The sequence below is a fragment of the Myotis nattereri genome, assembly GCF_964212035.1.
Source record: "Myotis nattereri genome assembly, chromosome: 14".
Classification (NCBI taxonomy): Eukaryota; Metazoa; Chordata; class Mammalia; order Chiroptera; family Vespertilionidae; genus Myotis; species Myotis nattereri.
Genome location: NC_138089.1, coordinates 29,898,941 through 30,141,368, shown reverse-complemented (window position 1 = coordinate 30,141,368; position 242,428 = coordinate 29,898,941). Strand labels below are relative to the sequence as shown.

At 46.4% G+C, this 242,428-nt stretch overlaps 4 protein-coding genes and 1 long non-coding RNA gene across 14 annotated transcripts in view; 4 read left to right on the top strand and 1 right to left on the bottom strand.

Annotated features, from left to right (window-relative positions):
* Positions 1-6,896, top strand: part of SPSB4 (splA/ryanodine receptor domain and SOCS box containing 4) — a 66,952-nt gene extending 60,056 nt beyond the window's left edge. Inside the window, exon 3 of the mRNA XM_081106518.1 lies at positions 5,552-6,896. Within this exon, the coding sequence (XP_080962644.1) occupies positions 5,552-5,679 (128 nt within the window). The 3' untranslated portion in view covers positions 5,680-6,896. The remainder of the gene's footprint in view (positions 1-5,551) is intronic.
* A 29,546-nt stretch (positions 6,897-36,442) lies between these two features.
* PXYLP1 (2-phosphoxylose phosphatase 1) lies at positions 36,443-102,218 on the top strand. The gene is made up of 6 exons (XM_081106136.1): positions 36,443-36,512; positions 75,594-75,725; positions 87,614-87,772; positions 88,447-88,573; positions 94,608-94,747; positions 99,856-102,218. The coding sequence occupies exons 2-6, from the start codon at positions 75,647-75,649 to the stop codon at positions 100,791-100,793; spliced, it is 1,443 nt and encodes a 480-aa protein (XP_080962262.1). The 5' UTR covers positions 36,443-36,512; positions 75,594-75,646; the 3' UTR covers positions 100,794-102,218.
* Positions 102,219-119,117: 16,899 nt separating this feature from the next.
* Positions 119,118-240,069, top strand: ZBTB38 (zinc finger and BTB domain containing 38). Of its 9 annotated transcripts, none has more exons than XM_081106129.1 (6): positions 119,118-119,357; positions 159,963-160,128; positions 160,643-160,793; positions 162,117-162,189; positions 194,321-194,425; positions 227,911-234,289. In XM_081106129.1, exon 6 carries the CDS (start codon positions 227,911-227,913, stop codon positions 231,508-231,510), a length of 3,600 nt encoding a protein of 1,199 aa, XP_080962255.1. In that variant the 5' UTR covers positions 119,118-119,357; positions 159,963-160,128; positions 160,643-160,793; positions 162,117-162,189; positions 194,321-194,425; the 3' UTR covers positions 231,511-234,289. The 9 variants fall into 9 exon arrangements, 8 of the variants coding, with proteins under 8 accessions (XP_080962255.1, XP_080962254.1, XP_080962257.1 ...); XM_081106128.1 differs by lacking the exon at positions 119,118-119,357 and adding an exon at positions 178,865-178,930 and having other exon boundaries at positions 160,029-160,128; XR_013996791.1 differs by lacking the exons at positions 119,118-119,357; positions 159,963-160,128; positions 227,911-234,289 and adding exons at positions 178,865-178,930; positions 239,311-239,385; positions 239,485-240,069 and having other exon boundaries at positions 160,485-160,793.
* Positions 144,705-145,538, top strand: LOC308530066 (small ribosomal subunit protein eS1-like). Its single transcript, XM_081106537.1, has one exon. The coding sequence runs from the start codon at positions 144,713-144,715 to the stop codon at positions 145,466-145,468; it is 756 nt and encodes a 251-aa protein (XP_080962663.1). The 5' UTR covers positions 144,705-144,712; the 3' UTR covers positions 145,469-145,538.
* Positions 155,940-178,973, bottom strand: LOC308529798. 2 transcript variants are annotated; one of them, XR_013996793.1, is made up of 3 exons: positions 178,615-178,862; positions 158,283-158,452; positions 155,940-157,879 (listed from the first exon to the last, which is right to left on the bottom strand). It is a non-coding gene; the product is annotated as an uncharacterized lncRNA (long non-coding RNA). The 2 variants fall into 2 exon arrangements; XR_013996792.1 differs by lacking the exon at positions 155,940-157,879 and adding an exon at positions 169,037-169,668 and having other exon boundaries at positions 157,971-158,452; positions 178,615-178,973.
* Positions 240,070-242,428: the final 2,359 nt, after the last annotated feature.

Sequence of the window (242,428 nt, the reverse complement as noted above, 5' to 3'; positions counted from 1 at the left end):
GGAGGATTCTGTCCCGGGGGCGGGGCAGGTATGGTGGAGAGGGGGCCTGGGAGGCCAGGCCAGAGCCCTGGCAAACCGGGGTCAGAGGTCAGTGGTCAGCAGCCGTGAGGGGAGGGAGAGGACTGAGCCGATGGTGTGAGCTGTGGGGGGGCTGGGGCTTCTCACAAGCAGACGGAGGCGCCTTGTATGCGGCAAAAGGAAGCGAGGAGTCCGGCCCCACCCCCCTCAGAAGCCCGGCTGGCATGTGCCACAAGCCTGGGAGCCACAGCCTGGGAGCACAGACAGCCCCGAGAAGGTGGAAGGAAGGGCAGCGGTGTCCTGGGAGAGAGCGTGCGGTTCCGTGAAGGCGGCGGTGGAGGGAGCTCTCAGAGACGCGGAGGTGCAGTGGGCGCGGTGGGAGATGTGAGTGGTGGGAAGCTGCGGGCTGGGCCAGAGGTGAGGAGGCACAGAGCCTTGTGTGTGTGTGTGTGTGTGTGTGTGTGCGCGCGCGCGCGTGCGTGCGGGGGTTGTGTGTGTGTGTGGGGGGGGGGGGGGGCTTTAGAGAAATGAAGGCCACTGTGAGGAGCTCTTCCAAGCATCAAGACTAATGGATCTCCCATCATTCAGCGACCTTCCTTCACTCTGAGTTCCGCCGAATCTCCCCCCTTTTCTGGATCCGGTTTCCTTTTGCTGGAGCGCCCCCTGCCCCCTCGAGTGACCTTCAGACTGGGCAGGCGGAGGCTCTTCTTTCACTAGACACACCTGACAGTGGAGCGGCTGTGTGACCTGCAGCAGCGGAACACTCTCTGCTGGGAGCCCCTGGAAGTCTTTGGCTGAGAAGGTTTTGCGGGACACACTCTCCTGTTGGGCACTGGGTCAGGGAGCTCCAGGCAGCCAGTCCCTCTGCGGGGTGCAGGGCTCACCTGCACTCAGGGCTGGCAGGGCCCCGGAGGCCGCCGCCTCATCCGGAGAGCAGCCCAGGCGTTAGGCCCTTTCAGGGATGCCCTGGTGCTTGCGCCGGGCCCAGCCGGCCTTTGCTGCTGGAGCGGGGCTTCTCCAGGGCCCCTTTGGTGAGGGCCGTGTTCACCCCTGGTGTGTAGCGCTACCTGTCCCCTGGTCGATGTCTCCACCCTCCTACCCCATCCCGACCTCTAGCCTGCTGACTGCCTTTCCTGCCTCACAGCACTGTTCTCAGGTCCTTCACGCACACGCACATCTCTTCTGTCATTTCAGGGACACGCTGGGTGGGGGGCACAGCCCCCCCCGCCCCCCAGTTCAGGTGGCATTTCCCGCACTCCCTGTTCTGGGTTCTCCCCTTTGGAGATTCTGCAGGTCCCTGCCCGGCAGGGTGGCTGGGGAAGGCCATGCACTGTTTGGACGGTTTTGCTGTGTGGGGCTCCTGAGCACGTGAAGTGACTTGCTCACTCTCGATCCCCGGGAAACATGAGCCCCACCTGGGCCCTGGGGACCGCCTGGGCCAATGATGCCTGTTGGCACAGAGTTCATCTGAAGATGCTGCCGTGTCCCACCTGTCGTCACCACCTTTGTGCTGGGGAAATGGTGAGGCTTGTTAAGAGAAAACTCCAGACGCTTTCTAGACGTGAGCCGAGGTCTCTGTTGGCCATGACAGGCCAACAGGCACAGGGATGCTGTGGTTGAGAGGTGAGTGGGTAATGATACATTCGACTATTTGTGTAGTTTCCTCAGTGAGTCGACGCCTGCCAGGTGCCAGCAGAGGGCAGAGGAGCCAAGTCCCTGGGGAGGAGGAAGCACCTGATTTGGGTCCTGCAGGAGGAGGCAGGCCCAGGAGACCGAGCAGGGCAGGGAGTTCCAGCTGAAGGGGCTGTGTGAGGAGAGGCCCAGAGGCCAGCAGGCAATTCCGTCTCCAGACACCAAGGCCTCGGGCTGTGGATAAGTGACGAGCGATGTGTCTGACACATGGAGTGTGTGTGCGTGCCCATGTGTGTCTTCTCATTTCTTTTCCTAAAAACAAACAACGGTGCCCTGTCTGCTTAAGTTCCGATCTCAGGGCTGTTGCTCCAACCTTCCTCCATTTTCTGATCATTGTCTTCAACTGTTGCAGAAAAATTGCACCTCCTGACCTTAAAACATTGATATTTTTTTCCAAAATATGAACACAGGGATGGAGGTAGGGTGGTGACTCATGTCTTAGCATCTCCCCACTGCAGGCAGCGAAGATTTGGAGGGGCCCAGGGAAGCAGCCGAAGCTACCAATGCCTGTGCCAAGGTCTCCTCGTTCCTGTCACAGTCATAGACCATCGTAACCAGAGAGCTAACTCCCCCGTTTTACTGCCTGCAAAACAGAGTCCAGGAAGTAATGTGGTTTCCTCGGGGTTGTGCAGGCGGGTAGTGATGGAGAATCATGGAAAATGCAGGTCACCTCGGAAATGATCGCCCGGTGATTTTTTTTAACACAGAACCAGACATCCAGCTCCGGCTCCAATGCATCTTCAACCAGAGCATAGCATTGCCGACAATTAGTATGATGTGCTGAGGCATTTTTGAACCACAATAAGCAAATTATTACTATTTTTAAAGGTACTTCTTAGGCTGATGGCATGAAATAAGAGAATGCCTTTAAGGGAAGGAGCATGCTGGGTCCTGCCATCGTCACAGTGCATGATGGAGGCCTTGCTATCCCTCTCCACAGATGAGCAAAGCGTGGCTCCAGGAAGGTGAGCCCGCTCTCTGGCCCGCTGGTGGTGGGAGCAGGAGCCAGGATTCCACGCCAGCCCCCCTCCTCCTGCTTTGCCCTCACTGGCTTGTGTTGTATCCACACTCACCCGGCAGGGAGCTGAATGAAGCACTCTGGACTCAGTGACTCATTGTTTACTGTGAATTTGTTTTTGACATTTATGCAGAAAGTGTACTCATCTCCGGTGAGTAAGCTTGATGATTTTTACAAGCTGAACACACTGGTATAGGCAGAAATCAAATCAAATCAAGGGGAACAATACCAGCCCCCCCCAGGAGCTCCAGCATGCCCCCTTCCAGTCACTGCTCCCCCCACGTCACCACTGCCCTAACTTCATCCCTCTGTGTGTTTGAACTTGGTACAGATAAAGTCACACCAAATGTACTTTTCTTTCATTTATACTTATGTTTGAGAGATTCATCCATATTTTTGCATGTAATTGTGGTTCCTTCATTTTCATGGTGGATTAGTATTTGACTCTGTGAAGATAAACAATTTATGTAGACATCCCACTGTTGGTGGCTAGTAAAGTTGTTGTTTGCAGTTGGTTACCTCCATGAGCATTCGTGCATGTGCATTTGGGTGAACATGTGTACACCCGGGAGTAAAATTGCAGGCCATAGGTTCAGCTTGAGGAGATGCCTCCAGTTTTCCCAAGTGGGCGTGCCAGTTTACCCGCCCACCTGCAGCATTATTAGAATTCCAGTTGCTCCACATCCTCATCAACACTTGCTATTGTCTTGTTTTCATTTTAGCCATCCTGGTTGGCATCTCAGAGAGTCACAGTATAGTGATAATTTGCATGTCCCTGATGGCTCAGGAAGTAGACACATTTTCATATATTTATTGGCCATTTGGATATTCACTTTTGCAAACAATGTTTCTTTTTAAATTTTATCTTTAGTCAGAAAGCATTTCTGAGAATGCCTCTCATCACTTTATTGATCATTTTGTTAAGGGAAGAAACATTCAAACCTGTGACGATTTTTCTGAGTTTATCTGAGCCAAACTGTCAACAATTGCCAGGAAGCAGAATCTCAACAGATTGAGATAATGCTCCAGAGAATAGCAGTTTTGCACCTGGTTTTTTACATTACAATCGGAAGAGGAGACAGAAGTGGGTTACACAGAATCCATTGGTGATGGTTAGGGAGGTGGGAGAAAGCAAAGTGGGGAAACCTCTGGGATTGGATAAAAAGTAAAATGATAGACACACACTTCTTTTACTTAGGTGAGTGCAGGGTAGTTAACAGTCAACAATTAATAACAATGAGGGGATTTGTGGTCTCCACAGAGCGGTGCCTGTGCTTGGAGGGGTCCAGAAAAAAGGAAAATTACTTTGACATTCCAACGAGATGATATCATAGATAGAAAAAGACAATAGGCTCAGTTAAAGTAAAGATTGACCTTTATCAGGGGAAATTCCGGCCTAGGACATGACCACTCACCATACATTGCTTTTTAATTTTAAAAGTTTTCATTTCAGAGCATCCTCGGTGGTTACTTTAGGTCTGTCTCTAAGTCTGCACGGCCGCCAGGCAGGCCTTCCCTGAGCCAGTCCGATGAGTGTGGCCCCTTTTCGCCCACAGTTTCTAAACCTTGACATTTGACAGCTCTAAGAAGTTCCAAAGCCGAGGTGGGTGAGGAGGAGGAGTTGGAGGGACGGCCGGGCATTACTGGCATCTTCGGAGCCGGAAGCTCCACAGCGGCACCAGGCTCTCTGTGCACTGGGGGTTGCTGTGCAGCCATAGGAATTAGGAGAGAGGGTTGGTATTTCACACAGACCTAAAGACACACTCTGAACTCCAGCCCCTCCTTTCTCTCTGTCTTTGGAGTCTGGGCTCTGGATTGATTTCAGTGATTGCAGAGGAGTGAAGGTAAAAGGCCACCTTCCCTTCCGTTCAGCTCCTACTTAGGCAGGGAAGCACAGGGAGCTGAGTGTGCTGATAAGGCTATGCCTTCGGGGCGTTGAGGACCTAGTATGCGCCTAGCGCATTAAAGTGATTAAGAAGGCTTTTAAACTTTGACAATGATTATCAAACTTTAAAGGCTCAATATTTTCCCTGATATAAAATGCAAGCCCATCTCCCATCAGAAAAGGGACTGCTTGTCTGCCAGCCCGAGCCTATCCTGCTAACAGTCCTCCTGAGTTCTTCCTCACCAGGGCAACCAGCAAAGGCCTGGGCATGAGGGAGAGAGCCGGACATGGTGTTTACTGAGCACCTACTATGTGCTGAGCACTGCGCTAAGTTCTTTACACTTTCCAACGCATTTAACCCTCACCACAAGCCTCCTGTCCATTAAAACATGCCCTGTTCTCGGGAGTTTACAGGAGAGGAGAGGAGAGGAGAGGAGGGAGCCAGGACAGAAGTGCTGCCGGGTAAGAGCAGCTTATTTCAATAGCTTCCAACAGCTACAGAGGAGAGACCCCGAGCAGCAAGTCAGTTCATTCATTTGACCGACGATCACCGGGTCATCCCGGTAACAGGCTCAGCCTGGGGCCTGGGACGGATGAGTCAGGGTCACGTCCTCTAGGAAGTTCACAGTCTCCTTGTCACGAATTCATTAAGTGAATGAAACGGGAAATCCTTGCTGTTTGTCTGAATGGAGGAAGACGGCATGTCCGGTCGGGGTGGTGCTCGGTGCCAACACGCCCTGAGCCGGGACCGGAGCTCCCACGACGTCCGTGGCCGGGCACGGCACTGTGCACCTGTCACTCCCTCCCATCCCCTCCGCAAACCTGCCGAGTTGTTGCTCCGCTTACAGGCGGCCTCCACAATGGGCGGGTGGGAGGACCGGCGGGAGGAGGGGCGAGGAAGGCACTGGCGAGACTAACCCGCTTCCCTGTCGTTGCAGCCGAGCCCCTGCCGCTGATGGACCTGTGCCGGAGATCCATCCGCCTGGCCCTGGGCCGCCAGCGCCTGCAGGACGTCGGCGCCCTGCCCCTGCCTCAGTCGCTCAAAAACTACCTGCTGTACCAGTGACGGGCTGTGGCGCCGAGGGCAGCAGCGGGCACCGGCCCGGCCTTTCCTTTCACGGCACCCGGAACGTTCAGGAAGGGGCCTTCCTCGCCCCGACGCCCCAGAACTTGCAGTTCTTTGGAAGGCCAGTACGCGTTCCCAACCCGAAAAATGAATGTCTGTTGCCAACAGTACTTGCTGCCCGAGAAGCAGCTCCCCCAAGTCCCGACACCTCCTTGGAAGCCGCGAAGCCCCCGGGGGAGGGCCCGCCTGCCCACTGGACACCGCAGGATGGTATTGATCCGGGCGCCCGTTCCATATTCAAGAGAATGAATAAAACATTGGGGCAGGAGACTGTTGTGTGCCGAGCAGACAGGGCCAGCTGGGGGAGAAACTGCCTCTGGATAATGAATGATGACAGCAGCCAGGTCCCCTGGGCCCTCACCCCTTGTCAGGGCAGCTGATACTTGAGGACTGCTGCGCCCCTTTGAGAGGGATGCCCGCAGGCAGAACTGGCAAGTGGCCCGAGCAGTGTTTAGCCGCCTCTGGCTTACCTCTTTGAAAGTCGTTTACTTACCCGAGTCACTGCCTTCCTGCCCCTCACCCGCCCCCCATTGCCCCAGGCACCTCTTATTCAGGGAAGCTGAGTCTCACGAATTCACCCCAGGGACAGAGTGTTTCTTTTATTATTATTTTAAGTAGCAGGTGCATTTTAAGAGAGGAGTAGAGGAGTGAGGGCAGTACTTAGTCCAAAGGTGCTAATGGGGGGGTTGGGGGCATTGCAACCCCCTGGTGGATGATGTCCGGGGAGGCCGGGGGTCTCTAGGCAACCATCCACTCAGGATGCAGCCTGGTTGCCACAAAGCTTTATTTGAGCAAACTATTTTTTCACTTTAGGAGACTTGTACGAGCTTGTTTGTTTCAAATGTGTGTGTGACGTGCTGTTTATTTATCAGCGTGGGGCCCGTGGGGGCAGCCTCGTAACTGAAAGGGTGGACGTGAGAGGCACCTTCTTCGCTTGCTCCAAACCTGGCCCTCTCCCGGAAGGATGCTGCTGCTGAGACCCCTCCCTGGGCAGCCCTCGAGTGTTTCAGACGCTCTCTGCCCAGACTCATTTTTAACTGGAAATTGTCCCAGCAGTGGAATTTCGGAGCCCCAGACGGCACTGCCGCCCCCACTTTAATGTGAATTTGACTGATGAATGAGGAACGTTTCTAATAAAGTGTGTCATTCAGTCCTTCAGCTGTTTATTCATGCTCTTGGTGGTGTGGGGGGGGGGGGGGCCGGGGGGGAGGGCTTCTTCTGCCAACCTGGCTGGTCTTCCCCAGACACTCAGGCAGGAATGTGACTCCCTCTCCAGACTGTTCTTGTCTCTTCTGTCTTGTCCCCACTTGAGCCCAAACTCTAGCCATTTGACAAAGGCCTTCCCTGAAAGAGCAACTGTGCCCGGGTCCTGGGCCCATGCAAAGCTGGCTGTGATGGTGGAAAAACAGGGCAAGCTCCTGAGGCCAGGGCTGTGATGTCCAAAAGGCAGCTCTGCAGGGGACACAGGGCCAAGCAGGGTAAACCCTGTAAGACAACCATTTCAAAGTAGACCCAATGGTGGGGCTGGGTGTGACTTTGGAAGTGCACCTCATCACCAAGGAGCCATGCAGATTGCTGAAGGCTTAGTGTGTGGCTTAGCCAGGCTCAAGGCTGGAAGGAGCCAATCCAGGCTGGGGAATGGGTCAGGACTGGCCCACCAGAACACGCACTGTGCCAAGAGAATGAATACCGAGGACCCAGCAGTCATGCAGATATGCCCCTCCCCAGGGGAGACAGTGCAGCCTGATAAAATGAGAGGAAGCTCTCCAGGGGCCTGCTGGAAGGCTTCCTGGAGGAAGAGGCACCCTCCACACCTGCTTCTTTAGGGAAGATCACTTTGGTGAGGGGCAGACCCAAAGAACCAGCCATGGCATGCTGCCAAGGGCCGTGTTCTCCCACCCTTCTGACCTGGGCTGGTGGCTGGGCTCAGCCTCTGGGGGTGTCCTTCCGTTAGGTTGTGGGAAGCAGCTTTGTGTAGAGGCCTAGCCTCAGGCCTAGGGGGCCAGAGCCCTGGTGTGAGTCCCACGGCACAGCACCAGGACATCCCATAGTCTTCCTCTCTCATGGGCTTTACCTGCCTGGGTCTGGGTCAAGGCTTCTGAGTTGGACTCTGGACCAGTGGTCGCCAACCTTTCAGACTTTGTGAACCGCCAGTGCTCCATGGGCCACTGGTTGGCAACCACTGCTCTAGACTATAACCATAACACACATCAGAGGGTAACAAACACACACACCAACCCAAGGAGAGTTGGCGGGGGGTGGGGGGGTGGGGGGGTCTGCTAGCTCTGGACTTGACTGTGAAGTATCACACAGCCTTAGACACTGAGAAGTTCACAGTCCCCCAGGATCTCTGCCTGAACACCAAGATTGTCTGTGTCTCTGGTTAAACAGTGAACCCCTACGAGGCAAGGATTCCTGGGTCCTCTTTTATGAGCTGGCTGATAGGGTTAGACAAGCCCAGGTGCACATTAAAATCCCATAAGGAAATCTGTAAAAAGTCCCAGACCAATTAAAGGCCGTCCTCTGGGGGCGGGGCCCAGCCTTGGTAGCTCCCCAGGTGATTCTAATGGGCAGCCCCACGGGATGAGCTGCTTAATTAAGTCACGCCAGTGGGAACGCCGTTGCTGTTAGTGAGAATGTACATTCCAGGCCAGAGAAAGCCGCCCAGCCCACCCAGCATTACCAGAGAAGGGCGGGTTCTGAATGGCAGTATCACTGGTGCGATGAAGTCCGACGCCAGTGAGCCCTTCCTTCCTTCAGTGATGCCGGGCTGGTTTCTCTCCCAACCCGGGGAGGAAGGGCCGGCCACTTCGGCCCTCATGCTGCACAATTCTTGACTAATTGGTTCCTGACCTGTGAGGCCCGTGGTGTGTGGAGAAGTTCCCAGAAAGCATTGTCATAATCCATCAGAGTAACCTAGACTAGTAAGTATAGAGCAGGCTGCAAACGCTTTGCCCTTGAATGTACTGTTGTGAATGGAAGTTGAGATAGTGAGACCTGACTACAGGAAGGGTTTGGTTCCTGGTGTTTCCAAACCTTGCTTCCTTAGGACACTCCCCCACCCCTTCTCTGATGGGTTTGGGGAGTAGGTAAGCCAGTGACAAGCCAGCCCTGGCTTGATGACTGTGCTCACCTTCTTTGTCAACCCAACAAATAGGGCTCTTTTCCTAGAAGCAGCCCTGGAGTTGGTTGAGTGCCCAGTCCAGTCAGCGACTGTGGGAGGAGCAAGGTAAGTATGCCCCACTCTCCTAACCAGCATAGAGGCCTCAGTAACGCTGTCTGTGCCTGGGTATTTTTCCATCCAAGGAAGAAAATGCGCTAATGATTTGCTGCACAGGGATGCCATTTGAAGGAAATAATTGCCTTTCAGCCGTCATTTTAAGCCAGAAAATGGCTCTGTACCAGGATTGTGCCAGACCCAAGGGGTATTTCTCTCCTGCTGCCCAAGAGCACCCACACACCCCAGCAGCGAGACTGACATGCAAATGGGTGAAGCTGATGGCATCAGGGCCCAGAGGAGCAAAGGTACAGCAGAAGCAATGCATACAGGTGAGAAGGGCTGAGAGTGTGAGTGGAACGCTGACCAGTCTCAGGTGATGGAGGCAAGCTATATGGAGAAAGGGTGCAATGAGGAAGGATGGGGTCCTTGTAAGTCACACAAGAATAAGGGCTCGGTCTGGGTCGGAATCCAGGAGGAAACAGCCAGCCTGCTCAGAAGGAGGCTGAGGAGAGAGTAATAAAGGGACTATGGACGGGGGCATGGGCAGGGTTCAGGAAACCAACAACTGAGGTGAAGCAGCTGGGCTGGTATCCGTGGAAGGGGAAAACTTACCATCCCTAGGGGCAGAGGGCTAAGAGAAGGAAGCAGTCATTAACAAAAGAAAACTACCTATAAGAGAGCCACTCGACAGCCAATGCCAACCACAGCCTGGCAAGGAGGGAGCCAGGGCATAAATACCCTGACCTGTCTCTTGTCCCGCCTCCCATCTTCCATCAGAGCCTCCCATTGGCTGAAACCCTTGGGAGCATAGCGGGCCAGGAACCCTGATTGCTGTTATCCATAGAGGTCCTACAGAGCAGGGCAGGGAAGGAAGGATAGGAGACCTGTGGGTATCAAGAGAAGAATATGCGGTGGACTTTATCCTGTAGATCTGCTATTTTATTTTTTTTTAATGGCAAAGATCCCAAACTTTAGTGTATAAATAAGTAAAAGCTAATTTGTTCCAAATGTGTGTACTAGGGGCCTGTAACTCCCCCATCTGAACATCAGATGCTAAACACCTGAAGCCTCTCCAAGGAGCCTTAGGCTACCATCACAATGGCATTCTTCCCAAAGTATAATCCAACTGTGTAACAAGGAGCAGCAGGGCCAGGTCCTGGAACTAGGTTTTTAAGCCGCTGCTGTAGGGGCCATGGCAGGTGTAAATACTCCCACCACAGTCAAGTTCCAGCTCCGCGGTGATGCCACGCAGTGCAGCGCTGGGAAAAGGCCATCAGTACTCTTTTCACCATATAGGTTCAATAAATGGAAATTACCTGACGGGCAAAGATCATAGTAAACGAATTGAAAAATGATGAATTTTGAGTATTACCTTTGTGGGTGTTTTTTAACCTTTGTTTTTAATACCGCTTATTTAATCGTGAGTTTCTATGATTTAATTTTTAATAAAGCTGTAATCAGTAACCAACTTGCAAAATTTCTGAAATTTTAACCATCCGCTGTTGTAAGAGCCAGCTCCAGGATCCAACCAGGCTGTTGGGGTTGGAATTAACCAGTTACAGTTTGATTCTGATCGCCTTTGGGTGCTCCAACAACTTGAACACATTTCACTAGGCCTATGATTAAAGTGGTCTCTTTTCTGAAGCGCCCCTCATGTACATATACCTAAATATACACCAAAAAAAAAGGAGGGAAAGAGCAGGATCCCTCAATTTCTGTTTTCAAAAAGTTACTTCTTTCTCACTAGTAAGACTTTGGAGGCAATGCAGTTTTTCCCTTGGCAGCAACTTTAGCAGTTATTGCATCTGAGAAGAGAGATGGTTCCACAGCAGGAAAAAAAAAAGGAAGCTGAGAGATTTGAAGGTTTTGAAGAACAAAGACTCCCAGTGTCTCGTGAAAACATCTCCAGAGAGACCGTGTCCTAGAAGCACTCGCAGGAGCATAACATCTGGTCCGAGGTTTCCCGTATCAGGTGGCGGCCTTCAGCAAGTGCGGATGCCCTACGAGCCGGGCTGCGCACAGGGAATAGAGTCTAGAATTTCACATTTCCATCTAAAAACGCACATTCCTTTCCTGGATGATGGTCGTGTTACACAACGGCCCCTGGGACTTTCACAGAGAGCCTGAAAGGATATCACTGCCACTAGCTACAGAAAAACCAACTTTTTTTTTTTTTTTGTAAACAGAGAAGATAAGCCTTTTTTTTTTTTCCTTAAGAAAAATTTCTTGGCAGGTAAACCCTTCTCCTTTATCAATGTGTGCGAGAAGAGAGTCCCACATTCTTTCTAAACCCCGCCAAGATTTTCAGATGAAGTTGCCAGGACTGGTTCTGAATTATTAGGAATTTAAAACAACGACTGAAAAGAATCCGTTTCTTGTAGAAATACAAACAAATATTTCCAGGTGAAACGGCAAGATGTCGGGCCTGGAGGCACAGGGAGTGGGTGGGGATATAGACATGAAACAAGACAGGCAATGAGCTGAAAATGGTTGAAGCTGACTAACGGGAACAGGAGAGTTCATTACAGTGTTCATTCTACTCTGATTGTTTAAAATTATCCCTGATGATAAAAAAAGAACGAGTTGTCTGCAGGTGAATTGATTGGGAAAGATGAACATTGACATCTGATCTCATGAGTTAATAATCAAGGAGACTCTGACTGTTGAAATCAACTTGCCATTTCTCACCAACCTTTGAAAAGAAAAATGAAATCCCCTGATTTCCATCTCCAGGTCACTACTAATTTTCTATCATCGATGTGCTCTTCAGTGACTGGTATCTAAGCTTGGAATTTAGTATCATGTTATTTCCATTTTTGATCACTAACAAACATATTTAGGTTTTAATGTGCTCTTTTCATCTAGGTTCTTTCATTCAGCATAATTATTTTTTTTTTATTATCTTAAGTTTTACATATGTCTCCTTTTTTCCCAATTGACTTACCCCCAGCCCCCTAACCATTCCCACCCCAGGCAAGCCCCTACCGCCCCAGTGTCTGTGTCCATTGGTTACGCTAATATGCATGCATACAAGTCCTTTGGTTGCTCTCTAAACCACCACCCCCCCCCCCCCGCCACCTCCCCTGCCATTTGTCTCTGGATCTATTTTTATTCATCAAATTATGTTGATCATTATATCCCACATAAGAGTGAGATCATGTGATATTTATCTTTCTCTGACTGGCTTATTTCGCTTAGCATAATGCTCTCCAGTTCCATCCATGCTGTTGCAAATGGTAAAAGTTCCTTCTTTTTTTATAGCGGCGTAGTATTCCATTGTGTAGATGTGCCAAAGTTTCTTAATCCACTCATCTACTGATGGGCACTTAGGCTGTTTCCAAATCTTAGCTATTGTAAATTGTGCTGCTATGAACATAGGGGTGCATATATCCTTTCTGACTGGTGTTTCTGGTTTCTTGGGATATAGTCCTAGAAGTGGGATCACTGGGTCAAATGGAAGTTCCATTTTTAGTTTTTTGAGGAAACTCCATACTGTTCTCCACAGTGGCTGCACCAGTCTGCATTCCCACCAGCAGTGCACAAGGGTTCTTTTACTCCGCATCCTCACCAGCACTTGTCGATTGTTAATTTGTTGATGATAGCCAGTCTGACAGGTGTGAGATGCTACTTCATTGTTTTGACTTGCATCTCTCGGATGATTGGTGACTTTGAGCATGTTTTTATATGTCTCTTGGCCTTCTGTATGTCCTCTTTTGAAAAGTGTCTACTTAGGTCCTTTGCCCATTTTTTTATTGGATCGTTTATCTTCCTTTTGTTAAGTTGTATGAGTTCTCTGTAAATGTTGGAGATTATTAAACCCTTATCTGAAATAGCATTGGCAAATATGTTCTCCCATGCAGTGGGCTTTCTTGTTTTGTCAGCATAATTATTTTAAGATGCATCCATATTTTTATTGTGCAGCCGTAATTCATTCCTTTTTTACTGCTGAGTAATAACCCATTGGATGGATATACTATAACTTGTTTGTCCATTCACCATTGATGGGCATTTAGGCTGCTTCTGGATTGGGGCTTTTACAAATAAAGCTGCTATAAATATTCACATGTGGGCATATGCTTTCTTTTCTCTTGGGTAAAAATACCCAGGAGTAGAATGCTGGATCATATAGTAGATATATATTTAACTTTTAAAGAAATACCAAGTTGTTCTCCAAAGTTATTCAGTCATTTTACCTTTCCACTCTGTGAGAGCTATGTGAGAGTTCCAGTCCCTTCACAGCCTTGTCAACATTGGATATGATTAGCCTTTAGCCTTTAGAAGTTTAGGTATGAAGTGGTATTTCTTTTTAAAAATATATATTTTTATTGATTTTAGAGAGGAAGGGAAAGAGAGATAGAAACATCAATGATGAGAGAAAATCATTGATTGGCTGCCTCCTGCATGCCCCCTACTGAGGATCAAGCCTGCAACCCCGGCATGTGCCCTGACCAGGAATCAAACTGTGATCTCCTGGTTCATAGGTCGATGCTCAACCACTGAGCCACACAAGCAGGGCTAAATGGTATTTGATTGAGGTTTTTAATTTATAGATCCCAAATGACTAATGACACTGAGCATCTTTTCATGTGCTTATTTACCATCCATATACAGTGGGGCCTTGACTTACGAGTTTAATTCGTTCCGTGATGGAGCTCATAACTCAAATTACTCATATGTCAAATCTTAAAGTGCACGAGTGAGACACGTGATGCTGGGCTGATGTTGTGGCGTTCACTGTGACGTTAGCTGCGCCAACTAGCGGTGGGGTATCTGAAGCTGGCTCGTAACCCGAATTTTAGCTCGCAACTCAAAGCAAAAAATCGGCCAAGAGACGGCTCGTATCTCGAAAAACTCATTAGTCGGGACACTCGTAAGTCAAGGCCCCACTGTATCTTCCTTGCTGAAATATCTGTTCAAATCTTTTGCTCATTTTTAATTGGTGTGTCTTCATTATTAATTTTTGAGAGTCCTTTATATATTCTTGATGCACATTCTTTATCACATGTATGCTTTATTTTCTCCCAGTGTGTCGGCTGTCTTTTCATTCTCTTAGCAATGTATTTTTTAATAAGGTCCAAATTACTAATCTGTTCTCTTATAGACTGTGCTTTTGGTGTCTTATTAAAGAAATCTCTGCTTTACCCAAGATCACAAAGATTTTATTCTATGTTTTCTTCTAGAAGTTTTAAAGTTTTAGGTTTTTACATTTAGTTCTTTGGTCCATTTTAAGTTAGTTTATGTATATTGTATAAGGCATTGATGAAATCATAGTATTGCATATAGATATCCAAATGTTCCAGCACCAATTGCCTTTGCATCTTTGTAAAAACTTAGTTGTCCAAATATGTGCGGTCTTTTCATGGACCCTTTATTCTATTTCATTGATCTATTTGTCTACCTCGATGCCAGTACTTAGTAGTCACTGTCTTGACTCCTGTAGCTTCATAATAAGTCTTAAAATCAGTGAGTATTAGTCCTTTAACTTCGTTCGTTATGAAATTCATTTTGACTATCCTAGTTCCTTTGTATTTCCATGTAAATTTCAGGATCAGATGGTTAATTTTTCCTGAAAAGAAAATTTGCTTGGATTTCACTAAAGATTGCATTGACTCTGTAAATCAATTCGGGAAGATTTAACATCTTAAGAATACTGAGTCTTCCAACTCATGAAAAACATAGATTTCCCCATTTATTTGGGTCTTCTTTAATTTCCCTCACAGGTGTTTAGTAGTGTTAGCGGATAAGTTTTACACATTTTTTGTGAGATTCACCTCTTAGTATTTAATATGTGTTGATGCTGGGAGCCACTGCAGCCAATGACCATCAGCACTTGGCTCCTGGCGCCTGGGTGGGATGGCACAGAGCTGTGTTTCCCACAACCTCCCAGTCACCCAAGCAGCATGGAGCCCGGAGCGTGTGACCTGCTCATTCACTCACCTGCATCGGCTCCCTTTTCCTCGTGTTCTCACTTCGCCATGTTCCTGTCAGTGACTCCTGGGATCACCTCCCAGACTGTCCCCAAATGCTTGTCTCAGGATCTACTTCTGGGGACCCAACCTAATACTCCTGGGAGTTTCTGTTCCGGCTCTGAATCCCCAAAGCTCTTAACATGCATGTCCAGAGGCAAGGGAGTGCAGACCCAGCCTGCCCTCGTCTGTTACCAAAGGAAAACTCCCTTTTCCTCCTCCTGAGAGTTTCCTAGTGTGAAGAGGAGACGAGAAATGAACAACACGACCCATTTTGCTGCCATAGAACAGTTCCTTACTGAACACCCACTGCAGGTCCAGCTTGATCCGCGGCCGTCGGGAGATAAGAAAAATAAAGAGAAGTTGCTGATGACCCAGACCTCAGGAGAAGAGAATCCACATTCGTGGAGTGGGAATGAATGATTGGGGATCACCTAGCCTGCGTGGTGTGTCTTCCTTTCACAGCATCAAGTATTTACTTGGGAAACGGGGGCTCAGAGGAAGGCAGTAATCTGCTCAGGCTGATGGCCACCAGCTCCAACCTTGGTGTGACCAGACATTTGTAGAGTTTATTACCCTGATTTGAGGTCTCTGGGCAGATAGAAGGGAACCATGGCAATAGCAGGCCCCCCATTTGTTAGCTTTTTAAAAACATGTACTCCACCCCCCACCCCATCCCCCAGCTCTTCTAGGGAAGGTGTGGTTCAGGGACGAAAAATGGAACACTCATGAAATGGGTAAATAGCAGTGTGGGGAACGCCTGCTTCATTGCCCACCTGAGTGACCCCAGGGTTATAGGGTCATACATAGCAGAGGGAATTGGTGGACACTTCCCTGTATTCAATTCAACAGGGGCCAAAGTCACTGAGATTAGGGACCTGAAGGCCTCCCAGAGCCATGATGGGTGACTGTCCCCTGATTCTAACCTCCTCACCTGTAACTTGTATCAGAGGGCCGGGCAGGTTGGAGGTCATTGCTGAGACCACGCACAGGCTGTGTTTGGTCTCATGCTTTGATGTACGGGGAACTGTGATAATGGCGAGGAATAAGGTTGAGAGGATTAGGGCTAGTACACCGAGCACCTTCTCAAACCCACCGTTTGTTTGGAGCCTGGTTTCCCTCTCGTTCCCTCGTCTCAAGGCCAAGAGCTTGCAAACACTGCAATGTGAACTATGCATTAAACTTTTATACACTAATATATATTTTACTGAACTTTTTAATAACCCAAGGAGAAATGGCTTTAAATAATTCAATATGGTGTTGGCCCCAAGCTGAACCATGCTACAAGTAACCATGTATAAAATATGACACTAATATTGCATACCTTAATATAATAAATGTTTATCTTGATAATAAGCCATTTGAATTCTAGTAATATGGGAGTAATGGTTGCCATGGCACAGTCTTGTTAAGGTTTTAAATGAGACGTCAACAGCAACAGCGACATAAATGCACACATTCACCTACTTGCTGTTTATAAATGAACCAACTGGACAGTGAATAGCTTATTCATCAATAAAAGTTTTAAATGCTATTTATGAAGCAATTGAGTGACTGGAGGAAGTGTGGTGCCAGTGAAGTATGTTCTTTCTCAGAGCCAGCTTTGGGATTTTACAGAAAGTCCAGCGTGCGGATGGAGGTCACCCTCCCCGCACAACAAGAAGGCCATTGTCAGACGAAGGTGCCACTCACACATAGTATGTGCTGAGTAAATTCCTTTTGGATGGATCCCTAAATGGCTGCCTTAAGGAAAAGAATGTAAGCATCTGAGTGGTTTCCAAACCTGGCCACGTATCCAAACCACCTGGACACGGCATGAAACTCTCCGATTTCTAAGCCCCCGCCAGATGCAGCGTCAGGACCTCCAGCTTTGCAGCCCAGGAGTCCCATCCCAGGTCCAGGGTAAATCTGCCTTTCGCTCAATTTCCTGAAATGTTCAGGCAGAGGATCTTATCGTTGGAAAAAACCCTGGAGACGATCGAATCCAACCCTTAAAGCCACACAGCAGGTTTGCGGGAAAGCTAGGACCCAAATCCAGTCTTCTGGCTCCCGTGCCAAAGCTCTGAAATTCTTTCCAACACGCCTGGGCCTCCAAGCCAGGCCGTGTGTCCACTAGTTGAATTAGTCAGAACTCTTTGGGTTACAAGAGAAAGAAACCTAATGCAAACCAGTTTAACAAAGAAACAAACAAATTACACAGCTTCGGGCATAGCTAGCCCCAGGGACATATGTGGTCCGTTGGGACTTTGCCTCTGTCCCTGTTTCAGTTCTGCCTTCCTTTGGGTCGCTTCCTTCCCAAGGCAGCTGTTCTGTCCTTTGTGGCCTCGAAGCTTCTAGGCTATTTCCCAGAAGTTAACCATCCGAGCTGCAACAGGCCTTTGGGACTGTCGGTCTAATAGGAAGCAGCAGAAGCCCTCGGGCTGATGCTCCGTGGTGTAGCTCTCGCGTTCACTCCTGAAGCAATCACTGTGCTCAGAGGAATGTAGCTGAGCTGTGGGTCTACCCCCAGGACAGAGGGCAGAGTCTGCCTGTGGACAAAGAAAGAGGAGGGTTAATTCCCCTAAAAGGAGAGTGGACCATGGTACCAGAAAGTGATGGAAGCCGGACAGGAAGAACAACAGAAGGGCTGTCTCCTCACCAAGCCTATGCCGGCAGATTGCCAAGTCATGGGGACACTCAGGCACCTGTCTACAGCTTCTATGTCATTCACGAGGAAAGCAATTTAACTCACAATGTTGCATTAAAACAAGCCCAGAAGTAGAGTCCAAAATTCTCATGAATTTTTCAGATGGAACAAGTCATTTCAAAGAGCCCTTGAGCTTCTAGCAGGCGGTCCAGGCGCTCTCCCGGGGCTCCCAGGCAGGAGCTCAGTAGACACCTCACTGGTGGAGCCTGGGAGGCCTGAAGCAGAGGGTTTGGCCCTGAAACGATCAGCGGGTTTGAATGATTCAGTGTGTGTTCTCATCATAAATCTCATATGTCTCCCCACCCGGGGTATCCCTCCCCCCTGGCAGAGTCTGCCCCTTATCCCCCCTTTGCTGTGGGGAGCAGATCTTCCTCTGGGCAGAAAGGCCTGGAACGCCCCACTCCCATCCCAGCCTCAGGTACTTTGCCTAGACTGGGTCCCCCTGGAGGACAGAAGTGGGGGAGTTGAGGTGCTCTGAGCCCGGGCTGAGGAGAGCTGGAGACTGAACCATTGTGGCCCTGGCACCACCGGGCCGGCCGGGAGGTGCAGGCCATGGGTTTTCCTTCCCTGACTTTGGCTGCTGGGCTGTGTATGGATGTGAAGCCATCCATTCCGCACTGCGTGCCAGGCCCCGTTCCTGGACGCTGGGTGTCAGAAATGAATATGGCCGTGTGGGAATTAAAGTCGGGAGGCTAATACTAGTACATACACCTGTCACCCAATGCACATGACTGACCCCAACACTGGGAGACCAGCGGTGCATCTCCCACAGGAAGTGGTACCCCACTACCTCAGCAAGAAAAGGAGACTCCTCCTTGCCCACAGCTCGGCCAATGGGAGACGCCATAACTCTGCCAATGGAAAGTCACCACAATGCCGACTTTCGCTTCCTCCAATGAACTCTTCGCTTACAACAGCCTCTCCCAAGTCCACGGAAGAGCGTTCTTCTCCGTGTTCGTCTGGATTTCTGCAGGGTTTGCCAATGGACCGCATGTCCCTAATCTACAATTCATTTTGCTGGAGAAGTCGCTGGCTACCTATTTATTTAAGGTCAACAGCAGCGTCTTTGCCCTCCAGGTGCTCCCTGTCCGAGCAGAGGGAGGGGCGGGAGTTTGGGCATCAGGACACCAGGTGTGGCTGCGCAGGTTGGCTCTGCACAGAGGCTTCCACGGCGGGGTGAGTGGAGCAGAGATCAGTCCGCTTGCTCATCTGTGAATCCTGGCCCAGGGTTTGCCCTGAGGAGGAGGTACCAACCCGCCAAGTGGGCAGCCCTGAGGGTAGGTACCATGGTCCCAAGACCAGAGTCAGATATGAGGAGGAAGCTGGAAAGCGGAACTGGGGTCTGAGGTACTGGCCCCCAAAACTGCGTCTCCAAATCCAGCAGCAGGAAGAGGAGAAAGCAAACGTGTGTCAGTTAAAAACCAGAAGCGAGAAAGAGCCTGGAAGCCAAGAGAGACGAAGAAAAATCAGAGGAAGCAGGCTGGTGGGGAAGGGCAGGTAAACTGCCCGTTTGTTTGCTCTCTGACCCCTGCCCACCTTCCCCTGCTCTGCTCTGTGGTGCAGGGACCGCCTTGCCCCGGGCCTCGGGGCCTGGCTGCTGGGTACTATTGTCTGCAAACTCCCTCGCTGCCATTCCAGCCCTGGCTGTTGCCTCTCCCTTCTCCACCAGCCTAACTTCAGAACTCAACCCAGGCGCTTCCTCTAGGCAAGCGTTTCCTCCTGCCCAGACCAAGAAGCACATCTCTGCTCTGACCCCCAGGGCCCTGTGCCCTAACCAGCTCATATGTCACTTTCTCCCAGGGCTCTGACCTGTCCAGGGGCAGGATGTCATCTCCCATCAACATCTACATCCCTGGCCCAGGCCGGCCTCCAACATGAGAGCCCGATAACGTCCGTCGGATTAGGGACTTGCACATCTTTTTATTGGAAAATAAAACCCCCAGTGGTGGACGCTATCATTCTCATTCCACAGATGAGGCTATTGACATGCCCAAAGTCACAGTGGTTCTTGAGTTCACCTCAGTCTGTCTCTCTCTCTCTCTCTCTCTCTATATATATATATATATATGTGTGTGTGTGTGTGTGTGTGTGTGTGTGTGTGTGTTGATTTCAGAGAGGAAGAGAGAGATAGAAATATCAATGATGAGGGAGAATCATTGATCGCCTGCCTCCTGCACGCCCCCTACTGGAATCGAGCCCACAACCCAGGCATGTTGCCCTGACCAGGAATCGAACCGTGACCTCTTGGTTCATTGGTCAATGCTCAACCACTGAGCCACATTGGCCAGGCTTCACCTCAGTCTTGAGCCCTAAGTGTTTCCTAGAGTCAGATCCCTGCCTGGCTTCAGATCCCTGCTCTTTGCTGTGTGACCTTAGGTAAGCTGCTTGATCTCTTTTCAAACTTTGGCTTCTTCATCTGTGAAGTGGGTTCAATAGAGTCCCTACCGTGTAAAGTTCTGTGAAAGTTAAACATGACTGAAAAGTCTTAGCACACAGCCTGGCACATAGGAAGGAGTTTGAAATCTTGGCTAGTTGTAACAGCGTAAGTTGATTTATCAGATGGTGTATTCTAACTCCCTGCTTCTCAAACGTTAATGTGCATGTGAATCACATGGGTGTTATTTTTATGCAGATTCTGATGCAGGAGGTCTAGAATGGAGCCCAAGATTCTACATTTCCAATAAGCTGTCGGGTGGTGCCTGTGCTGCTGGTCCAAGAACCACCCTTTGCGTTGCAAGTTTCTGTATTAACTAGGAGCAGGGCCCCAAGAGTCGGGGGTTTGGTGGGGAGTAGTGGTGCATTATTTTAAAATCAGGGGCCTTGTCCTTGGGAGGAATCTGGGTGTCTGGGCAGAGCCTGGCGTGGGCAGAAGGGGAGTAGGAGGAGGGGCTGGAGGGTGCAGTACAGATTAGTATCCTCAGCTCTTCACATGGGGTGGATGGGGAGGAGAGAGGGGAGACGGAGCAGGCCTTCTGGGGCCTGCCCTCCCACCTGCAGATGGACAGGCCCGTCTCACGTGTGCATGTGTCTGGCTGACAACCGCCCGGGAGGAGAGCTGGGGCTGCAAAGTGTTACGGGGGCTGGAGCAGCAGGTCCAGCAAGCAAGTAGCCCTGGTCCTTGTTCACTGGTCAAGAATGACCCTCAACCATACTCCCCTGCCCTTTATCCTAATTAGGGGTGTGTGGAAGGTACGCGGGTGGGGGTGGGAGCAGATGGGGGGGAGGCTGGGTTGCTGAGTGCCTACTGTGTGGGATCTGGACTGATTCCTTCCCTGCCCCCCCACACAGTATGCAAGAGCCCTCAATTCTTTTCTGACCTGAGCAGCAGCCTCCCAGCCCTGGGGCCCCACCTGGCCACTTCTGTCAGACCTCACTTGATGAGGCCCAACAGGGAGAGAGAGGGCAAAGTTTTGGGGGGAGAGTCTTGAGTTGCAACAGATTTCTAAGCAAAGCATCAATATGTTTTAGATTTCAAGAACCACCATTGAATGGAGTGTTGTCAAATAGCCTCCACTTCATCCACTTTAATCACAAGAAAGCCCTTGCTAGTTTTAAATTTTTAGCACATGCACACGGTTGGTTTAAAAGTCAAGGGCACAGAAGAGCTTGTAAGGGAAAGCCCCCCCCACCCCCCACCCCCCGCCACTCCCCATCGGCTCCCAGTGGGGCCACTCCAAGCTCTTGCTGGTGGTTCACTCCATATCCCCAGAAAATAAAATTTTAAGATGCTTTTTAGACTTATCAATGTTAGGCATTATCGGTTAGCTTACTAATTAGCCTGAATTTAAATTATCATATGCATTCCTTTGTAAGTGTAAATACTCTGATATTTCTACTCATAGGCCCACCATCCTTCCACAGTATCTCTCCGACTCTCCCTGGGAGAGGTGAAGAGATTAGTTTCTCCCTATTTAATTTCTCTTCCTCCCAAGCCTGGTCAGCTTTACTTTATGATTTCAAGATTAATGTTTCATTCTGTAACTACAAGAATGGTTTCTGTTCTTCGTTTACAGCTTGAGTCTAAGAACTGAAAATCCGGAAGCAATGCTCACATGATTACACGAGGCAAATATCGATGGGGGTTCAGCAAGGTAGGGTACCATGCTATGAGCACACTGTCTTTCTTGCAAGCTTTTTGTTTGTCCTGGAGTTTCTATTTGCCTTTGTTTTCTTTGTCCTACTTGCCTATAAGACATTCTCATTTTTCCTTCAAACTTTCCATCATATCAGATGTTCTAACCACCAGCGAATTACACTAAAAATATTTAATCACTCTCTGATTTACAGCAGAGAGCAACCAGAACGGACAAAGCCCCTGCCACCAAAGCACAGGGCAGAGTGCGGGAAGCCCCTGCCTTGCCAGGCATTAACTCCTCAGGGTCTGCCTTGAGGTGAAGTCCAGGGGACCCCAGGAAAAGACTTGGCAGTGGAAGGAGCGTGGCTCATGTTAGCTGCTATTTAACAACCAATTCAGCAGTGCTCCATTTGGCACATCCTGTCTAAACATCAGGCTTGCCAAAAGTCCTTTTCCTTGAGTTCTCTGGCCATCAGCGCCATCTGAACTGGCTGTTCTCTGGGACCTGCTGCCCAGTAGCTAGCCACTCTGGACTCCCCTGCCCTGCTATGCTGTGTCCTAAAGTCCATGTTTTCTGTCTTGGTTTACCCTCTTGTTTTGGTAAATATAATACCCAGTTTTGCCCTTTGATATTCAATTCAGGGGATGCTGTTAAACACATTTAAACACCAGCTAATTAAAAAATGTTAATCACTTGACATCTTGTTACAAAGTCACATAAATATTCTAATATTTAAAAATCTCGCTTTTATAAAATTAACATCAGTGACATAATATGGCTGAAGAAATACTGCATTTGCAATTGCTTGAAAGCCAGCGATGCAGGACTATCCAATATATCAGCTGTGCCATTACCAATCAGGATATTAAATATCAGGAGATGATTAATTATGCTCTTGTTATTTACTCAAAAATGAAATGCAAATGGGAGTTCTGATATTATCCTCCTGCATCCCAGTAGATCATCTTATACAAACCCTAAGGTGCCAGCTCCCACTTGGGGCTTCTCTGCTTTATTCAGCAGCATTTACTGTCTCATGCTCCAGTCTCCTGTTCTCAGGTAGCTCACTGTTTAGAAGGAAATACAGCCATGAGAACAGACTGTTACAGCCAAAGTAATCAGTGATGTGACAGGGGTAAGCGTAAGTGACTGTGGGAGCATTAAGGAGAGATTTCACTCAGCGGAAAGAATACTCAAACAATTGTTTAGATGGATGTACAGACAAGTGGGTGGATGGATGAATGGATGAGTGAGTGAATGAATGGATGGATGGATGGATGAGTGAGTGAGTGAATGAATGAATGAATGAAAGAAAAAATAGGTGGAGCCTGGCTGACGTGGCTCAGTGGTTGAGCCTTGAACTATGAACCAGGAGGTTACGGTTTGGTTCTGGGTCAGGGCACATGCTTGGATTGCAGGCTCAATCCCTAGTGGGGGGCGTGCGGGAGGCAGCAGATCAATGATTCTCTCTCATCATTGATGTTTCTGTCCCTCTCTCCCTCTCCCTTCCTATCTGAAATTAATAAATATTTTTTTAAAAACAGGTGGATGCGTGGATGGATAGATTGGTAGATAGATGAAGACCTCAGGTGAGTGAAGAGGTGGGTGAATAGATAGACTGGTAGATGGGTGGATGGGTGAGTGGATGAATGGGTGAATTGGTAGACAGGGAAATAAATGGATGTATGAGTGAGGTGACATTACAGAGGGCAGTGAGGATGAGAACATAGTCCTGATCATGACAATCATCCTTTCCCCAGAACACCTGAAAGGAGGGGACAGTATGTGAGTCATCCCTGTATGCCAGTGCCTAGCACAGGCCTGATACATGGTAGTCTTCAAAAAACATCAAGTATGTGAATCAATGAGAATCAATGAACACCTCCAATTCAGAAAGTTCAGCCAAATCTTTCCCTTTCTGTGCCTCAGTTTCTCTGTGTAAATCAGGTACGAAAACACCTGCCATCAGAATCGATAATGCTACTGGTGCTGCAGAAGGGAGACTGCTTGGGGGCCTGTTTTAGAATTCACTGCGTGACAGACCTCAGGTAACTAGCATCTTCTACTTCACCCACCTTAGCAGCCACAGCCGTGCTCTCTCTGAGGCACTTCATATGCACCCAGCACTGGGATGTGTGTTATTATCATTATGCCCACTTAACAGATGAGGCTATCGAGGCTCAAAGAGGCTAACAAACTTTGAAGTTGGACTGATTGGGATTGAAATCCCGGTTCTGCTGTGTAAACTTGGGCGAGTTTCTTCACCTCTCAGAACCTTTCCAAGATGTACAGATTAAAAGAGACAAAGCATGTAAAGCTTTGGCACTGAGAGGTAATTAATGGCCTTCTTTGTTGCTCAAGCCAGGAAATTGCACAGTGAGATTCTGTTTTTTTGTTAACTACACTGGTGACTTTAAGTGCTTCGTTATATGTAAGGAGGATTTCAAGAACACATTTTGGAAAGTATGTTTAAAATAACTGAAATCATCAGTGAGCTGCTCTGGCCTTCCGCAGTTGGAAGGTAAGGGGTCCCTAGTTGTTTGCAGCTAGGCTGCCCCTTGTGGCCCAGTGTGCCATTTCTTTATCCCGCCTGCCCCCTGGTGGTGAATATGGGCACCTCAGGCCCAGCATCCCATCAACATTACCTTACTTCCAAGGAAGCCTGGCTCATGGTCGCCTCGCGACACCACCTAGTGACTGTTACTAACTCTGCAGAGCAGGAAAGCAAGAATTGACTGCCTTGCTTAGATCTCACTCCCCTGCTCCATCACTCACTGGCTGTGCGGCTTTGGGCACATCGCTTAACGCCCCCGAATGTTAGTTTCTGCATTAATAAAATGGGCAATGCACCTACCTCAGAGGATTTTTGTGATGAAGAAGATACCTGAGGGAAAACACATAGCATACGGCAGAGGATCCATAAAATTTAGCTCCTCTTCTAACAAAATGAAAAATTAAGTAGCCTGATTAAATGATTACAAACTGGCTTATCAGTTTCATAGAGGAGTAAAGGGCCACAGAGCAGGTCAGTTTTGAGGGCAGGTCAAGAAGGGCAAAGGGTATTATTAGGACAATTCAGGGGCATAGCGGGGGAGTGTAGGTAAGGAATCAAGAAGACATTCAAGAACTGCCTGGTGACCTTGAGAAGTGACCTCTGCTTGTTGTTAGGACTCAGATGTGTGAAGGTCACAGGACGCAGCATAGCAGGAGACAAGAACAGCAGCGAGTGTTCCAGGAAGGACTGTGGGCCAAGCCGGTCAGGGAGGGCTCCCTGGAGGAGGGGATGTTTAAGCTGAGGTAGGATTTGGAGAGAATAAGGAAGATCTCGGGTATTGCGGGTCATGGAGGGGAAGAAAGGGAAGAATGAGCAAGGCTCCAGGGGTTTTGTGAAAGAGACCACCTGGAGAAAAGGCAGGAGCAGAGATCAGGCCATACCACCCTGGATCCAGGAGCTTCACCTCTGGATGGGAAGGAGCCCATGAAAGTGTTCAAGTGGAATGATGAGGGCCGATGCTGTGCACAGCAGCTTAACTTGGCTTCTCTGTGTAGGATAGATGAGAAAAATGATTATATTTGGTCAAATGCACAAAAAATTCAAAGTAACAATCCCTGAAACTGGTATTGGGCAGGAATAGCAAAGGGACACAGCTGTCTGCCGGCACCTTTCAGCAGATTCTGAATTGTTCATACTTGGCCAGACCTCCATGCAGGGCTGCAGCTGCCCTGCCTGGGCCAACAGAGTGGCCCCTCCTCCCTGCTGTACCAGGGGAAGTGACAGCTTCTATCCCTGAGAGGCAGTGAGGCCTGAGGCAGGGCCAATCCTAGACCTACTGAGCATCAGGACTAACTGGGACAACTGGGGCATTTGTGAGAATACAAACTCCCCAGCTCCAGCCCAAAACAGCTGAGGCAGTTTTTAAATCCATTCTCCTATTGATGGACATTTGAGTTGTTTTCCGTTTGGGCTATAATGGAAAAGGCTGTGGTGAACATTCTTATACATGTCTTTTGACAGATGTATGCACTAATTTCTCCTGAATATATACCTAGAATTGGGATTTCTGGATCATGGAGTAGGTATTTATCTTTAGTAATTACTGCCAGTCAGTTTCCCAATATTGAACCAGTTTATACCCCATCCACAAACTTCATTTAAATGGCATGAAACCCTTAGTTACTGGAGTGATGGCTCCTAAAGGTGAACTCATGGGTGTTAATTAGTAAGCAAAGAGAAGGGCCAGAACCAGTGGACCTGGACAGCACAGCGAGAAGGTGGGTGTGCCCCCCTGGTAGATACATGGGTCAACTGGATGCATCAGTGCCGTGTACAATGCACAGTGGCTCCCTGCACCACCTGGGGATTCAGGCCAGGCCTGGGCTAGCTTCTCAGGCCACTCAGAATGATGTCTTTCCATGTTTGGCTCACATTGATCATCCTCATAAGACACTGATGACTGCCTCCTGCAGAAGGGCATGTATTCACAGCACTGGGACCCTGATATGAAATTGGGAAGGTTCTCAATGTGTCAATGTGCTGAGAAGGCAGTCTTAATTATTCCGCTGCTTAGGAAGCATGGACCCTGAGCCAGAAAGTCCTAAAATAATCTCCCACTCCACGACTGAAGTCATCTTCAGTGGCAGCACCGCCAGGACCCTCTATCCAGGGTCTGTCTTCCTTGGACAATAACATAGCTTTCTCTTAGGTTCTCTCTGCTGCCCACCCTCTCTCTGCTGTATGCTTCTTAAGATAGTTTCATGTCCTGAATTAGTTATGGTCTCTCTATACCAGTGGTCGGCAAACCGCGGCTTGCGAGCCACATGCGGCTCTTTGGCCCCTTGAGTGTGGCTCTTCCACAAAATACTACAGTGCAATTGAAACTTCGTGGCCCAGGCGCAGAAGTCTGTTTTCGGCCTGGGTGAGTCTATTTTGAAGAAGTGGCGTTAGAAGAAGTGGGGGGTATCTGTTGGTCGGGTGACGGGAGATGTGGCGCAGGCGGGCCACAGGATACCCAGCATGGGGGAGGCACCAAATATCAACAGTACTTAAACTATATAGGTAGGTTAATAACAATGTACCTACCTATATAGCTTAAGTTTAAAAAATTTGGCTCTCAAAAGAAATTTCAATCGTTGTACTGTTGATATTTGGCTCTGTTGACTAATGAGTTTGCCGACCACTGCTCTATACTAATCTGGTCAGCCCAAGAGATTTTCCCAGTGGATTACATTAATCAGATCTTAGAGTTCTGGGGTACTTGCCATAAGAGTTTGGTTTAGGACAGGTTGAGTTTCTATCCCCTTTGGGACATGTGAGTCCAGAAGGAAAATAGATAACGCAAATCCAGAGCTTAGGAGATTAGGATTCAGATCTGGTAAAGGAAATGGATGAGATCACTCAGGGTCCATAAAACAGAAAACTTTATCTCCGGGAACACATCAAAATTCTAAGGCAGAGTGGATAGAGAAGCAGGATCTAGAGAGAACCATGTACTTTTTGAAAATAAGAACATACCTGTCAGTCCTGCCAATATGTGACAATTAGTCAACATCCATGAGTATTTCTTTCGGGAGGCTTTGTGGTACCTGGAAGCGCCTCCCCATGAATTAGGCACCAGAAGGACTTTGACCAGATGCTGAGATCTCTGATTGTCCACTCTAACCACATCCAACTCAGAGAGTGCTTTGAAGGGACCGCTTTGAGTCTGTTTCCCAAAGATTGGGGGGGCAAAGTTTACCTGAACATGACCCAGCAAGGCTGAGATGTGTGATTGCATAAATGGGAGCTCAAGAGAAGTGGAGGAAATGGTACTTTAGGGAAGGTTCCCAGCTTGGTGTGGAGAACAAAGATTAGACTGTATGGGGACAGAGGCCATGTCTGCCTTGCCTCCAGTTTTCTATTACAATGTTTTCTATTACATGGCTGACTCTGTTTGGTTCATAATAGATATTTGTTGCCTGAATGAGTGGGTGAATGGGTGGGTAGATGGGTAGATGGATGCTGGATGGATGGTTGAGTGGATGTATGAATTAAGTGGGTAAATGGATGGATGAGGGAGTAGATGGAGAGTGGGGTGAAGTTTCAATCACTTATCTTCCACTAAGGTTAGATTTGTTCCCTCCTCTCCTGTGGCCCACTAAGAAAACATAGAGGTCCGCTACTTAATCTCTTGAACTTCAGAGATAATAATACAGGTGTCTCTTTTAAACCTGAGGTTTACATTGATAAAAATATTGTACGTGTGGGACTCAAATATTACAAAAAATAAGGTCAAAGCGTTAATAGTATATGTGAATATATAAAACTTGGAATATATTTATAAAGCCTGTAAAAGAATAATACAGGGTTGGGTAAAGTAGGTTACAGTTGTTCACATGGAAAATAATACAATAATTAATAAATAATAATACAAGAATAAACTTTGTGTTTCGAATGCTCACAACTATAAATCTACTTTTGCCTCACCCTGTATAAAGAGACCACCACTAAAACACACACGCACACACACACACACACAACAATCCAACATCTTAATGGTATTTGAAACATTTTAGGTTAACAGTAATGGGCCCAATATAATTCACAAGAAATATTTTCAAGATATTATTTCTCTGAAATTTCAAAAAGATACCTACCGACTAGGTATCTAATCAAGATGGTAGAGTCGGTAGATATTGTACTCATCTCCTCCCATGACCACAACAAAATTACAACTAAATTATAGAACAATCCACTTGGATAACCATCTTAAGACCAGCTGAAGAGAAGGAAGACAAAGAAGCATGCCCCAAGTGAAAGAACAGAAGAAATCTCCAAAAGAAAGAGCTAAATGAAATGGAATTACAAGCAAGCCACCAGATACGAAGTTCCAAACACTGGTTATAAAGATGCTCAAAAGGAACTTAGTAAGAGCTTTAACAAAGACATAGTAAGCATTAAAAATGACATAGAAACCATAAAAAAAATAACCAGTCAGAAATGAAGAATACAATATCCAAAATGAGGAATACACTAGAAGGAATTAATAGCAGACCAGATGAAGCAAAGAATTGAATCAACTATTCAGAAGACAAGGTGGCAGAAAACACCCATTCAGAACATCAAAAAGAAAAAGGAATTTTTTAAAAGGACACCTGCAAATAAAGAAAGAAAGAAAGAAAGAAAGAAAGAAAGAAAGAAAGAAAGAAAAAGATTTCACCCACTAAACATCCTGGCTGCAAATACTGTGCATCCGAGAATCACTGTTTTTCATTTGTTTCATCCCCCACACAAATGTTCAGAGCCTCTTTGACATTATGATCAGTCATGAGTTGGATGACTCACCGTGTGTCCTGCTTCCATACTAATAACTCCTGAGTGTGGGGAAAGGACCCAGCAGTCCAGCCACAGAGACCAGCATTTTGAACTAGAGGGATGCAAAGTTGGGAATGAATTCCTGCACCCGCCCCATCTGCTCCAGGGGGTTTCTGAAAGAATCCCTGCAGGCAATCGATGAGAGGCTCTTTGTCACTTTCCAGGCCCTGTGCAGCCTCTGGGCAATTCCTATTGTGGATATTAGATGAAAATCATTCTTTCAAACATACAGTAAGTCACTCGGCTGTTCAGAAGCCTCTGCCGCCTCCTCCCGTGGTCCTGCACGACCGTCTGGGATCTGACGCTACCAACTGAGCTCATCTCTTATGGCATTCCCTCTGCTCACTGGGACTCAACTTGCCCAGCTTGCTTTCACCCCCGGCAGGACCTTTGCACTTGCCATTTCCTCTGCCCGGAATGTCCTCTGATATTCCACTTCTGCAGTTCTCTGCCCAAATGCCTCCTCCTCATAGAGAACCATCTCACCAACCCTATCTAAAATACCATCTGCCTCCTGCTCTATCCTTCACTCTTCTTTCTTTCTTTTTTGGCAATGATTTATTGATTTACTGATAAATAAATAAACTAGAAGGGAGTGTCTATAAAGGCTGGGAATTGCCTATCTTGTTCACTGGTGTGTCCATGGCATTTGGAACATCAGTGGGTGCTTGTATGAAAGGTCTATTGTAGTGTAACAAGTCATCACAATGACAATGGCTTAAAACAACACATATTTATCATCTCAGAGTTTGTGTGGGTCAGGATTCCAGGTCTGGCTTAGCTGAGTACCCTGCTTTAGGATTTTTCATGAGGTGTCAATCAAGGTGTTGGTCAGGGCTGGAGTTTCATCTGGAGATCTGATTGGGGAAGAATCTACTTCCAAGCTCATGTGGTTGTTGACAGGATTCAGTTCCCTGTGGGTTGCTGGTCTGAGGGCTTCAGTTCCTCTCTGGCTGTTGGCTGGAGTCCGCCCATAGAAGAGCTCACAGTATGGTATCTTACCTCATTAGACCAGCAAGGGGGAGAGTTTGCTAACAAGACAGAAGTTAGATTTCATGTATTGTGATCACAAAAGTGTCATCTCATCACCTTTGCCATATTCTGTTGGTTAGAAGGAAGTGCAGGACCTGCCCACACTCAAGGGGAGGGGAGTTCACAAGGGTGTGAACACCAGTAGTTAGGATCATTGGGGGCCATTTTAAAGTCTATTCACCACATTATTAGCTCAAAAAACACTGACTATTATGAAATCCAAGTGTCAAAAGGTGATACCAGGACAGGAGAGGAGTAAAATCCCAAGATTCTTGCAATTCAGCTCTTGCACAATGTACAGCTAATGTGAGATTTCCTTGTTCTCGGCTTTCCTCTGAGGCATTGTGACCAGCCTGATCTGCTGGCCTGTATGGGCTGCCCCAGCGTTTGAAGATTCATCCAACAGAAATGACCCCCACACAGTCCAAGCCCTTCAAGTACCTACAGCCCAAAGACCACCATTCACAGAGCTTATTCCTTATCTGCCAGCATCTCTGAAACTGGTGAGCTGCATCCTTATTTATTCCACGCTGGGAGTGGTGTTCTTTATGAATGAGCACTTTGCATTGATGAGGTCTTGCTGCTAGCCAAGTTAATAATGCATCTAATCAAAAGAAAGAAAGAAACACATTGTTCAGTCGAGCAGATCTTATTAATATGATTCAATTTTCAAAGAGCCATTACTTCAGAGTCTTGATGTCTGGGATGCTGATAAAGAAGAATCCTTTGGGGTTTTTTTTTTTTTTTTAAGAATCACCATGACAACAGAGAGACCCCCACACCCCCAGGTCTGATTAACGATTTGTCCATGGAGAGGACTGCTGGAACACATCCAGCTTAGTGGGTATTCTTTGCTGCCTCTGTTGCAAAAGCCCTGGCTTGCTGTCCAGGGGGAGCAGCAGTCCCATTTCATCAATATTCACTGATGAAGCCGTCTCTATTCATTAACAGCAACTTGATCAACAGACATTGATTGCCAGGCATGTGCAAGGCACTCTGCAGGATTCAGAGAGTCGTCTGAGGAGTTGACAGGCGCACTGTGGTGACAAGTCACAGCCACGTGAGCCATGTGGACGCTGACCTCCGGGTGGTGCAGGCCTTGAGGGACCTGGGGCCTGAGCGAAGGACCCCGGTGAAGAATCGTGTCATGATGTGCACACTGGACAGCTCTGATCTGCAAATGCATTCTTTTTTTTACGTTTTATTGATTTTTTTAGAGAGAGAGGAAAAGAGAGCGATAGATAGAAACATCGATGAGAGAGAAACATCACCGATTGGCTGTCTCTACTGGGGATCCAGCCCGCAACCCAGGCATGTGCCCTGCCCAGGAATCGAACCATGACCTCTTGGTTCATAGGTCAACGCTCAACCACTGAGCCATGCTGGCTGGGCTTCAGTCTGCCCTCTTGTTATGCCTTTTCTCTTCAGAGGACACTTGTCTCCCTTATCTCGGTGCCTGACAATTACATGCACCCCCTTCCCAAGTCAGAAATCATACCCATCAGAATGACTGAAATTTAAAATACTGACACACCTAAGTGTTGGTAAGGAGATGTTGCAACAGGCATTCTCTAGGCTACAGGAGTGTTCACGAAGCCTAGATCCTAGTCCTGGCTCTTGCATGATGCCACTGTGATTGATTTTGAACAAGTATATTACCCACTGTTTCTTGTTTTCTCTAGAATTCTGCATCGGCAATGACTTTCTTTCAGCATTGTAAGGTTGTTTTCAAGCGTCCATCTTGTCTGTTTGGGGTCCTATCTGGACGTCTGGGGTGTTATCTGGTTCCCAGCTGTCTCATGAACAGGGAACTCCAGTTTTGGTCTCCCAGGGGGCCACGAGACTGCAAATTCCCACTCTCCTCTTGTCTCGCTTTCTGATTGGCTTCTAATTGTAAAATGAGAGGGATGGACTCTTGGTTCATTCATCTGTTCAGCCAATTTTTATATAGTATGTGCCAGGCACTGTTGTTGATGAAATCGCCCAAATCCTTGTTGTCCTTTTATGATTTTTCAGTGAGATTTTTGTGAGTTCACCTAGTGCTTGTTTCTTCTTTCCTTAGAAACATTTTTTTTTTTTTGGTTGGGCTCAGAGTTTAGAGGACAAAAATGCATATTTAGACCTATGACTCAGCAAATTGCTTCAGCTCTTTGTGATTTTTTCCCTCAGGGTCAGTTTTGATAGCCATCTTTTATTTCTATTTAACATGGCCATTTTGTGTTCTGTTTTCCTGTATTTGCCTTTCTAATTAAATTTCACCCAGAAAAATGGTAAAATGAGCTTGCCCTCCCTAGTTGCTCTCAGGAGGAGAAGGGGCTAGTATAATAAGCCTGCTGGGGGTGGGAGAAGGGATTGCAGCTGGTAGCTGGGAAAATGAATCATGCATACATAATAGAGAGCAGACCACCCTGGAGCTGGGAGGCTCAGATTGCAGCCTTTAATCATATACATGTGCCAGGGAGAATCCAGCATTTTTGCAAGAACCTAAGAAGTGACCTTCAGCCTTTTACAAGATATCTATTTCCCCCAAGACCCTGGTTTTGCCAGCAGTGGTGTGGAAAAATATCTTAGTTTTATATTCTCTACTATATTAATCAACACAAATTTATTTTGGATAATTTTTATTTTCACCTTTATTTTTGTGAACTTTATATTTTTTTCCAAGGTTTTTTTAAAATAAGAAATGGGCACTCCGTTTATAATCAGAGAAACAAAATCCATGGTAAAAGGAATTTTAAAATATTTGTAAGCTCGATACTGTAGGAGACACAAGTAAAATGTTTTGTGCAGATGTGTACTTCTGCTGTAAGGCAGGATTGCAGGCAGCACAGACTTTGGAACTTAGGGCCTGGTCCAAATAAAGCACCCCACTCCCTTCCCCCGAAGGACTCCCTGGTATTGTTGTTACCTCCATCTGTGTCCTAGACTACTTGTTTCCCCCCATAGTAAATCCCTTTAACGGTGAGGACAGAAGCCCATTGTTTCTCTAACTCTACAGCACAAATCAAAGGAGGCTGTGCAAATATTTGCTTAATTTTTGCTCAGTGGCTCGAAACTGAATTGAAGATGGGCACCTGCTCCTGTCTGGGCAGGTTTGCTTGTGTAAAAGGCATAGGCATGGCCTGGGTGAGCCTGGGATTATTTTTACAAGATGGATGGGTTCAGATTCCAGTGAATTTTGAGATTTTCCCTGGGGCCAACATGTGTATGTGGGAAGGACAAAGCAGCAGGCTGGGGGTGGAAGGGGAGACCATGGCGATAAGCCAAAGACACTGCACTTCTCCTTGCTACTGTTTTACAGTCATCAACGGGCATGTTTGCTCCTTTATCACATGGGTAATGATGATGATAGTTACTATTTTTGCAGGAACCAATGCGCCAGGCACTGAGCTATGGGCTTGAACTACTCTGAGCTTTCTTGCTTAAAAGTGACAGAAAAACCAATTCTAAATTGTATGGGGGATTTATGGGACATGGAATTGAAAAACCCAGGTCCTAATTTCAGGCACCACAGGAAGCTGCCTATCTCTTGACTCTGCTTTCCTTTGGGTCAGCGACAATCTCTGACACAGCCTCCCCAGGTGCTAGCCAGATGGTCACTGGCTACCTGCCTCCTCAACAAAGGAAAGAGGTTTGACAGAGGTAATGGTCTTGGGATATCCTACATAATAAAAGGCTAATATGCAAATCGACCAAATGGCGGAACGACTGGTCGCTATGATGTGCACTGACCACCAGGGGGCAGACACTCAATGAAGAAGCTGCCCCTTGGTGGTTAGTGCACTCCCATAGGGGGAGCGTTGCTCAGTCACAAGCCCTAAGCTGGGCTCATGGCTGGCGAGTGCAGTGGCAGTGGCAGGAGCCTCTCCCGCCTCCGCAGCAGCACTAAGGATATCTGACTGCCGGCTTAGGCCCGTGTCAGTCGGACATCCCCCGAGGGCTCCTGGACTGCAAGAGGGCGCAGGCCGGGCTGAGAGACTCCCCCCCCCCCCCCCAGTGCATGAATTTCATGCACAGGGCCTCTAGTTTATATATATTTATTTATTTCCCCACAGGAACCTTTTCTTATAGCCCCTTCCTCCTTTATGGCTCAGCCAGGAGGTGTTATTGCTCTAAGGGGCAGGGTGGGTACACTCAGAACCCAAAGTCCGCAGGGAGGAGGGTGTGGACACCTCCTCCAGAATGGGAGGGGCACAGGAGCTCTCAGGGAATAGGGATGAGGAGGAAAGAGACTGGCGAGAGAGCCTAGGGAGAGTATGCCAGGCTCCCTGAAGGGCCTGAGGCCACCTCTGTGCCAGGTCTCCACCTAGGGAGGCACACGGTACAAAGACAGACATCCAGGTAGTTTGAGGAGGAAGATGAAAGCAGAGAGCGCCTGTGCCCCACCTCCTGTTTGGAACTCTACCCCAGGATGCCCTGTACCAACACAGAAGGGCTGCAGCAAAGTGAAGGAGTGGTGTGGCAGCTTTTGTGGGGGAAAGGTTCCAGACGGTGTCCCTGAGTCACCTTTAGTCCCCCTGACAGAGAAAGGATCCAGGAGCAGCCACATGTTCCCTGTGAGGGATGAGGAGGTAGCTGAGAGAGAGGGGGAACCACTTACCATGGGGTCACAGTGGCTGGGGAGCAGGATGGACAGGTGACTCAATAGGTGCCGATCCGAACCAGGCCCAAGGCTTGTGGCATGGTTGGCAAAGAGCTGTTTTCTGCTGGACTTGATGCTATGAGGTTGTGAGCTTGGCTCTGCCAGGCTCTCACGTGGTGCCCGAGAGTGTAGCTCACATGGAAGGAAGCAAAACTGTCCCTGAAACTACATCCAGGACCTTTCATTTACATGAGTCAATCAATTCTTTTTTAAGCAAGTGTGAGTTGGGTTGTCTGTCATCTACAGCAGAAGGTGCCCTGACTGACGCCCACAGGGAAGAGGGAGGCAGCGCCAGCCAGGGGGAGAGCCTGGGTTTAGTGGGAGGACACTGGGAGAAGCCTGTATGCGAGAAGTGCTGGGTGTGGTGGGTGGACTGGGAGCCAGGTGGGAAAGTCTGGGGTGATGCTAAAGGGACAGTGAAAGGTTTTGTGCTGGGAGATACAGGGCTCCCTGGGAGGGGGTATCAGTAGTCAGGGCAGGAAGGCCCTGAGGACAGCGTGGCACCAGGGGAACCTGAGACGGGCAGGTTAGCGGAGTTTGGAAGCAAACACTGACTGGCCATGGAGCCCTGAGGTGAGGAAGGCGTCCCAGGTGGCAGGGGGGATGGCGACACCACAGGGTAGATGAAGTTGGGTGTTGGGGAAGAGAGAGAACTTGCTGACTTGAGGTGGGAAGTTCTTAGCAGAAAACCCGAGTAGGTAGGAATATGGGTAAACTACGCAGGTGTAGTGTGTGGTCTGGGAGCTACCAGTACAGGAGTGAAACGGGAGGCCAGTGACCAGCTGCTCCAGAAAGTGCGCCCGGAAGGGAAAAAGGAGTGATACTGATGAGGACCTATGTTGCTCAAGGCCAGCTGTGCTGGGCACAAGGGTCACTGTAGACTTCCCACTGACACCGAAGGCCTACACTTGGAAGAAATGACCCACAAATATGGCATCAAATCAAGTTCAACGCTCGGATGCCCAAGTTAGTTATAGAAATAGGCCAAATGCTCTGTGAGTCTTCAGTAGCCTCGGGGGAAGCCACGGAGCAGGGAGGGGGAGGGGAGACGGGCTGCTCGGCCGGCCGCGACCTCCCCCGGCGCCTGCAGACGGTCCGGAGACAGAGCCGCAGGGAGGTCTCCAGTTGACTCACGGCCGGATGTGGTCGGCGCCGGAAGAGAAGCGTGGAGTAGGTGAGAGGGGGAATGGAGACACGGGGACGAGACTTGTAACAGTTTGAGTCCACGCGGCAGCAGTACCCAGCTGTGGCGGACCCCAAACATGCGCGCCAAGCCCAGCACCGGGACCAGGGCGGCGCCAGGCCACGCGCACGGCCCAAAGGCACCCACCCTAAGGCCCCGGGCCGGGCCGGTGTATCCCGTCCGTCCGTCCGCACAGCCCCAGATGCCAGTCTGGCGGCGTGTGGCGCGCAGCGGCCCTGCACGCAGGTGGCCGCGGTCTCTGTGCGCTCAGACGACCGTGACCGTAGCTTTCGTCCACCGGGGGCGTCTGCAGACTGGACCGTTTTGGGGGGCTCCGTTCGGCTTCCAAGAGCTAGCGTCCTCTCCACAAGCCCTTCTGCACCTACCCGCCCGCGGGGCAGCGCGGGCCGCCTCTCCGCCTTCGGGGCGGAGCTCGGGGACGCCGGACGCGGGGCGGGCCGAGCGCGGGGCGCGGCGAGGCCGGCAGGGGGCGCTGTGGGCTGCCGCGCTGTCCCGCGGTCCGTGCGCGCGGTCCGAGCCTCCCTCCGAGCCAGGCGAGCAGGCGGCGAGCGCTGAAGCGGCGCGGAGCGACGGAGTCGGGGCCGGGACTATGGGCGGTGAGCGTGGCGCGGGCCGGGCCGGGCTTGGCTGGTCGCCGTTGAAGCTGAGCGGCGCGGCGGCTGGAGGCGGGCAGGCGTCCCGGGGCGCGGGGTAGGGAGACCGAGGGTTCCTCTGGGCGCTCCGAGGCCGGGACGACCCGTGTCTCCCGTGGGAGAGCCAGTCAGGCGGGTCTGGACCCGCAACTAAGCTGCCTCCCCCTACCCGCGCCCTTCCCAAACCCCAGCCTTACTCCTCCCTCTCCCGAAGCCACCCCCTTCCTCCAGCCTCCCCCGCGCGCCCCTCGTCCCAGCCCCCGCCCCCTCTCCGAGCCCAGCGCCCCCTAACCCTGCCGGCGATTCCGCCGCCCTCTCCCGGAGCTCTCGCCCCCTACCTCCCTGCTGGCGCCTCGCCCACCCACCGCCTCCCGCTCCTCCCGGTCCAGTCCCGCGCCCTCTTGCCTTGCCAGCCTCCATCCGAATCCCCGCCCCTCCAGCCCTCTCGCGCTCGGCCCCCGCACTCCCGCCGCGGGATTCTAGCCCGAACTCGAGCTCCCCGGGTACCCCTCCGGGCACCCCATTTCCGGGCAGTGCCCAGCCCGCTCGCCTCCAGATGAGAAGGCGGCGGCGACTTCTCCGTGGCCTTTCTGGGGGCGGCTGCTCCCTGCGCCCCGCGCCTGCGGGCGTCCGGGGGCCCCGCGGAGAGGCCCCTCGGTGCGCGGGCTGGCGAGCCCGGGAGCTCAGGTTAGGACTGCGTGGGGCCGACCCCACGGCGCTGCTTTTGCTGCTCCACTCGAATATGTCGCGATCTTTTCAAGAAGCCGGTTTTTGTCTCCCACACACAGAACTGCATCTGCTTAAGAGCAGGTTGCTCTCTTTGTGGCTGCAGCGGTCTTCCAAGTTGTACCTGTGGGTGGTTAAAGGATTAACGATGGAAGGGGATTGGGAGCCATATTTCCCCGCTTCGGCTCGGCGTTTGGTAGCAAAGGAGCGAGGCTATCCCGCCTGCGTGTCCAGTGCCTTCGTAGGGAAGCAAGGATGCTGTGCACGCATTCCAAAAGTAAGACCAGGAGAGACGTGGCCTGGGATCGGTGCGAAGGGGGAGGGAAGTGTGAGGTGAGCGGCCCAGGGGGCCTCAGAGGGCTTGTCGTCGTCGTCGTGGGGACAGTTTTGCAGAATGCCCTCGGATGAACCCCGGTCTGCGGAGCTGGTAGTGCCCAACCCAGCCTTACAAACGTGACGTGACCGCAGACGGGGCTTGGCAACAACTCCTCCTCCTCAGAGGTGTTGGTGCCCAGCCTGGACTTCTGCGGGAAGAGTTTAAACAGATGGTTTGACAAGCCTCGTGCTCATGCTCCCGGGAGAGAGGTGCAGATGCATGGTTGCAGCCTGAAAGCCGGCGCCCGAATCTCAGCCCTCCCTTCTCCTGGCTTTCATTAGGTCTCGGGTGGAATTAATTGCCTATTGCAGAGAATGACCTGTAGGGGGTACATCTCTTTTAGGGGTTGGCTCCTGGCCAGCCCACCCTCTCTGACGCGTGGGAGGCTGCCTTTGGGCACCAGGACAGGCTGGCCCACCTGCCTCCGGTGCACCGCACGCTAAGCATTTGTGAAACTGCAGAATCAGCGACTATTTTTTATTTTTATTGATTGGCTTGAATAGTAATTAGCTCAGTATCCATTCACCCCTGCTAGTGAATGAATAGAGTAATTAGCCCCAGATCACAATGGGACACAGAAGACTCCCTCTGAGTGTCCACAAATTCCGGTGGGCATCTCCTCAGCCCTCACCACGCCCCTCTGTGATAAGGTGTTGACTCTTGGGTGCCCCACTGGCCAGAGACGGGGTGAAACTATCTCTGTGGCCCCTGCACCCAGCCCCTGGCACCCTCCGAGTGCTGCTACTCGGTGTTTGTCTAGAAAAATGGGTCACCCTCTTAAATCCAGTCTGAGTCCATAACCCATGTTTTTCCATTGTGCTGCACTATTTTCAAAATGTTATCCTTAAATTAATCACACACACACACACACACACACACTTGTCTTACTAGAGACAAACTTATTTCTGTTTGTATTTGGGGCAGAGAGCTCAATGGGTCTCTAACCTCAATGGGGACTCCAGCATTTCCAGGAAGGAAGTTAGTTGTCCTTATCACAGAACTGGGCCCGTTGGGGAGCTACGGCTGATTGCTGAGAGGTGAGTCCTCCCAGCTTAACCAACAGGGCCTTGAGCTGTGGCCACACCCCCCTTCTGCATCCCTCGTCCCTGTCCATGATGGAGGAAGCACTTGGGGACGTAGTGTGCTGGTAGAGCCTGCTGGCTACTTCTGATCGCGCCATCTTCACTCCAGTGGGCACTGCCACCCCAAATAATGGCCCCCCAGGCAGAGCCGGGGTGCCCCTTCTTGCACGGGCCTGGCAGTATGGTTTGCAGCTCCGTTGGGGGAGGAGGCAGGTGGTTTTGCATGGTGTTTCTGTCAGAGGTGACTGTGACCACTGGCAGATGGAGCCAAATGCAGCGCTTCTGCCCCTGTCCAAGGTCAGCGCTAGAGAATACAGCCAGAGGTGGGGCGGGGGCGGGGGAGCCCCCAGCGCCCCCTTTTTCAGAGGTCCAGGAAGAGCTGGAATTCAGAGCAGTCACTTGAATGTGGGAACCTGCACTGCCCACAGGCTCGCGCCGTGGTGGGCTTATCTTTCTTACCCAGACGGTCTCTGTCTTACCCAGGATTCCCGAAGCTGGTGAAAAGCTGTTTTCTAGAAGAGATTTAATTAATGCCTGTAGCTGTGGGTGAGAAAAGGAGGGAGGGAGGGAGGGAGACTGACTCTGCTGTCTGGAGGTGGGCAGGCATGAGGTCGTCCTGCACACTCAGAGGGGAAGACTTCAACCCTGGAACAAGGATCCTGGTTGGTGGATTAGGACCGCGTCCACATTCTGGTATAGGGGTTACCATTAGGAGCAAAGTCACGGAGGGGGGGAGTGGCCCTGCAGTAACGTGAAATAAGGTTTGCTGGGCCCACCTTCTTGGTTTCTAGAAGCTTTGAAAGGCCAGCTGAGAGTTGAGCTTATCAAGGTGAGAGAGCACTGAGCCATTTAAAGTTTTTGAATGAGGGTTGTGGCCTCTTTGGAAGTGATGGCTTGTGCAACATTGGTCTGGGGTGGGGGAGGCGCCTTACACCTAAGATGCTGAAGGGAGATTGGCAAGGGGAGAAGCAGCCAGTAGGGTTTGTGCATCTGCACTTAGTGGGTGAAGAAGAGGCACTAGCTGCCTTCTGCTAGGGTTGTGGCATTTTGACAGAAGTCATCTCCCACGGCCCCTTCTTGAATCTGATGGGCAGTTTTGTAGAGGGACTGTGGCCTGGAGATACTGCAAAGCAGCCGAGAGGAAGCACCTGCGAAGCAGGAATGGAATTGCAGGGTCTGCTTTGAGTCCAAAAGGTAGGTGGGCCAGGGTAGCCTAATTGAGCCACGGACTCTGGCCTGCTAGCCACCGCCCCCAGAACCAGCAAGCTGCTCTGAATGCTAGGGCCTTCAATGGGGCAGCCACTGTCTTTTGGAAAGGAACAGGCCAGTCAGCTTTATTCCAGAGCATGGAGGAAGTTAAGGATTAAAAAGGCACTGAGAGCCCCACCGGTGTTGCTCAGTGGTTAGAGCTCCAGCCAAGTGGGAGGCAACCAGTCGATGTGTGTGTGTCCCTCTCCCCCTCCCTCCCTTCTACTCTGTCTGAAGAGCAATGGAGAAAATATCCAACCAAGGCGCTGAGAAAAGAACTTGGAGGGGCCTTGCAGCCGGAAGGCCACCTGCACCCGTATCCTCCTGGCTGGGTCATCTGTGCATCCTTCTGTCCTTCCCCCTTCCCTTCCTCCCTCTCCCCCAGCCCTGTCCATCTGCACTTAACACATCAGCGGAGCCGTCTCTGTGCTGGTGCTCGGGGTAGGGGAGAGTTTGGGCAACTCACACACCTAGTGGTAGCAACAGTAGGAACTTGAAAATTCTGTTTGTTTGCACAGTCACTTCCCCAACTTATACATTGATGTTTTTGTAATATTAGGCATCCCTTTGTCATCTGCTTACCACTCTCTGCCTCCATGTATAACTGACTTCCTTAGAGAGAGCTATAATTAATAGCTTAGAAACCAGAACTTTAAAAAACAGACCTAGTTGAAAATTATTGCACCTAGTTTTGACACCCCCACCCCTCCCCTCTTCTACACTCCTTTATGTGGTTAGAGGTATCATTTATATCAAATTTATGAATAGTTTGAATAAGATTTTTCCTCCCCCTTAATTATATGCAGACACATGTCTTTCCAACCAACAGAACCACAGCTGACTTTCCTAGACTTACCTCATTCTTGGGTCCAACCCCAAACGTCAGGCCTTCAGAGCTGCAGCAATATCATTTTGAGCTTTGAGCTTTTTAATTATATTTTAAGAAATGAAGCTCTTGCTTGCTAATTTTGTCATCTGCTAATATAGGAGAATCTAAAGTTAGACTAAAACATTTACTGCCTTATTAACTCTTTATGCTTCTTTCTTTTTATAAACATCTTTTTAATGATTTCAGAAAGGAAGGGAGAGGGAGGGAAACATTAGTGATGAGAGAGAATCATTGATTCGCTGCCTCCTGCAGGCCCCCTGCTGGTGATCGAGCTCACAACCTGGGCATGTGTCCTGACAGGGAATTGAACCGTGACCTCCTGGTTCATAGGTCAACACTGAGCCATGCTGTTCAGCTCTTTATGCTTCTTAGGTGAATGAAGCAGTTGCATTAAGGTAGAGAAAAATTATTAAAGTTATAGTAGAAATGTATGGAAGCTCAGAGATAATAATAAAGGGAAACCAGCTTGTAGAAATAAATTGTTAAGCTTTAAACATGGTTACTAAAACGTGGAGAGATAAATAGGAACTTTCAGAGTAGTATAGACAGTATAGAATTTTGACAAGTATAGAATGATGAGTATAGAAATTTTGATCCATCATTGTATTGAAATGCACTAATTATTATGACCATCCAATATGCTTCTATAATACCTTATCATACAAATAGGCAACCATCTCTGTGATCTTGTTCAATCCTTCCAGTAAGTCTGGGACCTTCTGAGAGATGAGGAAACAGGACCACAGGGTGTTTAAAAGACTTCCCCTGGAATTCATGTATTTTGAGCCTAGATATTCCTGCTACAGTGGCTTGATAATCAAATATACTTAATAGTTATTTGAGCCTGGCCGGAGTAGCTCAGTGGTTGAGCATTGACCTATGCACCACGAGGCTGCTGGTTCGATTCCCAGTCACGGCACATGCCTGGGTTGCAGGCTCGATGCTCAGTGTGGGGCGTGCAGAAGGCAGCTGATCGATGGTTCTCTTTCATCATTGATGTTTCTATCTGTCTCTCCCTCTCCCTTCCTCTCTGAAATCAATAAAAGTATATTTTAAAAAATAGTTATTTGAAGATTACAGGTGGTCTCCTGCGTAGGTATCAGCTTTCATTAAAAGTCAAACGAACAGAAACAGTGTGTGCTTAGCACCACCAGAAACCTCCCGGGAGGATGTCTCCGGGTTTGTGGCTGTCAGGTGTTCTCCGTTGATGACTTCCTAATACTAGAGGACCTGCGTTTGGTTGTGTATTCAGCGCATTGCAGTGGTTAAGAGTGTAGACTCTGAAGCTGGACTGTCTTTGAATCCTGGATCTACCATTACTGATCTTGTACTAGGCAAGTTACTTAACCGTTCCGTGCCTCAGTTTCCTGACTTATAAAATTGGGATGATGATGATAATACCTACCTCATGGTATTGTTGTGAAGCTGAGATGAGATTGTACATGACCGGACTTAGAGTAGTGCCTTGCACATGGTACGTGCTTAAAAAAAACGTTAGCTGTTACTACTATTTATTCGTTCCTTAAAAATACATCCTTGGTGCGACCAACTGTACTGATATAATGAATATGTGACCATGGATAAGACACACAGTCTCTGGCCTCGGGGAACAGCGAACAGTGGTGTGTGATGATCTTTACCTGGTACACACTAGTAGGTTGTGGCCTGGCCAGCTCTTTAAGACAGGCACTCATTTGATTGGCATGTGTCTGACACATGCTGGTTGTTAATGTTTTAACTATCACTCTTGGCCTAAGGTTGTTTGGTGGGAAGTGTAATATGAGACCATAAGCTCAATATTTACTTACCTGGTTTGCCAGCCCTGTTCTTGGTCTGGGTCAACAGCATGCTGGCCTGACCGCATTTTGGACTTGGCTCTTCAGCAGCCCCAGAAGCCCAGGAGACCGCCGGAGACCCAGTTCTCGGAGTGAGGAATGGTACAGCTGCTCCCGGGGGCAGGTAGGGGGCCCGAGGCGGAAGGCCAGGCAGCCATAGTTCTTGGGTCTGCCGTAGCCGGAACCTCCTTGACATGAAGGTCACTGGGAAACTATGTTGATTGGCGTGGGTTTCGTAAACTGGTCCTGGAAAGGGAGGGCCTTCCTCCTCAGAACTCGCCCTCGCTTGTTCCGTGTGTCCTACAAAGACACTCGCGATGGCAGCCTGCCCAGCTCACCCCTGCCATCGCAGAGCTGGCACAGGGCCTCGGCGATGGGCTGAGGACTAGCGAGACCTCCCGTGATCGCTGCCTCAGATCGCTGCTCTGCCTTGGGAGTGTGGTTAGACCACCGTCTGCTCGGCCCTGGAGTGCTTCAGACGAATAAGAGAGCAGTCAGATCAGAAACCTGATCAGCAGGTCTCTTAATGGGGAGCCTGCTTATTTTTATTCGTGTTTAATCTACTGGACTTTGAAGTCAATGAGGCCTTGCCTTTTTTTTTTTTTTTTTTAATACCCCACTTGGAAAATAAAGAAATGGCAAATCGGCCCTTGCCGATGTGGCTCGATTGGTTGGAGCATCGTTCCTACATCTTTAAAAGGTGGTGGGTTTGATTCCCAGTCAGGGTAGCTACCCAGGTTGCAGGTTCGATTCCCGGTTAGAGCGTGGGGGAGACAACCACTGATGTTTCTCTCTCCCTTTCTCTCTCTAACATCAAATTTTTAAAAATCTTTTAAAAAATGGCAAATAATGCCATTCATTTAAAGAGAAAAAAACCACGTCTATTCCTATGAAAGCATAATTGAATTAAAAGGAGGAAAACCTTTTCTCTAGTTGCCAAACAGTTCCCAGGTGCTCTGACCTCTGGTCTCGGTTGCCTCTTGATTTCCCAGACAGGTCATCTTTTGTCGCCAATTTGTCTCCATCAAAGTCCCTAATGGAAACACAGACCTGAATGATCAAAGCTTGGACATTTATGGTCAAAAGTCATGGCATGAACAGTTGTTGGTTGTTTTGTGGTGTGTGTGTGTGTGTGTGTGTGTGTGTGTGTGTGTGTTTTATTTTACTCTGTCTTCTAAGTGAAAAATTAGTGTATCTTCTTTGAAAAAGAAATTATATTTTAGACCAGCGGTTCTCAACTTGTGGGTTGCGACCCCTTTGGGGGTCGAATGACCCTTTCACGGGGGTCGCCTAAGACCATCGGAAAACACATATATAATTACATATTGTTTTTGTGATTAATCACTATGCTTTAATTATGTTCAATTTGTAACAATGAAAATACATCCTGCATATCAGATATTTACATTATGATTCATAACAGTAGCAAAATTCCAGTTATGAAGTAGCAACAAAAATAATTTTATGGTTGGGGGTCACCACAACATGAGGAACTGTATTAAAGGGTCGTGGCATTAGGAAGGTTGAGAACCACTGTTTTAGATGATGGCTAATGTCAGCAAGCAAGATCTAATCAAGGCGGCCTCATCCTCTGTTCACATAATTTCTAAGTTAATGGTATGTGATTATTTTTTTCTCCTCTTCTTCTCCTTGCTCTAATGACTGCTGATTATTTTTTTTTAATCTTTAAATTCTTTATTAGTTAAGGAATTACAAATGTGTCCTCATCCTCCTGTTGTCCGTGTCCATTGGTTTGCCTTATATGCATACAAGTCCTTTGGTTGATTTCTTCCCCTTACCCCCACCCTCCCCTACTTTCCCTCTGGGGATTAATAGTCTGATTGCTGTTTCTCTGTCTTTGGATCTGTCCCTGTTCATCAGTCTACGTTGTTCTCTATATTCCACAAATGAGTGAGATTATGTGGTATTTGACTGCTGATTATTTTGAAACAGCTGCATTACTGGATGGTGTTTAACAGCTCGATGTACAGTGAGTAAGCGCAGTTGGCTTGACTGAGCATAGCACATTCTTTTCACTGGCTCTTTAGCTTGAGGAGTGTTTGCTTGCTGTGTGTGCAGAATGCCGGAAAGGGAGTTGGGAACTCCTTGCCTCTGCCCGCCCACCACCCAACGCTCACACTTCCCTGGGACGACGTGTGTCCTCACGGTATCCAGTTCCCACACATTAGGATTGTCCACTCAGGGGCCTCCCCCCCCCCACCCGCCCCCTCCCCCCAGCTTGACTGGGAGCTCCTGGAGGGCAGGGGCCACCCCAGCTCATCTCTCTAAGTCTTCAGTCCTTAGCACAAGGACTGGCATGAAATAGGCCTTGATAAAGGTTGGGTGAATGAATGAGCGATTACAGCGCAGTTAGGATTGTGTTCGGCTTCGAGTAACGGAAGCCCTGCCTCAGTGGCTTCAGCACATCATGGTTTGTTTCTCACGTGATAAGAGGTCCGAAGGTAGGTGGTTGCTGGCATTGGTTTCAGCAGCTGATGTCTGCCTGGGCTGGCGCTTCTGTTATTGCCTTGGCCGTTCCTTCCGGATGGCAGAACGACTGCAGCAGGAAGGAGGCTCCAGCCACAGTGGGGCCTTTCATCAGGAAAGCAGACATTTTCCTCAAGACACCCAGCAGACTTCCCCTGACGTTTCATGGCCAGAACTGTCACATGGCCATTCCTAATGAAAAGGGCCGTGCGAGTATTTAGCCACATTGTTGTAGGCACATTGCTGCACAGAATTGTTAGGTAGACTCACTGCTGAAATGCAACCCCAAAATGCTTAATGGCTCCAACATGGTAGACATTTCCTTTTTGTTCACGTCAAGTTCAAAATGGCTGTTCCTTCCAGAGGTGAATTAGGGACCCAGGCTCTTAAGGCTGCCATGCTCCTTGGCATTAATCAGCACAAGAGGAAGGCCTGTGGAGGATGGTGCCGGGGAGGAGTTACGGACCAGGCATGGAGGAGGTGAATTATTCCATTAACCAGGGCTCCGTCACATGGTCACACCTCCTGCAACAGGCTGTGAAAGATGGCCCAGCCCTGTGCTTAGGAGAAAGAGGATCTGAGTTTCATGATTAGCTGGCAATCTCTGTTACACCATTCTCCCCGCCCCCAAATCAGGATTCTCTTAGCCAGGAGGAAGAAATGAATACTGATGGGCAAATGCATGCCTGTCTTAGAAGGAAATACTGTGCTAACTAGGCTCCAGCCAAAAACAGGCTTTATTCCCAGATCGTCTGTCCTCAATCCCTGCTTCTGTTCCCACTTTTGGGAACTGGGCCAGCAGGACAATGGAAGGTCCTCACGATCCCCATTTCTTGAACCAGGGCATGCATGTTCTTCACAGCTTTGTGGGAATGCGTTCCAATCGATGTCCCTCAGCAGCTGTAGATGACCCCAGAAAAACAAAAAAAGTCTCCGGCACCCCCAAGGCCAGAGGAGCCCCTGAGAGCGCCAAGCCTGTGAGAGCTCCTTGCTCTTGAGCCTGCAAGTGCCCCTACTCACCCAGCCTTGCTGAGTTTCTCCTGCTATTCAGCCCTGGCCCCAGCCCACATCTGGGTGCAGGGTACAGAGGTTCAGAGGTGAGGTCACAGCGAACAGTGACCTCTGCTTCCCGCTCAAATTCATTGACAAATATTTGCCCAACTGCTTCCTGTTGTTTTTCCCCAGTAGCATTAGTGAATGATCCGTTGACCTATTGGGTTTGAATGATGTGTTCTTATTCAGTTTGCTGTAGGTTTCTGTGACAGCTTCCTTCTGGGTGCCCTTCTTTCCTCCCTTCCTTCCCACACACCCCTGCTGAGCACCTGCTGTTGACTCAGCTCTGTGTCCACCCAGCCCTGGGGGAGGCAAGCAAAGAAGCTGACTCGAGCCTGTGGTGTTGATGAGGGTTGTGGGAGGGCTGTGGTTGCTCAGTGTTGGAGGAACTCACCCAGCCTCAGGGTCAGGGAGGACTTCCCGGGGGAGGTGGCATTTGAGCTGAGTTTAAGGATGAGCAGGAGTTAACCAGATCAAGAAGGCATCTGGGCCAAGAGCATGAAATGGACACAGACTCAGTTATGAGAAGGGGAATGTGGGGTTACAGGGAGCAGCGTCCCGGAGTCGGGTTGCTACGGGGTGCTCATTCACTCATTTAAGACGGTGCTGAACAAGGCAGGTAAGGTACCAGCCAAAAGGGCACTCAGGATCTGGGGCTCGAAGGGCGACGAGGCTGCAGGGGAAGTTCGCCAGGATCTGAGGAGCCCTTGGCTGCTGTCCTAACAATGCTCCAAAGAGTTTGCTGTTGGAGGCTGAGTAGGATCTGGGGCCCATTTCTTGTGCCATCACCTCTCTTGCCTTGTCCCTCTGTCTCCGATTCTCATCTGGTCCTTTGCCCAGGCATTACTCAGGCTGTAAAAATAGAGGCTGGCATCAGAACACCAGCATGTAGTTGGTGGGGAAAGCTGAAACTGTCATTACATAGCACGGTACGTGCCAGCAAGTTTTTTGATGGAGTGCTTTCTCGGAACCCCAAGGACGGTTCTGAAGTTGGCTTACAATTTATTTTTTCCTTTCAACTCATACCAATAATTCTGACCACTCGGCTCAGAATATGTGCTGCCTGTGCCCATTACCCACCCCGCGAGCGCATTGGAATGAACCTTTAACGCTGAAACCCACCAGGTGAGGGCTTGCCTTGCCACGGGCCCGCTGGTTGGAGGTGCCAGGTCACCTGCATGAGGGCCCCTAGGTGCTGCCCTGCAGTCGTGAGGGTTCCCTGACAGTGAGTTGCGGGCTACAGCCTGCACTGCCTGAGCTGCCTGAGAAGGGAGGCCGCAGTTTTACTCCTTCTCCTTGAGGACTTGAGGGCTGAGAGGGTTTCTAAGCGCCGGCAGCAGCGTTTATTGTGATGAATGGCCACAGGGTGATGCCTTCATTCTCTGTGCCCTGCCCTGTTTATCAGTGTGGAATTGACAGTGCTAGGGGCAGGGCAAAGGGGTGGGGGGGTCGGGGGTCGGGGGGGGGGGAGTGCAGAGGGAGGACCATGGAGCTAGTCTAAGTAGGGCCAGTGCTAATTGTAGGGCACTTTGTTTCTGGGTAGAAAACTTTTAGACCTCTGGTGTTTGCTGGGTGCCTCCTTGGTACAAAGGGCTGCAGGGAATGCATAATAATAAATTACTACTTTGATATTGTGATTTATAGTAAGATATATATATATATATATATATATATATATATATATATATATACTTTGTCCCTGTTATTGACACAGAGCTTCAAAAACCCTTGGGATTTCCTGTGATGAGAGCAATAATGCTGTAATTTATGTTAATGAGGTGACTTTGAGCAAGGCATCAAGGATGGGCCTGGTTGCCAGGAAAACCAAGCTTGTGATCAGAGGGTTGGACTCAGTCGCACTCCCAGAGCTCTGGGGAGAGGAGGAGCTGGAGGTTGAAGCAGTCACCAGTGGTCAGTGATTTACCAGGTAATCAATCATGCCTACGTACTGAAGCCTCCATAGAAACCTAAAGGATGGGGTTTGGAGAGCTTCCAGGCTGGTGAACATGTGGAGATTTGAGGAGCGTGGCACCCCGGGAGAGGGCATGGAGACTGTGCGACCTTTCCCACATACCTGCCCGGTGCATCTCTTCCATCTGGCTGCCCCTGAGTAATGTCCTTTTATAATAAACCAGTAATCTAGTAAGTAAATGTTGCTTTGAGTTCTGTGAGCCACCTTAGCAAATTAATCAGACCCAAGGAGGGGGTTATTGGAGACCCTAGGCCAGTGATGGCGAACCTATGACACGCGTGTCAGAGGTGACACGCAAACTCATTTTTTTGGTTGATTTTTCTTTGTTAAATGGCATTTAAATATATAAAATAAATATCAAAAATATGTCTTTGTTTTACTGTGGTTGCAGATATCAAAAAATTTGTATATGTGACACGGCACCAGAGTTAAGTTAGGGTTTTTCAAAATGCTGACACGCCGAGCTCAAAAGGTTCACCATCACTGCTCTAGGCGATAGCTAGCTGGTCAGAAGTACAGGCACAACTGGATTTGTGGTGAGGGGGCAGTTTTGTGGGGCTGAGCCCTTAACCTGTGAGATCTCATGCCATCTCCAGGTAGATAGTGTCAGAATTGAGTTGAACTGCAGGACACCCAGCTGGTGTCAGAGACTTGGTTGGTGGTGATGTCAGTGGGGAGTTGGGAGAACCTCACACAGGTTGGAATTAGGTGCAGAATTGTTACTGCCATCAGTGCTTTCCAGGAAATGTCTCATCTGGTCTCTTTCACAGCCCCATGAAGTGGGTACTTCACGTCCCCTTAGAATATAAGCTCCATGAGGGCAGGAGTTTTGGAATGATTTGGTCACTACTGACCCCCATTTTCTATGACTGTACTTGGCCTATAGCAGATGCTCAGTAAATACTTCTTGAATGAATAATTGAGTCGCCATTTACAGGAGCAGAGACTGTAGCTCAGAGAGAGTAACTTGCCCGAGGTGCCACAGCTGCTACGTAGTGGAGCAGAAGGCCTTGGTCCCAGTCCCAGTGAGGTACGTACCATGAGCTGTGACTTGGGGTACCCAGCCTGGCTGCCCTTAGAATGCAGGTTGCCTGAGCCTAGGGCTGTAGGAAGGTCCCTGGCCTGTCTGGCCTGTCATTCTGACCAAGTACAGCACAGCCATCAGTTGTGTAACAGTGAGCTGCCGGCCCTCAGACATCAAGGCCTCGAAGGTTGCCTGTTTTCTGGCTGCCAGTGCCTGGCGATAGCTCGAGGGGAGGGAATGGATATGCAGGAGTGTGTTCATCAGCAGCTCCTTCGTTCTGTCATGCATGTGTTCAGGAACCTTCTGTGACTCCCTGTTCCTAGAGGGAACCCAGTCTGGCCCCAGCGGTTCTCCGCCCTGATCACAGATGAGTCACTGCATAAAACCTGCTGTCAGTCAGCAGTGCAGGGAGGGGAGGGCTTGCACCAGTGCGCACATTTCTCCTCCTCGAAATGCCTGTTCGCATCAGGCTTGCCCACTGACATCCTGTTAGCTTTCACACTGTTTCTGCCTCCTCCCTGAATCCCTCTCTGAACATCCCAGCACTAAGAGCCTGCGCCCAGCCCCTGCAGCCTCAGTCTGTCTGTAACAGTGCACTTCCTAATGGTGTCCTGGAGCCCTGGGTTCTGCAGGTGTGAGTGGGGCACGAGGCCCCGCCCAGTAAACTCTGCGTTTGTCTTTCTTACACATCAGGTCCCGTGCTGGGTTGAGTTTTGAAAGGAGGTGCTCTTTCAAAACATCTGATCTCTTTATAATTTATCATGTACCTGCCTGGTGACTTCTTGCTTGACTACATTCTTTAAAAATAATTTAAATGAGTTTACAGCTTTCTTTCTTTTTTTTTTTTTGATTGTGAAAGTAAAAAAATAAAATGGAAAAATAAAATAAAAGTAATACATGTTTGTTTAAGAAAATTTGGAAAATGCAGAAATCTACAAATGAGAAAATAAATCTTCCAGGAACCTATCACCTGCTTAAGGGTTGTAAATCAACCTTACATCTTGTAATTTGTTTTAAAAAAAATTAAAATTACTTGTAATTTCAGCCATAACCACACATAACATTAAGGGCATATTTTCTCTTTCCAGTTTAAAAAGAATTGTTACATTCACTCACCTTAAAAAATAGTAATAGGTTCAAAAATTCTGAAGAGTATAGAATAAAAAGTCCCACTCCCACCCCTGTTTCAAACCACTCAGTCCAGTTTTGTAACATATCTATAATAATAATTAGCATATCTGTAATATGCTAATTATACCAGATGTCCTTCCGGACGACCTTCCAGATGAAGCCGGGGCTTCGAGGGAAGCCCGGGCCCCAGGTGGTGGAGGGAAGCTGGTGCTGGCAGCTGGGGGAAGGAAGGCCTACTCTTGCACGATTTTCGTGCATCAGGCCTCTAGTCTTTTTATAACCTAATTGAGCTTCAACCATACATGATGTATTGTAGCTTGAATTTTTGATTTAACAATGTAACATTTTCTTCTGTTATTACAAATCTTATTTTTTGTTATTTGTATACAACACCTTGTAAAAACAAGGCATTAAACATATAAGTGAAATTCTGAAAAGTCCATAATAGAGATAATCACTGTTAATTTGGGGGCTGTCTCCTTCCAGATCTTTTTCTGTAAGTTTATATGTTTCCTTAAAATTTCCACATATATATCAAGATATGCAAGTGTGTGTTTTACCTACATGAGATCATACTGTATCTATTATGCTGCTGCTTATACACTCGTGTATTTTTTTTCACTTTTTAAAAAATATTTTTTTCAGTTACAGTTGTCACACAATATTATATTAGTTTCAGTTGTACAACATAGTGATTAGACATTTACATAACTTACAAAGTGATCACCTCAATAAGTCTAGTACCCATCTGGCACCACAGATAGTTATTACAATACTAGAGGCCCAGTGTATGAAATTTGTGCACTTGGGGAGCGGGGAGTCCCTCAGCCCGGCCTGTGCCCTCTTGCAGTCTGGGAGCCCTCAGGGGATGTCCGACTGACGGCTTAGACCCGGTCCCCGCAGGGAGCGAGCCTAAGCTATCAGTCAGACATCCTTAGTGCTGTCGCGGAGGTGGGAGGCTCCCGCGACTGCCACTGTGCTTGCCAGCTGTGAGCCCGGCTCAGGGCTTCTGGCTGAGTGGCGCTCCCCCTGTGGGAGTGCACGTTTGTCCACGTGCTCACCTACGTCCACCTCTTTCTTTTAAAGGCTGAATCATGTTTCATTGTATGGACAAACTTTAATTTTTCAACCATTTCCCTATGGATAAACATTTTTACAATTAGTGTTATTTCTGCTTTGTACATATGAGTGGGCATATTTTGAGGCTACCCAGAATGTGAATTCTTGTGTGTTTATTGTTTTAATGAGACCACCACTTTTTCATCAATTCTTTTCTAGTTAACCCTGAGGGGGAGTGAAACCTGACAACCAATGGGTCTGGGCTGCCTGTCACTACTTAAGCAGAGACAGGGTTGAATCATATATGAGTGTTTATTCCAGTAATGCCAGCAGTATGGGAGAGTAGCAGGTCATTCACGAAAATCTGCTCTACTCCTCCTACTAGCTGCCTGTTTATATGGGACTAGAGGCCTGGTGCACGGATTCATGCACTGGTGGGGGGCATGGCCTATGGGGATCAGCCTGCTGTGGGAGCACTGCTCATCCCGGTCAGCCGAGCATCGCTCCCACTGTGGGAATGCACTGACCACCAGGGGGCAGCTTCTGTGTTGATCGTCTGCTCCCTGGTGGTCAGTACGCATCATAGCAACTGGTTGATGGTCGTTCTGGTCATTCTGCGATTCGGTCACTGGGCTTTTATATATATAGAATATATAGATAAGGAAGAGAGAGAGGCTGCATGCAAGGGGAAAGGGGGGGGGGAGGGGTGGGAAGAATATTTGCAGGGTCTGTGGTCCATGTGTCTCTTTCCAGGATCTTGAAGTCCGATAACAAGTTAGTTAATTTTCATTGGTGTTAAAACCAGCTCAGGAATGGTCAGTATTCCTGAAACAAACTCCCAGAGAGGCCGGTGTCCAGGCACACCAACCATATCAAAGCATGTCCTGTCCTTTGTCTGTTCTCAAAATGTATTTTCTGAGCAATGGACCCATCTGGGCCCCAAGGTGTCTCTTATCTTTCTACAGCTCTGTTTTTCTTCTTGCAGCACATCCTCTGGTTTCCTAAGGTCTGTAGGAAAACGTGTCTATAGTTAGTAAGGTGAATAATTATTAAGTAACTGTGGCTCTATTCTTATCATGAGCCCTCCTATCAGGAGCAGTTTGCCAACCACAGATATTCCCTTTTTGGGAATTTGACTATTTTAAGTTGGTTACTTTTAAGACACTGTAGAGGTTCAGAACGAGTCTCCCAGAATGTGTCACCCTAGCATGCAGATTATTTCCAGCTCAAGACAAAGTCTAACAAGCTTAAGAAGAGCCCAGCCGGCGTGGCTCAGTGGTTGAGCGTCGACCTATGAACAAAGAGGTCACGGTTCGATTCCCGGTCAGGGCACATGCCTGGGTTGCAGGCTCGATCCCCTGTCGGGGGCGTGTAGGAGGCAGCTGATCAATGATTCTCTCTCATCATTGATGTTTCTACCTCTCTCTCTTCTTCCTCTCTGAAATCAATAAAAATATATTATTAAAAAAAAAAAACTTAAGAAGAGCTTCCCCCCTTACCTGCCTAAAGGAATTCAGGTAGAAAAACCTGCTTACAGCAAGGGAACTGTCTGTCACCTTAGCACAATATGAGCTAAGTGTGGCCAACAGGGAGGGACCTCGCAGAGTCTGTTCTTAGACTCCCCTCTGTGTGCCGCTGCTTCTGGGTGGCCCAGCAAGAATTTGTTCACCAAATGTTTGCTCCTTCTCATCTGCCTGTGAATTGCCGACCTTCCCTTTGAAGTCCAAGCCTCTACCCCCCTTTCTCCTTAGCTCAAGATGGCCTAGAAGCCCCAACTGCCTGATATGTTCCAGGGTCCCATATTTTCACAGACCCCCCCCCCCCATATGTACATATATAATTAAATTTGGTTATTTTCTTTGTTAATCTGTATCGTGTCAGTTTGATTATTAGACTAGCCCAGTGGTTGGCAAACCATGGCTCGTGAGCCATATGCGGCTCTTTGGCCCCTTGAGTGTGGCTCTTCCACAAAATACCACATGCGGGCATGCATGTACAGTGCGAAGTTGACTTAAAACTTTAAGTAAAGTTTATTAAGTTAATTTTAGGGAACGTTGTAGAGTGAAAGAAGATGTAGTGTCGAGGATTGAGAAAGGTATGTTGAGATGGTTTGGACATATAGAGAGGATGAACGAAAGGAGATAGACGAAATAAGTTACAAGACGAGTGTGGATGGGAGAGTTGGGAGGGGTCGACCTCAGCGAACATAACTCAATCAGATTGAGGACGTTATATTTGGCTCTGTTGACTAATGAGTTTGCCGACCACTGGACTAGCCAGAAGAAATATGAAGGAAGAGAAATTTTTCCTTCCCACACAACTCTCTCACCAAAGAATTCATCCTCATTGATACTAATATTCACTAGACTTGGATGATGTTTTTATTTTTTGCCAATCTGAAGCATGAGAAATGTCATCTTAAAATTTATATATCTTTCCATCCTAGTTTTCTAAACATATACACATTTATTTATGTATTTATTTTTGTTTTTATTCCTCACCTGAGGGTATTTTTTTCCATTGGTTTCTTTGTTTTTTTTTTTGTTTTTTTTTTAAGAGTGCAGAAGGGAAAGGGAGAGACACATTGATTGGTTGCCTCCTGCATGCGTCCTGACCTGGGATAGAGCCTGTAACCGAGATGTGTGCCCTTGATTGGAATCAAACCTTCGACTGTTCAGTCCTCGGACCGACACTCTAACTACTAAGCCAAACCTGCGAGGGCTACATAAACACATTTTTAAAAATTATAGTCATGCTGTGCATGGTTCCGTATCCTTTTTTTTTCCTTTTTCACATTAACTCATTAAAGTTTTCACATTTTCTTTTCCAGGGCATTGCCTTGTCTTCAAAACCTCCGTTGTTCAGGGCTGCTGTCTTACTGGACTGTTGCAATCACCTGGAGCATTCTTTCCCTTAGCATATGTCTTTAATCTTCAAAGATCCTGCAAATGACCAGTAACAGAAAAGCAAGAGTACCCTCTATCCAGGAAATAGGAATCAAATTAAAATCTGAATGAGATGTTTGCTCAGGGGCCTATCCCTCCGGCATTTGTCAGGGAAGTGTCTAGGATATTGCCGTAAACGCTTGTTATACACAGACATTGAACACTGTACATTAAAGAAGCTTCGCCTTTTTCATAGTATCCATTATGAAAAGTGCACGGCTGGTTTGTTTGGATGGAGGGATTGTGATACTTCCAGAGCATTTAACATCAGTGAAAATGTTGGCGGCGAAAATAGCACCAGGTGTTAGGTCGGTGGAGTCAGACAGGAACTTGGTTCAGCAATCTTGGTACTTGAGGAAAGAATTCAGTGCCAAGACTCAAACTACAAGCAAACGTTTACTTAGAAAGTCACAAAGCTAGAGCCCTAGCCATTTGGCTCAGTGGATAGAGCATTGGCCAAAGGGTCCCGGGTTTGATTCCGATCAAGGGCATGTACCTTGGTTGTAGGCTCCTCCCCAGCCTGGGCCCTGGTCGGGGTGCATGCAACAACCAATCGATGTGTTTCTCTGACATTGATGTTTCTCTCTGTCTTTCCCTCTCTCTTCCACTCTCCCTAAAAATCAATGGGAAAAAAATATCCTTGAGTGAGGATTAACAACAACAAAAAAGAAAGTCACTGAGGTAGAAGTGAGCCGTCGAAGAAATGGGTTCAGGAAACAAGTTACAGAGACAAAAGAAGGGGCCCTTGGAGTTTAGGAGAGAGAAAGATCAAGGTAACACACCTAGGGAAGAGGAGGGGGGGTGGGAAAGGTATGAGCATGCTCCTGAGAGGGAGAGAGGGCTGCATCCTCTGTCCTGAGGGCTATATATATATTTTTTTTTTTTATTTTTTTTTTACAGAGAGGAAGGGAGAGAGATAGAGAGTTAGAAACATCGATGAGAGAGAAACATCGATCAGCTGCCTCCTGCACATCTCCCACTGGGGATGTACCCGCAACCCAGGTACATGCCCTTGACCGGAATCGAACCTGAGACCCTTCAGTTTGCAGACCGATGCTCCATCCACTGAGCCAAACTGGTTTCGGCTGTCCTGAGGGCTTTTAAGGGTGGGGACTTCAGGGCAAGTCCCAGGGGAGGATCCCAATAGACTACCCATCAGCTTTCCAGATGTGTCCTTTCAGGGTCTCTACTGATTGGTTGGCACCAGGGCAATGGGTCCTTAGTCAGTGATACTGGTCCTGATGTCAGCCATGGCTTTGCTTGTCTGATTTCACTGCTCTCTGGGCCTGGACCTGAAATAACAGCTGAGCCCTAGATGTTATTCCTATTCCTGGGGGTTAATGCTTAAGGGAAAGGTCATGCAAGGGCCTGCACGGGAGTCGAGAGGCCACTCCTAGGCCCCTTGTTCTTCCTCCTCTGGGGTCTGCCACATGACTAGCTACATGGCAGGGGAGGAAAAGTCAGGGGAGGGTCCAAACCACATGACCAACGACATGCTAGGGGAGGAAAGGTTACTCTGGCGGCCAGGTCCTTGTTTTCCCCAGTCTTGCCCATTGCTACGCACCTGGAACGTTCCAGCCTGATGACCTTCTGTACCTGGCCAGTCATTCTTGCTCTGCTCATGTCTGCCCAACTGCCCACCACAAAAATACCCAGGAGGCAGTGTGGTAGAAGGGAAGCAGTCTTGAACTGGCAAGTCAGAAGAGCTGGCTCCAAATTCTAGCTCTTCCCCTGACTGTGGTGTAAGCCTGAAGAAGACACTCACCCTGTTGGGTTCTGTGCGGTGAGGATGACCTGGGTGCAGGTGTGGAAAGCCTGGTAGGGGATAGGCAAGTAGTTAGAGACCAATTCTAGTGCAACATTAATGGGAATTCTAAGAATTAGCACCTTCTGCTAATGGAATTGGCTATTGTGGCATCATATAAAATTAATTTTTAGTCTTTGTCCCTGGTTCCTGGTACACAGCTCCTAAAACCCTTGCAATCGCCTGAGTCCTGAGAGTGTCTTTTATATGCCAATGGGATAACTGAAGGCTGGGAGCCCCCAAACAGCTTTAGGATGGAGGTTGGTTGCCAGAAAGACTCAGGGAGGCGAGAGGGGCTGGAGGTTGAGTTCAGTCACCAATGACCAGTGATTGAATCAATGGTGCCTACGTGGTGAAACCTCTATGGAAACCCTTAAGCAGCAGGATTTAGAGAGCTTCCGGGGCTGTGAACATTGAGGTGCCAGGAGAGAGGGCACGGGAGCTCTGCCTTGCCCCACACCTTGCCCTGTGCATTTCTTCCATTTGGCGGTTCCTGAGTTGTATCCTTTATAATAAATCTACAGCAACAGTAAGTAAAGTGTCTCCCAGAGTTTCGTGAGCTGTTCTAGCAAATTATTGAACCTGAAAGGGGTGGGGGCTGGGGTTGTGGGAAATCGCCCCCCCTCCCTCCCCAGACTTTGTAGCCACGTTGACAGAAGTAGGAAACCTGAGGAGGATTCCATACTTGCAACTGGCATGTGAAGTGGGGCTGACTTTGCGACTGAGCCCTTAAACCTGTGGAGCCTGATGCTAAGTTGGGGTAGTTAGTGTCAGAATTGAACTGAAATGTAGGGCACCCAGCTGGTGCCCAGAAAGTTGGACAACCAGTTGGTGTGAGACAGAGGAAACCCACACATTTGGTGTCAGAACTGTTGTGAGTGGAAACAGCTGAACTCTGTGTTGCTGGTCTCCAGAAATGCCCTGACGTGGTCAGCCAGCTCGGTGCAGGCTTTGCCCAGCGCTGGAGATATGCTTGTGACCAGGCCGACACCATCACCACTGTCGGGTGGCTTATGATTTAGTGGCAGGAGACAGCCAGCCAAGAATTTCAACGTGATTATTTGCTTGTGTAATGATAGTCCTGGGAAGTGTCATGAAGGAGAAATACAGGGTGACTTGAGAGTGTCAGGCAGGATGCTGATCTAGACAGGGGAGTTCAAGGGCAGCTTCCCTGAGAAAGTGGTCTTTGAGCTGAGGTCAAGGGCTGACCAGGAGTCAGCAAGACGGGAAAGGCGGAGGGTCAGAGGAGAAGTAGCATGCTAGCTGGGGGAAGGCAAAGAAGATGGGCTGCTGTTGACTGTAGTGAGCCTCTCCTCTGTTCATTCATCTGTTCAACAGATATTGACTGAGTGTCTGCTCCGGGCCAGGCACTGGGGATACAAGAGTAGAAGCAAGACGGACCAAGTTCCTGCATCATGGAACTCACTATTGCTGCATAACAAATCATCCCAAACTCGGTGGCTTCAAACAACCAGCATTTTACTGTTCTCTTCCTGGTCTGGGGTGGGGGGGTGGGGGGGACTGGGCCCAGCTGGTGTTTCTTGCTCAGGTCTCAGTTATACAGGCAGTGGCTTGACTGGAATCATCCGAATGTTCCCTCACTTAACGTGCCTGGTGCCTGGGCCGGGAAGACTCTTAACAGTGCAGGCTGCTTGCGCATTCCTGCCTCTGGGTGGCCTCTGGCACGGTTTCTCCAGCATGGTAGCTTCAGGCTCCAAAGCAGGGATCCCAGGAGAGAACAAATCAGATAGAATCTGCCTGGAATTTTCCAACTGGCCTCCGGAGGTCATGCAGCATTATTTCTGTCCCATTCTACTCATCGAGGTGGCCCCAACGCCAGCTCAGGAGGCCCAGAAAACCCTCTCTTGATGGGACATGTGACAGAGAATTTGTGAAGGTGCTTTAAAACGACTACCCGCTACTCTCCTGAGCATGTTAGCCTCGGCTTCAAATCTTCCTGCCTGCCGCGGCCAACAAAGTCCTCACAGGAAGGCTGGATGGCCTTGGATCCTGGCTCCAGCCTGTTCCTCGTCCCCACGCCCCCATCCCAAGCAGATCAGAGAGGCACGGTTTTCTTCATCTCAGGTCCTTTCTTGTAGGGGGTCGGTGCCTCTTGAGGACGGCACCCCAGGTGCCTGCCCCACTGACCCACTTCCTAATTGGGTTGTCAGAGGACATGCACAGATGGACACAGGCCCCCAGTCCCCACGGAGCAAGGCTCTTTTGTGGGTCTGAGCGATGGCCAGGATGGCTGGAGGTTATGGTGTGGGAGCCTGAGGTGAGGCAGGACTGGTAGTGGGGCCTCGTAGGCCGTGGGCAGGGGTTGATGGTTATCCTAAGAACACAGAAGAAACCACTAACGGGTAGAGTTCTGATGCCACCTGCCGGGAAGTTGATAGAAAACAGTCTTATGGGCTCACGTATATGTGGAATCTAAACAAGTGAACAAACAAAACTAAGTTCATTGATACAGAGAACAGGCTGGTGGTTGCCAGAGGCAGGGAATGGGGATGGGTGAAATGGGTGAAGGAGGTCAAAGGGTACAAACTTCCACCTATAAAAGAAATTAAGTCATGAGGATGAAATGTACAACACGGTGACCTTGATTAATAATACTCTATTCCATATTTGAAAGTCGCTAAGAGAAGAGATGTTAAAATTTCTCATCACAAGAAAAAACAAATTTTATGACTATGTATAGTGACAGATGTTAACTAGAGTTACTGTGGTGATCATTTTGAAATATATACAAATATCAGGTCATTATGCTGTGCATCTGGCACTAATAGGATGTTCTATGTCCATTATACCTCAATGGAGAAAACAAAGAAGTCAGTTCTTCTGGAACAAGATTTTGCATTATGTTTTAAAATTAATCTGTTAGGATGATTTCTTTTTCTTACAAAAGAAGACTTTCAGGTGTGTTCCTAACTTGGGAAAAGGAAATGTAGATCTCCATCCTGATTGAACCCGTGAGTGGCAGTCTGTGGTTAGTTATCACAAGGTTGGTGGACACAGCCAGTCCATTCTGTAACCAGCAGAACTCACAGCACCATCGTTCATCTATTCTATTCATTCATCCAACAAATACTGACTGAGTATCTGCTCCGGGCCAGGCACTGGGGATACAAGAGTATAAGCAAGACTGACCAAGTTCCTGCATCATGGAACTCACTATTGCTACATAACAAATCATCATCCCAAACTCGGTGACTTCAGATAACCAGCCTTTTACTGTTCTCTTCCTGGTCTGGAGGTGGACTGGGCCCAGACCGTTACTAGACACAATCAGTGACATGATGTCCTGCAACACCCAACTAATAATGCAGCCGTTGACGATGAACAGTGCCCAACTAGCACCATAACAGACCTGGGACGATGATTGTTAAAAAAAACACCCTCTAAATATTGCAGGATAACTCTTTACCCTATTTAGCACACATCCTCAGATACACAACCTAGAAACTACATTTTATGGTGGTAAGGCAGCATAAGTATTTGCTCATTTAGCTTAGGTTTGTGGAAACGGTGTGGAAACAAGGATCATGACCACCCCAGTGCTTGGCATTCTCAGAATCACTTGCGTCAACAGCTTCTTCCCCCACGTGTCTCATTAAGTTCTGTTGACTTTTTTCTAGAACCCCTAGTGATTTACAGGTCAGTATGACTTGCTCTGGAAAACTCGAAAGGGCCCACCATCCACTGAGTAAGGTGGCTCTCTTAGTTTCAGGATCTCTACCTATCTCCGTTTCAAGTTAGGTTTCAAGGTAAGCGTCATAGCCCAGATCACAGTGATTTAAAGATGTAAGTGATCAGAGCTCTTCCCTAATGTTGCCTGATAATAAGCTTATAGGGGTCGCCCCAATCTCTACATTTAAATCTCTTCTAAAAAGCTGTTACTCCAAAGCAACAAAATTTATTTTATTGGTGTAATTTCACTCGATTGGAAGACCCTGAATGGAATATTATGATTCAGGTATAACAAAATAACAATATATAACAAGATATATTATTTTGTTTAATCTTTATCACAAGCCTATATATGGACAAGTATTACTTAGTATTGATGTTAAGCTACTATAACATATAGTTCCCCAAATTTCAGTGGCTTAACATAATAGATTATTTTTCCTTTATAAAAACAGTCCAGTGTGGTTCCAAGACAATGGTATCAGGATGTGGGTGAGTGAAAGGGGTGTGATTATTCCTGGAAGTAATGCTACAGTGAACATGGGGTGCAGATATCTCTTCGAGATAGTAATTTTGTTTCCTTCAGATCTGTACCCAGAAGTGGAATTGCTGGACCATATGGTATTTCTATTTTTTTTTTTTAAGGAATTTCCATACTGTTTTCCATAGTGACTGCATCAATTTACATTCCCACCAGGAGTTGCACAAGGGTTCCCTTTTCTCCACATCCTCATCCTGTTATCTCTTGTTGCTTTTTATGATAATCATTCTAATAGGTATGATAGGTATCTCATTGTGGTTTTGATTTGCATTTCCCTCATGATTACTGATGCTGAGCATCTTTTCATATACCTGTTGGCCATTTTTATGCCATCTTTGGAAATATGTCTATTCAGTTCTCCTGCCCATTTTTAATCAGAGTGTTGTTGTTGTTGTTGGGGTGGTGGTGGGGAGCTGTTGAGTAGTATGTTTTTTAAATATATATATATATATATTTTTATTTATTTCAGAGAGGAAGGGAGAGAGAGAGATAGAAACATCAATCATGAGAGAGATCATTGATTGACTGCCTCCTGCAAGCCCCCCTAGGGATTGAGCCCACAACCGGACATGTGCTCTGATGGGAATTGAAACATGACCTCCTGGTTCATTGGTTGATGCTTAACCTCTGAACCACACAGAGCAGGTGAATAGTATATGTTATTTATATATTTTGGATATCGACCCCTTATCCGACATGATTTGCAAATATTTTGTCATATTTTATAGGTTGCCTTTTCATTTTGTTGATTATTTCTTTTGCTGTGTAGAAGCTCTATAGTTTGATGTAGTCCCACTTGTTTATTTTTGCTTTAAGTGTCAAATCTAAAAAATCATTGACATGACCAATGTCAAGGAGCTTACCCCTATGTTTTCTTCTAGGAGTTTTATGGTTTCATGTTTTACGTTCAAGTCTTTAATCCATTTGCAGTTAATTTTTATTTATGGTACAAGATTGGACCCTTATTTTCATTCTTTGGAATGCCCAGTTTTCCCAAAATTATTTATCTGAGAGACTGTCTTTTCTCCATTGTATATTTCTGGCTCCTTTGTCATAAGTTAATTGCGTGTGGTGTGTTGTTTTTTTAATCTGGGTTCTCTATTCTGTTCCATTGAACTATGTGTCTGTTTTTATGCTAGTGCCATACTGTTTTGATTTTTGCTTTGTAATACAGTTTGGAATCAGGAAGCATGATGCCTCTGGCTTTATTCTTTCTCAACATTGCGTTGGCTATTGTTGTTCCATACAAATTTTAGGATAGTTTTGTTTCTATTACAGTGAAAAATGCCATTGGAATTTTGATAGAATAGCTTTGGTTAATATGGACATTTAATATTAATTTTTCCAAATCATAAGCAAAAAGCATCTTTCCATTTATTTGTGTCTTTGATTTCTTTCATAAGTGTCATATAGTTTTCAGTGTATAGATCTTCCAACTCTTTAGTTAAATTTATTCCCAAGTATTTTATTCTTTTTGATGCTATTATAAATGGGATTGTTTTCTTTATTTCTTCCTTTTTTCCTTCCTTCCTTTCTTTATTTTAAATACATTTTTATTTATTTCAGAGAGGAAGGGAGAGGGAGAGAGAAATAGAAACATCAATGATGAGAGAGAATCATTGATCAGCTGCCTCCTACACACCTCCTACTAGGGATCAAGCCTGTAACCCAGGCATGTGCCCTGACAGGGAATCGACCCATGACCTCCTGGTTCATAGGTCAATGCTCAACAACTGAACCATGCTGGCCAGGCATGGGTTTGTTTTCTTAATTTCTCTTCTGATAGTTCGTTGTTAGAAATGCGTATAGACATGCAATTGATGTTTGTCTTGTAACTTTACTGAATTTGTTTGTTCTAACAGGTTTTGGATTTTTTTTGGTGGAGTCTTTAAAGTTTTCTGTATATAACATGTCATCTGCAAATAGAGACCTTTTTACTTCTTCCATTCTGATTTGGATGCCTTTTATGTTTTTTTTTATCTTGCCTAATTGCTCTGGCTAGTACTTCCAATAATATATATAGGAGGCTAAGTGTCTGTCCATCTGTCCAGTAGCTATGATGTGCACTGACCACCAGGGGGCAGATGCTCAATTCAGGAGCTGCCATGACGCACACTGGCCATTTAAAAATAAACAGCATCACAGACCTGGCGCCGACAAACCAATGTTCAGCTTCCCCCAAGTGGGACACAGGTTTCCGCCACCACCCTGGAGCAACACCCCCCCAAATTGCAGCCAATGGTGCCGAGACCCCACAGCGCAAAATGCTGCCACAGTCCAGCCCAGCCCGGAAATGGTTGCTGTGGGCGCCAGGTAATGATGTCACATAACAACACCCGGCTTCCTCTCCCTAGTGACTAGCCTCCTTGGAGTTTCTTCAGCCCAGGAACCTGACTTGCTTTATAGCCAGGTGTAAACATTTCACACTTTAACCAAATGTCTGTGAAGCATTTTCCCATGCCTCATCTCATTTGATCCTCACAGAAGTCCTGCAGTAGGTAGATAGGAGACTCGTTGGAATCCTATTTTCTTTTCATTAGCCAGAAAACATTTAGAAAGTTTAGAAACTTGACCCAACTGAAAAGAAGTAAGAAATGGTGGACCTTGAAAATGACTTCAGGTTTTCTCACTGCGCAGAATATAGTCAAACACTGCTGCAGTTAAGTATTTTACCCTTTGTTCTCCCTGCGTGATTTACAATAATAATCTACTTCATGTTGATATTTACTAGTACTGCTGTGTTGCTGTCAATTACCTGAAAGAGAAGTTGAGATGCTTCACTGGGCTGGAAAAAGTTTAGCTAAATCAGAAAGCAGGTCTAATTAAGCAAGTTTATATATATATTAAAGGCTAAGTTGACTCGTCCATACACGATACATATAAAGCTCTTGCTGGCGCCAACTGCACGCGTGTGTTTCAATCTATCATTTTCTATGTGAATTTAGTTGAAACTTCTATTATAGATAAAGGGCGAATAGCAATCTTAAAATATTTCTTCTAATTAATTTCCTTTCAATGTGCACGAATCCATGCACCAGGACACTAGTGTTGAATAAAAGTTGTGAGAGTGGCCATCCTTGTCTTGTTCCTGATCTTAGAAGAAAAGCTTTCATTTTTTCACCACTGTGTATGATAAGAACCACTGATTTTGAGGCCTGTGTTTCATTACAGCTTTAACCTAAGCTAAATCAGAGTTTTGGAGCTTATAACAGTGTTCTTCCCTGCTTTATTGTAAGGGAGCTGGAGCTAGATAGTAATTTGCATTCCTTCCCAAGCTAAAATGTCTGTGGTTCCTATGTGACATCACTCTTAGCTCTCTTTGTTCTACCCATCTTTTCATAAGTGCAAAGGCAGGGGAAAAGGTTTTAGAAGCTTGATTTGGTATCTGAATCAGAGAATCCTTGGATCTCAGCACATGGAGGGCTCCTAGAGGTCACCCATGTCAGCTCCCCAGAGCACCCCAGCCAGTAGCTGCCCACACTACCTCTTTGGGCGGGAGGGCTCATTCTGTACTGACACTGATGCTGCCAGCCTCCCACCGAACCATCCAGCCGTTCTCTAAAAGATATTTTAAGGGCATGGAGCTCCTGCCCGCGGGCACCAGCATTGATCACTGTCCCTAGACAACCCGGAGCCCATGCTTTGTCATGATCAAGCCCTGAAATGGGCTGGCAGGGAGCACAGGGTTTTGTCAAAGCTCTGTAGGTGAGTGTGCTCTCAGCCTTAAAAAGATCGGGCGGAATGCCTTGATCTGTGGCGTGCATGAGTGCTCCCGATCACGTATCCATCCAGAGCAAAATCCCATTTCTGTGTGGTATTGTTAACATAGGAAATGCAGCTTTCAGAGTGGCCTTGGCAGCCTGGCCTTTCAGGTGTGCCTGGTTCACCTTGCACAGCTGTGATTCTCAGGCCCTGGTAAGTAAGCGCTTTGTTTTTGCCTTTAAAAACGTGGCTCATACCACATGGATATTCATTGTACGCCACTTGTATTTGTGGTTTTACCGCCCTGCCTATTTAATCCTCTTGTGTTTTCCTTGACATTTTGATACAGTTTTCTGCAAAATGAAAAGAATCAGCCATATTTATAAAGCCATATTTATTTGTGGTGAGTAAATCCTGCCAACTGCGTGTTCTTCTTTTTTATTGTTGACGTACTCACAGTGGTCCTCAGCATATTAAAATAAGAATGTTGGTCTCATATGTAGCTATTTCTGAAACTTAAGAACAAAGCAGCGAAGTTAGATGGAACACAGCTTCTCCCAAAATGTCAAGGGGTTGGAGGGGTGGGGGGGAACACTGAAGTACATAAAAGTGAAAATCCTGGCTTGATGAATTAGTTATTTCAGTCTGGTTTGGTGCTAAGAAATGCTCAGCCACCTTGAACCAGAAAAAAACCTCAAAGGAGAGAGAGTGGTAGGAACGTGTTGTTCACACATGAAGGGAAGAAACGTTAATGTTTCAGAGATCTAAATCTGCAGATTACCTGCCTCCACTCCTTTCTGGAGAGAAATGGTTGGTAAATAATTCATGCTGCACATTTAAACACATGTAAGATAGGGATCAAAGGCCTTGTTAGTAGGATGTGTATCATCAGTAGGCTGGCGGATGCTGCTATGCCATTTGTCACTGCTGAGTTCTGCCTGAGCAAAACAGCACTGATGTTTCTTAAACATATAATTACTAGAGGCCCAGTGCACGAAATTCATACACTGGGGCGGGGGGGGGGGGAACGGGGGGGGGGTGTCTCTCAGCCCCACCTGCACCATCTCCAATCCGGGAGCCCTTGGGGGATGTCCAATTGCTAATCTGGTACCTCTGGCTCCTAACTGCACACCTGCCTGCCTGCCCTAACCACTCTGTCTGCCAGCCTGATCCCCCTAACTGCCCTCCCCTGCCAGCCTGATCCCCCTAACTACCCTCCCCTGCTGACCTGGTCACCCCTAACTGCCCTCCCCTGCTAGCCTGGTTGCCCCTATTAATTTTTTTTTTTTAATCTTATCCCCTTCACACACAATTGTATTTAACTTCCTTATTGGCTTCTCCCTCTCACACAATTTTTCTCTCTCCTTTATGTAACACTTTTTCCTACTGACTCATCATTTATAAACTTTTCTTTCCTCCTTATTTCCTACTTCTGTTCCATCATCCTTCTTCCCGTCTTTCTCCTACCCTCCCTCCCCACATTCCTTCTTTCCTTTATCTTTACCCGTCCCCTCCCTCCCCTTTTCCTTCCTTCCCACCTTAATATTTTTCTTCACTTCCTCCGTCGGACTTGCTTTGCTCCCTCCCCCATTTCTTCCTTCTTCCCATTCTCCTTTTAAGCTCTACCAGCTCTCCTTTAAATCTTTTCTTCCCTTCCTCTTTCTCTCATCCTACCTTTCCCATACATTCTTCTCTACTTACTTCCACTGTTTTAATATCTCTCTATTTACCTGCCTAATTATTCACTATCATTTATCTTTTTTCTTTTCTGACTCCTACTTTTAAAATCTGTCCCCAGTACACAACTATACTTGATTTTCATTATAGCTCCTACAGTTCACTCATACATCCTCTTTCCTTCTTTAACTCTGCTCTCTGCTGACTCCTTTATAAAGTTCTTCCCTCCTTCCTTCCCTTCTTAAAGCTTCTGTTGGGGGGGGGGCATTAACCCCCAGCCCAGGTCTTAGCCCCGGTCAGGTGTTCGCCACCCCCACTTCCCCGGCTTCCCCGCCACCGTCCTGCTCCCATTCTGAGACCCGCGTAGCCCAGGTGCTGCTGCTTCCTCAAAGCAGGAGCACCTCCACCCAGAAGGCCTCGGACCGTCCACCACACCATCCCGGACTTGTGGGCGCCTCCCCACCAATGGCCCGCGCCCGGGGCCACAGCCCTCCTCCCGTGTCTGGGCGGGGCAGGAGCACCTCACCAGGCGCACCTGCTCCCCCCTCCTCGCCACGGTCACCACCCCCTCCCACGTGCAGCCCTGCGTTTCCTTCCCTTTTCCATTCCTGCATCTTTTTCTTGTTCCTTTTCTGTATTTCTGTTTCTCCTCTCGGCCTGTCTGCGTGCAGGCCTGCCTTCCTCTCCCTCACCTTTCTTATCCCCTCCTATCCTACCCCAGGCCTTGCAGCTGCCTGAGCAGAGGGCGGGGATGCAGCTGATCGGGTCATGATGTGACGCTGTAACGGATAATTTGTGTATTTCTCTGTTACTAGTATAGATGACTGTATGTGCTTTGGTCTGAACAGTACTGGGACTGTCATCAGATGGCTGGGTTTGAGCATAAGTTTTTAGAACAATTGTGTGTGTTCTCAAGTCTTCTCCACGTGCGGGTTGTTGCAGACATCCCCTCTCCCCTTGTTCCTAACAGAACTCCCATTCTGTTCAGGTCTCCACCCTCTCTCTCCTGTGAGCCGGTGGGTTTCACCCAATTGTGGCCGGTTCCCGGGGCCAGCGATTGGTTTGGGCACGAGCCCGTGACCCAGCGCTGGCCCTTAGACGGGAGGGGAAGTCCGCTGGAGAGTTTCTGGAAGGGCTTCCTGCTTCCAGTAGAAACGTGCAGCTTGCCAAGTGTGGCTGTGTGGCCACAGTCTTACGGTCCTGAGGGTGGCTGGGCATAGGACAAACACAGAGGATGGCAGAGAGCCCAGAGGCGGAAGGAGCCTGGCTTCCCCATGATGCTTTGAGCTGCTGAATTCCCTGATCCTAGAGCTGCTCTCGCTGATACTGTGGCTCCTGGTGTGAGAATGTTGACCAGTCCCATTGCATTAGCTAGTGTTTCCTGTTACCTGAAGCCAGGCCATCGTCATAGATGCATGAATTAAGATAAAAACAACAACAACAACCCAAAAGAACAAAGGTTACCATGACCAAGTCTCATTCACACACACCCAAGAGTGCGGCTCAGCCTGGTCAGTGACTCCCTGCCTAGTGCAGTTCATTGTGACTGTGGACAGCAGTGATGCCCAAAGTGGGCGCTACCGCCCCCTGGTGGGCGCTGCAGCGATCCAGGGGGGCGTGATGGCCACAGGTGCATTTGTTTTAACTTTTTTTGTATTACCTTTCTATTCTGAGTTCAATAAATAGTTTCATAATTTCAAACTTCAATGTTTCTAATTTACACCTTTCTTTACTATATTTTACGAAAAAGGTAGAAACATTAATACATATATCTTTCTGTTTAATTGCTATTAAAATTTAAAAAAATTAATTTCCAGGGGGCACTGAGTAATATTTTTTCTGAAAAGGGGGCAGTAGGCCAAATAAGTTTGGGAACCACTGGTGTACAGTATGTGCTTACTCATCACTACCCGGGAGGGGCCCCAGGAGGGGACCAGTGCTCCTAGTGTGAAGGCCAGTTCTGGTGAGGGTGTTGGTTTGGCTACTATAACGGAAGTTGAAATAACAACTTAAAAAGGTTGTGAGATGGGTTGTTCTCTCTCAAAACAATCTGGGATAGTAGGCAGTCCAGGAAACGGGTGGCCTGCACCATGGGGTCCTCCATTAGGATGTCTTCCATGTGCTTCAAGAAAGCTGGCCCAGCCCCACACCAGTGATTCAGAGGATCGGAAGGGGAAGAGGAAGGTCAGAGTGAGATTCTGACCTTCCTCTTCCATTGGCCAGGACTTGGTCATTTAACACAACTAGTGATAATCGGAACCCTGAGCCGTGGTGTTCCCGCCCTGCCCCCTGGGTCTTGTCTCACTACGCGGAAGAATGAGCTCCATGGGCCAGATTTATGCAAAAGCGTGGGAAATTCATGACAAGCAGATTCAGACTTCCCGCGAGGAGGGGGCCCAAATAATGGGTGGCCCCCCTTGGAGCCTTGTCGTCTAGGGGTGTATATTTGCTACAAGCCTGCTCTCTATCTACCTGTGTCGCCACCTGATTGAGTCCCTTCATTCAGTGGTTCTCAACCTGTGGGTCGCGACCCCTTTCACAGGGGTTGCCTAAGACCATCGGAAAACACATGTATAATTACATATTGTTTTTGTGATTAATCACGTTGCTTTAATTATGTTCAATTTGTAACAATGAAAATACATCCTGCATATCAGATATTTACGTTACGATTCATAACAGTAGCAAAATTACAGTTATGAAGTAGCAACGAAAATAATTTTATGGTTGGGGGTCACCACCACATGAGGAACTGTATTAAAGGGTCGCGGCATTAGGAAGGTTGAGAACCACTGCCTTAATTGTTCTTGCCCAGCAACGGGCCTGAGCTTTCCCTGTTTCTACGTCAGTTCACCTTACTGTTGCAGTCCCTCCCTAGTTTCACATGCCTCCCGCTTTGCGTCCGAAAACATTTTGTTATTCCTGCATGGTTGGTTTCTGCGGTCAGGCCCCTGCCCTGTCTGCCTGGGTGTCAAGCTAACCCTCTCACTAGTTGCAAGGGAGTCTGGGAAATAGGATCTCTAGTGGGGTGGCCCTGTGCCCAGCTAAAGCCTAGAGGATTCTCTTAGGAAGAAGGAGAGAATAGACTTTGGTGGATAGTGTGCCCTCTACAGTGAAGAGGAATAACGCGACAGAGTGCTGGGTGCCACCCTCGGATGTGCAGCAAGGGTCTAAGACGCTCTAAGCCATGAGAGCCAGGCTCCCTGTGCCACCTGGAACCTTGGGCTACTCCTGACCTGGCCTGGCCTCTCTTCTGCTCAGTCAAGGGACTTGAACCAAGTGGTGTTTAGAACCTCTCGGAATCTGACCTTGTCCGTCATGGTCCCACGGGCATTCTATTTCCGAGTGGGGTAAAGACAGGGGAAGAAAGGTGAGTATTTCACACGTGGGTGGTGGGCAGTAAAGCCGTAAGAGAAGTCAGTGCTGACTTTTACCGAGCGCTTATTAGGAGCCAGGTACTCTGCTGTGTCCCTTACACATGTTAACCTCCCCGAACGCAACCTATGAGATGGACTCTGTGCTTGTTCCCATTTTATAGATGGGAGAACTGTGGCTCAGGAAGGGTTGGGATGGGCTTTAGGCCTGGCCAGCTGACCCCTGAGCCCATGCGCTAACTGTGTGGTAAGGGACGGACTGACTGGGACATGGAGTGGGATTTGTGGGGTGTAGCCAGATCATAATGAGCCCTAAAAAGCAGGATCAGAGAGCACTGGGCCTGAATGAGCTTTGGCTGAGCCTCCTCAGGAAACCTACCACCCTCTCTGGGCCTGGGTAGGCCTCCTCCCCTCCCCCATCCGGCCTCTCATTGCCCCTGGTTTCATATGGCCTAAGGGTCTACTTATATTAACTCGCTGTTCCACTGATCAGTCTGGGAGCTTCCTTTTTTTTTTTTTTTACATCTTTTTTTTTTTAAAAAAAAACACAAACCTTTTAATTTCAAGTGAACACAAAAGCAGAACAGATCGTATAACACACCTTCAATGTTCACCCAGTGTCAACAGTTGCCAACATTTTGCCGATCTTGTTTCATTAATTCCTCCCTAACCCCCTCCCGATATTTTAAAGCAGTTCCTAGCTCTCCTGTACTTCTTGCCATAAATACTTGAGTACATTTCAGCTGCGCCCTCGACGATGGCCGAGCCTGTGTTCAGTGTCCTTCTTCCCGTGTCCTCAGCACTTCAGGTGCTGCCCCACACATACTGGCTCTTGGGAAATACGTTCTTTTGAATCGACTGGTTGACTATAGATGAACAAATTGCTTTCAACCTTTAGAACGGAGCCTGCGAGTTCGCTGGGATTGGAGTAACTGGAATGGGAGGAACTGCTGGGAGCCCACGGCCTCCTTGGTGCCTATCCCACAGCCTGGGGTTTTCATGAGGCTCTGGAATCTGTCATTCAGCAGACTTTACAGCTGGTTTATTCTTAGCCAGGCAGCTTTGCTTTTGTGGTTAAACCCTACTTTGAGGTGACCTTGGACAGGGAGGATTACTAAGATAGAGACTTTACCTTTGCTAAGTTCATATTTATTTCACAATTATAGACTTGGGTTTGGTGTTTTGTTTTGTTTTTAATTATATAACACTGGGCCAGAATGATTGGGACCAAAAATATAAAATAAAAATACATAATGCATCTAAAGCATTTTCTTTAATACCACCTTTCTATCGTGGTAATGGTATTTTAACGACACAGATGAGAGGAGATAATTGGATGCACATTTTTCTTTCAAGCAGTTATGGTCATAGTTCAGACCCTGACTCCTGTGCACATCCAAGGGGACCCTGAGACCAGAGTCACTGGGCGTGTCACTTCTAGCTCTTACACGGTGAGAAGCAGGCCAGGGCGTGGGCTGTGGAAACCTCTGGTGGCAGAATGGTAGCTTGTACAAATGCCGTTGAGGTGTTCCTTTTTCCTCTTGATTCAGAAATTCTGTTTACCATAACATAATGGGGGAATGCCTATTAACTAGTACTTTTTTCCCCAAAAAATTATATTCTAAAAGATTTCCTTTTACTGTTCAAATCTGTTGTGAAGTTGCTTTGCAGTTGCCTGTTTTATTGTTTGCCATTTCATCGGGAATTCGGAGTAACAATTTTATTTCTGGATTTAAGATATTTTTACTGCGTGGGCTTAGCACATCAGACTAAGGCTGTGCCCAGTCCACATCGGATGACTGGCCACTGTTGTATGTTCAGCCTTGGACACAAAACAGTTGTTTCCACAGAAGTATTTATAGGAATAGGGTTTGGTCGTGATGCCATATTAGGTCTAGAGCACCTTTTGCATGCAAGGCCCTGGGGCCTGAGAGGTGTGGGGTTAGGGGATGAGGGAGCCATGCTGAGGTAGGTGGCAATCCCAGTGTCTCCGCCTGCCGAGGGGGCAGTGCATCTTCCCAGAGACATCATTCTCTGGGCTGCGTGTGAGCAGGCTGTGGTCCCAGAGGTGTGGCTGTCACTTTGCATGACTGGACAGGTCTGACAGAGTGTCCCAGGGGTGTGCATGCCGACCCCCGTGGAAGGAATATGGCCAGAAGGGACCCACAGATTGTGTGGCTTCCTGCATGGCTGCACGAGCCTCCTCGCTAGGGATGGAAAAGGAGAGAGGGGACTGTGGAGAGTGGGGCCAGAGCTTGGGCCAGAGACGGAGAGAAAAAAAGTAAAATAAAAGTGCATAATACATCTAAAGCATTTTCTTTAGAACCACCTCTCTATCTTGGTAATGGCATTTTAATGACACAAATGAGAGATAATTGAATGTACATTTTTCTTCCAAGCAGTTATGGTCGTATTTAAAGCCGTAAATTCTGTACACCATTTACAGGAGTTAATTGGTAATCTCTTCTTCTTAGGATGGGGCCCAGCAGAAGTTGACAGGGATGTTCCAGGCAGGAGGAGCTGCGGCAGTGTCAGGGCACCACAGCTGAGTCAGCCCGGGGAAGGCTTGCCAGGAACCGGCTGCAAACGTGGCTGCCTGCCCTGACCGTTGGGGCTGGGCCGGGGAGTAGGGACGTGGCCAGTGGCCAGGGTTTGGAAGAGGAACCGCCTGGGACAGAAGCAGCGGCTCGGGGAAAGGGCCGATCTTTGTGTGTTGATGATGGTACCGAGTCCCTGGGTCCCTGTGATTCCTCCAGCGCTGGGGAGTCCAACACCGCACAGCGACTCCGTGCCACCGGTCTGCGAGTGACGACAGCTGCTCCTCACCACCCTCCTGCTTCTTTATGCCTTAACCCCCTTCTTTTTTAAAGAGCGGATCCTAGAGCCTGAGAAGTGAAGTCCATTCACTGTGAGGAGGGCACCCAGAAACCCAGTGGCCGAGCCGGGAATGCTCACAGATCTGCCAGTCCCCTTTCCGCCATGTCAAGGGCTCCTGACAGTCCTCTTGCACCAAGGAATTGTTCCCCGTGAAGACACACCCCAGGGCAGAACCGCGTCCCCGGTTTCCATGTTGGGCGTGAACAAGAGTAGGGAGCGCGTGCACACACACACACACACACAAACACACACACACACTCACACTGGATGGCGTCCTAGTTCCAGATGCAAACACAAATATCTTCCAGTCCGTGTGAATTTTGGGTTATATCATCATTATAGTCATTTTTAAAAATTAAGAACAAAGCGTGGCCTTCCTCTCCTAGTTACCTCAGGAACTAGGCTCCAGAGTAAAGCATGTGCTCATCACTCCTAGGGCTGTGTTTATCACACCACGCTGGTCCCTCCCACAAGCGGAGGCAGCGAGACTCTGACCATTACCCGGCATTTGGCAGCTGCCAAGGGAGAGCCAGAAGGGGAGTGGGGCGCAGAAACCCAGATGGTGTCGAGGGGAGGGGGGGTCCTCCCAGATCGAGGCCTGTGTCATGAAGTGCACAGCATCAGCTACGCAGAGATGTCAGTAGCCTGAAAACTAAAAGCAGTGAGGCAGTCACGTGATCCCAGCCATCTGGTTAACCCAGCACGTCCTCAGTATTTTAAGTCTAGAACTAAATATAGCCCTTTTTTTCCAAAGAGCGCTCAGCGTATTGAAGAATGCAGACAAGATGGAGCTTTGTAAATGACGCCTGCAGATGAGGATGTGAGGACTAGACCCTGGCTTAGAAATTCCTAGTGCCCTAACTGGTTTGGCTCAGTGAATAGAGCGTCAGCCTGTGGACTGAAGGGTCCCGGGTTTGATTCCAGTCAAGGGCACATGCCTGGGTTGCAGGCTCGATCTCTAGTCGGGAGTGTGCAGAAGGCAGCCAATTAATGATTCTCTCTCATCATTGATGTTTCTATCTCTCTCTCTCCCTCTCCCTTCCTCTCTGAAATCAATTTTAAAAAAAGAAAAAGAAGAAATTCCTAGTAAAGGCGCTAGGCATTTCCTCTTTATTGTATCAGTTTCTTTGTTTTATATCAAGCGCCCAGAATGTAGTGGCTTAAAACAGCAACCATTACATTTGCTTGTGCTGAGTGGGTTGGCCACATGGTTCCTTTAGTCTGGGCTGACCCTCCTGATAGCCATCTGCTGGTGGCGTGGCTGGGCTGGATGCTCGGGGATGGCCTCGCTCACGTGTGTGGTGATTGGCAGGCTGGTTGTTTGCAGCCCTGCTTGCGCCTGGTCTGTCATCCGCCAGCTGCTAGTCGGGTATCGTCACATGGTGGTCTTAGAGTTCCAAAAGCAGCAAGGGAGGACAAGCCCCAATACATTAGGACTTTCCAAGCCTCTGCTTGTCGCTCACTAGCTGTTGTCCTATTGGCCAAGGCTTAGCGTCCATGTGGGAGGAGACTACACAAGGCCATTGACCCAGAAAGGCACGAACAAATTGGGGGTCATCACGGCAACAAATCCACTGTGCTATCAGCCTGGGATGTTCCTCAGCAAGTAGCACTGTTTCCACCTAATGCCCACGTGAAGACAACTCTGACCATCTTGCGGTTCATCCTCGTATGCAAAGGCCGTGTCTGCTAAAACCAAAGGGCGCAGGCTTCGGCGTTCTAGTAGCCGCAGCTGCCAGTAAGTGTGATGGGAAAATCCCCCGAGAGACTGGAGGCAGGAAGTGGTTGAGGGCCAGACGTGGCCCAGCACCAGAAGGAAGGCCCTGACCTCCCACGCCCAAGTGCAGAGCCACCAAGAGGCAGGTCTGCTCTCTGAGGTGCCGAAGCAAGAGACACCACCGGGCAAGGAGGGGAGTGTCCCAGGAAGAGGTGCAGATGTCTTGGGACCCTAGGCACTGGCCCTTAGGGCGGCAGTAACTAAGGGGCCAGCAGCAGTGTTCCTTTGAAGGTGTAAAGTTGGGATCTGTTTGTTAACAGAAATGCTGGTTGCCAGATGTCCAGACCCCGTTGTGAGGTACATGTGTATTTACGTCAGTCTTTTAGCAGAGGTTCTCTGACATAAGCCTGACAGGAGTGGTTCTCAGACTCCTTTGCAGGGCCCTGGTGGGGTTGGGGATGGGGACGAGGGGATTCCAGGGCTCTGGCTGCGGCTTCATGCCCTGCAAATAGGCTTTAAAAACAAAACAAAATTAAATTAAAAACTTTACTGAGCTAGAATCCACATAGCGTACAAGTCACTTAATGTGCAGTTTAGTGGTTTTTCGTATATTCACAAAGTGGTGCCACACTCACCACGTCAGCAGGTGAGCTTTTATCTGATCGTGTCTGTCTGGGCTCTGAAAGAGATTGTCTTTGAAGGTGGAAAAGATTCTGCTGATAAAATCCAGTTGGAAATGACTGTTTTAATTTTATTCTAGTTGAAGACCCTTTTCTGAAAAGTGTGATTTTCAAGTTCTACTTCAAATGCAAATGAGACCAGGAAATAAACTTGGTATCTAAGAGTGATGCGGAAAAACCTATAGGGAGCATTCACTTTTTCTTTCCTTCACAGCAGGGTCATGTAGGGCCTTCTGCAACATTTTTTTAGAGCTCTTGTGCACAGCTCTGAGGTGGGTGGGGCTGCAGAAAGACCTGTAGATGCAGCTGAAATAGCTCAATGGTCAAGTGGGGGGGGGGGGGGGGGAAGGTCTCTAATTAGCAGAAAAGGCTGCTTGTAGAAACAAGTCCTCAGGTACACCCCACCTGCCCCTAAAGGCATTACTGTGGCATACATCGCAGTGATTGGTGTTCAGGTTAATGTTAAAAATAAAGAAGACCAGAGTCATCTTAGCAAAAGGTTCATCAAAAAAAAAGAGGCAGACCTAGCTGGTTTGGCTCAGTGGATAGAGTGTTAGCCTGGGAACTGAAGGGTCCCGGATTCGATTCCAGTCAAGGGTATATGCCTGAGTTGTGGGCTCAATCCCCTGTAGGGGGTGTGCAGGAGGCAGCCAATCAATGATTCTCTCTCATCATTGATGTATCTATCTCTCCCTCTCCCTTCCTCTCTGAAATCAATAAAAATATATTTTAAAAAAGAACATAAGACTGGAAGCTAGGGTAGTTGAGAGAGAGACAGACAGACAGACAGATAGTAGTTGGGGGTCAAAATGGGGTGAGCGTGAGCTGGTCCCGGAAACACTGTCTGGCACACTGTTCTAGTAAGTGCTCAATAAACTTCCTTTACCTTCTTCTTTGGAAAGGTCACGCTGTAAAGTATCTCATTCCCTGTTGATATCAGATAAACGAGCCATTCACGAACTGGTTACCTCTTTTAATCTGGCAGACCCATTCTTGGCGGCCTCATTTGGGGGCAGAGACAGAACCCGAAGCTCCCCATTGTTCTCCTGCTAGGACTCACGTCTGCCTGCCGGAGGCCTGGGCTAATTGGATTATTTTCATCAGTTGCCAAACTCCAGCTCAGAACACATGCTTATTGCCTCTGCTTTGTTCACAGGGCATGTTCCCGATTTGAGGTGAAACCATGAGGAGGAGACAGAACAAATAATAATGCTTTTCCGCAATCGCTTCTTGCTGCTGCTGGCGCTCGCTGCGCTGCTGGCCCTCCTGAGCCTCAGCCTGCAGTTCTGTGAGTATCCGGGAGGGGGGCTCTCACTCTGAAACACAGGGCCCTCCAGGTGAGCAAGTGGTCCCAAAGCCCCTGTCGTCCACGTGGACAGTGGGGTTGAAAACAACCGAGTCTTTTTATTACTGGAGCTAATGGCGGATGGCTGGGAGCAGGAATCCTAAACCCCTGAATTGTTCCGGCATCTTTCTTGGCCGAGGGACAAGAGCGCTCACTAGGCCTTGTGGCCCATTGTTGGCTTCTGCACAGATTCCTAAACTGCCTGGTTATTCCCGGATTCTTAGCTTCCCAGAGACACTGCGTGGCCCAGCTTGTTTTCTCGTCATGCCAAGCCACTCCGAGCTGAGGTATTTGACCTTCTGGCTGGTTCTTGGCGGGTTGGTGTCTATTTTATGTTCAGTGGGCAGTGGGTGGGAGTTGTTGGGGAGGGTGGGGGCATTAGGTATGAAACTCAGCCCCCTGGGCAGCAGGGAAATTGCGTGTGGCGAGGCGAGAGCTTGGCCGGTGAAGCCAGGCCCCAGACCTCCCTGCCCAGCACTTTGCCCTTCACCGGGACAGACTGGGCCCAGATCCGTGCACCGTCCTCAAACACAGATCCGGCCCTACAACCCTTGGTTGTAACCTTTCACCGATGGCCCATGGTGTCGGAGGCCCTTCGCCATCCTGTGGCCTCTCTCACCTTGGACTGGATGCCACAGCCTTGCCCAGTTGCTTGGCATTCTCTCCATATCCAGCCTGTTCTGTGCCCGGATCCCGCCGGCCCCTCTGCCTGGAGTGCTCTCCTCCCCACCTCCCTACCTTCCCCCGCCTCCCCCTTCACTCAGCCCTTTTCGCCTCCAGGAACCTTCCAGGGCCCCAAGCCGAGTCTGGTGCTTCTTTGATGTACATCGTCCTGACTCAGTTTCCTTCTTGCACTAACCGTGCGCTATCATCATTTTCAGTTCTTGTATCTTTTCCTCCTACGCGACTGTCTGCGCTCTGAGCGAGGGGTCCACACCTTGTTTCCCTCGGTACCCGAGGAACTGCACTGCCCACCACACAGTAGGTGTTTCATGCTGTTCGTTAGGTGAATGGATGAATCTCCGCCTGCTCTGAAAAGCAGGCTGACCCTGCTTCCCTCTCCCCGTCTGCGCCATGCTGGCAATGGTGTTCCTGCTGTCGCCTGCCTTCCCTCCATTTACTTCCTCACCCTCATGGGCGGGAGACAAGTGGTTGGCACCCATCACCTCCGAGGAAGGCTCTGTGAGGAGGTGGCGTTTCTGCCGCAGTTTGAATGATGGAAAATGAGCAGGTGGCTTGGAGAGTGGGGTGTTCCATGAATGTGGGAAAGATTGGCATTTGGAAAAAGTGGTTTGAAGAGAGGAGGCTTTGAGCAAGTTTCCCTGATTCACCTCCAGTTTGTTGCCGACTCCATGCACACATCTGGTACATATGACAGCCTATCTCTAACCGTAGAAAGAATTAAAGGACTCATTTATCCGTCCAGAATAGGAAAAGCCTTCAAGATTAGGCGCACGGAGGAAGTTTAAAGATATTCCAGATGGTTAACGAACCAGAAAGTAGGAATCCTTTCCAAAAAGTGTGCTAGGACTCTAGGTTGTTTAATTGTGTGTAACTTTTCATTAAAAATTTTCCATCCTTGGGTTGCAGAGGTGGGAGGTTCCAATCGGCCTGGATTTTTATTCTGAAAAGTTGCCGGGATCTGGGACGTGAATGGGGGTTACTTGTGTTGGCTGCGTTGCTTTTGCATGAGGTGGTGCCCACGTCACTGAATTGGCCTGTGTGTTTTGCTTATATAACTCTTGTGAAAGTCCCTTCTGTTTGAGGAGAGCCAATTTTCAGCCATACTTTCTGAAAGGAAAATTTTTCAGGGCAAATTAGCCTGCGTGGGTCTGAGCTCTCTCCTTCTTGGATGCGTTGCCGTTCGGAAAGCTGTTGAGATATGGATGCTCTGACTGCTCTTCTGCTTCTAGGTAACATGTAATTTTGGCATTTACCCATGTCTGTGGCAATGGAGTGTAATTGCTTTATTTAATTGCTTGGTTGGTTGCTAATTTTTATGGTGTTAGAAACTTCACTAATTTATGATACGAAGATAGATGCTTGAGTACCACTTACGTTTTTATTCCTACCCTGAAATACAGGGACTTTTCTTCACCGTTTCTTTTTGACTAATTTTTGAATATCAAATTAGCACTTACAATTATTTTAAGGGATATGGTTGAGGCAATCAGATATAACTTGGTTTTCTCATGCTTTAAGTAAACAGTACAGTTTTACTTCTGCAAATGATTATGTATTTTCTTTACAGTTTTACTTCTGCAAATGATTGTGTATTTTCTTTTGTCCTGTTGGTAATTTTCTTTTTCTGATGTTTTGAACATGAGAAAGTTATGACACAGGTTACAGTTTTAAAAATCGGGTTTTTCAAATAAGCATTTTTTCTCTCCCTTGATACAGAAAGTGTGTCTGTGAACTCACATATATTTATTAAGTGCTTATGTGTGTTAGGCATTTCTCTAAATGTCAGGAGTAGAGGTGGTAGAGAAAGGATAAAAAAGGTTAAGATGCAGTTCATAGTTTCTCAAAATACGTTTATTTTAAGTGGTACTAATATCTTGCTATATGCTAATAGCCTTTAATGAAAATCATTCCGTTTGTGTTTTCAAGTCCTTGATGTTTTTGAGTTTTGAAATAGAGACATTCCAAAGTTCCTGATTTTTAAATTGTAGAAGGGAGCAACTAAGCATAAATATCTTTATTATTCCGGTTAAAATGAGCACAAGGGGGGAAATAACACCGCAGATTGAGGGACTCCTTGAGCACAACAGGGAAAGGCCGTCGGGCTGTGAGGACGTGAACGATTCGTCGTTTTTCCTTTTTCTGCTCCTGCGTAATCGTCCATTTTCCTGCTTCGCGCAGCCTTTCCTGGGCGCTCGTTTCATGCTCAGGTCACTGTTCCAACCCGCATTCCCCCAATGGCAGCGGCACAGGAGCAGGCAGGCTCTGGAGTCAGCGCCCTGGGTTTGAAGGGTGCTCTGCCTCTCAGCAGCGTGTGCCCTTGGGCTGTGCCCTTGGGCAAGCTTGACCTCCTGGAGCCTCTGTTTCTCCTGTAAAATGGAGTTGATCATGGTTGTTGTTATCATGGTTGTTGCTTTGCAGTGTTGGTGTGAGAACAGAGAGCTTGTGGGAACCCCCTTGGCTCCGGAAGCCTAATCAGCATAAACCTTTTCAGCAGCAGTACAGAGTCCCACCGTCCTCAGAAACCAGGGCTCTTGCTGCTTCAGAGGCTGCAGCGGCTTGTGTTACTCTAGCTGAGTGAGTGTGCGTGCGTGCGTGTGCGTGTGTGTGTGTGTGTGTGTGTGTGTGTGTAATACATCATACTTTTATTTGTTTTTTATCTGAGTTCATTGGCTGTGGTAGGAGTTAATCTGAATTGGCACATGGCACCTATATCTGGGGTCACCTTCCTCAGCCCAATTGACCAGAGCAGGTTCCAAGGGAGAATCCGATCCCCAGGTAATTGCCCTGCAGAAGTAAAGCCAGGGTTGTGTGCAATAGGGAAGAGCCCTTCCTGCAGGAGGAGTCGGGCCTGTTCTGCGTGGCGATGGAGACACATCTCAGTCAAGCGTCCGTGGAGGTGGAGTGGGTGGTGTGCCACCTCTGGAGCACCACTCTCTGAAGAGTAGACTGTTAGGCAGCTCATTGCACCTGATCCCATTTGAAGTCACTTCAGACTCAGGTTTTGCGACTTGTGTGTTCCTTGTCGATCCCGGGTCATGAGCATGCACAGCTCTGTCCTTCAGCGGAGCTTCCCTGAGTTTGCAGTTTGCGAGGCCCTGGGCTGGGAGGTTAATCTCTCCCCGGCTGCAGAAGCTCTCTGTCTAGTGGGGAGTCAGGAGCAGGTGCCTGGGACACAGTGTGCAATGTGCTAGGACCCGTCAGAGGCGGCAGCATGAGAAAGAACATGGACTCTGGAGCCAGACTGCCTCGATCGAATCCCTGTCCTCCACTTGCCAGCTGTGTGGCACATTATTTCCCTTCTCTGTGCCTCAGTTTCCTCATCTGTAAAATGGGGATAATGAGAGTTCCTATTTCATAAGGTCGGCAAAGGATTACGTAAACTGATATTTATACAACACTTAGAATAGTGCCTGACACAGTAATCACTGTATGCGTGTTTGTTAAATAAAATGAAATAGAGAATTTATGGCAGGGTGATATGGGAGGGTAGAGGACAAGAAACTGACCTTGGAGGTCAGAGAAGACTCTCAGAAGGGGTTCATCTGAGCTTCATCCTTGAGAGATGAGTAGGAGTTGGCCTAGGAGGAAGCTGGGATGGGCATTCCTGGCTGATGGAGATGGGAATGCAAAGGCAGAGCAAGAGAAGCTGAGGCTAGTCACCTGTGTGTAGCTGTGAAAGTGGACACAGGCCAGGGCACCGCCACCATCACATTGTATCTTGCAGGTGTGGAGAGCCACGGAAGCAGGGAAGACACCATCAGATTTGTGTCTTGGAAAGACCCCAGTTTGGTATAGCGTTTGCCAACGTGTGGTCTCCTGATCAGAGCGGCCCAGGAGCTTGTAGAATGCGTGTTCCAAAAGCAAAAAAAAAGAGCACCTTCTGGACCCCTCGCTGCAGACTCGCAGTCTTGGTATGAGTGGGACCCAGAATCTGCATTCATAACAGGCCCCCGGGGTGAGTCTAGTGAACACAATTTTAGGTGCTACCTGTTCAGAGGCTGGTGAGTGGGCAATGCTGGAGGCAACCCGGGGGCATGTAGGAGTTTGGCTTGGGTAGTTCAATAGATGCTTCCTTCACCCATGCATTCACGCATTCGCTCACGTAAACGCCTCATGTCCATATGGGATACGTGTGCTGAAGGCTGAAGGAAACGCCCTGGACATAGGCTAGGAGGTCACCCAGCAGGGCTGATGGCTCTCTGGGGCTGGGCGAGGAGGCCCAGGGAGAGCATTTGGAGCAAGAGGAGAGGCAGGATAAGGTGCCGACAACTGGAGGATCTGGGGCAGAGCAGGAGGAAGAGCTGGGGCACCGGAGGTGCTGAAGGCCCACGTGGGCGGGGTGTGAATGGTGTGGTGTCCTGCCAGCGGGTGATTTCAGGGGCTGAGCCCAGGAGCCCCTGTCCGGAGCCCCTGTTTGGGGACTTGGTATCCTCTTGGGGAGACCAGGTCTCCCAGGAGCATGTGGAAGCCACTCCAGTCCGACACCCTGTAGGTTTGTTTTTGTTTGGCTCAACCGTGTTTTCACATTTTAAAATTTATTTACCAATGTTTTAAAGCTAGGCAATTTCACATAAACCTCCAACCCCTCCTTTAAAAACCAGACTGCCCAGCAAGCCAAGACCCACAGTCCTGAGCAGCTGGGTGGGGCCACCCCTTCGGGAGTGCGAGCTCTCTCTTTCTCCACATTCCCACCCTCCCAGCCTCCTCAGTTCAGCTCTGGGGTTTGTGCCTGGTGGTGCAGATCGAGGGAAAAGAGGAAATCTGGGCAGATGGAGGCAGAGAGGCTGTGAAGGAGACAGAACAGCAGCAGAGGGATGGGGCCCTGAGCCAAGGGAGGCAGGTAACTGCCCCAAGTTCTCAGGTGGGCAGTTGAGGAGCCCAGCTTACCCAGCTCTGTGTGGTGGGGGGGTGTATGTGGGATATGAGTGTGTGAATGATGTGTGTGTGTGGTGAGTCGCAGTTGTATATGTGTATGTGTATATGTGTGTGTGATGTGTGGTGGTGTGGGAGTGGGTGGTATGTGTGTTGAGGTGGTGTATGTGTGGTAAGTGTGAATGATGTGTGTGGTGAGTCTGAGTTGTGTATGTGCATATGGAGTGTGTATGTGGGGTGTGTGCATGTGGGGTGTGTGCATATGGTTTGCATGCATACATGTGGTATGTGTGTGTGTGTGTGGTGTGTGTGCATGTGTTTGTGTGCATGTGGGGGGTGTGCATGTGGTGTGCGTGTGTGCATGTGGGGTGTGAGTGTGCATGTGGTGTGTGTGCACATGGGTGTGTGTGTGCGTGTGTGGTGTGTATGTTTGTGGTGTGTGTGCATGTGAGGGTGTGTGCATGTGGTTTGTGTATGTGCATGTGGGGTGTGTGGGGGGGTGTGCACGTGGGGTATGTGTGTGCATGTGGGGTGTGGGGGGGTGTGCACGTGGGCTATGTGTGTGCATGTGGGGTGTGGGGGTGTGTGCATGTGGGGTATGTGTGTGCATGTCATGTGTGTGCATGTGGGGTGGGGGGTGCATGTGGGGTATGTGTGTGCTGTGATGTGTGTGTGCATGTGGGCTATGTGTGTGTGTTCTGTAGTCCCCCAGCACCTTTCTTCCCTGCAGAGCCATCATTTTCCTGTGTCTTCCAGCCCCCACATCCCCGCCTTAGGCTGCTTTGCATCTGCCATATGCTCAGGAGGCGAACCACTATGCTTGGTAGAACAGCGTAGAAATAGAAGAAAATTGCCTCTGAATAGGAAAGCCGGGGTCCCTGCAAGGACACACACCACGCCTGGGTGTGTGACACGTGCCTTGCCTGGTCCTTCAGACGCTGGCTGCTTCAGCCTCCGTTGCTCTGTAAGGTCGCTCTCCTTAGCGTTTGCAGCTCCAACTACTTGTGGGCGTCCCTGAAGGTCCGAGGCGTGTGGTGGAGGCACCAATTCTGGTGACAATAGCCGAGACTGAGCTCAGTTGCTGACCAGGCCAGGTCCCGCCGTCCAGCCGGGGGACTTTGTCCTTCTTTCCTCTGTGTCAGGTGTATATTTTATGCAGAAAAACATATGCCCCAGGGGTATGTGCAAACTTGGGGATTCATGAGTATTGCTACGTTTTGGTGGCAAAGGTTTGGGGATGCAACCCTCAGAGCACCAAGGGTGGCATGTTCTGTCTCCTCTATTTTCAAAGCTATAATAAGGTGCTTCCGGGTTTTTATTTTGGTGAGTTCGCTTTGAATAGAATGGGGAATTAATAATGAGGACTTGCATTTTTAACTGAAGAGTTCTGTCATGTCCCCATAGCATCGTCATCACTAACATATTTTATTTGGTATTTTTAAAATTAACTTTGATCCTTTTGTTGGAGGTTTATTTTCCGACTAATTTCTGGGTTTTCTCTGAACGCTTCATGTGCAGCTACCACATAGAGTTAAGTGTCTGTGGGTGAAGAAAATTCTGTAGATTAGCGACAAAATTAATTCTGACGAGTCAACTTTCATCACAACATTTTAAGCTCATGTACTTACACTGGAGGGGGCGGGAACATCATGTAGCAGGGCCTTCGGACACATGTTTGTGGGTCATTGCTCGTTTTCTTCCTAGGTGGTCTCCCTCCCTCCTTTCCTCCCTCCCTCCTTCCCTCCTCCAATTCTCTTTCTTTCCCTTTCTTTCTTTCTTTCTTTCTTTCTTTCTTTCTTTTTCTTTCTTTCTTTCCTTTCGTTTCTTTCTTTCTTGTTTCTGATCTTAGAGAATTTCTGCTAAGAACAGGTGTTCATCATTGCGGCCTTGCTTGTAACAGGAAGAAGGGGGAAGGCAACCAGTGTCCAATAGTAAACACTCCTGCATCCTTTACTTTGCGATTACATAGACCTGTCTCCATCGACTTGGAAGCTTGTCATAAAATATTAACTTTTACGTGGGAACACCTGTGTGTGTTGTGTGTGCACGTGTGGTCAGCAGCATTGAGAAGAAGGGATCTCCCATCTAGAGGAGCTAAACTAATAACACTAGAGAGTGTTAGTGAAAGGGAGTGTTTGCGGATCGCCAGGCTGTATGAAGAGAGCCAGCTTAGGAGAGAACGCTCCAGACGTGTTTACATGGCGGTAACCCCCGAGGGGGCGAGCCAGGCACACGGGGAGCCGCCCAGGTGGAGCTGCCTCACTGCGCGCACTGACCAGCTCGGGACCCCACTCCCTGCTGTTTTGGCCATAGAGCTCCTGTTCCAAGCTGATGGCATTTTTAACAGAGAGAGAGAAAGAGAGAAAGTCCATATAGAGTGCAGCAAGCGGTCATCAGAGTGAACCCCTGTGGTCTTGCAGCAGCCCCCCCTCCCCCCCCCTTGTCCCCCCCTTAAGGGAAGGATTTGGACGGGGCAGTGTGTGAAGCTGATCAGGAATGAGGGCTTGAGGGCAGACTCTTTTATTTCTTTACATTTCATTTCTATTGGTTTCTGGTGTACAGCTTAGTGGTTAGGTAATCATATACTTTACGTAGTGCTTCTTTTGATATTTCCGGCACCCCAACCGGCACCGTACATAGTTATTGCAATAGTTATTGTAATAGGTATTGTAATAGCTTATTAACTGTATTTCCTGCTTTGCTTACTTCCCCGTGACTGTTTTGTAACTACCCATTTGTGCTTCTTAGTCCCTTCACCTCTTTCACCCAGTGCCCCAACCCCCCTCCCCTCTGGCAACCACCAGTTCTCTGTATCTATGAATCTGCTTCTATTTTGTTCATCAGTTTATTCTGTTCTTTAGATTCCACCTATGAGTGAAATCATACAGTGTTTGTCTTTCTCTGGCTGACTTATTTCACTTAGCATAATGCCCTCTAGGTCCATCCATGCTGTCACAAATGGTAAGATTTAATATTTTTATGGCTGAGTAATATTCCATATATGTATATGGTACATATATGCCACAGTTTTTTTAATCCATGAGGGCAGAATCTGAATCCTGAATAAGAGGGTAAAGTCAGGTGTGCACACAGAGAGCTTGGTCCTTAGCCTGAGTCCACAGATGTCCATATTGTCTTGTGTGGTTTCAGGAGTCCCATGAACCCCCAGAAATCAAAATCAAAAGTTTGCATATATGGTCCTTTTTCAAGGGTGAGGATCAGTAGCTTTTATGAGACTCTCAAAGGTGAGGCAGAGGGGATCTAGGCCCTGAGATGTTTAAGGAGGCTGACATTCTTTCCACAGTTATTTGGGGAGGGGGTGGGGTCCTGTCCTGGAATCTCTGTGATGCTGGTTTCTGTCATGATTTGGAGACCATCATGTAACCCAGAGGACCCCGTTAGGTCGAGGCCAGTTGTCAGTGGCCCCCCGAGAGGCTGCACATGGCTCGGGCGCAGGCCGCGGCGGGCTCTGCCCTGCACTCTGGTGGTCCCGTGGGTCTCAGTGGCAGATGTCCGGAGATAAGAGCTTGGGGACCGCCTAGGGCAGGAGCTGAGCCCCCAACCCCGGGAGTCACCCCTGTTGTGATTTCCTGGCTCTCATCACTGGCACCCAAAGCACTGACTGGATTCTGACAGTGGCTCCCCATGAGGCAACACGAGCGAGAAACAGGGAATGATGAGGAATGAGGGTAACAAGAAAAGGCTGGTCTTCTGTCGTGGCCCAAAGTGGGCAGGTCACAGTGGGAACTGTGGATTCCCCCGCTCCATCTCGTCTGTGTAAAACCAAGTGTCTCAGCGTGTACAGATGGGGATTTGATTTTCACATTTTACCTGTAAACCCGATTCCCACCCCGGCCTTTCAAAACAAATACCCGAAGGCAGATAGCAAAGCTGTGGGCGCCGGTGTTGTGGTTCTGGTTGATACTTGAGAACTACACGCAGACATTTTTATATTCAGGGCACGGTACAGACAGATTGGGCATTTAAGGCAACTTAGTGGATTGAAGAGCACCGAGGGAATTGTGGGAATTGCCTGTGAGAACAAATCATTATTCCTTGGCAGGCGGGCGAAGGAGAGGGAATTGAAGAGCTGTAGATTACCGGGAGGAAGAAGTCAGGGAAATCAGGTGGCAGCACTGGGGGCCATTGTACAGATGAAGGAAATGACACATAGCAAGCAGGAATGCCTGCCTGAGGTCACGCGCAGCGAGGCGGGACCAGAGCCGGCACCTGACCCCAGGTCTTCGCCGCTGTGAACCCCCAGCCCCACACTGCCTCCTGCATTCAGAACCATGGACAGCTGTGGGGCAGGGGACTGAGGACAGGCTATGATGACCCTGGAAAAGAGGAGCCCCACGGAAGAGGTGACTACAGACCCCCAAGGAGGCAGCCAGCTCAGCCTGAGGGTGAGGGTGAGGCAGGCCCGGGAGCCAGGAGGGTAAAAAGCCGATGGTGGGGCCTCACCTGGGTCTCACGCTCTTTTCTGGTGCAGTCCGTGGCGTGACTTGTGGGACACCTGAGCCCAGAGCAATCGAGACAGAGTTGAGCCCACATTCTAGCCCAGTGATGGCGAACCTTTTGAACTCGGCATGTCAGCATTTTGAAAAACCTTAACTCTGGTGCCGTGTCACATATAGAAATTTTTTGATATTTGCAACCATAGTAAAACAAAGACTTATATTTTTGAGATTTATTTTATATATTTAAATGCCATTTAACAAAGAAAAATCAACCAAAAAAATGAGTTCGCGTGTCACCTCTGACACGCGTGTCATAGGTTCGCCATCACTGCTCTAGCCCCATCGTGCTTACCTTCACTGGATCCCCAACAGCTACCTTTAATCTGCCAGGTGTCTGTGTGATCAGACAAGAGCTGACCGACGAAACAACAGCTTAAGGCATGGAGGGCAGGAGGCAGGGGTCTGGAGGCTGCCTAACTCCCTGTGACACGGACTCTCCCCGTGGGAAGCCTCTCTTTCTGGAAAGGGCCTGTATTGGCACAGTTGGCTCATGTCAGGCCCCCATCCCTGGAGCAGTCGGCATGGCAAGCACAGGGCCCTGGAGGAGCAGCATGACACCCCACCACACCAGGCAGCTGGCCTGGGGGAGGAGCCACTCCCCCAAAGGAAAGGAGGGGTGGTGGTCTGACCCAGGGGTGGGGGCCCCCACAGCACTCTAGCGAAGTCAGTTTTGAGCCCTGGCTGGTGTGGCTCAGTTGGTTGGGTGTCGTCCCATGCACCAAAAGGTCGCCAGTTCAATTCCCTGTCAGGGCACATGCCCGGGTTGCAGGCTCAATCCCCAACAGGGAGCATGCAGGAGGCAGCCATCGATGTTTCTCATATCAGTGTTTCTCTCTTTCTTCCTTTCTCTCTGAAATCAATAAAAACATATTTAAAGGGGGAAAAATCAGTTTTGAGGTACTTGTAACGGGCTTGCATACAGCAGGTTCTTCAGGCTAGAGCTGCATGAAGAAGGCCAGGTATGCAGCTAGATTTGTGTCCTCTGCCCCCTGGCCAGACCCCGACATGGGGAGATGAGCCAGAGACCATGGGCATTGGCTTGGTGCCCTGGAGGAGAGGCGCTGGCCTGTCTTTGGACAAGTCTATGACTCCCAGCTAACAAGCTGGCTGCGGACACCTGGCTGTAACATTACCTGCGGACCCTGTGGATCACTGAGCTTGGGGAAGTAACTGAGGTGGCCTGCGGCCCAAGGCCAGAGCGGGGCTTGTGGGCTAGGTCCTGGCCCTGCCTTTCTCTCCTTTTCTCTATTCCGTGGGGACCATCAATACAATAAACAAAAATGAAAAGAAGCAAATCATCCTGAGGTGAGCCATCTCCTTCCGGACACGTTCGTAGTGCTGTGGGCTCTGGGGGCCACACAGGGCACAGCAGATGGTATTAAATGAGATACATCAGACACCCATGCCTCACCCTTCATAGATACTCAAAGCTGGTGGTTTCCTTCCTTCGTATTCATAGAATCCAGAGGGTGTTGGGAAGGAAGTCATCCATTTGAATGAAGTTAGTTCTTCCTTCCCCACTGTGAATGAGGCCCCCCTGGTGTCGCATAATTATCAGTGAGCAGAGGGTCATGGCATCGAGAAAGAGGCAGGGCACAGTGGGGGCTCAAGAAGCAGTTCTTGGAGGGAACGCTGACTTCTTGCTACACTGAAGTCTGTGCCGCGGGAGAGAATAGTTATTCAGGGTGAAAATGCAGCCATGCTCGGTGCCCCCGGTGACTGCATGTGTCGTGACCTGTTTGCCTTCCCTTGCAGTCCACCTCATCCCGGTGTCCGTGGCTAAGAATGGAGTGAGTAGCAAGAGTCGGAAGAGAATCATGCCCGACCCTGTGACGGAGCCCCCCGGGATGGACCCGCTTTACGAAGCTCTCTTGTATTGCAACATCCCCAGTGTGGCCGAGCGCAGCATGGAAGGTAGGCCTGCCTGCGCTGCCCAGCCTGGTACCTGGACGGACACCCCTCTGGGAATTGGCTCTTCAAACAGCACAGCGTGGTGGTGAGGAGCGCCCGGCCTGTGCGCAATGCCTGCAGCTGCCACTAGGCTGTGCCCTTGAGTGAGTTCCCAGGTCTTAGCTTCCTCACTTCTAGCGCATCACCCCCAGCTTTCCTGAGTAGGCTCTCAGGGGCTTAGGACGTCCTGCTGGTGTCTTGCAGGAAAGGTGTGGGAAAAATATGATTTCCACGTTGAATTTTGCTTTTTTGAGAGTGTACCAAGGAATGATGTTGAATCTGTTCGTGCCCTGCCTTGTTTGATGAGAGATTTGAAGAAGACGTGTTCACTGTTCACTGTTTCCGGGCCTCCCGTAGTCTGTGGTTGTGAGCGAGGACACAGGAATATTCCTGCCCACATTTCCCGGGCCTCCAGCTGGCCACCATAGCCTCCCTGTGACTTCTGGGGAGCCCACTCATGTCCCTCTGCCCTGCCAGCGAGTCTATTCAGAGCCCCCCCCCCCAACCCGGACCCCAGCACCGCACCCTGCTCCCCGTTACCCCTCCTCACGTCAGTGCAGTGAAAAGAGTTGACACTTCCTGAGTGATAACAGTACAATGTGTCTGTCTCTCTCTCTATGTCTGTCTGTCTCTCGCAGGTCATGCTCCGCATCATTTTAAGCTGGTCTCGGTGCATGTGTTCATCCGACATGGGGACAGATACCCACTGTATGTCATTCCCAAAACAAAGCGACCAGAAATTGACTGCACTCTAGTGGCTAACAGGTAAATTGCACTTAAAAAAAAAAAAGTTCCTTTCAAGAATCTGTTCTCTCTGTCCTAATCATGATGCTGACTGGGGAAGGACGGGATGGGGAGTGACCTGTCGTGGAGGGAGTACTGCTCACCAGGAGTCTGATCTCCAGGACAGTCCTGCATGTTGCTGCCATGTCGCAGTTGAGAAAAGAGAGGCCCAGCGAGGCGAGGACACCTGTGTGAGGCCACACAGCAGATAAAGCCCGGGCCGGTCTGAGGCCCGCTCTCCCACCCTGCTGTTCCTCAGTTTGAGAAGTGGCTGGGCGTGGTGCAGTGCACACTGGGTTAGGAGGCCTCAGACCGGGCTCAGCTCTTCCATTCAGGGCAACAGGTGAGCCCCTTCGTCTCTGGGAGCCTTGGTCTTCTGTCTCTGAAATGGGATGGCGACGCTGACCATGCAGAGTTGGGGTGAGGAGTAAGTGAGATGATAGAGGAGAAGGAGCACTATCATTTACTTGCAAAGCCATATAACTGGATTCTGTTACTTCAAATATCCACAGGGGTAGAGACAGCCTGCTCTTGGTTGAGAGCCCTTTGGATGAAGAATAATTGAAAAGAGTGGGAACGGTGCATATGGAAATGGCATGGCTCTAAAACTGGAGGCACAGTTAGCAATAAAAATGATGGGCCAGGCCTCAGCAAACGTGTCTGGGGATGCGTAACACCCTGCACAGAATGTGCCGAATGAGGAGAGGGGACGGAGGGAGTGCTCAGTGGGGAAGATGTTATTTTGATGGGATGCTCCCGGTTGCCAGCCTGCCCCGGGCAGCCTGGTGGAACCACGGATTGCCCCCCCGCAGCCGGGGCTGTTCTTTCCAAGTGGACCACAGTGTGAACCCGGGAGGCTCAGGTTAACTATTCGAATCTCAGGCCGTCTCATTGCCCAGCATTATGGAGAAGGTGAAGTGAACCATCTTTGGTAAAAACATGAAATACTGAGCGACTGCAGGCTTTCCTGTGTTGTTTCATTTCCTGCTGGAGGTCACGATGCTCGCAGTCTGGGTGTTTGTGTTTTCTGTGCTCAGCGAGCATGGGGGCATGTCCCAGGGCCCGTGTCGGTGCCACGCAGACACTGGCTTTCCTCCTCCCATCTCTAGCCTTCTGCGTCAGCCTTCCCGTTGGGACCCTCTGCCCCTGCCATTCCCACCTTTGCACCTGCCACTTGGCTTGCTTGTCCCCCACGCCTGCTTGGCCCACTCCCACAGCTCCTTCAAGGCCCCCCAGAGATGCTGGCTCCTCCAGGAAACCTCTCCCTGCATGTGAGAATGGGTCCTCCGCTTGTATCAGGCACAGCCAGTGCCTCCTGCAAACTGGACAGGAAGACACATGGGAACGGTCTCTGAACAAAGTATTTCATCATCAGACCTTACCAGGCCTGAGGACTAGGGCAAGGGTGGAGGTCACTTGCTGTGCTGGTATTAACTGTTCAGTTCCTGGATCATGGGGATGAGCTAGGCAGCCGTGGGCAAACTACGGCCCGCGGGCCGGATCCGGCCCGTTCAGCTGTTCTATCCGGCCCGCGGAGCCGAAAGAGCGGAGGGTTCTCTTGCTCTCCCCTCCGCTCCTTCACCAGCAGCAGTGTTAACATGGCAACGTCGGGAAACACGGCCACAGCTCCTTCTTCTGAGTCCAGTTTAAGAACCCATTGTGGCCCTCGAGTCAAAAAGTTTGCCCACCCCTGGGCTAGAGCATCCAGAGTGGTAGGAGGGCACAGGGTGGGGTGCAGGGAAGGCAGCTTAGGGACGTGGGGTTGCTAGATCGGGCACAGCGGAGTTTCTTTGTGTTAGCAGCTGGCACAGTCCTACCTTTGCCTGCTGGCTGGGTATCCACCCTTTGAACAGCCCGGGCACAGATAGGCTACTGGGCCTCTGAGCTGGCCGGACCCAAGACAGCCTCCAGGACTCAGGGACAGTGCCCTGCTCTATCCCTGGCTACTTGCAGCTTCTGGTCCTCTTTTTCTATCTGCACTTCACCTTCTCAGAAGTGAGAATTTGAGAGGCTCGGCTCAGATTAGGGGTCAGTCACTGTTGCTAGAAGGTCCCTGGGCACTTGAAGCTCTGGGGGCCATTCTGGTCGATCCCAGAAAAGGGGCCCATTGGGCAGGGCCACCGGGCAGCAGGCAGGGCCTCCCCCTGTGCACCCTGGGACTTCACAACTTGCCTTCCCAGCGTGATTGCCTCTGCCCTCCCCACATCACCAGCTTCTCCTTCCTGTATCATCCATGCCCAGCTCGAGCCTGGCATGTAATAGTTGTTGGATGGGTTTCGTTGCAGAATGAATTCAGGATCTAAATGAGAATCACAAGTCATAATTGCCTGTCATATGCGCCTATCAGATTGAAGTCTCAGCATGGAGTCCTGTGAGGCCGATTAGCCTGTATGCGGGGAAGATCTCTTCACGCTCTGAGCCTCGGTGTGCAGACCTGGAGCGCGGGGGTAGTGAGGCCTCCCTTCCCACTAAGGTGGGAGAGCAAGGCCCTGAGCCTGGCCCATGCCAAGAGCTTGATAACGGGGTGACGTGTCATTTAGCACAGAAGCCTGCAGGTCTCTGAGGGCCAGCCTCTCTTCCTCCCTGAGTGGCCGTGGTCATGAAGCCAGGACAGGTCCCAGGGCCCCTCATTCTGTCAGGGCGATGGCAGGGTGCACAGATGGGGCCATTTCTGGGGCTCCCATTTGAGAGGTATCGTTTCTGGGGACCAGCTGCCCTGGCTGCCTCTGCCTTCATTGTCCCTGGCCTTGATCTTGTGGCCTAGTTTGATCAAACATTCTGTATTTTTAGGATCTACTTTTAAGTCCTTTGCAGAAAGTGGGTGGGGCATGCATGTTTAATTCATGCATGTCATGTAATTAAGTCCGTCTTTAAATAAAAACAATAAATGTCCATTCACAAGAGTGGACAGGACTCCCAGCCATTTGAATCCACTTCAGGCCTCTGAATCCCCTGGGACCGTGGGATCGGGGTCACCAGCAGTGCCTGCCGCCTCCCCAGGTGCTAGTGCGGCTTCAGGAATTACTCATTTTTATGGCCTCCTAAAAGGCAGTGAGTCCTGGAGTGTGGCCGTTACTCTAGCCCAGTGAAGGGGGATGTCTGGGCTGTGCACAGCGGGGAGCCGGATGTCCATTCAAGACGGTCACCCCAGTGTTCCCCTTCACAGTGGCACATGGCGTGGCTCCCGAAGTGTTTGTAGCCGAAGCTGTGTCTGCGTGAATGCCCTGTGCCTCATGACAAAGGTGCTCTCTTTACCCTCACGGGACTATGTTTAGCCAGCAGTAAGGTTATTAGCCATTAACATGCTATGTTTAGTAAGTGGTGTCTTTTGCATTCATGAATATGAATTCGATACTCTTTTCTACATCCAAAGAAGAAAAAAATAAATCAATATTTTTATTCAATGAATTTTATTCTTTTTTTTAAATATATTTTATTGATTGTTTACAGAGAGGAAGGGAGAGGGATAGAGAGTTAGAAACATCAATCAGCTGCCTCCTGCACACCCACAACTGGGGATGTGCCCGCAACCCAGGTACATGCCCTTGACCGGAATCGAACCTGAGACCTTTCAGTCTGCAGACCGACACTCTATCCACTGAGCCAAACCGGTTAGGGCATGAATTTTATTCTTAAATGCATGTCATGTGCCAGGTGCTGTCACATGTACCTGGCTCATGTACCAGGCTCATGTACCAGGAAGTGGCATGTGAGCAGGCACCTAAATGAAGTGAAGGAGCTGGCCCTGTGAGGATCTGGGGGAAGAGTGTTCCAGATGGCGCGTGTGCAAAGGGCCTGAGGCTGGAAGAGCTGGGCATGTCTGAGTAACACAAAAACAAGTACGTGGCTGAACAACAGGAGGAGTGAAGGGGAGAATGGGCTTCTAAGGATTTAAAGGTGATTGCCCTCAGGGGGCCTTGGAAGAGCACATCAGCCATTTGCCTTCTCTTCCATAAGGGAAGTTTTTCTTCCGTGAATCCTCATCTCACCCTACCACAAGCACGTTTTCACGAATGCGGTGAGAAACACCTCATTAAGCAGTCGGATTCCCTGAGAACCCGGGACATCTCAGCAAACACTTCCAGTCGTGAAATTCTGTTTCTAAAATTGGCAGCCCCGCTCTCCCAGATCCGCAGACATCGTCGCCAGCCTGAAAGAGTGGCCCGCAGCAGGGCGGTTGGCTCCTGGGGATGCGTGGCCTTTGTTTATGCGCATTCCTCTCGGCAGCCTCATTATCCGTTGGAAATTGTATTTCCGAGTTTGCAAATATTTACACGTTTCAGCCTCAGGATGAAAAGCGCAGGCTCTGTCTGCATGCAGAGACAGCCCGCCCGGCACAGTCCTGGTAAATTACCAGACCGTCCTGTACGACAGGATTAGCATTTTCTAGTTCCAAAGCCTATTTTATAAAAGATGGATTTTTTTTCAGCTTTATGTTTCTGAAAGATATTAAACCTATTCTGGCAGCCCCTTTTCAAGCATTGTCCATGTCAATTGGGCTCTCAACAGCAGGGGTCGGCCATTAGAGCAATTTCTCTTTGCTGCTTTTCATGCTGATTTGGTTTAGCTGGGACTAGTCTGTCCGCTTCTGTTCAGCTGGAAAATGTATACACATTCATAGGCCATTTTACTATTCAAAGAGAAGGTGTAAATATTCATAAGTCATCTCATCATTCAGAGGAATTGTGTCTATATTCATAGGTCATTTCATTATTCAGGGAAATGGTGTATTAGTGACTAGAAAGATAAATTAAATCTTGATTTGCCACATGTGCTCCATGGCAGAAATATATAAAAAAAAAAAAAGTCAGGTCTCATAAACACATCGGTGTTATTGTTTTGCTATTTGTGACCCCTCCCCCCCACATGAAATGACATATTGTATGTGCAAAAGACATAGGAATTGTAGAGAACTACAGAGATCTTGGTTTTCTTAATCAGTTAATTTTCTTCAAAAGAGCCTTCCCAGAGGTCAGATAAGTTAAGGACTAAGAGTTACCCAGGTGAAGGTTGAGGTGGGTTGTTTTTTTTAAAAAAATATATGTTTTTATTGATTTGAGAGAGAGAGGAAAGGAGGATAGAGAAGTAGAAACATTGATGACAATTATCAATTGGCTGCCTCCTGCACGCCCCCTAGTGGGGATCGAGCCCACAACCCGGGCATGTGCCCTGACCCGGAATAGAACCAGTGACCTCTTGGTTGATGAGTTGACGCTCAACCACTGAGCCACACCGGCGGACAGGGTGGGTTTTTAGGAGGAAGAGGCAGCACGTGGCAAGTCTTGAAAGCGTGAAAGAACAAGTGTGTTGGGGGAACAGAAGTCATTTGGTGGCTGTGTGTGTCCGTAGCTAGGATTAGAGTGGAAAGGGCTGGGGATCCCTGAGCCTCAACGCGAGGTGGGGCCAGAACAGACCAACAGGCACGCGTGGCCCCTTCCAGAGGCAGCATGTGGACGAGCAGTGACGAGTCGGGGTTGTCTTTTAAGGGGATCGCGCTGGCAGATGAGAGGGGCAGGATTAGGCTGCAGGTAGTCCAAAGAGGAACCCGTGCCATCCAGATAGAAGCTGCCTGAGCCAGAACCCAGCTGGTGGCTGCAGGGATGCAGGAGAGAGGTGGGCAGCCCCTGGAAGACACGTGTGCAGGATGGGGGAGGGGCGGGGGGCAGGTGGCCTGTGTAGGGGCAGGGGAGGGACAGATGGAGGACTCCCAGCCTAGGCCTGGCATCTGGAGAGGGAGCCTGGAGGGGCGCAGGCTGGGAACCAACAGTGGAGGGCAGAGCTGACTCCCAGGGGGATGGGCACTTCAGCAGAGGAGAGGCGCCGGCTGGCCTTGCAGAGTGGGGTGATGCGTAGCCATCGGTGGTTGAGTGATCACGAAATTGGAATTTAAATGCGATTGAGCGATCGCCTGTTGTGGGGGTGGAAGGGCACACACTTGGGATTTTGTTTGCTGAAGCTGAGACCATTGCGGACGCTGAGGAGCATGCTGACCTCTAGATCTGTGTTGTCTCTTTAGGAAACCGTATCACCCGAAGCTGGAAGCTTTCGTTAGTCACATGTCAAAAGGATCCGGAGCCTCATTCGAAAGCCCCCTACATTCCCTGCCTCTTTTCCCCAATCACCCGCTCTGTGAGATGGGAGAGCTCACACAGACAGGTACGTGTGACAACCGTTCGCACACACTGGGGGCGAATAGCGAATACTCCGGGGCCTGGCGCTATGGGCTCACAGAGCAGATAAGGACTGGCACTCAGCAGCTCCGACTGAGTCCACCAGCATTCCTAATTAACATCTGATTTCTAAAAAAACACACAAAACAAACTTTATTGTTATTACAAAGGCAGTATATGTTCATGGAAGAGAAATTGGGAATGACAATTAAGCAAAAGGAAGAAAAATAGCACCTATAATCCCACCAAAGTAATTAGTTTTCTTTCTGTGTTCATGCATGCGTGTGTGCGTGCACACACACACACACACACTCACACACTCACAGTGGTATCTTACTAAACACACAGTTTTGTTACCCACTTTTTCACTTGGTATATTGTGATCATCTTTCCCTATTCATCAACAACACCATTTCTGATTGCTACATATTATCCCACTATGGCTGGGCCATAATTTATACAATTAATCCCATGTTCAAGCAAAACACCTGGTAAGTTTCAGTGTGCCAGGTCTCAGCGAGAAACAGGGCAGATCCCCGCTGAGCGAGCAGTTTGTTTGGTCAGACCACCTTTCTCTTGCAGCCCTATTTGTACTGTTGTGCAGCCAGCTCGCTGTCAGAGTTGTGGTGAGTTAATTGTGGGATCCCCTTTGTTGGGAAGAGAAAGAAAGAGCTTCCGGTTTCCTACTTCAGTCTGGGACCTCAGAGGACCTCTGCTTGGTGCCAGCTTTTGGGGAAGAAATGGGAGGACCTATTGGCTATGCTCTGTCTTCTTGTTCCCCAGCATCGTAGGACCTCAGCTTTGATGGGAGGAAGGTCTCCGTCCTGTCGCGGGGAGAATGGTAGTGACGGGCAGAGTGGGGCAAGCTGAAGGCTCTGGAGGGCCAGCCTGGGAGAAGGAGTTTTTCTGAAAGCTTCTGATAATTAGTTCCACGCATACAGATTCTGCATTGGATTAACACAGGAGTCATCCTACCAGATCCAGCGCCCCTTTTATTAGCAAGTGAAGGCGCTCCCTTAACTATTCTCAAGTGAAATTCGAATATAATATAATCTTTCTACATACATTGTCTTACAATATATCAGATGCCCTAACTATAATAGAAAGGAGGGGAAAGGGAAACTAATTTATTATAGAATTTTATGTGCCTCAGTGTAAATGCTTGGGCACACCTACACTAGAAACGGGAATGACGGAATCAGTTGCTTACATGTAAGTATAGATTGCTGACTGACAGCTACCAATACAGACTGACTGAAAGGTGTATTGGTGACTTTAATACCAAGTGTTGGAACATTTTTTAAAAATATATTTTATTGATTTTTTACAGAGAGGAAGGAAGAGGGATAGAGAGTTAGAAACATCGATGAGAGAGAAACATCGATCAGCTGCCTCCTGCACACCTCCTACTGGGGATGTGCCCGCAACAAAGGTACATGCCCTTGACCGGAATCGAACCTGGGACCTTTCAGTCCGCAGGCCGACGCTCTATCCACTGAGCCAAACCGGTTACGGTGGAACATGTTTTGTTTTTACAAGTTCTGATGAAAACAAAATACAATTGTCCCGCAATTAATATCAGGTTTCTCAGAAATTCATTGGATGTTAATGTTACGCAAAAATGACTTTGTGTTTATAGATTCAAGAAAAGTGAGTTCGCCGTAGCTGGTTTGGCTCAGTGAAGGGTCCCGGGTTCGATTCCGGTCAAGGGCACATGCCCAGTAGGGGGCGGGCAGGAGGCAGCTGATCAATGATTCTCATCATTGATATTTCTATCTCTCCCTCTCCCTCTCCCTTCCTCTCCGAAATCAATAAAAATATTTTTAAGGTGGGTTCTAGGCTATATAAACAGATTTTTCACGTGTGGGAATGTCTTATGGGACCGAGAACAGTTCCTTGTGAAGACTGTCCAGTGCCCTGGCCACCACCCACTGGTGCCAGGAACATTATTTCCCATATTATTGTGACAGCTCAGCCTCCAAACCCTCCCTGAGGGCAGACCCCGGCTTGCTGAGAAATATTACACGTTTTAGCCTCAGGATGAAAAGCGCATGCTCTGTCTTCTCTTCCATAAGGGAAGAGATGGGGTGGACAGGGCCAGCGCCGGCAGTGGGCGCCCAGGAGCGCATACCCCAGATACAGTTTCTCCCCTGTCCGCTGTCCGAGCAGACAGCGGACAGGGGAGAAGACAGCGTGCGCTGCAGAGCGGACAGTCACTTGGCTTCACCTTAAGCTGTCTTATAAGGGTTCACAGTGACTTCTATTATAAGGGGTTCACAGTGACTCGCCGACTGTGAGGGCGAGAATATGAGCAGGCCTCTGGAGACTGGATCCAGGAATAAAAAGTCTGCCTGTCGCTGCCTCCGTGGTTTTGCCGGGTGTCTGTCAACAGAGTGACAGTCCTAGCCACACCCACAGTTGGGCTGGCAAGTCCACATTCTTGAGAGAGAGAGTCCGAAGGGGTCCTTGAGGGTCAGCGCCATCACCTGGCTACAAGGTCAGGGTGACTGTGCATTGAGAGTGGGACCCAGCCTTTGGGTCCAGGGGCCGTCCCCTGAGAAGAGTAGGGGGGGCGGGGCTGAGGGGTTCACACACGTACTGACAGTCATTCATTCTGACCTTTCTCACTGATTTCTTGTCATCATTATCATATTCTAAATTAGTATTACTCTAGAAATATTTTTTGCAGTATTGTTTGCTCCTGGTCCCTTATTCTCTCTTAATGGCCAATTTCATCTTCTATTTTAAATTTTATTTTAAGAAAGCCTCGCTGTGAGAGCAGTCATTTGTCACTGGCACACTTTGGCACCCACAGAGACTACGTAGGAACAGACTGCTCACTGGTGCCTGCTCTGTTCAAGGTGCTGTGGCAGCTATTGGGTGTGGAGGAGGGGAGGGGAGGGGCTTGGGTGAGTAAGATGCTCCCCTGCCTGTCCTAGCGGATCCCTCAGCTGCAGTAGAACGGCACACACACACACACACACACACACACACACACACACACACACGGAGACCAGCTACTGCTGCAGGCCGCAGGGTCGTATAGGATAAGCACAGGCTTTGGAAGATAAGGCAGCCCCGTAAAATGGGGCTAATATCTTCCGGACAGGGCTGGTGGTGAGTGAAATTCGATAGCATGTGGAAAGTGCCTCGTGCGAGGCTCGGTGAATGCTGCTAACGGCCCAGAGGTCCAGCAGCCTGTGGGAAGGGGAAGGAGTTGTTCGTGTGACCCGGGGGAGGGAGAAGGAAGACTACAGGGAGGCAGGAGTGGAGCCCGCGCAGGAGGAGGGTTGCTCTGGGCAGAGGAGGGTGAAGGGCGGGAATAGCAGCTGCGTGTGGAGAGTATAAGAAGTCCTAAATGGCTAGAACTTAGTATTTCTGCATGAAAATGTCGGGACTGTGACAAGGGACTAAGCGCACAAGGTTGGGGCCAGATGGGGGCTCCGTTCTGCTACTTCTCAACTGTGAAGGGCCTCGGTTGCCTCACCTAGAAAATAAGGGAAATGGGGAGAATGATAACTCTTTACTGGCTTTTTGTGAGGATTAAAGGAGAAAGGTCTGGCCCGCAGTAAGCACTCCACCTTTAATATATGCAGCTAAGAATGTGAGGTAGGCGCAGAGGTGAACTAGATACAGATTCTTGATGTTCGTCACTCATGGTTTGCCTCATTTGGCAAGTCATTTGGGACATGCTAAGGCTCGCCCCAGCCCCGATCTCGGAGGGAATTCTGCTCTCAATCCATATTCTTCATTCAGAGCAGGACTTCCTTTGTTGGGGGCGTTTTCTGAGCTATTCCCCTTCCTGGGCCAACAGTGCCCTCTGCCTCATGCACTTCAGCCTTAAGCTGTCTCATCTTGGCGGTGGAGCTGTTCAAACCGTTTGGGCATCTGAATAAGTGATATGGCTGGTCCTGGGGCCCGCATATGGTTCCCACTCTCAGAGAATGCATATTTGTTACTGAAATTGCATCCCATTGGCTGGCAGGCGAGCTTGCTTTTATCTTGGACTGCCTTCTCTTGCTCGAAGAGAAGGCCTTTTTAAAAAAGACCATTTATTACTGTACTGGGGTTCAACGCTGAAACATCTTAAAGATAAACTTGAAATTTTTGCTCCTGCCCATGTTCCATCCACACCCTTTCTGTGCCCCCATCATTCCCAGGTAACCATTGAGATCAGTTTCTTGTGCATCCTTCCCAAGTTTCTTTTGCAGAGCACAGACAACTACAAATATACATTCTTATTTTCCCCCATTTTTATTTGCTGATTTTAGCGAGAAAGAGAGACATCAATATGAGAGAAAAACATGAACTGGTTACCTTCCAAATGGGTCCCGACCAGGGATCGAACCCGCAACCTTTTGGTGTATGGGATGATGCTCCAGCCAACGGAGCCACACCAACCAGGACCCCCCATTTAAAAGGAGCAAAAGAACATACTGTCCTGCACTTTGCTTTTTCCCGCACATTCTCTCTGTGTATCTGGGAAATCATCCCATATTCGTTCTGAGAGTGTCCTTATGGACGACTGGGAAGGCCCCAGCCAGGCCAGGCAGAACGTACCTAACGTTAGCAGAGGGGACTTCCCAGCTGAGAGGACTAAGCAGCCAGCAAGCGGCCTGTTCTCTTCCTGATTGAGTTCCCGGAGTTCTCCCTGCGGGCTGAGGAATGCCATGTCCCTGGGGCCAGGGACAAAGCTCTCCTTAGACCTGTGACACCTACAGCCTGGGCACCCCCCCACCCCCACCCCAGCGGGTGATTCCTTCCGTCCGAGGCCGGCCAGTCACAGGGTCTCCCACCGGGAAGGGGCTGGCCTAGAGGGAGGGTTGAGGCAGAGGGTCATGGTGCTCCCCAGAAAGGCTGTGGGTCCGAGGACAGGGCTCACTCGGCTCGTCCCTTCGCGGATAACTCCAAGGTGCCCCCCAGTCGTCAGGCTGGCGTGAACCCATTCTCACAGCCTCCACACAGTGGGCAGCAGGCTCGATCCCATGACCTCCCACTGCTCTCAGGTGGCTGGAGCTGGGCTCTGACTCAGTTTCCCTTGCCGTTCCCTTGGCTGAGCTGCTGGTCAGGACAGCTTGTGTCGCTCTGTTCCAGGAGTTGTGCAGCATCTGCAGAATGGCCAGCTGCTGAGGGACATCTACCTAAAGAAACACCAACTCCTGCCCAGCGACTGGTCCCCCGACCAGCTCTACTTAGAGACCACGGGGAAGAGCCGGACGCTGCAGAGCGGGCTGGCCCTGCTGTATGGCTTTCTCCCCGGCTTCGACTGGAAGAAGGTCTATTTCCGGCACCAGCCCAGCGCTCTGTTCTGCTCCGGAAGCTGCTACTGCCCCATGAGGAACCACTACCTGGAAAGGGAGCAGCGTCGGCAGTACCTCTTACGCCTGAAGAACGGCCAGCTGGAGAGGGCCTACGGGGAGATGGCCAAGGTCGTGGACATCCCCACCAAGCAGCTGCGGGCCGCCAACCCCATCGACTCCCTGCTCTGCCACTTCTGCCACAACCTCAGCTTCCCCTGCACCGGCAACGGCTGCATCGACATGGAGCACTTCAAGGTGATCAAGACCCATCAGATGGAGGACGAGAGGGAGAGGCGGGAGAAGAAACTGTATCTGGGGTATGCGCTCCTGGGCGCCCACCCCATCCTGAACCAGACCGTCGGCCGCATGCTGCGAGCCGCCGAGGGCAGGGGCGAAGAGGTCTTCGCCCTCTATTCTGCTCACGACGTCACTCTGTCCCCGGTCCTCAGCGCCCTGGGCCTGACGGAAGCCAGGTTCCCGAGGTTCGCGGCCAGGCTGATCTTCGAGCTCTGGCAGGACAGGGACGAGCCCAGGGAGCACGCCGTGCGGGTTCTCTACAACGGCGTCGACGTCACGTTCCACACCTCCTTCTGCCAGGACCACCGCCGGCGCTGGCCCAAGCCCATGTGCCCCCTCGACAACTTGGTCCGCTTCGTCAGAAGGGACATGCTGGTGGCCCTGGGGTCTGGTAGCACTAATTATTATGATGCCTGTCACCGGAAGGGATTCTAAGAGGTGCAGAGTCCAGCACTCACAGAGTCTATGTCCAAACAGAGGGGTGGGAAAGGTACACTTCTCGCTCTAGCCTTCGCTAAGGGTACAAGGTTATTGATTTCCATGGCTAGGCACTGTGCTTGGGAGCCACACAGATGGCTTTCGGTTGAACAATGAGGACATTGTTGAATTCGGGTTCGGGAGTTACTTGATACACAATGACCAATTCACAGAAAGAGGAAGGTACTTTATCATCGCCAGACTTTGCTTAACTATGCCAGACTATTTTAATACTCAGAGTTGCCAGCCCACATGTGTATTCTTCTGACCTGCCAGTGGTACTGTGCCATGGGACCCGCAGACCTCAGCCCAAATGTGCTTAATCTGGGACCATCTTACCATGTCCTTGTTCGGTGAAATATTTCCCCAAGTAATTTTGTAAAATAGGGCTTGACAGACTTTTTCTGTACAAGGCCAGAGAGTCGATAGTTTAGACTGTGCAGACCAAAAAGCCACACACAGTCTCTTGCCACAACTCTTTCGTTCTGCTCTTGTCACGGGAAAGCAACCACAGACGGTACACCCAGCGTGCACAGGTCGCACAAAACAGGCCGTGGGTCAGGTGTGGCCCTGGGGCGATGGCTCGCTGGCCCCTGATCCAAAACACGGGCTCTACTACAATTGCACTCTCAGCACTTTGAGAACCGGGTGGATACCAAGAATTACTCAGCAGTGCCTCCGGTCACTTCTGCTAGCAACACAGAATTTGGTCTGTACCTGTTATAACAAAACAAAGGGAAATACACATTGAACCAGAAGGAGTCACAGAAAAGTTGTCAGAATAATACTTGATGTTCATGATGATTGTGGTATGATAGTTTCAAGGATGTTTTGAACATTTGTCTGCTGTCGTCTATTTGCTGTATATGCTGAAATTTTTGTATTCCATTTGGTATTTTTATAGTCTAGGAGAATATTTTCTGAGACCCGTTTTAGATGTGCTCTGATTCCCTTGTAATATTCCATTTGCTGCCCCTGGTTGGTGTTCAGAAGGGAGCCAGAAGCTGACGACAGGCACTTTCTTCCAATAAAACGAATTATGGCTTATTCCCTTGGACAAGCTGTAGGATTGGATCAACTTTTAAACCCTTTTTGTGAGTTTTGAAAGGTAAATTCTAACTGATTTTTAAGTATGTTTTTTGGAAGAACTTTGGTACTAGATAGTTAAATAATCTTTATAAGGTATTTTGTATATTAGAAGCAGTGATTAAATCTGTGGTTTCTGAACTAATGGTGCTAGTTCTGTGCGAAGAGATGTCACGTGCAAGCGAGGTTCTCCAGTGTCATTGATATCCCCATCATTTCTCTTTGTTTTTACCCAGTGTTGCATTTAAATACATGTTTCTATGAATAAATTTGATGAATACTTGTACGTACCACTAACGGTTTGTACCTCTAAGTCACTGTGGTTCTTTTCAAGTGAGTGCCAATATTTTTAAAATTTATCCTTTTTTTTTTTGTATAAATGAAAATGTGCTAAATTAGAAAACTCTACAGCACATGTGGGGAAGGGAGGGCCAGGCCCTATGGTGCGCTGCGGCCACTGTCAGGCTGCGCTGGGCCCAGCAGGGACAACGGTAAGGGACGTCCTGCTTCCTTCTCTCAGGGCAGCAGTGAGCTCGCTGGGCCAGGAGGACGCGTCCCAGCTGGTGGCCTGGGGCCGAGTGAACATGTATCTTACCTGCTTCTATTGCTGACCACCTTGTGTTGTCTCTGGAGTATTTAAAGCCTACACAGGTGTTTTTTCTCTCTCGCAGTATTTGAATTAGAGCTGCTAAACGCAGCTTGAAGAACATAGAATTGAATCAGAAAATGTTTTAAAAATTAGTTTGCAACACCTGTTGGTAAAGGTAAATATTTTGGCTAAGAGCCCACATGGAAAGTGTTGTAGATACAGGTTTTGCCTCGGTGATGAGAAAAACAACCTTTGAGGGAAAACGGCTTTGTTTTTCTGAATTGTTGCCAAGGCCTTTTACAACGTGGCAGCCCTGCTCACACCCAGAGGCCGGACACTTAGGTAAGAACTTGAGCTTAGGACACCCACCGTCAGTTCCCGCTTTACTTTTCCAGGGCTCCTCTTGACATAACCACGTAGAGTTATGCCTGCAAAGAGTCAGTGGCCTCCGCCCCGGCCGCCTTGTAGGTTATAGGTGTTTCCTCCGCTGTTCTCTGTCTCCTGCTGCACGTGACCCGGTGGAGGACTGCCATTCCCCCAGTTGCACCCCCCTAACTGGGATCTGTAAGTAATAAATCTTGTGACGACTTCCTTTGTGTGGATGTATTGAAACTGCGCCTTCAATCAAAACGGCCCGTGGGTGGGTTTCACTTCCCCAAAGTGAGCTCTTGGATGCTGGGGGAGCTACCTGCTGCCTGTGTGGGGGTGGCTTGTGCTTCCTCGTTCAATAGACCACAATCTGTGTGTCTTCCCCCTCCCCCCCCAGATTTTTAAATTTTTATTTTTTAAATTACGGTTCACATACAATATTATACTAGTTTCAGGTATACAACATAGTGACGAGACATTTATATTCTATTTTTTATTTTTAATATATTTTTATTGATTTCAGAGGAAGGGGGGGAGGGAGAGAGAGAGAGAGAGAGAAACATCAATGATATGAGAGAATCATTGATCGGCTGCCTCCTGCATGCCCCACACTGGGGATCAAGCCCATAACCCAAGCATGTGCCCTGACCGGGAATTGAACCGTGACCTCCTGGTTCATAGGTCGATGCTCAACCACTGAGCCACCGTGGCTGGGCTATACTATTCTTAATGTACCAGTTCCAGCTTTTCAACACAGCCTCCCAAGACATTGTATGTGCACAGCATTAAAATATCTTCCTTCAGATCAAGTTCTAAGACATTTCGTTCCATAAACAAACACTGAGCATTGAGCTGAGCTGAATGGCTTTCATTCTTGGTGTCTGGGCAATGGGCTCAGTGGCATAGTTCATAGCAAGTGTGTGTACGTGGGTATATTCAGTTTCCTGTTTTTTATGATTAAAATTAACACAATGCACATTGGAAAACAAATAATACTGAAAACTTCGAAGTGAAATTCTCTTCTAATCCCTCCTCCAGAGGGAACACTGTGAGACCCTGGCAGATATTCTTACAGAAATTTCCATGCAGATGCAGAAATGTATAATTTTTAAATAGGAATCATCTTATATATATTCTATGACTTGCTTTCCTTAACAATATTTTTATCTGATTGTCTCCTTTAATAATGTGCCTTAGGCATGTTTCTCATTAACTTGCTTCTCTTAATCTGTCTGGGAGATATTTCTACATTGAGATAGATTATAGATAGATAGATAGATAGATAGATAGATAGATATAGATAGAATAAGCTCTTTTTATAGCCACTGTATAATATTTCATGATAGAGATGAAACATTTTTTAAATCTTTAAAGATGTATGAAATTGAGACTTAAAACCAAGGCACCAAAACAGGATGACAAGGCTTTTGATCAAAGTTACACAGAACAAAGCAGAGGCCAGCAAATGTATGTGTTGATTTTCTAGCTTAACTGAGCAGTTAACCCCTTTCCAGTGTAGCTATAGGTATTAACTAATGTAAGCGGTGTATTTCTCCAATTTCACTAGTAAACAGAATCGAAGGACTTCATCTGATATTGCTATTAAGCCTTTTTGAGGATCTTCCCAGCTATAGCAGAATTAGGCTTTTGAAAGAGTTGAGGGATTCCCTTCTGTAGAGCTCACAGAGACTGATGCAGGAGCTGCAGGGATGCAGGCTTCTGTTTCTCTGAGTCTTCAGGAAGCCTTCAGAATAGACTTAGCAGCCCAGGCCATGGTGGCTGCACCTAGTGTGTTTAAACACAACCGCAGGAGAAAGCAGAAAACAGGTGGGGTTTACGCTGCAGTCCTGGCTTTGATAGTGGCTGGCACAGAGTTCTGGCCTGGGCATCAGTTAGCTCCCACTGCTCAAGGCCACTGACCTGAGTGTTGGGGTTATACGCCTGCAGAGTGGCTGCCCAGTGGCCAGCTCAGGTGACTAAGAATAGCTTCTGTTTAAGAGGAACCAGCTGAATTCACCAGAGAGGCTGGCCAGGCCTTCCTGGTCTCTAGAGCTGGGAGTGTCCTTGAGGAGGAGGAGAAGGTATGTCCCTGAGGGGCCAGCACAGAGCTGCAGAGCTCCAGCCCCTGACTGAGTGATGGCCGGAGGTAGTAAAGGCATGTCTATCAATCTAAACAACTTTCTGAGGGAGGTCCTGTTACCCCTAATACAAATGAAGGAACCAGCTCAGAGGCGTGAAATCACTTTGCTAAAGGAAAAGTCAAAGCCCCGAGAGTAACGCAAATTTATTAATCCTCCCAATAGCCCTGCAAGATACCATATTTGCTGGTGAATATCAGTGAATATTAAAACACTAGAGGCCCAGTGCACAAAAATTTGTGCACTCGGGGTGGGGGGTGGGGGGGCGGGGTCCCCTCAGCCCAGCCTGTGCCCTCTCGCAGTCTGGGACCCCTCGGGGAATGACCACCTGCTGGCTTAGGCCTGCTTCCCGGGGGATTGGGCCTAGGCTGGCAATCAGACATCCCTCTGGCAGCCTGGGAGCCCTTGGGGGATGCCCACTTGCCAGTGGGGAGCAGGCCTAAGCTGCAGTCAGACATCCTTAGCGCTGCTGAGGAGGTGGGAGAGGCTCCCACCACCACCGCTGTACTGGCAGCCGTCAGCCTGGCTTGTGACTGAGCAGAGCTCCCCCTGTGGGAGCGCACTGACCACCCAGGGGCAGCTCCTGCATTGAGCGTCTGCCCCCTGGTGGTCAGTGTGTATCATAGTGACCAGTCATTCCCAGTCTTTCTGCTGTTAGGGTCAGTTTGCATGTTACCCTTTTATTATATAGGATAGAGGCCTGGTGCACAGGTGGGGGCCGGCTGGTTTTCCCTGAAGGGTGTCCCAGATCAGGATGGGGGTCCCGCTGGGGTACCTGGCCAGCCTGGATGAGGGGCTGATGGGTGTTTGCAGGCTGGTTACACCCCCTTCAGGGTGGGAGTCCCCACTGGGGTGCCTGACCAGCCTGGGTGAGGGGCTGATGGCTGTTTGCAGGCTGGTCAAGCCCCGCCCCAGTGGGGACCCTCACCCCATGGAGGTTTGGCCAGCCTGGGTGAGAGGCTAATGGCTGTTTTCAGGCTGGCCACACCCCCTTTAGGGTGGGGGGGGGGGTCCCCACTGGGGTGCCTGGCCAGTCTGGGTGAGGGGCTGAGGGCTGTTTTCAGGCTGGCCAAGCCCCCCAGCGACGGAAGCTCCCAGCCCCTCCTTTTTTCTTTTTCTTTTTTATTCTGGGATTTATTTACCTTCTATCATTGAAACTTTGTTGCTTTAAGTGGAGCTCAGAGCTGGCCATGGCAGGCAGGGGAGCTTGGCTTCCTCCATCATTGGGGCAACCAAGCCTCCTGCTTGCTCCAGCTCTGTGGCTGCCGGCTGCCATCTTGGTTGGGTTAATTTGCATATAGTCGCTCTGATTGGCTGGTGGGCATGGCTTAAGGCATAGCGGAGGTACAATTTGCATGTTTGTCTTTTATTAGTGTAGATAGTAGGGTTGCAACAGTTATAAATTTAAAACTAAATGGTTAGGACAATATCCTTACCCTGCTTCGTAATGTCAGTGGTTGCTGTTTTCTTTTTTAAACATATTTTTATTGATTTCAGAGAGGAAGGGAGAGGGAGAGAGAGATAGAAACATCAGTGATGAGAGAGAATCATTGATCAGCTGCCTCCTGCACGCCTCCCTACTGGGGATTGAGCCACAACCCGGGCATGTGCCCTTGACCATAATTGAACCAGGGACCCTTCAGTCTGCAGACCGACACTCTATCCACTGAGCAAAACTGGCTAGGGCAGTGGTTGCTGTTTTTAAGAAAAAGCTTAATATGTACATCTAGCCTTTGCAGTGGTGTTATATTATATTCAGCCACTAGGGGGCAGCATTAAATATAATTTTTTAGCCTTCAGGACCCAGTCTTCCATTGTAAAGGAGGTATGGTAGTTTTGTGATGTGTTTAATAGGGCGACCAGTCATCTCAGTTTGTCTGGGGCTGAGCGATGAAGGAGTCCCAGTGCTAAAAATGCGAAAGTTCCTGACAAACTGGGTCAAGTTGATGACTTTAGGGTTGACATGCATTAGATGCCACTGTTAGACTTTATAGAAATGGGGAAGCTTGATGGAGTGACTAATCTGAGGTTTCACATAGCTAGCTAGTATGCATCAGAGCTTGGACTCAAAGCTGTTGTCCATTAACTTGAAGGACCATATTCTTAAGCAAGATATGAAAATGCCTCTCTCAACCATTTGGGACTGTTTGGTCACGTGCAACATCTGAAACCATGGATAATACTGCATCCTATATACTAGTATATTCCTACACATGCAGACCTATGATAAAGTTTAACTTATAAATTATGCACAGCAAGAGATTAACAATAACTAATAGAACAATTATAGCAATATACTACTGTAATAAAAGTTATGTGAATGTGGTCTCTTTCAAGCATGTAATTTTTAAAAAATTTCCACCCACAAATGTAATGCCTTTTCCATCTTAACTAAGCACTTATCATGCACTGTGGCTTCAACTTTTGAGTTTGAGGTGCGACTGTGAAACTAGCATGAATTTCTTTATTACTAGAGATCTTAGCAACCTCAGCATACAATTTTTTTTCTTTCCCTATGAAGTCGAGAACTTCCACCTTTTCACTGAAAGGAAGTATTTTACGGCTTCTCTTTGGCATATCTGAACTGCCAGCATCACCACTCTTGCACTTTGGGGTCATTATTAAATAAAACAAGGGTGACTTGAACACAATACTGTGATACCACGACAGTCCATCTGATAACCGAGATTACAGGCGAGTAGTGGATACACTGGACAAAGGGATGACTCATATTTTGGGTGAGATGGAGCAGGATGGTGCGAAATTTCACCATATCACTCAAAACAGTGGGACATTTAAAACATATAAATCTTTTATTTCCTGAATTTTCCCTTTAATATTTTTGGACCATGGCTGACCATGGGTAACAAACTGGAAAGTGAAACCACGGATAAGTAGGAGACTCCTGTACCATTATAGTGAACATTTCTCACAGGGCCAAATTTAAGGACCTATGATGGCTTACTAATACATACTAAATATATACTCAATATTTCTCTCCAACATATATAGGTTGTACATTTGTGTCAGCACAAATCAAACCATGCCACTCCTTGTTCAAAATCCTTGGCCCTCCACTGCCTTCTAGAGAAAATCTGTGCTCCCTCAGCTGACTCACAAGGCCCTTCATGACCTGGCGCCCACTTACCTCTGCAGCTTCATTACATGCAATATAGTACAACGCTGAAGGGGCTGTACTGAGACGGCAGTGTTGCATTTCCTGCACGCCTGGGAGAGAGAAAAAGGGGTGTCAGTGTCATCACATGGCATATCAGATTTGCAGACTCTCTGAAGGGGACAGCCACAGTGACCTCAGTAATATGATGTTAGGGTCACAGCGCACCCCTGCCTAAACCAACAACAGCTTTACAATGTCAGGGGATAGCGCCCATCTCTACATCTACAGTCTGTGTCTCAGGGGTCCTTTCCAGGTCATAGCCTTGCTCACGTGTGACTGCACTCTCGAGGCCCCAGAATTTGGGTGTGTCTCCCCTCAGCCTGTGTTACCAAAATTTCGACTCAGATGCCTCTTCTGACAGTAACACGATGCCGCTAGGTCCTGCATCTCTGAGTTATCACATGCCGCTGTAATTGCCCAATTATACTAGTAACTGGCCATTGTAATTGACAGGCACCCAAGTCCATCTGTCACATTCCACCCCGGGCCCCCTCCCCACTGGACAAGGAACTTGAAGAGCAGACGGTCCGAGGCCGGCCGGGCTTGGATGCACAGGTCTCTTCCCTGTCCCTGGCCGCCTGCCCCACGCCCCAGAGCAATAGAATCCCCGCTGTAAAAACAGAAATGCGCATGCGCAATGAACAGCATGAACTACGACTCCCAGAATCCTCTTGACCTAGACTCCATTTCCCAGAACTCTCCTGGAGTCCCTACTCCGGAACTGCGCTCTTTTTTCCAAGGCGGGAAATGAGGCAAACCTTGCAGTAGAGACGGGTTCTGAAGGCGCATAACTCTGCGAGGTGCCGCGGCCTATTTGCCTCCAGGGGTCGTGCTTGAGTCAGAGAGACGCGAGCTCCGGGGAAAGGACCGGGCCGCAGCCCTTCCCGCGCTCCGCTGCGCGGTGTCCTGATCCCCTCCGCCGCGCCAGCCGCCCGCAGTCGGTCTGCTGCTCCCGCTTCGTCGGCCTGTAGCCGCTGCAAACTCTCTGCCCACCTCCGGGCGTCTCTGGAGACAGAGGCCAAGAGCTCACGCACATATTTCCTGGGACCCCTTGTTCTCAGCCCCGCATTGCCTGATTCCCAGTGGGAAGAAGTGAAGACCTTGGCCCTAAGGGCATGACCCACAGGGCTCCACGTGTGAGTCCCTCAGCTCTTCTGCCACTTGCAGCCATGGCCGCAGGAGTGGGAGCCGTGGGGTGGGGCGGTGTGGACAGTAGCGGGGAGGGGGAAGCTCTGTGGCTCCTGTGACACGGGCCGGTGGCTTTATCCAGCCCATCCGCTGCGTTTCAGAGGCCCGGGTCCTGGAGAAAGCCTCCTTCCTCAGACCCCGGCAGTGCCTGGGGTCCTCCTGCCTGTGCCTCATCCCCCCTCAGAGGCCGCTTAGGTCACCGACCTGGAAATGAGCAACTGAGGCACTGGGATGGGCACAGGGAGCCTGGAGCATCGGAGGGAAGGAGTGGACTGAGAGGGAACCGCTGCGGGGCATTTGGGCTGAAAGTTACCGGGCCAAAAGAGGAGGGTTAGGGCACCGGGTGCAGGAGTGAGGGGCTGTGACCTGTCATCACTGTGGATCTCAGAGGGAAGAAATATGTGCATCGCTAGGCAGGCAGCGGATGCACACATCTTTCAGAGCTCTGTGTCTTTATGAGAGACAGGAGTCAGTCCTTTAGTTTTGTTCCAGACATTTTCAGTGCAGTCAGCACTTGCCCGTGGGCTTGTGGAGTTCCAACCACTTACCCCGCCTTCTGCTAGTAATTCCAGGTTTCTCAACATTGCCACGCTCCTCCGTGCTAGCGGTGGAGGTCCCAGGGGGCCTTTCCGGGATCTGCAAGATTAAAACTGTTTCACAGTAATGCAAAGATTTATTTGCATTTTTCGTTGTATTGACATTTAGGTTTAAAATGATGTGTACTCTCCTCCCCAATAGGGGGCGTGCAGGAAGCAGACAATGGATGTTTCTCATCAATGTTTCTCTCCCTCTCTGAAATCAATAAAAACGTATTTTTTAAAAATAATAAAATGGTATGTAGGCCCTGGTGGGGAAGCTCAGATGGTTAGAGCATTGTCCTGATTCACTAAAGTTGGGTTCAATCCCCAGTGAAGGCAGTTACAAGAATCAACCAATGACTGCATTAATAAGTGGAACAACAAATCTCCCTCTCTCTCTCAAATCAATAAATAAAGAAAACTTTTTAAATAAATAAAATGGTATGTAAAACTGCTGGCACCTTGGCATGAATCAAGGCAAGGGCATTGAGCTATATTTGCAGTTACTGTGTTTTTCACCAATGCTCTTGGAGGGAGGGAGAGCCAATTTCACTTAAGAATGTCCTTAGTGAAGCTGTTAAAAGTAGTCATTATACTAAACTTTGAACCTTGAGTACACGTCCTTCCATATTCTGTGTGGCAGGATGAAAAATAGGCGTAAAGCGAGTCTGCTGCAGACCAGTGTTCTATATTTGTCTTGAGGAAAAGTGCTGGGAAAAGCAACCACATATGCAGTCTGTCAACCCCTGTACAGTTGCATAAGAATATGCCTTGTGCCCAGAGCATTTCCTTACCAAGAGAAAGGGCTCTCACAGCCCGTGCTGGCCACCTCTCTTTGGGGACATCTTTCCCTGTTCTGAACTTGATGTGTACTTCCTCCTTCTGCTAAAGCATGTGTGTCATATGGCACCTGACCAGCCCTATTGCTCTATCTGTTCCTAGTAGGGAGGGAAGGGGGGGGGGGGTCCTTCAGTTGTAGCCAAAGAGGCGTACATGCAGTGCATGCATGCTGGCCATGGGGGAAATTCCCTATTGAAGCTGATCTTGCTCTTTCTCTTCTCTAGGTGAGTCAAGTGTTGCTCCTTCCAGTGCCTGTGTGAGTCTTGTCTCCCTTGGCAACCCCAACACCTGCAGACTATGGCGTGGGTTGATGTCCTGGCACTGCTGGTCCTGATGGCAGGTATTGTTATGCTATTGGCAGTGGGAGTCCTCCTCCTGGGGAGGTAGCCATAGGTATCACTTGGTTGGCGAAGAGCAATCCTGTGCTCGTTCAATATGCCAGCTGAACTGCACTCCCCAAACACACCTCTTTTACTGGGATGACTGACAGTGTGATTATTTGGACTTGGTGTTTGGTAGACATTTTCCACCGAGTGAACAAAATGAGATTGTCACTTCAAGGGAAATAACTGACATTATTTGTTGCTAATGATAAAATTTGGCCTTTCAAGCATAAATTAGAACTTTGAAAACCACATCTGCCACATAACTTGACAGTTTCCCAATGTTTAGAAGATGCTTCTGATGAACTAGGTGATGATACCTGCAAGTGTGATTTTTCTTTTCTTACATTGAATAACGTGCCAACATTGGGAAGATCTGCGTAATTCAGATATCTGTTGTTGCAGAACAAATTACTCCAAACATAGTGATTTAAAACAATAAACATTTATTATCTCTCAATTTCTGTGGGTCAAGAATTTGACTTCGGTAGACGGTTCCGACTTAGGGTTTCTCCTGCAGCTGCAGTGAAGATGCCTGTTGAGGCTGCAGGCATCTGAAAGCTTGGCTGCAGGCAGCTAGAGTGTCTGCGCCCAAGAGGCACACTCACATGGCTGTTGGCAAGTGGCCTCAGTCCCTCACCACCTGGACCTCTCCACGGGGCTGTGTGTATCCTCACAACATGGCAGCCAGCTTCCCCCGGAGCAAAGCGACCCGAGAGAGAGGGAGGAAGCTAGAAGCCTTATGATGGACTCTCCGAAGACACGCCGTGTCATTTCCACCACATTCTGTTCATTAGAAGTGAGTCATACGTGCAGCCCACACTCGAGGAGAGGGTAAGTGCGCTCCGCCTCTTAAAGGGAAGGGTACCAAGAATTCGTGGGCATGTTTTAATAACACGTCACTTACTCACCCAGTGTTTCCCAAACGACCTTCATGAAATGACAGAACCAGGGTGCAGGGATAAAAACTGTATTCCAATTCAAAACGGCCCAGCGGGTTTTTGTTGTAACAGCTTGAAAAGCTCATCGATACAGTTTTAGATTCCACCTTGCTACTAACCAGAATGAAGCTATTGTTTTTGTATTTTGGCATATTATCAAAAAAGAGTATCCATGCTTATCTGAAAAGGCTATTAAAACACTCCTGTCATTTCCAACTACATATCCCTGTGAGGCCAAATTTTTTTCATGTACTTCAACCAAAACAGCATTAGAACAGACTGGAATGCAGAAGCAGATACCGAACCAAACAGAGATTTGTAAAAATGTAAAACAGTGAGGTTCTTCTCACTAATTATTTTTTGTTTTGGAAAATATGTGTGTGTTTTTTTAATGTGTGTGTGCGCATGCACATGTGTATTAACATGTATTGGATTTATTATTGGATTTTTAAGATGAATTGAATATATTTTTAAAAGTTCTGTTTTAATTTCTAATATGGTAATTACTGCTAGATATAACCAATATAAACAGAAGCTCTTTGGGGTCCTCAATAATTTTTAAGAATGTAAAGGGGTCTGCAAACCAAAAAATTTAAAAAACTCTTGTTTAAGCAATCCTGATGGTCCTGTCACCACTGAAATAATATGTGTGGGTATGAGCATGTGGTGCAGCTCTGCCAATGACATACAAAGTGAAGATGTGGGGTTCAGTTTTCAGTTTAGGGTATTAAATAAAAAAACATACCTGGGTCTTCAAAGAGATTTATAATGTTCTATCTCAAGCCAGATGATTGATGTTTATTAGCCTTCTTTATCTCTTACATATTAAGTTATATGAGGTACGAAATATTTTATAAGAAAAAAATTAAAAGAACATGTGGAAGAAGAGTCCACTGCTTCTATGTAAGAATCGTGCCTATTCTGCAGCATATTCCTTGGCTATATTGGACGTGAATGTGCATTCTTTGGCTCTAAAGAATTTTGTGCACATTTCATGGCTCTCTGAATCTGTGTCTGCAACATATTTGTGATATTTTACTTGTAACCTGAGAGCTAGTCCCCAGACCTCTAGCCACATCGGCAATCTCACCACATTAACAAGACTGCCATTTTAAGTCACACAAAGTCCCTCATAAAAAGACGTTCTCTGCTTCTGGCTTAGTCCCTGTCTTCCCTAGGGTCAGGCAAGATACCAACATCTGTCCTATGTCATATCGCATGCCAAGTTCTCTCCCCTAACACTCTCATAAGAGTAGATGTCTACTGGGCTTGCCAGTCCACCAGTTCTGAAAACTGCCCCACTCAGAATCCATGTTAGACCCCTTTTAGGAATTTATCTGAGCACCTTCTAACTGGAACCACAACAGATACAAAGGCAGGTTCACTATACTGTTAAATGTAAACCTCTCCCTGTATGCTCACCCCCCCCCTTCCCCCATAGTTCCAGGCCCCTCAGTCTCACTGAAGGACCTGAGGTTAGGTTTTTTGATTTATCCCACCTCTCTCCTTAATGTAACTTTTTCAGAAATTCATAAATCAAATAGTAAAACTAGAGAATTACATAATCGAATTAACAAGTTTGAGAGGCTGCCTGAACAAAATCTGAGCTGGATGAAGGGGGAATGACTATTGGGTAGGCAGAAAAAAATGTCTGCTACTATTGTCTATACACTTGCATATTTTAAATCTTTCCACAATAAAATATTTTGCTTGTGTGATTAAAAAAGAAAAGAAAGGTAATTGATATGAAGGGGAAATGCATATATAAAACTAAGAAATGCAGTTGTGAGATTTTAAGACAGATATACTGGAAAGGAAGCAGACCCATTTGTTGAAATCCAATTCACTGATCAATGCACCATATTTACTTGTTTCTTTTGCCTTATAAAATTTATAGGAATTCATACTGGATGGAATCCTTTTTAAAAAAATATATTTTTTATTGATTTCAAAGAGGAGGGGAGAGGGAGAGAGAGAGAGAAACATCAATGATGAGAGAGACTCATTGATCGGCTGCCTCCTGCATGCCCCACACTGAGAGGATTGGGCCTGCAAAGCAACATGTGCCCTGGCAGGGAATTGAATTGTGACTTCCTGGTTCAGAGGTCAACACTCAACCACTGAGCCAAGCCAGCCAGGCTCATTTAATAGCATTTTAAGGAATATTTAGCCTGTCAGCCCAGATAGTTAGAAGACAAGGACATCAAGGAGAAAATATTCATAAGATATATAAATGATAAGAGTCTAATAATCCAAATATATAAATCAAAAAAAAAAAAAAGGCAACCCAATTGAAAAATGGACAAATCCGAACAGGCAATTCACAGAATTAGAAATACAGTTAACCAAAACACATATGACAAGATTTTCAACATTACTAGTAAGAAAATTACAAGATAAAACAGCAGTAAGATGTTTATTTTCACAAAAATATTATCAGCTAGTTATAAAAGAGTAATAGTGTTGGTAAAGAGGTTTCTGAGATCAAGCCCTTTCATCTAATTCTCTGTTGATGTGAGCACAAATTGGTACAGTGTTTTTGATAGGCAATTGGGCTTTATTTATCACCATTAAATTCCTGTGTTCCCTTTGAGGTAGTGGGAGAGTCAAGGACTAGTGGGAGGTGCTAGGGGAATGGATGTAATGCAAGCATGTCAAACTCAAAGGCTAACACGGGCCAAATGAACAAGGTTTAAGTTTATGTGGGCCGCAAAAAAACAAAAGCTTCAATTTTTATAGAAACGTAGGTTTATTTCAATAGAGTCATGCTGAATACAAAGAGCTGAAATAAATGAGTAATCGTTAACATTAAATAATACAACATTTTAATAAAAATTAATATTTTTTCTTGAACATTACCTTACCAGACACTGAATAACTGCACAGATTAATAAGCGTAACGCAAATGGACCTAATTTTCTTGTTCTCCGAAAGCGAAATATTTCCTGTTGTGCCCACCAAACAAGTCAGTCCAAGACTAATAACGTGGCAATTGGCTGCTAAAATATTCGCTGCTAATATTAGTGGAGAGAAATGGTGCACCTGTGCTTTTAAGGCACGTAAGGGAAATGAATGCACCACGATTATAGTAATCAGTCATTAGCGAACGTTGTGGTTCGTTATTAATAATGTATAACAGGATATTGTAAAAATTAAGTTACAAGATTTTTATTAAAACATTTCTTACATACCATGATATTGGCTGGGCCACAAAAATATTCGTTATGGGCCGCATGCAGCCCGCGGGCTGTGAGTTTGACATGCTTGATGTAATGGAAGGGTCTAGACTAGAGGAAATGGATTTAATGCGAGGGGCTAAAGACTGGGGTGTAAAGGGAGGGGTCTGTGGTTCTGGGAGTGACTTAGGACCATGATTGATAAAGAAAGTGGGAAAGTGACAAAGGCCTGAGAAGTCAAGAAGTACTTGAAAGGATTGGGGAAAGTGAAAACACATGACAATGGAAGGATTAGAAACAATGGAGAAAGTTGTTGAGAAGGACAAGAAGGGAAGGGGTGGGATTGGCCCAGACTACAAGGTGAAATGGAAACAACTGGTTTTCAGTAAATTGACCCAGAGCCACTGGCAAACAGGACCTGTTAATGCTGAGCAAGGCCCCTGTGGAAGAATGAGGTTTGTTAGCAAACAGGAAACAGTAACTTTCATAGTGCTGCGAACTGTGCCTTGCAGAGTGCTTTTACTTCCTCTCCCCTTGACTCTGTTTGCACATTGTAGTTTGCTTATAAAACCAACCTGAGATCTTTGAAGACTCCTTAGTCTGAAGCCTCTGGTAGTCATTGTTTGTATCTTTCCCATGTCATCCTAAGGCAGCCGTGGGCAAACTACGGCCTGTGGGCCGGATCCAGCCCGTTTGAAATGAATAAAACTAAAAAAAAAAAAAAAAAAGACTGTACCCTTTTATGTAATGATGTTTACTTTGAATTTATATTAGTTCACACAAACACTCCATCCATGCTTTTGTTCCGGCCCTCCGGTCCAGTTTAAGAACCCATTGTGGCCCTCGAATCAAAAAGTTTGCCCACCCCTGTCCTAAGGTATAAAATACAGAGACATTTGAACTGTTTCTAGTAGAAACTGTCAGGGAGATACTGGAAGGCCATGAAAGGAGGTTCTCTCTGCAATATAGTGCAGGTATGCATAAGGGGTGCAGAACCCAAGACTTCCACTTCTCTCTTGGTTGGAGGTAGGCATTCTCTCATGAAGTAGAGGGCCCAATGGTCACTGGCTTTCTCTGTGCTTCATATTGCTTTCCACACAATGAATCACAAGGCAATCAGACAGCAAGAATCTGCAGAGGCGGGCTGTTATGGACTGAATTGTGTCCCCCCCAAATCTACATGTTGAAATCCTAATCTATAATAATAAAAGCATAATATGCTAATTAGACCAGACGTCCTTCCGGATGACCTTCCAGAGGAAGCTGGGGCTATGAGGGAAGCCCGGGTCCCAGGTGCCACAGGGAAGCCAGTGCCGGCAGCTGGGGAAAGGAAGGCCTACTCTTGCATGAATTTCGTGCATCAGGCCTCTAGTACTTTAAAATGTGACTGCATTTGGAGATAGGCCTTTAAAGAGGTGATTCCGTTAAAATGAGGCCATGAGAGTGGACCCCAATTCAAACTTACCTGTCTCTTTATAAGAACGGTAAGTTTGAGTACAAAAAGATACACTAGGGATGTGTACACACAGAGAAAAAGGCCATGTTAGGACATAGTAACAGGACAGCTATCTGCAAGCCAAGGAGAGAGACCTCAGAGTACACCAACCCTGCTGACACCTGATCTTGGACCTCCAGCCTCCAGAACATAAGAAAATTAATTTCTGTTGTTTAAACCTGTGGCATGTTGTTATTACAGCCCTAGCAAACTAAGACAGGGCCTTCAGGTATGAAGGCTTAGGCACCAGGGAAAATAAAAATTAATTCAAGTCCTCCCGCTATTATTGAGAACTATTTGGAAGTGCTTCCTTTAAGTGCGGAAGAGCCCCTGCTGCACGCCCATACACATTTTACTTTTTGTTCAGGAAAGGTGGAGCTTGCTCTTACATGGCTCTAAAGCTCCCAGGCTGAGCCAGTTACCAATCATAAATTGGGAAAGAGAAGTAAGGATGTCTGGCCAATCAGGCCAGGTCTCTCAGTTACTATGTCTTCTAATGCTGCTTAAGGATTTAGCCCTTGACTTTGGAGATTCAAAAACTTTTTTTCAATTCTGGCCCAAGTGAGTGATTTCCATATGATTCTAAAAATGAACCGGAATTTTAGTTTAACAGTGAGAGCTATATTTGCCAAGAAAACTGTACTATTCGTGTAGACTAGTTCTAAACAATCTTTTCCCATTAGGAAGAGCTAAGACACACACACACACACACACACACACACACACACACACACAACAAATTCCACCATGGAAAAACCCTGTTCTTTGGAAGTCTCCAGAAAGGTCTCCTCTTTGGGAATGCTTTCTTTGATCTTTCTGCGAAGTATGGGACTGCCTACCTTCTGAGGTCCCAAGGAACCTTGAATCAAAAACCCTAATTTATAGTATTTTAATTAGTTGTTTATAATCCTGCATTTCACATTAGGCTGTGAGCTCAAAGAGGGAAGACATTATCTTGTCTGGTGGGTTATCTTCAATGGGATCTGGACCACACAGTATATGCTCAAGAAACAAAACAAAAACTGGGGGAATGAATAAATGAATTAAATTATGATATTACATGTCTCTTGTATGGGATATGCCTTCCAGATGGACCAGAAGACCAGTCCTCTCCCCACTTGCATAGTATTGGAGACACAATGATAAAACCCTCCTCCTCAGTTTCTCCTTCTCTGTTCTCTCCAGTGATGGTCACTTTCCACAAGTAGTTTTCCATCCTATATTTTTTGTTTTGTTTGAATTTACAAGTGGTCTTTTTTCTAATTTTATTTACTTTTACCACTAAAGTATCTCCAAACCACAATATAGGATGAAGTATTTCTGGGAATGTCTTCCTAGAAGCAACATGTCCCTACAAATAGATTCCTATGAACTATTCTTACATTTGGGTTTGCTCACCTCTGTCCCCGGCTACACTCCCTAGGCACTGCCCAGGCCATCCTACTCCACACTCCAGTTCTTCAGGGCTAGGTTAGGGTGTTTTGAGTGGGATCATGTGTATTGATCAGTTAATTAGAGGATGTTGGGAAAATATTGAATCTGGATGTCCAGGAACTTGAACTCAATTTGTAGAAGTCAAAAAGAGTGAAGAAATTAGAAATTAGGGGCCTGGAGGCCTGAGTACAGATGGACCAGAGCCTACAGACATGACAGGTCTTTCTAAGCTGAGAGAATAAAAAAAAAGGGGCGGGGAGACAACCTCAGACTAGGGAAAGGATGAGGAGGTAAGAGACAGCTTGTTCCACTGGAAGGTTTTTGGAGCTCTGGTATTCAAAACACTAGCCAAACTCAGACTCAAGTTTGAACATTGCCATTTTCCTTGTAGAATCTCTACCTAAATTCCAGTTGATTATTCAGTGTGCCTTCCACATATTGCTGAATTTTAAGGTCCATGAGGGCATTCTCACTGCTGTATCCTCAACACCATAATCTAAAAACAGTAGAACTCAACAAGTATTTAATGAAATTATCAATAGATGTATGCATGATTATGTAGAGAGCAATAGATGTCCAGATCTATGATGGTCTAGTTTACAGTGCCTGCTCCTACTTCTCACAGCAACTTATGATTCTCTCTGTGATGGTTTCATTTCTCCATCCACCTGCCCCCTCATAGCTATGAAAGCCCTTAGTCATTTGGTTCAAATACGCTAGCTTTGGAGACTAGCTATTTATTAACTAAACCGTTGCACCACTCGCTCTTATAGCCTTAAATGAATTTGGGTTAATTCTTAACTGTTTCCTTTCTGTACGTGTGTCATTTAATGGTTTGCCTTTATCTGATTTTGTCCAATTTCCTGTGCATTTGTGGTTTTCCACAGGAGCTCTCTACCAGAGGCCTCAAACAGCCACACCAAACGAGTGTGGGCATCTATGTTTTCTAGGAAGGCTCTCCTGCTGCTCTGGGTTTCATCAAACTGGTGTCCATCCAAGTATTCCCACCCAATGTTACTTATGCTAGAAGAGGAGGAATGCCCTCCCCAGGGCCAGTTCTTGGAGAAAAGAATTGTTGATATAACCAGAGCCCCAACAGAAGAAAGATTACTCTGGAACAGCTAAAGGTTGGTGACTTATTATTTTTTTTTTCCAACTCAGTGAAAGCTGCCCATGTTTGCTTTCTTTCCCGTGAATTTCATTAGTGTATTTTCTACACATGACCTTTGGAATAAACAGGAAAGAAAGGTGTTAAATCAATAAATAGCTTCATGGGAGACGGAGAGTTTATCCATCATTGATTCCCTACATCTAGCATAGTGCCTGACATGTAGATTCTCAATAAATGTTTGATGAAGGAAGGAAAGCAAGGTAGGAGGGAAAGAGAGAGAGGAAGAGACTTAAAGAATTAGCATGAATGGAAAGGATGTGAATGTATTATTCAGAAATAATATGACGATAACAGTTGTGTTTTCAAAGTTAATCAAGTCCATTGTCACTGACACCTAGAATCAATAAAACAAATTAAGTCACTTTGTAAAATGAAGGGTGTATTTATACAGGTAAAAGAGCAGTAGACAACCAGAATAGCAACAAATATACTCTGGAACTTAGGCATAACGATAAATAACAGTGGTTACATTTTAGGATAAATTCAAAACTCTGTGATGTGATAGTCATTTGTTTTGTCTATGCCCAATTCTCAAAAGCAAATTAAAACAACCAAGAGCTTTATTTATGGATAAATGCAAGGTGATCAGGAAAGTGATAGAATTGATGGCAACTGGTCGGTTTGGTATTTAGAAAAGGTCAACTAATCAGAAATGGTGCACCGAGGAAATTTACAAATATCTAGGCTTCCTGCAGTTGAGAGGGATCAACCACATAATAATTCACCAAACGTCCAAACATATGTAATTATGTGTTAAAGAAAACCATCTTGGTGCAGATAAAATATTAAGGAAATTAGCATCTTCTTAATATTAGTCTTGCAGTTATTTGATATCATATGGGCTACACAATTCAGGCCCAGCAAGCCAACTCTAAATGACACATACATCACGAAAGAACACCCCACCATGGTGGAGGTAGAGAGGAACAAGTGAGACAGATCATTTTTATAAAGCCAAGATCTTAAAACTAAGGGTTAGATTTTTCCGCAACATAACTAATGTTAGGCTATGTCACTATAATCTTATATTATTTTATAATTTGTGGCAAATAAAATGTAGCCTAGGAGGAAATCTAAAAACATATCCAAAGCAAATGCAGAGAAACCTCCCTTTTTCAGACCCGTCTTGCAAAGATTGTGTTCATGAGACATGTGATTTGTTTTCAAGGATTTGCCTGAGTGATTTAGACTCTAGTAATCAGGACAATTGTATTATAAAGGAAAACTGTTGCTAATGTGTTTAGATCAGTGGGTCTCAACCTTCCTAATGCCTTGACCCTTTAATACAGTTCCTCATGTTGTGGTGACCCCCAATTTCATTGTTACAAATTGAACATAATTAAAGCATAGTGATTAACCACAAAAACAATATGTAATTATATATGTGTTTTCCGATGGTCTTAGGCGACCCCTGTGAAAGGGTCGTTCGACCCCCAAAGGGGTCGCGACCCACAGGTTGAGAACCGCTGGTTTAGATGGTGACTGGTGACTAGCAAAAACACATAAAAGTACCATCTTAGCTGCTGTGGGTTCTTCCCAAAGTTATAAGAAGATGATTCAGGCTTTCTGTGTGCAGTAAGCTGGACCTGTGAAACTGACTAATGCAAGAGTTCAGTGGGTTCCAAACTTCAGCCAGTGTGATCACTTTTGCCCATTTGTACTGCTATTTAAAAAAAAAAAATTTTTTTTTTTAATTTAAAAAAAATTAAAATAAAATCTAGTTACTACTTTTTACCTGAACTATATTTAAAAAGCAACTTAATAGATATTTTCATCTGTAATCATCTCTGATAGAAATTCTTTGGAAAACACTTCAATTACAATAATAATGATGATAAGTCAAGACTATTTTAAAGCTAATTCTATGCGATAGAGACAGGCTGGCAGAGAGAAAATTAGAATCCTTAGAGCTCATGGGAAAGTATTTAGATAAATCATATGCTCAGGTCACAGTTTGCTCTTTGTGGTTTTATTTAAGAAGCTGGTTAATGTTTACATGACATTGAACTTCAAAGTCCAGGCAATAAGGAGTAAAAACGAGTGAAAAAGAAAAACAGTTTATGTTTGTTACCTCCTTGCTTTTCCTTACTCTGGAGGAAACCAAAGTAGGGTGATAGGGTCTTATCTTACCAGAATACAATAATTTTTTTATTAAGTTATAAAAAATTATTATGCTAAGTTTCCTTACTCACATGGCAAGTATTTTTGTTGGAGTGTCATTGTGTGTTTAAATTATAGTCTTCTTTCCTACAATCTTGGTATAAAAATTTTTTTTTTAATCCTCACCCAAGAATATGTTTGTTGATTTTTAGAAAGGAAGGGAAGGAGAGAGAGACAGAAACATTGATGTGAGAGAGAAACATCGACCAGTTGCCTCCCATATATGCCCCAACCTGCAACCTGTATATGTGCCCTGACTGGTAATCAAACTGGCAATCTTTGGTGTATGGGATGAGGCTCCAACCAACTGATCCATCCAGCCAGGGTGAAATTCTTTACCTTACTTTTTTTATAGTGATATAGTCTCTGATCACATTGTGTGCCTTTATTTTGAAACTCTTGGTTTATAGAAGTGAGTGCTGTTAATGTAACAAAGAAGGACATTATCTGCAAAACACAATGACACATCATTATTTTTTTCAAGTACTTCTTTCCGATTCCTCCCCTTTTGGAGGTTCTTAACTTATTCCTGACTTTTAAGTTAGGCCAGCCTCATGCATGACAATTCAGTAGACAACCAGAACAGCAACAAATATACTCAGGAGGGCTTGCCAGATGGGCCCCTAGACAAGACATCCTTCCAGGCTTCCCCCCAACCAAGGATCCAGCCTGCAATCCCATCATGTGCCCTGACTGGGAGTCAAACCGGCAACTTTTTGGTGCACAGGACGATGCCCAGCTAACTGAACCATAACGGCCAGGGCAAGGCAGGGTGAGATTTAGAAAGCTAATTTCCTCCCCCCTCAAGAAGGGGAAAGGAAACGCTTTACTCCATAAGTGCGGTCTGCACATAGTGACCTTCCAAAGAGCACAGCGTGTGTTGGCAGCGGGGCGGGGCGGGGGGGGGGGGGCGGGGGGGGGCAGGCGGGAGTACCTGTACAGTGGAGAGACCTGACAGACAGGACTCAGCCAGGTGACCAACATCAACATCAACTGTGATAACTCATATACCATGATATGATATGATATGATATGATATGATATGATATGATGAAAATGGCACCTGACCTCTGGGGCTTCCTCTTGACAACCTATAACCCCAGTCTGATAATGAGAAAAACATCAGAAAAATCTAAACTGAGTGAAATTTTATAAAACGTGACCAGTACTCTTTAAAACTGGAAAGATCATCAACAACAGAAAATGTGAGAAACTATCACAGCCCAGAGGCGCCCAAGGAGACATGACAACCAAATGTAATGTGGTGTCCTGGGTGCTTTCCTAGAACAACGGAAGGACATTGCTTAAAAACTAAGGAAATTTGAACAATGTATGGACGTTATTTAATAACTAGAGGCCCGGTGCACAAAAATTTGTGCACTCGGGGGAGGGGGGGAGGGGGGGAGGGGGGGGTCCCTCAGTCCGGCCTGTGCCCTCTCGCAGTCTGGGACTCCTCAGGAGATAACGACCTGCTGGCTTAGGCCTGCTCCTGGCTGGCAGAGGGCAGGCCCAATCCATAGGTGCAGCCCCTGGTTGGGCTCAGAGCAGGGCCGATTGGGGAGTTGGGGCACTGCCCCTGTCATGCACAGAGCAGGGCGGATAGGGAGGTTGCGATGCCACACTCAGTCACGCTCAGGGTAGGGCCAATTGGGGGGCTGGGGCACCGTCCCCTGTCACACTCAAGGCAGGGTCAATGGGGAGGTTGCGGCGCCACCCCCTGTCACACACAGAGCAGGGCCAATCAGGGGGTTGGGGCGCTGCCCCCTGTCATGCACAGAGCAGGGCCCATCAGGGGGTTGGGGAGCTCCCCCCTGTCACGCGCAGAGCAGGGCCGATCAGGTGGTTGAGGAGCTCCCCCCTGTCACTCACAGAGTAGGGCCGATAGGGGAGTTGGGGCACCGCCCCTGTCACACACAGAGCAGGGCCGATCAGGGGGTTGGGGCACTGCCACTATCACACTCAGGGCAGGGCCCATCAAGGGATTGGGGAGCTCCCCCCTGTCATGCACAGAGCAGGGCCGATCAGGTGGTTGAGGAGCTCCCCCCTGTCACTCACAGAGTAGGGCTGATAGGGGAGTTTGGGCACTGCCCCCTGTCACACACAAAGCAGGGCGGATCAGGGGGTTGGGGCGCCGCCAATGTCACACTCAGGGCAGGGCTGATGGGGAGGTTATGGCTCTACCCCATCATACACAGAGTAGGGCCCATGGGGTGGGGGTTGGGGCGCCACCCTCTATCACCCACAGAGCAGGGCTGATCAGGGGGTTGGGGCGCTGCACCCTGTCACACACAGAGCCGCAGGGCGATCAGGGGGTTGGGGAGCTCCCCCCTATCAGGCACAGAGCAGGGCTGATCAGGGGGTTGGGGCACCTTCCCCTGTCACTTACAGAGCAGGGCAGATAGGGAGGTTGTGGCCCCGTCCCCTGTCACACACAGAGCTGCAGGGCGATCAGGGGGTTTGGGCGCTGCCCCCTGTCACACTGATCCTGGTGCCGGGAGGCCTCTCGGCTCTGCTGATTCCGGTGCTGTGAGGCATATTACCCTTTTACTATATAGGATAGAGGCCTGGTGCACGGGTGGGTGCCGGCTGGTTTGCCCTGAAGGGTGTCCTGGATCAGGGTGGGGGTCCCCACTGGGGTGCCTGGCCAGCCTGGGTGAGGGGCTGAGGGCCGTTTTCAGGCTGGCGGGTGACTGAAGCTCCCAACCACTCCTTTTTTTCTTTTTTCTTTTTTTATTCTGGGCCAGCTTTAGCTTCGAGGCTTGGCTCCAGCTCTTAGGCCTCCACTGCTGAAAGCAGGTTTCTGGCCTTTGTTTACCTTCTGTATTTGAAACAATGTTGCGATCCTGCTGGCTGAAGCCCGGCGGACTAAAGCAGGTTTCTGGGGTTTTGTTTAGCTTCTATATTTGTAACATAGTTGCTTAGAGTTGCAGCTCAGAGGCCTGCAGCGGCAGGCGGGGAACGTTGGAGTCCTCAGTCACTCAAGCAAGCAAGCCTCATGTTAGTTTCAAGCTGCCTGGCTGCCGGCCGCCATCTTGGCTGGCAGTTAATTTGCATATTGCCCTGATTAGCCAATAGGAAGGGTAGCGTTCGTATGCTAATTACCATGTTTCTCTTTTATTAGATAGGATGCATCAGAATTAGTGCACTAATTAGCACACGAAGGTAGCACACCAAGGTAAGGTGTTAAGAATAGGAAAACTTGGGTGTTGGATATATGGGAATTCTCTGTACTGTCTTTCCTACTTTTCTCTGTACCTAAACTATTTTAAAATTAAAAGACATTTTTTTAAAAACCAAAACAAAGTACCAGAGAAACCCATGGTTGGAGAAACCATGCTTGACTTCCAGCATTTCCTGAAAATCCTAGAGAAACTTTATAATCACATCCAGAACTAAGTTGTGTCTCTCATGGCTGTCAATCCAAGATTAACGGGGACAGATTCTAGTTTACAATCTAGTGCTTGAAGCTACTTCAGGGAGGGAAACCCAGAAGGAGAGGCAGGGATGAGATATACAGGGTGGGACAAAAGTAGGTTTACATTTGTTCATATAGAAAATAATACAGTAGTTAATAAATAATAACACAATAGTAAACTTTGTATTCTGAGTACTCACAACTATAAACCTACCCTTGTCCCACACTGTACTCATTCATTCATTCATACACCCTGCACTGAATCAGTGACACCCTCTCCCAGTTCAGCAATCCCAGTCTACTTCATGGACTTCTCTGAGTCTGCCCATCCTTATAGGATAGGTAGTGTTTCTCATTCACTTTCATATTACCCTACAGCTTTCTGCCTATGGCTTTACCTACCACACTTGCCAATAATTCTCTGATATGTAAATAGATACACCTGTCTGAAGACATCCCCAGCCCTGGCCGGTTGCTCAGTGATTAGAGCCTTGGTCCTCGGACCAAACGGTCTTGAGTTTGATTCTTGGTCAAGGGCATGCATGTACCTCAGTTACAGGTTCAATCCCCGGTGTTTCTCTCTGTCTCTCTGTCTCTCTCTCTCTCTCTCTCTCTCTCTCTTCCTCTCCTCCCTCCCACTCTCTCTAAAAATCAATAGAAAAAATATCCTCAGTTGAGGGTAAAAATAAAAAATAATAGAGACATTACTAGTTGGATATCCCATGTACACAACATACAGTGGTCCTTACTGATTTCAGAGAAGAAGGGAGAGGGAGAGAGAGCTAGAAACATCAGTGATTGGCTATCTGCTGTACACCCCCTTCTGGGGATTGAGCCCGCAGCCCAGACATGTGCCCTGACCAGGAATCGAACCTTGACCTCCTGGGTCATAGGTCGACGCTGAGCCACTGAGCCACATCGGTCGGGCCCACTGCTCTTCTTTCATTCCCTCTCTTTATGAATGATGCCACCACCCCATCAGATCAGGAGCTCACCCACAAAGCCCTTCAGCTACCAAACTGTCCAGATTCTACCTTCTACATGTTTTTCAGGGCTGATCTCTTCTCTCCAACCTCAGGCCTTCGTTCAGCTTCTTACCTTGTCTCATTCCAGAGACAGCTTCATCCCCTGGCTGGACTACCACCTCCAGCCCCATCTACCCCAACCCTGCCCAAGCAGGGGTGTCTCTAAAACACAGACCTGACCATGCTGCTCCCCTGCTGACAGTCCTCCAAGATTCTCCCTCTCACCCCTGGAGTAAAGCCAGTCTTGTCATGAAATGCTCTCTCTTGTCATTCTCCCTCATTTCCTGCCATGTTCCCATACTCACCTTCTGTTTCTATCCCACTACTGGGAATTCCCTTCCCATTTCTGCCTCCTACTTGGTCTTCAGTATTCAACCCAAACTCTCTTTGGGAACGATCTCTGAGCATTCAAGCCTGAATCACCTGCCCTCCAGACCTTCATAGGTATCCCCCTCCCTCATTCTCCCTCCCACATTCCCTAACCTCCCTCCACTATTAACTCTGGCATTCATTCATTCATTCATTCATTCATTCACTCATTCATTAAGTCATTGGCTAGTCTAACTACAAAAAATGCAACAATGAACAAAATAGAAAAAAAAATCCTGCCTTCTAGGAACTTTCACTCTTTGTACACTCTTTGATTTTCCTTTCTCTTCCTTAGGAGCTCTTTGTAGGCAAGAAATGTTCTCCTATGCATATTAAGTGCTTCTCATTGTATCCTGCACCTAGTTGGTGCTTGAAAAATACAGAGGAATATGTAAATGAGGTCCCCTAGTTTTGTTCCTTCCATCCTTCATGATCAGAGTTAGAGAAATGCTTTCAACTTCCGAGGAAAAATAACTTTCATACACTCTCCATCCCCTCCTCAAGTCCTCCTCCCAACTCAGTTTGTTTTATTTCCCTTTGGGCAGCACAACTTCAGTGACTCATCTGCATGTCTTCCTCTGAGGGTCTCCACTTGCCTCTGGAGGGAGCAACTGGCACAATCAAAATATTATAAGTGCTGATTGTTTTGTTTTTTTTTAATTTTAAGAATCAAGCTCTAGCCTTAGCCTGTTTGGCTTTGTGGATAGAGCGTCAGCCCGTGGACCAAAGGTTCCCGGGTTCAATTCCAGTCAAAGGCATGCACCTTGGTTGCAGGCTCCTGCCCCACCTGGGCCCTGGTTGGGGCTCATGCAGGAGGCAACCAATTGATGTATTTCTCTCACAGCAGTGTTTCTCTCTGTCTTCCCCTCTCTTTTCCACTCTCCCTAAAAATCAGTGGAAAAATATCCGCAGGTGAGGAATAAAAAAAAAAAAAAAATCGAGCTCTAGATGAAGTACAAACACCTATATTTCTAGAACAGAACATAGAAGTTGTAAACCTCGGTGCCATGTAGCAGTGATGGTAAAGAGGCCAGCGGTTAGGAGCAGGACAGGATGGAGGAGAGCAGAAGTGGAAGAACGTGCAAAGCAGGTTAATTTCTTCATCTACAAAAATGAAGTCATATGATGCTGCCTTAAATGGATGCACCAAGAACTAGAAAATTATACTTAAACTCTTGCTTTTCTTTCCATTGGACTGCCTTTGGCTCTGTTTGAAATTTAAAAAACAAAAAACAAAAAAAAACACCCAGGTATACATTATTGTATTAATAAATTTTGGAAAACTAATTGGCACAGAAAACCAGTGAAGGAGAAATGGCATGTTCATTGTGGAAGAGGGCCTCAGTCACCAGGAAGTTGGTTTAACAGTTTCCTCCTGCGTGTGGGACCGGCGCCGGGTGGGTCCAGTGTTGACAGCAGCTGGTGACATCAGAGTGGTCTCAACTTCCCAACAGTGCTGAGTCACTGGCTGAACTGTGGTTGACACGCTCTCCTGACTGTAAGGCCACCACAGGTACTCCCTCCCCTGGGCCCCCAGAGCCTCAGGAACAGGCTCCTGTGAATTCAGAGGGAGGTGCTCGGAAGTCCAGTGCGACCTCCTGGAAAACCTTCCTCTGCTGATAGAGGATGTACGGGCAGCTCTCTTCTTTCTGCCTTGTCCCCTTTTCTGATGATGTCATTCTCATCCGCCCTGCAGAGCTCTTAGAACACAGTGTCTGGAACTGGAGGACTAGGACAAGAGGGTGTCTGTGCACCACCTTGTCCATGAGCCTTGTGTAGGGCATTCAGACTTTTGATGCCTTATCTCCACTCCCAAATGTGCCCTCTTCATGTTTCTGGGTTCTCGCTTATGGAGGGAGAGATAGAGATAGAGATAGAGATAGAGATAGAGAGAGAGAGAGAGAGAGAGAGAGAGAGAGAGCTGGCCAGCCCAAATGTGTCACCATCAAATTGTGTCTGGTGAGGAAACATTTTATACCGTATTCCCACGGAAGTTTGTAGCATCCGGCCCTTCCTTCGGGGCAGGCCGGATAGAGTGCAGCCCCCACCTTTCCCAGTTCAGCAAGGATGCTCATGCCTGCTTCAGGGATGACTGTGTGCACTTGCATGTGTGCTCCACTGTGATAGTTTGGGCCATTTTTCTTTGAATTCTTTGGCTCTAAGTGTTTCGTAGTTGGCTCAGGCTGAGGCTGGGAGAGAGTTTGGGTGTTTCCCTTTCCCCAATTTGAACAGAAGGAAACAGATCTGAGAAGCATGGGTCGCAGACTGTTCTCACTGCTGCTGAGCACGTGCCTGGTGACCAGGTGTTCTTGTTGGAGAGGATTCTTCTGGGAAGGCTTGTGAGTCAGGACCCCAGAGTCCGCAAATGGGTGGCTTCAAATGAGTCAGCATGCTCTGCGATGCCCGATGAGTAAGGGGAAGATGATGCAGCTTGCCTTCGCCAGTCCAGAAGGCTTGTTACCCTTTTGGGGGGAGAGTCAGCAATGGGGAAATGTGTCATCACCGTTGACCCTTCGTCTTTCAAACACCACATCTGAGCAGCTTGATGTCTAATTTTGGTCTTATCTTGTTTTTCTTTTTCCTAATGTGTTTTTCCTCCTAAGTTGAATCATGCAGGGCTCTTGCTGGTCTCCCAGATGAGTTGAATTTTCCTAACCTGTCATTCAAAATATGGCCCCTTCTCATTTTCCCAGTTGGAATGCCCTCTCATCTGACCTAATTCACAAGCTAATTGGTCCCTTTTTCACCCTTACTGTTGCTTCTCCTCCTGTCTGGATGCACCCATTACCCCTACCCCTCAGTTTACTTCCTCTTTTTATGTAAATCTGTTGAAATCTTATTGAAGCGCCACTAGCTCTGTGGAGCTGCCAACTGCTCTAACTCTGGCCATTTCTCCCATCTCTGAGCCTGGAGGCCTAACTGTACTTGTGACCGCCTTGTAACTGGGCACAGGCTCTGTTTGCGGGCTGTTGGCATCTTATCTGCCCCTCCTCTCCTTTGTGTTGGGGACATGTCTTTCATTTCACTGTTTCCAGAGCATTTCCACAGCTTGGGATGGGCTATAGTATGTCTATAACATGTAATGGGTGCCCCTGGGTATTTGTGAGATAGGATGAAAGGATCTCCCACCCTGAGCAGTGCACCAAATGTTTGTTCCCAGAGCACCTAGGTTCTAGAAGAACCTTTGGCTGAGAGTGGGGGGATGGGTACAGAGAGAAGAAACCCAGAGGTGGTTTGTCTTATATTGCTCTGTACTGAGATTTCAAGTAACATTAAAAAAAAAAAAAGAAAGAAAGATTCTGTGCTGAAAATTCAAAAACCATTGGACTCACTATTATTATTTCCATGCCTAATGTGGGGAGGAGAAAATCATGCTCGCCATTAAAGAGCGTGCAGGTAGCACTGAAAAGCCATCAGCAAAGGAAGTATTTGGCCCAAAGAGTTGGCATTATAATAGTGCCAAGAAAAAATATCTGTCCTGTAGAATGGGATTTCTTAGACAAATGGACTTGCCTAAGACCATCTAAATTCTAGAGGTTTTCGTTTCTGGTGACAAGTGATTGAAGCTTCACTGTGAATCATCTAAGTGGTTAGAAGACCTGTCTCTTCAGTACAGGCCTTCACAGGCCTTTGAGTCCCCAGGGAACCATGTGAGGCACACAGGGAACAGTGTACAGTCCAGGCCTCATACTGTTTGCTCCAGTAAAACCATGTTTGTATGCAAGAGACAGAATCCGAGGCCAACCAGCTCCATAAGAAGAGGGGGTGGTGGTATAAGGACATAGGTAAAGGAGACCTAGGACAGTGAGTGAGGTGCACCCAGGCATGGAACACTGGATGGGAAAGCCACTCAGCAGGTGGATTGCTCCCTGCATCCCTGCCTCTCTCTGCCTGTCTGTTTGTCATTCATCCACCTCTGTGTGCTATGGTGACCACCAGCCCAGAGACTGCAGGTCCTCCTGGCTGCAGAGCCTGCTGCCATCAGATCACCTCTCAGATCTCATTTGAACGAGGGCAATCCTGGGTTGACTAGGTGCAATCCGTGCTAAGTGGTTCACTTCCTGCCCAATCAGTGGAGAGGGAGGGGTTGCGCAGGATCAAGAAGCACAGATGGGGCAGGCCAGCAGCAGGAGGTGAAGGGTGGGAGCCCTGGTTGTCCAGCACAAGAGAAGTGTGGTGGGAAAACCATGCCTAGAGTGGCAGTGATCCCTTGACTGGCATTTTCATGGACACAGACACGGTACTGCAATTTGCTCGGGTTTTGAGCACCTCTGCTGGGCAAGTACAGTGATGTTGCAGCCAATATTTTCACTGCCAGATTTCATCAATGATTCTAAGGCTCTTCCTCCAAGACTTCATCTCCTCCTCACAGTATGGACTTTGCAGCATAGGATGGGGCCTGCTGGCTAGTTTCTCTGCTTTGGCAACAGAAAATATGAGGCCTCAGCCAAAGTTGCATCTTTACATAAAGGGTAGTGACGCTGGACCATGATTGGAGAAACAGTCCCACGTTCTCATGCAAGAACTGAGGATAATAATACTCCTCAGTGTCTGGCATTCAGGTTTGTTGTGACAACAAAATGATTTAACATTTGCAACGTGTTAAGAGCAGTGCCTGATACAAAATAAGCGCCATACAAGTGTTCATTATTAAAGTAACAATAATTTTTGAAATCCCATGCCAGTTACCTGCCAGTACACTCTATTCCTACACCTTTGATTCATATGAAATCAGCTTTCTCAGATGTGTGTGAAATCGTGGGTGGAATCAGCTGGCAAATAAAATAAGCAGCAGCATGAATGTTCCTGTGATGAGTTTACAATGAACTGCCCAGGAGCACAGACCACCCACAAGATGTGAGCCACATCTGCTGTCCCAGATGGCTGGATGCCCTGGCTGGGCTGGAAGAGACACGAACAGCCCCCACAGGCATAAGCCTTCCACAGGGGCCCCCTGCACAGTTATCGTTCTCCCCAGAACCCAGGCCATGGCCTCAGCTCCCCCCACAGAGAGGTCTCTGCTGAACGCTATTATATGCTGTCCCCGCCAGTCTTTGTCAGTCACATTGCTCATGTGGTTTCATCATAATAATTATCATTATTGAACATCATCTGAGCCCTGGCCAGTTTGGCTCACAGATACAGCGTTAGCCTGCAGACTGAAGGGTCCTGGATTAGATTCCGGTCAAAGGCACATACCTCAGTTGCAGGCTCCATCCCTGGCCCTGGTCGGGGCATGTTCGATGTGTCTCTCTCACATCGATGTTTCTCTCTCTGTGTCTCTTCCCCTCCCTTACACTCTCTAAAAAATCAATGGGAAAAAATATCCTCAAGTGATTAACAACAAAAACAACAAATTTTAAATCATCTGATTACATATATCTGTTTATGACAGTGGTGGCGAACCTTTTGAACTCGGTGTGTCAGCATTTTGAAAAACCCTAACTTAACTCTGGTGCCGTGTCACATATAGAAATTTTTTGATATTTCCAACCATAGTAAAACAAAGACTTATATTTTTGATATTTATTTTATACATTTAAATGCCGTTTAACAAAGAAAAATCAACCAAAAAAATGAATTTGCGTGTCACCTCTGACACGTGTGTCATAGGTTCGCCATCACTGGTTTATGATGCCTACGCCAATAGAATGTAAGCATATCTGTCCCATTCTCTGTGTCCCAGCACCTGGCACAGTGCCAGACACTTGGCAGATGCTCCATAAATATTTGTTGTTGGATGCATGTCCCACAGTAGTGTCAGAGAGTATGGAATTGAAAGGGAGCAAAGAACACATTCTTCCGTTTTGCCTGTTATCACCGTTCTGTCTCTCATTACTGGGAGCTAAGAGCTGCTCCCCAAGGGCTGGGGGTCTGAAGGCAGACAGTCCTGTGTGAAAACAGCTAACCACCGGGGAAGGGCCCTCCAACTTTCTCTCCAAGGCTCTCAGCTTTTGCCTGACTACTGCTCACTGGGACATATGCCTTAAAGCCCTCGCTAAGTACAAAGTTGCAGGATGGTGTCTGGACAACCCTTATTCCCAACGTTTTTGCACACTCCTGAAAGGAGGCATAAAGCCCAGGCCACTTGGGCTTCCTGGCCACAGCACCTGCCATGCTTTTCAACTCACTTCTCTAGCCCATTTGTTATAAAACTTACCATTTTATATGTCCGGATGGAACGTGGGCTGGCATCTCAGTAGTTCAAATCACAGACAGGAAATTCTTAAGTAGGGATCACAGATGAGTTTATAAGTACAACCAAGCCAAGTTGTTGTTGCTGTGCCTGGCATGCTACCTTGTGGAGTGAGACTTTCTCTCACACTCGTCTCTGGGGAACTAAATGCCAGCAGCCTGGCAGTCAAATACTGCCAGCAAACATCCCTATACACCCTCTGGGGTGAGATGCCCCATCTGAGGACTGCTAGTCAGGGGAAAGTAAATTGCTTCCCTTTACTTTAAAAGTGGTGTTTTGGTATCATCTTGTTTGGGCAGTTTTAAAACTTGGTTACTTACAGAAGAAATACATTCTTTTTGAAAAAGTCGATTTCAGATAAAGCTGAAGCCTTCTTTGATAGCTGCTTCCAGTTCCAGTAACCTCGTCACTTTTCTGAGGAAATGAGTGTCACTGGTTAGTTCCTATCCTTCCAGGCCTTTTTCCGTATGTTTACATACACATATGGAAACCTGTATACCAAGCAAGTATAGTGGGGCGTTCTTGGTGTGTGTGTGTACTGTGCGTTTCATCTCAGCTTGAGCTTTGTAGCAGCAGCACCGTATTTTACCATGTCGGTGAGTCTCCTGGTGAGAGCTGCAGAGGAAATTGCTACCCTGGGTGAGGTGTCCCCTGTAGGCTAGTCACAGGACCGGATTAGACAAAAGCCGAGGTCATTTTGAATCATTGCCTCTAACCATGCTGCTGTCCCCAGGACAAAGCGGTGCCTTGACCTGAATCTGAAGTAGCATCTCTAAGCTCGGATACTCCAACTGCTGTATCCATCCAGCCCTGCGTCTCCTGCACCAAAACGGGTTAATTTCCTGCCCGAGTCTCTCATGTGCCGCTTTCTGTCAATAAGTTCTGGCTCTAAGAGTGCAGGTTTGATGATCATCTTGGTCCCTTAACCAAAGAATGCATAAAGAAGAATGTTTGCTTTCATGGTTAATTATTTGTCTGTGAAGTGAGCGCCTAATCTCAGGCACTTTCATCCCATCTCTAAGCCTCACAGCAGTCTTTCCCAGTAGGTATTACTAGCTCATTTTTATAGATGAGAAAACTGAGCCAGAGAGAGATTAGGTGATTTATCTGTTTAGTTAGTAAGTGGAGAGCCAGGGCACAAACCCTGGGCTTGATCTCAGATGAGTAGTAATGATCCATCAATTTATTTACTTATTCAAAATTATCTATTGAGTCTGTATAACATGCTGGAAATGGTACTCAGCACTAGGAATATAGCAGTAAACAAAGTAATAAACAAACATGAGATCTCTGTCCTCATAGAGCTTACATCCTAGTGAGGGAGACAATTAAAAAGTAAGCAAACACATACTGTAATTTAGGGACTGTTAAGTACCACGAATGAACATAAACCAAAATAAGAAAATAGTGAGCTGCAGAGGAGGCAGCTCACTGATAGTGAGTTTAAGGAGGCTTCTTTAGAAAGAGTGTTGATAAGGCCTCCCTGAGGAGGAGACCTGAATAAAGCAAGAGAGTGAGCTATGCTGCAGTCTCAGGTGAGCCATGTTGCAGACAGAGAGCGGTAGGTGCAAAGGCCCTGAGGTAGGGCCTGCTGGACATGTTCAAGGAACATAAGAAGCTGGTAAGACCAGACTGGAGTTGGCAAGGCAGAGAAGTGGAGGGCAATCAGAGAGGAAACTGGGCCCCGATCACTTGAGCTTTCTAGACCACGGTTAGGACTTGGGATTAATTCTGACTGTGATGGGAAGTCTCTGGGGAGTTTTGAACAGGGGAGTGGTAAGATCTGGCTTCACATTTTAGAGAATCATCCTGGCTCCTGTGTGAAGAAAAGATTGTAGGTGGAGTAGACTAGATTCGGGGACATAAGTTAGGAAGCCTCCGTAGGAATCCAGGGAAGAGAAGATAGCGTCATGGACCAGAGTGGTCAGCTGTGGTCATCTGTAAATGTGATTAGATTTGAGATGTTTTGAAGGTAGAACTGGTAAGGCCTTTTGATAAATTATAACCTTTAAGGAGGAAGAAGAGCAGTTAAGAATGACTGCTAGGTTTTTGCCTGAGCATTACATTGGACGTGGTACCATCCACTGAGATTAGAAAGCCTGGTCTGGGGTGGGGAGTAGGGGAGCAAGTTTGGGGAGGTGGAGAAGCAAGAGTTCTGTTTTTGACACATTAAGATTAGACTTGAAGATGGAAGTGCTAAGATGGCAATGAGTCCATCGGGAAAAGAGTCCAGGCTAGAGAGATAAGTTTAGGAGTCACCAACGTATTTACAGGTATGGGACTTAATGAGTTTAATGGGGACTGAATAGAACTATTAATTTAGTTTATTGCCTACTGTGTGTAGGTCACAGTGTTTTGTACTGGGAACATAGCAGCAAGAAAAACAGACATGCCGGTTATTCGTAGTGGCTTGCCCTTAGCCCAGCATGCCACCAGGAGTGGTCTTGACTTTTGTTATTATTAAGCTTATTAAACGTTAGAGTAAAAACAAGCTTAGAGATGATCAAGTAGAAACTCCAAACCTCTCTTCAATTTACAGCTGAGGACACTGGGGCCCGGAGAGGTCAGGTGATTTATTATTAAGTAATAATAAGTCTACTTAAAATCTACTATTTCAAAACGGCTTACATGGCTCTCACAGTAAGTCCAAAGCACAAAATCTATTTACATGTCTCATTTACCTTAGGACCCAAGTGTACTTGTATTTTAGTTATAGCAGTAGAGGAGACCTCAAACTGTGGTCAGCTTTAGCCATGTTTTAATCAACTCTGCATTAGTTTTCCATTGTTGCTTTAATAAATCACCGTGAACTTGGTGGCTTAAAACACACATTTATTATCTTACAGTTCTATGGGTCATAAGTCTGATGTGGGTCCCACTGGGCTAAAGTCAGGGAGTCTGCAGAGCTGTGTGTGTCTTTCTGGAGGCTCTAGGGGAGAATCCGGTTCCCTGCCCCACCCAAATTTTAGAAGTTGTCCCCATTCCTTGGCTCATGGCTCTCTTCCTTCATCTTCAAAGGCAGTGATGTTATGTCCCTGTGGCCCTTCTTCCATAGTTACATTTCCCTCTCACTGACCACACCTGGGAAAGGGTCTCTGTTTTTAAGGACTCCCGTGATTACATTGGGCTCCCTCAGATCACTTAGGACCGTGGTTGGCAAACTGTGGCTCGCGAGCCACATGCCTTGAGTGTGGCTCTTCCTAAGCCATAGGAGTACCCTAATTAAGTTAATAAAAATGTACCTACCTATATAGTTTAAGTTTAAAAAATTTGGCTCTCAAAAGAAATTTCAATCGTTGTACTGTTGATATTTGGCTCTGTTGACTAATGAGTTTGCCGACCACTGACTTTAGGATAATACCCCGTCTCAAGGTTCATGACCTTAATGATGTCTGCAAAGCCCCCTTTTCCAGATATAGTGACATATTCACAGGTGCTTGAGATTAGGATGTAGACATCTCCAGGGAGCTATTATTCTACCTACCACAGCTGCTATTGCCAATCCTAGGGAAGAAATAAAGGTAATTTCCCATCATCTCAAGAGGATAGGCAGACCTGATGTATTTCTAGACCCTTCTTGTAATCACGGATCTAGAATTTACTGTATATTGTCAAGAGTTAGCAACCTCCTGTCGATGTGCTTCTGAGGGGTTTTGCAAAAGAAAGAAACTAGATAAAACTGTGTTTGGGTGAGTTGAAAAGATGAGGCTCAACTCTGGATAGATGTCTGGCCTTGAAAAAACTCTGGTGGTTTCCGTGGGAAAGAAAGATGCAATGTTCTTAGGATGGCAGAAAATAAAAAAAGGCTTTGGGGAGGGTGATCAGGGTCAGTCCTGGGGACACAGGTACAGAGTGATAACAGGGCTGCCTGTGGGTGAATGTATGGGCCTGAGCAGCTGGTATTGGACTATGTGTGGGAAACGGTGAACTCTGGCACAGGGGGATGCAGGGATGTGAACATTAAAGAATGATGGAGTTCTGCGTGGGCTCCAGCTCATGCTGTCCTGTGTATCTAAAAATGAAGCAGACCTCATGCTGCAGGATAGATTTTTCTTTTCCCAACCCCTTCCATCTGCATTTGAGATTCACAGGGCGTCTGTTAATTCAACTTTGACCCTATTTCATGTGCATAATTATCCTAGCCTTATTATGCAAGGACAGTGTTCTCTCATCTCTTCCTTGCATTCATCTCTGAGCTTCCCTGCACTGGCATATTACTCTTCCCTCAACTCAGGAGAGCTGCATAATGTGAGGTGTGTGAGTGTGTATTGGGGTGAAGAAGTGGGAGAGTGGACCTCTCTCAAGGGCCCATCCATAGTGCCTAACAAACAATAGGTTTCCAATGTTAGTTTCCTTCTGAGGCCCTGCCCTCACCCATTCTGACAGCTTGGCTTTCCCCCATCCCTGGCCCATTAATTATGTTGGCAACTAAAAACAGCCCCAAGGGGAGTTGCCAAGGCCTCCCGGGGACAGGATCATTCCTACTAAGCACTTCTGTTCAGAGCACGTGAGTGGAAGGCGATGCCAGTCCTCAGCAGGGCTGGGGGTGGCACTTTCTGGCTTACTGAGGGCGCCGTGTGGGGGAAAAATTTTCTAGAACAACTCCCAAATGGGAGCCATTGCTCTAAATAGTGACTGTGATCTCTTACCAGTTAACACAATCACCTCCAAAATTCACGTTTGGCCACGCTATACCCAAGGTGGGGGTCACCTCAGAGGATCTCTTAAAAAATACTGACACCTGGGCCTCACCCTAGAGAATCTGATTGAACTGCTGGGAGCAACTGTTTCCATGTTCCTGGTGACCAGTTACCAGGAAGCTTCCTTTGTGAATAGTGTCCAGGCTGGGGTGAGGGTGAGGGTGAGGGTAGCAGCATTGAAATAAACTCTTCCCTTTGACTGGCCAAGTTTTTCATTAGCTCCTTCCTTTAATTTATTCTACTCTTTCTTCTTTCTTCCTTTCTACCCATTTTTATTATAATTATTTAGAATTCATTGTACAGGTCCCTTTTGTTCATCCAAGCTATTATTTCATTGCAACAAAAGGTGAATGAAAAGGCAGCACAATCTACAGCTTCTTTAATGTCTTTGTTTCCTCTTGGCTTTAAGTCTAGCCGAGGGAGCAGAGGGAAAGTTGGGGTGAGATGCTCGACTCAGAGTAAATAGGAAATGAGTCAGTGTCCAGCTGGGCTCAGCCTGGGCCACTCCACGTAGCCAGCCAGCCGACTTTCTAAAAAGCACAGGTTGAAGGCATTTCTCAAACTCTCCAGGTTTCCTTTATGACTTTATGCTCAAATCTGAAGGAGACCAAGACTCAAGCCTTCTCCACGTACCCGTATATTTCCAAGTCTCTGAAAGAGGGCACTGTCTACTGTGAGTGTTTTATTCTGCCATCTGCCAGGAGGAAATGAGTGTGGGAAAACAGCCAGCTCAGCACTTCCACCACTCGCATTTATAAAGGAGGAATCAAAGATTCTTCTTATTATTTGTGAAAAGTATTCAGAGTATCATTATTTTATAGTCTCATGAAGTTTATCAAAGAATCTTAAATGTAGGTGATGTTGGTTTAAAAAGCCACACAGGTCCTTGCTGGTTTGGCTGAGTGGATAGAGCGTTGGCCTGAGGACTAAAGGGTCCCGGGTTCAATTCCAGTCAAGGGCACATGCTCAGGTTGCGGGCTCAACCCCCAGTGGGGGGCGTGCAGGAGGCAGCTGATCAATGAGTCTCTCTCTCATCATTGATGTTTTTATCTTTCTCTCCCTCTCCCTCTCCCTTCCTCTCTGAAATCAATAAAAAACAACCATTTTTTTTTTTAAAGAAAAGCCGTAGCCTGTGAGTTCTATATGGGTGGGCGTTTATGGGAATTGTAGTTTTGCATCTTAGACTATATGCCCCTAGTGTAGGATTAGAGATTAAATGAGAGAAGGAGAAGTTGCCATGCCCAAAGGTGGCTGGTTGATGTGTTTCCTGAGTTAAAAAAATAAATTGTCATTTAATTGATAAATATATTAGCAGTAGTCTATGTGGGGTAGGCAGTTAGACAGACATGAGCAGAGCTAGTATGATGGGCCAGTACAGAAAGTCCCCAGGACAGAAAGCTCGAGGTGCCTAGAAACAGGCAAAACTGGGAGAACGGGCCCTCGCCCCAGGTTCACTCCCCTCCCCAACCCAGCCCCCCGCACATCACTGGGCCATTTGGTTCGGACTCCCTGACCTTTCATATCCCTGGTCATACGGTTCAGACCCTCCCCTAACCTTTCCTCCCCTGGCATGTTGCTAGTCATGTGGGTTAGACCCCCTTAGAGGGGAACAAATGAGAGGGCTGGAGAAGAGCCATTACACATTAAACCCCCAGGACAAGGAGGTTCTGACCCTCATCAAGTACATCTAGGCTGCGTTTCAGCCCTAGGCCCAGAAAAGCAGCAAAACCAGGCAAGCGATGCCATGGCTAACAGGACCGGCTCCATTAACAATGACCCCTTGCCCTGGCGCTGACCAAGTGGAGACCAGGACCCTGAAAGGTCACACCTGGAAAGCTGATTGGGATCCTCCCCTGAGACCTCCAGATAAATACCCTTAAGCCAGAGGACCCAGTGCAGCTCTCCCTTGGGGGGCATGCTCATGCCTTTCCCTACCCTTGCTCCCTCCCCCCAGGAATGTTTTCTCACCTCTCTCTTTCCTAAGCTCCAAGGGCCCTTCTTTAGCCTCTGTAACTTGTTTCCTGAGCCCATTTATTCTACAGCTCACTTCTTCTACCTCTCTGACTTTCTAAATAAACTTTCTCTTACAACACCTAGTGCTGTTTTCGTTTTGCTGCCAACATATGGCTCATTTGAACCAGATCTTAATCCATTAAGATAGTCCTGCCTCAACTGTCCAAGACTATGGCTCCAATTTAACCTGAGTACATACAGAGCTGCAGAAGTGTATGTACATATACTTATATTATACATCGACACTTGTCATCTATCTTAAAGAATATTCATACTGTGTAGAATACTATGTATATGCTGTGCAGGTGGTGGGCCCAGTTGCTTTCAGATCCATTTCTCACCTTCACTTGCTCTGCTCTGTGTCTCAGGGGAGCTGACCTCTGAGAAGCAGTGGAGGAAGGGAAAGGCCAGGGTGTTTCTCAATAAGCTTCCTGCCCTTGGATGACACCTCTCACAGTAGCTGTAGCAAGGCTCCAGTCCCAGCCAGAAAGGCCTCTGTGGCTCCCGCTGCCATCAGTCACGCCCACCCCTGGGCTCCCGTAACACCATCTCTTCTGCCCACCATTGGGAGTGACTTCCCACGGTCACTAAACTCCGTAGGTCACCGTCAAATGTGTAACCAATCCCCTGCACTGTATTCCCTCTTTTATCAATATGTTCGTGGTTTCTGTTATTCTGGTTAGACCCTGACTGCTAACATGTGTCAGGCTTACCAGTAAAACACCTTTTCCTGCCGAAACCGGTTTGGCTCAGTGGATAGAGCGTCGGCCTGCGGACTGAAAGGTCCCAGGTTCGATTCCGGTCAAGGGCATGTACCTGGGTTGCGGGCACATCCCCAGTAGGATATGTGCAGGAGGCGGCTGATCGATGTTTCTCCCCCATCGATGTTTCTAACTCTCTATCTCTCTCCCTTCCTCTCTGTATAAAATCAATAAAATATATTAAAAAACAACAACAAAAAAAACACCTTTTCCTTTAACATAGATTAGCTATTAGCAAACTGTTTAATTAGGGTTGTGGTTACCAATCTATTATTATCTGTAATTGTTTGTTCGAAGGGTAGTTTGTAATTAGTTGAAGTTATTATTACTTGCCGGTAAGATTTTTAAAATACTTACATTTCATAAATGTGTGTGAAATTCCACTATCTAGAGCTTCAAAGCAGTGTCCTAATTTTACTCAATATGTTCATATGATAAATGTAATGGAAATAGTGAGTCCTAAGCCATTACTATGTTATTCATAATAGAACTACTATTGTATTTTGCAGACATAGCCCACATCCATTCTTGAGTTGATATACATATTGGCTTCCAGCAATAACATCCTGGAGGAATGACCGGGTAGTAGTTACAGTAAAATGCTCATAATAACTTGCAACTCAGAAGTAATTTATATCTCCCTCATTACGTGATTTATTTTGATCATTACTTGCAAGATCTTTCTTGAACCTTTGCCTAAAACCCTCTCTCCTGCTAACTGCAAATTCATATTGACTGTATCATTCCAGGAGGGGAATGCATTAGTAGACTGTTTTCTAAGGGCCCTCAACAAAAGCAAGCCATTTTGGCTACCATTTCCTTTCTCTCCTCCCTTCCTCATCTTGCCCAAGCTTAAAGGATCTCACAAGTGTAGCAGGTAAAAGAGCCAGGATTTTAGACATGGGACCTGGCCCTGTGTCTGTCAAGAGAGTATATGACTATCTGATTAACGATGCCAGATGCCCCTAAAAGATAATAAATGCATTTAAAAGGTGATATATACCCAGTTATGGCAGAGGACCTCTCAGCAGATAAGAGATTTCAAAGAATTTCTGGTGGTAAAGAGAGGATGGAGGAGCAGTGGCAGAAGAAAGAGAACAGAGGAAGCTAAACTTTTATTACGTAAGTGGGAGGTTGGAGAAGGAAAAAAACGAGAAGGAAATCTTTGGCAAAGCAGGACTTGGGACACTAGGCAATTCATTAACATCAACCGAGTGAGTGATGGGACTGACATTATGGTGATGGACAGAATAGCACAAAGGAGCAGTGGGCTTCTCACCCCACTTGGCAGCCAGATGGGCTCTCCCCTCTACCTTCCTCCCTCCCCCAATAAAACACATTTTTTTATTCTCTAAAAAAATGCAGTGGTCCCAGGGATAAACCCCCTGACATACTGGCATTTAGGAGCTCCTTAGTTAACAGCAGGGTGTCTGCCAAATAATCATAGTACAACTAATAGAAGCAGCAAATAGTTACATAGCACTATAGTAAATATATATTAATTCATTTAATGCTCACAGCAACTATAGGAAGAAACCGAAGCACAGAGGGCTGTGATAACTTGCCTAACACCACACAGCAAGGAACTGGTGGAGCTAAAGCATCACAAGTAAAGGCCCAACTAACAAGCCCCTCCCAGGTGCAAAAAGCACAAAATATCATTTAGCATCTTATAGCCTCATTTTGAAGTAAAGACAATTGAGGATGACCAGTAATATTTGAAGAAAGACCACAACAGGAAAAATACGTAAACATCAACACAAGAGTGACCCAAAGGAAAGAGTAAAGATACGAAACAGAAGAGAAGAAAGAAACCTCCAATTAATATTCTCAGAGATACCCAAGGAGATATTGCATCCTGAGAGAACAGGATGCAATGAAAATATTGTTTGCTGTATGGCTAATAGTCACTGAAAATATATATCTTATCTTGTGATCCCCCTTCTCCAGCCTGTTCCATTTTGCATCCCTTACTTCAGCTCAGATAAACCAAGACCCTTCCTCCAACCCTCACCCCCTTACAGTGGTTCTCAACCTTCTGGCCCTTTAAATAGAGTTCCTCATGTTGTGACCCAACCATAAAATTTTTTCGTTGCTACTTCATAACTGTAATGTTGCTACTGTTACGAATCGTAATGTAAATACCTGATATGCAGGATGGTCTTAGGCGACCCCTGTGAAAGGGTCGTTCAACCGCCAAAGGGGTCGCGACCCACAGGTTGAGAACCGCTGCCTTAGAAGGAAGGGGAAAGTAAGGAATTCTGGAAACTTCTCATTGAATGCACTCACTCATGTTATTATACAAAAAGCAAAAATTGACGTTGGAACTCATGGAGGAAAACTGAACCAGTCACCTACCAACGCAACAAATATTTCACTTTTCCAGTACGTGGGGGAGATGGGGATGGGACAGAGGGGGATGAAGGAAAGAGAGAACAATAGCTCTGAGCTGCCACTATTCATGTGCATGTCTGTCTCTGCCATTGATTATTGAAGTCTGCACCATTCATAGTGCCTCAGCAGGTATAATTACTTGAATGAATAAATGAATTTGAGGGAATGAGTGAATTTGAGTGAATGAGCAAATGAATGACTGAACATGGCAAAATCTGACATTGAGTGCAATGATGCTGCTCCCAGGTGTTACGTTACTTGCCTTTATCTTAGACTAGTGACCTGGTGCATGGATTCATGTACATTGAAAGGAAATTAATTAGAAGGTGGCTGACGGGCCGGGACTGGGCGACACAGGGCCAGACACACCCTGGTGCCAACCTCCCGCGGGCCCTCCCCAGCCAGTGGGGTGCAGCTGTAGCTCAAAGGGCTTCTGCAGAGTGACCTGGGTCCCTCCAGCAGTTGGGTCCCTCCACCTGTCCTGCGGGGAGTAGGCTGAAACCGGCTCTCTGACATCCCCCAAGGGGTCCCAGAGTGTGAGAGGGCACTCTGAAAAGTTGCTGTCGTACAGGGTGTGGAACACAAATGCAAGTGTGCAGTAAACCAGATTCGGGGCCAACGGTGCCCAGCAACAACATAACCCATGGCCAAAGGTGGAATTGCACGGCCCTGCGAGGAATTGGGCTCCCTCCTCTCTGGTTTCAGGCCGCTGCCAAGTCACTGCAGCTCAGCAGCTCCTGTGTTGAGTGTCTGCCCCTGGTGGTCAGTGTGCATCATAGCGACCAGTCGGACAAACACTTAGCATATTAGCCTTTTATATATATAGATGGCTTCTCAGGAGCTATCCTGGACTCCAGCAGTTGCCTCTAGGGACACTCCAGTTGTTCCTCCTGCAAGTGTCGTCTTATAGAACAACGTAGTGTCAGCCAACTTCTGCAGTTTTTCATAACCTCCTAATGAAGTCAATACTTGTGCACCTGGTCTTAATGCTAGCTCCCAAATTTCTTCAACCCAGCTCCGCCTGATTGCACTTGTTGATTTCATAAGTCAATAATCCCTCCATTCTCTCTTACTAATAACGTGGATTAAGTCATATCATGGTATAAACTTCTTTAGAAGTTCTCTGCACAGACACACACAATGTTTGCATCTCAAAGTCAACTTTTAAAAAACACCATAAGCATTATTACAAAGAAATCATTACAGACTCAGAGAACTGCTAACACTTGGTATCTCCCATGGGAGCTGCCTGCTAATCACCCTTAAATCCTGCTCATCATGTAATTCCCATGCTGTAAACCCAGCTGCTTATGTCTGAACTTTTCTGCCCCGGGATGAAAGCCATCTACAGCTGGTCCCACGTTCCAGGTCTAACTCCATGTATTCTCCTTTACTCCCAACATGCATTGTCTACCTCATAACCAAGCAATGACTCTTCTCACATGTCACTTTGTTCAAGTCCTTGAAACGTCCTCCTCTTTCCCTTCCACTCTCTCTTCCAGCCAACTGAAATTAGGACATTGGACGGGCAAGTGTTGTTTCCCAGTACCCCTCCTCTAGGAAGACATTCCTGACTCCTCCAGTCTTTTTGGCTCTCTAAGTTTCCCATTTCCTACCTACAAGCTCAGCCCCACTGAGGACTTCATGGTCCACAGTCTTATATCTCCAGTGAGCCGGGGCCTCCCTCCTGGCAGGACTCGTGTCTTTTTCTTCTCGGTATCTCCAGAGTGCCTAGCACTTTGCCTTTTTGTGTAGTGCTGTTACTTTAAAACTCGGAGTCAAAGGAACTCAATCCATTTGCCTAGGGACTTGCAGTCCACTTAGTTGTTCCCCAGTTGGTTTCTACTGGGCACTGGGAGAATCGCTAGTATAATCAAGAGCTAGGTGTAGGTTGGCGGGCCCCAATTTCAGGCCGCATTTTCATGATTTTTCTTGAAGATCTGTTTTTATCTATTTTTAAATGGGGATTAGAGCACTTGGGAAGGTCCTGAGAACTCGTATTTCTGATAAATTAATATATGCATATTATAATATGCATAACTATATCTGTTGTTTAGACAAGGGAGAATGTCTATGAAGTAAAGATTATGATGAGAGGAAGGAGTGGAGGAAACTCTGCTCAAAATGCAGGAGCCCCTCTCTTTCCAAGGAGACATTCCATAGATTACATTATAGAGAGAAATGTGGGTAACAGGTAAGAATTGCTACACAATACCCAGGTGCAAAGCATGCCACATTCTATATGTATCTAAAATCAAAGTAGTCTCTGAGCAGCACCATGGCGGTGGGCAAGAACAAGCGCCTTACGAAAGGCGGCAAAAAGGGAGCCAAGAAGAAAGTGGTTGATCCATTTTCTAAGAAAGATTGGTATGATGTGAAAGCACCAGCTATGTTCAATATAAGAAACATTGGAAAAACACTGGTTACGAGAACTCAAGGAACCAAAATTGCATCTGATGGTCTCAAGGGTCGTGTTTTTGAAGTGAGCCTAGCTGATCTGCAGAATGATGAAGTTGCATTTAGAAAATTCAAGCTAATTACTGAGGATGTTCAGGGCAAAAACTGCCTGACTAATTTCCATGGCATGGACCTTACCCGGGACAAAATGTGCTCGATGTTCAAGAAGTGGCAGACCATGATTGAAGCTCATGTCGATGTCAAGACTACCGATGGTTATTTGCTTCGTCTCTTCTGTGTTGGTTTTACTAAAAAGCGCAACAATCAGATTCGGAAGACCTCTTATGCTCAGCATCAGCAGGTTCGCCAAATCCGGAAGAAGATGATGGAAATCATGACCCGAGAGGTGCAGACAAATGACTTGAAAGAAGTGGTCAATAAATTGATTCCAGACAGCATTGGAAAAGACATAGAAAAGGCTTGCCAATCTATTTATCCGCTCCATGATGTCTTTGTTAGAAAAGTCAAAATGCTGAAGAAGCCCAAGTTTGAATTGGGAAAACTCATGGAGCTTCATGGTGAAGGTAGCAGTTCTGGAAGAGCTACTGGGGATGAGACAGGTGCTAAAGTTGAATGAGCTGATGGATATGAGCCCCCAGTCCAAGAATCTGTTTAAAATTCAGACATTTCATGACAATTAAAAAAACCTATTCGTGATAAAAATAAAATAAAATAAAATTAAATTAAATTAAACTTGGCTTCAAGTTCCTACTCCCCAAGGTTGGGGAAGAGCTTAATATCAGGATTACAGGGTCTCCCTGACCCTGTCCCCAACTGCCGCACAGGAAACCTTTGCAAATTGCCATTTCCTCATCTCAGATGGTCACAGGACACAGCGGCACCTGCTACAGTTAATGCTGCAGACACGTGGCTCAGGTTTCTTTCCATGGCTTCTCCTTCTAAGGGGCCCTCTGAGACTGCATGAGCCCAGGCTTTCATGAGCCCAGGAAAGTGGGGGTATCCTGATGGGTACCATGGTGGGTGCCATGGTTACCACTGCTTCTTCCTCTAACCCATGTGATAGCCTCTTCTGCTAGTCAGGGAAGGCCCTGGGAGGACGCTGGAGAAGCTTTTTGGTGCTGTGCTCCTCTCTCCACTGGCCACAGGTTATCCATGGAAACCCTCACCCAGGCCGTCAAGCAGGAGTGTGTAGTGTCCAGTCTCCCACCTGAGTTCCTACAGGGGTGGGGGTACACAGACCCCTGCCACCCAGGAAACCTGCACCCACTACCCCTACACACACACACACACACACACACACACACAGGGATTTCTCCATCTCAGGGAAGCACCATAGGGCTGGGTCACACTTCTCTTCTTTAATTGCAGCAACTGTCTTCCGCATCCTGAGTAATTCATAATAAATATAGTTTCCGAACAAAGATCTGAGTGGAGGGGCTTTGTCCTGAATGGAGGGGCCTAGAAACTTCTCTGTTTAAGACTCTGAAACACAAAGGGCCATTTGTTTTTCCCTGAGAAAGGGAAGCCTAGAACTTAAAACTCAAGGCCAAGAAGCAAATTACCTTATCATTCCTCTTTGCCGATAAGAGCTCAGCAGTAAAAGGATGAGATACCAGTTAACTTCTCCATCACATTCTGTCTCATGGGTGAACACTGAGCCTGTAGTGTTAGGGGTGTGTTAGTGTGTGTGATGGAGGTGGGGCAGGGGGACTAAACGCATTAACAGAGGACCCCTGATGAAATCTCAGAGGGCCCCTTAGAAGGAGAAGCCATGGAAAGAAACCTGAGCCACATGTCTGCAGCATTAACTGTAGCAGGTGCCGCTGTGTCCTGTGACCATTTGAGATGAGGAAATGGCAATTTGCAAAGATTTCCTGTGCAGCAGTTGGGCTATGGCTGGTGTGAGGAACAGGATTGCTAGTACAGAGGCCCAGGACCAAGAGTGCCTGGACTCCCTCCCCTCACAGAGTCCTGCAGCCTGGCTGACACTTTTCTAGCTCATATAAAGAAAGGTGTTATAAGGCTGGTAAGACCCTGTTTAGAAAGGATAGTGGGTTAAGCGAATGTGCCAGGCTCAGGAAAAGCCTGGGTATTTGGTTGACAGTAAAGATTGTTAAAACTCTGTTCTAAGACTCAGCCTTATATTAAAGCTCAAACAGCAGGGAAACAAAAATCATTTATACAACTGAATGTTGATAGAGGGAAGCCAGGGCGAGAGAAACCCGTACACAATTGGTCCTCCCATCCTCCCCTCCCCTTCCCCCAGCCCTCATCCTGCACCCTCCTTCCCCTGCCCGCTCAATCCTCCTCTTCCCGGACAGCCAGTCAGTGGGTGATACATCCTGTTAAGAGCCAGGTAACAGGACTAATATTGCTCCAGGCTAATACGGAGAATGCTTAAAAGGAATTCTCACTTAGATAGAGTTGGGCTTTTTTTTTTCTTTTAATATTTTTATTGATTTCACAGAGGAAGGGAGTGGGAGAGAGATAGAAACATCAATGATGAGAGAGAATCATTAATTGGCTGCCTCCTGCACACCCTCTACTAGGGATCAAGACTGCAACCCAGGCAGGTGTCCTTGACCAGAATTGAACCCAGGATCCTTCAGTCTGCAGGCCAATGTCCCATCCACTAAGCCAAACTGGCTAGGGCTAGAGTTGGGCTTTTAAAGATGATTATCACTGCCAGGCTTCCTTGCTCAGTATTAGGAACAACCTGAAAATTATCTCTAAAAGTGTGTTCTATAGAAATCTCTTAGAATGAGGGAATTGAGAAAGGATTTGAGGTTTCCTTCATTAATCATTAAGAGTGGCTTTTTTAAAGTTCACTTGGGAATTATGAATGTACTACTGTTCATTGTAGAAAATAATTAGATCCTACCAAATTGCCCTTGAAAAAATTATATATGTTATAATATATATGCAACACTACTATTTATGTGAGATCTTTTCCCCATACACTTGACACCTATGGATAATCTCGGTCTTTTCCATGTTTGCCTGTCTGATAGGCAGATGGCCCTCATTGTATTGTTCTCTGTTTCCCTGATGCTGCCGATGTTGAATATCTGTTATATGATATTTTGTCATTTCTATTTTTTTTACACAAATTACTTGTTCATATTCTTTGCCCCTTTAAAAAAAAATGTGTTATTTGTTCAGTTAGTACTGATATCCATCTTAACCAAACTTAAATCAGTCTTAAAACATTTTTATTTGAAGTGGCTCCAGGCTTCTCCTGAGAAACAGAACTAATAGATACATATACAAATGTAGGCCGGGAGGGAGAGAGGGGGATTGATGATTGATTATGAGGAATTGGCTCACACTTTTGTGGAGGCTGAGATGTCCAGTGTTCCACCATCGGCAAGCTATAGACCCAGGAAAGCCATTGTAGTCCTGAGAACCAGGCGAGACCATGGTGTAAGTGTGTAAACCTCAGCCTGTGGGTGCAAGAATAGGATGACTTCGCTCAAGCAGTCAGGCAGAGAGAGGCCAGATTCCCCCTGCCCCTGCCTTTTTGTTCTATTCAGGCCCTCAACGAATTGTAAGAGGCCCACCCACACTGGGGAGGGCCATCTGCTTTTACTCAGTCCACCCATTCAAATGCTCATCTCATGCGGAAACACCCTCACAGACACACTCTGAAATAATATTTAGCCAAATATCTGGGCACCCTGTGATCCAGTCAAATTGACACATAACATTAACCAGTACATGTAAATTTGTTATAAAATGAAGTTTTATAATACCACAACCAATAGAAAACCAGCATTACTTGATCAAACTAGAAAGTTCCTGTAATAATAAATACAAAGGCAAAAAAAAGGATGTTACTCATTACTATTTAGATAGCATGGCCTACAGAAGATTCTAATCCTGAGCCAACCTCTCTAGAAAAGTGTGAAATCTCAAGTGTCGGAGAGATGAATATTAAAGACACACACCAGGTGACTCAGTGTCATTTGAATGCCTCTCCATAAACCATCTTAGCTCCTTGGAACCCATATTACTGAGCATTCCAAACTTCTGGAAACAGAGGATATCCTTATTTTTTATCTGAAGAGGTATTTATTAAATAGAAAAAGTTGTAAAGTAATGTGTGTTTCTAATCCAACTTTTGTATAAAAACCAAAATCAAAAGTATCCTTTTGTTTGGTGTACAATGGAGAAGTGGATGAACATCTTAAATATAACCAGAGGAAATTGCCATTATTGTAAGTCAAAAATGATCTAAAGTCGGGATTTCAATATAGTCCCACCTAATAATCACCAAGGATGCTAACATGGATTATGGGAAGCATAGAAAGTCTTTTAATATATTGCTTTAAGTTATAAGCATGTATTGCTTTTGAATTTTTCACAATTCCAATAACAACTTTTTAAAATAAATTTTTTAAAAAGAGAGCACTTAGCCTGAGCTGCCAAAAGCTATGAATAAGCTGCAAGTCTTTGGTTATATGTCAATTATCTATAATAATAAAAGCACAATATGCTAATTAGACTGGACAACTTTCCGGACAAAGCTGGGGCTGTGAGGGAAGCCCAGGTCCCAGGTGCCAGAGGGAAGCTGGTGCCGGCAGCCGGGGAAAGGAATGCCTACTCTTGCACAAATTTCATGCATCGGGCCTCTAGTATCTTCATAAAGCTGATGGGGAAAGCTGCAAGACCTAGGTTAGATCACACCATTTCTTTAACCCACCTAACTATAGACATTTTGGGCCAGATAATTCTTTGTTATGGGGCATTGTCCTGTGTATTGTAGGATGTTTAGCAGCATGCCTGGCCTCTACTTATTGATGACCGCAGTATCCCCACCCCCTATCCAAATAACAGCCAAAAATGTCTGCAGAAGTCGTCAAATGTTCCCTGGGGGCAGGATCAACCCTGGTTAAGAACCACTGCTCTGCCTTCAAGTTCTCATCTATGACAGGAGACCTTCAACCAGGTGCTCTTGCGCTCCCTGGAAGCACCAACATCCTCGGATTGCATCAGCTGTGACTCTGTAAATGTGTTTTCCAGAAGCTCTTTTCCTCCAGAGCCACTAGAGGGGACACTGCCACACAAAGGACAGAGCAGAGCACTCAGGGAACTTTGTTTTCCTCTCCTCTCAGGCTTGGTTGTCTCTGTTTCCGGTAGCCTGGCCTTTAATAAATAGCCTTTGATGTTAAGAGTGGTAACTTTTAACCACAAGGCATGAGGAGCTATCTGTCTTTGTGCTTTGTGCCATAAAAATCTGCGTTTTTAGATTTGGTGAAAGGGAGCAAAATGTTATTTGCTTTTTAAACACTCTTCATCAGGCAGTCAGATGAGTCATAGCTCTAAAAAGTTAGGCCTTATAAATACAGGAAAAGTCTTCGATGCCCCCAAATCCTTCACTGCTGCTGAAACTGCATCCCTGGGACTTAAGGGTTTGATCCGCCTCAAAACAGACAGACCACTTGGTGGAGTGTTATTTTATGCTCTTGTGAGTTGTTTAAATATTGTAATACCGAAAGTAATGAAAGTGAAAGATCTCCAACACTGTTTTTGAAACTTGTTTTAAAGCCCTGAACCACAGTAAGAAATGTTTCATAGAGAGACTCAGCTTATGCACACATTACAAAACTGAAACAGAAGTCTTACTTATAATGAATGCACTTGGACACTTTATGATCTGTTTTATTTTGTCACTTGAATCAATGCTTGTTCTGACTCAGTAAGCAATGGGTCCTAATCTATAGTTTTATTTAAATAATTTTTTTTTCATTACAGTTGACTACAATACTATATTAGTGTCAGGTGTACACTCCAGTGATTAGACATTATAAAACTTACTAAAGTGATCATCCTAAATAATCTCACAGCTACCAGAGACCATATATAGTTATTAGAATACTAGAGGCCTGATACATGAAATTTGTGCAAGAGTAGGTCTTCCTTCCCCTGGCTGCCGGCACCAGCTTCCCTCTGCCATCTGGCACCAGGGACCTGGGTGGCTTCCCTCTGACCACCAGCAGGCACCCAGGACCCGGGCTTCACTTCGGCCTCAGCTTCGTCCAGAAGGATGCCTGGAATGATGTCCAGAATGACCTCTGGTCTAATTAGCATATTACCCTTTCATTATTATAGATTATTGACTACATAACTTAAGCTATACTTTACAACCCCATGATTACTCTGTAACTACTAATTTGTACTTCTAAATACCTTCACCTTTTTCACCCATCCCCCCCAACTCCCCTCCCATCTGGCAACCATCAAAATGTTCTCTGTTTCTATGAGTCTGTTTCTGTTCTGTTTATTCACTTATTTTAATTTTTTGATTCAGTTGTTGATAGATATGTTTTATTGCCATATTATAATTCATATTTTTTATCTTTTTCCGTTTTTTTAAAGAAGACCTTTAACATTTCATGTAATACTGATTTGGTGGTGATGAACTACTTCAGCTTTTTCTTCTCTGGGAAACTCTTTATCTGACCTTTGATTTTATATGACAGCTTTGCTGGGTAGAGTAATTTTGGTTGTATTTCATTAATTTGAATATTTCTTGCCATTCCCTTCTGGCCTGCAAAGTTTCTTTTGAGAAATCAGCTGACAGTCTTATGGGAGCTCCCTTGTAGGTAACTAACTGCTTTTAAGATTTTCTCTTTGTCTTTAAACTTTTGCATTTTAATTATGATGTGTCTTGGTATGGACCTCTTTGGGTTCATCTTGTTCAACTCTGCAGTTCCTGGATTTATATGTCTATTTCTTTCACCAGGTAAGGGAAGTTTTCTGTAATTATTTTTTCACTTAGGTTTCCATTTCCTTGCTCTGTCTCTTCTTCTTTCGGCACCCCCATGATGCAAATGTTGGTACATTTGAAGTTGTCCCAGAGTCTCCTTACACTAACTTCATATTTGGGGATTAAAATTTTTTTTTTCTTTACTGCTGTTCTGATTGGGTATTTTTTGCTTCTTCATATTCCAAATCACTGATTAGATTCTTGGCATCCTGTACTCTACTGTTGATTCCCTGTAAATCATTCTTTATTTCAGTTAGTTAGTGTTCATTTCTGACTGGGTTTTTCAGTAGTGCCTATGTCCTTTTTCATGCTGTTGAAGTTCTCACTGAGTTCCTTGAAGTTATCACTAAGTTCTTTGAGCATCCTTAAAACCATTGTTTTGAACTTTGAATCTGGTAGTTTGCCTACCTCCATTTAATTTAGTTCTGTTTCTGTATATTTCTTCTGTTCTTTCTTTTGGGACATGTTTCTTTTTCTCTGCATTTTGGTTGCTTCCCTGTGTTTGTTTTTATGTATTAAGTAGAGCTGCTATCGTTCCTGGAATTGGTAGAGTGGTCTTGTGTAGTAAGTGTCCTATAGGGCCCAGTGACGCAGCCTCCCTCATCAACTGCGCTGATAGCTCCAGGTGCACCCCTGTGTGGGCTGTGTGTACTATCCTGTTGTAGATTAGATGAGCCTTGATTGCTTTTGGCATCACTGGGAAGAATTAACCCTCTGGCCAGTCAGCTGTGAGGACCAGATGTGACTATAGGGGAAGAGCTGCTGTGTAGGAGTTGACCCTATGGAGCAGGACTTGCTTCAGCGGGGCTTTGGTGCTCACCAACTTTGCCCCTTGAATGTGTTGCTCAGGGAGGCAGTAGGGTTGTGATCCAGTGTGGTCTAAAGTTGCCCACTGGATGCCCTGGCTCTGGGGCATCCTGGGAGGTGCAAAGTCACCCTGCCTGGGGCCATTTGGCACAGCTATAGAGTGATCTACAGATGCCTGCTAATTGTGTTGGGCTTGAAGTTGCCCAGGAGAGGCTAATCTGTGAACCAAGACCGACTGTCGCTAGCGTCAGACCCGGGGCCACTTAGCAAGAGGTACAGAGTATGCAGAGGCTAGATGCTGCTTGTTTGAGAGATTTTAGGAACATTTGAAGAATGAGCCAAGACAGGCCAGTTGTATGGAAAAGCCACTGGAAACAGCTTAGATGAGCACAAAATAGGTTGGGGCAGGGTCTCAGGGAATCACCAGGGTGGGGCAAACAGTGTGAGCCAGGTTGATAATGACTCAGATATGGCACCTGCTTTTCGGCTCTTTGGGGGAGAGGGCTCAACAAAGGAACAGTGGCATGTGCCAGCACTTTTGTCTGGCAGAAAGCTGCCCCCTTTCAGCTTTATTCTAATAACTAAACAATTGAGTACCTCCCTTTATGTCCCTGGTTCCTTTCAAGCTGCTGCCCCAACACTGGAATTTGAGTAAGTCCTCATATGGGCCTTTAAGAGGAACTGCCTGTGTCTCCAGCAGCCTCTGTGTCACTCAGCCACAATAACCCAATAGTTTTTATAGCCTAAAGTTATGGGGACTTCTCTTCCTGGCACTGAAACCCTGGGCTGGGGGGTCTGGTATGGGGCTGGGACCCCTTGCTCTTCAAGTGGGGAGGGGGGGCTCCACAGCCAAGATATCCCTCTCAATTATAAATTGCTACATGTGGGTGTGGAACCAATCTATCCCATGTCTCCACCCCTCCTACTAGTCTCAATGTGTCTTCTCTTTTAATTCCCTAGTTGTAGGACTTCCATTCAACTAGATTTTAGGCAGTTCTGAATGATGGTTGTTCTCAAGTTTAGTTGTATCTTTGATGTGATTGTGGGAGGATTCAAGTACTGCATTTACCTATGCCACCATCTTGACCAGAAGCCCCTGACCTGCAGTTTTAGAAGCACTACACTAGGAAGTTTTGTGAGAGGAGAGAAGGAAGCATAGGGTTCTGGTGCTGGGTGAGTGGAAAAAATAGGAGATAGGTGGAGATAGGTCCCCAAACATGACTCAGAAAACTTGAAGATAAACTTTTTAAAAAATATATATTTTATTGATTTCAGAGAGGAAGAGAGAGGGAGCGAGAGATAGAAACATCAATGATGAGAGAGAATCATTGATCAGCTGCCTCCTGCACTCCCCCTACTGGGAACCGAGCATGTAACCCCGGCATGTGCCCTTGACGGGAATCAAACCTGGGACTCTTCAGTCCACAGGCCAACGCTCTAGCCCAGCCGTGGGCAAACTATGGCCCGCTGGCCGGATCCGGCCCGTTTGAAATGAATAAAATTTTTTTAAAAAAAGACCGTACCCTCTTATGTAATGATGTTTACTTTGAATTTATATTAGTTCACACAAACACTCCATCCATGCTTTTGTTCCGGCCCTCCGGTCCAGTTTAAGAACCCATTGTGGCCCTCGAGTCAAAAAGTTTGCCCACCCCTGCCTAGCCACTAAGTCAAACCGGCTAGGGTAAAGATAAACTTTTAACAATTTTCTGGGAGTGATTCTCTGAGGAATGATGTAAGACAAGCATATCAAACTCAAAGGCTAACACGGGCCAAGTAAATGAGGCATGTGGCTCGCAGGCCACGAGTTTGACATGCTTGTTGTAAGAGGAGAAAAGATGAACACCAACCCCAAATTCATCTGAATGAGTGAGAATGGGCACTTGGGTAGTAGCCTCTATGCTAGATTCTCAGAAGCCATGATCTAAAGCCCACACAATTAACAAAGTATAGATGGGCATAATGCAGTAATTTTCAACCTTTTTTATCTCTTGGCACACATAACTAATTACTAAAATTCTGCAGCACACCAAAAAAAATTTTTTTTGCCAATATTACAAAAAGATAGGTATAATTTTGATTCATTCACACTGGACAGCTAAGGTTGTGTTGGCTGTTGTCATTTTTTAATTTGACAATCTAAGGGAAAAGAGGTCAGTGCTTCTGACTCAATAGTCAAGTATTGCATTTAAAAAATTCTTGCATCACACCAGTTGAAAATCACTGACATAATGCAATCACCACCACAACAAAATTAAAGCCCAGACATTTATTGAGTCCTTATGTTGTATCAGACATTGCACTAAACACTCTATATGAGTGAGGAGACATAAATCAAGTTTGAGTGCTTCTTCTTTTCTTTTTTCCTGCCCACTAAAAAGGGTCCTGGCTTTATCCAGTTTCTTCTCCTGCCCCATCAGTACTGGGCAGAAGGAGAAGGATTCAAAAAACATTGGTTAGGGCTGGAGAAGACACTTTGTAGGGAGCTTGGGAGAAAGGAGAGGCTGAAGCTGTGGGATGAAGAGGCTTAGGTAGAAGGGAAAAACACATTAGGAAGGATTTCAGGGGCCTCTGTATGGTGCTTGAGAAACGCAAGTATTGAATATGACAGCCGTGGGCAAACTACGGCCCGCGGGCCGGATCTGGCCCGTTTGAAATGAATAAAACTAAAAAAAAAAAAAGACCGTATTCTTTTATGTAATGATGTTTACTTTGAATTTATATTAGTTCACACAAACACTCCATCCATGCTTTTGTTCCGGCCCTCCGGTCTAGTTTAAGAACCCATTGTGGCCCTCGAGTCAAAAAGTTTGCCCACCCCTGGAATATGAGTTAATTTGACATTACTTCTTGGTGACTGGACTGGGTTTCTTAGATTGCAGCACCACTCTGAGACTGGCTCATAGTTTCAATAGGATAGCATAGCATTATCTTATTTTATCTGCAGAACAAACCATGAGGTGATGTATTATTTCCTTAGCTCAGATTAAAGAAAGGAGGCTGACACAGGCTAAATAGTCTTAAGGACATAGAGCTTCCATAAATGGTGGAGCCAGGACTAAAATTTATGTCTTTCAATCTCCAAATTATAAGCTCTTAACAAGATCATAAGCAAAGATTATACTATCAATTAAAAATAAAATACATAGGATGAGATTTAACAAAAGGACTGTAAGACTTGTACACTGAAAATGACCAAACATTGAAAGAAATTAAAGATCTAAATAAATGGAAAGGCTACCCAGGTTCATGGATCAGAGGGCTTAATATTGTTAAGACAGATATCCTTCCCAAATTTATCTACAAATAGAACACAATCTCTATCAAAATCCCAGCTAGATTTTTTTCGTAACTTGAAAAGATAATCCTAAAAATTATATGTAAATGCAAGGAATCCAGAATAGCCAAAACCGTCTTGAAATAGCCAAAGTTGATGGATATGAAGCTACAGGAATAAAAACAGCATGGTACTAGCATAACAATAGGTATCTAGATCAATGAAATAGAATTAAGAGTCCAAACATAACCTTTAATATTCATGGTTGGTTGATTTTTGACAAAGGGCCAATGCACTTTAATGGGGAAAAGGATACATAGCGTGTACTAAGAAATATATATACACACTTTGATTATAAAGTCAGTGTTTGTTAACATACAGTTTCTTTTCAAAATCTAAAATAATCTACAGAAATTTAAAAAAATTTTGGTCAATGTCTGTTTTCAAACTGATGACCCTTCTGGTCCAGGCACCACTAATAACATGAAGCAATGGAATCGAAAAACATCAAGAATCATTTCATTTGGTATTTCCACACCCTCAATTTGTCAACTGTTGCTGGTTTTGTACTGTAAACTTTATCTTTTATGTATCTCCATAAAAAAAGTCTAGTGGATAAATTTTCTTTGTTCAAAGCTTAGTCTGGCTTCACCCATTATTTGAAGTCAGTTAAACCTGAAAAGGAGTGAAAATTAAGTGAGTTATCAGCTGACAGAGGGTGTCTCAAAATAATTATAAAGGCAGTGTTTGTACTTCAACAGCGTTTTCAATTTCCCAGTAGCATTTTAGGATGAATTTCCTTTGTTCAAAGCTTAGTATGGCTGAAAAGAAAGAAACATCAACTGAGTTATCAGCTATTAAAGTGTGTATATATGGGAGCACCCTGTATTTTTTTTAAATAAACTTTTAGTTTTAGATGTACAGAATTTTTGTGAGAATAGTTTTTTCAACAAATGCTTTTGGGACAACTGGATATCCACATGATAAGAGTAATTTGAATTCCTACCATACACCATAAAAATTACCTTAAAGTGGATCACACACCTAAATGTAAGAACTAAAACTATAAAACTCATAGAAGAAAACTCAGGTGTAATTCCTTACGACCTTGGGTTAGACAATGGTTTCTCAGATATGACGCCAAAAGCACAAGTGGTAAAAGAGAAGATTGATAAGTTAGGCTTTGTCAAAATGAAAAACTTTTCTACTTCAAAGAATACCATAAAGAAAGTGAAGTGGTAACCCACAGGCAGGGAGATAATATTTACAAAGCATATGTATGTATATCTGGAATATATGAAGAATCCCTACAAGTCAAAAAATAAGAAGACAAATAATCCAATTTAAAAATAGAAAAAGGATTTGAGTAGATAATTCAGCAAAGAAGATATACAAATGGCCAATAAGTTCATGAAAAGATGCTCAACATCACTAGTCTTTAGGGAAATGCAAATCAAAGTCAAAATGAGATACCGCATCATGGGATGGGTGAAAAATGTAAAGAGGAATAAGAGGTACAAAATTCCAGTTATAAAATAAATAAGTCATGTGAATGTAGTGTTTAGCATAGGGAAAATAGGCCATGGTATCATAACTTTGTAAGGTACAGATGGCTATTAGACTTATTGTGGTGATCACATCACAAGGTATATAAATGTCAAATCACTGTGTTGTACACCTGAAATTAATATAATATTGTATATCAACTATACTTTAAAAAATAGTTTTTGGTGAGGATATGGAGAAATCAGAGCTCTCACACATCGCTAATGGGAATATAAAATGATGCAGCACTTAGGGAAACAGTTTGTCATTTCCTCAAAATGTTAAACATAGAGTTAGTGACCTTATGACCCAGCAATTCTATTCGTTGGTATCTACCCAAGAGACATGAACACATATGTCCTTATAAATACTTGTACTCAAACATTTGTGGCAATATTATTCATAACTGCCAAAAATAAAAACAACTTTAATGTTTATCAATCAGTGTATGAATAAACAAAATGTGGTATATCCACACAATGGAATATTATGCAGGCATAAAGAGGAATGAAATACTGATATCATCTACAAGAATGAACCTGGATAACATTATACTAAGTGAGAGTAGCCAGACATAAAAGACAATATTGTATGAATCCATTTATATGAAATGTCCAGAAGAGGCAAATCTATAGAGACAGAAAGAAAATTAATGTTTACTTAAGGCTGGAGGTGGAGGCAAAGGAGGCATGACTGATAATGGGTACAAGGTTTCTTTTTGGGGTGATAAAAATGTTCTAAAATTAGATTACAGGTCACACAATTCTGTAAATACATATATTAAAATCCATTGAATGACACATTTTAAATGGGTTAATTTCATGGTGTGTAAATGATATCTTAGCAAATTGTGTGGGTTTTTTAAGTGAATGAAATGAGAGAAATTGGGGGCAGCAAGTATAAACAAGTCTTCCAAGGAATTCCTTGAACTTGTAAACATTTTATTTTTATAATTATCAGTAGAACTTCATTTTTATAACCAAGGTGGTGGGTTCTCCAGACGGAGTAGAGGTTAAGGGTGTCATCACTTACTCCTCTGTGTCCTCAAAGAGATGTTTTGTCCAGTTCTTTGATTTTTATCCTCTGTTCCAACCAACCCCAGAGCATGCAGTGCGAGGATCTATGTCTCACTTAAGCTTTCACTCATCATTTCTTCTCTCCTTTCTTCTTCTCTTCATGTTATCCTGGTCCCACAAGAGAGGCTAAAAAAAAAAAAAAAAAATCAGCCTCTGTTCATTTCAAGGAATAAATACCTGTGTATGTGAAGCAAGCAAGGCCACTGAGCCTTTGAGGAAACAGAGTGGGGAGGTGCCCATAGGTATTTTCTGCAGAGAGAGTAGAGAAGAATAAACAAGTCCTTCTGCCAAAAATGCCTGGAACTTAAAGTGCTTTCCTCAGCTCAGCCCAAGGTCAGGCTCTGTGTGCATGTTGACAGTGACCCTGGTCAGTTGTTGCTACTCTCTTGATTAAATGGTGGTGAATTTCTCCCTTCGGAAATTCACCTCTGCTGATTCCACCTGCTGGGGAGTCTGGCCCCATAGCACAAGTTTAATTCCTCAGCGTGGCAACCAGCAGAGCTCCCAGAACAAGGTAACTGCATCCATTTCCTGAGCCAAGGAGAGGGGTCCTGTGACCAGCCATCGGCCCCACTGTGGGAAGGAAAGCTATGGCGTGACATTACTGAGACCACCAATTCCCTACCCCCTTCTGTTAGGGGCTGGAACTTCTGGTTTTTCCTAGAAGAATTGTCGAAAAGTACAAACCACAGAATCATAAACCACAGAGGGAGAAGGTACCCCTGAAGCCACCCGTCCTTGCCTGGACTTGAGCACCACCACTGACAGCACGCTCACCCAGTCCCAGAGAGGCAGCTGAGTCCTGGCAGGACGGTGTTAAGGACAGTAACTGTTATGTCAGGTCCCGTCTTGCTCCCTGTCACTTCCAGCCCCACCTCACACTTTGAAGCTACATCATTGTTCCGTCTCTCTCTCATTTTCAGGCTTTCAGAGAGCTATCATATAGTCTTTGGGCCTGCCCCAAACTTGTGCCTTTAGCTGCACAGACCCTCCAGCCACACCTCTGAGGGACTCTGTCCATTGTGACTCCTCATCCACCCCATGTCACCAGACCTGCCTGGCTTTCTGTTCTCATGCTAGCTTCTCACCCCCTCTTGGACCCTCCTGTCACTGTGGGTATCCCACCGACCCTCAGACCCGGTGTTGACCTGTGAAGAGGGCATGACGCCTTCTACCCCAGAGGGGTCATCCCTAATTGCTCCACTAGTTTTTGAAGAATTTGGTTTTAAGCCCCATCGTTACCTTTCCAACCCCCTCACCTGGACAGGCTGCCCTTGGTCATTCTTCATTCACTCACTCCAGCCTCTCAGCATAGTGATTAAGAGCACAGGATTTGGGACCAGACCATCCAGGCTCTGCCACTCACCAGCTGTGAGGCTTCAGAGACATGTCTGCGTCTCTCTGAGCATTCACTTTCTCAGCTAGAGAACGGGAAAGGATAACAGGGTAATAAATGAAATAATCTTTATGAAGTACCTGGCACAAAAGCTCAAACATTCACCGTAAGTATTCCATATATGTTCTCTACTACGTTTTAAAATAATCGCCCATTCACTCATCATGTACTTACTGAGCCCCGCACCGGGCCCTGGGATATAAATACCCCTCCTAAAGAACGGTTCCCTCTTAAATCCAGGAAGTGCCAGCTCACACCGGCACCCAGAGAGAAGAGAACGGAAGCCCAGGACCATCGCACACAAGCAGACAGGAATAGACACTGACCCCTGGGTACTGCCCAGGGAGAGCAACAGGACCATCCTCTACATTGCCACGTCTCCTTTAATACCCCGGCAACTCCCTGGGTGAGTGAGCGCCACCAGGAAGCGGGGGAGGTGAGAATCCTCAGAGAAACACTCTCCCTTGTTTCTCTCTGACAGAGAGCGGCCATGCCTCTGCCACGCAGGAGGGCGACATCCCTTGGGGAGGCCTTGCTGAGTTGCCTGGTACTGTTCCGGAAGGAGGAAGGGTGGCCGGGGGTGGGGAAGCGGCTGGAATGTTCTAGCCTGCTGCTCAGTACAGCGAGAGGAGGGCCCTGGACATCAAAGGTTCCTTTTGTCCCCTTCCGAGTGGCAGGGCAGCCCGGCCTCTGGTGATGACTCAGGCCTGGCCCTGACGTCACCCACGCCGGCCACTGGCCTCCCTCTGCAGCCAGGAAACTGCCTGGGGAGTGGCATTCGCAGCTGCAGCAAACCTCAAAATCAGGAGGCACTGCCTCTCTGCTCCTCGCCATCTCCCCACAGCACACTTTTCTTTTCTTTTATATATATATATTTTTTAAAGCCTCATGGAAGGTTTTACTTGTACATCAACTTTCAGAACGTAAGGAGTCAGAATGGTTGACATCATGAGAAAAATATGTGGAGCTGATTTCGACGAGAAGTGAAGAACCCAGAGCAAGAAAGCGGTTCTCACTCCTGAGCCCAGGGAGTTGGCAGCATCTGGGTTTCAGAAGAGACAGCACCTCCGAGTAAGTGAAGGCCCGCCTGGGCCCCCTCACTCCGCGCCCCTCACGTGGGCACCTTCACGTGGGTGCCATCTTGTTCCCTGACACCTAAGGCTCAACAGGCCCAGGCCAGAGGGGTGAGTGGGGACCCTCCAAATACTGCACTGAAGGGACCTATCTAATCTCTCTCTTCTCCACAGGCCCAGACAAGGACACATTTCCTCTCAGAAATATTTCTATGCACCAAGACTGAAACCCCGGGGGAAATGGCCCGAGCTGCGCCTTCCCCGTCACCACTCTTGTTTTGTCTCCTCTTCCTCCTCCCGCCAGCCCTGGCGCTCTGTGTTGGACTGCCAGAGTGTTTGTTCAGAGTTCTGAACTGTTTGCTTCCTGGAGCTTATACTGAGTAATCGGATACAAAAATAAGCCCTGTTCTAGGCAAATATGTGCCCTGTGCCGTCCAATGGTATTTTCGCACTTAACCTGGTAAAAGATGGCAGCTCTGATAAGAAAACATCCCCAGCCTGCCGCCTTTACAGAGCACGTCTCTGTTTGTCCCTGGTTGTCCCTGGTTGTCCTGGTGCGGGCACCTCCATGTCACATTGCCCTGTTTACACAGAGCTTATTTTCTTGTGCCACCTAGGGTGATATAAAACACAAAGACACTACAATGTATCCCTAGAGTCTGCTTTAACTTCACCTATAAAAAATCTTAAGCCTTTGCATAGCCTATAATTTTACAAGCTCTGAAAGCTCCTACCCAGGAAAGGTAAGTTCCTGAGAGAAAAGTCTTAATGTGTATAAAAGAACTGCAGAGCACGTAGGCATGGAAATCATACCTAGTTTTCCTAGCTTCCAAAATCATCCCCTCAGTCAGCATCTACTCTTTGTATAGCTTACTTGGCTTAGTAGACTTGTTCTTTATAAATTCTGTTTTAGCCCTAGCCAGTTTGGCTCAGCGGATAGAGCGTCGGCCTGCAGATTGAAGGGTCCCGGGTTCGATTCCGGCCAGGGGCACATGCCTGGGTTGTGGGCTCCATCCGCAGTGTGGGGTGTGCAGGAGGCAGCTGATCAATGATTCTCTCTCATCATTGATGTTTCTATCTCTCCCTTCCTCTCTGAAATCAATAAAAATAAATAAATTATGTTTTATAATGATTGGTGTGTGGAGGGTATATTAAAAATGGATTTTATTTTAAAAGCAATGGGGAAGCTTGTCGTTTACTGCAAAACAGTGGTGAATTCCTTTGGAAACTGGCAATTCCCTTTAGGAATTAACCATTACACTCTAATATATCTGTTCTGTAGATCTTACATTTTACTTTTTGTTTCATTTTAATATATCAGGTTGTTTTGAAGTTGAGGCTTTGCTAAACTGTTCATCTGGCTACAAGATCTGAATACTGTGACCACCAACTTGGTGAGTGTCATTTATATCTAATGGCTACTTAAATTAAGTTTACTAATTTGGTTCTTTTGGTTTGCAGTGAAATTTAGGGTAAAGGGAGAAGGCATGGGGACTTCTGCACACAATGATAACAGCTGAGTATCAAAAAGGATATGTAGCCATGGCTGGTGTGCTCAATGGTTAGATCTTTGGCCCGGGCACCAAAGGGGTCACAGGTTCAATTCCTGATCAAGGGCCTGTACATGGGTGGCTGGTTCCATCCCCAGTCTAGTCAGGGGGCAACCAGTCAATGTGTCTCTCTCTTTCCCCATCCCTCCCTCCCTTCTTCTCTCTCTAAAAATCAATTGGAAACAAATATCCTCTGGTGAAGATTAACCAAAAAGAAAAAAAGAAGAAGAAAATAAAAAGGATAGGTAATAATTAGAATAGGCTAATTTCTATATTAGACCGAAAAATGTTTAATGGCTCTAATCGAAGTTTATTTCTCTTTTATTTTCCTTTTTTAAAGTATTACATATGTCTCCTTTTCCCTGATTGACCCTCCCCCGCCACTCCCGCCCCCCAGGACAAGCTCCCACCGCCCCAGTGTCCATGTCCATTGGTTATGCTAATATGAGAAGTTTATTTCTTGTTCATGTGACACTGCAAGTTAGTGGGGCATCTCTCTCTCATATATTCAGAGACAGAGATTGAGAGACGCCCCACCTTCTTCAGCATGTGGTTTTCAAGGTCATGTGGGACTATTTCCATTTCTCAGTAGAAGAGGAAAAAAGCATGAAAAAGTGCACACAGAAGGTTTTCATGGGCCATGCCTAGATGTGATGTACATCACTTCTACTCACATTCGGTTGACTAAAACTCTATCACACGGCCACATCTGGCTGCAAATGGGTCCGAGAAATGTAGTCCCTGGGTTGGGGTGGGAGCCACTTCCCAGAGATGCTCTGGAGAGTATCTGGAGAGGAGGTAGTCCTCTTTGGCCCAGCATAATACAGAACTTAGATTCTCAAGGATAAGATAGCAGAATGAAGCAGTGAGAGAAGTAAAAAATTATCAGATATTTAGAATTTCTTTAACTGACACTCGTAGGTAACATCTGGCTCTGTGGACAAAGAGCAGTGGGTAAGACTTTTCAAGATGCCTCTGTCCATTCTGACCCTGAGTCTTTCCATGAGCGCCACCATGTCACCAGTGGCCAGTGAGCCAGGAAGGACATTCTTCCCCTTAGTTTCCTGTACAGGGTCCTGTACAAAGTCATTCTGGCTTTGTCCCCTGGTCCTGGGTCTAGTCATGCTAGTTGGAATTGTCCAACAGAATTCTGTTCCCCCAACTTGGAGCCCAGTGGACTATAGGAGAGCTCGTGGTTTCTTTAGCTTATGGTCTGACTGCCCCTAGGAGCTCGGGAAGCTACCCTGCCTGATCTGCTCCAGATCTTGGCACACTTTTTAATGTTGGCATGCGGGGAGGGTGGGTGTGGAAACAGGGAGGAGAGGGAATCCCTGACTAAGATCGGATCTCCAAACCAAGTTGTGAGAGAAACATTTAAAAGTAGACCAGAAAGACTCAAGCTGGGGAGATTATTGCTACCCTAAAGATTTGATATATAATTCTAGCGTTTTTCTTTTCAGGACAAGGTTTGAAATATTTACTGAAACAATGAATGATAAAGTTATAAGCCCTGTTTAGAGAACCCTGGAACTAATTTTATATTTTATTTAGCCTTTCCACCATTGTGGGTCTTAGTGCAGTATTCCCCTCCCTGGTAAATACTATGTGGAGGATGCCTTGTGATGCCCCCTAAGGCATCATAAAGATCTGCAATACAAATGGACTCTATATGCTCGCTTCAGCAGCACATGTACTAAAAGTGGACAACAAGCTTTGCCTGAGCTGTCTGGTACCTAGTTCTCTAGTTGTGTTGTCAATATCTGGCTAGACACTCTGGTTTCTGATTTAATTTCACCCTGGACTGGACATCTTGGGCACCTGCACCCACACCCACACCCTGAAGAATACACATTGTCCGCGTGCGGGAAAGCCAGCTACTGGCTGATGTGACACAGCCTCTCAGGCTCTCATGGGGTCTGATGTCTGATCTCCTATTACTGCTGCCTGGCCTTGGCCCAGGCCCTGCCCCCCCCCCCCTCCCACCTCCATCCGGTGTGGGCTGAATAACAAGTTGAAGTGTTACAGAAATGCCACAACCTCTGAAAGTCCATTTTCTTGGGTTGCTGGGCCCTGAAAGTGTCCACTGAGCTAGAGCCGGCTGGGCTAGTGGGGTAAGCCCCAGATGAGACCAGGTTGGTGGGGGAAGGCAATGCCTGCTGGGTGGGTTCCGCCAAAGGAGTAAGTAGAGAACAAGTGCCAGGTTTCAAAAGCTGGAGCCAAGTGGAGATGATCTGTTGTTGAAAGTCCCGGATCAACGGAGTCTACCAGGAAAGGCAGGGCAAAGGCCACAGTCAAGGAGGAAGAGCGCCAGGGTCCATTCAGCTTGTTCATTTCAACTGCCATGTGATAATGGCTCCTCCAAGCACTTAATATGCAGGAATTGACCTAGGAGTGTGTGTCTGGTGGAGGCAGGGTGAGGTCAACCTCCTGATTTCTAATGTTTAGTTCAGCGGTTCTCAACCTGTGGGTCGCGACCCCTTTGGGGGTCGAACGACCCTTTCACAGGGGTCGCCTAAGACCATCGGAAAACACATATATAATTACATATTGTTTTTGTGATTAATCACTATGCTTTAATTATGTTCAATTTGTAACAATGAAAGTACATCCTGCATATCAGATATTTACATTACGATGCATAACAGTAGCAAAATTACAGTTATGAAGTAGCAGCGAAAATAATTTTATGGTTGGAGGTCACCACAACATGAGGAACTGTATTAAAGGGTCGCGGCATTAGAAAGGTTGAGAACCACTGGTTTAGCTGAATAGCGTGGCAGGGATAAGTATGCAACCACCAAATCAGACTTCCACTACTGTCACCATGACCCCTCCGCAGTGTTGGTACAGACACACCAGCAAGACAGGGGTAACAAATACCAACGTTGTAAATATTTGGATCTCCCACATTTTCAAAAAAGCGTCAAAGTAGATACCATGGGATAAGCTAGATTTTCTTGAGCTTTTTAAATTTAAATTTTATTATTTTTAAACTTTTAATTCTACATGAGGAGTAGAGTTCAAATTTGAGGCACCATTGTCTTTTCAGAACCTTGATCATCCAAGGGGCTTAGCCTTTACTCGTTGATTCACAGTGAGCAGATGTGGACTGAGCGTAGCAACTACCAGGCCGTGCCCACAGACCAGTCAGTTCTTTTTTACCCCCAGAGGTTTTATAGTTTTTATAGCACAAAAGTACAAGCCCCCTTAATACCCGGGGTCAGCGTTATAAATCTTCTATTACTCCCTTTAGAGAATTTTGCAATAAGGCCACATCATCGTCCCCAAAGTTAAGAATTCATGGTAATAGGGCTTCGTAATTTCTCATGCTGAAATCCCCTGATTTCTTGTCAAGAACTCAGTTGGAAAACACCACATGAAGACTTCAGGGTTTTGTTTTTAACTCAAAAAGGGTCTGGTTTTCATGAGAACTTTAAAGCTTCCTCCCGCCTCTGAAATGGTATTTTTTAAAAATGTAAAACTGAGATTCTGTCAGAGTAAGTAAGGTAATAGATGTGAAATGGTGTGGGCAACTTAGAAAAATACATGGCAAGTCAAGGTGTTAATGAAAATAATTACCATAATTATGGTCAGCATTGGTGTTTTCGCTTTTGATATTGCTATTAGTATTGTAAGTATCATTATTTTAATTTTTTTGTTTTGGTCTGTCTAAATTGACTTTCATCTGAGATCTTTGGCACCACTCCCTAACTCACCAAAGCATGTGGTGTGAAAATTTCAAGGACGTTTGGAAAGGTTTGACGCTAGGCCAGAGGCCTACCTACAAGTCTTCTAATCTTATCAGAGAGAGTTCTGACCAGGATTCACTGAAATCTGTGAGGAGGACATCTCTCTGCCAAAAACATTTGTTTCCTCGCATTTTCTGGAGCTCCCAATGCGTTGGCCAAAGAAGGCTTTGAAATCACCCCATAGAAGCATTGACCCTGGGTGTTGTCTCTCATGCCAGAAAGGAGCCCACCATCTGTCCGAAGCCCGTAGTCATGACTGCAGTCTGTCTACTTGGTGTTATGGGGTAAGGGTATGTGTCAGGTGGGGGGATTATACACAGAGGCAGCAAGCATGAGTTCAACCCAAGAGCAGTGAAGACATCATTTCAACTGTGTCTCAGATCCTATAATCTGTTATCCTTGAATGTAGCAGAAAGTAGTATCTAGTGAAAATGACTTTCTCCTTGACCCAAATTCCTTGGCATTGACTATACCAAACTACTTTGCAAAAGAGAATGTAGCTCAAAATTCACTCCAGACACTGGACTCAGTCTGTCCGTCATGTGAGCCCTCCTCAGCAGCCAGGCCATTGCTGGCCTGGACTCCTCAGAGACTGCTCTTCCCTCTATTTTCATTCTACATAAGACAAATCCCTTGTCTTTTCTTTTAAAAAAAATTATCACTGTGTTTCAAATAGAAAGAGCCATAACTAGTCACTACACAAAAGCTGGAAAATACAGAAAAATATTGAGAAGAAAACAACCACTAAACAACAAACAAATCATTACTGACATTTCAATGTATTTTTTTCCAATTTTTTGTATATTTATTTTTTCTTCTTTTAAAAATTATTGAAATGATATTTTGTATGCTTTTTCTCACTCCACTTAACTGGTATTTGTAAACATTTTCCAAGTGACTAAATGGTCTTTGAAAATGTGATTTTTAACAACTGTGCTTTCATTGGACTGATACGTCTTAAGTTAGCCATTCTTTTTATTGATGGCCATTTTGATTGCCTCTAGTGCTCTGTTATTACAAATATGTAAACATTCTTTATTTCTTTTTTTAAATTAATTTATTTTTTATCTTTAATTTCTTTATTGGTTAAGGTATTACAAATGTGTCCTCATCCCCCCATTAACCCCCTCACCCCCCACTCATGCTCTCATCTCCCTGTTGTCTGTGTCCATTGGTTATGCCTATATGCATGCATACAAGTCCTTTGGTTGATCTCTCCCCCTTACCCCCTCCCTCTCCTACTTTCCCTCTGGGGATTGACAAATCTGATCGCTGTTTCTCTGTCTCTGGATCTGTCCCTGTTCATCAGTCTATGTTGTTCTCTATATTCCACAAATGAGTGAGATCATGTGGTATTTATCTTTCTCTGACTGGCTTATTTCACTTAGCATAATGCTCTTCAGTTCCATCCATGCTGTTGCAAATGGCAAGAATTCCTTCTTTTTTACCACAGCGTAATATTTCATTGTGTAGATGTACCACAGTTTTTTAATCCACTTATCTGCTGATGGGCACTTAGGTTGTTTCCAAATCTTAGCTATGGTGAATTATGCTGCTATGAACATAGGGGTGCATATATCCTTTCTGATTGGTGTTTCTGGCTTCTTGGGATATATTCCTAGAAGTGGGATCTCTGGGTCAAATGGGAGTTCCATTTTTAGTTTTTTGAGGAAACTCCATACTGTTCTCCACAGTGGCTGCACCAGTCTGCATTCCCACCAGCAGTGCAGAAGGTTTCCTTTTTCTCCACATCCTCTCCAATACTTGTTGTTTGTTGATTTGTTGATGATAGCCATTCTGACAGGTGTGAGATGATACCGCATTGTCATTTTGATTTGCATCTCTCATATAATTAATGACTTTGAGCATGTTTTCATATGTTCTTTTGGCCTTCTGTATGTCCTCTTTCAAAAAGTGTCTATTTAGGTCCATTGACCATTTTTTGATTGGATTGTTTATCTTCCTTTTCTTAAGTTGTATGAGTTCCCTGTAAATGTTGAAAATTAAACCCTTATCGGTGATATCACTGGCAAATATGTTCTCCCATGCAATGGGCTTTCTTGTTGTTTTGTTGATGGTTTCCTTTGCTGTGCAAAAGCTTTTTATTTTGATGTAGTCCCATTTGTTTATTTTCTCTTTAGTTTCCAATGGCCTAGGAGCAGTATCAGAGAAGAAATTCCTTCGGTATATGTTTGCGATTTCGCTGCCTGTGGATTCCTCTAGTATTTTGTAAACATGCTTAAAGTTCAATCTTTTTGGACATCTTAGGGAAATTTTCTAGAATTGAATCATTAGGTCAAATGACCTATGTTTAAGGTTCCTAATTCATATTGATAAATTAGCCTCTAAAAAGTTACCAGTATCTATTTCAAATCCTAGATCCTCTTCAGTTTCTCATGTTAAAATGCATGCTCCTAGGCTCCAGTGGTCCCAGACGCTCCAAGGAGAGGGCCTAGGAACATGCATTTTAATATAGCCTCCCAATCCTTATACACATTTGAGCTTGAGAACTATTGATATGTTGTGTGCAAGTCAACATTCATTTCAGCAATTACTTACTAGAGAAAAAGTTAAAGAACCCTGAGCTAGTATATCTAAACCAGAATTTAACTTTAAGATTCTTTTTTGGCTTCTGAATTTTAGATTTTCCCTTATTCGTGGTATAGTATAGTTAAAAGAGTCTCAGCTAGGAAGTCAGAAAACCTTATTATAAACTAGAGGTCCGGTGCACAAAATTCATGCACGAGTAGGGTCCCTAGGCCTGGCTGGTGATCAGGGCCGGCCGGGGCCTTCCTTCATTCCATGCTGCCTCCTAGTGGTCAGCACACATCATAGCGAGTGATCAAATTCCCAGTGGGTCAAACTCTTAAAGGGACGATTTGCATATTAGCCTTTTATTATATAGGATATGAGATAACTGAGACCCAGAATAGTTCACTTACCTCCTTGTGGATATCCAGAGATATAGTGGGAGAGGTAAAACTGGAACTTGATTAGACGAAGGTTCTCGGATCCACCCAGCCTCAGAGGAGCAGAGAGAAGGCACTGGCAAGAAGACTAACTCCTGAAGTGAGCTCCTGCCTCACTAGAGGACTTCTCATCTGCCTTCCGATGGGCCATATCTCGGGACATGTGTGGGCAGCCCTCTGGGGTCATCCATGGTAGTCACTTAAAGAGGTCAGCCCACAGTGTGCCCTAACTGGAGGTGGTGACACTAAAGTTAGATGGAGGAAGGCATAGTCAGCCATGCACATCCATGCCAGGAGAGCAGAGTAAGAGGTGGGGTCCAGAGTCAGAAGCCAAGAGAGCAAGGACAGGGCAAGAGCAAGACCCACATTGTGGGCAAATTTTAGGTCAAGGCAGGCATGAGTTGAAAAGAAGACAAAGTTAGAGCTAGACGGGAACTGCCATGGATTCAGCCTCACTGATGGGAGCCCCGGTTACATAACTTCATGATCAGGGGAGGCATCTGCCCCAAGTTGCACCTGCCTCTTTAAATCTGAAAGGTGCTGTGCACTAGGCTGCCTTCAGCTCATCTGGCTGAAGGAGGGGCAATGGGTCAGAGAAGAGGCACCTGAAAATGAAAATTTGGAACATTCTGTTACAGCAGAGAACATGGTAAACAAACAACAACCAAACTAAAAAATTCTCACCATCATCTAAAAGGAAGAATGACTATCTGTCCTGTCTGCACAACTCTGCTCAAACCCATCAGAGCACACCCACTGGTCACCTGACAATATCTGGCTGCCCTTCTTCTTACTCTACTACCTCAGCTTCTGGGGGCCAAATGATCATATCATTTGACTTTCAAGTTCAACCTCCAGACTGTTCAGCTGCTGACAGTCCCATTTATGTTCAGATTCTGTAAATCACCATCCCCAAGTCCACATCCATCTCCAAGTCTACATCCATCTCCTGTGACGGCACCAAGTGAAGCACAGGAGCTAGAACCCAAAGGTAGCTGCTGCACCCATTGTTCCAGAGTAACTGCACCCATTGTTCCACAGCCTTGGGCACCAGAGGATTTGCCTATGATCGCCACACTATTTTTGCAACTTTTTGTGAATCTTAAAGTATTTCCAAAAAAGTTTTTAAAAGCAAATTTTTAAAAAGCTGCTTCTTTTTAAGTTAAAAAAAAAAAAATAGGGTGTTCCCTGCCCCAGGAAACAGGGATCGGCCACTGGTTTCTCTTTCACAAGCAGCTCCTATTGTTTATTTTGCCGCTTTCTGATTTATGGGTAGGCTTCTGTGGCAGCGCTCCGATGGCTTTGGTTTCACCCTCTGCTTCTCAGAGACGCCCATCTCAGTGAGAATCAAAGCTCAAGTATTCCAGCCCTGAGTGTGACTATGCCCCCTTCTCCTCCCTGAGACTGTAACTTCAAAGTGAGGTAAAGCCTCAGATCTAAGAAATGGTCTCTCGGTGAAAATCTAGGACAAATCATCCTTCTCGCCCTGCACAATCATGTCTTTTCCGGAATGGCACTTTGTCTTCTCTGCTCTTCGTACAGATTATTCTCTTCACCTTCATCACAGGGCCCCTCCTCTAATGGAAGCAGATTAACCCTTCTTTGCCCCCTCTCCATCTCATTCAGCGGAGGGCTTTCTGTTAACTGCACGGCTCTCTCCCCGGGCCGTGTGCCCAGCTGAATGCTAGTGAGAGATGGCTGCCTTCCCTTTGAAGCACTTAGCCTCTGTCAAACACCTTTTTGCCAGACTTGGCCCTGGAAAGACAGTTTTGAAATTAAACATATTGTGAGCCGCCTGGGTGTGCAGTATGGAATTGCACAAGGCCATGGGCATTTAGGGCAAGGGGTACTTGCCGCGCTCACGACATTAGGGCCCCATCTTAATGAAATTCTGGCTTTATTAACTCCCTGGCTCTGCAAAGGGGTCCATAGTGTCACCTAATAGTGAGGCTGAGCAAATAGGACTGATGTCTATGTGGCATCCTGTCCGGATATTAAGACACACACAAGCCACTGTCCCCAAAAACTGGCCTCAGCTCCCAATTTCCTGCCATGCCTTATTTATTAGGGGGACTCATCTCAAGAGACCATGGTGAGATGGACGGTAGTGTACATTTCTTGGGCTGGCTGTGAGTTGCAGATCAGGACGGTGTGCTAGAAAGGTAACAGTTTGAATTGCTGAACTTCAGTAGGTCTTGGTGCATCTCCTAGTTATGTACCTTTTGGTTTCAAAACCATACTGAACGACGGAAAATGAAACCTGCAACTTATTTTTAGCTGCTCATGATAACTCATGAGATTTTTCTTTGCAAACCAAATAGGATAAAGGCTATTTCCGCTGGCTAAACTTAATCTGATTGACTTAATATAGCAATCAAGCCTACATCTCTGATATTCTCAAGGGACTCTTGGTCCCAGGTGATACTTTGGCCAATATTTACTATTTTGCTTAAAATTATATTTAGTTGAGCTTTTTTATGAAACAAAATTAAACAAGTATAACATTTTTCTTCTGAGATGAATTGGGAAATAAGTTATAAGCCCTCTATATTGGCATCTATTCATTAATTCACTTATTCTATTGCCATTTATTAAGTACCTATTTGAGTGAAAGTTTGGAATAAAAATCTTTAAAAGTTGAACCAGTATGTTGAATTACAAAGAGCAGAATGCCAGAAATTAAGTAATATGGCTTTTATCCTCAGCTTTTGCTGAGAATTTTGTAACAACAGGCTCTTTGAATCCAACTTTCTCCTCCCTCAGAGAGAGAGTTTCAATGACATGCTCTATAAAATGCTGTGAAACACGCTGTGCCACCAAGGGCCTGAGGGAAGGTCGAGGCATCTTGTGAAGGCAGTGGTATTGCTGATGTCTATGTGGGGTCACTCTGACTTCTGTCTCCCTTTCCCTGTTCTAGAGGGGACCGATTTCAACAAAGCCTGTGGTCAGCTTTCCAGACTACTTGTGGCTCCCCTGGGTGAACAGGGATTAAGTGTTTGAAAGACTTCCATTGGTACTGTCAGTCCCCAGGTCTATGCCTGAACTCACGGAGTGAGTTCTCTAATTCTAGGAAGTAGCTTCATGGTACAGAGCTGAAGATTCCACTGGTAGCGGTGGAAGCAGCGGAACCCCCCCTCCCCCCAAGTTTGGTGTTGGTCGGTGAAGAGCACTCCCACATGAGCCCCTTTGTTGCACCCGTCAATGCTCTGTGTACCGTGGGAGATACATAGATCTTGTATCATACCCTGAGATATGAGTAAAGGTAGATAATTCAATACAACATAAGCTTCGTGTGCTTTTATCTTCAGCCCAAAGGAAGTGAAAATTCACTGAAGCTTGTTAAGCTGCTCTGTGGAGAAGAGGTGCATGGTTGTGGCCCTTCTGAACTACAAAGTCATTTATCTGGGAAAAAAGAAAGCAAATGAGTTTGTTCCCAGGGGGAGGCTTGGAATATTTGTTGTCCAGGATGAAGAAAGATACAAAGAGGATTATGCACTCACATGGGGTGGATCTTACTAACCTGTAAGAATTATTCCTTCTCCACCTTCATTTACAGCCCACCCTCCCTTTTCAACTTAGTAGCCAATCTCTATAGAGCAGCGGTTCTCAACCTGTGGGTCGCGACCCCTTTGGGGGTCGAACGACCCTTTCACAGGAGTTGCCTAAGACCATCGAAAAACACATATATAATTACATATTGTTTTTGTGATTAATCACTATGCTTTAATTATGTTCAATTTGTAACAATGAAAATACATCCTGCATATCAGATATTTACATTACGATTCATAACAGTAGCCAAATTACAGTTATGAAGTAGCAGCGAAAATAATTTTATGGTTGGGGGTCACCACAACATGAGGAACTGTATTAAAGGGTCGCAGCATTAGGAAGGTTGAGAACCACTGCTCTAGAAAGATGAAACTCAATCTTCTTGCTGAATATGTTTTTTATTTATTTATTTATTTATTTATTTTTGCCAATTCAAGATCTAGAAGACGCTGTTGTTCTACTTGCTCTCCATTTGGGGAGTGGCAAACGGTCATGGCCGCAAATGAGCATGTGATTAGGGATGCAGGAAAGCTCTGGGTCTCCGAGAGCATGCAAGGTCTTTATTTGCGCCACATTTCAAGTGCACTGAGAAATGAAAGCGGAACTATTCTGTTGCTAAAGCTGAGGTAGTGATATTGAAAATGGTGGTGAGACATTGAGGATATTCCCACAGGAGAGTCTGAGCTAAATTTAGGGTGGGGTGGAATGGTATCCACCACAGTCGCCCTTGCAGCCCTAAGTCATGTACCACTTTTTCTCTGTTGCAAACCACATGGTCCACATTCCCCTTCTCCCTCCAGTTCTTTCCTGGAGGGTAACTTTAGTTTGGTCCCCAAGGCCTGCTGCCAGATCCTTGCCATCAAATGTGTGCTCCCTTCCCACCCACGTCTTACACACGGATGCTCAAGGATGGGAGTGAGAAAGCTCCTGTCTGAGACCTGGAGGGGGATTCCTGGAATTCAGACTTGTCAGGCATGCCTATTCACCCAACCCTTCCTTCGGCCTCACGAGCAGAGAAGATAATCCTCCTCTCGTATTCCCAGGCAGGGTGGAGCTGATAGAGTTGATTAGAAAGCCCCCTTTGAGAGCCATCTGGTTGGCATATAAAATTACTGCCAATGAGGGAGATAGTCAGCTGGCCATATAACCAGGCGGCAGGGGACTTGGAGTCCTGCGCTTGGCCCAACTGACCCAGAAAGCAAGCAGAGCTGGAATTTTTAGAATCACACACTTTCAGAGGTGGAAGGGATCTTCCAAGCAGGGGCAAAATGTACAGATATCAGCAGAGAGTCGATCATTAAAATGATGCAGTTGAGACACTGACCGTGATGGAGAAAAATCTCTTATTCAAAATTTAGGCTTTTTAAAAACCCATTTTCAAAATATGTTGGGGAAGGAACTCATAATACCAACTTGGGTTATCTGTTCAGGCCCAAAGCACTATGTGTGAAAACCAGGTCGGTCCTGATTGTTACACTGATTTTTCTTTAACTGATCATATGCTTTTTAATACAGCAAATGGGTCAACTCACTTATTATGTGTGTGATCTTAAGCAAATGACCAGATCTCTCTCAGCCTCAGTTTCCCCATCTGTAACATAAAAAGATTGGCTTCACCAGGGGAGGTAGTTTACTCAGATGGAAATGTAAGCTGTTCCACTTATTTTGCCTTATGAAACATTTCCAAATTATAACAAACCTCTGAAAAAAATTGTTACTGCTTATTTGTTACTGTTGTCTAACCTTAACTTTCCAACACAGTCTAGTTCATTCCTCTTCTTTTATTCTGTCTTTTCCACCTCCTGGTCCAGTATAACAGGTAGCCCAAATTCTCAGGAACTGGGGAGTTGAGGCTGGTTCTTATAAACCTGGGTGGTTGTGGTTTCAGGGAGGGCGTTCCCCTCGACTAGTCATCTACACAGTAAAAAGATTCCTACTTCAGGGCAGAATGTAGAAGAAGGCGGTTTTATCCTGTCAGAATTGGTGGAAAGACCACAAATGAGCATGTGACTTTGGAATTAGTCAGACGTGGGTTTAAGTCTTCACTGTGCTATTTACTGTGTGACTAGCAATCTCAATTTGTTCCTCACCTAAAGTTGATGATAACTAATAATTAAGTTCCACCTTGCAGGATTATTGGTTTAGAATTAAATAATATAGCTAGAATATTGAGAATATAGTAGGTTCTCAATAAATAGTCGTTCTAATAGACAGCTCTGATCAAGGTAGAAAATAGAAATTCCTGCCCAGATCTCTAGGCAAAATGTAGATGATCGAAGTAGCACTGGACTTTCCAAAATATTTAGGCTACAATATCATCCAAAAGCACATTTTCAGCCATTGAGAGATTATAACCTTGTTACTTCCAAGGCTAAATGCACGACAGATAGATAAAATAACCAAGCTCATCAAAAATTTTTTAAACTTTTAAATTCTAAGAATTTAAGCAAAAATGTTATATTTGGTAAATATTTTATTTTTAAACATTTAGCTCAAAACAGCCTAACCCGATAACAAACTTACCCACAAATGTTGAATATCTATATTAGGTAAAAACGGAAACCAGCTGTAATTTTTAATGCAGTGAGTGGAATAAAGAAATGTGCAAACCGATCCAAATGTTTATCAACTAAGGATTCCTCTGGGACTCCGTGCCCTGACTACATTTTTTAAAACATGGAGACTCAAGCTTGGCTCCTACTTGAATTATGTTCTTTGCGTAAGCCATGCAATTTAATTTTAACCTACAGGACTGAAAATAAAATGAGCTCAGACGGCAGAACAATGAGATGGGGAGCAAGTGAGAGCCTTAATCTATGTGAAAGACGCTTCCTCGCTGCTGCTCTGCCTTCTCCCGCCTGCTCCTGCCAGATTATTTGGGGTTCCCAGTGCAAAAACAGGTCAACGTTTACAACGTGGGAAAGGGATTTGTCTTTTATATTAATGTCTGTGCGTAAGCCCCGAGGATGTTGGTGAGGAGCATGAATTTTTAAAAATCATTATGCTAAGTGAAATCAGTCAGTCCGAAAAAGCTAAAAAGCTTTTATATGTGGGATATAAAACGGAAACTTATGAACACAAACAGCAGTGTGATGGTTGCCAGAGGGAAAGGGGTGGGGTGGGAGGGTGAATGGGATCCTAATACAAGGTGACAGGAGAAGATTTGACTTTGGGTGGTGGGCACACAGTATACAGATCTTATAATATAGAAACCCACACCTGAAACCTATATGTTCATGTTGACCAGTGTCACCCCACTCAATTTAATAAATAAAAGAAAGACAAAAATCATAAGTGAATGCTTACCCTTACCACTTGTAATCATGACAAAGCTTGCGTAATTCAGGCATGCACATGATTTTTTTAAAGTACAAAACAGGATTTACTAGTCAGAGAATGTCTGCCTAAACAAGCTCATCCATCTGAGTGCTTTCAGCTACAGTTCAAATTCGTTTAACACAATCAGGTTTGGTGAACAGACCACGTTTAGCTCGTGGAGTGTTTTGGGAACATCACAAAATAACCAACACATAGCTTTTAGGCTCGTTTTGGCAGAGCGTGGACACAGAACCCCACAAGGAGGTTTGGAGACCACTTGCCCAGGCATCGGCTTACCAGTACCAGTAGGGGACCTGACCACATTCACCACCCTGCTCCTGTAAAGGGACATGACACTGTTCACTCATCTCCTGGGAGCCTGATATGGATTACTGTCCTTGTCGCTGTCATTTATTTTCCCAGGAAGAGGCGGCGTCAACTGAGTTCCAAGGGGTTAGAGTTGATTCTATAGCGTGACTACTTAGCTTACATGATAATAATGTGTGAGTGTTTTAATGTGAATGTTTAGCTTTCAGATGTTATTCATGGGGAATACCTGAACAGACACTAATGGAACCAAATGCCGAGGTGTTCGCTTCAGCCTCCTCCGCCCCCACTCTCAGGACTCTGCTTTACAGATGACCTTCTATTAAACTGGTACCTTGTAACCCAGAGTGATAGTCTCTAATTCCCGACCCCCGTGGTGCGGCAGGAATTAGCCTAAGGACACTCCATTCTAATTTTCTGTCGCTGTCAATGCTAACCAGAGCTCATAGGGCAATGAGGTGGGGGTGGGGAAGATGGTTCCACCATTGGTGTTTCCGTTAGAGCCACGTTTATTTCTGGAATAGTTGTGGGAGGGAGAGATGTGCTCCAAGAGAAGAGGATTCAGTGTGGTTCAGGTATGATCGACCATCTGGACAACCCCATTCGGATACTTTAAAATGTATGGGATAGAGCTGGGCGGGGTACTTGCCACACATTGAGCTAAAAATCACTTGGATTCTGGGAGAGGAGACAGAATGAAAACCGGAAACAAAAGATCGGTTGTGAAACCTAGTACCGAAGTAAGATATTCGAATACATTTTCTCCTTTAAAAAAAAAATTCTGGGGAGTTTGAATGTTTTGCTAACCCAGTTATTTTTAGCCAGTCCTTATAGAAAATAGAGGCGCTGGAAAACTAGCAACTCCAGAAAATGTTAATTTCTTTTTGCACGAGTTAAAATTAACTAACATTAGCATATTCAGTGATGCAATAGGCAATGAAAGACCTTGAAGAGATATGAAGAAGAAAAGTAAATATTATGTATTCAAAATCAGTCTCATAGCATTTTATAAAAATGTTGGCTTATGTCCAGGATCTAAGGGTGGGGGTGGGTATGGGTTTTTTTTGTAGCTGAAGAAGGAATGGAAAATAATCTGCTCGTTTCCTTAAAAATAAAAGACTTCTTGTTTTATACAGCGTGGTAAATGCTTTTCTGTTTTTTACCTGCCGGCAGGAAATGGAGGAAATTTTTCTAGCAAGCTATGCTGTTTTCCTCCCTTTGGGGACATGGTGACACTGGTTCTGTAGCAAAACAGTATTTGCTTATTAGGCGTTACTTCAAAATCCTGAATAAGCAGCTCTTTCCACATTTTTTTGTTCCACATGTTAAACATTTCATTGCAATTTGAGCTTCAATTGTGTGTGTGTGTGTGTGTGTGTGCGCGTGCATGCGTGTGTGCGTTGATAGAAAAGATTGAAAGGGGATGCATAAGAATTCTTAAAGGTTTTGTTTTAAAAAATTAATTCCTACAATTATGTATTGGAATCTCTACAGAAGGCGATTCCAATTTATTACATACAGCCAAACTAGATCCCATCAATCTTGTGCAGCGAGGGTAGAGAGGTGGTATTGAAGAAGACATGAAATTTGGTGTTCGAGTAGATGAGATTTAATTTTCAGAAAACATTTCACTCATAAAACGGATAGCACCCCAGTGTCAGCCCTGACCTCCATGATGTCAATGTCGTCGTGCAAGCGTAGCTAAGATAAGCCTCAAAGTGAAACAAAGAAACGTTGCATCTCAGCACAACACCATTTCTTCTCTTACAGTATGTACTCTCCCTCTCTATAACTATAGCCTTTTGGATTTCTGTTAATGGCTTGTTTCTTTACAATTTAGCTTTTGCAGGGGGAGGGAGGAGAAATATAATTTTGCATATCCTATGTTTTGAGCAAGTACAGTAGGCTGCTGCAAGTCAACATTATTTAGGTCAGTATCCTGGTTAGCTTTTATCGTCCGTGCTGGTCAGCTATGTATCCAAACGAACTCAGCATCAATTTATTTTTCTGTCCTGATTGTATTCTGCTTCTAAGTTTAAGCAAATTTATTCACATTAGAATACCATTCCAGCTGAGGGGGTATCTGCCGTTCTGTACTGCAGATACATTTAGCAGGATACATTTACACGCTTGTGGTTAGAGGTTATAGCACTGATACAGACAGCTGATCATGCATTCTTCTACAAGCCTGCCGGCACCAATTAGGATTTTTAAAAATAATCTAGAAATGCTACACCTTTTATAATATTATTTTTGACTTTGCTATAGCTTAACAGTTTTGGTTTTTTGTTGTTATTATTAGCAGTTCTATGAAATTAACAGTCTATAAAATGCATCCCAAACCAGATACATACTGTATTGAAAGCTTTCTTCAAGAAGATGACATGACAGTATCCGTTCCAGCTGATTTTCTTCCTTAGCAAAAGGATTATTTGATTCTCAGAAGCAGAAGGACACAGTCATTGTGCAGCAGCTCTGCTTAAATGTATGAAATGCCTTCTACTGTCTGGTTGCAGAATTTGGAGTTGGCTAAATAGTGTTTAGTGATTGGGCTCATCTTGCATCACCAGTTGATGACATTTTTCTTTGTTCCCTCCTCCCCAGTTGAACCAGGACTCTGAGGCTGATATGCAATGTCACTTCCAACATTAATCAGATACTGCATTTAAGGTGAGCCGTTCCTTGCCTCCTCCTTCCCCAGTGCTCGTGTGCTGCATGCATTGCGTATCTTGCTCCTGCGAGCCTAAGATGGCAGGCAGGATTAGCTGTGCTGGTGCTGTGTGCATGCTGTGTATAGAATTCATTACACGTTGCCTAGTATTTCAGATGTGAGTATGTAAATGCTCTGTATGCCATATCATCTGGTAGTGAAGACTTGTTTTTGCCTCATTTCAGCCTTAGATATTTCAACATTACCTTTCAGTTCCGATTCATTTGCTTCTGGATGTTTGCTTTTCATCACATTCAAAATAGGATTTTACCTTTTTTTTTTTTTAAAAAAAGCCCTAAAAACAAAACAACAACAAAACTCTGCTACCAGATGGTGTCTCCCCTTTCTTCTTGCATTTGCTGTCTTTTAAATAATGTATGTTGTATTGTTAATTAATGTGACTATCAAATTAAACACTTGAAACTTCCGTGTTTATTATGCAGGTAGGAGGTAAGGTGGGACCTATTTTTAACTCTTATGCACGCCATGGTGTGCAAACAATTTGGTTCTCAAATTTGTATTTTCAGTGCTGGTATCAGTGGTTTGATTTTCAGCAAATGTGACAGTGGCCTTTGCAGTGGTCAGCTTCGGGCTTTGAACTCTCAGAGGAGGAAGGGGAAAACATTCAACACACCACCTCCTTGGTTGCAGCCTCAGAGAAACCTTGGATGAGAACCTTCCTTTTTTCAATCCTGTTTTCCTGTTGATAAATTCAGTTCTCGTGATCACAGTGCATCCAAGCTGTTCTGCGTATGATTTTTGTGTGTGTGACAATTGCATCTAAAACTTGTGAGCAAGAAGACGGAGAAATCGGTCTCCATCGCTTCACATAAAAATGGCTGAGTGTCTTGTCATGCTAGCATTGCATTAAGTGATACATACAGGTAGGTTGAAATTTGCATGTTTTATAGAATTTGAGCCATGCAGCAAGAATATTATGGATTAAAATATGACTTTTAAAACAAAAATTAAATAAGACAGTTGTAATTTTTTTGGAGGGGGGTATTAAATTGGATAGCCTTTTCTAGTCAGATAGTATAGAAATATATAGCTTTTATAAACTTATAAAATGATTCTGCAATAAGATGATTTCTTTTTAAAAAACCATATGTATAGTAGGTGTGGCGCCGTTAGACAACAAAAGAATTTTTTGGAAAAGTCTGTTGATTCAGCTCCATTTTAGCTTGAAACTAAAAATAAATGGGTTTCTGGAGATAATTTCGAAGAGCGCAAACAAGCTTAATATGAAACATTTAAAATATTTAAATTTTAAGAAGCGGTCTTTAAACGTGTTATATGAAAGATGAAAATAACATATACTTAAAGATTAATTTTAGATAATATGCAAGAATAAATACATTTTTATATACCTATTACTAGGGAGAGGAAGAGTTACAATTTTAAAAGGGGAAATATTAAATGTAAATGGTCCTGTAAGAAGAAAAAGAGCTTCATGAATGAAACAGTGTCTAGGATGGCTCATTGCAGACCATACAGCTGTGGTTCTGCAAGTACCAAATTCTGGCACTATTCAAAATAATTTCATGGGCTCTTTCCTTTGAGGTTAACTTCTCAAATATATTTTAGTTTTTCAAATTAACCCTGGGCCAGAACCTGTTTCCTTGGTAACCAAATCTTATTTTTAAATGCAATAACAGATATGCAAAAGGTTGTCTTAAAAAAAGAAACAAATGTTTAATGAAAAATTTATAGTTCTTTTTCCTCTGATATAGAGTCTGAACTGGTTTTAGACATTTTTAAAATGCGGTCTTCAAGCCTTAAAAACAAGACATATTTCTGCACATATAGAGAAAGCTGGCACAGTGAGAGCTTTTTTCCTCCCTCCTTTGTGCTCAGCACTTTCAAAATTAAGGTTTTCTTTGAAATGTGCTCTAGAATGCTGGTCAAGGTTTGTGTACAAAGGTGTAGTTTCATTATCACGAGTTCACCAGCGCCACCGAAACAAAAGGCATCTCAGAAATTCTGAGAATCAGAAAATGCTTAGGCTCTTGTTTTCCTTGATCCCTCCATTGGTAACCTCGGAGCTCTCGATAGAGAAAGACCCAAAGCCAAGCCCACCCCAGTGATAAGTGCACATTGAGCCTTTGTGGAAACGTCCTTGTAGATGTGTTCGGGGAAAGATGCTGTAAACCCCAAACCTCCCCGAGGTTTGCTCCGATGTGAAGAACCTTGAGATTCAGAACCATTTGTGCAAACAGTTGCTGTATTCTAGCAGCTTGTCATATTCAAAAGCACTGTCTGTAAAATCTAACCTCTTACGGGCTAAAGGTTTGTTGTTGCTGTTGTTGTGTTGTTTAGAGGCCAACTTAAATATTTTGCTTAGAGTCTTTGTTTGGCTCAGTTATATGAGATCATGATTCATCTCCCAGTGATTTCGTTCTTTGGGCTGCCATGAAAATATCCTTCCTGCAACACCTCAACACTGCCCCCCCCCCTTTTTTTTTCCGGTTGTTCAGGAGCCATTTTCCTTCTTGCCTGTGACTTAAATGACTAAGTACATTTTTAATATGGCATCAATCAGAAGATCATAAACTGAAGGGAAATGCCAGAAACCTGATTCAGTATTTCCTACTTATTTTAATACCAGTAGCATTAACAGGTGCAATAGGAGCAAGCTAATTGTCATTTGCTCTTGAGCAAATAATGAGCCAGGCATTTGTAATTAATGTACTATTGCTACTCAGAAAGATACAACTACAATGCCTTCTGTTTTGATAGGCTGGTACAGATTAATAATTTTCAGTCTTAATCACAAGATTAGATGGATGCAATGGAATTGTTTTACCATAAAAATGAATGCCTGATAGATTCAACAGTGTATTTCTTCTTTATAAAATGTCAATCGTTTTCTTTTTAACTCCATCATGATTGCATCTTCTTGGAGACTTTCATCCCTAAATAATTTTTTTGAGGCATTATTCATTTATGTTGTTCTTGGTCTTGCCTAGAAGAATTTTAAACACAATTCAAGGAGCTTGAAGTATATTGTACTATTGTCATTCTAATAAATAGAGCAGTGAATGGAAGACTAATTATTATTTATTACATTGTTGGGTTTCGTCTTAATGTCTTGCCTCCATATTTCACAGAAATCTTTTCAAGGCACAATACTTTTCTAAACTTACCCATTTACAATTATTATTAAATTTGCTAGATTAATAAAAAACACTGCCTATCAATTATTAAGGATGGTACTTAGTCATTCTCATTGTTCAGAAGGCTATGCTTAACTAATTTACACTTTTTGGCTAAGGTGTTTATACTGGGCAGGCCAGAGCAGGTGCGACATGAAGAATGTGCAAACAACTGCTTTGTTCTCACCAAAATGAAATGGGAAAATCTGTGGTTTTCTGCCTGAATGATTTATAGTATAAAATTCTCAACTCTTTTTTTCTTTGGAAAATAGGACATGTTTTTCCAAACCTTAACTTGGGCTTTTTTTCCTTTTTAACCTGTCTCTAGTAATGATCTGTTTAGTCACGTAAATGGGAAATATTACATTTAGTCATCCAAAATATATTCATCCAGGTTGATATTTATTGTGTTATATCTTCTAATTAAAGGATTTCATCTCACCCAGCCAGCATGGCTCAGTGGTTGGGCGTCATCCTTGAACCAGGAGGTCACAGTTCAATTCCTGGTCAGGGCATATGCCTGGGTTGTGGGCTCAATCTCCAGTGTGGGGCGTGCAGGAGGCAGCCGATCAATGATTCTCTCTCATCATTGACACTTCTGTCTCTCTCTCCCTCTCCCTTCCTCTCTGAAATCAATAAAAATATATTTTTCAAAAAAAGAGATTTCATCTCTTCCTACTAGAATGATGTTGATCTACCTCAACCATTACTGTGGCTCCCTCATAGACAGATGGTAGCCAGGCCATGTCTCAGAGCTGGTTGCTATAGGGAGAGGAGTCTGGACGAAGATCTAGCACCTTTCTCTCTAGCACTAACTCATGCTGAGCCTTTAAGTTCCTGGTTGACACATTTATTGAGCACCTGCTATATAGGCCAGGCATATTTTAGAGGCTGGAAATACCGTAATGAAGAAGAGATACCAGGGCCTGCTTCTCAATGACCTGCCTCTAGCGCAGGGCTGGGCAAACTTTTTGACTCGAGGGTCACAATGGGTTCTTAAACTGGACCGGAGGGCCGGAACAAAGGCATGGATGGAGTGTTTGTGTGAACTAATATAAATTCAAAGGAAACATCATTACATAAAAGGGTACGGTCTTTTTTTTTTTTTTTTTTAGTTTTATTCGTTTCAAACGGGCCGGATCCGGCCTGTGGGCCGTAGTTTGCCCATGGCTGCTCTAGTGTGATAGAGGAAAATAAATATGTAAACAATTAATTAAAGAATACAAGTGCGCCCTAGCTGGTTTGGCTCAGCGGATAGAGCGTGGGCCTGCGGACTCAAGGGTCCCAGGTTCGATTCTGGTCAAGGTCATGTACCTGGGTTGCGGGCACATCCCCAGTAGGGGGCGTGCAGGAGGCAGCTGAATCGATGTTTCTCTCTCATCGATGTTTCTAACTCGCTATCCCTCTCCCTCTCCCTTCCTCTCTGTAAAAAATCAATAAAATATATTTAAAAAAAAAAGAATACAAGTGCAAAGACAAAAAATAAAATTAAAAAAGCAATGTGACCCCCAGCAGATATGACTCAGTGGTTGAGTGTCAACCCCTGCACCAAGATGTCACTGGTTCGATTACCAGTCAGGGTACTTGCCCGGGTTTTGGGCTCAATCCCCAGAAGGGGGCATGTTGGAGGCAGCTGATTGAGGTTGCTCTCTCATCAATGTTTTGATCTCTCTATTCCTCTCCCTTCCTCTCTCTTAAAAAATAAATAAGAAACATTTAAAAAATAAAAAGCAATATGACATGTTGGGAGGAAGAGAGCCACTTTAGAATGATGAGCCAGGGAAAGCCTTCGTAAAGAGATGGCATTTAAGTGGAGACCTACATGGTAGGATAGACTCAACCAGGAGAGAGCATTACCAGCCAGAGGGGTGTTCATGCACAAACTGCAAACTTTCCTTTCCTAGTGTAACTACCATGATATCAGAGCCAGGTTTGACGACTTTGTGGACTGAGCCTTATTCAGGTAAGCTTCCCCTGCAGTGAGAAGGTGGGTCAGGACCTCCTGGCTGGTTTTAGTCAAATTCCCAGGACATGGTGCCTGTGGGGTCATTGCCTGTGCCCCAGTCCCATCTGGAGACGCCTAAGAAGGTGCAGTGAAATTCTGCGCATTGCAGTCCCAGGTGGCGATAAAATTTTGGTGCAGGCTCAGTGCTAACTCAAGAAATCCACTAAAGAAAGGCTTCTCAGAGCAAAATAACGTTCTGGGAAGCCTTTTGTTTTATTTTTCATACGAATCCCAGAGTTTACACTTAAGCCCAAACATTGAGCTAGTCATTACCTTTAATTTTTTTCAAAGGCGGAAAGGTCTATCCCATCTTGCCAAAAAATTGTCTTTGTCTCCCGTTGCCTAAAACTCTTCAGTTCTGCAGACCTCTTTGACAGCTGGTGGCTTTCTAAAGACCTTACTACTTGGAGTGATATTTCTCGACTTCAGCAAATAACACTAAGAAAATTCTTCCTAAGAACCAGAACTCTTTCATGCCTTGTAGGTTAGTCTACTGCCTGATGAAGTAGAACAAAAGGATAGGTTTGCTATATATATGTTTCAGAAGCGCCTTCTAAAGTGGATTCATAATTTAGTGGACTTTGCTAATCACACGTGAGAGGTGGCCTGGCTGACTCTTTATACTTTGGTTTTGACTAGCCACGAAACGTTCCACTGCATGACGATTGTTCTAGTCCTTCGTGGTAGAGTATCACCCATTAGTGGGAGAAGGAGCTCCAACAATTCAGTCCCCTTCTTCAAGCATTTGTTGAGCTTCTGCTGTGTGACAGACGCGGCTATGACTCAGGCAGAGTGGTATCTGACATGAAACTCCCTATGGAATTCTAGTCTAGGTTCCTACGCAAGGCCAGAACATCGTACGGACAGGCACAATTATGTGTCCTCTCCGTTCCAGAAAGAATGAATAGTGCGCTGTTCTCTTAGGCCTTTTATACTGTTCCCTGAAAGCCAGCCTTCCGTGTGGGCATCTCAGCTAATAGCAAGGATGGTTCTTCCCTGGGACACAGTGTCTCGCCCTCATTACCTCCCCAAGATGTCTTGGCTCCTAATAAGCCACCGTATGCCTGGCTGCCCTGCTGCAGGCTGGCCTGCCTGCATTGCCAGGTGACCTGGATAACGGCTGCCACTCTTTCGCATTCATGAGCAGATGTTAAGTTGAGAAGCCCTTGAATGCAAAAATTTGAATTTGTGATGCAGGCAAGATGCTTCTGTTTTTTCACCTTCCCTGGCTGACAGTGAGGGGTCTCGCTGCTGACTGTTCTGCTGCAGGCTTTGTGGGCAGCAGGTAAATCAAAGACCAGTCACCAAAGCACTTGTCGTTGTTAGGTGATCCCAGCATGGCTCTCCGTGGCCTAAATGTCTCAATGACCAGGAAATTGCTCTTTTGATCTTGTAACTCATTCTACATCTTTTCCCTTAATGGCTTCCTTGCTCCTGCAGCTATTCCTGCTCAGGGTTCAAGACTAGCACTTGTGTCCGCCCTCACTGTCTCTGGCCTGCAGAGGGGGTCTGTTTCCTGGTTCTGTTTTGTTTTAAAAATGTAAAGTGTAAATATTCTTTCTGTGTTCGTGAAAAGAGCGAGACCTTCCATGATTTTCTTTACATAATAAAATAAACCTCTCTCTTCCTTGCCCCGTGGTCATTGCTGCCAAATGGATATTTTGAGATTTATTTTCCTTTTGCCTGCTAAAATCTTCTACCCTGGCTGAGGCCTTCCTCTAATTAAGGCCTCACAGTCCTGCCCCTCTTCCCCAGTGCTGAGCACAACGTGGAGTCCCTGCCCTGAGGGCCTTACAAGCCAGTGAGATGAGAAAACAAAAGCCACCAGCTGAGAATGTGGTTAAATCCCAGAAGGGCAGTGCCCTTGTAATTTTCCCCCCTTCCTCATGTTTCTTGAGCTGTGGAAGAGAAGAGGGGAACCTTTAGTAGGGAAAGAAAAGGGTCACACCATTGAAAGATTCTCTAGAAATTGCAGGATATCAGGAAACAATGTAGAACAGAACAGGGCAGTCATCTGAGAGGCAAAGTGGTGAGATGGAGATGACCGCAGCCTGCGAGGACAGCAAGGGGGTGCAGCAACTAAGAAAGAAGGAACAAAGGGAGCGGTCAGGAGGCAGGCCGGCAGTGGGCGAACAAAAGGAGATGCTGCTGTGCTGCACCAGAAGCTGGGGGGTGTGCCCGCCCCCCCTCCCAGGGAGAAAGAATGGGGAGGAGTTTCAACTAGAAAAGAAGGCTTGGGAGAGCCCCTGAAAGGCAGGCTGCCGGCCTGCTGCATAGCGACCGGGTGCTCTGTTGTTCTCTCTGGCTTTGGCCATAATGTTGGCCTTGGTGCTTAACTGTCCCACGTGAGCTGTTATGAAGGACCTGCAGTCTTGGAGGTGATGTATCCGAGTCTTATGAAGTCTCCATCCCAAGGCCCCCATTCCGCATGCTGAGGATGCCAGAGGGCCCCACCCCATACCGCTTGACTGAATCTGGTTTAACCTTTAAATTAAATGAGCCGAGTTTTCACATGGGCTGTGACCTAGTGCTTTTGGTCGTCTACGAAGCTCAGGCTGGAGACAGACCCAAAATACCTGCGTTGAGGTGCAGAGTTTAGAAACTCTTTTCCCCAAAGTCATGTTGCTCACAGCAGGCATGTTGCTCTGCTTTTGCAGCGCCCAAAGCCGGTCCTTCCTTGCTCTTCATCAGCCTTTTCCAGTCCCTGGTCTGAGTGCCTAGCAAGCCATCTGCAGGGGATATTTCGAATGTCTTTTTTTGGTCTCCCGGAGACCATACCTGGCTGACACACGAGCACTGAATGTTGTCATCACCCCTGTACTTCTCGCTTAGCTCTTGCAGGAATGTGAACCGCAGAGTTCAGTTGCAGTGTGGACCGCAGGCCCACTTGCTCTGTCATTGGATAGTTAAGGAGCCATGTTTGACTCTTAGTCCAGTGCTCTTTCCACTAATGCTTTTAGGTCACAGAGGAAGTCCAGTTCTAAGCTAGGGGTTTGGAAGCTTTTTCTATAAAGGGTAAGTATTTTTTAAAATATTTTTATTGATTTTAGTGAGGAAGAGAGAGGAAGAGAGAGATAGAAACATCAATGATGAGAGAGAATCATCAATTGGCTGCTTCCTGCAGGTCCCACGCTGGAAATGGAGCCCGCAACCCAGGCATGTGCTCTAATCGGGATTCGAACCATGACCTCCTGGTTCATAGTTCGACGCTCAACCATTGAGCCATGCCGGCTGTGCAAGGGTAAATATTTTAGGCTTTGTGAATTAAGGCAAAATTGAAGATAGTATGTACTTATATGACAACAGAGAAAAATTTCCCAAAACTTTTTAATGGTGAAATTAAAAATATAATAATATATAATATTAAGTATAACAATAATAATCTATGCACTGCCATAGATACAGAAATGACTGTGGCTGGGTCCCAATAAAACTTTACCTATGGACACTGAAATTTGAGTTCCATGTAATTTTCATGTCATGAAATATTATTCTCCTTTTGGCCCCCCCCCCCCCCAAGCATTTAAAAATGTTAAGAACCATCCTCAGCTTGTACGTTATACAAAAACAGGTGGCAGGCAAATTTGGTCCAGAGACCATAGTTTGTGTACTTATTTTCTAAGTCAAAACCTGTAAATTGGTAGCTCATTGGCTATTCTAGTCCACATATGTATTTTGTTTGACTTTTAACAATAGTTTTAATTGAATCAGTTACCATTGTTTTTGTTTCTAATTTTTTGTTGTTGTTGTTAATCCTCAACAGAAGATATTTTTCCATTGATTTTTAAAGAGAGTGGAAGGGAGAGGGTGGGATAAGAGAGAGAGACTTCAATGAGAGAGAGACACACGGGTTGGTTGCCTCCTACACGCGGCACCAGGGATTGAGATTGCAACCCAGGTACATGCCCTTGACCAGAATGGAACCCGGGACCCTTCAATCTCCAGGCTGCCGCTCTATCCACTGAGCAAACAGGCTAAGGGCTCTAATATTGTAATTGTATTAACTTCTTTCTCCTAATTATAAAAGTAAAATATGATACTATTCAATAATTTGGAATGTTAGCATTTTGGCGTGTATCCTTTCAGTCTTTTATCCATGCCTTGTGATATTTTTAATAGTTGAGATAATATTTTGTGGACAATTTTGTATCTTTTTACTCATTTATATCATAAGTATTTTGTGTCATTTTAAAGTCTTTCATTAACATAATCTTTCAAAATTTTATTATGAACATTTTAAACAGATGGACAAACCAGTTAAATGAACCCTTGTGTCGCCATCACACAGCTTCAACTATTCTCAACTGCTGGCCAATCTTGTTTCATGTAAATCCTCTCTTGTAGTATTTTAAAGCAAATCCCAGATCATATAAGTTTTTCTTGAAATATTTTTGTATCATTCTCCAAAAGATAAAGATACTAAGAGAAAGCCCCTTTTTTTGTGGGGGGCGGAAATAAATGCTGATGTATTTAGGTATATAAGAGAATAATGTCTGCAGGAAAAAATAATAGATAAATAGATATGGGTAGAGTATATATAGGTATTTTTGGTACTATTTTTGCAACTTTTCTATAACTGAAATATTTCTTAAAAAGTTTTAAAAATGTGGATTACTAAAAAATACATTTTAAAATGTGGGTTACTAAGAAACAAAAATAACCACAGTGTCATTACCACACCAACAAAAACAATAATTCTTTAATATATCATAGCATTCATATGTGTCCAGTTTGGCCATTAAAAAACAACAACAACAACACACAATTTGTTCTAAGGTTTATACAGTGCAATTAATATTTCCTCAAATTTCATTTAATCTATAGATTTTCCTGCCTCTCATTCTTTTTTAAAAATATATATTTTATTGATTTTTTACAGAGAGGAAGGGAGAGGGATAGAGAGAGTTAGAAACATTGATCAGCTGCTTCCTGCACACCCCCTACTGGGGATGTGCCCGCAACTAAGGTACATGCCCTTGACTGGAATCAAACCTGGGACCCTTCAGTCCACAGGCTGACGCTCTATCCACTGAGCCAAACCAGCTAGGGCCCTTTCTTTCATTCTTGCTATTGCTATAAAAAATTGGTTGAGCCGAAACCGGTTTGGCTCAGTGGATAGAGCATCGGCCTGTGGACTGAGGGGTCCCGGGTTAGATTCCGGCCAAGGGCATGTACCTGGGTTGCGGGCATATCCCCAGTGGGAGATGTGCAGGAGGCAGCTGATCGATGTTTCTCTCTCATCGATGTTTCTGGCTCTCTATCTCTCTCCCTTCCTCTCTGTAAAAAATCAATAAAATATATTTAAAAAAAAAATTGGTTGAAAAAAACATTTGTCCCATAGTTTCCCACATTCTGAAATTTGATGATTGTGTTTCTTGGTGCTGTTTTACATGTTCCTCTGTCTCAGAAATTTCTTGTAAATGGCTAGTTACAAGTAGAGACTTGATCAGATTCAGATTCTTTTTTTTTTTTTTTAAGTAATCGACATTTCATATATTTTATATAAAATTCCTGGTTTGGGCTTCATTGGAAAATTGTGCGGACCTGGGATTCCCACCTGGCAACAGTTACTCTGGGGCTGGGTGGTGACCACCCGCACTCCCCATTTAGGTGGGACACCGGTTATCCTGTTGGCCCCGGTTCACATTACTTCCTGCTGGCTCCCGTGGGCATTGGAAGTTGACACCCCTTTTCTAAACACTGTCTCTTCCTGGGCTTTGGTAGACTTCTCAACACAGTATCACAAGAGGCCTTTCAGGAACGTGGTGGAGATTAGAGAAAATGGTTCAGACAGGCACTTTCTTAAAATGCTTTAAGAAAAGAGATAAGCAGCCACATCAAGGGAGGCCAAGCGATAGAATCTGTGCCCAGGATGAGGGAAAGAGAGGAAAAGTAAAACAATAAATTGAGTTCACAGAGTGCTGCAAATATGGGAGGCAGAATGAGTCAAAGGAAGCAAGTGGATTTAATAGACACACCACTTACATCTATTTATATATAATGATAATATTGAAACCTTAAAAAATAAAGAGAAGGGGGGCCATAAATGTTAAATTGGCCAATATTCCTAAATCAAAAAGTGCAAGCAGACAGTTGTAACATAATGGAATAGTGGGAATTAAAAGAAATGAGGTAGAAAACAAGGAACGCCTAAAAAGGCCACGGGAAAAGGATCAGGAGCCATGCTGTGGAGATGTTGAAGAATGGATATAAATTTAAGGAGAGAGGAGAGAATCTTAAAGTCTTAGGTATTTTTTGGTGATTAGCAAATCTATTACAATGAAAAGTATTCTAAAGCTATAGAAAAAGAAATCACATTGAGGTTTTTTGTTTTTTTAAAGAATAAACCTTTCCAGAAAAGAATAAAATGGTGACAAGTTGGGACGTTCCGGGAAATTTCCAGATAGTTCCCCATAGTCAGAAGAATGATTAAGAGAGAGAATCTGCGACTGGTTATGAGGAAGGGTGGAAAATTTCGAAGGACAGGCTGATTATGTAAGGTTTAGGTTGTGGTGTTTAAAACTGTTGCCATGATATTTTAGTTATTAATAACAATTTGGGGAAATCTACTCGTTTCTGGAGAAACATGTAGCTCTAACAAGAAAGAAATGCCACTGTATGTGAATTCCCAAGTGGATGTAAGGAGTCATTCATTTGCTAAGCCTCTTAGGAAAGCCAGAGCCGATTTCACCCTTAACAAGCTGTCGACAGCTTCTGATCAAGGTACCACCTTGGAACATGTTAGCAGCACAGAAAGTGGACTGCGGAGTCAGACCTGTGTTTAAATCCCTTTATGTCAGTCACCATGTGACCCTGGCAGCTTACCCATGGAAAATTTCTAGGGTATAAAGGTTGCTTTACACACTGAAGCTATGGTTCTGACCGCTTGGACTTAGAGCTCTGCATACTTGACTTCCAGCACTAAGAGCCACAACTGTTTACACTTACAGACAACTTACTATGTGCCAGGCACTACTGTAGATGCTTCTTATGTGCTATCCCATTTTATTATCAAAAAGCCCGACGAGGTAAGTGTTGTATTAAAAGTAGCCTCACTTTACAGATGAGGAAGCCAAGGTTCAGGGAAAGTGAGTAATTTGCCTAAAGTTATATAGTGAGTGACCGTGTAAAGTGACAAAGCTGGGCTTTAAACCCAGGCAGACAGAATCCAAAGGCCAAATTACTTTGCTCTACCACCTCCCACCTTCCAGTCTCAGAGAAGCCCAGAGAGCACTGCCCGTGGCTCCTAATTCAGGTGCCTCCATTTTGTTGGAGGCCCATGTGATTTTCCGTTTCCAAAAGCCTCAATGAAAACACATAAACTTGCAATCAAACCACAGGTTTCATTAGGTTGGAATCCACAATTAACAACAGGTTAGCTCAAGTTTTGTAGAAGCTCTGATTGGCAGTTACATTAACAAAAACACTGCAGGATCATTTTTCTAAGTGGGAAGATGAATCATTAGGTAATACGTGCAATTTGGTGGAATAGATCTTTCTAAACATGTGGCCTAGGGAGAGAGAATAAAGGGTGCTGGGCTTTGAGGGGGGTGGGAGCTGCTCGTGTACATGTGTATGCATGTTGTCCAACCTGCCAGTCTTCAAAACCCTGCCTACTTATTTATTTAGTTATGAGGTCTGGTGATAAGATTTATTTGTGGCACCAAATACTTTATTTTTTTTAATTTCATGACCCTTTAATTTGATTTTAAGGCAATATATTTTCCCTGATTATTTAAAATCAATAAGTTTTATTGGTTTTGTATTTACTGTTGGAATCTACTTTATTCATCAAAATGGTCCCGTTCTGGAAACATGGTCGGGACCTGGGATGCAGAATTGCGAACGCGGCACTCCAAGCTAAAAACAGGATAAAGCGAAGCAAAGAACAGCCTTTCCATCCTAAATTGTCACCTGGGAGTGAATCTTTTCTAAAGAAAAATTTTAAATAAGACTCATACTACCAAGACACAGGACACACGGATGGGTTTTTAAAAACAAGCAAACAAAACCTTACGTTAGTGCACTAGGCTGTTGGCTACGTGAGTTTGTGGCAGGCCTCCCTCAGTAAATACTTTCTCAGTGAGCAGTCCCTGGGTCTCAGAAGGAAGAGCCTAGCAGTCAGTAGCCTTTATATAAGGAAGAGAGCTGGGTCTTTTGCGTGAAATAACTTTTATGCCATGTGCGGAAAATCAATCTAGGCCCTGACAGCCATGGGAAAGCGCAGGTGACATCCCTCGTCCTGAGAATTTAACTAAATTACAACTGCACTTGACTTTCTCCGATTCCTGCCTCTCTCCAATGCGCAGGATTGGGCTGCTGTCTGGGATCCGGGTCAGGGACCCCGGGACCCTGCTGCGGGCCCAGGCCGTGTTCTAATGGCGACTGGGCTCCTCGGCGGCAGGCCCCTAGGCGGGTTGTCCTTCCGCGAGTTCTGGCTTGTGTTTTCCCCGGAGAAGGTGGAGGCGGAGGCCGCTGTCCGCTGGGTAGGTCTGGGGCTTCGCGGGGCCTCCGTGGGTGCCCCCGGGTCCCGCTGCTCCCCTCCCGGGGCCCCGGCCAGGGCGCGGCGAGCCCCCTGCAGCACCGGCCCGCGGTGCAGAGGGTCGGGCCGACCTCCTCCCGGACGGGCCGCGGCCAGTGCCCAGCGCCGGGGGCGGGCCGGGCTGGCAGAGCCCAGCCGGCGTCCATTTTCTGGGCGGTGCTGCGCGGCGCGGCGGCCTGGCGGGTCCGGAAGCGCCATGGACCCCCCGGGAAACGCGCGCGCGGCGGCGGAGTCCAACCCCGTAAGTGCCAGTCGCTGGGTCTGCGTGCGCGGCCGGTGGGCGCTGGGCTCCGAGCGCGGCCGGCCTGCCCCTCCCGTCCCCGGGGGGAGATCGAGACCTGGCTGGGGAGCCTGGCGCGGGCTATGGGCTCCGCCGGCGCCGGGAGCTGAGCCGCTGCAGGGACCGCGCGCCCGCAGGTGCCCGGGCTCCGGGCCTGCGCCGCCGGGGAGGGGGCTCCGCTGCGGAGTCGGTCAGGTTGCGCTGCAACTAGCGGCCCAACTGCGCAGCTGTGCCGGGGGGCGGGGGGCCGGGGAGAAATGCGCACCCAAGGGACGTTCTGGGCGCGGGTCCAACAGGCTCGGGCGCTGCGCTGACAGTCGCACCTCCCCACCCCCAGACTGCGACTCGGACCCCGGACCTGACCCTACGGAGACTTGATGATTTCCCTGTTTCAACACCAAAACCCTTTAATTGAATGGAAAATGCAAAGGCAGGGCCCTGCCCCCCAGTGGGGGTGCAATCCCAGCCTCCTACTTCTGCAGTAGAGTTAGGTCTGCTCAGTTGGTCTAACCCAGCCGCCCGCTGTTAGCCACTTTTTTGCAGAGTGTATACTAATCACCTTAGATTTTAGTGCATCTGCGATTCCGCTTTATAACTTCCACTCTGCTATAGGTAAGTGATTAATACCATTCTGGACTTTGGCCCTAATTGAATATAGCTCTTAAGGATTCGTTATAGATGATATGCGTTATGGTGCCTTATACCTATTTTAACGGTTAAAGACTTTTCTCCTAATTAGAAAGCTCAACTACTCGGTCAGGTTCTCAAGGTTGAAAAGCATCGGAGGGTTTAGTGCGTGCTTTGAGAGAAACTACTAGTGAGGTGCTGTATCTAAGCGAGGTGTTTTTCTAATGAGTAGGGACCCATTAGAAGATTGTGAAATCAGTTGAATGGGTTACTCTTGGAATTTTTGAAAAGATATAGAGAAGAATCGAGTCTTAATGCATTGCACACAGTAAGAGTAAGCACTGTTTTGATGTTTGACATTTTGGAGTTTGTTTATATAATTTTTAAAAACGGTGGGTCATGTCAAAAAAAATTTTAAAACCCCAACTTACAGGTTAATAAGCCAGGCTTTGGAATCAGTTGAACCTGGGTTTAAGTCCCAGATCAACAGAACCTAGTTGTGTGACCTTGAGCATATTCTGTGACCTCTCAGAGTCTCTCTCAGTATGGCTGTAAAGTGGGGAAGGCCTACCATCTTCAGGGGTATTCTAAAGACTATATGAGGTCACGTATGTCAATCACTTTGCTCAGTGCTTGACTTATAGTAGGTGTTCAATGCGAATGCTAATTGTAATGACTACTGTTGCTGACACATCATATCCTGGCAGCTAATCTTGAGACACTGCGCTTTTCTTTTTTTAGATCTTGATGTGGAAGAGATGGAGGATTCAGAACCAAGGATTTCCAAGTGATTTCTTCCGAAGCACAAGAAACTAAGTTTGTTAAGGCTGATTCGTTCTACCTGAGGTAACTAAATTTGTGTGTCTCTGAAGTCTACATGAAAGAGGAAATGGTTTTTCTAAGGGACTGAAGGACTCCCAAGGGGCGTGTGATTTGTGCCAGTGATCCACCAGGGTTGGGGATTACACTAAGTGACAATGACATTTAAGCGAATTGTTATTAAGGAGACGTGTGTGAGGCCTCTGTGACGAAGGGTGAACTAAGTGAATGAGACTCCAGGAACTGGTTTCTCCTCTCAGTTCTGCCAGTGACTGTCATGAGAGCTTCTGTAAGTCTCCTTATAGATTGCTAGCTTCTCTAGGCTGGAAGGACCAATAGACATCACTGAGGCCCAGATAGTTTGACTCTTCAAGGTGACCCAGTGGGCTGGGATAGAGGCAGGCCTTGAACCTGGACCTCGATTGCTTAGTCATGCAACCAGCCTCAGAGCCTGCTGTGGAGTGAGCACCGTGCTAGGCACTGAGCATACTAGTAAAAGGATGAAAAGCCTACCCCAGGACACTTGCAACCTGTGCAGACAAGTACTGACAACACAGTCCAGTAAATGCTACCTTTGAGGTATATACAAAGCCTCAAAGATGATGATAACAACTACCAGTTGTCAAGTACATGTGTGTGTGTGTGTGTGTGTGTGTGTGTTACGGGATTAAGTGTTGTATTTTTAACTATTCCTATGAGGTAAGGAAGAATAGATGTGAAGGACTGAAATGTCAACATGCACAGGCAGCTCAGGAAGGTCTTTGCATCTCATACTACGTTTATGGTGCACATTTTATATGCAAAGCACAGTGCTAGAGCCACAGAGTGCTTGCCCTGGAGGAACTTGCAACCTAAACTCCTAAGAGATCTAGTCAGACGGGCAGTGCCTGACATCCGCCCTCCTTCACCTGCTTCTCCAGCAGCCAGAGTAGGATCCATCACAAAAAGAGTTGACATATCACAATTCTTGCCCCTCATTGCACTTTCCCCCACTTTTTCAGATTTAACATGTCCTTCCATTCATCTCTGAAAACTTACACTTTCAATTTACAAACAATAAATAGGAAGGCCTTCTCTGAATTCATTCATTTACTTGTTCATTCAACAAATGTTAATCGAGCTCCTCCAAGGCACTTGGGTATTCAAGACCATCATTGTTATTAGCCATATTCAGTCTCTTAGCAAGGAATCATCGTTCAACAGTTAGAGGTTTTTTATTGTTAATATGCTAGAATAGCAACTCCAAGAATGTTGGAGACTGACCCATAAATAAGATTCCAACTAGATAGACAGGAAAATCTTTTTTTTTTTTTATCTTAACATCTTCAGAAAGGAATTTCTTACTTCTCTTTAAAATTTTGATTTTCCCATTACTCTCATCTGCTTATAGAGGCCTTTCATTTGTGCACTTAACCTGTAGGCAGAGAGAAAAACCAGTTTGGCAAGTAGCTTTCTTTGACTCAAAATGCTGTTTTTTAGCTTTAGAGGCCACATGGCACTATGAGTGTTCAAAGTAAAGCAATGTAAGAGATACTGTCATTTAAAGGTACAAAGTTATAGTCCTAGCCGGTTTGCCTCGGTTTGCCTCAGTGGATAGAGCGTCAGCCTGTGGACCAAAGGATCCCAGCTTTGATTCTGGTCCATAGCCCGTACCTTGGTTGCTGGCTCCTCCCCGTCCCAGGCCCTGGTCAGGGCTCGTGCGGAGACAACCAATCAATGTTTCTCTCACAATGTTTCTCTTTGTCTTTCCCTCTCTCTTCCACTCTCCCTAAAAATCAATGGAAAAATATCCTCAGGTGAGGATTAACAACAAAAATAATGAAGTTACAAAGTTAGAGATAGTGCCGATAATTGCATTTAGCAACAGAAATCAGATTGTAAGTCTTGAATGCTACCTGTAATAAACTTAAGCTCCAAATAGAACAGATGAGATGTTGAATGTAAATGTGCTTTGCAAACTTTTAGGAGTCCTCTAAATGTAATGCAGCAAATCCCCCTTGAGTAACTACTATGAGTGTGACACTGTGCTAGAGAGAACGGAGGATTCAGCATCAAAAAGATCTGGTTCCTTCCCTCTCAGACCTTTTGTGTGTGTTTGATGTGTTTTTTTGATTTCAGAGAGAGAAAGGGAGAGGGAGAGAGATAGAAACATTAATGATCAGAGAGAATCATTGATTGGCTGCTTCCTGCACGCTCCCTACTGGGGATCGAGCCCAAAACCCGGGCTTGTATCCTAACTGGGAATTGAACTGTGACCTCCTGGTTCATGGGTTCACGCTCAGCCATTGAGCCACAGGGGCCTGGCCTGTCAGACGGTTTTGTAGGTGAGGAAATAAAATACACAAAAATAACGGCATGGTAAATGCCAAAAAATACATATATATATTGGTGATTTGAAGAGGAAGAGGTCCTCTGGGAGTCAGGGGACTCTTTTTTGAGGAAAAAAACAACATTTAAGCAAGTCCTTGAAGACTGTGGTTTCCATCAAGGAGATGAGGAGGAGGCATTTGAGACAGAAGTAGCAGAATAGGAAAGCACGGAGCAATTTCAGGGACAGGTAGTGAGCCCAGTTGAGTCAGAACTGGTCTGTAGAGGCATCTGATGGGAAATACAACTGGAGAACATTGGGTACCAAATGTACTGGTCTTGAATGCCAAGCTAGGAAGTATGAGTGGATTAAATAGTAGAAGACATTGAAGATATTTGGACAGTGGAGTATCATGGCTGCACATGAGGAGTGTGTCCTTTTGGTAGCTGTGGGGACATGGGGAAGAAAGGCAGGACAGAGACTAGAGACAGGAAGACCAGTTAGAAAGGATGGGGGGAAGCCTGAAATGGGTGATGGCAGTGAAATGGGAAAGGAACTGATGCAAAAGGAAGGATTGACACAATCTGCCCTCTCAGTGGAGAAGGAACAGCTAACGCCAACATATTTCCAGAGCAGCGATATCTGCGGAAGAAGCTTGGAGGGAGGTGAGAGGCTGTGTTTTAGAGGTGCTGAGTTTGAAGTGTTGGATTATGGCATCCCCCGGACAGATGGGGGCTTTGTGCTCCAGAGGAAGGCCGGGGCTGGGTTGGGAGTCCTTGCAATACAAATAAGTCAGGAGGTGGGAGAAGAGATTGTTTTCAGAAAGACTATATGGAGGCAGAAGTTGAGGATGGAGCCTTATGAGAAAAGAAGGAAGGACCTAGGCAGGATCTAGAGAGAATTTTGGCAAAAGAGCAAGGAAGAACCATGGGAGAACATGACCCCAGAGCCAGCAGAAGGGAGTTTCCCAGTGGAGGAGACCTGGAATGTCAGATGCTGGAGGGGGAGGGGGGGCCCGGAATGGTCATTGGATTGACATGTGCTAAACCATGTTCGTTGGCGTTTTGCTTGGTAAGGTAATACGACTTACAGAATGAATATGAAGATGTTTCATTTGCAAAAATTTGTAGCTTGAGCAAATCATGAATTGCCATTAAGTTTGCAAGCCTCAAAACACACTTCTGGTTACTAACATTCAGGCTGTTAAATGTGGTTTTGGTAGTAGTCATACCCTTTATTCTGTTGTCAGCAGATAGACCAAAGAATATTCTTTGATATTGTAAGTTCTTTAAAACTACATTTCTGTTGATGCAAAGAAGTTCTAAAAATAATTTAATTCCTATGCCTTTTTACCATATGACTGTTAGGTTAGGTGGCTCAGGAGGCGGCGAAGGAAATAAAGAGAGTTGATCAGAAAAGGAAGGAAGGAAAGTTTATTCTGCGTCCCGGGAGACCCACGTACCCCCAAGGACAGGGCACGTGGATTCATGCCAACAGGGAGGGGGACGCTTTTTTTATACTGCAGTTGGGTGAGGGGCAGGGACATGAGCTGAGGTATTCAGCTGAGGAAGTTTCAGCTGCAGGGAGTCAGCAAGGTATTCAGGAAGGAGTCAGTATCTGTGTGGGGGTCGTGGAGAAGCCAGTATCTGTGTCTGGCATGCTGATCTGTTAGAAATGCCAGGGGTAGTCCATTATCTCGTCACATGTCTGCATGTATCCGATCCTGGGCTCTCTGCGACCTAACAATGGCTATCTTATGACATGAGTGTGTGTGTGTGCTTTCATAGGCATATGAGCTTAATACAATAGAATGAGAAGACTGGGTCAGATAAATCTAGTTTCCCAACCGTGCTGGGCCCTATCCCAGGCTTGTTACTCTGCCTAAGCCTTAACTTTTTTCATCCATAACTCAAATAGGATTATTTTGAAGATTGAGTCACATACTGTAATTTGGTCAAGAGCTATACTATCGCAGGCAATTAGTAAATGTTGATTCCTTTCCCTTGACAACCTCCTGTGTGTATGCAAATTTCTGCATAATGTGCATCTATACACAAAGCCTTATCTTTGTGACTTATTTTAATGTGTTAGTTTTATCATAGAAAGAGCGTACCTCCCACCATCGCTCATCTATCCTTGATAGTTCAGGTGGCTTACAGTTTAATATGGATAAGAATCAACCCGAGGAACTTGCTAAAATGTAGGTTTCCAGACCCCTGGCCCAGAGATTCTGATTCAGTCGATTTAGGGTGGGGCCCCTGGGAATTTTCATTTTAAAGGATCACTGTTGTGATGAAGATTAACAAGTGCACATGCTAGGAAGGGATAAACTTGAGACTTGATATGCTGATTTCAACTCCAATTTCTATTAGAGACCTTCTGTGCTCAAAAGTTCTGTATTTGTATCATAATGTTTATGGATTATATTTGCAATAAGATAAAAACGATCGGACCCCAGATAATTAAGGAATGGCGACATTATCATACCCACCTTCCCTGTCTGTGTTGTACCTGTAGCAGCACTGGGCTACACACAGCCCGCAGATCAGCTTCCTTTCCTATGGAGTGGGTGGTGAGACCCTCTCCCTATGCTCAGAGTTTGCAAAACCAATGTAGCTATAACTATGGAAGGGGGTTCTCTCTTCCCGCAAGCATCGAAGAGAGAGAAAACGTGGGGGTTGATGAATCTTGATTAGAATGCAACGAGGTTTAAGGAAAAATGAAAAAAACACAAGACTGAGACAGAAATAGAGTGAAAGCTGGTCCTGGGTGTGGCATCTGCCCTCTGATGGAGGGACAGACGCAGAGAGCATCAGCACCGCAAGCAGATTTATTTATACTCGAATAACAGGAAGCTACATCACATCTGGGTGGGCCTTGAGTTCCTGGCGACATCATGAGATCCACCCCCTTAACACTGGGTGGGAAGATCAAACTGAGTGGCCTCCCAATCTCTAGATTAGGGCCCCCCCCCCCCCAGGGCGTGGTTCTGCCTTTGCTCTGAGTTTCAACCGACATATTTAAACTGAGTGTTTTTGCCAGCGGCCCTTAACGATAACTGTTGTTACCAGTAATAATGGCAGCAACATTGTACAGTCATGCCATTAAAACATTTCAGTGCATTTATCTATCTGAGTCTGTGTCTTCTGGTCAATAAGCATCTGTCATATCGTAGTTCCCTCATTCTCTGCATCTTGGGATCATGTAATTTTGAGGCTAGTAGTTCACGTTGTTCATCTATCCCAACCTCATTTTGTGAGATGAGAAAATAATTTTTTCCCTCCTAGTCCTAGCTCTCTGCTTACTCACAAGAAAAGGTTGAGACATACATATATGTTTGTCTAAGCTATGTATGGAGGATGTAAAACCTGTTTTACTTGTATACATTGAATTGTGTTTTATGCTTCTTGTACGTGTTTGAAAAATCGAATGACTTAATGGGAATATATTTATCAAAACGATACTGAGTCATTTTGTAACGTTGTTGGCATCCGTTGATGGTCGCTTCTCTTGGACGAGGATGCCAGTGGCCTGGAGCTTTGCCTGGCCTAGAAACAGGGTTTATACCCATCGTTCCCAAGAGGAGAAGACAGACTGACTTTCCTGGAGTCGGCTCTGCACCTTGTGTGCATGATCCCGGCCATCTTATTAGAAACTCGGGGTAACCGGGTGTGGTGGACTCGAGGCCAAGAGGCTCCGTGATGCTGCCAATGTGAGATTTTTCACATCCTGGGTGTTATCTGACTCCAGAATCCTGCCTCTTCTCTCCAACCCCGGGTGGTTTCCCAGCCACAGACTGAGAGTATGCAGTAGGTCGTTGTTTCTGCTTTTAGGTTAGAGCAGTGGTTCTCAACCTTCCTAATGCCGCGACCCTTGAATACAGTTCCTCATGTTGTGACCCCCAACCATAAAATTGTTTTCGTTGCTACTTCATAACTGTAATTTTGCTACTGTTATGAATCATAATGTAAATATCTGATATGCAGGATGTATTTTCATTGTTACAAATTGAACATAATTAAAGCATAGTGATTAATCACAAAAACAATATGTAATTATATATGTGTTTTCGATGGTCTTAGGCGACCCCTGTGAAAGGGTCATTCGATTCCCAAAGGGGTCGCGACCCACAGGTTGAGAACCGCTGGGTTAGAGGCTTAGAGACCCTGGTCTCCGGTGTTATTCTAAGCTCAGATTTTTTTACAAGAAGCAAATGGAGCGGAGGTATCGTGCAGACTTGAATCTGTCCAGTAAATATCAACGCTCTGTGCCAGGTACCAGAGCAGGACCCCACCCTCGTGAGGCCTCCTATCTCCCTCACAGACCCTTATCGACCAGCTAGGTGCTGCTGCAAGCTTTTCTTTCAGTCAGAAGGCTAACGGATTTCTGCACTGATGAAATCAGCCAGTTTGTGTCTCACTAGAGCTGTTGCTGTCCCTATGCCTGTCTAAGTGTTCCCAGAGTGGCCAGGCCAGTTGAAAGTTTAAAAGAGTTCCTTGGGGTATTGCCCAGAGCTGTTGGGTAAGTGTTTGTCGATTACCCTCTGAGGCCCTGCGGAGGGAGGTGAAAAGACCTCTGTGTGAGAGAGCAGCCGGGAGGCCTGGACTTGCTCCCTTGCCTGATCTGCAACCTTGGGAAAGAAAGTCGAGGAATTTTGCTGGCGTGGTTTCCTCACCTGTCACCAGAGGTTTGGCTCAATGATGGCTAAGGTTCCTTTCAGCAGTACTTTCTTTCCTCTTCGGCAGAAAAAGCAGATAAAATCCACATCTGAGGCCTTCTGTGGTCCCCATTTCAAGATTTCCTCTGACTGTCCTCGTGGGTGCCCTAGTACTAGCCAGACTTAGCTGGGAGTCAATCAAAAGGGTGCAAAATGGGAGGTGGGGAATCACGGTTTTCACATTTTATGGCTACAAAGAACGTGAGACATAAACTAGCCCAACCTCCTCACAGTCCAGATTAGGAAATGGGAGTCCCGGGAAGTCATAGGACTTGCTCAAGGTCACACAGTTAGTGGGCAACTGGGAGCAGAACCCAGTGTCCTGTACCCAGTCCCGTACGCTGTGCAGAAACAGGCAGGTCCCGTCCTAAGGCAGGTTATCAGGAGAGTGGGAGGTGGCCGTCTGCCAACAGAGCTTGGAGGGGCTGCCTGTCCCGCTGGAGAGGGCCTCTCGCAGCCACAGTGGACACCACGATGCAGACTTCCATCCTGCTGAACCGCTGAAGCTCTGGGATGGCTGCCATTTAAGGTGGTAAAGAAAATGTCTTTTTAAACTGGGAGCAGCAGAAGGCTCTTTCCTATTTTGTTAAAGCATTTTTCCTTTCATTTAAATGAAAATTACTAAGCCATACACTAATTTAATTGTGAAAGGAATTAAACACATTCTCAGGGAGGGTGAGGAAGAAGACCCAGCTTGCACAACCCAGTTTGCTGTCTACTGCCTTGAGCCATGTTCAGCCCGCGGTGCGTTTTTCGTGAGAAATCCAGTGACGGTTTACCTCCTGGAGGGGCATCCTGGGGCCATTTCAGCAGCGGTGAAGGCACGCTGTGTCCTAGCCAGGTGTAGATGAGCTGTCACTTCCTGCTTTGTGCGTTGACTAGCGTTTCTAGGCCCCGTTTTGTTTGTGTTCTTCCTGTTCCCGCGTCAGAACAACTTCTGGTTATTTGTAGAGTTGATTACGGTTAGATCAGAAGGCCAGCAATTCAGTAAGCACAGAGCTGAATGTATTACCTTACCAGGCACGAGAGGCTCGCGTTCGAATCTCAGGCGCCCCCAGCTTACGTGCATCTTCATTTTAAGCTTGGAGGTTTCTGATTAGCTCTAACAGAACGCTGATTCATTCGCTCCTAGACCAAAGTGAGATTTCCTTTTTATAAACTTACTCAGCATTCTGGTCTGTCCCTGCTTCATGCCGGTTTATCTGGTCCTGTAGTCCCTGCCATGAACTCAGAGAGCAGTTTCTCGAGGGCTCACTGCCGTCTCTCATGCTCATCGGTGGAAGCAGTGTCACAGTGGCCACAGTCACCCCTGCAGCCTGGGTGCCTGTGGTGTGTTCTGCCCTTTGCTTGGACTTATATGAGTTCCACCTTTGCCTTAAAGGGAGAGGAAGGGAGGACCATTTTGCGGAAGCAGAAGGCACTAGGATTGACGGAAAAAGCGATGATGTGGCAGTGAAATGAAGCCCCGGATGGGGTTTTACTCACACGTTAGAGAACTGGCCTACCCCGAGCGCTATGCTAATAAATTGGGTTAAACATTTTTTTCCAGTCAAGGTCGAGCAATTCTGGAGTTTCTTGAGCCACTTACACGCTGTAGGTTGACTTTTTGCACAGAAGCACCGTAAATTTCCCGAGAGAACATTTTTTTCCCCCCTAAATGAATATAGACTACAAAGTGAGTTTCTCATTGTCTGAGTAAGAGTATATGGGACGTTGATCGATGTCTGATTCGGGGACCCATTTTTTAAGTCTGTTCTGGCCCACGACAGTCCAAGTGGCTGTCAGTAACATACGTCATCACAAGTGTTAATCAAAGTACAAGCTGGTTATCAGTAACATGCGTCATTCCTATCGATGGAGTACAGAAGGAATATGGGGTAAGTTTATCTATGTCACACACACACACAGGGAGGTGGCTACCTAAATGGTCCAGTCTGCCCCTTAATATGTCACTCTAAAAATTCACCCTAAAATTACGAACTTTTAAACTAGAAAATTATTACTATTACACTCATCCTGTTTGTTGCATGTGTATATATTTTTAATCCTTATCCATGGATATGTTTTTATTTTTGTTTTGTTTTTTATTGATTAGAGAGAGAGAGAGAGAGAGAGAGAGAGAGAGAGAGAGACATCGATCGGTTGCCTCCTGTACGCACCCTGACCAGGAATTGAACCTGCAACCTTTTGGTGTACGGGATGACGCTTCAACCAACTGAGTCACCTGGCCAGGGTCTGTTTGTTGTGTATTTAATGCTCCTAATATTTGTCTTTGATTTTGACATTTAAAAATAACCAAGAGCTTTTTGCCACATCCAACTGATCTATTTTAATACTTTCTTCTCTATTTAACGGTATGAGTTTCTGATAAGATGATTTGCACTTCTCTGTACTTTAGGAAATACTTTTTGAGGTCTTTTTTTCCCCTCTCTTTTATTAGTTTGAATGGGAGCCTTACCTCCAAACCCAGCAGCTACCTAGCTTTTAAAATGACCTGTTTGCCCCCCAGGAGGTTCCCTGAGCAGGGAGAACAAAAGTGGGGTGATTAGTCACTGTGGCGTCCAGCAAACACTTTGGAGACCATGATTTATGTTACTGCCGGGGGGAGGGAGTTATCTCTGTCCCTAGATAATGACTCTTGTGAAAGGTAAGTGGCCTGTATTCCCAGAGAGTCCGTCCAGTGCCCTGTCGGTTGTGTTCAGTTTCCGACCCGGGGGCCATTTTCTGTGAGTTTGAATCCCCGTGTGGAGCTCCTCCCACTGTGGCGTCTGAGTGTTTGTTTTCTAAAATGAAAGCACAAGCAGAAACTCGAGCTGTTGTACAGAACAGCCTGTTCTTTAGATTGTTTTCAGGTCAGTGTATTTAAAGCCTAATTTTTCTAAACAGCCTGTTGTGTGTGTTTTTTATCTGCAGTGGGTTTGGGTTTGTTTGGGGAATTTTTAACTTTTTAAAATCTAAACAACTTATTATGTCATTGCTCCCTGGTCCTCCTGCCCCCAGATAATTTCACTCTAAAACAGGTGAACAGGGTAACTGTTTGGACACCTGATTAGGGCCAGAAACCGTCATTTCGTTTTAATTACATTTGTTTTGGGGTAAAGTTGTCAAAAGCTAACTGGAACGTTAATATTCTTCCCTCTCCTTGCCCAACAACTTATCCCAGTCGATTTCATTTGTCTAAACCAGCAGTTCTCAAACTGTGGGTCGCGAACAATGAAAACACATCCTGCATATCAGACATTTACATTACGATTCACAACAGTAGCAAAATTACAGTTATGAAGTAGCAACGAAAATAATTTTATGGTTGGGGGTCACCACAACATGAGGAACTGTATTAAAGGGTCGCGGCATTAGGAAGGTTGAGAACCACTGGTGTGCATCCATTTGTGTGGCCAGCCAGAGCTTTTGCAGCATTTCCACGGTAGGAAAGCTGTTGTGCTTCTAATTGTCCGTCAGACCTACCTGGACTGCTGACAGCTCTGCCAGTCACCTGCATCTCCTGACCCCTAGGCAGGGTGGCTGTCTCGCATTCCTGGGCTGCCTCAGCCGCAAGCACGCCTGGCCTCCCTCCAGAGATTGCAGTGTTGCCAGCAGTGGCTTCAAACTCGAAAAAGGGGAGGTGGAAGAGAAGAGATAGAAAACATAGGAGGAGGGATGGTGGAAAACAGGGGAGAAGGAAATGTGCAAGGGAAGTATGTACGAGGACTCAGGTGAGTATAGGAGAGCCCGGGCTCACAGAAATGATCTCTGTGCATTGTGCACCTGGAACCAGGTGGGAAGCTGCTGCAAATGTGGGGCTGTTTGCTGACAGTGGGGGAGGAGACAAAGCAGAACAGGCAGCCTTTCTCCAAGGGGTCCCCACCAGCACGAGATGTTAGGCTGCTCTCCATACCAAGCTGTGTGCCCTCTTACCCCCCCCCCCCCCCAGAGCAGAATTTACTTCCTTGGGTTGGCCACCATTGTCCCCTTCGCGAAGGTTCCCCGAGGACATTGGTAATCTGGGTGGATGCATTTTATTGTGTTGACCCCATTGTTTGAAGTCCCAACTACCAGGTAGTCCATGCTCCAATTCTGTGATCTAGTTTCTGGCATTGTTGTTGCGTGTTGCAATGATGGAGCGTGATGTCAACTTGGAACGCTCTGACCGAGCAAGCAGCTCCTGAGAAAGGTCTGCGCATTCTCAGCAATTACTGCTTTTCTCGTTGCATCACTTGCTAGTGAAGATGGAACCCTCCTTTAAAAATGAGAGCTGGGTGCCTCTGAGAGGATGAGGCTGATTAGGAGTTGAGTATCATGTCCTTCTCAAAAGCTTGAGCTGACCCTGTCCTTAAAGTTACTTTTGAAGCAAAGTGAAGAGTTTGGTATTTGCCCCTCTGCCTCCTAGGATTCATGTATTAAGAAATGTTTGACATGGAAACGAACAGTTGGTGGGGTCCTGAAGAACTGTTATATGGTTGTTTTGAAAGCTTGAATACTTATACCTCATCATTTACATTTTAGGGGAACAATGAATCATTGTATAGATATTGAAATGTTACAAGCAGAACAAAAGTTATAAATGATTTATTCTTATTTTATTATAGATTAGGGTCTGAAATTCAGATATATACAGGGACAGGAAGGGGACATGAATGTTCACTGTGGGCTGGGTGTAAGAAGAGTGATTAGATTGTGGCAAACTGTAGGGCCTGAAATTTTAGAAAAATAATGTGGGGCTGAGTGAAACAGGTCAGCAGTTGACAGTTACAGAGTTACACCATCTGACTCACTCCACCAGTCTGGATTTCCTCAGTGGCAGCCTGCCCAGTCTTTTCCTGCAGAGTGTTGGGTCTGACGATCTCCAAGACCCTGCCCAAGGAATAGTCATAGCAAATAAAGAAGCCACTTTGGATATAAACCATGTCCATCTCCTCCAGGCAAAGTGGTTTGTTAGTCAAGTCAGCAGCAGAACACAGCATGTATGTCCAAGGACATCTGGAGGACACCTGGAGAGAATCAGATGTAGCCTTGATTAAGCTGCCCAGGGCTGAGTGTGCCCATCCCAGCATAGAACAGAGGAGCCCACCAAAGGAAGCCCTCCCTATGCGGGCATGTCATTCCCAAAGGTAGCTGAATGGAGCCAAGCCCACAGAGGTTAACCTGGATAGCACCAAAAGACAGCAGACCTCTATATATATAAAAGCCTAAGTGACCAGCTGACCAGTAGCTATGACACACACTGACCACCAAGGGGCAGACAATGCAGGAGCTATTGAGCTGCGGTGACTTGGCAGCTGTGGTTCTTGGGTGACACACCCAGAACCAGAGAGGAGGGAGCCTGATTTCGCGGTGCATCACCTGAGAACCACCCTCTCGAAACCTGGGACCCCTTGGGGGATGTCAGAGAGCCAGTTTTGGTCCAATCCCCGCAGGCCAGGCAAAGGGACCCCACAGGTGCACAAATTCGTGCACCGGGCCTCTTGTATCTTAATATACCTGGTCTGTGGTATTGACCTGTTTGGCCCAAGGATGCTTTCTGGAATATCAAGCACTTAGAATTTCCTAACTAGTCCTGGACTGGGACAATGTGAGAATCGTCCTCTCTCTCTGCTGACACTTGACTGACATCCTGCACATCCTGGAATTTATAATATGTTTCCTTTTTTTCTACTAAACATCTTTTAACCACTCCCATTTTCCTCAGCTCTCTTGGTGCTAAGGGAGTCGTAATGTCTGTAAAGCACTTAACCCAGGGTGTGGCACATGGAAAGTGTTCAGTAAATATTAGCGTGTTGTCGTTGGCATCATCGTCACCATTATAGCTGTCATTTCAGCAGCAGGTAAGGAACCTTGGTTTCCTCCCCCCTGGCATAAATGAAGATGGGCCACACATACCTGACCCACTGTGTCAGAAAATGCACTTATAATCCCCAGCTGACTCGTGCATGTTAATATTCGGGGAGCTCTGCTGTGGATGCTGTGGTCAAACAGAGACAGAGTGGCCTAGAGACTGGTCCCTGCAGATTGCTAACTAAGGGGTGCTTTGGGGCAGTCTTATGGGGTAGGGGTTGGGGGTGTGCCCTTTACATTATACTGTAGGGACATATGATGAAATCACTAGAAATCTGATTCTGAAAGCTGTTGTTCCCTGCCTGTGACTTTAACTTCAACATAGAACCTGATTCCTTTCCACCCTTCCCTCCAGCCACTGGCCTTCTGGCCCGCAAACCTTGTTGCCAAGCAGGGCAATTCCTTTGTGAGAGGACAGAAGACCTTTGCAAGTCTGGGAACTGACACAAATAATTATACTGTAGGACTTTAATGGTAGTACATGAATCAATGTAAAAATGAGGGGCGATCCACTCTCAGTGAAGATTTGGGGCCCCTAGTGGGTGGTGAGAAGGGAGGTGTAACGGGACCTTCTTTTACATTGGTGACCAAAAATATTGCCTGCTCCTAAGGAAACAATTTGAAAGGCAGGAATAGCCAATCCCCTGCTACCACAGTGACTTGTCTGGACTGGAAGCTGCTGGGGTGGTGAGGAGAAAGTGTCCACAATATCTTAAGGATGAAATCCTAACTTCATATAAAATTAATTTAGTTTAGAAAGTGAATTAACTAAAAGCCTTTTCAGCCCTTCAAAGCTCTCACCTAGCCCTGGCCGGTGGGGCTCAGTGGTTGGGTTGAAGCGTCACCCCTCTTACCGAGGGTTGAGGGTTCAATTCCCGGTAAATGGCATACCTGAGTTACAGGTTCACTCCCTGTCCCCAGTAGGGGCATGTGCAGGAGGCAACTAGTCCCTGTTTCTCCCTCCCTCCCTCCCTCCTTTCTACTCTGAAAAGCAATGGGAAAAATATCCTCTGGTGAGGATTTAAAAAAAACAAAAACAAGCTCTCCCCTATATTTTGAGGGTAACATTGTCTAGCATTTTGTTAATTTATGGTGGTGATTTTTTGCATCCCGCGTGTAGTACATTCTATGTGCCCTGAGACTTGGGCGTGGGTCTGAGTAGTCCTGAATGGCTCTCTCCCCCTTTCTGCCTCTCTCCCTGCCACTGTCAGGGAGCTCAGCTGGGACCTCCGCATCCTCATCCCCTCTCACACTCATCCACATGAACTGCTGCCATGGTATAGGCAGTGGTTGAATGGTGGCCATCCCAAAAGACAGGTCCCAAAGCTATGAATGGACCTTATTTGGAAAAAAAGGCTTTTGCAGAGGTAAGTTAGTTAAGGATCTTGAGATGAGTCCATTCTGGATTATGGGGCGGGCCCTGTGAGAAACACGCAGAGGAAAGACGCATAACGAGGAGAAGGCCATGTGGAGATGGAGGCAGAGATTGGCATTGTGCAGCCTTGAGCCAAGGAACTCCTGGGTCCACCAGGAGCTGGAAGAGGCAAGGAAGGATTGTCCCCAGACCTTCCACCAGAGCACGGCCCTTCAGGCACCTTGACTTTGGACTTCTGGCCTCCAGAACTGTGAGAGAATAATTTTGTGTTGTTTTGAGTCACCAAGTCTATGGCAATGTGTTATTGCAGCCGCAGGAAACTGATACGGTGTCCAAACCTAGCCTTGATTCAGAAGCGCCTGGGAACTTGCTAAAGGTGGCTTTCTGGGGCCGTACTCCTGGCTATTCCGATTCAGCCAGTCTGGGGTAGCACCACGAAACTAAATTTTTTTCTCAATTACAGTTTACAGTCAATATTATTTTGTATTAGTTTCAGGTGTACAGCATAGGGGGTAGACAGTCATATACTTTACAAAGTAATCCCCCCAATATTTCAAGTACTCACCTGGCACCATACAAGTTATTACAATATTATTGACCATTTTCTCTAAGCTATACTTTACACTCCCTGACTGTTATGTAACTACCGATTTGCGCTTCTTAATCCCTTCACCTTTTTCACCCAACCCCCCAATCGCTCTCCCATCTGGCAGCCATCAGTCTGTTCTCTGTCTCTGAGTCTGTTTTTGTTTTGTTTGTTTGTTTTTAGATTCCACATATAAGTGAAATCATACGGTATTTTTCTTTCTCTGTGTGACTTATTTCTCTTATGCTCCCTATCTTTTAAGACTCAGTTCCACCTCTTTTTTTTCTGACCCTTTCCCCAAACTCAGTTAAGCTGCCTCCTCCAGAGCAGTGGGCATTCTCGCTAGAGCAGTGGTTCTCAACCTTCTGGCCCTTTAAATACAGTTCCTCATGTTGTGACCCAACCATAAAATTATTTTTGTTGCTACTTCATAACTGTAATGTTGCTACTGTTATGAATCGTAATGTAAATACCTGATATGCAGGATGGTCTTAGGCGACCCCTGTGAAAGGGTCGTTTGACTGCCAAAGGGGTCGAGACCCACAGGTTGAGAACCACTGCACTACAGCGTTTCAGTCATTAGGGAGGGGCCGTTAAGGCTGCCTGCCTGTTTTCTCCCCTGGACTGTGGACTCCAGAGGTTGCTGAATGTGGGAAGAACTAAAGAATTAAACAGGCCAAGGGGATGAAATAGTTTTTCTGCTTTTCTGAGTTATTGGACCTTGCTACCTTATACCTCATCAGACACTTGTTAAGAAAACAAAAGTATTTGGTTGTAATGAATGTAATGAAGAGGTAGTAGTAGTCTATACTGGTCATATGTATGTACGTGAGTAATATCATCAATTGAACATCGATAGCTAAAGTCTCGATAGTCATTGCTTCATCTAAGTACGACAGTAATCATCTTAGGAGTCATTCCCATTCTACAGCGTGAATTCAGCACAAGCTGTGCAGTCAGGTAACTCAGGACGGCAGAGTTCCCAGAGTGGGATGTGCAGATGGTCACCTAGCCAGCAGTGTGTTATTGATGAATAGACTGACCAGGAAAAACCGGCTTTATTGGTAAAAAATATATACATATAATGATATATAGGTATTTTGGGTGTTTGTTTGTTTTGAATGGCAAATACCAATACACTTATTGGCATGAAATTTGGTATAAAACAAGCACAACCATAAAACATATCAAAAGATGAGATTGGTGACTTATGTCTACTAACATGTGAAATCACATAAATGTAGTCTCCTTTAAGTGTGCTGGGAAAAGTTTGTGACCCAAAGTCACAAGACCAGGGGGGTGAAAACCCAACCCTGCCAATGACAAGCTATGTGGTGTTTGGGGTTTGGCTTCATTTCTCTGAGCCTCCATGTCTTCATCTTTGAAATGGAAATATTTCGCAGTTCATAGGGGTGAGAAAGAAAATGAGATGGTGTGCATGCAAATGATTTGTGAATGGTAGAGGGTTAAACAGGAATAAGGACAGGTTTTCATGAGGTAGAAAAGCAATGGTGAGCATGAAAGGGATTTGTAAGTGGTAAAGGTTAAACAGGAATAAGGACAGCTACTCTCGCCTTTGTTTGGTGGTTGGGTCCAGGAAATTGGCCTTGGGGAAGGTCATGTTCAGCTGGGGACGTGGATGTGGGCACTGGGCCACTGCAGACTGTCTGAACTCCCTGCTGAGGTAGGGTACGAGGATGCTGGGATAAGAGCCCCAGAAAAACAAACAGTATGAGCTAGTTAGGGAGGATGCAGGGATGGAGAAGAGTGGTCAGAAAATTAGAGGCTTGCTGTGCTTCCTGAAGCAATAATAAGAGAGAATGTGACTCGTCAGGGGTTAGATCCGGTCACCTGTGACCAAGGACCAGCCCAAGGACCACAGATCAGCTCAAGGACCAGCCCAAGGAGCACAGGTCAGCTCCCGGGAACTTGACATCTTGTTCTTTTACTCTGAGGTTATTCCCAATCATTTTGTTTTCAGCAGCTCTTAACGTTTCCTGGGTTTCAGTGCGAGCGCTCACTCACCCTGTGGTCTCAGCATCTCAATTCCAGACATATGAATGTATTGACATGGCCCCAGCTGCTCCTCACAGGGTCACTTCCTGCTAATGTGGATTCAACCCCCTTCCTCTTTAAAGATGAAACCAAGGCTTTATTTTTTTATTCTAATAGGTTTAAAAATATTTTCCAAGTTGTCATTAGTATAACAGTCTTGATCTTGAAATAATGATCTGAGTGGGAGGTAAGCATAGAGAGCAGTCATGCCTTTTTGTCACAGACATCACCATCCTAATCTTACCTGGAAGTTTCTAGAGCAGAAATGAGCATAACCTGTCGAAGGAATCAGTAGATATATTTTAAGATAGAATTGACATTGTAAACCTTCCATCAGACTGGAGATAATGGACTAAATGAACAGGATAAAATTTAACCAGAATAAAGAAGGGAGTTTTTGAGTTTCGGTTAAAAATGTCAGCCTTGGAAGACTGGAAGTGAAAGAGGAAAAAGAAAACAAGGGCTATCCAGCCACTGGAGGAGGAGGGTCTAGGAAGGCGTGTGGAACCAGAAGTCTAGACACATGTTTTGGTCACACATGGAATCTTAGACAAGTCATTTAACTTCTCTGTGCTTTAATGTTCTCATCTCGGAAATGATAGGATTGGAATAAAAATCCTCTAAAGTTCCTTTTGTCAGTAACATTCTTTTTACCGGGGACTAGTTGAAGGAATGTGTGGTGCGTAGCCCAGGGTACGATACACAGAGTAAACGTTCAAAGCGGTGTTGTGTGGCAGAGGTGACTGTTCAGGGCGCCTTGATTGTTCCCAGTGAATACTGCTCCTCTCAGGAGGAAATTCCCGCACTGGGTGGAGTGGCCCCCACCCCTGATCTGAAGAATCTCTAGAATCCGTTTATGGCAAATCAAGACGAGTTAGAGTGCACGCTCCACCAACAAGCACGCACTTTGCTCTTTGTTATCGAAAACAGCCGGTGTCTGTTTATTTGGAAGTGACGCTTACTCATCTGCCCATGTGGAGAATGATTCCGGGGGCTGGATTCCCGGCTCCCTGGAACACAGGAGCATTTCTTTGTGTGGGCTCAGCACCATCTTGTGGGCATGCACTGGGGACTGGCATGGGCTGTGGCCATCCAACGTAAAGGAACCGGAAAACACAGCCCTGAAAAAGCCTCCGCCAGGGAAAGAAAGGCTGTCTAAGGTCGTGTTTTTAAGAGGGGCTGCTCACTCTTGGAGCTAGGAACTGCCTGTGGCATTTCCTTTTGTGACTAACCCATGGCACCTGGAAGAGCAGAGTGGGCAGGCTCGGTGACACAGTAAGCCAGACCTTCCCACGAGTTGCGTGCACCTGGGGTTCTGTTCATTGGGTTTCTGTTTATTAGGGTGGGCGTTAATACAGAGGGAGGGAGTCCCAAACCCTTTGTCCCTGGCCTCCCTCGCCCTGTATCCTGCCTCCAGCCCCACCTCTCCTGGTCCGGGACACCCCTCTGCCCTGCCTCCTCTCTCTCATCCCTGCTGGCATAGATTGCCACTCAGAGCATAACTTGGATTACGTGCTTAGAGGCCCCCTTCCCAGCCAGCTGAGGATGGAACAGAATGAGGTGTGATGGGAACAGAACACTGGGGTTGTACGATGCTTTGCCTTCCCTAGCTTTGTCTCCTAACTCTACGTTTGTGTTGTTTCTCTGTGTGAAGAAACGTAGTAATAATGCAGTCTGGGGCTAAGCTGATGGGGTGAGGGCTGTCTCGGTGCCTCTACCCAGACAGGAAGGAGCACCTAGAGAAACCACCGAAGGGACAGGAGCTCTCTGGCTGTTCAGAGTTCTTACTCTCTACTTACTCTTCCCAGTAGGGCTTCAGGAAGGTAGACGGGGGAGGCAACATCTTTAATGGGCATGCAGGATTCCCGGGAACAATATGTTACTGATTTTGTATCTGTTAATGCACAATTATTGGCTTTATTTATCATAATATTATTATTGTGATGCAAGTACCTACTCTTTAAAAGTAAATGTTCTTTCAATTACATTACCATATCTATAATTAACCCACACTCTTTTATTTCGCTAAATATTTACTTTTTAAAACATATTTTTTATTCATGTTAGAGAGGGGAGAGAGAGAGAAACATCAATGGTGAGAGAGAATCATTGTTCAGCTGCCTCTTGCACGCCCCACACTGGGGATCGAGCCTGTAACCCAGGCATGTGCCCTGACCAGTAATCGAACCGTGACCTCCTGCTTCATAGGTTGATGCTCAACCACTGAGCCATGCCCGGCTAGGCCCAAATATTTGCTTTTGCACTTGCTTTCGTCCAGCATGTTTTAGCTGACTTCCTTTTGGGGTCAGCCTGGCCTGAGCCCAGTGGCTCCTGACGGTGCATGCCCCGGCTCACTGAAGACCTCAAAGCTTGAGACTCTCCAAGCCACTCATTCTCCACTTCAGCTGCAGGGAAATCCCCACTTACACAATACCCCTGCTTCCAACACCCTTTCAACCAACAAGCATTAAATTGGTTGCTATTATCATAATAAGATGGGCTAAAGAAGAGTTGTAGCTATTGTTTTGTTTTCTGGAATTTTCATAGAAAATCATCAGGGTGAAAAAGAGCAATAGAATGAGATGCTACATTGTGTCTGTATTGTCTTATCTAATCCTATTAAGGACTAAATTGCACTTTTCTCCCATTTAATAGATTAGAAAAAACCCCAAAAACAATGGGTCTTGAGGTGGTAATTAGCTACTCAGTGGCAGAGCTGGAATTTGAACCCAGAAGGGTGTGAGCAGAGGCCCTGCTCTATCCTCTGAGGCCGGAGATAACCAGCTAGGAGTGGAGCAGGAAAAGGAAAGCTTGCAACTATTGACCAATTCTTCAAGTTGTCAAAAATTTTAATCCAGGGCTTCAGTGGAAACCTGAACCAAAACCCAAAATAAGCACCTAAGTGTGCTAAGCCCCAAACTGAACCAACATTTTTTTTCATACTTTTTCCTGAACAAACGACAATCTATTGAATCCATTAAACTGAGACTTAATAAACAACCAAAACAACGCAGTATTCACTAAAGAAATCATACCCAAACTGACATCTTATTAGGTCCTGGTTTAAAGTCAGAGAGAGGAGGTCCCAAGACTTTGCCCTCCAAAAATCCCCTTGATGTGAGGGGAGAGGAGCAAGTGGTCGGCCAGGAATCTGCAAACAGATGGGAGAGGGGATGAAGCAGGGCCCAAGGAGCCTTTTTGTTATGAAGGTGGAGATGACACTGTGTACAACAGGCACATGATCCAATAAACAGTAACCTAGCCTTGTTTTAACTGGCCAGATTGGAATGGTCTTCTGGCTCAGGGGGACAAGTAACTACACATGATGGAACTTTACCAGGGATTTAAGTATTTGTCTTCAACAAATTATGTTGGTCTCCTTCCTGTCAAGCTTCTTACCAGAATGACTAATAAGTAACCAATTTGAATGATTTTTTATTTAAATTCTTTTTTTAATCCTCACCCTAGGACTGTGAAGGCGAACCTATGACACGCATGTCAGAGGTGACATGCGAACTCATTTTTTTGGTTGATTTTTCTTTGTTAAATGGCATTTAAATATATAAAATAAATATCAAAAATATAAGTCTTTGTTTTACTATGGTTGCAAAGATCAAAAAATTTCTATATGTGACACGGCACCAGAGTTAAGTTAGGATTTTTCAAAATGCTGGCACGCCGAGCTCAAAAGGTTCGCCATCACTGCACTAGGAGATTCTATATATATATATATATATATATATATATATAGAGAGAGAGAGAGAGAGAGAGAGAGAGAGAGAGAGAGAAAAACATTGATGGGAGAGAGAAAATTAGATCAGTTGCCTCCTATATGAGTCCCAACTGGGGATTGAATTATAAATCTAGGTATGTGCCTTGACCAGGAATTGAACCCGCAACCTTCTGCATGCAAAGAAGAAATGTTAACAAACAGTGCACTGTTTGTTAACATTTCTTCTTTGCATGCAGAAAAAGGCATTAAGAATTTAAATAGCTCTGGTAGGGTGACTCAGTTGGTCCGGGCGTCTGTTGCTCTGTTTCCCAGAGTGTTGATGATAATTGTAATGAAATGCCCAAATATGAGCTGAGTCTCAGATGTCACCGTCCTCTGCATCAGGGAGGAACGCAGTGAGCCCCTCGGGGTGCGAAGCACTGTGGGGCAGTGGGAGCCCGGGACCCACAGAAGTAAAGCATTTTCCCTAGATTTAGGGCCTGGGATAAGGCGACTAAGAAGAATTAATTAGTAACAGTAATACCCATAATAGCTGGTATGTATTAAAGCTTGATTTTGTGCAGGACACTATGCCAAACACTTTGTAAGTATGACCGTTTAATCGTCACGTTAACCCTGGTAGATTCTTTCATTAGCCCCATTTTGCAGATGAAGAAACTTATCCAGCCCGAGCTTTGTGGCTCAGTAGGTTCCAGTACACGAGAAGGTGGTGACTCGATTCCCAGCCAGGGCACATACTCAGATTGCAGGTTCGATCCCCAGTCAGGCGTGTTTCTTTTTCACCTCCATGTTCCTCTCTCTCTCCCCCTCCCTCCCTCCCTCCCTCCCCCCCCCCTTCCTCTGAGATCAAACAAACAAAAACATTTTTTAAGAAAGAAACATATCCAACGTCACAGCCAGAGGTGACAGAGCAGAGCCAGGTCCGCCTGACAACGACGTTCAGGCTCTTCGCCACTGTGCAGCCTAGACATGGTCCCTCTGACCCTAAAGTACCTGTAGGGAGAGCCCTGTTTCATGAATGGACTAATTCAGTGCCTTGGGGGTCTCAGTTCTCCTCGTTCAGTAGCTTTAGTATTCCCATTACACCTCTTCTACACCTCCGTCCGGTCGTAGCCCCTGTGATATACTCACTGACTGGTGGATGGTAGGCATTCAATAAATATGATTTTGAGATGGAAGTGGATCAAAATCAAAATAATATTTTGGAATGTTATACATTACTTTAAAGTTTATATTTTTTTAAGAAAATAAGAGTAGAATGTTACAGAAAATTCTCCATTTCCCGTTAAATGTTCACCCCAGGGCCACCGGTGGCCCATCTCAAAGGAGTGGCCCCCTTCTGGCAGGGGATGCAGCCCTCCCCAGGGCACGTCACTGCCCGCGCTCCCCTCACCCCACAGCACACACAGGCGTAACCTGCCCACCAGTGCGTGGCAGCCCTGCCAGGGCCAGGCTGCAAGTTCACTAAACGTGCACACTCTGGCGAGTAGGCCCGGGTCATGAGCTGATGAGGCTTCGATAGTAAGAAGGCGTGGAAAAGCCAAGTTTACTTCCGGCCCCCCTGACCCGAAACGGAGAGTGTGGTTTTGAATCAACGTCAGGTGTGGACCCCAGCTCTGCCGCACAGTCACTACATGACACAACCTCTCTGGGTCTCGGCGTCCTCGCTGGCAAAGTGAGGTGGCTGTGAGGCTTAAACGGGCTGGAGCGTGTACGTGGCACTGGGCACTGGGCATGTGCATGCGCCTGCTAGGTATCAGGCACGGCGCGTGGCTGGCACATTCAGGTGACCTTCCGCCCGCCAGCTGAGTAAGTCACGCTGGGGACATTGACGCAAGTGTGGTGGGATGTCAGTGTCACTCCCCAGCAGCCCTCAGGCAAGCTGCCGAGAGGGCCTCCGTCACTAGGCCTGCTTCTTCCTAGTGTAGTTAGGAGCCACGGGCCGGCTCTTCTGCACGGCATGACTCGGCCATTTTCAGCAGAAAGCACCCCTGCCCAGACCCTATCTCCCAATATCCGGCTCAGTGTTGGGGGGGACCCCTAGTTCCTATTCCTTCTGTGGTTCCACAGGTGAGTCTGACACACAGCTCTGCTGAGAACTGCCACGACAGGCGCACGTCATAATGTCTTTTTCATCAGACTGTTGGTTGCCTGATGGGGGGAGAGGGTTTGAGTGGGTCACATTTCAGTGCACTTGGAAGCACGAGCACCCAAGGTCAGGGACCCAGAAGCAGGCCCAGGCCCAGGGTGCTCCGCTCAGCCCAGCACCCCAGGAAAGTAGGAAGGACCTGAAAAGCAGGTACAGAGAGGGAGACCCCTGGGGTGCAGGAAGGGAAAACATCGTGTGGAAAGGAAGCTCTTCACAAACACCCCACACCGAGGCCCCACACCCACGTGTTCCCAACTTTGAATTTTTCGTATTAAAAAAAAAAAAGTTGATTTTTAAAAAGTCTGTTGCCAATTCATTCCAGGCAGTCAGGAGACGAAGGCTAAATCCTTGGAGTTTAAAGGGTAAAGAACAAAATTCAACAGAGTAAAATGTAAAGGTCTTATTGGGTTTATTCAGTGACTCATGAATCGGGCAGCATCCAATCTAATTGAAAGGCACTCCTAAGATACAAGGCAAGAGACGTTACAGGCAGAAGGGAGCAAGCCAAGGAAAGTACACTGAGCCAAAACGCAGGCTGGTTATTGCAAGGTTACTTCCACATAGGCGACAGCAGGGTGTGGCAGGAAGGTGGCCTCACTAACGCTGGTCAGTCCGTTTCTGATTGACTTGTCTAAGGCTCCATTTCTGGGAGAGCCAGAGCTAAGTTAAGTTTCGTTTTGATGGCCTGAGGGAGGCTTAGGAAGGAACTGAGCAACTCCATTTTGGGCCTGTTGTCTTGTCTTTAACGGAACAAAGCATATCAGTAAAGCTTGAATTGCTCTCTGCCTTTCTTTGAGCCAAAGCAGTGAGAATAAGACATTTTCCGTGTTTCTAAGTTGTGTTTCAATGTTCTAACTTGTTTGAAGAGTAATGACTTTTGGGATAGTGGACGGCCCTGGCTTGTCTCAGTCAAGCTCAGCTTTAGGCAGTGTTGATTTGGTGTGTGTGTGTGTGGGTGTGTGTTTCTTTTTCCTTTTACCAGGTCAGAATAGCCTTCTTGACTTTTTTTACGTTCATCGAGTATATTACTCCCTTTTAGCATAGTTGACAAATAGCATTGACCTAACACTGGATCCAGAAAGTTCGGTGACAGTGTCAAGGATGGCGGGTCAAGCTTAGTGTTTGGCTGCCTTTATCTAATAAAGGCTTGTTAACTAACACCTGGCATGTGCCACGTGCGGTGCTGGGAGCTAGGGAGGCCGCGGTAAACAGTCGCAGTCCTCGCAGAGTCTGTACCTGTGATAAAAGCACACGTTTGTCAGAGGATCTCACAAGCCTTGGTAAAGATACTGAAATTTGCATTTGGGGTTTTAAGAAGCCTCGCAGACTGTATCTCAGCTTCCTGTTGGCAGGGAGACCGTACCTCTGTCCTGGAGAAGGCTCAAACCCACGGACCTCTTTCTGTGCCCTGACTGACAGGTCCCCAGCAGAGCCCCTGGTCCGGGCTCTCCTGCATCATCTCCAGGCCTCTAGTGAGAGAGAAAGTTCAACACTCGTGGTGGGGAGGGGAGGCACATGAATTCGCTTCTGATTAGCAAATCCTGATCCTCTGTCTCCTGAATGCTTGAACTGAATTGGCAGCAAACTGTTAAATATCAACTTTTTAACACTAAAAATTTTATGTTGGCAACACATGGGTATAGTGTAAGGGCCTTGGCATTGGGAAAATTCTGTGCTGTGGATGATGCTATGATTGACGGCACGTTCAGGTGGCACCTTGAAAATGCCGGTTGAGCCGACCAGCTGCAAAGGGTCCCAGGCCCAAGGCTCGACATCCAGCAGCGCTCAGGTGGCCCTGGTACCCGCTGCCCCTGGTCAGGGGTCTGCTTGCCTTACTTAACTCTGACCCTCAGCTGCCCTTCTTGGGGGCCTCTCTGGAACATTCTGCTCACAACAGGCAGCATTTCTCAGTGGCTTCCTGGCATGTGACCCAGGCTGGCTGCCCCAGCAGCGCTAGCTCATGAATCTCACTCAGCCTGGGTCTATTCCTGCTGCGGGCTTCCGCAGTCCTGACCCTGCCCAGTGCGCCTGGAGCTGGCCTCCGCGCAAGGCCGTTGTGTGCCGGATGGAGCAGGTCAGCTGCTCTGACTTCACTGCTGCTGCATGTGCAGGTGCACGTGAGGTGGGGGATGAGCAGGGCACAGAGCAGGGCGCTGCCGTCAGAAGGCACGGCTCTGCCGCCAGCCAGGCACTTCCCTGGGGGTGGGATAAGGTCAGCTTCTGTGTGTGTGTGCGTGCGTGCGTGCGTGGGGCTTGGATTCCCGTAATTCATTTAACCCTGTGAATACGCAGTTGTTTCTCCATATTATATGCCTGCAGGATTGTGAAGGGGATTCAATGAGGTAATATGGGGAGTGGAGAAATTCTGTCAGAGGAAAATGGCAATGGCAATATTTATGGTGCCTATCCATGTAGAATGCTCATTGACAAAACCATCTCTATCTGCAGTTCAGATTGTTCATTTAGGAAATGAACGTGTACTGGGGGCCTGCTGTGTGTCAGGCCTGTTCTAGAGCATGCCGATACATCAGGGCAGATACGTTACTGCCCCCTGTAGGGCTTCATTCTGGCAGATAGCTGGACAATAAATAATCTACTGGAACGTTGTGAGTGCTGTGGGAGAGGCAAAAGCAGAGCAGGGTCAGGGGATCAGGAGTGCAAGGTGGGAGCAGGCTGCTTTTGTTTTTTATATGCATAGCCACCCCATGTATTCATCCAACAACTATTTCCTGAGTGCCTGCCCCATGCCGTGGCCTGGTGGTGCAGCGGTAAACAGGGCGGCTAAGGTCCTTTTCCTCCTGGAGTTTCCTTTCTGGTGGGCAGAGTAGACAGTGAGCATGCAGACAAACCCACGTGATAATTGCAGGTTGAGGTTAAGTAGTACAGAGGAAATAAGTCAGACAGTGTGAGGGCAAGCAGAGGCCAGGCCGGAGCAAACAGTTGGGGTGGTCCCTCAGGTGACGTCTGAGCTGGGCCTGAAGCAGGAGAGTGAGGCCGCCACAGACGGTGCAGGGACCAGTGCTTGAAGGACCAGAGCCGCTGGAGCCTGGGCAAGCAGAACAAGTGGAGCAAGTGCAGGGAGGCCTATGTGGCGAGCGCAGAGAGTGGACAGGACACGTGGACGGTGCAGGCCTTGCCGTCCACAGTGAAGGGTTTGGGTTTTACCCTAACGTCAGGGGAATTTGACCTCCTTTGTGTTTTTAAAAGAGCACCCTGCATAGGGTTCTCTCCAGGGCCACCCGCTGAGCCGGACAGTCAGTTCTCGAGTTGATTCCAGCCGACATTCACTGAACCCTTACTATGTGTCCAGCACTGTGCTGTGTGCTTGTAGTGACCTTTCTCCCAGTCACTCCTCTCTGCCCAGTTTCTGGTACATCACGAAGAGCCCAGCTAAAGTGGATTCGTTGCCCTGCAGGAGTCCCCAGAAAGCCAGGGTGCAGAGTGGGTTGTGGGTGGGGAAGGAGGGTGCAGTGGGAGGTGGATGTAGATAGTTTGACACAAATGAAGCAGTCGGTGCTTGGTCCACTTTAGGATAGCCCGTCCTTGCCACTAGCTGGAGGGAGGTTCATGCCTGTGCAGAAGCCAAAACGTGCAGCAGTTCTTCCCTCCACCTCCCTGCGAAGTAGCGGGCAACTGAGGGGAACAGGCCCCTTTCGGTTCACAAGAAAGTGGTGTTTGGCTCTTGAAACCAGTTCTTGTTGGTTTAGGTCTCACCCCTAAAATGAGAAGTCCCAAGGGTCAGGAATCCGGTCCTGGCCATTTTGGTAACGCGGTCCCTCCCGCATTCAGAGTGAAAATGCCTTCGTCGGGGACTGGAGTGCCAGTGGAATTTGGTTGAGACAAGAAACAGTTACATCTCTCCAGGGCTTCGGAGAAAAGCTCGAAGCCTGTTTGCCAGGTTTCTTAAGCAAGCGGAGTCCGGGCAAGCTGGATCCTGAGGTGAACCCACGGTACATGGGCTGCCCCGAAACACTGCCGTGTTTTCCAAAAGAAAAAGGAAACCAAGGCCTTCCCTCCCCTTTTCCTCTTTCCAGCAAGCAGCCTGAATATTTAGCTGGACGCGTTGCCTCGTTCATGAATCTGGAAATACTCGTTCTCACAATCCATATGCACACATCTACAAGCCCAGAGAGCGAATGTTTACCTTTTCAAAATAATATATTCAGGTAAGGCCGTTCGAGCCAGCTTCCCTCTCTGTTGAATGCACTCCAGCAGCTTCCTGGTTTTAGCCTTTTGAAGGGCCCGGGTTTCAGTTGAAAAACAAAATTCCCTTGTCATACTACGCCTTCTTGAATCTGATAGCTTAAGTGCATCGAGGTCTGATAAACGCAGCTCTTCTCGGCCCCTTGTGGGCTGCCCGGAGAGGGCCAGCCGAGAGGATTTGCCTTTTCCTAGACACAGCTGAATTCTATAAAGGGCTTCTGTTTTGTAATCTGTTTGCGAGATCTGATGCGTGTGTTTCTAACACCCCGTCACGTGGGGCGGTCTGACGCAGGCACCCGACATGACTATGAGAAAATGTCCTGCGAGGATGTGTGGGAAGGCGGAGCCGGGCCGCTGAAGCACTCAGTGTCCGTTGTCAGGAACTTTCCACAGGGGACAGCAGACCCAGGCGGTAGATTCCATTGCGACATGGGCCTCGCACGGGCCCGAAATGGACTGTGGGTTTGACTTTTGCAGGACTCCAGGTCAGTATCCTAACGCAGCGTGTTCTTTTTTTAGTTGGGTTTTATTTCTAAGTTTCTTTTTATAGAAAAGGACTCGCCGGAGAGAGAGGAGAAAGTTGCTCTGTCTGTGCAGTTTTGTTAGCACGAACGTACGTGCATGAGGGATTGAGCGGCCCGGGTGCTGCGGAACTCTCGGCCTTTCCCTCTGATCAGAAGCTTCAGAAAAATGGGGTTCGGTCTGGCCCAGGAGCGTGGCCTCGAATGAGTGACTTCTGGTTCTCACTAAGAATGCGTACGGGAATGGGTTACTTCACTCTCTGTCTGCCATGTCTTAAAAAACGTACTAATGAAAGTACACCAAATTTTATTAACAAGCCCTGTGAAGTTCTACATAGTAGATATGTTGGTTAACAACTTAAAGAGGTTTTTCAAGATTGGTTTTTGTGTGTGTGTGGTTTTTTTGCATGATGAGAATTAGAATTTATATAGAAACTATCGTTTTAAGGTTTTTTACATCTGCGTATCTAATAAAGTTGCCTTGAGTAATTGGGGGAAGGAAGATTTAATTAAGCTGGAAATTCTGGACTTTAGTTGGTCAGATCATTGCCAAAAATTTGTTTGTTTTAATTCTCAAGGATATTTTTTTTAATTTATTTTAGAGAGAGAGGAAGGGAGAGAGAGAGAGAGCACGAAGCATCGATGTGAGAGAGAAACATTGAACAGTTGCCTTCTATGTGCGCCCCAATCAGGGATCGAACCCGCAACCTAGGTATGTGCCCTGGCTGGGAATTGAACCCACAATCTTTGTTTCTTTTGTTTTCAAGTTCAATCCCAGAATACTAAAAGCAGTATAGATATACTGGGGAGAAGGCTAACTTAATAGATGAGTGCAGCCTGGGGGTGGGAGGGACAGGAGTGGGCTAGGGGAGATTGATGGGGGGAAAAAGGATGACTTATGTAATGCTTTCAACAATAAAGATTTTTTTTAAAAAAAAAAAAAGAATCATTTAGCCGAAACCGGTTTGGCTCAGTGGATAGAGCGTCGGCCTGCGGACTGAGGGGTCCCGGGTTCGATTCCGGTCAAGGGCATGTACCTGGGTTGCGGGCACTTCCCCAGTGGGGGATGTGCAGGAGGCAGCTGATCGATGTTTCTCTCATCGATGTTTCTAACTCTCTATCTCTCTCCCTTCTCTCTGTAAAAAATCAATAAAATATATTTTAAAAAGAAAAAATAAAATAAAATAAAAAAATAAATAAAAAAGAATCATTTAGGCAAACAATGCTGCGATCAAGCTAATCTTGGAGATGGAGGCAAGGGCGCAAGCCGTGATAGATGGCGCAAACAGAATATGGCCAGCGGCCCTGCAAATCAAGGAACAGCCTGCACCCGCGTGCAGTGTGGAAAGGACTGTCTGTCCACCTGGCTTTTCAGCCATGCTCAAGTTCAAGTGCAGCAAGTCCTCGAATAAGGTTCCATTATAACACTGACGGGGAGAAAATCCGATTCCTGGCTGGGGCCACTGTCTGTGTGGAGCTTGCACATTCTCCCATGTCTGTGTGGGTTTTCTCCGGGGATCCGGTTTCCGCCCACATCCTGAAGATGTGCACGTGACGTGAAGTGTCCACATTGTCCCCGCCTGAACGTGGGTGGGTGTGGGAGCGCCCTGCTGTGGAAGGACATCCTGTCCAGTGTGGGTCCCGCCTTGTGCCCTAAGCTGCCGGGAGAGGCCTTGGTCACCCGACACCCTGGACTGAAGCGAGTGGGCTGGAAAAGAATGATCTTACTATTTTTTATAAATCTCTTTAAAATGTATGTGTAGCTCACATTTACTTTAATGATTAATATTAGAAGTGTCTTGGGTCTCTATTTAGAAGCTCGGTGATGTTTTTGTGACCAGAAATAAGCTGGAGGAACTTAACTCTTGTTTATATCCGTTAGCCTAGGGTAAAATTGTTTTCCTTATATGTCATCTTGTTTAAAATTGCAGTTTTCAAGAAACTATCGATGACATTAAGTGCTGGGCTGAGGAGTTGCAATTTTATTATCTTATTATTTATTATTTTGTTGTTGTTAATCCTTACCGAGGACATTTTTCCATTTATTTTTTTTTTAGAGAGATTAGAAGGGAGGTGGGAAGAGAGAGAAAAACATCGATGTGAGAGGGACACATCAGTTGGTTGCCTCCTGCACATGCCCAGCCGGGGTGGGGGATGGAGCCTGCAACCAAGGTACGTGCCCTTGCCCACATTCGAACCCAGGACCCTTCAATCCACAGGCCAATACTCTATCCACTGAGCAATTTAAAATAAGGTGGGCATGGTAGGCCTCACCATGGAGGTGATGCATGATGATGCAGGGCAGCTGAGGGAGCCCTGTGAGTATCTAGTAAGAACATGCATTCAAGGAGAAGGAATAGCACATGCAAAGGTCCTGAGGTGGGGCATGCCCAGCTTCTTCAAGAAACAGCAAGGAGGCCAGCGAGGGAGGCAGAGAAAAAGCATGTGGGAAGGTCATAGTGGTCGGGACAGACTTATGCTTTCACGGGGAGTGAGATGGTGGAGGTCAGGAGAGCAGCATGAAGGGGCGGGAGCTCAAGTTTGGTTGAAGGTCCTAGTATTCCCTCCTGTTCTGAAAAGGCCTCCAGTGTTTGCTGGCGAGAGCTCTGGAGAGTTAGTGAGGACTTTACTGTGATACTTCGGACCTGGAACATTAGTGTGTGTATCTATGTGACTGGGTGTATCCATCTGTGTTTCTTTGTCCTTGGTCTCTCCTGTCTCCTGAGGGTTTCTGCCTTGTTTTTTACCACACTTGCATTCGCTTTGTCTTCAGTTCTTTTGGTCTTACTAGTATATATGATTTATTTTATTGAGTAAAATACTTTTCAAATAATTTCTTTTAAAGTTATTCTGACCATTTTCTCATAGACTACAGCAGCAGTTCTCAAATTTTTTTGGTCCCAGAACTCCCTTATACTCTTAAAAATCATGAGGTCCAAAGAGCTTTATTTATCTGAGTTATAGCTATCAGTATTTACCATATTCAAAATTTAAAATGAGAGTTAAAAAATTATTAACTTCTGAAAAAATACTATGATAAAACCAGGTGTCTGACAAAATAACATTTTATTTTTAAAAAATAACGACTTTCTAAAGCACAAAACTTATAGTGGGAAAAGTGGTATTGTTTTACATTTTTGCAGCTGAATTTTCATATCTGCTTCTGGATTCAGTTGCAATATATTATTTTAGTCGAAGTATGTAAAGAAAATCCAGCCATACAGGAATAGGTAATTGGACAAGGGAGGAGTTTTTTTAATAATCTTTTCAGTTACTTGTGGACATTCTTTGATACCACACTAAAACTCGATAAGTGCTAGTTTATTAAAGGGTTCTGCCACACAATGGTAGATAGTCCCATGAAAGATGTCATACTTGGATTTTCCAAAGTTATGAGGATGTTTCAATGACAAACATAATGATGCTTTCTATCTATATATATAAAAGCCTAAACAACCAACCAGTCGACCGGTTGCTATGACACTCACTTACCACCAGGGGACAGACACTCAACGCACAGAATCAGGCTCCCTCTTGTCTGGATCGGGCCTGTGGGGATCAGGCCGAAACCGGCTATCCAACATCCCCTGAGGGGTCCTGAATTGTGAGAGGGTGCAAGCCAGCCTGAGGGACCCCACCAGTGCACGAATCCATGCACCGGACCTCTAGTTATATATGTTATTCTACCAGTAAGTGAGACTAAGATCTTATGCAATGTTAACAGTCGGCCTTTTGCTAACCATCTAACTGAACAGTCCAAGAGAAGGATCAGACAATCCCACAGAAGTCAGTGGGGCTTATAATCTGACACCCTGGAGCTCGACGTGAAATACCGTATTCCCCAGATGAAGGCAGAGCCTTGTGGGAGGTTCAGAGTGCTGAGAAGTGGGGTGTTTGGGAACAAGCAGTAATTTTGAGGTGAAAGGACAAAATAGATGACACAGCATAGAACTAAGCCAAGATGGAAGGCAGCTTTTTTAATCACATAGCAGGTGTTTTCACCAGATCTGAGACTATCCAGTCAGACTGGATAAAGAATTAAAATAATAAAAGAAAGAAAAATAAAAGAAATAAAAAGAATTGAAATAATGTATGGGCCTTACAGAAACCAAACTGCATAAGAATATATGAGTCAGGAGAGAAAGTAGACCCTACAGGGCCCAGAACAGAGAGACCCCAACGAAGGCAAAAGAAACATCGACAGAGTGTGTTATTGGTTTACAACCTAGTAAATGTGAAGGACACACTCCTATGATCTGTTCCGGGGCACAGAGGAAGCCATAAAGATTTCATTTCATTTTTATTTATAGATTTAACACCCCTCCTCCCCCCAGAGTTCTAGAAAAGATTCATGGGAGACGAAAAGTAAAGGCAGGGTAAGCAAGAGTAGAAGAACCAACATTAAATAAAGACAGTGAGACAGACAGTTGTCACACCAGGAACCCAGGCTCACAGTGGCTACCACAACTGATGATAAAGCTTAATTCTAACTTGTCTGGAGAATTAAGAGAAGCATGGGGAATATACTGTTCTCATGATCTGAATTGAAGAAGTTGTTAGTAGAAGTATACTTTTTCTTCTGGCTGAATGAAATTTAACCAGTTAACCGCCACGATATTTTGAATTTAAATGTACATTTATGGCGTACAAATGGTTAAAAAATTATCAAATGGACCCTTACATAAAGGATGTTGAGTAACATAATGGGCACAGCTTGTATCAGCTCTACAAAAGGGTAAAAAGAGATTGTTTATGTGGCCATCTGGCCTTTCCAACTGAATCAGCGCCGTGAGCCAACTCTAAGACTCCATTGCCACTGGGAGATAAAGAAATACATCAAACTCCGTGGCTCTCTGGATGTCACTTGACAAGGGATAGGGGACTGAATGAATGGCTGGTTAGTGTATCCTGTGGACCAGAGGGGGGTTTTGTGGAGTTTTTTTTAACTGCAGGGATGATATCTTCTTGTACAGTGCAGTTAGTTTAGTGAGTTGCTGTTGGCATTTTATAATTAAAGATAATAGAACAGAACAGGCTGCGTCACACACAGTAAGGGTCACGTTTTAATTTCATTTGTGTCTTGGGTCACTGATGTGTCATGTAGTTATTGTAGGTCAGTACGAACGCCATTGCTTTCGACTGCCCCTCACGAGGGTACTAGTTGGCAGGCCCTGGCCATTCCAGGCTGATTATAGAACACGTGTGGAGAATAACAAGCACTCGTCTCTGGGAAAAGCAGAGCTGGGATCCTCAGGCCAGAGCCACTGTGCCTTTAAATTGTGCTAATTTAGGAGCCTGTGATTAGACTCAGTATTGTGGGCTCAGAAACATACTTTCCTGGTTTCATATTTTTTTGTTTGTCTTCAGTACCTCACAGAGTTCTATTTGAAAACCCTACTCTCCTTTGGCTGTGATAATGAAAGGGAAATGAGAGAAGGAACCGGGTGGGTCCCACAGAGGGGCAGGGCGCCCCTGATGGTCAGATGTGGTCATGCAGGCTGTCACTTCCATTGAGAGACCCAGATCTTGCTTCTTCTCGGAGTAGGTAATGATACCTTTACGTACAGGCACTGATTACTTAGGGGAAACTTAAAGAAAAATCATTGTCCTGCTTCATGAACTCTGTTTGGATCAGATCATCAGGCCATCTTTGAAAATGATAGGAGGCTTGTGGCAGGACCATGGCATTGCTCATCATTCCACGCAGCAGGCTGGAGTGATGATGAGACCCTTAACATTTTGGGAGGGAACCCTGCTCCCCCCACTTTGGACATGTATATGTAGCTGCAACTTCAGAGAAAGAGATCCGAGAGGATTTCCAACTATGCAACTCTTAGCAATGGTCTGAGAAACAGGCTGGGGCGGGTAAAGATTTAGCTTCTCCTATTGACTCCCAAGTCTTGGAAGGAACAACAGACTGACATAAAAACCTGTCTTTTCATGCAAAAAAAATTTTTTTCAAAGAGGTTGAAAATAGACACAAAGAAGGTCCTTGTGGAAGGGTCTCTGACCATTTCTCTCCTCTTATTTCAGATGACAGTCATGTCCCTTTCCAGGGACTTCAAGGACGACTTTCACAGTGACACGGTGCTCTCCATTTTAAACGAGCAGCGCATTCGAGGCATTTTGTGTGATGTCACTATCATTGTGGAAGACACCAAATTTAAAGCCCACAGCAATGTCCTGGCTGCTTCAAGCCTTTATTTCAAAAATATCTTCTGGAGCCATACCATCTGCATTTCCAGCCACGTCCTGGAGCTGGATGATCTCAAAGCCGAAGTGTTTACCGAAATCCTTAATTACATCTACAGCTCCACGGTCGTTGTCAAGAGGCAGGAAACGGTCACCGATCTGGCAGCTGCAGGGAAAAAGCTGGGAATATCCTTCTTGGAAGATCTGACCAATCGCAACTTCTCCACTTCCCCCGGGCCCTATGTGTACTGCATTACTGAAAAGGGAGTGGTTAAAGAAGAAAAAAACGAAAAGAGACAGCATGAAGAACCAGCCATCACGAACGGGCCAAGGATCACAAATGCGTTTTCCATCATCGAGACGGAAAATAGCAATAACATGTTTTCTCCACTGGACTTGAGGGCGAGTTTCAAAAAGGTCTCCGACTCCATGAGAACCGCCAGCCTCTGCCTAGAGAGGACTGATGTCTGTCACGAGGCGGAGCCCGTGCGGACCCTGGCCGAGCACTCCTACGCCGTCTCCTCCGTGGCCGAGGCCTACCGGAGTCAGCCCCAGCCCGCAGGCGAGCCTGCCAGCAGCCCGCCTGCTAAGACAGGTGAAGAAAACGGGGAAGCTGTGGCCGAAAAGCCGACCACGTGCCGGAAGCCGAAGGCACTCTCCGTACCCCAGGATTCCGAACCAGCCACTGAAAAGACACCACCACCTCCTCCAGCAGCCACCGTGGAGGCTAATCAAGAAAGGAGCCCACAGCCAGCCGCAGTTCTTTCTGGCTCAAAATCTCCCAACACTGAAGGAGATGTCCGTCTCCCCAGGGAAGATGAAAACGTATCCTCTGAGGTCCCTGGGCCGCCAGCAGCGGAGGTCCCGCCTCTCGTTTACAATTGCAGCTCCTGCTCCAAGTCCTTTGAAAGCAGCACTTTGCTCGGTGCCCACATGCAGCTGCACAAGCCCACCCAGCAGCCCCTGGTGTGCAAGTACTGCAACAAAGAGTTCAGCACCCCGAACAGGCTGGACCGGCATGAGCAGATCTGCATGCGGTCCAGCCACATACCCGTTCCAGGAGGAAATCAGTGCTTTTTAGAAAACTATCCTACCATTGGACAAAACAGAGGTTCCTTCCCAGGCCCAGAGTCTTTATTATCTGGAAACAGGATTGGTGAATTTTCCAGTACCGGAAGTACCTTGCCAGAGATGGACCACCTGGTTAAATTGGTTAACGGGCAGATGCTCTACAGCTGTACCGTATGTAAGCGCAGTTATGTGACTTTATCCAGCCTCCGCCGACATGCAAACGTCCACTCCTGGAGAAGAACATACCCTTGCCATTACTGCAACAAAGTGTTCGCACTGGCCGAGTACAGGACCAGACACGAAATCTGGCACACGGGAGAGAGGCGGTATCAGTGCATTTTCTGCCTGGAAACGTTCATGACCTACTATATACTCAAAAACCACCAGAAGTCTTTCCATGCCATTGACCACAGACTTTCCATCAGTAAAAAAACGGCAAACGGAGGCCTGAAACCTAGTGTCTATCCATATAAACTGTACAGGCTACTGCCCATGAAATGCAAGAGGGCCCCTTATAAGAGCTACCGAAGTGCTTCCTATGAAAATGCTCGGGAGAACAGGCAGGTGAATGAGCCTGCAGCTGGTCCCTATGTTGTTCAGAATCCACGCGGCTCTGAGTTACCGGCTCTGAATTTCCCCGAGGGCGTGCACACCGTGACCCACAGTCCAGCTGTCCCGCTGGAAGCGGCCACAGGTCAGAACAGACCCACTTCTGCCAACGTTCCAAACGCAGAGGGGTCCAAATGGGGAGAGGAGTCATTGAAAGTTGACCTTGACAATAACTTCTATTCAAAGGAGTTGTCCCTTTCCTTCTCTGGAAACGCCGTCAGCTCCGACCTCCCGGCCGGGGGGGTGCCTGCTTTGTCTTTGAGTCATGGCAGTGAGAACTCAGCATCTGTGATCAGCTATGGCGGCTCAGCGCCCTCGGTCATTGTGCACAGCAGCCAGTTTTCGTCGGTGATCGTGCACAGCGGCACGGTGGCTGCCCTGCCCAGCAGCAACCACAGAGCCCCTCCGGGCCCCGCTGTCGGTCAGGCCGTGAAAGAGGACAGCAAACCCGAGCCGGACAAAGTGGGGAGAGTGGTCAGCAGACACAGAGGCATTAAGGAGAAAAAGAAAACCATCCCCTGTGACAGGGGAGAGGCACCAGAGGAATCAGGATACGCTGCGGATCCTGGAGGGTCGCTGAGCAAAACCACAAATGCCAGTAAAGAAACCAGTAAAATCGAAACCTACATCGCGAAGCCTGCTCTCCCCGGCACCTCCACAAACAGCAACGTCGCGCCCCTTTGCCAAATAACCGTCAAAATCGGGAATGAAGCCATTGTGAAAAGGCATATCCTAGGGTCCAAGCTGTTCTACAAACGAGGGAGAAGACCCAAGTACGAAGCGCAGGAGGAGGCTTTGCCACAAGAGAGGGAGCTGGACCCCAAGGGCGACAGCCCGCTCGAGCTCTGCCAGTCCGAGTGCATGGAAATGAGTGAGATGTTCGATGACGCAAGTGACCAGGACTCCACGGACAAGCCGTGGCGCCCTTACTACAACTACAAACCCAAAAAGAAATCGAGGCAGTTGAGGAAAATGAGGAAAGCCCACTGGAGGAAAGAGCATGGGAGTAGGAGCCCAGGCACCAAGTATAAGTACCCGGCAGAACTGGACTGTGCCGTGGGCAAGGCTCCTCCGGAGAAGGCCTTCGAGGAAGAAGAAAACAAAGAGATGCCCAAGTTGCAGTGTGAGCTCTGCGACGGAGACAAGGCCTTGGGGGCTGGGAACCTAGGAAGGCCCCACCGGCATCTCACCGCCAGGCCGTACGCCTGCGAGTTCTGCGCCAAGCAGTTCCAGAACCCTTCCACGCTCAAGATGCACATGAGGTGTCACACCGGAGAGAAGCCGTACCCGTGCAAGACCTGTGGACGGTGCTTTTCGGTGCAAGGAAACTTACAGAAACACGAACGCATCCACCTGGGCGTCAAGGAGTTCATCTGCCAGTACTGCAACAAGGCGTTCACGCTGAATGAGACCCTCAGAATCCACGAGAGGATCCACACTGGCGAGAAGCCCTACCACTGCCAGTTCTGCTTCCAGAGTTTCTTGTACCTCTCCACGAAGAGGAGTCATGAGCGGAGGCACATTCGGGAGCACGACGGGAAGGGCTTTGCCTGCTTCCAGTGCCCCAAAATTTGCAAAACAGCGGCTGCCCTTGGAATGCACCAGAAGAAACACTTGTTCAGAAGCCCGAGTCAGCAGGAGAAAATAGAAGGTGATATGTACCACGAAAACTCAAACCCGCTGGAGAATCCACATTTCATGGATCCAGAAGACAATGACCAAAAGGATCATCTGCAAACCATTGTTGGAAATGTCCTTTGAGTGATGACACAGAAAAAAAAGTCTTCAAAAATATAAATTGGTGGGGTTTTTTTGTTTGTTTTTTTAGTTAGCTGTTCTGTGTGTGTGTGTGTGTGTGTGTGTGTGTGTGTGTGTGTGTGAAGTTTGGTTCTGTTTTGTTCACCTAACAGTCATGAAGGAGTGAATTGTAAAAAAGAAAATCTCATTGGTGAAAATTTCAGAAAAAAAGGATCCCAATATCTACTTTGGGTTTTAGCGTTAACGTCTTACAAAGTGCGCAAAAATGAAATAGCTGACTCCGCCAATATCCCAAGTATCGTGTGAAAGTTTATGAAGTTCTTAGCTGTGGTATTTCTGCCAGTGGGGGGGAAAGAGTTTAACTTTAGCCTAATTTAAAACTTTCTGGTTAGTGCTATTAGGAACTGGCTGCTAAACTGTCTTTAGTCACTGGAGAAAAGGGTCAGACATCATGAAAATGTCAACTGCATAAGCAAGTTCAAAGGTCAGTGGGCTCTGACAGTCATTCCCATTCAGCTTCTGCACTATTGAAAATTGTTTAAATTCAATGGATACATATTAAATACTTAATATAGCTAAAAACTATGTGTGAAATGAGTAACCTAAGTAGGACATGCATATATTAGAACTACTTTTCTGCAACACAAACCTTGTAAAATACATATATAAATCACCCTAACTCTTAACCGTCCATGTCCCCTGTAGAGAGTTCTAACGATGAGCAATAGATCTGCAAAGAATGAGGACTGGTGTAAAAACCAGTAGAAAGCATTTTGAATATGACTTAAAAGAGCATGTCTATGCTTTTAGATGGAATGCTGTTCTCTCGAGGTTATGGCTGAGCTGTTACTCGAACTGGCCTATTCAAGTCAGAGAAAACATAGGTCCTGCCTTATCTATGGGGAAAGCCTTCCCAGGATTTATCTGTGGTTGCCTGTGCTGTGTATTACTTTCCAATGGCCTCACCTCAGAAAATGAAGAAGGTCCACATTCTTCTGAAACTCCCTGCAGTCACCCATCCATCCCAAGGCCATCCATGTGGAGGTCTGTTCCAGACAGACTTCCCCCGTCTCAAGGGATCAAGCAAAACCTGACACCTCCCGTTCCACTGAAGGAGTGTCTAGGAAATGTAACACAAAGCATGCATGCAGTGGTGAGGGCCCAGCGCTGGGAAGGGACAGAAAGCCTCATCCCTACAATGATAGTTTTCTTGGAGAGTATGCAGCCCACAAGCAGATACTAGTATAAAACAAAAGGACAACAGAAACACACACTCCGCCCCACCCGTTACAGACTTGAGGGGGCCACAGGAAGGGCAGACCTTCCTTGCCTCAAACAGGAGCTTTGTTTGGGGGTGGTGAGGGAGGTAGACGATGGGGTGATAAGATTCGATCACTTACGTGACTCAGAAATATATTCACAAAGTCAGATGCCTTGTCTTCATGTTTACAGACCTCTAGCCCCTTGCTAAAAAAGCCCACTTTTTTTTTAATGTTCTTTTATGTTGACCCACACCATCAACATTGCCTTCAAAGTCTGATTGCCCCACAGGTGGTCCATCATCTGGACTAGGTCCCAGGAAGCTGGAACTCATGATTCTTACTTTTTAAACTGCCATCCTAGGAGGCAGAGAGAAAGCATTCCTATCCTTTGATCACCAGTATGAGCAGAATCTGGAAATCGGCTCAAGGGTGACCTGCAAGCCATTCATGTTCATGGGATTTGATAGATGGAAACCCAAGGCTACCCAAGGTTGCAGAGTTACCATTACGAAGAAGTAGCTCAAAGACTCCAGTTTCTCTCTCCAAAGGGGATGTCTTCATGAAGAAGAATGAATACGGATTTGGGTGGGCAAGAGAGCATTTAAACACCCAGAAAAGGACATGATCAACGCTGACCTTGTAATACTGTAGTACTTTGCTGTTAAGTAACCCCAATATTGTATCTGCATTTATCTTTTGTTCAAACACATTCAGTTACATACAGTATTATATAATAGAGGAAAATGGAAAAAATGCTAGCAAATTCAACTTTATTTTACACATTGTATATATGTATACCTGCACTATTCATTTGGGTTTTGTTAAAAAGATAGTCACAAAGGGCTGAAGAATTAATAATTAGAATATTGAATAAGCAATCCTGTGATCTACTGATTTGTTTTATCAATTAGGATTATGAATCAAGAAAAATAATTGTGTATTTTAGTCATTTTGATTTGAGGTAACTCCAAATAAGAAGTTATTCCATGTAGTGATGTCTCCCAGCCCTTACATGTGGATATTTTTTAAGTGGACTTGTATGCTGATAATTCTAGACCAAAGTAAATATGGCAGAATATTTATACATGAAAAAAATAATTTTGCAAATATTTTCTATAATTGTATTATTCGTTTAAAACGTTGACCGCTTGTGTTAGTTTCAGGGAGGGGTGTATATTTTGATAAAAAATACTTGACTTTGTAATTCTGTATATTCTACACAATTTATAGCAGAGCCGTTTTAAGACAGCCTTGTCACATTTTTTGTTAATTGTGAAAACATTATTTTGAGTGATGTTTATGCATTGAGTACATAACGACCAACTAGAATTCAAGTGAGTGTGAACAGTGAACATACTGTATGCTGTACAAGATATATTGTAATTTGCTGTTTTAGCATCTGTATTTTGTTTAGAAGATATTATTAAATGCAGATGTTAAGGGTTGGAAAAAGTCTAATTTTATTTTTAGAAATAATGAATATAAATTTGTTTTTGCTTGATTAAAATAGCTTGTTCCTATGTTAAGTCTCTTTTTAATGTTTTAATGTTACTTCTTTTATGCAGCTAAGCAGCTCTTCCATCGGTGTGCGTCACAGCGTCATATTGTGTATTATTCATCGATACATTGCTGTCTCCTCACGTGTCTACATTCCGTGGTACCCACTTACATGCTTACTACTCAAATGCAATATGACATTTTTTTAAAAAGCAGCCCTCGTTGGTTTGACTCAGTGGATAGCTTATCAGCCTGCAACTAAAGGGTCCTGGGTTCGATTCCGGTTGAGGGCACAGGCCCGGATTGCAGACTCGATCCCCAGTAGGGGGCATGCAGGAGGCAGCCAATCAATGGTTCTCTCTCATCGATGTTTCTATCTCCCTACCTCTCTGAAATCAATAAAAATCTTTTTTTTTTTAAGCCAGAATAAGAGAAGTGGAAGTCTTCTGGCAACTTAGTGCTTTGGATAGGCCTGATGGTATCTTGATAAATCACAGAGTATTGGAAGTATTCTGCTGTACTCATCCACAGGAAACAAATCACACCCGTGGAGTACCAGGCACTCGACAATGGTCTTTTCATGGGCTGTTTCATCCAGTCCTTCCCCAACAGCCCTGGGAAGTAGATGTCTTTATTCACATTTCATAGTGACTTTGAGAAGATCCCAGAGCCAGGCAGAAGCCGGATCCCAGCCCAGGGCTGCCCAACACCACAGCCCATGTTTTGTCCCTTCTCAACACCTTAAAGAGAAATGCTTAATGTAAACTGAACAGAGAGTGAAGAGAAAAGACTTGACAAAGTAATTCAGCTTCAGGAGGGTAGCTGTTACAAGAACAGCTTTGAAGAGGCCATTCGGCTCAGCTTCCCCAGACTCATCACTAATCTACTTCCTGAGGCCTCACTACTTTGGGCATTTGGCTTTTTTTATATCCTGGGATATTGCCCCAATGAATTCAGTTTTTGAGAGTTTGTACACTTTTTTAAAGAATATGAGTTGACATTATAGTTTAATGCTGCTGTACGCTAACATTTTTCACATTAAAAGCTGTTCCATCATCACATCCGCTACTCTGAACTTTAGCTAGTTATCTTCAAAAGCTTGCAGTTAGTCACAGTGGGCACCGTGAAAGGGCGTGTCGGTGGCTCAGGCATCACAGTTCATCACCAAATGAGCTGTAGAAAATAACTCAAATTTCCAGTCCGGCCTGGTAGCATCAATTTTGTATTTGAAGGGCAATTCTAAACTAATTCCCCAAAAATTTCTTAATTGCTGTCTGCTAAAACTAACTTCACTATCTAGCAAAACAGGTTTAATATTAAAAGAATTTGTAACAGTTGTGAAGGTACCTGGATTAAAAGGATAACAGTGAATCGTACGAATCAATCCTGTCTGTACATATTTTTTAGTTCTTATTTTGGATCTTTTTATTCCTGTTGCTACGCTCCCCTTTTCTCATCTCCTGTTGATTGACTTGGTCCCACTTCCTCTGTCTCCATCAGTTCCTCTTTGCAGGCCTCAAGTGATTCTTTTTTCCCATTTCAATTTCCTCCATATCTGAGGACTCTTCACCTTCCGCTCCAAGCTCCTGGCCATCTATTAATCTCCCATTGGAAGAGGGCAGGCTCCTCCCTCCCCTCCAGTCAGCAACCCTTGCTCATGATTCTTCAAGCAAGATGGTCAGTAAGCAGATGTGCAATTTTTAAAATGAAACACTCCAAATTTAGACAACTAATGAAAGGACTGGTTACAATAGAAATGTGACTACATTTTTATTATTTAATGCTTGACATCTAAGACGTCAAATCTACTTTTTTAGAATGTTTGGCTGAGAACAGCAACCCTTTTCTAAAGTAATTTTGAAAATTATTACTTCTATGTAATTATTCTATGTCAGCGATTTCAGCCTTTTTCATCTCATGGCACACATTAATAACTAAAATTTTTGGCACACCAAAAATTGTATTTTTTGCCAATCTGACAAATAGGTATAATTTTGATTCATTCACACTGGACAGCTATTGTTGTGTTGGCTGTTGGTCAATGCTCCTGACTATGTATTTCATTTAGAAAAAATTCTTTAAAAAAAAAATGTTTTGTGGCACTCCAGTTGAAAATGGCTATTCTATGTAATATTTTAATAGGAAAAATTTCAAACATGCAAAAGTAGAATACTATGGTGAAACCCAGTGTACCTATTATCCAATTTCAACAATCAACAATTCATAGCTATTTTTTAAATATGTTTTTATTGATAGAGAGAGGAAGGAGAGGGAGAGAGACAGAAACATTAATGATGAGAATCATTGATCAGCTGCCTCCTGCACGCCCCCTACTGGGGATCAAGCGTGCCACTGGCATGTGCCCTGACTGGGAATCAAACCAGTGGGGTCATTCAAAACTTTGGAGCTAGGTATTGGGAATACAAGAGTGGGCAAAACTAACAGTCCCTGGAGCTGAGGACCTACTAGGGATCACAAAAGCTATATAATTACAACTGCAATGAGTGCTGTGAAGAAGAGCTATGTGGTGCTGTGAGGACATCCGATGGGGAGACCTAACCTAGTCTGGAATTTCAAGGGAAGTCATCCTGAGGAAGTAACTTGAGCTGAGGTCTGAAAGATGAGTAAGAGTGAAAGAGAAGAGGGTGTCCATCCAGGTAGAGGGAACAGCGTGTAGCGAAGTCTGCTTCTAGAAGGAGCACGGTGCATCAGAAGCCGGAGGTGGCCAGCGTGCAAGAGAGATGGATCTGAAATGTCTGGAGGACAGGAGCCATACCATGCAGGGCCTCCCAGGTCATGCTAAGGAAGTGAATCTTCTATTATGAGCAATAACAAGCCATTGAATTGTTTAAAGCGGATTAGGACACAAAGAGGTATTTTAATCAAATTTGTATCGTGAAAAAGTCACTGTGGCTGAAATGTAGAGAATGACTTAGAAGATGGTAGTAGCCAGAGGTAGAGCAGTGAGGAAGCTATTGCAGTGGTCCAGGCTGGAGGTGAGCATGGCTGGGATTATGTATTGTCAGTAAAGATGGAGAGAAGGGGGTGGAATGAGAGCTATTTAGGAGATAAAATCAGCAGGACTTGATGTTGGATTGATATGGAAAGGGAGGGGTCGAGGATAACCTTTTGGTTTCAGAATTGGCCTGCCGTTCCCCAGGGTGAGGCGTGCAGGAGGCAGCCGATCAATGATTCTCTTTCATCATTGATGTTTCCATCTCTCTCTCTCTCTGCCTCTCCCTTCCTCTCTGAAATCAATAAAAATGTATTTTTAGGTGAAGAAGCTTAGCTATGTATGGGGAGAAGAAAAAGAAAGGATTCACCATTTGCGGGGAGGGAAGAACAAAGGATGAAGAGGCAAGGAAGCTGAGGTATTGGCAAGAGACTGGTTGCAGCAAAGAACTGCGGGGCCTGGGTTTAAGGAAGTGCAGACCTCAGTGTGTGGTGTGGGGGCGGCGGGGGGGGGGGGGCGTGTCAGAAATGAGGTGTCTCAGTAAAGGCTAAAGAATCTGTTCTTCAAAGCCCGTGCACAGCTGTTTTCCAGTTTCTCCCCCAAGCAGTCTTGTGGTGGGGAGCCATAAGGGAGCGAAGGGGCTTTCTGGGCTCAAAGACAGGCCAGTACCTTTAGCTTTTCATACGAGATCGGGCGCGTTCAGGGTGGTATGGCCGTAGACTCCTTTAGCTTTCCAGAACAGTATCTTCACCACCAACAACTGACTCCATATTGACTAAAGTGGATAGAAAGACCAGGGACTGGGGCAGTGACAACGACTGTACTTTCCTCAAAATGAGCATCTGTTAGCTTGAGACTCTAACACAGCGGTTCTCACCCTCGGCTGCACGTTAGAATCACCTGGGAATCTGTTTAAAATCCTGATTTCTGGGCCTCGGATGATGTGCAGCCTAGGCTGAGAACCACTGCTCTAATACCTTCAGAGCACTAGGTCATTCTTTTGTTGTTGTTGTTGTTCAAAATGTTCTTCTATGGCCATTGGAGTTACCAGGCACTGTTCTAAGCATCTAACGGATATTCGCTCATTTAATCCTCACAGCAACCCTTTGAGGTGGACACTGTTGTGATCACCCCATCCATGTGTAGTGTGGTTATCTCTTGCTGCACGGTGCCACCAAACTTAGCGGCTTAAAAGAACCATTTATTACTATTTCACAGGGTTCTGTGGTTTGACTGGGATCGGCTGAGTGGGCCTCCCATGTCGTTGCAATCAGCGAGCAGTGAGGCCAGAGTCCTCTCAGGCTCGACAGCCCTGGGCACCACCCAGTCCAGATCTAGGAGGGTGGAGGGATGGGCTACACCTCTCAGTGGTGTGGGGGTGGCAGGCACATGCAGGGAGGGGAGGAAGGGATGATTCCCAGTGAGAAAACCAAGGCACAGAGAAGTCACATCACTTGCTCAAGGTCACACAGCCGGTCTGTGGAGAAACAGAGTTAATCCCAGACAGTCGAGTGCCTGAGCCCAGGAGCACAGCACAGCCTCTCAGAGCAAAGCTGTGGGGGTTCAGAGCACAGCCTTCTTCACAGTAGAACCGGAGCGCTCCCGGGGTTACCTTCCAGGGGTTTGAGAGAGAGGAAGACATTCTAAAAGTACTATGAGTGGAAAGATGATGCGGGTACAGATTTTAAGGACTATCTAAATAAGGCTCTGTGCCTCTATCCAATTAGGAAAGAATGGACATGTAAGTGTGTGTGTGTGTGTGTGTGTGTGTGTGTGTGTGTGTGTGTGTGGTTTTTCCTTCGTAAGTTAATAAATCTGAAACTTTAGTCAGCTGTTAGAAGGGATGTGGGGGAGCTTATGGCTGGGACCAGGGAGTTAGGATGGGAGGTGTCCAGCAGCCGCAGAAGGGATGAAGCTCCTTGAGTGCCCCCTGCTGTAGAATGTCACATCTCTACTTCGGAAAGGTTACTGCCTTCACATGAGCCAGCGGGGATTGTCAGAGAGAAGCTGACTCACGGCCAAGCGGCCAGTTTCTCTCCCAAACTCTGACACCACGCGATGGTGTACAGCTCAGGTCCTGTTCATTTCTAGCGTCTCCGTTTCACTGGACCGAAAGGCCAGGCTCCACACCTCGACTTGGACATGCCCAACTTCTGTGTAAATGTGGTGAGTGAGAAGAACGGCAGGCGGTTTCCCAGGTCGTTTCTGATGTGTCTCTTCCTAAAAACCAAAACGCAGGGTCACTGTTTGTGTCATCCCTCACAGGAATAGGAACCGGCCTCCGCCGCTACTGCTTATGCCGAGTGTGACCACGGCCCAGCGGCGGACCTCCTGACCACTCCGTATCGTTCTTCCACCAGGCAGGAAGCCCCTCCCTGGCCTCCTCCGGAGTCCCCCCTCCACGGGGCAGAGAGTCTGCAGGGTCCATGGGGGTGTGCCCACCCAGAGTGTGTGCCCACCCCAGACGGCACTCTGAGTCCCCAGGCCCTGAGAAATCCCCACCCACCTCCAGGGCCGGCTCAGGCCTCTTCCCTACTGAGCAAGCTGTTTGCCGGGCACGTGGACAGAGTTTGTGATGTCCTGTCAGGGTCCACATGTGTGTGCATAAGGCCCCCAGCTGGGTTTGGGGGTAGGAAGAAGCTATGGGACCAGACCTAGGCTCCGCCCTTCTGTGTGGTCTCCTTCCAGCCAGAACACCAGAGGGCCTGGGAATCCCAAACGCTCACCTGGCCTCCCAGCTGGTTACGAAGGTATGTTTGTCAAGGGGAGAGAATGCAGGGGTCCTCAAACTTTTTAAACAGGGGGCCAGTTCACTGTCCCTCAGACCGTTGGAGGGCCGGACTATAGTTTAAAAAAAAAAAAAACAAAAAAACTATGAACAAATTCCTATGCACACTGCACATATCTTATTTTGAAGTAAAAAAAACAAAATGGGAACAAATACAATATTTGTATTTACATGTGGCCTGCGGGCCGTAGTTTGAGGACCCCTGGAATAGAGCATTTCTATTCATGTTAGCCTGACTTAAAATTTGTAAATATTTAGACACGTGATATATAGGCTTCTATCTATGGGCTTGCCCTTGACCCTGCAAATGTTTGGTGAGGGTTAGGGGGGCTGTCACTGCTCCCCCAAGGGGCTGGTTCTCATCACACTAAGTCTGTGCGCAAGCTCCTGGCCATATTTAAATGTTCCTTCCCACCCCCAAGCATGGGGCCCCACCTCCAGACTTCTACTAAAATCCTTTCGTTATTTCGCAAAGACTCCCTCTATGCTCGTTTCTCTGGTGACCTCCTGGGGAACCCAGCTCATCATTCAACTTCTAGCTGCTCACACAAAGCATTGCATAGAGTCCACTCTCAGTATAAGCGATTGTTCGATTCTTTCCGCTCCTCTCCCCGCCCTTCCACCCCAACCCCGGTTTGTCCTGCTAAGTGTGGTGGGTAGCTATGGGTTTTCCTGCTGAGTCCTTTTCTGTTTTTATGATGAAAGCACCCGAATTTCCTTTAGAAACCACCCCTCACTCCCTGATTCCTCAGCCCTACTTTCAGGCCGTATGGATCATGTTGGGGGCAGCTGGTGAGTGAGAAACACACGGCCTGGTTTCCGGTGCACGGGTCTCTGCATCTCAACCCAAGAACAGGAAACCGAGTCAGAGTCTGGGTTTCCACAGACAGTTACCACGGGCAGAAGAATTGGCTTTAAGCAAAGCTGGGTCCAAAGGCTCAAGCAAACTAATTCATTCTCTCTCTCTCTCTCTCTCTCTCTCTCTCTCTCTCTCTCTCTCTCTCTCTCTCCCCTACCTCCTTCTATCTCTCCCTTCTCTCTCTGCCCTACTCTCCTCCATGTTGGTTTTGGTCTCAGGCTGGTTCTCTCTAGTTGATGGCAAAGATATTCAGGCTTAAGGAAATAACCCCCCCCCCCCCCCCGCCCAAAAAATAAATAGTCTCCAAAGAGAGTGAGGACACTCTGGTAATAATCTCCTCTAAACATCAGAGCCTGAATTAAACCCATGACATCCAACACCAGTGACACTCTCAGATAGATTATGCACCCACCTCCTTCTAGGACACAAAGAAGAAAAGTCCATCAAAATGACCACAACGCACACTGCCTGCAGCTCAAACTAACTGAGCCGGGCACTCCACCCGCCAGGCGCTCTCGTCTTTATTCCTCAGTAGGACCCAGAAAGAAGGCATTGCTGTCCCCTCTAACAGATGCCGAAAGGGCCAGGTTCAAGGACCTCAGCCACAGTGCATGCCGCTAGGGAGAAACCTGGGGACAGAATGAGAGGAAAACATTTTTAACATAGTTTAAAAAGTGTGCTCTCTTTTTTTGCTGTGTTTATGTAGTAGCTCTTTACTGATACATAATACATAAGCACATACAGATGCATTAGCCTGCTCTCCACTCCTATTAAGTACAGAGCAGTTATTCCCCTTAACCGTGCCAGTTCCTGGAAGCTGGTGTAGACAGATCTTCATAAATGTCCACATTGCTGGGGTCACCTGTAAAGTCCTTGACTGACCAGACAAAGGCTCTGAGAAGTGAAGGCCTGGTGTTCCTTGAGCAGCACAGGTAAGGGGACAGGTGAAAGGAGAAAGGGTGTGGCCTGAGCCCCAGCAAGTTGATCCCTAGGGGTAAGGAACTGCCAGTCACTGGGCTCCCAGCTCCTCTGTGGTCACCTTTACTCCTTCTCCTTGTGCTGACCAGCCTTCCCTGCCTCCCCCTGCCTCCCCCTGCCTCCCCCTGCCTCCCCCTGCCTCCAGTGGGAGATGCTGCCAGCCGCACAGGACCTTACAGCGAAGTGTCCGTCAGAAATTGACTGTCATCCCTGGGTCCTATTTGCCAGTTTCTGGAAGAGGATATCTGACACCCTTCCCAACCCCCAACCCCCACCCCCCCACCTGACCCCCACCCCCCACCCCCCGCCCCCCTTGGCTGGGTGTCCTTAGTCAATTTACTCCGGTTCAATTAGTTCAACTCCTAGTTAAAGAACAGAGCCTATTAGAAGATGGCTGCAGAGCCCAGACCCCGAGGGCAAGCTTCAATAATCGAAGAAAGCAGAGTGGGTGGGAGAGGCCCTCAAGTGCCCCCCAGGTGGTCCCCGGGGGACAGGAGCTGCACGGTCAGTAACTGGAGACCTGTCGTGGTGGCTGCGACTTTGCCATCCAGTTATAGGAAGGGCTGCCTGGCTGAGGGGTGGGC

What these genes read in the sequence shown, in the direction of transcription:
- PXYLP1 (XM_081106136.1), top strand. Translation starts at nt 75,647, where the DNA reads ATGCTTTTCCGCAATCGCTTCTTGCTGCTGCTGGCGCTCGCTGCGCTG. An exon ending in GGCCGAGCGCAGCATGGAAG is followed by an intron (nt 87,773 to 88,446) that starts GTAGGCCTGCCT and finishes TGTCTCTCGCAG; the next exon opens with GTCATGCTCCGCATCATTTT. An exon ending in GGGAGAGCTCACACAGACAG is followed by an intron (nt 94,748 to 99,855) that starts GTACGTGTGACA and finishes GCTCTGTTCCAG; the next exon opens with GAGTTGTGCAGCATCTGCAG.
- LOC308530066 (XM_081106537.1), top strand. Translation starts at nt 144,713, where the DNA reads ATGGCGGTGGGCAAGAACAAGCGCCTTACGAAAGGCGGCAAAAAGGGA.
- ZBTB38 (XM_081106129.1), top strand. Translation starts at nt 227,911, where the DNA reads ATGACAGTCATGTCCCTTTCCAGGGACTTCAAGGACGACTTTCACAGT.